The sequence below is a fragment of the Biomphalaria glabrata genome, chromosome 9 (genome assembly GCF_947242115.1).
Source record: "Biomphalaria glabrata chromosome 9, xgBioGlab47.1, whole genome shotgun sequence".
Lineage (NCBI taxonomy): Eukaryota > Metazoa > Mollusca > Gastropoda > Planorbidae > Biomphalaria > Biomphalaria glabrata.
In genome coordinates this window covers 33,526,131-33,748,116 of record NC_074719.1, presented here as the reverse complement: position 1 = coordinate 33,748,116, position 221,986 = coordinate 33,526,131, and the positions used below count along the sequence as shown (strand labels likewise).

Here is a 221,986-nt window from a genome sequence, read left to right as displayed (position 1 = left end):
TTTTAATAAAACGGCATATTATTAGCCTTCAAAAAAAGTCTTTGCAGTTTAACTTTTCGAATGGTTACGTTCAGACATTTGATATTGCAGTATTGCATAACATGTAAGAAAAGTTAAGCAAAACTTTTGTTATACATCTTATGTTTTTTAACTTATTTGCTTTTTCTAATATGAAATGATGCTAAATCTCTAGGTTACATGGTAAAGCATAGATTTTGTAACAAAGTAAATTGCCTCATTTTTAGCTGATCAAAAAGAAATAATTGCCTAAGTGTGATAAACAAAGTTTCAGCAAATTCATTTTCAGACAATCAAGTCGAAGAAATAAAGTTTAAATATGGTGGTTACCTGCGTGTATTGTTTATATGTGATGATTGTTTGATCAAAGATCATCAAAGATAAATAGGAAACAGACACGCAACAAACAGAAAATAGAGAAAGACAAAAAATTAATAATTTACAAGATGTTTATTTACGTAAAAGATAAAAAAAATATGGAAGGGAGAGAGTTGGCGCTCTAGCGTGTAGAGGGTCGCCGGTGACTCAGTGCTTGAGTAGTATAAATCCAAAGTCATTGAAGTCGGTTGGGGGCACAGCAATGTGGGTGGCAGGCTACCTTGGGTACTAAACGTTTTGCAGGCAGAACTAATCTAACATGGGCACTATTATTATCAGGAAGCAGTAAGTTGCAATCTTGGATGTATCTGTTGTTGTATTATCAAGTAGAAGTAATTGCTAGTATAATTGGACGTATACGAAGCAAGTAGAATAAAGCACTAGTAGCAGGTAGTGCTAAGTAGTAGTAGTGCTCTCAAGTAGCGATATGTGTACGTGGGCTTATATGAAGCAAGTAGTATTACGTTACGATGGGCAGGACACGTCTTCAGAATATAAGACCACCGCATCCCTAAACGACTCTTATATGGCCAGCTAAGCGAAGGAAAGCGCTCGCAATGTGGTTAAAGAAAGCGCTACAGGGACACCCTCAAAGCTTGGCACTTGGGAGACAGAGGCACATGACAGAGTATCATGGCGTTGCGTTGTGAAAACTGGCGCACAGGTTGCCGAGGAAAAGAGAACAATGCTGGCAGAAGAAAAACGCCACAAAAGAAAAGCAAGGTCCACGACACTAGCTCCAGCTGGAATAACCTGCCCAGTGTACAGCCGAACATTCGCGGCTAACATAGGTATCACCAGCCTCATGAGGAGGGAGAAAACCCCAGTGCAATGCTCTGAGCCCTCTGGATGACAAAGTGGTCATCATCAAACCACGATGGACGAACTATATGTTTATTGTAACTGATGCATGTGTAAGTCAGATGATTATTTAGACTAAGGTACTAACAGGAACACAGACTCAATGACCAAGTTGACTCAAGGTGAGCTTCATACAAACGTTTATTACAGAATGGGCCACAGTCTAGTCTGTCACTATAGAATGATGTTATCATCTCACGAGTCTAGCGGTAACTGATTTCTAAAAGTCAATCTTAACCTCTAAACCCAAAGTGTATGTCGTCATTCTAAAATATCCGTTCACTGTCAGTAAATTAAAGTGCGCAACCCAATTAAGCTAGGTGCTGAAACATGATACATACATATATTAAACATAAATGAATAACAGCACAAGGGACCAAGTTTTTAAGAGAGAAAGTAGTGAATTAAAATGCTACGAAAATAAGGGCATGTAATGACCGAGGCTCGAACCTGTGACACTGGATTCGACACCATCGCCTAGCGATAACCACCAAGCGAAACTAACCTCTAGACCATCGGAATGTCCAAAAAACATTCTTCTGATCCAGAGTCATTTCGCCCGTATGCAAATTACCAAAGGTCACAAGCCCCAGCCAGCCCCTCCCCCACACTCGCAGCATCCGTTCACTAACAACTTCGATAGACAGACACAGACAGCCGTTAGGCATGTATTAGACAAACGATGGCTCTATCTGATTGTATACCTCTCACAAAGACAAGTGGACAACATAAACACATTACCCACTGAAGCTTCTATATGTAATCGTTTAGGAGCTTAGGACTAAATCTAGATTGTGTTTGGTAATTGACTTACGATATTTGTCACATGATCCTGTCGTAGATAAATACAATGACAATATGGCAACAACTGGCTTAAACATAAGGGTATATTACCAATAAAGTGAAGTATTTAAGATAATGAATACAATTGCGTATTGCTGATATAGTCACTGATTTAGTGTATTAGAAACGATTAAAGAAAATAATGATGTTATAAGTAAAGCGAATGCATAAATTCATGATTTTAAAAAAATATTATGAATGGAGCTAAAAATAGCTAATTGACCTTAATTCATTTTTTTATGAAAACATTGGCGAAAGAATGTAGATCTGTGTAAAAATGCTGTTTCGTAACATTTCGTTCTGCGCATGCGCGACCTTTTCTATTAGATTACGCGAATGAATGAAACTATTAAAATACGGTTTCGCAGCTCGAGCGAATGAATGCATGAAATATGCCTTAGAAAATCCAATTTGAATGTTAATTTGATCAAAATATTAAATGAATGGGCTATAATTAGTATGTTTATGTGTTAAAGTATAAAACTATATTTGCGAAGAGAAGTTCTATCATCTTAGAGTTGAATTATAGTTTTAGACCTAGGAATACAGTTCGGACATTAAAGAATGTACATCAGGACTTCTAACTTAGCAGATATAAGGAACGAATTTATGTAAAAGTGCTTTTGAAAGACAAATTTGAAGCTTAATTTTATAAAATAATGAAATCAATAGACTATATTTGTAATTTTTGTGTGTCAATGTAAAAACTATCTGTGCAAAGTGTAGTTTCAAAAATTAGATCTAGATCTAGATCTTTTCAATCTTCTCCCATGTAACCATGATAAATACTAATAGTTTAATAGAGTTGGTCAACTTTTTTTGAGGGTCTTCAGTTTGTTTGTACAATACTGTTATAAACCTGGTGGTGGCACAAATGGGGGTAGTGATGTGTGTGTAGTCAGCCGACGCAAATCGCCCCAGGCCAGCGCTAGACGAGCGGTCAACCGTGACGAGTTACCACGGTCGGCCGAGACGAGTGTCAACAAGATGGTTCGGGAAGGATCGCCATTGTGAAGACTAAGACTAAGACTAAGACTAAGACTAAGACTAAGACTAAGACTAAGACTGCTTTATTGATCCTTACGGAAATTTGTTGTGATTACAAGGACTCGTTTCTCATATAAAGACAACACAACAGAAAAATACACATAAATACAACAGACAACATAAAGAGTTCATTCAGCGACTACACACAGGTATCTTGGTGCATTTCATGTTCCCTGATCAATGAGTGGCGGTGATAGAGTCTGACCGAGTGAGGTACGAACGAGTTTTTGTACCGCTCCGTTCTTGTTTTGATTGACAGCAGTCGCCCACTTCGCGACGACCTGGCGTAGTTCTGATGGAGCGGGTGGCCGTTGTCTTCCAAGATTTTTTCGATTTTTCTTAGGCACGTTTGTTCAAAAAGTTCCTTTAAATGTGGTAATGTTGTGAGTGTAATTTTTGATGCTTTTTTAATGATGTTTTCTAGACGTTGCAACAGTTTAGATGAGGCGTTGCCTTGCCAACAACTTATTCCGTATGTTAGCAGATTTTGTACAGTCGCGCCGTAAAATGTCTCAAGGATCTTCTTATTTAATTTAAAACTGTTGAGTTTGTATAGAAAAAAGAGTCGCTGGGCTGTTTTCTTTGTCAGAGTTCCAAGGTGGTCTTCCCATGAAAGCTTGTTGTTGATGATAATGCCTAGATATTTATATGCCTTTACTTGTTCTATAGATGTAGTGTTTATTTGCAGTTCACGTATAGTTTGTTTTTTCTTTCTAGAAACAGAGCTCAGGGGCGTCACGAGAGTTGTAGTCATCTGACCACCTAGAAACGTCGAGTGGCCATCTGTCCGGTTCGAGAAGGCCAGTAGGGACCCTATATAAGATCGGAGGTGTCGCAGTCAAGACGGTTTTACGGCAGGGGTTCAGAGCCCGGTTCACTACAGTCCGGTCGACTAAAGCACAGTTCAGCGGTGTGGTTCTGTACGGAGCATTACGGCGGTTCAGTGCGGAGTACTGTCAAGTACAGTTGAGACGAACGGCGTCTTGATCTTGGTCTGTGATCGAGTCCGACACAACGAGCCCAAGTGTGTGAAGTCAGTCCCGAACTGTTGAACCCAGTGCAAGCCCGGAACGAGACGGAGAGGCCAGTGCAAGAGTTGATACGGCGGAACGGTTTTATTGTAGAGATATTTGTACAGTGTACGTGCAGCCAATTGTACAGTATTGGCTGTTATTTATGGACATTAAACCTTTACGTTATTTTTGAGCCCTGACTTGTCAAGTTCTTTAAGTTGGTGGTGTATGGTGCAGTTTGCAGACAGCCTGGATAGTGAGATTCGTAACAATACATACACTACCGTCTAAGTTAGTACCAAAGGAACATTTCTGACAAGTTTTATCAAGATTGGTCAAACGGATTTTATTTCTATTCGGCACATACATACGCCTTACTTTCTACTTTATAATATATATATATATATGTGTGTGTGGTGTAATTAAGCGTTATTAAATTCTGAGCCATCATTCTTTCGGAAGACGTTTATGGTATCCTAGAATAGGTTCATCTTGAAGTAGAAAAAATGTAACACTCCGACCTTGACATCAAGGGGGTCTGGGGGAGCGCTGTGAGCTTCCTTAGCGGGGTTTGGGTCGCAAGGTACTATTTCCGGTATTTAAAACAAAAAATGCATATTCTGAGGTATCTACAGTGCATTATTATGCTTTTATTTCTACCAATCGCAGTGTAGTAAATAGCATGGAGGTCATCTGCAGAAATTGATAAAATATTTTTTAAAAACCTGGAAGGGGATTTTAAACTTAAAAAATCATCTTGGCTGCGCTGGGGCAAGTAATGGTTTAATATTAAAATCTTTCCAAAAATAAACAAAATCAAAGCGAAAAATCAGTCACAAAATTCCGACCCCCCCCCCCCCCTGCGGGGGATTTCATTCCTGAACCCCAAGATCTCAATGGCTACGCCGAAGGTACTATGTAATTATATTTTTCTTGAAAACGTGAGAACGATAGATCTGTTGCAAGCAGGCCAGTGGTTTCCTGCCCTGTACGGAGAGGGAAATCATTAAGAACTATACTAGATTTCTTAACTGTGCTGCGAGAGACTGTAGAACTAATCATACATCGACAAACTTAATTTAATTATTTTTCTTCCATAGATTCGTAATAGATCAATCTAAAATAAGATGGTGCGCAAATGTTTAATTAGGCCAATTGATTCATTAAAACGTGTTCTTGTTTGCGAAGAAATGTCTTAGTGTACTGCTGTGAGCCTAGTGACGTAAGCGGTGTCAAGCTATTTCCCTTTGATGTCATATAGAAAATTATCATACATAAAACTTTCTAGCCAAAATTACTTTTTTCGATAATGAGACAGTTTTAAACCGATATTTTTTTCTTATTATTTACACATATCTTGAAATTTCGAAGAAAATTGTTAGAGCCGTTTTTGAAATAAATTTATAATATACATATACAAGAATAGTTCGCTTAAGCGTATAGGATATAAGCTACTTATTGATACTTGAACCCATTTGATTATTATGTCGCACCACTGTTTTTCTTGTTTATAGATATTTATATTAATAAAGATTTTAAAAAATAAATTAGAATATTTTTTTTTTTTATGTCTAAATATTTTCCTCAGACAACTGCATTTTTATAATTCCCAGATTATACGCAGTAGACTTAGATGATTAGATGTAGTGTTAACTACTTCAAACAAAATGTTCGTAATTTCAGTAATATTTTAATGATTTAATAAATGAAAATTAAATAATATTTATACATCGCAGTTTAAAGTGCTGATAAAAATAGGTTTCACTGTTGCAGGGTTAATATATAGACAATTGAGTAAAAACATACCAATATCACACCTTTTAGTAAATTGTATCATTCTCCTTTTCATAACGCTTATGAAAAATAGCACCTGTTTGTTTATAAAAATTATAACTATTTAACTATTTAGTAACATAGTAGTACTAATATCCATAAGAAAGCAACTATTGTTAAAAATTTAATACTTTAGGTTGTAGAGTTCTCTCTTCACTAATAATAACCAAATTATAAACTAAGCACTGCTGTAACCAAGACCAGATTTTAAAGTTCCACCATGAATGCCCCATTCATATCCCACACAGTGGACACTGGCTCCACTACTTCCTGGACAAGTACAAGTTGAGTAGATAAATTTATCAAAATAATTTTTAACTTGAAATTTTTCCTCCCATTAACCAAAGCTAATCTTTTTAGAACATCCATGAGGATGAGAATCAATAAACATGAATTTGTCGACGTCTTTAGTTTCTTTGTTCTTTTCATTGACTTTATTATAAAGATAATAATATTGCTGTAGCGATTTCTCAACCTTTTTAACAAGATCTGTATCACAAGTTATATAATCAAACCAACACAAGTCTTGAAAAATAACTTTGTTGACATCAAAGTTAACAGCACGTTTGTCGAGATTCTCTGTTTTATCTTCTGTATCATAAAACCACCTCAAGGTCGTATAACTTCCCTCAACGCTATCGAAAATAAGATTGGCAGCTGTTCGTACTGTAATAGTCCACCACTCTTGTTTTGGAGTTTCTGAACGTTGACATGTTTCACATTGGCATGTTCCTTTGGATCCTTTAATCACTTCATTCACCATCCCACTGCCAGTTCTCAAACTCTGACTTTCTTTAATGTTGTACAAAAAATATGGAACCTTTGTGTCAGGCCAAACCTCTGGCCGGAGTGGACTAGTCATAGATACCGTTATTCTCACAGTTAAGTCAGCTACAACTTTAATAAATTCATACATATCAGTGTTTTGGTGAGCTTGAGGTAGATTCTTTAGATTAAATTTATCAATTGGTATAAATTTTTTATGGCCTGGATTCTTGTTACAACCTGCCAAATGTGTTAGAAGATCAGCTTCTCCGCCTTCTGATATTTGTTGTTCATGATGACCTGTCAAAAAATATACATTTTTTAATATAAAATTCAAAATTAACTAATTCTGTTTTTAATCGATTTTTAGTTAACATATATATATATATATATATATATATATATATATATATGCAAAATAAATTTAAAAAAATCTTGGTCACGTTTATGGAATTCAGTGTAATTGTTTTTTATTGAATGCGAGTTTTAATCTAAAAATCTCTCTAGGATACGCTTATTATGAAGCAAGAAGAGTGGTCAGCGTGAAAGAGCGTTGTACCAACAAAAAGCTGAGAGAAAAAGCTCTGCAACCGAACAAACCTAGCCATGCCACGTATGCGGCCGGCTTTTTAAAGCCAGAATTGGACTTAACTTTTTTAAAATTTTAATAATAATAATAATAATAATAATCTTTATTGTCCATATGGAAATTTGTGTTAGAATTTGTACATTACACCAAACAAAAAAACATTATAACTATAAGAAACCAAAGTGTACATTCACAACAGACTCACTCATAATTTACATGTGACAAAGTTTATACCAGATTGTTCTTATTTAATGATTTGATTGCCAGGGGAACAAAAGAGTGTTTCTGTATGTTTATCTTTTGCTATCGGTGTCTTGTATCTCTTTGGTGATGGTAAAATCACAAAATCCTGACGCAAAGGGTGATTCTTTATTTCTAAGATCTTGTTAGCTTTTTTATAGATGTTTGTCTTAAACAACTGCCCTAATACGGTTTGTTTTTTGCCAACTACATTCAGCAAATGGCATTTGGGGAGTTGAATGCATTTTACTTTTGGAAATCACCATCTATTTCTTGACCAATCTTCATTATAACTGGCCTTAATAGAATCATTTCGAATGCCGAAACATATGTTTCATTTCTTATTTCTCACATTTTGGGCACTGCATTGAAATTAAGTTAGCTTATTTTCGTGGACATAATAACATTGTCATAACTGCTCTGCGCACAACTATCCTAAAACATGTAAATACAATACTCAACAGGGTCAAAAAGTTAGAGAGGTGAACAAAAGAGACAGCTTTAATAATAAAAATCTAATTTATAAAGCCTTATTAATAAACTTAATGTAGACTCAAGGCACTATGATAACATTACAAACATAAACACTAGAGCTAAAAGGACATATTAATCTAAAACAGTTGTAAGCATCCAGGTCATAATGTTCTTCTTGAATGTATTAAAGCATGGGGTCTGTCTGAGATTAAAGGGATTTAAGTTAAAAACCTTGACCATGAACTAAAAATCCCTTTAAACAGTAAATTCTGAGGGGGGGGGGAATGTGACACCACTAGAAACGTTGAGACCAGACGCGCATGAATCGCTGAGGGACATATGTGTCACGTAGTTCGGACAAGTGTCTTTTACTTTCTCCCAACTCTTTGTTTTCTCTAGTCATATTACTTGTACGGGTCGAGAGTGCCTGGTATTTTTGTTTTGAATTTTTTTTGCTGCTTCACAAAGTCCGGTGACATTTATTGGTCATTCTTTGTCAGGAGGCAGTTCACTCTCCTAATTAGTTTGAAACGGACTGTGTGTTGGTCCGTAACCGTAAAAGATTGTCTGTACTAGTTCCTTGGACTTATTTTTCAGTTGGATTTTTGGACCCCTGTTTAGGGTGAGTTACTTCGTGTGTGATATCTCTTATTGTACGTTGTATGAGGTTGTCACTATTTCTAGTTTTAGAGTAGAAGTTGAGTTTTGTGTTTATTTCGTTTATAGGGTGCCAGTGTTTGAGTTGTAGGTACTGAGCTCAATCCTATGCCAGTGTGTTGCTTGTGGTGTTAGAAATATATATATATACTACAGTCTTGAACGTTATTGTCAGATTGGCGATCATCGACGCCGTGTCATGCCGTTACGCATCACTGGTATCAGTTGGGATAAGCTGAGGTCTAACTTTATTTTTGCCGATGTTGGCAGTAGTGTGACGTCATTTGGTAGCAGTAGCAAGGTGCTTATGTGAATTATTAATTAATATATATCTACATATATTATATATATATATATATTCATCATTTTATCATTCTCATTGTACATACACATATATCAGTATCATACAATTAAATTCTTTTTTTTTGTTATTTAAACTATCCACATAGTTGGTTACTCTATGTATGACTGTGTATGAATGATGTTCTTGTCAGGTTGAACCCCGGGAACTTAATTGTGTACAGCTAGTTAACAACACAATAAAATCCTAAACCTGACATTATGCAGTGATCGTTTCGCTGAGGTACAATGTCATTTCTTTATTGTAGTTGCACTGAAGACAAATGTAGAGACCTTGTAGTTGACTTGCTTTCACAGGAAGCTAATGGAGAGAGAGAGAGAACAGTAGCAGAACCTCAGCTTTTTTAAGTAGTACAACAAGTGCAGCATTGTTCTGAAATCGCTGAATCTTTGCAATTTTTTCATTGGGTATAATTGCTATTATGGCGATACAGAAGTCAAGGCGAGAGAATGTGAAAGCTACAGCTAGCTAATTTGCTGATTTCGTCGTCAAATATGGTCGGATCTTGCCTAATTTCTGCAGCGGCAGATAAAGACCTTTGCAGAGCTGACTTATTAGTGGGTCGAAAGAAGACTTCAAGATTGTTAATTTCATGGACGAAAGAAATCAGGCAGTTTGTGATAAAAAGGGAATCTGTACTCTCAACTTTTGTGATGTTGTTTCAAGTGCCAATCAAAAATAGAAATTATTTCTGTTTAGTCTTCGTTTATCATGTGCTTATTTTCAGCCATCCATTAGCTTACTCTTGCTACAATACCACAGATTTTTGCTGCCAGATGCGACTCCACTAAAGCTCTAAGAAGTCTTATAACTGTAAGGCATCGGCGAAGAAATGATAGAATTTGCCGTTTGTCTGTATAACAACCATGAGTAGATATTTTACATAGTAAACAATACTGAGCCTAGATCCGATCCTTGAGTAAGCTTGTTGACACTGCCCCGTTAACAACTATACATTGGGTGCTTTCAGTCAGATATGATACAAGCCACTTTAGGAAGTTTCCTGCTAAATGACTTACTTCATAATTACGAAATCGACCACATAATAACGCTTTCCATGCTAAACTTGTCCGCAGCCTTTGATACGCTAGACCATGATATTATGATGGAGTTATTGGAACAGATGACGGCAAACTTTCATAATTTGCTAAATAGCTCCTTTGAAGAATCAGACGTTTTGATTTTTTTGTTGAACATTTGAGCTTCTGCTTCTCTAATCATGTAAAGATCCTAGTCAAATTAAGATGATTCCTACTAAGCCAAAGTGGAAAATAATCTGGCCATCAAAACTAATCTCAACCTCAAACTAAATTATTGATTTCTGGCCTATGTTGGAATTGTGAAGAAAGTCATTTAGAACCCTGACCACCACTGCTGTCTCTGTGTTACGGCATTTTCTAAATGCAGATTGAAATTCTTCCCAAGAGACAATACCGTTCAAGATGAGAAAGAATTTGCGTTTACATGATGCGCTCAAGATGCTTTGACAGGTAGAAAAGATTTGATACCAGACGATAGTTTTTTTATTGTTTTATTTTAGACATTCTGGGTCGAGATGTGATTTTTTTCTTCTTCTTCGTTCTCATCTTTATGTTGGAGCGTTCAGATGAATAGACCAATATATGAGTTGATATGCGCAGTGGTTTCCTAGTCAGTGAACTCTCCATATAGTTTGCTTTCTATTGGGGGTGATTTCTTTAATAAAGGCCTGGCAAGTACGTGCTTATATTACTGTGGTACTATGCCTGATATTATTGAAGATTTCAGTGTTAGTAATTGTTGGTATACGTTTTAAACATTTAAGGAGCAAGGAAGTTGGAATGGGGTCAACGTCACATGACTTTTTGGCATTTCGAAAATAAGACGACCTTATCTTCAGAGAAATACTGAAACTCACAAAAAGGAGATTTTTTAAAGATTGGAGAGCTATCAAGCTGTGATGAAGGGACGGCATGGCATTTTTTATATGCTCAATTTAGGCAATGAAAAATCTATCGAAAGAGTAAGGGGGATCAGATATTGGAATAGATGACTGTAAAAGTTCATTATTCGCTCCGCGAAACATTATGACGATGATCTTCACAAAGAAAATGAAGAATGGATAATGTATCCGAAAAAAATGTTTAATTATCTTTTGATACTTCTCATCTACACCGGGATTCAAACTCGAGACCTTTCGGTTCAAACACCAAATTACATAGCCATCACGTCTCTCTTTAACAGTGTTACTTCTTAAGGTTCGGTGTGTCAATAAAAAGAATAAATTGATATGAACCCCCTGATAACGAGAGAAGTATTAGCTAATTAATATTTTTCTCTACCTATGAAATGAATACAATCTTCAAAACATGGTACATCTGATCTTCCAGTTTCTTCACAGAAGTACTCTGTAATATAATAAACAATTACTAATTATTATCTTTCTAGATACAAGGAAAAGTTATGTTGAACTGTTGGGGGTGAGTGAGAGCACTTTAACATTTCAGGTTTGATAAAATAAACTTAAAAATGAAAAACTATGGAACAATTTTCCTTTTCTCTTTGCGTATATATTTGTGTGTATATTTGTGTGTATATATATATATATATTGTTATAAACCTGGTAATGACACAGATGGGGGTAGTGCTGTGTGTGTTCTTAGCTTTACCCAAATCGCCCCAGTCCAGCGCAGGACGCAGAACTGTGACCAGTGACAGTACACGCCAGTTCGGCAACGACCTGTGTGTAAATATTACGCACGCAAGTCACGGCGATTGTGATCATTCTGAGTGGTCAAGAACGTTCCATCCGATTCTAGAAGGCCAGTAGAGACACTATAAAAGAGCAAGTGTGTTTGAGTCAACACTTCACGACACTCCACGTTACCTCGCAATGTGACCAGTGCCAGGCGAAGTTAGAAACAGCACGGTGTGTGAAGTCAGGCGGAGCAAGACTAGGTTTTTGTAAAGACAGTGTAATATTGTTGCCAACTGTACAGTGTTGTAATGTATTTGAAATTAAATTGCTACTGTTACTTTGGAGCCCTCAGTTGTGAGGTTCTTTAAGTTCGTTGTGTCGTGTGGTGCAGTTTGAAGAGAGCCTGGATAGTAGGAGAGACGTAACAATATATATATATATTTAAAATACAAATTTACGTGATAGCATATTATGTAATTCTTTTCAAATGGTATTTACGTTAAAAATGTTAATTAATGTTTGATTGTTTTGATTTGATTTTGTCTCGGAATGGTGATTCCCCTCACACCTGAGATGAACAGTCCTCCCGTATAGCCTTGGCGAGAAACTCTGCTGTTAGGCGTAATGCCTTTAAGCTCCCATACAGGTCAAGTGACTCTGCTGACAAACTACCCCGCAGCTCTCGGAGCAGCGGACACTCTTGCAAGAGATGCGTCACTGTTTCCACCGACTCTCCACAGTGTCGGCAACGGGCATCAAAATTTGGTCGGAACCGGGCAAAATAAGCACCAACAGGGCAGTGCCTCGTTCTACACTGCGCAATGATAGATTGTTTTTAGCCTCCACCATGGATCGTCGCGGTCCGAGCGACGCAAATGCTGCCAGACTCCACGGGCTTTGTTGGAGCCATGCCAGAATTTCAACCACGTGTCATGTACCCACTCTCAGATTAATGTCGTAGCTTGGTTAAACGTACTTGGGGCTATGAAAGTGGGCATGGCCAGCAGTTCTTCTCGTGCTAGAGCATCAGCCGCCTCGTTACCCCCCACGCCGCAGTGCTAGGGCACCCACTGCATAAAGATGACAGCTCCAATAAATAGGCGGATGTTATTTGCGGCGCCTAATGCCTCTTCTACTAAAGGTGACTCGTCGGGCCACCTTGTCGGCTTCCGTGATACTTCTTTTGGCGCCTCGTACGCTCTGGCGCCCGATAGAGTATCATTTCCGCTCTTCCATGATCACGCTACTGGAAGATTATATCATTCTGCTTACATATAACTTTTTAAAAATATGACGTGATCATCTCTAAAATAAATTGCTGCTTTATTACTACGAAGTCAAAAATAGCTTAGAAATTTCCCGAGAAATAAAATCTAGTTTAAACTTTCACATTTTAACCGATGAGTATGAAGAAAGACAGGGTCGGTAAATTTTTTAAAAGGAATTTTATCTCAGGATCTTATAATATTTAGATATAATAGTATGTCTCCTGTTGTTTTTTTTAAAGTTTATATAATCAGAGTTTAATATATTGGACCAGAATCACACTCCAGAAGGAAAGAGAACATTTATCAAATATAACAGATAAAAGGGTATAGGTTTAGGGTTTGGGCTGCAAATTTTGCATTTTTTTTTGTTCTCTCAGTTAAAAAACATCATGTTTTAAAATATACAATAAAATGTTTGACTAACCTGGCACTTCATTCCATTTCAGCATTTCGATTTCTTTTTCTATCCATTTTAGTTTTTTTAAATGTTTGACTAAACAAAAAATAAAACGGTAATTAGATATTTTATATCATAAACTTATAGAATCCTATACTCTTAAGCGAGCAATTCTTGTATGTATGTATGTATGTATGCATGAATGCATGTATGTATATACTCTTAAAAGAGCAATTCTTGTATATATATATATATATATATATATATACACCATTATGGACATACTGTGGGAAGACCGAACTACAAATGATATGAATTTCTTATAGTCTGACAGTCACGCTTGGCAGGGCACTTTATTTAGTGAGCGTAACAGAGATGCTTCACAATAACGCGATGTTTTTAAGTCTCATAATGAAAAATACGTTATTTTACTTTGTTACAAGGTGCACGTTTTACTCTTAAACGTAGAGATTTTGCAAACTAAAGGCATAATGAATATAATAATTGCAATATTAAATGTCAGAAAGTAACCATTTTAGAAGTAACACTTTAAAGACTTTCTTCTAAGCCAACAGTTTTACGCAAATGATGCATTGTAAAACCACACGACGTGAGCTGTGATAGTCTATGTCTAGACTGTAGGAGGACTTTTCGTAATTACAAAAATATTCCCAAAATGATTTCGGGTACATATTTTTCCTTAACAAAGTATTCATCCGAGCGAGGCTCGGTCACCTGGTACTTTCATTTAACTATTATTATACAAAAATATCTTACTGTGATGTTCTTTAACTTGAATCAATAATCTCACCAGGTTTTCACCCACAGCATCAACTATTTGAAATTAAAACGTAATCTTTCTCTATATTTACAAATATAATTGAAATTTATTGTTTAATATAGGTTAAAAAAAAGAATAAAATGTTATACGTAAAACATTGTCAAAATGTGACATATATTTTTTTTTTCACAATTCTTTCAACATATTTAATCTAGACAGAATATTTTTGTAGAACAGATCAAGTTTGTATATAATAATATGCTTTTACTATGAAGCTACACTATGCAAACTTTGTGTTTCAAAACTGAAAAGCAACATGTAACCTTAAAACAGGACATGAATTTAAAAAAAAAGGGGTCCAATGCCTTTCCAAGAAATCTGACAGTGTATGTATACCTTTAAGGAAAAAAAGAATAACTACCTTATTGGTCCCGCAGTAAAGACTCTGGTTTTTAGAAATATTTTTAAAAAATATAATCAATTTAAAATTAAAATTTGTTTCGTCTTTACAAAAAAAAAAATATGTGAATATGGCTGAGCTGAAATTCCACTTCGATGTAAAAATATTTTTGCACCCTCTTATGTATACATTAACTGCTGGACAGTTAAGAGAACGAGATTATCGAAAACTCACTAGAAAGGCTCAAAATACATTTTAAAAGAATGCTTAAATAAATAGAATGAGAAATTATAGACCACCCTTATGTAAAAAATCGTATTTTTCTGTCTATCTCTCTGTCTCTGTCCTCTCTCTCTCTCTCTTCATGATTATAATTGTTACATGCTGCTTAATACTAATGATGCATTTAGCAATTAGTACCAGAACTTTGCTGATTCTTTTGGAGGTTTTCTATTTTATTAGTTTTAATCTCAATGATTTCTGTTTTCACTCTCAAATCCTTCACCTAAAAAAGAAAAAATTATATATATATATATTGAGAGAGAAAGAAAGAAAGAAAGATAGATAGATAGATAGATAGATAGATAGATAGATAGATAGATAGATAGATAGATATGAGACGTACAAAGATAAGTTTAGCACTGGAGCCTAATAAATACATAAATAAATAGTACCTGCAGAGAACAGTGTCACGAGTCGATACTGTGACCTAATTCAATTTGGTTATAGAATCCGGGTTTGGGTCATAAAAGTCCAGAGCAAAAACGTTAATTATAATAATCCAATTAGGGAAAGAGCTGAAGGAGAAAATAGCATACTTCAGTTTCTTGAAGGTCTGAGTGAATAAGATATTTAGGAGAAAACAATTTCTATGATTCTGGAAAGTGGGAAGCGTGGTCGAGAGGCCAAGTGCTTGGCTACCTAGAAGGGGGCTCGAGGTTCGACACCCGACTCGGGCAGAGTTGTGTTTACTGAGCGCCTAAAGGCAACACGGAAAACCAACTCCTAGATACCCCCTCCCCCCCCCACTGGTCCACAAATGAGATATACTATAAGCATGAAAGTAGCGCTATGTAAAAGCTATAATAATAATAATAATAATAATCTTTATTGTCCGTATGGAAATTTGTCTTATAATCTGTGCATTACACCAAACAAAAAACATTATAACTATAATAATAATAATAATAAAGTACACTGTAATGGTTATTGCTTAGTCACGGTCTTGTGTTATAATGAGTTTAAATATTTTCCGATCCGTTAGTTGAAGTCGTTGTTATATCTTTATGTTGTTTAAATGATAAGTTATATCCGTTTAATTTATTCTAGTAGAAAGTTTAATATTATTAAGAGACTTTAAGTCAAGTCAGCATTGAATTAAAAGTAGAAGTTTGAAGAAGTTTAATAAAAAATGTTAGAAAAGAACACATATGTTTCTCCATAAGTTATCCATAAATCTCCGACAAAATAATTCTGTTTGAACCACAATTAATATAAGAAGAAATATCAAGCAATAAGGGAATAGAAATTGTCACAAACAGTAATGATTTTTCAAGGAAAAAAAATTGACCTGAACTCATTTTGGAAACATTTTTACAAAAATGAGAATGAACTATGGTGACACCATTTCCGTAACTAAGTCTTGTATGTTCTGTTAGCTCTAATTGTCATGTACTTTGAATAAAAAAGTATTTTTAAGTCCCCTTACTGTCTAGAAAAACCGCTGCTCACGTCGAGTCGTTTTCTTTTGCAGCTTTTGTGTAAAACCATTGTCCTATTATTGGCGTGGAAGAAAGTCTTTGCAGTATAACTTCTCAAATGGTTACGTTCTGACTTTTAATATACCTGTTAAGGAATGGAATCTAGGAACATTGAACCACAATTTTATATTTCGCAGTATTCACAATGGCATTTTTGCAAAACTTTTTAGCTTCGTAAAGTATATAATGATGCTAAATCTCTAGGTTACATGTTATATTGTGGAGTTCGTAACAAAGTAAAAGATTGCACTTTTCCCTGAACGCCTTAAAATCCGTGTTCTAAAGAAGGTTTTATAATATCCATTCGGACATAAAAAGGAGCATTATGTAAATGTAAAATTTATTTTAGAGTTTGGATTAATATTTTTAAAACGGTGCCTCTACATGGACTTACATGGGGCGTACCAAGCACTCTGTAAGACACAAGAAATAAACAGTCGAGTGATAAATGTTGATATTACACAAGACAACGAGGTTCGCCAATATATGGAACAGATGAAGAGGCTATCCTAAGACCTTGTTGTTCTATGTATTTGTGATGTCCTGTTCATTAAACACCTGTCTTCACTGATTTGCATTCGTTAAGTTGTTGTTTTTTGTACAATATTTTAATAATTTAGTATAAAAAATATTATAAAATATTACAGAAATTTTTCTATTAAAACCGTAGACAAATTGGTAACCTTCAAAATTGTCCATCATTCCTTAAACCATTAAAAAGGATCTATAGCAGCTGTTCTCATCCATTTCGTTGCCGCGACCCCCTTAAACTATTCCCCACTAGACAGCAACCCCCAACCGTATTTTTTCGTTTTCCATCATAGGCCTAAGTACATGAAAATTTGATAATGTTATAAATTCGTTACCGTTATGTCTATATCTGATTTGTTTGATGTAGTTTTAGTGGTAGAAGTTGTACACGGAAAAAGCTTTATGTCATTGTAATGAGTGTCAAATCAAATAAATGTCTTTTATAATTAAATTGCTAAAAAAAAGTTTATTTTATGAATTGCATTTATTAACTTTACTATTCCGTATTCACCATATTCATGTGCATACTTTTGTGACAATTTGATAAGTATGGCGAAAGATGGGGTCAACTACATCGTTACACATTTGTAAATACGCCAACGTTGGTTGGATTCTTGTGGGAGTCTTTGTAAGAGCACGATGAATGTCACATCTTCAGCATCAAGTCCACTTCTTTTTGTAGACTTGATAACTAACAGGCTGGAAAACCCTGCTTCGCAAAAATATACGCCTACTGTTAGAAATGGATAAAGAAGCAAGCGAAACGCAATCTCAAAATGGGATATGACTGCAAAAACGTGATCCAGAATTGTGTAACTGACATTGAAAAACAATAATTTTTAGCTGCATTGATTTTGATAAGCTCAATAAACTCTTTCTGTCTCCGGAATATCTTCAACTTTGACCTCTAGAAAGTGTAAACAATAAACATGATGTTTTCTACATATGGAAGTTTGGTCTGTCAGATTCAATACACCTTTTTCCTAACAGAAAGCAGATAAAGTTGGCAATATATAATTTTTATTTTCATCCAGTTTTGTTTCCCAAAGTTGAAATTTCATTTGGACGAACGGATCTTTTCAGACAAATCAAGGCATCATGTATTTGATTATTCCATTGAAATCTTTAATTATTTAAGGTGACAAAGATGTCTACCAGATCGGCTATTTTCTGTATTTTTCTTTCTAAAAAAAATTCTTCACGAAGATTAAAAAAAACATTTTTTATAACCTTGCCTCGCGACAATCACTTCTTATCGGTGTGAAATAGCAGAACACGTTGAAGCCATCAGACTCAGTATAAAGCAGTAACTATCGATGAAAAAAGACATGTCTACCCTCAAACAGTGATGTTACACTCACTAACTTTAATTGCTATCTTTATACTCTAGAAAAATAACCTTCTTAAATATGTCACCCTAATTTTTTATTAAATCTTTGTTTGACGACGGTTTCATTTATAATGACATGAGCTATACGAGTAATGCCCCTTTGTTTTGTTATATCAAATGAAAATGTATACCATCTATGGTACCAACTACGCTTGTTACAAAAAAAAATAATAAAAAAATTCAGATGATAAATAGATAAAAAGTTTTTTAAACTCAAATTTCAGATGGTCTTAGGCGACCCCTGACAAATGGTCATTCGACCCCCGAAGGGGTTGCAACCCACAGGTTGAGAACCCCTGATCTATTGTCTTGTAATATTTTTAGTTAGTCTTCACTAAAACTCACACCAATACTTAAAAAGGGGACTAATTCAGCTTATATCACCACTTCAGTCAAGTACAATTTATTTCCCTTTTTAAGATATCAAAACAAAATATTTAATTACCAATAGTTAATAACTAATCGGTTGATTTTATGTTTCTTGTTTCTTTTGTTGTCTGGTAAAAGAAATAATTGTGTATATTTTCAGCTTGATCCGAGATTGGGTGTCGGAGAAATAACGTGTACTAACTTTTTAACAAACATATTTTTTTCTTTTCGCTAGTTTCAGTGTGTCTATGAAAATTATACAACAAGTCTTATTTTAAAGATGCCAAAAAAGTCATTGGGAACCACTAACAATGTTAAATCTGTGCGATTAGAAATATTAGTACCAATTGTTTTTTAAGCACAATTTCATGCTTTTAGCTTTCTTATTACACTATAATCCTAACACTTGTCTGGACCGGTTGGAAAGAAATAAGAGAAATAATTCTTTTATTTAAGAAAAAAAAGGTGAACGACCAGGATTCGATCTCATAAGCTCAAGCTTCTACAGCTTCATTAAGGCAATACACTAATCAGTCAAGTACAATTTCTTTCTCTTGTTCGAGATACCAGACAAAATAATCGATTACTGATAGTAATTTACTAATTGATTAATTTTATTTTTATTGATTAAATTAAATCGAAATTAAATCTGGGAGACGTAACGTGTAAAAACATTTTACCAGAGAGACAGATAAACAGACAGAATGAATTAATATATGAATTAATATATGCTTTGAAAAACATATACTCTTTCACGTGGTTTCTATTCGGTCATCAGTAGTGTTATAATATAAATCACAGCATGACGCTGAGCCTCTTTTATTCTGGCGACCATGTAAAACCAATATATAATGTATTAAATGTATATATCTAACCTTTATATCTTGTGCCTCTTTATTATTTTTAAATTCTGTAGACCAAGATTGAATCTTAGTTTCTAGTTTTGATATACAACTACTGGCAGCATGGAGTTCTATCATTAGTTCTTCTTTAAAATTCAAATGCTTTCCATCTAAGTCTTGCACAGATTCAAGTGTTTTTTCTGTTTTTTCCATCAAGCTTGTATGAATTTTTTCTTGATGTTTGAGTTTTTGTTGCATTTTTTTCAATCGTCTTTTTTGTAATTTAAAATTAGAACTTAACGAGTCGAATTTGTCTAACAAACTTTGGTAATCCAAACCTGAAACAAGGGATAAAATTATTTACGAAATCAATTCTTTTTTAATGTATAAAGTAAACTAAACATTCCATTTTTTTAATGCAAATTATGCTTCCTATCAAATTCCGACTATTTTGAATGAAACAAGTGTAAGCTAATAGATGAATATTGTTGACTGTTAACTTTAATACGTTTGGAAGTTTAGGGTCAGTTAAGAAAAAATCTATGTCTCTAAAAAATGTTTAAAGTTTAAAATGATCAGAAGACTTTTTTTTCAAGTATATTAGAAAATTATGTTGAGGGAGCATTGTAATGCGGGCCATTTTATTGATGGATTTAAGAGTGTTCTGGGGAAAATAATCAATTGTACCAGCTATTTAAACCACAACGTATCACGGGCAAGAGCTAGTGTATCATATTTACCATTAGTCAAAACATCAAAGTCAACCTTTTTCGGTGTGTCGTCAACTTTTTCTAAAGAATGAGCTCGTTGAGCAATCTTTTCAATTTCACTTCCTTAAAAAGCAAATTAAAAAAAAAACAGAAATATTTAATTTTGTTTTATTTGCTACATTCTCTCTCTCTCTCACTGTCTCCCAATCTGCAGCCATGTATTTTCTGTTTGTATTTAATTTAATTACTCCCCTGCCATTTCGATCTCCGTTTCTCTCTTACTTTCTCTAATACTTTTTTTTTTATTTCTGATAAATTCTCTCTCATAACGTTATATTTATTTTTCCATTGAAATGAGTTTTGGAAATCTAGGAATACAATTTTAAAATAAAATTAATTACATTGAAGAATGTTTCTCGTAACCTTTAAATATTATTTCTTTTTTTCTTCTCTCTCTCTCCTTAAATCATCGAATAATATCTTTTCGTGTTTTAATTTTGCTTTCGCTAAACACATATTTAACAAGATAACATATGTAATTAAACAGTTTACTTACCAGCTGATATTAAATATGTTTTTAATATTTCTGAGGTCCTACAACATATAAATTCTTTAATTTCCATATAACTGACATTATCTTTGTCTTCAATCCACAATTCACATTTTTTCTTGATCTAATTTAGATAAATATTATTACAAAAATCAGTTAATTTTGATTTAACTACCAATGTATTTTATTTTTATTCCTCAAAATCGAGAAAGAGAATATTACTGATTTAATCACTTTTGAATTATTTGATTGTATCTCTATACGTGAAGTATGTTTACAATTATTCAATTTGTTCATTTTTTTGTTCAATTAATATCTTGTAGGATTATACTTGCGAAATGTTGTACTTTTTTGAACAAAATTTACAGTATCTATAGAACTCGTGTTATTGATAATGATCCTGAAATCTGAAAAACTATCATGAGCATCTCCGAAGTCGATATTTTTTTCTAATCAAATAGTTTATTTTGATATGACAAAATGAAAAACAAAACTATATATTTGCAAGAAAAAGCATACAAATATAAATTGTTAATTATAATATTACTCATTTCACAGTTGTCAAGATGAAAATGTTAATCTTTAAAAAAAAGGGGACAATAATGGCAGTTAAACACTGTCAGTTAAAATTTATAACAAAAAAATATTAACAAATAGTTGACCTGCGCCGTAGCATACGACGCAATTTGCCGGAAGTATTTATGTAGGCAGCGTATTGTGGAGCAGAGTGTATGACTGTGAGTAAGATCGACAGGGCGTCGCCATAGTTATCCCGATGTTCGCAAACAAAGCTTACAGCCATCTTGCGAAGTTCGAGAGCAACGGTTTCGTCGATGACATTTTTTCATAAATATTCGACTTATAGAAATAAAATGTTGCTTGATGTAGGAATTTCCACTACATTGAAAGACCTGTCGACTCCACAAAATATATTTGAAGCGGTGGCCATGGTTAGGAAACGAAGCGCAAAATCAAAAAAAAGCTACAGAAAAATATGCAACTATTTAAATGACACCAGATATTGACGTATGTAAAAAATGCACACATTTATTTAAAAGATCAACGTGAATTTCGCTCTATTCAGAGCCGTGATGGGTACAGACATATTTAGACCTCATAACATAGAATTTTAAACCAAAAGACCAAAAGTTAAAGTATTGACAGGAATAAAACACCAAGAGGTTTGCTAATGTAAAACATGCACACCAAAAGTATCAAACACAAACATTTTTTTTAAAATAAACATTCAATTATCTTGTTTTTATTTTGTTGTATAACATTAAATATTACATGACAAATACGTTTTAAATAGAATTCATCCTTTATGTAGCTAATGGCTTAATGTTAGAGCGATAAATGATCTTTGTACAAAATGCAACATTTTTACCGTTCCCATTCCCCTATCCCCCCTCTCAAGAAAGTCATGGTTAAGTGCTTATATAAATCTACTCAAAGTAAATAAAATTCTAGTGTGGTGATGCAGCTGACTCGTCAACATATAAAAGACAGCAGTCTTGGCTACAATACTGGATCTAGATGTGTGGAATAGAAGATTTTAGTTTGGTGATAGGCTTATATTGCCAGACTTAGAAGATAGTGCGCAGCAAAATTCCTGAAGATTTTTTAATTGTTAAAACTCTTTAATGAATACAAGCGGACAACATGATAACATGCGTGTACAATATATAGTTTTTCTAGACTTCTACACCAAACTTTAATTTTAAGTATACCACTTTTGAAACATTATGACAGTCAAACCAGAGGTTTCCCTCTATAACCAATGAGCTAGCAATTCGCTTAAGAAAGATATACATTAAATTTTAAGTAAAATCGTAGATCAGTGACCAGAATTTTATTTCACTCCCAATGGAATTTTGCAAGCTGATAAGAGGAATTCTAAAAATAAATTTGAATTTAGATTTATGTTGTTTTTTTCTTGTTAAATCCATTATACTAGCAGAATTAAGCTTACCGGTAGACCTGGCTGCCGACTTTTTATAACAGTTAAAAAACAGTAAGGGTAAAGCATTTAGAGTTAAACCATCTAATATTCATGTACCTACCAAGTCAATATTTTCAAATATTTTCTGAAGGAATACCTTTACTTTGTCTAAATCCTGGACTTTTGAAACTATGTCTGCAACTTCCGTGTAAGACTTCATCTGGGGAGAAATATATATTTAGAATACAAAAATTAATATTGAACATAAATTTGCTTAATTACTCTAAAATAAGGAGATTTGATTGTTACGTCCAAATAGAATATAGTGTAACCACGAGATAGTATGTCGTGGATGACGTTAAAAATAGAAAGTAACAGGTGTATTTTTTATAGTAATTTGTAATTTGTTTATATTGTTTAAGAAATTATAGAAGCCCACGGCGGTGAACGATTTTTTTCTGCATTAGAATTGGCAAAACATGTAGGTTTAAACTAGGTTTTTGAAGTCATGTTGTATATTATGCTCCTCCATGATCTTCGAAATCAAAGACTGTGGCTATTGTTTATGTTTTTTACTCATTCAAGCTCCACTTTCATGGGGCTACAAAATGAAACCCGAAGAGCTGAAATCATTATAAAGTACAGCATTTTAAAAGAAAATAATACTAATGTTTATTTTTTAAAATTAATTCACCTTAAATTAGTGAAATGTAAAGCTGCATAGAAAAGTTATTAAGAAAAAAAAATGTGTATAATAACTTACTTTAGAAGAATATGTAACACAGTTCGCCTGTCAGTGAAGACTTCAACACTTAATCATGACCAATAACTACTTACGAAGATATGTAACACTATTATAGTATTATCTATTTATATATACGTTGAGAATTATGTGTTAACTGTCTTTATCTATATAGCTCCTAAATGATATCACCTTTATCCGCCCTCTAGTAGATACTATCTCACAAAGATTATCTTGTTTGTCTGCATCCTAGTAAATTACACAAAGCATATCACCTTCACCTACCACTTAGACCGCTGTACGTTGGGGCGCCATACATGATATGTCAACCTTCTTTCTCCATTCCTCTCTGCTTTGGATAGAATGTCATTCAAATACATGCCTGTCCATTCTTTGCTGTTGTTTTGCCATCGTTTTTTTATGTCTTCTTCTTTTTCGTGGTTCTGTTCCCTTAAGGAAGGTTTTTTCGAGCCCTAAGAACCTTGTGATGTGGGAATAGAGTTTGAGTTTTTTTGACAGTGGTTAACAAGTCATAGTGAGTTCCAGTGGCGTCACTAGGGTGGGTGTCACCCCCCCCCCCCCCAGCGTTCCACTTATTCTTCCCAATTAAAAACTATCCTTGTTTAGTTCTTTTTCGCGCAATAAAACAGTTCGTTAGATTGCTGCTACACAACTTTTAAATGAGTATCGATTATATTTTTTTCTCTGACATATTATCGTTAATTATTACATATATTAACATCTACGATTTTTAGATTAGAAACAAGTAAACATTAAACAGCTCTTAGTTGAAAATTTGTAACATTATAGTGGTAGTTTCCTGAGGACGACTATTGAAAAAAAAATGAAACTTAATGAAAAAGTTATTGATCGGTACAAAAACTTAAAAGGAAAATATTTTTTCAACATTTAAAAGTGTACAATAACTTTAGAAAATAAAAAATCAAATTTCCTTTTCAGGATTTCAAATTTCAAAACTTATAAAAAACTTTAGTCTCAATATATTTTGCGACTTCGTTTTCAATGAACATAATTGCTTGATTTGAAATTCGATTTTCAAAAGTTGTTAACTAACTTTAGTTTTGAAAAGCTTCTTATCACATGTCGCCACGTAAAAATGCATTTGGCAAGTAAAAGTTAAAGGTTTAATTCAAAGGCTGGTAGAGATTCGTTGACGTCCTTCCAAACTTTGCTGCATTCTAGTGTTCTAGTTTTTGTATTTCTGTTCACATATCTTGTCGTCTAGCCCAGTATAAAAGAGATTGGTGCACTCAGTATTAGCCTCTTGTTCTCTAATTAAATAGTGAATCCGGAATCTTAAGGTTAATTTACTTTTGTTGCAATTACATGCTAGTTTGATTTAACAAAACATAATAACATTTTGAGCTAGTTTGTCACACATTTCATAGAGTAAATGATTGTCAATGATTAACACTTTAATTTGAAGGTACTTTTGTGCTGTGTTGACTTTTTCCCCAATACGTCTGCCAACAAGAAGGCATAGCGATGAAAGGTTTGCATGTATTCACAGACAGCTGGCAATCGTCTTTGCGCTGCGCCTCTAACAGCAACACGATGAGCACACCAGCGAGCTGTTCATAGGAAACTCTAACATCCATTCAAGTTTCTTTTCTGTCCTTCATTTATTACTTCCTGCACTTCTTCATGAATCCTTGACATTGTAGCTGCATTACCATGTCCTTGAGCTCATCATGTCAATACGTTAAGCCTATCTCTTAGCAGGCGTTTTATTTGATCAGAACTGATACCATCAGCTTTTGGTCCACTTAAAGAGGAATACCTTACAATATTTCAATGATTTGAACATGACCATTGCTACTGTTAATATATCTTACAACTTTAGAGATCTATGTTAGGTGTGGTGTAATGCAAGATACCCGAGTACCTTGCAACATTTATGTCTCTGATAAGTATATCCCTTAAGTGGTTTGCTAAAACATTTATAAACTCTCTGAGTTTTGGTACAAGCTTGGAAAGTAACTTTTTTTTTTGCATCGCTGCATTGCAATCTTATAAGTTATTATTTTAGTAATAGCTCATATTTGGATAACATTTCCACAATCCCAAGAAAACAATTCCATTATTCAATGAAAAGTCTTCTTCAATTCGCCACCAAATACCAACTTTTGCTTTGCTAAAAACAATGCGATAGTAAGCAATCTATACGTGCAAGATGTTCCTCTGTTTTTCCATCTATACTTCAATCACAGAATGACTTCCCTGTCAATGTTTTGAAGCTAAAGTCCGGCTGCCAAAATGTTCCAAATTTGAAAACCTGATAAATGTTCTTCAGTCTTCTCGTAAGTTTCTCATTGTGGACATGCCCACTGTTTATCAAAGAAACAAGAAAATCTTGCTATTTATTTTTTCCCCATTAAGAAAAGGTTTATTCAACCATTCTGATGCTTTGTGATCTTCCTTTTGTCACATTTTAAAGTTGGTATTTTTTGTGTGGAAAAGTGCCTTTTATCCACTTGGGTGTCACCCCCTATCGGGTGTCAACCGGTGCGGACCACACCCCCTTAGTGACGCCACTGGTGAGGTCCAACTGCTGTATTAATCCTGTGTCTAATCTCTTCATTCATGATACGGTCATGGCACCTAGGATCTTTCCATAGCATCTTAGAATCCTTTTGTCGAAATATGTAGTCAGCGTCCATGATTCGCAATCAAATAAGAATGTGACAGCGACCAGTATCATATTATCGATAAAGAGAGATGTTCAGATGATATACTATCACAAATATAGGATGTTTATGAAATCACACCATCCCCCCTCCCCGATAAATAACATCGACCCTAATAGTTTCGAGCTCTAACTTACATACAAAAAACAAGATTACAAAGAGAGTTTGTTATCACATAAACTCAGAGGCGGCCTCCGTTGAAGTCGGATCCGCCTATTTGCAAGGAATATTCAAGACGTGATTTGTTTTGATTGTCAAATGTAATGATGTTTCAAAGATTCATTTGGCGTTGTAAAAAAAAGTTGTTTTTTCTGTAAAAATTCCATTATGTCACAATGAGGTAATTAGACAAAAAATGTATATATATATATAATATCATACATTTCCTGGAATAATGTCTATACTTTTTTATGCATGCATCTTTAACCACTCCTTTCCATTCACAAAGTAGAAATTGTTGTGCTTATCAAAGAAATGTTCATCTTTCATTTAGTATTAAATATTATTGTTACTTAGAGACTATCCATCTATTTATCTATCTTTTAACTATATATTACTTATCTACAAATTTCTTAATGGATAATAAAGATTGTTATTATTATTATTATTATTATTATTATCTATTTGTCCATACCTTCTATCTATCTATCTATCTATCTATCTATCTATCTATCTATCTATTTATCTGTCTAAACTTTCTCTCACTCTCTCTGTACATACACACACAAAATATGCCTCTCTTATTCACTAAGTGTCTATCGGCTGTCATTGTTGACTCTTTTGAAATTGTTGGTGAATACGTGTGGGGCGAGGTGAAGGGCGGAGCTAACTGTTGCTTGTGAACATTGACCACGGGGTGGTAATTGCGTACGGGCGACTGTGAGTGTCTTTAAATCACAAAGTGGTTATCTTGCTTAGTAGAGCTTTGCTTCCTTGCGGTGTTACCGTTTCCGAGGTCATTGGTTCAAACCTTGGTCGGCGCAAACCTTAATATTCGTCACATTTATATCACAATTTTCTCTCATAAAAATTTTGTCCCTGGTGCTGCCTTTAATAAATTTTTAACATGTATGTGACATTTATTTGTTTTAGCAATTAGCTTCACATTAATCTTTTTCACTTAGGGGCTGGGTTTGAAATAAAAACAACAACTTAACTTCCCATAACTACTTTACACTAAAAACCCAAGCCCTAACCCTTGTTTCAGCTTTTTGAATATTTTCTCGACATTTATGTGTAGTGTTAAGAGATTGATTCTTCCAGGCTAAGTATAATATGTGTACATATAGATTTGCGCGCAGTAGCTTTTCAAAAATTAAATATTTTATGCCTAAATACCAATAGTTAATGACTCCAAAATAAAATTCCCTATATGTCTTTTTGACAATAAGACTTTAGAAGATCTTACTATATACACAAAACACGATTATTATTACTCTTATAAAATTATAAAGTTTTTCAATAAGATTATGTCCTATTCATATGATAAACTAGCTGTAAGTATTCATTACAGATTGTTAAAGAGTGTATTTAGGTAACACGATTCATGTACCATGATTAATGATACTTGGAAGGATTGAACTATTTTACACATTTCTACTAACATTATGAAATTAGTAATTTGCCTTAGTGTCACTTAATTTATTTTATTAGATTTTGTTTTTGTTTTTGTAATTAATGTTTCAGTGTCCTGCGTATAAAAACTAATTTACATGTTTTGCTTCTTGTGCCATAATGAGAAGCTAAGTATTTTTGAATAATTGTGAAGACTGGAGTAAGTTCCATTAAGAGATTATATAAGGTCATGTAAGGTGTTTAGTTGCCATTTGCTCATGAGTTACCAGCTTGGCCACTGGACCTTGATGTGTGGTGTGTGAACTGTAAATATTTTTTTCTGTTTGTCACTGGTCGTGTGAGCAGGTGCCCTGCTCACGAGATCATTGGGCTAAAAAGTATATTTAATCATTATTGTATTATATATTTTTGATTAATTAGTAGATATAGCCTCCAGTGATTTCCAGGAAGTATTTTTTGACCCTGATGTTTTTCACCAAGGGTTTTTTCAAAACGTAACCTATTTCCAAACCTTATTTTTGTGATAAGATCAAATTTGTTTTGAATCATCCGATTGGCTTTCCCGAACCAATGACTTTAAGTGAGTTTCCATGAAGAATCTAGCTCAATACGACTTATTTCGGCTAACATTAGTTATGTATTGACCTGATGCCTGTGATCTTAGAAGTAGTTGTTTTTTCTGACTCTTTAAGTATCATACAATGTAGAGACTCTCAAAACTTTTAGGTCTGATATGAAAAAGCTGTATGTTTAATCCCGAAACAATAAATATTTCTGCTTATAAAAAAACTAGCAGTACACATCTCTACGCTCATTGATCTGTTTCCTGGCTTTATATTGTTTATTATTGCCAGAACACCCATTCTTTATTCTTTTTTCGTTTGAATTTTAATAAACGCCCTCATTTTAAGATCAACCCAACATACTTTTTAGCCCGTGAATTAGTGTGTCTCTTTCATTGAAATTTTACGGCCCGCTCTTTTCTTCTCTCTCTCTCTCTCTCTGCAACCCCTGCAATGTAATTTCTCCGTCATAGAATTTCGACTTGATTTGGAAAGATCCGCTTCATAATGCGCTAGAGTATTATTTTAGTAGCTCTTTTACTTATCACTCCCCCCCCCCCCAGCCAAGAACTTCATCCAATCCACAATTTGTACAAAGATTTCTCTCTGTACTGTCAATGAACATCAATCTTGGTAGTAGCACTCAAAGACTGTCATTAACTTCTTACCAACAAGACTGACAAAGATGTCGACAACAATGTCCAGGGCAATACCAGCAACCATAGTATCAACTCAACGATGAAATAGGTAAAACCAACACTCAAACCCTATAAAAAAAAAACAAGACCACAAAAAGCACAGCTTGTCTATCAAGTACAAGATGGCGAAGGGCAGCCCAAAGTAAGAGTATTCATTAGACGTCACATCAAATACTGATAACGCGACAAGGAAAAAATATACTACACAAAATGTATTCGCCACAATTTACTTTAGAAGAAAGAAGTACTTTTGAGCCTGTCCTTAGGAGTACATTTTTAATATACTAGTAAACTCTATACAAATTAACTGCTCACCAAGATGTTCTAGAATCTGAGCCAACGGGTAACTTGCTACGCCACTGATAAGAAACACTAATGTCAAGACGACAAAAATATAAACTTAAGTTGAAATACAAAGAGGCTTAAGTTTTAAGTTTTAAACAATGTTGACAGCATTTGTTTTACTGAACGTATTGTTACGTTCTCTCTCCTACTCAGGCCTTCTGCAAACACTGCTAAACACAACACAACACATCAACACATCAAGAACTTGACAACAAGGCTCCAAATAATCTGGTACTTTAATTAGGGTCAAATAAAACAGCCAATATGACACAATTGGCAACACAATCAACTACTACCACGCTAGACTGTATATCACTGTACTGAACTCATAAACTCTACTGTCTCTTCCTGGACTCGTACGTTTCACTGGAGGACTGCACCAGGACCGACTTCATGGCTGACTAACAGTCCCGGTCTCAACGCTCTCCGGTCTTGAACTGCCGCTTTCTTACACACTGTGTCTCTGGTCTGCGCAGGCTTATGATCAGATGACCATAACACGGGCGCTATTTACGGGCAAAGTTCATGCCAGTACTGCCTCTTGCCTTTCAATATAGCACGCTAAACTGTATTACTGGCCTGTGTCACATATGTCAGCTGATCACACACAGTAAGCCCTTTTGCGTCGCGAATAGGATTATATCAGTATGGATATAAAATTGCCTTCAACAAGTGAACATGTTCTGTTGTGTGTGTAGTCAGCTCTGAGTTGCAGCCAAAGTAGGTTTCCAAGCTATTGAAAAAGCAGTATATGACATTTCGATTAAAGTTCCTGCGGTGGAATATGCCCGCCGATCGGTCAGTTTACACTTCCCGATGGGGGTGATGGTCTGTGACTACTAGGGGGAAAGTCTTAGGTCCACAACGCGATAAATAATTTGTTGGTGTTGTATATGCACGCTGAACCAAAGCTTAACGATTTCGAGAAAGAAACTAATATTTAATAAAGAATAACTAAGAAAAAAAAATACAATCGATGAGGAGGGGGGATGTACTAAATTATTTAAAATAAACTTGTGACAGGTTAGCGAAAATGAAATGTGTTTGGCGCGTTTAATGTCTAGGGGATGATTATTTTTAAAGCTAACACACACCAACCCGTCAGCATATAGATCGAGAGCAGGCACGCAACGTGACAAGCAATGAAAGAAAGATACAAAGTTAAAAATGAAGAATATTTATTTAAATAAATATTTACATAGAAGAATAAAAAGGGGGAGGGTTTGCATCTATCTCTAATCAATACTATATTTAATCATCACTGTTGCACTTAATAAGAGAGTATGTCACTTTGTCTTCTGAACTTAGCTGGTTGTCCTGTTGATGTCGCAGCTGGCTGTGTTCTAGCTTGAGGATCTGCAGCTGGAGGGGGCGCTCTAGTGGGTATAGGGACGCCGGGGATACAGTTCTTGTGGAGTCTCAATCCAAAGTTCTAATATCTGTAGTGGGAACAGTAGGGCGGGTGGCCGGCTACCGTGAGCACAATGGTACTGCGGGCAGAGCGGATCTGCCTTGGGCAGTGTAGTTAACAGGATACGTCCAGTGAGTTGCGGAGGGTTTGGCGTAGCTATGACGTCTCGCACAGACTCTGGGTCTATAGGGACGTCGCGCCTAATAAGTTGACAGGTGGGCTGTCGAATAGGCGGGAAAATAGATCCGATAGCGCCAAGTAGTAGAGTTGAGTAGATCCACGTAGGCAGTAGATGATACTCAATAGCAAGTAGGCAATAGTGCAGTGCCGAATAGCACTAAGTACGAAGGCAATAGGCAGTTGACTAGGCAGACAATGCCAAATAAATAGGCAGGTGAGTGATCCGATAAATAGGCAAGTGCAGTGCTGAATAGCACTAAGCACAAAGGCAGACACCTGAGGGAGGCTACGGATAAATAAAGACAAGTTAGGACATGTATCTCATGCATCTTATCGATGCCCTTGACTGAGGTGCATTCGTCAGATTGGTAAATTGCTTTTGAGCACAATGGTTAGTGGCCCTGGTATTAAATGCCAACAAAATACATATTCTGAGGTATCTACAGTGCATTTTTTTAATTAAAAAGCCTTATTTCAATAACCTAGTGTTGTATTTTAACTGACGTAGAATCTCCAGCACCGTTCGGCGCATTTGCAGTCAAGCTGTTTCCAAAAAAATCTGTCACTGGTAATGTCTGAAGCTTCTTCCCACCTGCTTTGAGGACCTCCATGAAAGTGTGGCGCTAAGTTGTACTAGGATGTCATCGCAACTCTTATTATGCCTAATTCATTTTGTCGGAGAACATAGCAAACCTCAGGCGACGCTCTGTCATAATCTTACTAAGGGGTCGATTTTGAGTTCGGCATAGGATTTCCTTGATTTAGACCCTATCTCTATAACTGACTCCTAAAAACCGTCTTTGTGGAGCCACATTTAGTCTTTTTAAATTTCGGCAGATGACTATTAAATGCACGTTATTAATGGAGCCTCTCCACTGTTAGAAATGTGTAACCTCTCTTGAATATGTTCTTGAAATTAGGTGACTGTAGTTTGCTTTAGATTTTATATCGAAAAGGGATGTTTTATAGTCAAAATCATCTGTTGGGGGTGTTAAACTAAAAAATCTCAGGACTTTTGTGTTTTTTTTTTATTATTCGAAACCCAATTTAGCTACGATCATAGAATTTGGTAACTAGAATAATATTGAAGATAGAGGTTTTCCAACTGTTTTAAACTCAAAACCATCTGGAGGAGAGGAGTTTAAACTCAAAACCCTCAATTGGCTTGGCTACGCTCAAATTTTAGTGTGTAATTTGCTTTTTTTATATTGAAGAGGTATTTTTTTAGCATCAAACCATTCTGAAGGGGAATTTAAACTCAAAACCCCTTTAGGCAACGCTCATAGCATTTGGAGTGCGTAATTTACTTTTTTTTTTTTTTACATTAAAGATGTATTTTTAGCTTCAAATTCCGCTGGCGGGGGGTTTAAACCAAGAACCCTTTTTGGCAACATAGATTATATATATCCCCTTCGTACACGGTGTGTACATATGTACACATAACTTTAAAACGATTTTTTTTTCACATGAAAAGTTGTGGACAAGTTTTTTAAACACCGGAAATAAATTTATCGACCTCTTCTTTGTTTATTATACACCGTATTTTACACAGAAAGGAAGCGAATATTTTTTAATTTCAACTTGAATCCAGTTCAAAATGCCATCATGATGGTCACTTGTTTTAATCCTGCACAATTCCATCGCCCTGCTGTGTCCTGCAGGGTTTTGTACTAAGATGTAATATTACTACTTAGAATACCATGTCTCCCCCCAGAGGCAATCTACTGTTGAGGACTTATATTACAATGGATCACTGCCTTCGTTCTGTATGGGCTTCGAAGTGTCGTCTTAAATGTCACCTGTTCAAACCCTGCCAATGACTGTCCCCTGCTGGCCTGCAGGAGGTTTGTGCCAGGATGTATTAATATTTAATTATGTCTTCACCCAGAAGCATTCTACTGTTGAAGACTTGTTCAACGAATCACTGCCTAATCGTTTGGTTTGGGTTTCGGACTGTCGTCTTAGAGGTCACCCATTCAAACCTTGCCTACTTCCGTCCCCTGCATATCCTGAATGAGGTTTGTGCTAGGATATAATTATCATGTCTACACCCACAGACATTTTACTGTTGAGGACTTATTGCAACGAGTCACTTCATGGTCATTTGGTATGAGCTTCGGACTGTCTTCATGGTGGTCATTTGTTTGTACCCTTCACTTTTCCATTCCCTGGTCACTGAAACCTCAAACTTCATTGAAGCTTATTATAAATATTAACAATTCTTAAGCTATCTAGATTATATACAATGTGAGAATATATTTATGTACTGTTGTGCTGTTAGAAAGAGAGAACCTATTCAAACATGGTCTTTTTCTTATTTCGCAGCCTCAGATGCTTGTTTGTCAACCCTGATATAACTGTTTGTGAAAACGTGTGTATGAATGTGGGCTTGCTTTAGGCTTCTTTTGAAGCATGTATCTGAAAAGTTGTTGCAGAATTAATTAGGTCAAAGGTGTACAAATGGTAGGATGGGATACAATGGGCGAAGCTGAATACTCAAAATGCTATTTTTATGTAGTACTAGTAAGAAAAAAGTGATTTTTAGCATGCTATTTGCTTAATAAAATAAATAGATTTGATAAAAGTAAATAAATAATTTGATTTATATTGGTTGTTTAATTATTTTTGTTAAAATTTTTCTCAATATAACTATGTTAAATTATGTCCCCTTTTACTGCATTGATACACGGTGTGTACAAACGTACACATGATGTAATTCGCTTAATTGTTGACCGATGGACAAAAGTTTTGCTTTACTTACTCCTGAGGTCCATTGCATCATAACCCACCCACAAAATAACTTTTTGGAACAAAATTGTGACTTCGTGTACGAAAGGGTATATATATATATATATATATATATATATATATATATATATATATATATATATATATATATATATATATATATATATATATATATATATATATATATATATATATATCTTTTATATAGCGCTACTTTCATGCTTATAGCAAGCTCAGAGCGCTTTCGGTCCAATCTCATTTGTGGACCGGTTGGGGGGGGGGGGTATCTAGGAGTTGGTTTTCCGTGCCGCCTTTAGGCGCTCAACTCTGCCCGAGTCGGGTGTCGAACCTCGAACCTCTTCTAGGTAGCCAAGCCAAGCCAAGTTCAAGCGCACTTGGCCTCTCGACCACGTTTCCCACCGAGTGTGTAAATTGCTTTTTTTTATTGAGGAAGGGAGTTTAAACTTAAAACTGAGTCAAAACCCATTTAGCTACACTCATAACATTTTGAGTGCGTAATTAGCTTTTTTTTTTCATATTGAAGAGTGGGTTTATCGTACATTTTGGAGGGGGTTTTAAAATCAAAACCTTCCTTAACTGTGCTCTTGGAATTTTGGGATTGTCGTTTGCATTTTTTATTTTGTTTTATAGAAGAGGGGGATTAAAGTGCAAAAACCCGTGGTAGGGGGTTTGAAACTGAAAACCCCATGTTAGGGGGTTTTAAACTAAAAACCCCTTGGTAGGGGTTTTAAAATCAAAACCCCCTTGGCTGCGCTGGGGCAAGGGATGGTTTAGTATTAAAATATCACCTAAAATAAACAAAATCAAAGCAAAAAATCAGTCTATCAAGGATTACTATAAAATGCAATCAAAGAATAAACAAGTTAACCTGAGGGATTAATTACAATAAAGTGAAATTTTAAGTAAACATTTTAAATGCAAATTATTTTTAGAAAAATATATTTTAAGATCAATTAGCACAGTTTCACTTAAAAATGCATATTTATACAAATAACTGTAACCAGCCCATAAAACAAAATAAGTGCAATTATAATAGTATACCTAATAATAATAAGGCTTGTCTATTATAAGATAATACAAAAAAATGCATTAAAATATTACTTACAAAATAAAAAAAATAAAAATTCTAATAAAATATATTTAACATTTTTATTACAATATCTCAGTAAAATAGCTCTATAAAAGTTAAATTAAAAAGCTATTTATATAAAAATTACTCTGCGATACCCAAATTAAAATTGACAAAATAAAAAACAAAAAACAACAACGTCACATTTAAAAAAATCATTCAACATTTTGTCGAAATATCATTACTTTTTTTCTCTTGAATTTCTAACTTATGAAAAACAAAATTACAAAGAGAGTTTGTTTTATAACACAAACTCAGAGGCGGCCCTCATCGTATCAGCCTTTTTGCAAGGAATATTCAAGACATGGTTTTGATTGTTCAAAGTAATAATATTTCAAAGATTCAATTGGAGTTTAAAAAATAGTGTACACATTTTTACATGTTTCGGATGTTCCTTCTAAGACAACTAAGTTATTAAAATTTGTCAGAAAAGCGATTTTAGATAATCTTTTGGCATTGTTTTGTAATTGCAAACAAAATTTAACAAGTTTTGAACTCGTACTTTGACAAAACCTGCTTAATGTCCCAGCAGTTACCAACACAGCAATAGTCGTTTTCATTAGATGGAACACGTATGTTGATGTAGATCTATCGAAATTAAACTCCTGATTCGGCACTCTTAAGATCTCTATCTACTAAATGTAGAATCTAAATTTTGAAATTATTTATATGTAGTTTACATTAGATTTAATTCACTAAATTGAAAACCTTGGAAAGGCACCCACTCAAAAAAAAAAAAAAAATCCACAAAAACTGGCACTAAAAAACGCCTCAAAAAGACTAATTTAATATAGGAATTTCTAAATCTGATAAAGAAACACCAACTTTAAAAAAATTACTCTGTAATCCACGACACATCATAATGTATCTCCACCCTGGGACGAAAGCTCTCTTCCTATTATAAGAGACCATTATTGCAACTAAAAAATCTGACTACATTCTAACAGAGCTTAAAAAAATAGTGAACTCTTTCTACAAACTAATTATCCCAGCAATCAGTGGATCAGAGTTTACACGGATGGCTCATCTCATTAAACCACCAGAAATGGAGGAGCTGGAATACTCATCAAATGACCGATGGAGAAAAACTAGAAAAATTCATTGCAACTGGAGAGCTCTCTGACAGCCACAGAGCAGAAAGGGAAGCACTAGAACTAGCTGCTACCATACTAGCAAATCAACCAAGTATCACACACAGTCAGATTGTCTTTCTAACCTTTGCAAAAACAATCCTCCAAAGCTTAAAAAAAACTCGGATTCCTCCAACACAAAAAGACTCAGGACAGCACTTATAAAGCTAAACAACAACAGCACAAGATCTGCTATTCAATGGATACAGGCGCATATAGAAATAGAAGGAAATGAGAAGGCTGACACACTCGCCAAGAGTGGGAGAACAAACACACAATTAAACATTGCACTCTATTCAGAAGAAATGAAGAAACTAATAGTAAATAAAGTGAATAAGAAATGGACAAGCTCTTTTACGAATCACAAGAAAGATGGTGACTATTATAAGCTATACCGACAAGATCAACGTCTAATCTTTCGACTCAGGACTGGACAGAACACAATGAGACAACATATGTACCGGAAGCTAAAAATTTGAACCATTGAAATGTCCTTCAAAACTTATCTCTTTACCAAGAGGCCCGTACAGACACTGGCCCCAAAACACAAACCAAATATAAAGAAAACTATATGGACATTTCCCTGATTTAGAAACCTTTGCTCAGTTTATATCGTATATTGGTCTAGTCATCTGAACGCTCCAACATAAAAATGAGAAAGAAGAAGAAGAAGATTAGATTTACGTAAAAAATCATAGATAATCTATCAATGAACTGAAAGCAATATTAAATTTCAAAAGTAGTAGATTAGCTCTGATATGTTATAAGATTGCTTTATACATACAGATCTAGACATCTAGAAATCGTAATCTTAAGTAGAAATTCTAGTCTATAATTTTCTACAATGACACTAATAAAAGCCTGGATCTAGATATAGTTTAAAAGAGTTATATCAGATCTATTCTTAAAAATCTAGATTTAATTTAGCTAGTAGATCTAGCAAGATCGCTGCCAGGTCGTGTGATATAAGCGCTGGACATACATTCAGAATTCTCGATGGTCCCGGGTTTATACCCTGCTAGCTGCCACCCTCCATCGTTCTACGGAAGGTTCGGACTTAGAAGTAAAATATCTTCATCTCATAAGAACATCCAAAAAACTTTGAATAAAAGAATGTAGATTAATGAATACAGAAATAATAATCAGAGGACATTATAACACCATAGCGTTACAATCATGTCTCTGACACGTCTTAAGTTTAATCTTAGAGTTATAGATGCGTATTAAACAAGCCATTTCCAAAAATCGTTTATTATTCCAAGCTACCTAAAGTGGGAGTAGTTACTCATTTGTTTAGAAAAGAAAACTTGTACTATCAGATTTATTGATGACATCTATTTGTTTACAAAGCCACAATAAATGTTAGCAAACGAAATACTAATTGAAAAGTTAATCGATTGTATTGGAAGTTTCGTATATAAAGATGAAGGGATTAGAATTACCAATTAGCACATTTTAAAACCATCAAAACACCGCAGGTATACACTCTATAGGGATATCTTGTAGGTCTAAAGTCCGGAAAAAAGAGGAGGTGTGATGGTAAGGCTAACAACCTTATAGAACTAAACTGTTGCAACAAAAACTGCTAATACACCAAATAAACTAGAGCTTGGCCAGGTAGTTTCTTCTGTAAGAGACTAAGGTGTGTACTGGTGAAAGCCCTCTGGAAGCTAGCGCACCGACAAACCTTCTGAGAACCAAGACAAGATAGGGACCTGGATTTTCAGACCTCTTTATGATAGTGACTAACGAAGTGGTAAACAAACTAAGAAAGTACAAAAAAAACAAGGTTTGTGGGAATTTCTACGCCTAAGTGAAAGTGTAAGCAATCCGACAACTGAGGAGAGCATTATATATTCTGGACATGAAGATCTAGACCACGATCACACACAGGGAGTAGCACTTCTATTGTCAAGAGAGGCATCAAAGGCTTTGTTGGGATGGGACTAATGGGATTACAACTAATGTCAGCCAGGTTTATTGCAAAGGGAAGGAAAACAACCATCATCCAGTGCTATGCAGCACCAGAAAAAGAAAATAAAGAAAATTTAATGCTAAATAGTTTGTACTAGAACGAACATGTAAAAGGGAACTTGAATGCAAAAGTAGATACAAACAATCCTGGTAAAGAGCTCTACATGGAAAAACATGATACATCCACATATGCAATATATATATATATATATATATGAAAATTGCTCGCTCAAGAGTAGGCATATAGGATTATACATTTTAAAGAACGTCAATTACAAAACAAAGCAATTAATGTTAGCTGCTAGACATCATCTTTAACATCAAAGTCTGGCATTAAAACATACGCACCAACGCTACCTTCACATGTTGGAGTATCATAATGTATACCTCCTTCAGAACCTCCATCTTCTGAAGCTTTACCAAGTGCAATGTGTTTTTTCAAACCATATGGATGTGAAACTATTACTGTTAATCTTTCATCTTTCCATTTCACAGATTTGGCATACCTATCAAAAGCATCTTCCCAACTTTGTTCAAATTTGTCTAGCATCCCTTCAAGTTTTCTTATGAGTTCTACATCACAAGTGACACAAATAAACATACATAAATCTTTTTCCAAATCTCTTAGCACTATTCGCTCACCGCGAGCATATTTCAGTTGATCGACTTGTTCGTCATCGTCATAAAAGAAAGTACATAGAAAATGTTTGGCGTCATCATCGTCGTACATTAGCTGAGCAGACGTGAACACTCGTATCTCTCCCCATTCTGGACATTTCTTGGGGCATGGACAAGGGCCATCTTTATCTGTACGTATAAAAACATCATCAACTTTACCACTTCCAAAGGCAACATCATTTGCAGCGATAACTGACATCGTGTTTGAGCTGTTCGACTCATCGTCAACATTTTTCGACACTCCTTTGACTTGTGTTTGATTCAAAACCATTTCTAGACTTTGTTTATTTGTCTTAAAATTCTTTCTTTCTTCACTCATTCCGCTAACTTCAAGTTTGACTGTAATATCAACTAGGGATTGAATTAGGTTCAACATTTCAACATGTTGATACCTTGAAGGTAAATGAGATAGTAAAAACTCCTTGACAGGAATAAGTTTTTGATGATTTGAAGCATTAACTTTGCTACCTTCAGGTAAAGCCTGCCTTGACTCTCGGCAATCTTGTGCTGGAATATATAAAAAGAAAAATGATTGTAAAACTGAATCTAACATTAAACCAACATGAAACATTATTAAATATATTTAATGAAAAAAAAGTACTCATAATCGTATACAGCGTAAAGATAAAAAGGTTTATTGTTAACTGTCTTCTCTTATCTGACTAAAATCCTTGAAATTAGTAAGAACAATGTTGTGTCTCCTCAAATTAGTTTTATTATTTTCAAATATAAAACCCTCCCTAAATATGTATCATCTATTTTATTTATACGTTTCGTCGTATAGTGTTGCAACAGTTCGCGTAACTAAATCCTTCCATTCTTACAGCACATTAACTGCCTTTAGATTTTGAAGAAGATGGTTTATTCTTTCAAATGGTCGAACCAGCTTTCCTTTGAAGGATCGTTTTTTCGTACTCCCTGCACTCTACTTTCAACATGACTTTAACAGCGAGTCGTGTTTTTGCAAAATGGTCAAACCAGTTCAGCTGTCCTCATTTCTCTTTTTGAAAATTTACAAACGTATCTGTTTATTTTTTCTGGTATCTGACATCCAGCAGTTTTTTAAAGTAATTTCTCTAAAAGACTGGAACTCTTTATTCGGTTTTGGCATTTATGTATGTATGTATGTATGTATATATGTATGTATGTATGTATGTATGTATGTATGTATGTATGTATGTATGTATGTATGTATGTATGTATGTATGCATTTATGTATGTAAGTATGTATGTATGTATGTATGTATGTATGTATCTATGTATGTATGTATGTATGTATGTATGTATGTATGTATGTATGTATGTATGTATGTATGTATGTATGTATGTATGTATGTATGTATGCATTTATGTATGTAAGTATGTATGTATGTATGTATGTATGTATGTATGTATGTATGAATGCATGTATGTATGTATGTATTTATGTATGTATGTGCCGAATAGAAATCAAAACCGTTTGACCAATCTTTATAAAACTTGGCATAAATGTTCCTTGGCTACTACTTTAGACTGTAGTGTATGTATTGTGGCTCTAAAACAAACTTAAGACCCTCAAAAAAAAGTTGACCAGCTCTATGAAAGCATTATAACTTCATCGATCTAGGCCATGTTTACATGAGAAAGGATGGAAAGTATCTAGATCTAGATCTAATTTTAAGAACTGCACTTTGCGCAGATAGTTTTTTACTTTGACACATGAAAATACAAAATATAGTCTATTGTTTTCAATTATTTAATAAAAGTAACCTTCAAATTTGTGTTACATAAATTCGTTCCTTATATCTGCGAATTTAGAATTCCCGACGTACATTCTTTCATTAGACATAATGATTACCCGAAATGTTACACATCTCTCTGTTCCTATGTGTAAAACACTAATTCAACTCTAAGATGATAGAACTTCTCTTCGAAAAGATAGTTTTATAATTAAACACATAAACATACTAATTATAGTCCATTCATTTCAAATTTGTATCAAATTAACATTCAAATTTGTTTTTCTAAATCATTTTTACATACATTCGTACGCCATGAGTGCATATCTATTCTTGATATCGCGTGCTTCCTAAAATTGATCTGTACACAAGCCAATGTTTTCAGAAAAAATTGGATTCTGGTCAATTAGCTATTTTTAGCTCCATTCATAAAATTTTTATTCATGAATTCATGCATTCACTTTACTTATAACATTATTATTTTCTTTCATTGTTTCTAATGCACTATATGTGACTATATCAGCAATACGCAAGTTAAGACCCGCGGGCAGAGGGTAATATCTTTCTAGTTTTTAATATTCATATGCATTCGATGAGCTGATAGTTGTGACGATATGGTTAAATCCTAAATGTCACTAACAAAGACCGCATCACGATTGAAGAGATTACAAACAGGTCTAATACAGCAATTGGACCCCACGACGACCTGCTAACCACTGTGAAAAAAACATAAACAAAATCTATGTTCACACGGTCCTCAGGGCTAGCAAAGACCTATCTTAATTGAACAGTACCAGGAAGAAGAAGAAGAAGAAAACAGAGAAAGCGTTAAGAAGACAACATCAAAAAATTGACGGGCCTGTCAGTGAATGAAATTCTATCCAAGGCAAAGGACAGAGAGGAATTGAGAAAGACATTAGACAGATCTTGTGTGGTGCCCCAATGGTCCAACTGAGTAAGGGATAGGTGAAGGTGAAGTTAAACGTGAGCCTGGCCTGATGTTATTGAATGAATATCTAATTGAATTGTAAAGGGCCGATATCTCATTCAAAGCTTCAACGAATATGGCTTCATTTAAATATTAAGAACTTTTCCCCATTAGTTAATTGTTTCAGATATATGTTTATAAGTTATAGTTCTCGTTTGTAATATGGAACACTGCTTATTAATTGTGGTTTTAAATTAAACTCCACTTGTATGCATACTAAATAGATTTTTTTAATCTTAAAAAAAAGTAAAATTTTTGGTGTAAATGTATGTAGTTTGTAAGATTGACATTACTTAAATTGGTAACGCAATCAATTTTTTGTTATATTTTTTTTACAAAAATTTTTTAAACTACATTGTATTTGCATAAATGTGTTAAAAATATGGTTAATAGTCATCTCCCTTACTAAATAGTATCCCGTGTTTGTTACTGTTCATAGTGAATAGTTGTAAAAATGGTGTAGTTTTATGAAAAAAAATGCTTGCATAATTTATTTTTTTTTATTTAATTTTTCGCTTTCAGAAAAGAAAAAAAAGTAGCCGTTGCATCAGAACTTTGAATGTTCTAAAATATCACGATGTTAGATTTTCAATATCTTTTCTAGATTTACGAGATCAAAACGGGGCAAACGGACGAACGCAGGAACAGACAGACCACACAAAACTAATAGCGTCTATACCCCTTTCGGGGGCCGCTAAAAAAGACTTTTCCCATAAAGTGATGAGTTGCTGAGTCATCTTGGATAAGAGTTTCTCTTTTTTTTAATCGTAATTTCTATTTTGGAAAGTCATGTATCTGTCTACATATTTTTGAACTCCATAGGAAGTGGGCAGAGAAACATGACGCTTTAAACAAATAAGCAAATAAAAAAAGTGTCACTCTACAGTAATGTACACTGACTCTTACCCTCAACATCTAAAGAGCCTAAACTATTGATTCAAACATCAATATTTCTTTATTTTGTATTATTAAAAGATTAACCTGCTAGGCGACACATTTTATATACGTCTTATTTTAAAAAAAACAACAACATACATTATGTTTATCAAATTAACATTTTTTAAACAGTCAAGTACAATTTAATTATTCTAAAGTACTTACTCTGATTTTTCTTTATTTTCACGGTATTCTTTTTCAAAATCTTGAGCTTCTTTGCAACTTTCACTTAAGAGAGTCAAATTAGAAAACAAACAAAAGACATAAAAGTTAAACAAAAAGCAAAGACTATCTAAGTGGAAAACCTTCACATTTATCATATAGCTACAATGCTGTAATACCTTTTAGATATAAAATAAAATTAATTTTAATACCACTATTTTGTTGATTAATTGGTTAACATTTTTTTAGATAAGTTTTGTTATGAATAACGAAGAACGATTGAGCAAAGTATCAGCTTTAATCAAGTAGAAATTGACAAAAGCAGGTCATTATTAAAAATCTAATAATATTTTTTTTTTAATTTATAAAAATCAAACTAACAAAAAAAAAACAACACACATTTGTCTTAGCTTAAAGGTATTGTTTTAAAAAAGACCGCTTGGCACAATGTTCATGTCAATAAATTTATTAAGACTAGTAATTTCATAGCTAAGACATCTTTCTTATTTTTATAAAAGAATCTATGAGAAATGATCCTCTTTAAATTTACCAATGTCTTTATCTAAAACGTCTACCTTTTCATCTACAAGATCTTTTTTTATGAAAAAAAATAATTTTTTGTAAGCAATAGGAAAGGACTCAATATTATGCGCACAAATTTTAGAGGCTATGATGTACACATAAAAAAACGACAATTTTGTCTCTCACCATATTAAATAGAGTTGTTTGGGGTGTAAATGTACCCGTTGTGAATGGGCGATTGGCTGGCTAACGTTATTATTATTCAAATATTAATATCCAAAAGAATCTTAAGAACTGATCGTTATAAAGTGTTAGGCGCTTACACACTGTGCCTTATGCAGATAATTATAACGGAGGTAGTCTTGAAATAACACAGATGAAAAGCCAACACTATTATAAGTTAATTAATTAAAAGCAAATGTCGAATCAGAAGTTTAATAATAACGAAGGGAACCGTCAAAAATTTCGTCAAGCTAATTGTGTACCTTCAAAATAACTTGCCTCTTTATAAAGCCTTCAAAAGTATATTGTTTACATTTCGCTATTTTTCCTAAAAATCCTAGCCTTGACTTTATTAGTCGCGTCATTGTCTCTAAGTCAAAATTTTCCCTTTCAAATAACTAATTCCTAATGGTGCCATAACAAAGACATGGGTCAGTAAGAAGCTATACAATTAAATGTGATTCAATAATAATCTTTTTCTTAGTTAAGTTTCTGAAAAGGAGGCTGTTGAATGACTGATCTCATTGCTCCCTCCTATTTTATTGGTCAAGTATCCGAGAAGTCGACTCATTTAAAAAAAATTCAAAATACGACAATCCATAGGCGAATTTTAGCAAATTTTTATATACTATGCAGATCGTACCAACGTATCATTTTTTTGGACCCAAGACCTCTGTAGAAAGTGAGAATCGCTTTATCGCATCTAAAGGGAAAAATATGGAAAGCACGAAAGCAAATTAAATTTACACCAAAGCAGTCTCCAAAACGCATCTTTTAAGGTACATACCAAGATAGAAAAAGCCCCTCAGAGATACTTGCTCTCAACTTCAAATTCGTAAGACTGTGTATGTAAGACGAATGCATCCTCAAAATTCATCTTAAAGGGCAGTTAATATCTTTGAACGTATTTTTTTTATCAATAACCATTGAAAAATGCACCTTACCGACACGCGGTTTTTTTATACATTTTTTTTCTCATAAATAATTATTGTGATGTTTTTTAGGGAACCACAAAATTGATAATGTGCATGTCCCATTTCCTTACATTTTTTTATCTATATTTTAAATTACAATGTAAGTTTTTTTTTTGAACAAAATTAACTATTTTGATTATCTTGTTTGAATCTTCGCATGATTTGAGACCTGAGTCACTGCCAAAAGCTATTTTTTGTACCATGATTTCCAAAACATTAGCCTAAAAATATTTGGCTTACATTTTGAATGAAATAGATTATGATTAATTGCAGATATTGTATGCTAACCCCCCCCCCCCAAAAAAAAAAAAAAAAAAAAAAACTAAGGGGTGTTCAGAGACCGGCATATTTTTTGCTACAAATTATTAACTCAAAAACACTATATAATATTATGCAGAGTTATAAATGATGATTGATCTACATATATCCTGTTACGTTTATTATATGGTGAGACTCTTTAGATACAACGATATCAAAACAACAGAATCATAGTTAGTCAATAATTTAATCTTGAGTAATACTGTGAACACTACTTTGTTTCTATTCCTCCATTTTGGTTCTCTCCTCCTTTCAACACGCATTCGTCCTATTTCACATTTACACTAACATGCTCACGTAACATACCCCAACAAACAAAACTCATCTCAAGTGAATTCTAAAGTTAGAAATCTCTCATTAGAATCAGACACGTGCCCCTCAGAGAGGTAGCAATACGGTTTATGACTCATATACCACAGCTTTTGGCATGTCTGGATTGTAGAATATCTAGTTTGTTTGTTTTTAAATCTATTTTAAAAGAAGAATACGTTGAGCTTTTAAGAATTTACATACATTTTTTTTCTTAAAAGACACAAAGTATAAAATAATAAAAAAAAAATAAAAATATATAGTTCAACAATTTCTTTTGACAAGATACGATATAGTCTCTGTGGCTTCTTACGAATAATAACATTTTTAGGTCTACTCTGGGAAAGTCCTACGCTAAATACCTTGATCCAAGCTTCCTACAGTCCCCTATGTATTGTGATGTCACTGTAAGTCGCTTTAAAAAGTCAGTTAATAATTATATATATAAATATTATAAGAAATAAATAAAATATAATAAATGAAAATTGTAGAATTTACTATATATACAACTCCCTCATCCATCAAGAGATATTTTAAACTGTCGTACTGCTAAGCATGAATTTTCGAACACAGGTTCCTTTTACCTCCTAGGTGCTGGCTAAGAACAGGATTTAAAATAGTCGTTACCTGACCACCTCTAATTGCGAAACCCAGCTAGCTTTAAGTCAAACCGGTGTATTAGATTTTCGGTATTTCCCTAAAAGTGCAAAGCCCATATTTAAAGCATTAAAAGATAGCACGACATTTTTTGTAAAGTATTTTTTTCCCCTAATTTAATTAGTTTTAATATGTTTTAAGTGATATTAGCTTTATTTTTGACACGATCTTAAAAAAAATACAATCCTAATATCTTACGATAATACGATAGATAATTTTTTTTTCTAAGGAGAGAGAGAGAGTAAAGAATGGTAATTTGTAACAAAAACAATTTGTTAAAACAATAATAATAATCGTAATAGCATTTAAGAAAGATAAATCTAGATCTATCGTGATTTTGCTACATTCAAAAAAGAGACAGACGATTTCAGTTAAAACAACAAAATTTCTGTTTATTTAGAGAATAAAATACCAAAATTAATGTAGAAAGGGAAACGGGATGTGGTATTCAATGGGGGCCTTCGGTAACTGCATTTTCTTCCTCTAAGCCTAAAACTGATGGTATGAAGAAATGTATTTGCTGTTTAATACCGTTCATTGCTTGGATTTGAAAAAATAAAATGTATTGAGTTCAAAAGCCGAAGAAAAGTAAAAAAAGTGTACAAAAGACAAACTTTTTTATCTTGGCTTGTGGGAGCAGATAAGTAAAAGAATTGACGTTCCCAAAATATAAGTGCGTATTGGGCGCATTATGAAGCGGGTCTTTCCAAATCAAAAGTCAAAAGTCAATGTCGAAGAAATTTCAGGATAAAAAAAATTGGGGTTTCAGAGTGCGAACACGAGATAGATAGATAGATAGATAGATAGATAGATAGATAGATAGATAGATAGATAGATAGATAGATAGATAGATAGAAGAGAGAGAGACAGATAGAGAGAGAAGACAAGAGACAGTGGGCCATACAATTTCTTTGTCAAGTTGATTGTTGGAGTGTGGCCGGTATATTACAATTCAAAAAAGAAAAAAAAAAGAAAGAAAAAAAAACGTTCTTGCTAAATTAAACTATATAAAGACATAGAGCAAGTACACGGGCGTAGCCGGTGTGTACAGCTAGTCTATTTATGACTGACTGAGCATGAACATGAGCAACACTTACCGACAACAGTGTGTTTCCGATGCATATTTTCTATGTCTTCATATATATCTCGTATCTAAAATTATAAATTAAAAAAAAGTATATTTTAATGAAATTTATAATTTGTAATATAAACATAACACGTAACTGTAATGAGCAACCCACTAGCGGATCTAGAACTTTGGCGTGCAGAAACGAGCATCGAGCAGATGTTATCGGTATCTCTCAGATAAGGGTTAATGTGAAAGAGCTTGTGGTTGTGTATGAACGTTTTAAGTTTGTTCCTGTTGTTTCTTCTTGTGACAGCAAAAAGAAGTTGCCTGGAAACATGGACGTTGTTGCAATCTTTCCAGCCAAAAGTCAAAGGAAAAGACAATATGATAAATCTGTGAAAAACTTCACACATCGAAAAGCTGAAGATGGCTAGAGGATAAAGTGTTTCAACAGAATTGTGAACACTGCAATTTAATCCTTGCAGCTAAGATTTGAACTGTAACTGTGGCATCTTCTGAAAGAAGTTTCTCGCGTCTTAAACTAATCAAGAATTATTTAAGATCAACAATTCACGAAGAGAGATTGAATAATATGGCAATTCTTGCTATTGAGGAAACAGAATTTTGATGATCTACTGTATGACTTCGCTACACACACGGCTCGTCAAGTAAAGTTAATTTGATCGTGATTTTGTACTTAGTTAAGAATGTATAAAATGCAAAGACGAATTTATTTTTTAATACAAAATTTTAATTTTCACTTATTTTCAACTCAGAATTATTTCAAATAAACACTTTATTCAACCATATAACATATCTACACTAGACAGTATGATCAGATCAATTCAACAAAAGGTACATCGTCCAACACGGTCTTTCTACAATACAAAAACCTCTATTACAACTCTTGACTAAATCCCTCAAACTCCAGTCTTCAACTCTGACCAGCTTGCTCTCTTAGAGCCCAGTCACCAACTAACTTCTAATCATATACACCTCATATACCCATACCAACATTCACCCCTCGTGTTAGACATGGCTATATGGTTATATATCAATAAAGAGTTCAACTCTATATTTAACCTAACCCTAAATATTATAAAGTAAATAAATATAATGGAGGCGCGGTGGATGATCGGTAAAGCGCTTGCCTTCCAAACCTTGGGTCCCGTGTTCGAATCCTGGTGAAGAATAGGATTTTTAATTTCGGGATCCTTGGGCGTCTCTGAGTCCACCCAGCTCTAATGAGTACCTGACAATATTTGGGGAAAAGCAAAAGCGGTGGGTCAATGTGCTGGCCACATGACATCCTCGTTTACCGTAGGCCACAGAATCAGATGACTTATACATCATATGCCATATAGACCACAATGTCTGAGAAAATGACTTTTTTTGTCTTTAAATAAAAAAAAAGTTTGTAATACAATCCAAGAAATCAAAATAAATAAATATATATATATGTGTGTGTGTGTGTATGTGTGATATATATATATATATATATATATATATATATATATATATATATATATACAGATCTGTCAAACTTCTTTCTCTATTCTTATCTCTCATCTCTCTCCAATTTCATTTGGATGTTCTTTCTGAAAATATTGAAGCCTGCCTTTGTGGACCACTCCGGGGGCCGATTTTGAGTTTGTGTTTCCACACAAACTGTCTTTGTAACCTTGTTTAAATTTGACATTAAGCTTTCCATGTCCAGAAATTTAGCATTGTAGAACGGGAAATAAAGTGTCTATGACAGTTCAAAATATGTATACATTTTTTGACGCACCCTGTATATATATATATATATATGCATGTATATAATTAAACCAAGATAAATGGATTTGATTCATTTTTTAAAAAGGAAAAAAAGTATTTTATTGTAAGTACTTATCAGATTATCAATCAAAAAAGCTATACATATAATTACTAACTTACCATTTCATCTTTTTCCTCTTCTTTTTTCATAAGATCAATATGTTCTTTTGAGAAATTATCAACCGTAGTTGCTAGAACTGACATAAAACTACTGGCAGCTTGAAGCTCCTGCATTATTTCATTTTTCACTTTGGCTAACTTTTTATCTGTTACTGTACTTTCTTCTAGATGATTAATTACCATTTGTTGACTTTTAAACTTTTTAAAGAGACGATTTAGTATTGAATTTTGTAACATAACTTTTTCATTCATGTCATTAAATTTTTCAAGTAACTGTTGATGTTCTGTCTCTGAAACAGAAATATTTGAATGCTAAAAGATAAACTTATTTTCAGCACATTTTATATTATTTTTTTAAATAAAGATATGTTTATTGTGAGATAAATACTAAAATGTATTGTTTCTTAAATACATCTTTGCTTATGACATAACACCATGCGCTTATGGAGATATTGCTTTTAATTAGTATTTATTTATTTTTTTACAAAGATGACTTGAGACGAATCCGGTTATTAAAACACGGTAGAATACAATCGTTTTGACCCTAATAACTGATTAGTCTAATGAAATAATTGCGGACGTGCTATACGTTTATTTGTATATGAAATGTTTATTAAACTTTAATTATGTGATATGTAATTTTAGCGAACTTTTGGTTACAAAATTTGTAAATTAAAAATAAAATTGGAAAGATTTTTTTTTTCTAAACTATCTTCTACACAATGTAATGGTAGTTCTTATCATGCGAAACAAATAATGTTCTAACTGTGCACCTTCCAATACGTGAAGAGCCTATTTAGTGTGACTTAACATATGAACTGAGCTTGTAGAGAGAGACAGATCCAAAGGCTAGCGAGACAGAACCATAGATATCAATAAAATAATGTGGGTGGAAATAGCCCCAGATCGGACAGCATGGAGACAGACTGAGCATGTTGGGATGATCCTAAACGAGAGCAAAAGAAATCAAGCGTTCTTAGTCAAAAGAAAGAAAAAGAAAGTAGTGCTTGTAGCTTTTAGCTAGCCCTAGAACGGATGCATACACATGTATGAACTTTGGCAAAATCCCAGCCCAAGTTTCGAATAATTATCCACACACGAGTCTTTTCTTTCTCATGACGAAAACAAAACTTTGACTCATCTGGGTGCATCCATTGTCTTCCAAGACAGAAGGAGTCATGCGTTACAATCAGCTTTTATTTTCTCATTTTAAAATGTTAAAGCTTCGAAATCTTATCAGCTGTGCTGTTCTAGTAATGTTGTCAAACAAAATATACCAAAATTTACGAAATTTAGAGTGATGGAATTAAAATTTTCTGTTAATGCAATGTATGAAGACGCTCGTCCTTTGATAAATATTAACTACATTTGGCCTCTTGATATAACGTAGCTATTTAAAATGTCCTTTTAGTCAAATTAAATGGATTTGACTATATTTATATCAATACCAAGTATTTCAATTTTAATTAAAGAGAAAAACACCAGTGTTTCCTAAAATGTGTTCCGCGTAACCCTAGTGTTTCATAAGACCTAATTAGGAGTTCCAAGAACTATTGAAGCAATTACCGAGTAGGTCAACGAGTGAATTAATTATAAAGTCCATGCAGAAAGTAAACAAAATTTGATTTGATTCATTCTTCTCGGTAACGGACTTTTTTAAAATGATAGTTTCACTATGAACTAATCAAGGTTCTGACTCTTGTATGAAACAAACAAATGAAAATCAACCATTAAATAATTACGGTTGACTTTGAAGAGAACCACAAACAGGCTTCAAGCATCCCGGACTTTAGAATCAATCTTACTAATATTATGCCTGAGAATATAAAAAAATATGATCTTCAAGTGCGCAATGTCTTCCAAGCTAGTCCTTCTTATTAGTTGCATACTTTTTTGTATGTATTTTAATATAAGTCTTATTATAAGTTACATAGGCCTAATTAAAAATAAATAATAAAGCTTAATTAAGAATATGATTAAATTATTAGTAGTGTTTTGTTTAAGCAAATAGGAAATAATCCAACCTAAAAAAAAGGAAACTATTCCGCTATTTCTCCAAATATACAAAGTGTTCCGTTATAGAAAAAGGTTGGGAATCAGAGGCTTACATCAAAACATTTTTCTAATCCATATTTATTCAGATGGTGAATAACTGAAATTACCGTTGAATCTTTCGCTAGTAATAGATCTATAAGGTATGATGACATGTTTTGGACACTGTGATTGAATTTTAATTAAATTTAATTTGTGACTGCAAGAAAATAAAGACTATATATATATATATATATATATATATATATATATATATATATATATATATATATATATATATATATATAGTTCTGTGCATTATGTTTGCAAAAACATGTTTAGTATCAAGGCAATGATATTTTTAAAAAATTGTCAGCTAATGCAACGGTGCCTTTTTTTCCATTTCATGCCACCCCATGTTACGCCACTGAATTTGCTTACCTGTTTTGCATTCGCTTTAAGTGGAAACTTCTGACTTCTTGACCCGTTCTTTGCTCCGGCAATATGGAAGTGAAGTCCCAATAAGCGAATAAAACTATTTCTATGTAAGAGTATTTTTGTTTTGATAATTAAGATTTCAATAAAAAAAAATAAGCGGCTGGTACGATTAAACCTTAGTCAAATTTACTGGCATTGACTTTATTTATAAAAGGTAGAAATTATTTCGTTTACCTAAAGAGACAAAGTTTAAAGATAATGCTCTCCTTAATTCATCATCTGTCTCAATATGCTCTCGGGTGGTAAGTTTATCAGTCAACTTGTTAAGCTTATTGGCTTAAAAAGAGAATTAAAAGAAAATTAAAAGCTGAAAAACAAATATTATTTTTTACTAATATTTATCCCTCCCATTGTCATTCTCTTTGTATATATATATATATATGTGTGTAGCTCTCTATATTTGGATCTCTTCTCTCCCTCTCTCTCTCTTTACCCAATTTATCTTTCAATATAGGCCATCACTCTATGTATCGTGATCACTTCTCTCCATCTCTCTCCGTCTCTCTTTCTCTATTAGGCTAATGCCTTTGGATGTGTGATGAATTTTAATGTATATTTTCTTTTTCACTCTCTCTTTATGTAAAGATGACCAAAGTTGGTAACACTCTTTATCACGTAATCTTTTATCTCATTACACTTATGTTTACGTATGTGAATAGTTCTCTTTTTTGTCATGTTATATGCAAATGTACAAATCTGTTTTCTTTTCTTATTATAAATTAATGTTATATATATCTATCTATCTATATCTATCTATATCTATCTATATCTATCTATCTATCTATCTGTCTATATATATATATATGTGTGTGTGTGTGTGTGATTAAATGCATATAATTATAAATTGATTTGCAGTTCTCTTTATTTCACTATTTCTCTCTGTTATTTTCTCTCTCTCATATTCGATCAGTCATATTAATTTTTTTTCTCTAAATCAATTGTCGTATCTGTAACATTGTCTTAAGTTTTGCATTTCGTCCAAATTAGAGAAAAAAAATGATCTCCTCTTTCATTTAAATTTACAATCATTTTTATTGTAACGGTATTGTTTTGTTAAACTTTATTGAGATATCAATACTCATAGGCGTAGCCAGAGGAGGGGTTTTGGAGGGTTAACCCCCCTCGAAATGAATTCCTCCCCCCCCCCCAAAGTGTGGGGTCAGAATTTAGTGACTGACATTTTGCTTTGATTTTGCTTATTTTAGGTGAGATTTTATTATAAAACTATCACTTGCCCCAGCGCATTTGAAGCTGATTTTTAGTTTAAAACTTCCTACCAGGAGGTTTCGAGGTTTAACCCCACTCTTCTATGAAGCAAAAAAAGAAATAAAACAAAATCTGGAAACGATAATCCCCAGATTCCAAGAGCATAGCTAAGGGGATTTTTTTATTTTAACCCCCCTCCGAAATTTTTTGTTACAATAAAACCCCATCTTTAATATAAGACTAAAGCATCAGTCACCATATTCTATGAGCGTAGCCTAGAATGGTTTTGGGTTTAAAACATCCCTCTTTCAGAGGGCTTTAAATTTAACCCCCCTTCAGATGGTTTTAAGCTTACCCCCACTTTCAGCGGGGTTTAAAGCTAAAAACCACCTCTTCAATATAAAAAAAGCAAATAACATGTATACATGACATGTACTAATGGAGATCCTCAGAGCACTGGACACCAGGTAAGCTGACTCTTCAAACATTGCCAGTGACAGATTTTGTCGAGGCAGCTTGCCATCCAATGCACTTAACAATACGGGAGGATCTAAGTTAGTAAGAATAGCACATTAGGAGTTTGCAGTAAAACTTTTTAATAGCAGGGTAATGCACTGTGGATACCTCAGAATATGCAATTTTGGTGTGTTTTAAATACAGAAAATAGTGGCTGGCGGCGGGACTCTGCCCGGACCCTAATGGGGGAGCTCACAGCGCTCCTTGACCAACATATATATATATATATATATATATATATATATATATATATATATATATATATATATATATATATATATATATATATATATGGCGGGGTTCGCCCCATCCCAACCCACCATTCCGTAAAAAAAACTGGCTACGCCCATGTCAATACCAATTACTACATAGGAATAAAATAGTCTCAACTTACTTGAAAAATCAGAACATTTATACAATACTCCTGAAATCTTTTTCGTCAGAGATATCTTCATTTCCATGAACGTCAAATTCTGTTTATCTTCAACCCATAATTCACCTTGTTTCTTGATCTGATCATTATATTTTTTTAGAATACATGAGAAAATTACTGGATGAAATAAATAAATAAATAGCTATAAACCAAAAATATTTTACTAAATATAATTCATATTAATGAAACTTTTATTGATATTAAGACTAAGACTAAGACTAAGACTAAGACTAAGACTGCTTTATTGGAGCTCTTCATACATTGCTGAAAAACTACAAATAGCTTTTTAAAAATGTATTTATTCTACAAAATATATCTACTTACAGAAACTATTTCCTCAAACATCTTAACTAAGAATACATGTATTTCATCCACAACTTGTAAATGTGTTAGAATGTCTACTATTTCCTTGTATGGCTTCATCTACAAGAAACAAAAGCAAAATTAAAAGTACTTTCTATCATTCGAGCTCAATTGATGTTTTAGAAAACTTAGCTACATAATCAACATCTCTTTGGATCATTTCAATATTGAGTTAAATTACAACAAGATTCCATCCGCAAAAACATCATTATTTCTTAAAGCAGTGTATTGGTCTATTGTTCAGTGCCCTCCTCCCTAAAAGTGGAAAAAGAACTATTAGTAATGAGCAACTATTAGTTGTCTTTCCGTCCGTCTGTCACGATTAGATAAAAATTAGAAAAACTCAACTAAAGATAGGTGGCAGTGCATGGCATACTTGTGTTTTAAAAGCAAACCTTTCATTATGTGTTTAAATTAAATATGCAAAAGTTGTAAAGCTATATTTTAAAACGAGAAAAGCACAAATTTATTAAGTCCAGGGCCAGATTTAAGAGAGGAAAGGCTGCCCAGGGAACTTCACAATAAAGTGCCCCCCACACACACACACACAAATGAGAAGAAATCCATATTACGCTGGGTCAGCAACTTACCTTTTACATTTATTTTTTTTTTGGCATTTTCATCCACAATACTTCAAATCTACAGTTGGTATCACTGTCGTGGTTAAAAGTTGTCTTCCTAGAGTGTACACTAGGAGGTATAAACGTAGGTCCGGATTTACTACATTGTGTAAACATTTTTATTTCCTTTTTTGTTACTAAAATGAGCAAATTTATATTTTTTATACGAAGAATTTCTTACAATTACTAAATTTCTTTTATAATATGGCATGCTTTTAAAAATGTATATTTCTGTAATATACTAAATCAACTCATAACTAAGAAACAAGGCTTTATTTCAATAAAACACGACTGATACACACAATAACACAGTACAAACTGGTCACGATTCACGGAATACGACAGGGGCGTAACTAGGGATTTGGGGCCCGGGGGGATTTACCTCTTTGGGGGCCCCTTGCATTTTGACATTCGACATATGACATGAGATAATGTACGCAAATATATATAAGCCCAAAATCAAATTGGTTCAGTATATCAGTAAACTTAACAAAAAAATATTTATAAAGACTCTTTTAATGAATAATACCGTTGTTTATTAGTTAAATAATGCACAAGTGACAACTCTCAATTGATATCGCTTCACGTAATGCATTCTGTGCAGCAAAGACATCTATAACATCAACTACATCGATACTTTCTAGTATTTGTGACTTCTTTGACATTAAAGCCATAATAAGCCTTTCTTGCGTCATTGTGCTCCTGAGATAGTTTTTGATGAACTTGAGCTTTGAGAATGATCTTTCACATGACGTAATGGAAGTGCCTGAGTTAGCGGTATTCGGAGGAGTTTGCAAAGTTTGAGCACACGTTATTACCATATGAAGCCTTTTTCCTAAACATGTCTATTGGTGATTGTATTACTGGTTTGTTGATGAAAAGTGCTCGTGCATCAATGACATCATTGAAAAAGCGATTTTCCATTTATTTCATCATACAAACAGGAAAAGTAGCACAGTTTGTCATAAGCGTGTCTCAATCTAACTAACAGGTGTCTTGGTTTAAGAAGAAACCCAAAGGTATCCATTTTCTGTCCAGCCTTTGGAATCTGCCCTTCATCTCCATATGAAATCTGTCCAGCACTTCCGTTGCAACACGTTTGAATTGCAGTTCTATTGACAGTCCTATATTAGAACTCAACTTCCCATCAAGTCTTTTCTTTCTTCTGGTTGTTTTGATTACAGGGAATCCATAGTATTCACTACCTTCTTTTGCTTTTTCGATGGATTTGGTTTTTGTGAGTTTCTCATCATTTTGCAGAAAGCATGAAAGGGTACTAATTTCTTTAGCAGCTTCCCGTATATGCAGTCAAGACTTTTGTAGTTTCTTCTGAACTATATTAATTGGGCGCAGGAGCTTTGAACAGAATTCCAGATAGGCAAAAAATTCTTAATTTTCCACTGCATGAAGAAGATTCTGTGCTAATATTATATGATATTACGTCATTGTTGGTTGTTTATGTTTTGTGCAAAAACAAAAGTATTCAAAGCATACAAAAGTGGGAAAGATCCATATCTCGTTATGCTCGAGTATATAAATACTCCGATAAGTGGACTGCCGTATTCACCATCACAACTGCTGACGAGTAGAAGACTCAGGAAATCATTCCAACTGATCCCAAACTATTGAAACCATCGGTAGCTGAAAATGCAGAGACATTACTCAACGAACGACAGATGAAAAGCAAAGTAAAATACGATGCAAAGGCTAGACTACCTAAAGATTATTCTGTCGGAGAGTTCGTCTAGGTCAAACATGTCAGAAAGCAGTTGTCATAAAAAAACATTCAGCACCAAGATCTTACATCATAAAGACAAACGATGGAAAAACATACAGAAGAAATTAACGCTTTTTGAATAAGAGTTTCGATGATGACATCTCTGGGTACTATGATACCGATGAAGACAATGAACTGCAAACTGTTGGAACAAACGAATCAGACAGTTATAGACCAACGTCTAGAGAACTTGTGCCAGTCAAGACAACCAGAAGTGGACGAATTGATAAAGTTCCTACTAGACAGGGCCGGCCTTAGGCCTCTGCAGCCTATGCGGTCGCAGTGGGACCCGCGCTTTCATAGGCCCCGTGCTAATTCTAAGTATTAAATTAAACCATTATAACGTAAATAAATTAACAGGGTTTTCGCGACCTCCTGATTTTCCAGGGCCTCCAGGAAATCTCATGAAAAGGCAAAATATGTGATAAAGTCCTGAACTTTTTTTGAATTTATTAAGATCTCCTGAAGAATAGACGAAATTGACATTTTGGGGTGCCAATAAATAAAAAGTGGCATTGCGAGCTTTCATTTGATAAAAATTTATTGCAAAGACGAAAGTAGGCCTATTTTCTAATTCAAAAAAAATAATTTTGACATTATGCTTATCCCTACCCAGACTAGGCCCCCCGCGATCCATTTCGCATAGGGCTCCGCAAATGCTAAGACCGGCCCTGCTAGTAGATATCACTCTTAAGAACTTTAAAAGGAAGGGTGTGATAATAACTTCAAAAGGAAGGATGTGCTAATATTATATGATATTACGTCATTGTTTGTTGTTTATGTTTTGTGCGAAAGCAAAAGGATTAGATGGAAATAAAAAGGGAGTTTCCATTGAATGAAGGAAAGATAAATAGAGGGGTCATAACTCGAGTGTGAAGTTTTATTCTGAAATTATAGACGCCAAACCCGAATAATGGACTATTTTAGTTTTATTAAGAATAACTTTTAGATCTGTTATACTCGATTCTGTAAATTTTGGTTCAAGGTTAATTAGTGTAGCCACAAAATACTCGCCGTTTAGATTTATTATTAGTAAAGGTAACAAGATAACTGGAATTCGCTGTATATTATGCAGTTTTATTCGTGGCAACAAAGTTTAAAATGTAAAACTAACTTTAAAAAAAAACTTTGATTTCTGTGGGAAAAAATATTTTTAAAATGTCAACAGTCAACGTACTGATAGACCTAGATCTAGGTTTAGTCTTTGTGATAAATTTAATCCATAAATGTTGAAAAAAAAAGACACCTGTTGACACTATTTGTCAATCAAATATATTAATTTATGTATTTACAAATAATTTTCGGACACCCATTTGGGCCCCCCCCCCTTAGTTACGCCACTGGACTACGATAATGCGAACACGATTACAAATACTATCACGATTACATGCACGGGTAACACACAAGTTCATTTAACAATCACTCCATTCACCCCTCCTTTATTTCTTTCTGGGTCTTAGATTGTAACCATGCGTAGGGAATGATCCGGAGGTGTCTCTGGCGTAGACTTTTCTTACGGTCGTAACTGTCCTGTACGGGACTCGAGGCTACACAAACATTCTGCACAGGACCTCCGCACACTTAAATCCAGCCCTGATTAAAACTTATAATAATCTTTCATAAATTAAACAAATACGTTGATTATTTTTTAAATAACATATGTATTGATATTTTGAGGTTTTCAAATGAAGTTATTACTTTTATTTTATATATGTACATATTTTTTGCTTTATAAGTTACAAACTATTTACCAAAATTATTATCTTCCAAGTTTGAAGTGACGACCTACAAGCTAGATACCAACCAAAATAATTAATTACCAATACTTAATAAACTTAGTTTTCTGTATTGATTCTTGTTTTCTCAGGTAAAAAAAATAATTGTGCAAAATTTCAGCTTGATCCGAGATTGGGTGTGGGAGAAATAAATTGTACAAAGGTTTTACCATACAGACAGAGTGAGCTGAAATAAGCTTTGTAATAATAAAATTTAAAATCATCTAGAACAGTAACAAATTATTTTTTTTTTAGTTTGTTATGAATGTATTAAAGATTATGCATTTTTCTTAATTACAGCTTCCACTTTACTCTGTTAACCGAGTTGTTCTATGCGAAGATATAATTGTCTCTGATTGCATTACAAAAATAATTTTAAAAAACTTTGTCCTACAAATTTAAATAAAAGGATGGGTTCAGTTTCTGAAGACTAAAGTAACCTTTGCACCTAATTTAAGTACGACCCTGGCGATGGTTACAATTAATTTTTCTTATTCTTTTAGTTTGTCCATTAAAGCATGACAGACTTACATATAGACTATGAGATGTTAAAATGTAACGGTTAGTAAATATGATCGTCAACATTTCATTCTTCATTCCTGTAGCTAGCGACTAATCTACCCTGCTTTTAACTAGGTCCAAATTATCTTGTAACTATCATGCAGCTGATAATAATTCGTAGTAAAAAACAAATATATTATAAGCAACTACCACATTACTTGTTCTGTTTTTGTTTAGATTTGCACCTGTAACAAATGTACACATTGAAGTCTATAGTCCTACCCTTTGCCAAAGTAAAAATAAAAGTCATAACAAACAAGAGTATTTAGAGATAAAGTATATTAGAAAATCTAATTAATTTATTCTACAATAATATATGAAAATCTATATGGATTAATGGGACAATATAATAGGAAAATGTCAACTCACTCTCTTTTAAAAAGTGCCAAGAATTTTCGATATTCGTACAAATAATATCGGGTTTTCCAACATTTATTTTTAGTACAAATGGATTAAAACAAGTAAAAGTTAGTTATGGTTTTTTTTTTTACACCACCTCTATTCAGGTCACTCCTGAACCTAGACGCTGATCTCAAAAACTTTAACGATTTTGCAAGACATTTAACAGTTGATGTATATTGCTGAGAAAAGAGTTACTAGCTATTTGGCCTTACAGGGAAACTTTAGTTTGACCATTATATGCTTAAGATCTATAACTAAACGTATGTTTTTAAAGATTATATATTACTTAAAAAGGTGTCTTCTATATGTGACAATGTAACGATGAATTGTAGTTTAAACATTATATATAGATTTAGAAATCTTGTACAATTAGTATAAAAAAACGTGTAACTCCAAACCATTTCTGTATCGTTGACATCAGCATAATTGGACTAGTTTACATGGATATGCTCTATAGAGCACATTTCTAAAAAGCAGGAACATCTTTATATTACCTTAACGTAATCTCTGAACTGAGAGATATTGAGTTTCCGAACTTATGATCTCATTCTAGTTCCTCTTCTTATGACTGATAAATAACTAAATAAGACGGTGATGTGAACTTTTCATTTTAGAAAATAATTAATACATTTTATTTTTAATTCAAGCAATATAAAAACAGAAAATTTCAGTTAAAAATAACATTTAAAAACACTACACTCTTAACATTTCAGCATTTAATGACTTAACTTTTTAATGAAGGTAGTGTCCTTAGTTTACAGAACGAAATATTCCATTTAACAAGTCACTTACTGTAAATACTCAATTTTTTTTTTAGATAGCTCAGTTTAAAGGTAACGTAGTGTTATGGAGTGTGTGTGTAATTCTATGGTGATGGTGGGAAGAGGTTTATGACATTGTCGACATTTGGTCTTAGTTAGTACAGAAGACTCAAAACTTAAGACTGAAAGGTTGTGTTATTGTAGTGAGTTACATTTGTAAAAGAATAGCATTACTTAAGTCTAGTACATGTATTTGATTTCTTATCATGTTGATTTAGTCGATATTCTAAAGTTATATTTAGTATATTTAGTTATATTTAGTATTATATATTCTAAAGTTATATTTAGTATTATATATTCTAAAGTTATATTTAGTATTATATATTCTAAAGTTATATTAAGTAGTTACAAGGAAGTGTTTTTGGCCCATGTTTACATCATCTGCCGTATAGATCGCAAGGTCTAAAATGGAAACTTTACTTTTACTCACTTTACTATAAGGAATTTTTTTAGTTATTTGAACTATTATTAGTTAAGATATATTAGTAGTTTACCAGCAGTTTGGTGCTACCAGTCCTCGACCGTCGACTGTCATTTGCCAATACTTCATCGTTTTGGTAAGATTACATTTTTTAATGTAAACACTTCATTAAAGAAACGCTTATTCAAAGATACACAACTGATAACTATACGTAGTGAAAATACTTAAAGCGTATTTACAGTAATGTATACTTTTAATTGAAACGTTTTTGTTTTTTTATAAAGAGATGTTTTACAACGTGTCCAGTTTGTTCTTGAAACTACTCTTGCTGATAACATACATTGCAATACATTGGTCAATCCTCTGGTCAAACATACAAGCTGCTGAGTTGAACTGCTGCTCGGTGTACGGTGTACATGATGTACTAGTAGCCAACTGTTCTGATCTGAACTGGACATTTGTGGACCTTCGATGTGTGCCAGTGACCACAGAAGTGTTGTTGCTTGACAGAAATAATCTGACTACCTTGACCAATGGCTCTTTTCAAACACTGACATCTCTCCAGCAACTTAGTATCAAGTCATCAAACATTCAAAGTATTGAGGTAAAGTTCCTTGTACGTCTCATAGCTTCAAAGTTGAACATGGTTTCATTCAAGTCTTTGTAATAACGAAATAAGAAAGAAAATTGTAGTATTTTGCTCATTAAAATGACCTATGACCTTAGGTTTATACCAAAAGCAACAGGAAATAGGTCTAATTTTTTTTGCGAGTTTCGTACCTTAAGAAATGAAGGTCATTTAGTTCTCGACCTAACCTCCTGTAGGCTAGAGGACGGATGTGGAAAAGTTTCAAACTAAAAAAAAGACAAAAAGTTGAAATTAGTACACTAGAAATGTAGAAAAACATTTAACATCTGCTACAACACAACCTCATACTAAAAATTAAAAAGTTCCACTTTTAAGTTAATCTGTTTATGTGGCCTACGGTTAACGAGGGTATTAAGTGGCCAGCACAACAAACAACCGCCTTTATTTTTCCCCAAATAATGTCAGGTACCCATTGAAAATTGTTGGACTCAAAGGCGCCCGAGATTCCCGAACTTAAAAATCCCAGTCTTCACCAGGATTCGAAACCCGGATCCCGGTTTGTAGGCCAAGCGTTTTACCGCTCTGCCACCACGTCTCATAACTTATATAAGTTGTGGAAAAGTAAATGCGGTTGTTCGTTGTTTTAATGTTTGCATTTCCCCCCTCCCACTTCCAAATGAATTCCTAAAAAACGTTTCTCCATGTTTAAGCTCATATATGTCATGCTTGATGTTACGTTGCGATGATTGGAGTTAATGGAATTTATTTAAAAAACATCATGAAAGAAAAAAAAATTACAGAAACGACTTCCACAGTCACCAGCACTTTACTTAAAGCATCACAGATAACTGCGTTTTCTCGGCATCGAAGCTTTAAATACAAACCAGACATGTTTTAAAAACATGTGATATATGTTTACACAATAAACCCTCTGCCCAACTTATACTTGCAATTGAAAAGTATTCTAACAATGCATTTAAGTGGGCCAGTTTAGTAAAGTACGCTTGGGAGTCAAATCTGATAAACAAATATCTAATTGTATGTGTATGACTATATATTGTAAAGCCAATCACCGTTTTAAAAAAAGAAAATTTGATCCTTCATGAAAAGATTAAAAATATAGTTAATATCTATATGAATAGATTTTCATTTAATTAAAAAATAGTTTAACAATAGTAGACACAAAGCTTGAAACTTAAAAACTGGTCCGGTTTATTGTATTTCCGAGATGTTCCCACTTGAAAAAAAGATCCTCCAATAAACAGGAAAGAATCAACCTTTTGGAATGAAAAAGAATACTCCTTATTTTAACTCCCTTGGATATCTTTAGTTCTTTTAAAAGTGGAAAAAAAACGTGGTTTCTTTTCAGTATTTTACAAGTATTTATTACATGAAAAGTAAACATGATGTTTTTATTGTACTTTAATACTTTTTTATACACATGAAATGTGTTCCGATATAAAGACATAGTCCATAGTCTTATAATTGTAACATAATTACTAGTATAGTTGTTCTTAAAACCTCGTTGCAAAGTATGCAATCCCTGGTCTATCATTATCAGCTTCTTACATATTCTTCATATTTTACTTATGTTTTTTTTTTTTTCAGATCGATACCTTTTTAGGTCTTGGCCAACTTCAAAATTTAAACATAGAAAATAATCAACTCACAGATGACGTTGCATCTCTAAATCCGCAAGCATTTAGACATCTTACACATCTGAAACATCTTTTCGTTGGAAATAATCAGAACCTCTCTCAAAACCTAAAAGACGCTCTCGTTTATTTACGAAACCTGTCTACCCTGTCAATGGATGGTTCAGAAACATTACAACTAGGAACGGAATTCTCATATTTGACCCAACTGAACAACCTTACTTTGTATTGCTCAAAAGTAACACATGTTACAAACGACAGTTTTATAGGCTTGTGGCACTCTAACTTGACAATACTAAATTTAATTAATTTTTATCTATTGCAGTTTGATCCAGATTATATGGATCAGGATACTTTGAAGAAACAGTTCAGCGATGACGCGTTCCAGAATTTAAATTCATTGGAAGTTCTAAGAATTATTAACTGCAGAATAGGAAATGAAAACATGGCCAGAAAATTTAAACATTTGATAAATTCTTCTTTGCATACTCTGTACCTTGAAAAAACTCATTATGCAAAGGAATTTTATACTCCAAATGCCACTTTTGAGTATTGTATTCTATCAACTAACACAACCCAATATTTGAGTCAGCTAACACTTTCGTATTTCTCATGGACAAATAGTGATATTTTTGCCGTAGCCCCTAGAGTTGTATCCAGTCCTCAATGGAGATATAACATCAAGTCAATTGATTTCTCCAATAACGTGATGGGGTGGCTGGGATGGAAGTTTACGTTGCTACAAGCAGCACTTCTGGAGAAACTTGAGGTGGTTATTATTACATCTCCCAGCCCGGAAAACGAAGATTCAAGTCCTGACCTAGGACTTGATAGTGTCAAGGACGCTGTGCAATCACCTTTACTTTCTAATTTCTTTAAGTCAAATACAACCCCAGCCATACGAAATGGGCAGAGACTAGACAGAAAGGAAATATCTACAAATAATGCATTCTTTCATGATGCTGCCAGCTATCATGCATTGCCTGAGAGAAACGATTCTTTGCATACTGAGCCCTTACGGAGAGAAGGGACTTTCTTGTTTGAAACTAATGCTTCACACACAGCATATGTTAAACTTGATTCCATAAGTGAACGAATGTTTATTACATTTTCTAATAATTCTACGAATACCTGTGCTTGGAGGGTTAGATTACCACTTTCGTTGCGGATAGTTAAATTTATGTTCATGCTCCAAGGAGATAAGGACTACGGCAACCAAAGTGTACAATTCTTTCAGACTGAGGGAGAGGCTGCCAACTTAACACATTTGTACTTTGTAGGCAATGGAATTACACGAGGCACAGGTAGAATTATGGGACTTGCCAACCTTCAGCTCTTGGACTTATCAAAAAATGCACTTATTCTGTCCCCATATTTTTTTGATGATTTTCCCACATTGAAGTATCTTATATTGAAATCTATAAAGAACGACGATTTCTTTAGACGTGTGAGTATTGATAGAATCATTCAGAACCTAATTGAACTGAGATATTTAGACTTAACGGATAATAAACTGAATTATCTATCTCCGAATTTATTTTTTAGGAATCCCCACATCAGTCACGTGATACTTTCTAAAAATAGATTTACCTCTTTACCTCTCAAGATGGAATTGTGTACATCTTTAAAATTTCTTGATTTATCTGGCAACGCCATCATTTACTTAACAGTACAGGAGACGTCATCTTTGACAAAACATTCGGAAAATGTTCAAGAATTTTTTTTTTTACTGTCTGAAAATAATATTGCATGTGTGTGTTCTCATTTTCAATTTATCAGTAAGTAATCAACAGAGTGAGCGAGTGACAGAAATAAGATAGATAGATAGATAGATAGATAGATAGATAGATAGATAGATAGATAGATAGATAGATAGATAGATAGTTTGACTGATTGATTGATTGCCTGTTTTTTTGATTTATTGAAAATATTTTCTTTTCTAACACCCAATCTTGATTTTAAAATCAGAATGGATTAAAAGCAGTGACTTTTTAGATAAAAAGGGAAACTACTCATGTACATCAGAGGAAGGACTACTAATATCAACTGGTGTATTGCTCCAAGACGTTTTTGGATTTTACAGACAATGCTATGGCTAGTATGTCGTTGTTTTTTTCTTACTAAGTTTACATCAACAAACTCTGTCTGTCTGTCTGTCTGTCTAACTGTTTTTTCTTACTAAGTTTACATCAACAAACTCATGTCTGTCTGTCTGTTTTTTCTTACTAAGTTTACATCAACAAACTTTTGTCTGTCTGTCTGTTTTTTCTCCCACACCCATTATCGGATAAAGTTAAAATTTCGGACAATTATTTATTGTATTTGACAATTTAAAAAAATTTACCCAATTAGTTAATTGATTATTGGTAATAAAATATTATGTATGGTATCAAACAAGGGAAAGAAAATATACATAAATTATAAATAAAAAATGTGGTGGTATAAGATGAATTAAACCACTTTATATTTTCTTTAGAGCAGTGATGCCCAAAATACATCCCGGTCCGGTCTGCGACATGATTCAGTCTGGCCAAAGTGTAGAAAGTCCCCAAAGAAAAAAAAAGTTGGAAAAAATATTTTACCCTACGATACGATAAATAGATTGGTACCGACAGTAGGCCAATATATGTTTAATAAAAAAAAAAGGGTGTCTCTTGTTACAAAAATAAACAATTAAACAACTTTAGGAAACCAAACACATACATAAATAAGGCAGCATTTTTTTGTTTGGGATGCAACTTATATATTACACATAGAGTGGAGGACCAATGAGAATATTTACCGAAAAGAGACAATGCCATGAGACAGATGTAAGGCTAGCTACAGAGATACTCTCATTGAAAGGACAGACATGAAGCTCGAATACTTTAAAAAAAAGTGCTTGCTAGCAGTGATCGAAGAATTGAGTCCAGAAAAGAAGAAAGCTGTCAATCTTTCTCATGACAATTACAAGGCGAGTGATATTGAAAACGAACTGACTATCGCAGCTTAAGAGTCTACCGACATATGTGATACAGCTTAAAATCTTGATATTTGTTTGCAATATATACATCAGTTTTGAAATCTGAGAAGTCAGTAGCTATGAGGAGCATGCATGGGACCGCCATTGGCCAAGCCTTTTTAAAGAAGTTTCCACCATCACAGAGGATCTTTCTCTCTTGGGATAAATTAGTGGGAGTGACCACAGATGGTGCTAGAAGTCTAGTTGACAGCAAGAGTTATTAGAAATGTTGTCGAGTCTATTGGAACCAAGCCTCTGTGGCTTCATTGAATTAGTCACCGACAAACTATTGTAAGCTGTTCAGTCTGGACCATGTGACGATAATCTTATTCATATTTAACAATATTCGTCGTTTCGAAAATCTATCTGCGGTCAATGTTTCAAATGCCCAGACAGAGCTTCAACTGGAACTGATTGACTTACAATGGTTGAAAGTAAAGATATCACTGATACATTTTAAGTGATGGAGATTGTTGATCTCTACCCCGTGCTGCTTGTAGAAACTAAATTGTTTGCAATATTGTTTATTACCTTTTTTACATTTAGTTGATATGGCCCGCGACAAGAGTGTCAAAAATTAAAATGGCCCGCTGGTCGAATAACGTTGAGCGTCACTGGTGTAAAGCATAAATGCGTTGCATAAAAAAACAACATTATATCACTACAAAACCTTCTATTTTCATAAATTCTTTGGCACTGTTGTTATTGTATTGTCTTGAGGAGGCATACCTCGAGTTCAAGTGGTACAACTTTAAAAGGCTATCACGATATCCTCCAATCAGATCATAGCGTATTAAGAAAGCTAAACATTGCGCTAAACAAAAACAATTGGTAAACATATTTCTAAGCGCACAGATTTTTTTTATTGTTAGTCTGATGACCGGTCATTTCATCACCGGTCACTTCATCCCCGGTCACTTCATCCCCGGTCATTTCATCCCCGGTCACTTCATACCCGTCACTTCATCCCCGGTCATTTCATCCCCTGGTCACTTCATCCCCTGGTCACTTCATCCCCCGGTCACTTCATCCCCGGTAATTTCATCCCCAATTAAATATTTTGTATACAAATATGATTCTGTAGAATGCTTTTTGACATTTTATGACTTGTTACTAATGCGTTTATAGTGTTTCCTCTTCCACTTTGTTTTCTTAAAGAGAAATCTTATATTATATTGTAAATCTGGGTGTGTACCTAACTATAGCGCTTCTATTGGATGTGGGGGTGGTAATATCATAATATTATCCGGATCGAAGGCCAAGGTTTGGTGGAAGTAGTAAAAAATCATTTGAGAGATACAAGTGCGATTAGAATAATTATGACCGTGCCGCTGATAACTTATCATCAAACGCCAAGGTGTGGTGAAAGAACGACCATGTTTCACTTTCTTTTATTTTTCAATCGCTCTTTCTTGAAAATGGCGCGTCATTTTTAGCCTTGAAATAAGGTTTTATTTTTTTCTAAGAAAGGCTGAGTTCACCCATCCTTGTGATATCATGTCGCCTGTATAAGTTTTGCTTTAATTCCTTTTAAACATAAACGTCTTACAATTTTGTCATTTAAATAAAAAATGAATACATTAAATATTGCTCATTTCATGATTTTTAAACTTACAATTTGTTAGATAAAAATGATCAGATGATGAAAATATCAGGGGATGAAATGACCGGGGATGAAGTGACCAGGAGATGAAATGACCGGGGATGAAGTGACCGGGGGATGAAGTGACCAGGGGATGAAGTGACCAGGGGATGAAATGACCGGGGATGAAGTGACCGGGGATGAAGTGACCGGGGATGAAATGACCGGGAACCGTTAGTCTAGATCTATTACAAATTTAATTACATGACGGATCAATGGCGACATGTGCCTCTGTTTCTTTATATAATTGTTTAAAGTATTACTTATATTTATTTTTTTATGAACACTGGTAGGTTTAAGACGTATTGAATAATCTTTAATTCTGAAGTGTCCGAAATGTGTAAAACATACAAACTATGAAATGTCACTGTGATCATGAAATTGGCATGCTTTCTCCACCGCAATACATTATAGGCATGCTGTTTGGAACGCACAGCATGACATTAATCCGATTTGTTAAAATTTATTTGGAGATTCCTTTAAATAAATTCATCATTTTCGTGTGAAAGAAATTCAAATCATTGTTTCATTTTGTTTTGTTTTTTGGACAATCGTACAACCCACACACACATATTGTAATGTTAGGGACATAATAGTATTTACACAAAAAAAACTTAAATGTTAAACTAATGGATAAGTAATTAAAAATACAATTGTGCTCACATACAGACACATACACATCAGATTTGCATGTTTCTTTTTAATAAAATGAACACAATTAAAATGGGGTTAATAGATTTCGTAACAAAAGTCTCGCAACAAAACGACTACTTTTCCTGTGGCTGCTGCGTTAAATCGTCCTGCTTCGTTCCCATTTATATATTGTTGTTACAAAGATTATTTCAACTCAATCGTTCTGTCTGAATGTCTAGTAAAAAGTATGTACACGTTATTGCTCCCAATAGATCCTTTTCAGATCAAGTTGAAAATTCGCACAATTATTCATTGGCATAGACAAGACATGTATAAATAAAATAAAAACTAACCAATTAGTCAACTGGTAATGAATTAATTTATTTGATATCAGCAAAAGAAATTAATCCTTCAGCAGGGTCGAACTGGATGTTAAAATCGGATTAGGCATTTCTATACAATCAGGCCCAAAAATTGCATACCATATGATTTGCATCCAATTAAAGACATGCCTGTTCTCAAAATCATTATGTTAATTTTGAGTGTAGATAAATGTGCACGTGTATACGGAAAGCTCTATATTTTTATTACAAACATTAACGATAATTAGATGTTCGTATTGTTTAAGCTAGCCAATTAAATGTAGTGTAAGAAAGAAGTGCGGTTTTAAACAATTAGTTAAAAAGGTCTTTCATAAAAACCAGGAACAAACTATTTTCGATAATGAGCTTTTGCGAAGTTTTAGTAAGAAAATTAATATTTAGTAGGGTAGGGAACAATTAAATTTTGTCAAGAAAATTGGTACGGTACGAAAATGAAAGTAATATGTCAGTTTATTTTTCAAACCAAAATCAGGAAATTCTTTACCGATAAAAAGTCTTTTGTGATGTCTAAGCAAGAAAAATAAATGTAAATTAAGTCTAAAAAGTTGTTTATAATAATCGTTTCTAGTAAACTAATTTGTTATTTTAAAATTTTAAACAACCTATTGTCGATATTTTTTTTTTTTAAAAAAAGGCATTTGACATACATTTCTTTTTAAGTTGAAAATACGAAACAATTTGATATCAATAATTAAACTGCAGTGACAAATTGTTCAAGAATATAAGGGTAATCTAAGTCAATTATGCGATTTCAAACAATCATTTGCCATGCTTTTTTTTTTTTTATAAAACAATATCCGGAACAACTTTAGAGGTAATGAAATATAAGTCAGTTTAGAGATTTTTATTTAGCCTTTATATTCTATTTATTTAAAAATCCGGAACAACATGTTTTCATGATCATGAGTTTTCGCAACGTTTAAGCAAAAAAAAAAAAGAAATATAAGTGAAAAGAGGAATACCAAACATTCGTTCGCAATGATTTTTTTTTCTTCACAGAAACATCCTTAACATCCAATTATAGATACTTCAAACTGTTGCAATGTTTTGGAAGTAACATTAAAAGTTTAAAAAGTTTTTCAATAGCTTTTAGTCGTTTTTTTTTTCCGATCAAGTCTATAAATCGATATTAATAAACGTTGTTGTAAAGGTGAAACATGGGACTAATCAAAGCTCTATGATCAGCACCGTATTTAGAATTAAACAGGCCCTAAGCTATTTGAGATATGTAGTCCTCTTGGGATCCTTTATAAGTCCGAGATTATATATATCAGTGCTAAATATTTCTTTGGGCCCCTAAGATGTAGCTTGTGTTATTAATTGGTAAATCCTGCACGGTCTGTGTTTTCTATTGTTCTAAAGTTGTTGTAATATTAATCTAATATTTTCAAGTTACTCAGGTATTTAATGTAAATTAATTTATTTTCCCGATCTTAGTTTAAAAAAAAATAATGTTTACACAGTATTAATAGGATTATTTAATTGCAGCAATTACTTGATGATCTCCATCGTTTTACTGCTCGTGATGTCCTTCATCTTTCTGATGGCCTACCTCGTGCACAGATTTAGAACCGCTATAGAAGCTTACTTAGTAAGGATCTTCGTCAAGGCTTTTCGACCAATGAAATCCAGCGACTACAAGACACACGTTTTCATTGGCTACGCTGATGAGGATGTCGGATTTGTAAGACATATTTTACTAAGGTAAGAAGTCTTCAGCTCCGACTTAAGCTATGTAAGGGAGATTATGATTACTATATGTTAACAAATAAATATATTTTGTGTATGTGTGTATTTTCAGTATCAATTTGTTAAATATATTTACAAATTGTACATGGAATGTTCACAACAAATATAAATATTTTTTAACTGTGTTTTCAGCGGCCCTCGAAAAAGGAATAAACGCTATTAGTTTTGTGTCGTCTGTCCGTCCGTCCCTCCGTCCCGTTTAGATCTCTTAAACTAGAAAAGATATTGAAAATCCGACATCATGATATTCTAGACCGTTCAAAGTTCTAATGCAACGGTTACTTTTTTTCTTTACTGAAAGCGAAAAATTTAATTTTCTTTAAATCAACTATGCAAGCATTTTGTTTATAAAAATACACCATTTTTACAACTATTCACTATTGGTAGTAACAATCACAGGAGACGAACATTTATTTAATCCATAATACATATATGTAAACAGTTTTAGATTTTCGTCAAAAAAATAATTCAATTTAAAACAACAATTAATAAGTAGTGATTCATATTATCACGTAAACTGCAGCGCGATACCACTTCGGGGGCCGATTTTGAGATTGTGATTCCACACAAACTGTCTCTGTAACCTTGTTATTTTCTGGTACACTAGCTACTAAAATATCCGAACACTTTTCTACAACTTTATTATGCTAGGTGAAGTGTTAATATAAAATATGTTTCATATTATGTTGTATAACAGATGTTTAGAAAAGAATGGTATGCAGTCTTAGTTACAAGGACATCTAGAAGGATCCATGTGGCTAGATCTAAGCGTCTGAAATCTTTATTCCTGACGATTGCGGTAAAAAAAAAACGAATTAGATCTAGACAAATTATAATGTAATGTATATGGCTGAAGTATTTGACACAATACACTATGCTCCATGAATGAACGACCATTGAGGATTAGAGGCTCTAGATAGTATACGTCTTCAATGACTTCTATTTCAACTGTCTTCAAATTGACGTTTATAATCAACTACAAACACAAATACCGTTTTACAAACTATTTTTGATTACATATGTATGTATACAGATAAATAAATAGCATCAGCAAAAAGTAATTACCACGAATACATACATTTTGAGATAATTAATGATCACATTTTTTTGACAATGAAGGTATTTGGAAGAAGATCTCAAAGTTTCTACATTTGTTCATCACCGCGACTTGGGTCCAGGCTACACTGACCAACAGATGTTTGAAGCAATGAGAGACAGTTGGAGGATACTCTTAGTTATTACGCAGAGTTTCTTAAACAACTACGACCTCTCGGACATTATAATGAAGGTCAGTCTCTATGATCTTGAAGACGTTACTGTCACAAAGAATAATTCCATAGAACATTATATATTGCAAGAAAAAGGTTCTCTTTGACTTATCACTACCTCTGTTAGTGTTACAAATTTAAATATGGAATGTGAAAGGCTAAGAAGCATTGTAATTATTTTGAAAAGGAACTACAAGGGTAAATGATAAGATTAAATTATATTAGATTAAATAATATAAAATAATATTAGCGCATTTTAATTGTTCGACTGTGAAAAAGGATCATATAACTTTTAAATCATATTTACTTATAAGTTAAACTTTCTAACAATAATTAACATATTTTCATTTTGTTGTTTTTGTGTTAAAGATATCTATATGTAATTGACGTATGTTTTATTTTAGTATAGTATTAAATTTTTTTTCAATATGACATTTATTCACCGATACTTGTATTTATTTTTTATTTATGTCAGTACGCAAGTCATTCTGTAACTCCTGTCAATCAAGGACGAGTTGTCCTATTGGTCCAACAAACTCAGATGTACAACATCCCAGGCTCCTTGTATGATGTCCTGGAAGACTCACGTATCATTGTCATCTCTGATCTGTCTGCTCCCCTGGACTACGTACAGAGACAGGAAATTAAACAATGTCTTAGAGATATACACTGACTAGATCATTGATTAGGATAATGAAACAAGTCCAACGTAATGAGAATATTCAATGGAATGTCAGATATATGAGCTACTTAGAAAGACACATTCCTTGTTCCATATGCTAGGACAAATTTGAACAAAGCTCCTTTTTCTTTAGTGCTATAAGAGCATGGAATGGGTTGCATGAGCCAGCCAGGAAAACCAGTGACTTGGCAGAGTTTAAGTCATTGGTTTAACATGCATGGCTAGATCTTTTAGTTAAGTAACGTCTGAATTATATAAGAAAAGATTACTACATACATTACTACAAACTAAGACAAACCTTTAAAATACATTATTACACTAAAAGACCTATACGAATCAATTAAATAAAAACATTAAAATTGACGATAAACATTTATAATTTGGCATCTAGGGATTGAATGTGTATGGTCGCTTTTGCTCAACAGTATAAACGTCCATTTGTTTGAACAAGTAGATTTTGTGTAGCCTGGACACTAGTCGTCCTTTAATTCACTTAATTGTTGTAGAAGACTGTCAACTAAGCGCTCAAATAGCTACAAACATTTACGTTGAATGGATTAGGATTAAATGATGTATGTCTACAGTCTAACTTGCTCCACTAAGTCTTCGTTATGGTTGGCAATTTTGAAATAATTTTTAAGTTAATTTTGTTTTTTATTCATAAATAAAATTTATACTTTATATATTTTAAACATGTTTCCTGCTATAAATCGATATTCTTGTTTGACAAAATTGTTCCTAATTAAAAAAACAACAACAATTGTGTTTTGTTTTAACTATCAACAAATAATTTCATGTCTACTCAGGATTAATGCGTTGCTAAGTGTGGGAAAAACATGTAACATTAACAGTACGACAATGTTGACAAACCTTTTTAAAAAATTGACATTGAAAATAAATATGTTGATAACAAGTGAAGACATAATGAAATATAAATTTATTTTTTTAATAACTAAATTTTGAATCTTATTCAAAAATTTTTTTTTCAGTCCTACATAAATGGGTGTTTCTGAAAGCTATTCATCATAAGTATCATCTGTCCCTTGACTTTCGTCGTAGGGGTGCTGTGACAGTTCGTCGTAGGGGTGCTGTGACAGTTCGTCGTAGGGGTGCTGTGACAGTTCGTCGTAGGGGTGCTGTGACAGTTCGTCGTAGGGGTGCTGTGACAGTTCGTCGTAGGGGTGCTGTGACAGTTCGTCGTAGGGGTGCTGTGACAGTTCGTCGTAGGGGTGCTGTGACAGTTCGTCGTAGGGGTGCTGTGACAGTTCGTCGTAGGGGTGCTGTGACAGTTAGACTAACCAAATCCCTCTACTTTTCCGGATCAGCAGCAGTTCAAAGCATGATATCAAGAGAGAGGCCGGTCCATATTTTTACGTTGTCCAGCCAGCTTTTCCTTGGGTGACCATTTCTTGGTGCTCCCTCCACTGGACCTCGAAGAATAACTTTTGATAGTGAGTCATGTTTTACAATATGACCGAACCAGCTCAGCTTTCATCTCTTGACAGTATTGAGAAGTTCTTCCTTCTTGACAGCCAAAGTGTTGGGTTGTTAAAGTACAAACTCAATTGTCTTTCAGTTTTTTTTATACCTTTCTATTTATTATTTTTTGTTATTATTGGTTTTTTTTTGTTGCCGTTGTTTTAATAAAGGTTTTATTTTGTGTATAGAAACGGAAGTTTTGATCATAAAATTGCAACTTTTTTTTTCTAAATTTCCAAACTCTTTTTGCTTGCAAGCACAATTTTTGTTTTCTAATTTAGTAGGCAGTGATTTTGAAGTTGATCACATGATTGAATCTTTTTTTTTTATTTCAAACTTCTTTTCATTTATTTAGGTTCTAATGTAAAAGGAAAGGGTCTTGGAAATTTTTAGAAGCTATGTATATATATAATTATCTAGAGGACTTTTGCACAGCGTAATCACTTTCTAATTTCTTTCATTTGTAGCAGAAAGTAATATTTTTTGTGGAAAGCATTTTAGTCTTCTTATGGCAGTGTGATTACAAAACAACATATTAAAAGCATAAATAGACGACTAAAGCAGATATTAAAGCAGAGAATCAATCTTCTTTTGAAATATTTAGTTTGTAACAGTACAACTTTGATCTTTTAATTTAGTGTCTATGACGGTGTTTAATTTATCTACTAATTTCAAAAGCTCTCTCAATCTTTTTCTTTTTTTTTCTTTATAATAATAATAATAATAATAATAATCTTTATTATCCGTAAGGAAATTTGTTCCTTATTATCACTCCCACATTTGTCCGAATAACTTTCTCTTCTATATTAATGTTAATGTGTTACCTAAACAGACAGATAAAAACATAAAGACTTTTTTTTTATTTGAAAGGAAAAAGTCTAAAAAAATGATGAAATTGTATATGAAAGCTTTTTATTAGTTAAAGTTTGAGTTTATTAAAAACCAAAATGGCATAGAAAGTAATTGAAAAATAAAATATGTATGTGTTAAAAGATATAGGTCAGCACGTAAAAAGTTTATAAGGTATCCGGATTATGTCACTTTTATTTTATGTAAGATAAGCAGACACACAAAATATAGTGTTTACTTGGTTATTATAAAATCCATTAAAAAATAATTAAACTAAAACAATATTATTTAAAAAATTAGTATGTTCAGTATTCAATTACCGACTGAATCAATTAACAATCATTTTTATATAAGGGAAACAAAGAAACAGAGAAATAATTAAAAGCTTAACACTGTAAAGATGTGGTACATGATTCTATAAAATTCGATATTCACAAGATATATCATCATCATTACAGTGGTTAGTGGTTACTCCTTGAAGCGTTGGAAAATTTTCAAGAACAGCCAATCAATATTAAGGACACTTAATTTAAATTCAAAATTGCCGACTCAATAAAGGCTTTAATGGAAAGAGCTTTAAAAAATGATCTATGATTTTGCAATGCTATAAGAAGTACAAAAGTTATCATATAAATTATTAAAAAAACGTATCTACACTTTATTTATTGTGTACAGCTGATACACCAAAAAAGCTTGTATTGATAGTTTCAAGCCATGTATACAAATGTGCAATAATGCCTCATTGAAAAAGTGTAAACCGGATATGAACGATCAAGGTGAACAATTAAAACTAACAGGGGAGATCATCGTGAAAATACATATACAGATACAATAAATGTTTGTTTTATTCGTTTGGGGCGTTCATTCAAGTAAAGATTTAAACTTATTTTTCCTAGAGTCCTAGAACATCATTTTTTTCCTTACGTGACTAATATCTCATTCACCAAGTAACATTAAAATTGCAAGAAGACGATACCATTCAATGTATACATACTTATTTAATAAACACATCATAGTGTGATACGAAATACTATTACAACAGTATAAAAAGTGATTAAAATCTCATTCAGTAAGTCAAATGAGAATAGCAAGAAGGAGATATATTTTTATCTTTAAATAAATGAATTTGAGTACAAAAGAAAATGTAAAAGAAAAGTGATTTGTATCAAAGCAGAAATCATTGTTTGAAAGCAAAATATACATCCATTTAGGAAGCACTTATTGTTAGAAAATGCTTATTTCATATGATTTTAAGCATGAGCAAATATTCAGGCTGACAAATGAAAGCCCTTTGTTGTAAGGCCAGGGAAAACTGACTATCCAATAGTTTTACATCGTTCGAACAAAATCTATATGTAAAAGATTACTACCGCTATTTTAGACTATGACTTACTACCTCCCAAACCTTCCTCCTGGCTTTTTCTCTCCAGACAATCGAATAGCAAACAAAAAAATGACACTTCATTTACTCTGGTATAGTGTGTTGTAACAATTTTACAAGTTTCGGACTTTTCTTCAGAGTTGAAGATAGTTTACTTCCTAGTCCAAACCTCCCGCAGGACGACGGGGGACGGGAGCGGAAAGGGTTTGAACTCGAGACCATCGATAAATGCGAACGACAGTCCAGCGCGCAAACCGCACGACCAGGTAGCCATCCTGGATATGTAATACAGACATAATCCACATTTCTGACTATTTGGCTTTAAAAAATTAGACTAAATTATTTGAATTGTTTTTAGACGGTATTTTACTTTTAAATTTCTTTGTTGAATTATTAACACTGATATAAGAACTGGAGAGGGGATAAAATGTTTTGAAATAAGAAGAATTAAAAAGCACAAAGAAGTCAAACTTAATCTCAAATTTATAAAAAACAATATTAAGATAGTTTAGTGTTTTACAAGTTATCAACGCTTAAAAAAGCGTTCACAATCTATGTTATATTTAGATCATCCACAATACTACTACTACTACTACTACTACTACTACTAATTGTAATAATAATAATAATAATAATCGGAATCAGTCTACCTAGGTCGCCATAACCAAGTCGCAAAGCTAATACACCAACACTTGGCTTTGACACACAATTTGATCGGTAGGATACTCCTCCATATTACAAATACTCACCACAAGAGGTTCTCGCGTCTACGGAACATCTACTGTACTGGCATAGGCCTATTTTGACTGACAAAACGGTAGATTTTAATCGCCCTGATCTGCTGTTCATCGATAAAAAAGAAAAAAACTGCTACCATTATTGACATCGTCGCACCACTGTCTCATAATTTAAAAAAAAACTGAGCTTGAAAAACAACGAAAATATGAAAACCTTGGCTTGGAGATTAAGCGTTTATGGAAATTATCTAAAATAACAATATAGCCATTGTCATATCAACCGAGGGAATAATAACAACTGACCTCACAGATACCTTCAAGGCCTTTGGCATTCCTAGGAAAATTCTCGTTGCCTGTCAGAGGGCGGTACTTCTGCAGACCAGCCACATCACCAGAAAATTCCTCGGTGGAAACTGATAAAGGGACTAAGATGAATTTTGATTCCCTTTAACAAATCTCGACCCTGGCTGCGCCAGAGAATGTATACTCGTTCTTTTCAAGCATAATACTAATAAAAATACAATAATAATACAATAATAATACACAAAATGTAAAAAAGCAAAGATATAAGTAAAGAAAAAAAAACAGTTATGACAATCTTTCTATTTTTTTTTTACAAATACTGATGAAATAACCATTATTGCAGAATATCAATGAATAGAAGAATGTTAATTTAATTCTCAGTTGTGACTAGATTTTGATATACATTCTTAACAAAACCTTCATTTTAGATTTATAAGTGACTCATCTGTTAAACTTTTTTTTATTCTTAATGGAGATCGATCTTTTTATTTTTGTATAAAATATGATATAAAAACTTAATTCATTGCTTTTGTCTCTCGGCGGATAACTTAATTGATTCGTGAAGTAAGCGCTGCAGACAATACATTTGGATAGCGATGAATGTTGAAGAGTCGGTCAAATGTGTAATATACAATTATTGAGGATACGAGGCAGCAAAGACTCGCGTAGGATGAATTGTTTTTGTTGAAGTACATATATATAACTAAGAGGATGATGAAGGACAGGACAAAAAGCTGACGCGACGTTTTGTTCGACAGTTTGGAAGTGGAATTCTTCCATATCAGGCCCACACTTAGTAGTCCTACTGGAAGACTTTATAGGTACTTGAAAAAAAATATCAGAACAGTATTGACTTGTGAATTACGTAATTGTAGTGATATATTTTTAAAGATCCTACTAATTTTACTTGTCAAAAACATTATAAATCATAAAATAATTGTGATAAATTTACAATTTGTAATTTCTTAACGCATAAGAACAATGAATCATAGGTCACAGCAACGAACTCATGAAACCTTGTAAAAACAAAAAGATTTATCTGTAAAACAGCAAAGACTGAATCCAACGCTTATACATTTCACTTTCCCTACATCGGCGAACAAAAAGACCACAAATCCCAATGTAGTACAGCCTAATCCCAAAAATTTAAAAGGAAACGATACACAAAGGCAACGAAGAACAATGGTTTCAGATTGTGCACACGGACAATTAAATTGAATTGAAAATATTTCAGTAAGTGAATTATTGTTATCATGATACTACTAACAATACCATTAAACGCAAAGTTACTTTTATGAAATCATGTTTGTGTACTAAGATACTATTTTAAAACAGAAATGGATGAGAACGTAACGAATTGTGAAGTACTTTCTGAATTGGTGAATTATGTTGCATCTAATTCATGACATATTTTTGAGTATTGATACATTGATATATGGAATTAACAAAAATATATATATGCGGCCTACTGACACACATAATTCAGTCCAATCACACAGGTTAAGGGCTGTTGAACAAGGGACATTACTGCTAATCCACGCAATATGACCAATGTTATGGTCATGTAACCAAAATGGCTTTACAGACAGTGTGTTAGAAAGGACAGTTGAGTCCAGGACGCAAGGCAGTAAGGACAGTGTGCTACGAAGTGAGTCCTTGAAAATGTAGCTGTACGAGTCAAGAAGTAGACAGAGAAAGACTTGCAGTGTTTAGTAGGCAGTTCTATCGTGTTAAAGTATTTGAATTTTTGTTGTATTGGCTTTTCATGTATTTGTCATTAAACCGCCAAATTGTTTATTGAAGCTCTTGTTGTCAAGTTCTGGTGTTAGATCTGCTGTGCTGTGTTTAGCAGTGTTTACATTAGGCCTGATAGAGAAGATCGTAACAATATATATATATATATATATATATATATATATATATATATATATATATATATATATATATATATATATATATATATATATTTACTATAAAGTAGAACGTAAGGCGTATGTATGTATGTCCCGAATAGAAATCAAACAAAACCGTTTGACCAATCTTGTTAAAAATTGGCATAAATGTTCCTTGGGTACTAACTTAGACCGTAGTTTATGTATTGTAGCCCTACAACAAACTAAAGACCCTCAAAAAAAAGTTGACCAACTCTATGAAAGTAATATAACTTCATCGATCTAGGCCATGTTTACATGAGAAAAGATAGAACGAATCTAGATCTAGATCTAAATTTTAAAACTACACTTTGCGCAGATAGTTTTTTACTTTGACAAATGAAAATAAAAAATATAATCTATTAAGTTCATTATTTAATAAAATTAACCTTCGAATTTGTGTTTAAAAAGTATTTTTACATTAATTCGTTCCTTATATCTGCGAATTTAGTATTCCTGACGTACATTCTTTCATTAGACATTACCCGAAATGCTACACATCTCTCTATTCCTAGGTCTAAAACTCTAATTCAATTCTAAGATGATAGAAAAGATAAACTTCAGGGGAGGTAAGTGTTTTAATAAAGGTCACAGACTTCTGCATTTATAAATCAAGCTTCATTCATAGATTTGCGCATTGGTACAAAATATTGCATCTAAGGTCACAATGGAAAAAGTATCAACGGATCATTATAAAAGAGATTTTCCACTTATTAACTACCTCATGGAATACAAAACTGATTCAAATGTTGTTTTTAAAAAGAATTTTAATACGAACTTCGTTTTAATTGTAAGTTTAAAAAAAAACGAACTACTTTTATAGCGCGCAGTTTCTCATTCCCTCATTAGGCTATAAACTTGACAACAATCTAAATTACAATATGGAGAGACCAGACATAGCACCTTCAATAAGAAAAGTTTAGAACTGATTTATATTACCCCTAGCTTAAACAAACTAGATGTATCTTTAAATTTTTTACAAATATTAACAGTGTTAATGCTGGAAAGGAATCCAGTGAACTTCCACACAAAAGCTTAAGATCAGGAATTCGCAGATGACAGTTTTATTATCAACACAGATTTCAGGATATGAAAGAAAAGTTCACATCTTTAAGTGATCTAGGAAAAAGAGTAGGATTCAACAAAAAGCAAAAGTACTTAAATAAAACAAAAAAAAATGGAGACATAGAATTGGCTTCTTAGACCATAGATAGTTTTATATGCATTGGGAGTGTAGTCAGTGGAACAGATGAAGACACTATAAACTCCTTATAAATCTATCGCGTCAGACATTTAGACACCCAAAACCAAGATGGAAATCTCCCCCACATCTCTAACAAGACTAAAATAGGAATCCTTAATTCTAATTTCAAGGCTGCCCAACTGTATGGTTCTGAAACATGAAGAACAACTGATGCAACAACAACAAAAATAAGTACAGACCTTCATCCACAGATGTCCGAGATGTATATTGAACATACACTGGTACGACAAACTAGAAAACACCAAGCTATATAAGATGGGCGGACAGAGAAATACAGAGGTGCAGATCTTAGAGAGAAAGTGGAGATGGATTGGTCACACCCTTAGAAAAGGTACCAACAACTAAGCTAGACAGGCCTTAGAGTGGAACCCCCGGGGCACACGACGCAGAGGAAAGTCAACAAGAATGTTGCGACTTTGCAAAGTACTAGATGAAGCCAAGAGAACAGGAAAGAGCAAGGAAGAAAATTAAAAAAGCTAGCAAGAGACTGTGAAGAGTGACGTCCTTTTACTGGGGCTATATGTTCCACGAAGAACGCAAAAGAAAGGTGATGATAATGATGGACACTGAAACAAAATTCCAAAACACATTTACAGTTACAACGATCCTAAGAACTAGTGTAACAGCTATAATTTAGTCCTGATTTTAAACTTCCTTGGTGGATATATTTCCCATAGTCCACACAGTGGACAGAGGCACCTTCACTTCCAGGGCATGTACATGTAGAGTACAAAAAGACGTTTGAAAAAGGGCGGCCAAATGTATTGTACCTGTCTTTCCATTGACCGATGCTTATCTGTTTGCAACATCCATGAGGATGTGACACTATAAACATAAAGTTCTCAACTTCTGTACTAATATTTACTTTCGAAAACAAATTATTATATTGATCGATCATTTTTGCAATTTTTTGGACAATATTTCTATCACAGGTCAAAAATGTTATCAAACGACTCCTTTCAGTTTGACTTTTAGACGAAGTGATGTCTTCCTGATTCAGAACGATCTCTTCACAATTCTCTGTATCATAAAACAATCTTATGGTCGTGTGATTGGCCTCGATGTCATCAAAAACTAAACTGCCAGCTGTTTGTACTTCTATTCTCCACCAGTCTATGTTTGGTTTGTCTGAATGTTGACATTTGTGGCATGTACATAGTACGTTATTTCCTTTCATTACGTCAGTTATGATCCCACTTCCGGTTCTTAAATGTTGACTTCCTTTTAAGTTGTATACAAAATATGGAATTTTTGTGTTCGGCCAAAACTCAGGTCTGCGTGGACTGGTCATCTTGACACTCACTCTTACTGTCAGGTCAGCTACAACTTTAATAAGCTCATACATATCAGTGTTTTGGTAACCTGGAGGTAGATGCTCCAAACTGAATCTATCAACAGGTATGAAGTCTTTGTGACCTAGACTCTTGTTGCAATCTGCCAGATGTGTTAGTAGATCAGCTTCTCCACCTTCTGATATTTGTTGTTCATGATGACCTGTTAATAAAGAATCTATTCATGATGTAATATACCATATTTTGTTTTATAATTATGGAATTTAGTATGAAATAAATTAAATAAAACTTTTCCTAGCCAATTTCCAAAATTAATATTTTAATAAGAACTTTACCTATTACATGAAAACAGTTTCCTGTACATTTGACATCAGATTGGCCAGATTTCTTGCAATAAAACTCTGAAAATAAAGGTTATTAAACGTAAAAAACAAACTATGCAAAATAAAAGAAAAATTGAAACTGTTCTCTATACCAGCGATATACTTGCATTATTCTCATGATTTGTATTGTGACTTTTGATAGAAAAAGTTACCATTACGTTTTCTGTCGCATAGTAGTAATTTCAAAATGTAATGGGTTTAAACATTCAAGGGATATTCTATTTAAATGTTGAAAAAGGTAAATGTGTAGCTTTCAATAATATTTTTCACACACAATTATAATGTCATCTACTTGAAGTCCTGCTATGTTAATGCAACATTTTCACGAATGCATCTCGTCAAGCTCTGCATGGACTGAATGTAAATGACCTATTCTACTTACTGTCTCATATTAAAAAATATGATAATGATCATTTATCTTCTATACGCTGATGACTATGCTCTCTCGGCCTAATTCGACCTGCGGGCCATTTTAATTTCCGACACACAGGTCCCGGGTCACATGACCGAAAAGATACAAAAACCTAATGAAACGGAACTAAAACTATTTTATTAGAAACCCGTGGATCTAGCAATTTCATTAATTAGTGAGATGTTTGAAGTTTGTCTTATTTCCTACCCTTCGGAAAAATGGCTTCATTTCTCTACTTAAAATGTGAGCAACATTATATCTAGCTTAACTCTTTCTCTCCGTAATTATTTACCACATTCTGGTGGAATCAACGCTGGTATCGTCAGTTAGGAGAGAAAGAGTTAACCACCAACTTATTTTCTTATCTCTTTTTGGCAACTATTCAATCCTTCAATCTCTTGGCGAAGTTTAACAATATTTTATTCTCGGCTCAAATCAAGAATGCTTCCATATTTGTTTGTTCTTGTTTTTTTTTAAAGAGCCTCACTTTCTTAACCAATCAAATACATTGACTTATCATAAAAACAAAAAAGATCCGTTCACTTTTCCTGATAGATTATGCATCTATTTCCAGTTTATAAACACAATGTTAAAGGTCATGGCACCAATCCATGAGAGAAAAAGTTAGGACCCTAATGTAGGTAAAAATAATTTTATCAACCTTTTTGGAGAGCCGTCATCTCGTCGGGCCGTATGAAACCACTGTAACTGATCTCGTTAAACAGAAACTTCAGCTTGCCGTCAACGACATTGCGTCTTCACTAAGTTTAAAATGTTAGAAAAATGTTTCCATTGAATTTCCTCAGTCTGACAAATACTGTAAATTACCAGAACATTGACTTTAGTCGTAGAGTTGCTGTGATATTTACGTAACCAAATAATTCAATTCTGTTTTAGCATTTCTTGGCAGAATATTAAGAGAGAGGAATGTCCATTCTTTTACGTTGTCCAATCAGCTTTTCTTTAGAGCCATTGTCTATACAAAGATTATATTTCTGGCAGGCTACTAAATACCAGATAAGTAGTGATTATAAACAGCTGTAAGCAATGTTGAATAATTATTTTCAACTGCCAAGGGTAGTAATAATACACAGAGAAAGAAAGTACGTTTCTATTAGTTTTAATGTTAGAAAGTAAGTAGTTGATCAAACGTCATCCCAACAGTAACATATGCATATGAGACATGGAAGTCATCTGCCAAAATTGAAAAAAAGACTAAATTTTTGCTCAACAAAAATGGCTAGGAGTCAGTCATAGAGATGGGGTCTCAAACAAGGAAATCATATGCCGAACTGGGAGTCGAACACTTAGTGAGGTTGTGTGACAAACCATCACATGAGATTTGCGGGACTTGATCTCCAACTAAATGAACTACGCATACCAAAAGTTGTGATGACATTGAGGCTGGCTAAAATGAGGAAAGCGCATCGTATAACTTGGTGCCACACTTTCATGGAGGACATCAGGACTGTGGATACCAAATGTTTGTTAATATTGATATTGACAATACGTGCCAGACTGATAGATACCATCTGAAAAGTCTCTATACAGCGATAGTTGGAGTCAAAAGATGGCAGTGATGTACACCAGTTAGAGACGATGAATGCGCGTCAGTGTTGAGGAGAGAATGACAGCTAACAGAGGGGGTAAACTCAAGCGGGTTAAGAGCTTGCGCCACAATGTAGTACTTGAGGTGGGAATAGCCGTGGCGAACTAATGGACATATATGATGAGGTCTTATTTATATTTGAATAGTGAAAATAAACTATAGATCTGTCAGTAATTATACTCCCCAATCAATTTGAACCTAATGGACGAGCAATTATTAGACGGAGGAGTCAAAAAGATTATGAAACATGTTTACATTAAATATAAAGCTCTTACTAATAAGAAATTATATTTGTATCATCGTTTCAATTATTTACTAACCAGGTACGTTAATCCATCTCAGGGTTTCAATGTCTCTCCCAAGCCGTTGTACTCTTTTAAAAAAGTCCGCTAAAGAAATACATTAAAAACATTTAATACCGCAGCACGCTGGTGAATCGAAAGTGTATTTATTTATTTATTTTTTGGTAATAAATTCAATATAAAGAGTTTTCAAGACATTGTACTTCAAGATTAAGTCACAACTTATATTGATTGCTTGTTATTTCTAGCTATTGATTCTCCAGATTGTTGATATCATCAGCAGCTTTGGCTAGTTGGGTTTACAGAAATAAAATGAAATAGTTTGTATGCTTAAAAACAGTAAAGAAGATACAATATTGATATAATATTGAAGTGCAATCGCTATTAAACTAAAGAGTAATTACTGTGTCGTGGAAGAGTACGTGTTTTCTGTCATTAAGCTTTCATTTGAAATAAATCTTTATTTGTTGTTTTCAAAGAGAAATAATGCATTTATAATGTGAATAGGAGAAACATAATTAATAAAACTAACAATAAGCAGTGTTTTCAATTATAAAATAAGTGTCTACTCTCTCAGAATAGATGTGTTATTATTTAATTACACAGTAACGTTTACTCTTTGAAGTCTTGAATAAGAGATTGGCCAAATACAAAACCATTTAGTAGATGTAACTTACATAAAATCAGTTTGGTCAGCTTACAGTGTGTTATATCTTCATAACTATGAGTTCATTGAAAATTATGAATATTTTTACGAATCTCACTATCCAGGCTCTCTGCAAACTGCACCATACACCACCAACTTAAAGAACTTGACAACTCAGGGCTCCAAAGTAACGTAACACTTTAATAGTTGAATAAATAACAGCCAATACTGTACAATTGGCAATACGTACACTGTACAAATATCTCTCCGATAACACCGTACCGTCGTATCAACTCTTACACTGGCATCTCCGTCTCGTTCCGGGCTTGCACTGGGTTCAACAGTTCAGGACTGACTTCACACAATGAGCTCGTTGTCTCGGACTCGATCACAGACCAAGATCAAGACGCCGTTCGTCTCAACTGTACTTGATAGTACTCCGCACTGAACCGTCGTAATGCTCCGTACAGAACCACACCGCTGAACTGTGCTGTAGTCGACCGGACTGTAGTGAACCGGGCTCTGAACCCCTGCCGTGAACCGTCTTGACTGCGACACCTCCGCTCTTTATATAGGGTCCCTACTGGCCTTCTCGAACCGGACAGAACGCCGCTCGACGTTTCTAGGTGGTCAGATGACAACAACTCTCGTGACGCTCCTGAACTCTGTTCACGACGTCGATCCTTCCCGAACCATCATGTTGACACTCGTCTCGGCCGTTCGTCGTAACTCGTCACGGTTGACCGCTCGTCTAGCGCTGGCCTGGGGCGATTTGCGTCGGCTGACTACACTCACACCACTACCCCCATCTGTGCCACCACCAGGTTTATAACAATATTAACTTTGCATTAATAATAATAATAATAATATCATTAATAACAATAATATATCTCCGCACAATAATTTATCATGTCATCAGTCGGCCTTACAACACAATCATAACCATAGCAAAGTCTTCGATTCCGACGATGAAGAATTAGTGCAGTGTTTCACATATCTACGAAGACCCAGTAGCGACCTACATATTTTTCCACACTTAATGCAGACAAAGCAGGGTGCCTGTTTAAGATTTCGTTAGGTCTTCTACTCAAGTCTTCTACAGAGATACTTGTCTTGGCTTTAAATGTATGTCTCGAGGCCTGCATGAGAGTTTATAAACATTTTCCCCATGTTCAAGTCTCTTCTTTTTTGTAGGGATACGGTTGTAATTTCTCAATAGTTGATTGTTTGTAGTTCCTAGCCTCTACATTCTTGTTGAAACTTGCATTTATTCCTGCCTGAGTAGACCACTTCAAGAGCCGACTCTGAGTTTGTGTTTCCACACAAACTATCTTTCTAACCCTAATATTTCTCGAATTCCAGAAAAACTATTGCATGTATAGTAACTAACAGTACAGACCTAAGTTTTCTTGTATTAGCATTTTGTCTCTTGGTTTAGATTTCAAATTTTCTTGCTCGGCCTCTGGGAAAAAATTACTGATTATAAAAAGGTATATCCAAATTTATTATTAAAATACAATTAGTAGTTTCAATATTAATATTCGTTTCTATACTAGTACATAACAAACTATTGTATTTCGACAAATATTTTACCCAAACCATCCTGTTTCTGGAAGAAAGTTGATATTGTGTTTCTTAGATCAATTATTTCAGCGCTCAAATCTTCCATCTAAAATAAAAGTATATGTATCATCAAACACCAAACGAATCGTCTCATCAAGAAAATAGCAGTTTTAATCGCTCTGTATGTCTGTCTGGTCAAAAGTGTTTACTCATTATTTCTCCCACACCCAATCTCAAGCTAAACATTTTCAGTTATTTCTTGTACCTGGCACACAAGAATCATGAGACGATACGTTTGGTATCACTCTGTCTGTCTGGTAAAAATTTGTTTGGATGGCAACAAACATTGTTTAAATTCGGTACCATCGAGACAGTGTCTACACGATCAAACAGCCATCGATATGTACATTATTATTATAGCTTTTATATAGCGCTACTTTCATGCTTTTAGCATGCTCAGAGCGCTTTTTGGTCCAATCTCATTAGTGGACCAGTGGGGGGGGGGGGGAGGGGGTATCTAGGAGTTGGTTTTCCGTGCTGCCTTTAGGCGCTCAGTAAACACAACTCTGCCCGAGTCTAGTGTCGAACCTCGAACCCAAGTTCAAGCGCACTTGGCCTCTCGACCAGGCTTCCCACATGTCTAAACCTCATCTAAGATTTAAAATAACAACTATAATAAGTATTAAAAATTAAACCAAGCTAATTGACTTCATAACTAAAATATGATATAAAGCGTTCTAGAACTATATTCAATTTTTAATAAAAAGAACTTCATTTAAAAGACCATTGGCCTCATTCAGTCGTAGAACGACTATGGTTCATCTCAGAGCACACTTCCTCATGTGGCTGTGGAGCCCTATTTGGAGAGACACTCCCGTCCACAGATAGCGCAGGTTTAGGTGGCTTTCGATTCGGTGGTAGAGGAGCTGGCCGTTTTTCGGATTGTGTGTTTTTCTTCCTGAGCAGAGACCCATGTACTTTCACTGTCCATAGCTTTCTTGGTCACTGTCTCTCACCACCTTTTGCGGTCTAGAGCTATGTCTTCCCAATTGTCAGTATTGATGTTCACTGATTTGAGGTCACGTTTTATTACATCTATGTAACGGAGGTGGGGGCGACCAGGTTTTCTTGTGCCAGTCGCGTGTTGACCATAGAGGATGACTTTCGGGATGCGCTTGTCCTCCATCCGGCGAACTTGTCCAAGCCACCGCAAACGGCGTTGTCTGAGGGATGTAAAAATGCTGTGAATACCTGATCGCGCAAGGATCTCAGTATTACACACTTTTTCTTTCCAAGTGACATTCAAGATCCTACGGAGACATCTCAAATGGAACGAGTTCAGTTTTCTCTCTTGCTTTGCGTAGGTGGTCCATGATTGACTGCCATACAGCAGTGTACTCAAAACGCATGCCTTGTAGACTTCCATTTTGGTCACCGTAGTTAGCTTATGGTTTTACCAAACTCTTGGTCTGAGTCTAGCGAATGTCGAGGCAGCCTTCCCTATGCGTTTTTTCATTTCCTCTTCTAGAGACAGGTCATTTGTAATTGTGGATCCCAAATAGCAGAATTCGTTTACGGCGTCAAGCTTGTTATCGTCTATGAGGATGGAGGGTGGTGCTGTAGCAGGTGGTCCCATAACGTTTGTTTTCTTCGTGCTAATAGTTAAGCCATATTCTTTACAGGCTTGAGAGAAGCGGGACATTAGTGACTGAAGTTTCTCTTGCGTGTGTGCTACTACCGCTGCGTCATCCGCGAATAGCATATCTCTTACGAGGGTGACTCTGATTTTAGTTTTGGCCCTCAGTCTGGCAATATTTAGGAGTTTGCCATCAAATCTGGAATGAAGATAGATGCCTTCAGTGGATTTGTCAAACGCGTTGTGGATTAGCAGTGAAAATAGTATTCCAAAGAGGGTTGGGGCCAGGACACATCCTTGTTTAACTCCGCTGTTTATACTGAAACTTTCAGAGCTGGCACCGTTGAATTGCACTGTACCCATCATATTTTGGTGGAAAGATATGATTACATTTAGTAGCTTGGGTAAACAACCTATTGTCTGTAAAATTTTAAAGAGGTCATCTCTGCTAACTAGATCGAAGGCCTTTGTCAGGTCAATAAACGCAATGTACAAAGGCATCCTTTGTTCTCTGTACTTTTCCTGGAGTTGGCGGATAGAGAAAATCATGTCAATCGTGGATCTCCCTGAGCGATAGCCGCATTGTGATTCTGGATAGACCCGATCAGCGAGTTTTTGTAGCCTGGGAAGTATCACTCGAGCAAAGACTTTGCCTACAATACTTAAACGGGAGATTTCCATGTAATAGTTGCAGTCGCTTCTGTCACCTTTGTTCTTATACAGTGTAATGATTTTAGCATCCCGCAGGTCTTGTGGCACAGCACCTTCTTGACAACATTTGCAAAGCAGTTCGTGTAGAGGTTGGATTAGAGTAGTTTTGCATTATTTTAGAAGATCTGTGGGGATACCATCGCATCCGGGTGCTTTGCGGGCAGCAATGTTGTCTATGGCTTTGTTGAGCTCTGAAAGGGTGGGTGTTTCATCTAGCGTATTCATTGTGGGTAATTGTATGATGGCCTTAAGGGCTAAGTCAGAGACTGAGCTTGTTGTGGCGTAGAGCTCAGAGTAATGTTCAACCCATCTGTGCATTTGTTGGCACTTGTCTGTGATAATTTCCCCAGAGGGAGGTGCTGTCTTGTTTTGGGAGGGTCCGAGAGCTTTTTTGATTCCTTCGTACATCCCTCTTATGTTGCTTACTTGGGCTGCGAGCTGAATACTCTCACTGAGCTCTACCCAGTATTCATTGGCACAGATTCTTGCTGTCCTCTGTGCATTGGCTCTAGCTTCTTTCAGGTTTAGCAGGTTGCGTTGGGTAGGTTTTGCCTTGTAAGTGGCGAGTGCATCTCTTTTTGCTCTGATGACAGGTGCTAAAATAGCTGCTTTAGAGTCGAACCAATCATTTTGTTTTGTAATTTTTCTTCCAAAGATTTCCAGGGAAGTCTTTTGTATGATGGACTTTAGGTGTTCCCATTTTTCTGTTGCTGTATTTTCAGAGATATTTTTATACTCGCGTTCAAAAGATTCCGCAAACTGTATCTGGAGATCAGGGTGACACCTCTTGCTTACATCCGATTGGGGTCTTCCAATCTGCTTGGTATGGTGGATTTTTTGGGGGAGAAGATTGATCTTACAACATACCAAGGAGTGATCTGTGTCGCAGTCTGCTCTGTGGTAGGACCTGGTAAGCTTGACAAATTTTAAGCACTTTTGTCTTACCATGATTAGGTCTAGTTGGTGCCAGTGTTTGGAGCGAGGTTGCCGCCAAGATACTCTGTGCTGCGGTTTAGTCTTGAAATAAGTTTTAGTGACGCAGAGGGAGTGTAGTGAGCAAACCTCGAGGAGCCTTTGTCCATTTTTATTTACTTTTCCGACACCAAAACGCCCAATACAGCTGTCCCATGCAAAGTTGTCAGATCCAACCCGTGCATTGAGGTCGCCGAGGATGATAACCTGTTCGTAGTTGGGATCTCGCTAAGAGCAGACGAAAGGTTGTCATAAAACATATCTTTGGCCTCTGGTGTGGAACTCAGAGTAGGAGCGTAGGCACATACCAAAGTCACATGTCCAATAGATGTGTTAAGGCGTAGTGATAGGAGTCTTTCTGAACCGTTGCACTTCAGCTCTACTGTGTTCAGCAGTGTGTTCTTAACTGCAAAACCAACGCCATGTTCCCTTAATTCACTTTCGGCTTTGCCTTGCCAGAAGAAGGAGTAGTCTTTTTCTTTGAACCAGAGTCAGCTAAACGAGTTTCCTGAAGGGCGGCAATGTCTACTTTGAGCCTTGACAGTTCATCGTTTATTATTGCAGATTTTCTGACATCTTCTATGTCAGGTACGTTTTCATTAAGTCCAGTTTGTAAAGTACGCACATTCCATGTGCCCAGTTTAAGAGTGGAGCTCCTCTTTTTTTTCTTCATGTCGACTGGTACATTGGCTTTGTGCCTGCTTTTCAGATTTTGTCATATCCTCGTGTACCCAAACGAGGAAGACAGGCATGACGGGACAGCACCTTATTGACTGGCGGCTGCCTAGCTTGAGGCGGGCGGTAGCTGTCCATTGGAATCCTATGATCCCTCCCACCGACGAAAGTGGCCCCTGGCGCCCTGCTTTACGTCAATTGAGCATTTGAGCTTATAACCGGTGACTGCCACTTCCTGTGTTTGGCCGACGCCAAAGGCGAAGCTGGGGTGTCCTCTCCAGTTTTTTGGGGTTAGGGCTTTGAATACGTGAGATAAGAGCCTGGTCATTGTTTATGGTCTGAACGATGTCGCCCACACAGCAGTTCCCCCTTCTCTGCGCCGCTGATGTGACCAAAGGAACGGAGTATCCAATACAGTTTGGTATCAGTAGCGCCGCAGGATCTGCCAGGCTGAAGCACGGTGTGCCACAGTCTGCCTAAGGGTCACCAGCTCCTGATTTTTTCTCAGGGTTGTCTCCCGAAGCCTTTCCCGTGTTTGGGTATAGCCGCAGGGCAGCGGAGGTTTGGATTCCAAGTTTTCCTTCTCCTAGATGGGTAGCCAACCATGGCTAACGAGCCTCTCCTGCCCGAAGCTTACTGGTTTAAAAGACCACTAGTTTGAAATAATCATAATTTGTATATTCAAATTAAGTTACTCAAACAAGGAGTACAGTGAGGCATACCATTGATTCCCATGCATTTCGAAAAGTTAGTTTCAAAGTATTTCAACAATAAAGATGTAGTTTATAATAAAACAATAAAAAAAACAACGAAAACCTCTGAACAAAACTGAGTCAAAAACATAGTTGTTATAAAGTACTGAAGTCGTTGTCATACTGTCAGAGAAAATCTCAATCAGCTTTCTACAGTTAATTATACAATTCAGAAAATAACTTACTATTCAAACGAGTACTACAATCTTACCTTTTTCTCATGTACTTCTTTAATCTCTTTAAATTCCATTGAGAAAGTTTGAAGTCGAGACATAAAAGTACTAGTGGCTTGGAGTTCATTCCTAACTTCTTCCTTGAGCTCATTTAAACGTTTGTCCACATCTTGTGTAGCATCCAACGTTTTGGTTGAAGTCTCCTCCAGTGTTTTATTTTTTGTTTCTTGATCTTTGAACTTTTGTTCACATTTTTTCAACTCTTTACTTTGTAATAAAACCTCCGAACTTAAAGTGTCAATATTGGCTCTCAAACTCTGAAGTTCTAAAACACACAAGAATTAACTCCAGATGTACGATTAATTTATTTAATTTATTTTTAAAACGTTAAACTTAATTTTAAAAAGTACACTTTAATTGAAATTAAAATTACTTAAATGTTAATTACATTTACCTTGAGAAAGTGAAGCTGATAGTTCAGTGTCATCAGTTTGGTTTTCTTTGTCCATTCGTTCTAAAGAGTGCGCAGATTGAGCTAAATTTTCAATGTTACTTCCTGGAAATAAAGTAAAACAAAAATGTTATCGCTCTTTCTTTCTCTGAGTGTCGTTATTTTTTTCTCCTTTTTGTGTATTTCTTATTCTAAGTTTTTCTTTTACAAAGCTTATATTAACTAGTCTGACTAACTAACTGATTCTCGAATCAAGGGGGAACTTTGCTCAGTAATTCATGGTTCCTAACAAAACACAAAGTGTAAGACAAATTTCCTTACGGACAATAAAGATTCTTCTTATTATTATTAACACATGATTCAAGGAAAAGCTAAACAATTTATGTATTAATTAGTAATGTACTATTACATTTAGAACTAACAGAACAGAAAAGCCACTCTTCAGATTGGTAATCTTTACCCGATCGTTCATTTTCATATCTACAAAAATATTTCCAAAATGTCTTCTGGTATATACCCTTCCTTAATTGAAATTATTCAATGGGGCAAGGCTCGGTCACCTGGTACTTAGTGGTTTAGAGATTAACAATCGCTCTATAAGTTGTATAAAGGTGATATTCTCTTTTGAGAAAGGTGTTGCAACTGTTGTTCTTGTTTCTAAAATTAGTGAATGGAATGTTATGGCTACAAGAAAGTAACTCACCAGCTTGACTGAAATACTTATGCAATGCTTCTGAAGTTTTGCAATTTATGAATTGTTTAATTTCCGTATAACTTAAATTTTCTTTATCCTCAATCCACAATTCGCATTTTTCCTTCACCTAAATTTTGACAAACAACGGTGAGTATTAATAAATAGGTCATATAGCCTACATTAGTGTGGCACAATCAGTAGCAGTCAGTGATATATGGGGTTTGTGTTTGCAGCACTTTTCTTTAATTAAACTGTATACATTAATTGATACAATTTTTTATGGGTTAACTTTTTTTTCAGTTTTTTTTTTTTTTATAAGATTGCATAGATTTGAAAAGTCAAGTCTAAATTACTTACCGAATCAATACTTTCTAAGACTTTTTGTAACAATTCTTTGATTTGTGCCAACTTCTGTACTTTTGAAACGATGTCGGCCACTTCTGAGTAGGATTTCATCTGAAGTAAAGATTTATGAAGATATAATTTGAAAACCCACTGTAGTGATCTAGTTTAGTTTTGTAAATAAATATATTGTGAATTGTTTTTAGCAACGGTAAACGTAGTGACGTAGTCAGACAGACGAATGACGTAGTCAGACAGACGAATGACGTTGCAGAATACGGGTACACGAAGGAGACGACTATGGCTAGGGCTGATAGAGACTGCTAGGTAAACGTCGGATAGTGAGACTAGACGAGCATTTCAATGTGTAAATAAATACACCAGTTGAATTCTTAAGAAGTCTGATCAAGTAAAATGTATTTCATTGTCATATCCCTTGGTTATGTTCAGGCTCGCACAGTAGAATAAGTAAAGTAGTGTCAGAGTTAGGACACACACAACATTCAAGCCAGGACACTACTTCCCTTTATAAAATGTACCTTGCCTCCCTTAGTATGTACTGCTAAAAATACTTTAAATCTCGATAGTAATAGAAACACGAAATATGTAATTATTTGCAGGTTGTCTTGACCTATTTAAGTAATCTCCATAACCTCCTAGTGGCTACAGTTACAATTGTAGTAGCTCCTATTGTAAAACGCGTCAAAAAAATGTTTGTGTTATAATTATAAGGGCCCTGCTTGACAGACTCACCAATAACTAAATCTCGCCATGTCGTTGAGGAAAAAAAATATAACCTTTTATCTCTTGCCTTGGATCTAGGACAAATGAAATAGTTTGGGATCGAAAACATAGCTGTTTACTTAACCAAATACAATTCTCTAGTAACAATTTACACCTACTATGTTTTTTAAAGCTACAACATTAAACATGCATTCATTTTTAAGTTTTTTTTGTATCGTAACTTTCTCTGTGGTTCGAAACTTACTTGTAGACGTTGTATAAGATAATCTTTTTTTTTTTGTCTATATAAACCAAGATAATAAAATTTTTGGTTGAGAGACTGTTACGAGACTAGAGTGTTAACGAGGAAAATGACCAGCCGAAAGCACCATAAAGCTTTAATACTTTAATACTGAACCGAAAGCACCATAGAGATTTAATACTTTAATATTGAACCAAAAGCACTATAGAGCTTTTATACTTTAATATTGAACCGAAAGCATTATAGAGCTTTTATACTTTAATATTGAACCGAAAGCATTATAGAGCTTTAATACTTTAATACTGAACCGAAAGCACCATAGAGCTTTAATACTTTAATATTGAACCGAAAAGCAAAAGTCAGTGATTATAGGAAAAACAAAGTATAAATAATCCGCCAAATTTATGTTAGGTGAGAGTATAAATGGAGGGGGGGGGGCGTCCAAACTATTATGTGAGCTTTCGATGCGCAGGATGCAATAATAAAAAGGCTAGTCCTGAAAAGCATCAGAGAGACTTTAACATATTTCGATAAAGAGATGAAAAGTTGATGGATACTCAGAGCTTGTATCTACGACTAGTTCTTCAGACTTAGGGTGGATGGGGAAGTAAGTGATACCGAATTCACGGGTATTGAGTATAGGGTTGGGAGGGGAAGTGTTAGTAAGTCAGCCGTGCCAATAAGATTTAGCCGTTTATAAAATTTTAGTTTCCAAGGAGTGTTTCGGGGCGGAATGAAAAGGTGAGGTAGAGAAAAGTGATATCGAATTGAAAGGTCAGAAGCGAGTGTGTTTGGAAGGGGGTTTTCATCATCATCATCAAACTCCATTTGAGTGAGGACTTGAGAGGCTCAAATCCTCTCTTGCAAAAGCCCTGGACAGAAACCCTGTTGTCTTGCGTAGTGCATAAATGTCGCCATACAGGTCGAGAATTTGGGGTTTCCCAGACCTGTTCAGACGGAGATCAGAAAGTCTGAGGCAGTCATACAGAATATGAGGCACGGTTTCCTCTTCCTCCCCGCAGTGGGGGCACCGTGAATCGAAATTTGGCCATAGCCGTGGGAAATATGAGCCCACAGGACAATAGCCTGTCCTGCACTGTGCTATAAGAGCTTGCTCAGGCCTGGACAGCCTCCACCACGGGGAAGTGCGGTCAGGGCGCCTCATGCGCTCCCAGACTCCACGGGCTTTTTGGGACTTGTCCCAGCACTCAAACCACTTTTCCATTTCTGTTTTTTTTTAATTATAACCAGAGCATGATGAAAACTTACAGCCCATTCAGTGGGTGGAATTCGCCCTACCTGGTGGGCCAAGGAGTCTGCAATAGTGTTGCCAGTCACATCTATGAGACTCGGTACCTACGGCATTATTACAGGGGTGCCATACCATTGTATTTTGCTGTGTGAAGCCATGATGACAGTCTCGACATTGGGGGAGGGCGTTTTCAAGCGGCCCGTTCTAATTAAACATATCACATATTAGAATATACTGCTCAAAATTGATTTGCTAAAATAGAATGTTATATTGAAAGTGTAAAAAAAAAAAAGAAAGATGGAGGCATTCTGCAAATTTATTGTGTGAGCATTACACTAAGCAGGATGTAAAATTCAATAAAGTCCTAGACCAAAATAATATCCTAGAGCCTCTCAAATAATTTGAAATAACTGAAAAGCAAAAGAATAGCCAGATAGTGTTAAGAAGGCTATTTGTTAAGTCGGAGAGTTGAGGGGGGCGAGTAATACTCGAATTTAAGGGCGTGTCTAAGTTATAAGTAAGAACAAAAGAGAGAGGGTCCATAACAAAATAACAATATATAGCATGGGACAAAATCAACAGTCGTAGCCGGTGGGTAATGCTAATTAATGTATGTTCTTAAAAAAGACTGAAATCATAGACAAACAATAATAAATTAAATCGAAGTTGCTTTGAAACACAAAAGATCAACAAACTTTCATCCAGACTAATTGATTTTCAACGTTTCTTGAGTTCTTCGTAAGTCATATCGGGAATTTCCTTAATTTTTTTTTTATACGTATATCAACTTCAGTTGATGTTTTTTTCTTCAGTATGTGTTTTTTGCCTTTTTAATTAGGTGAGAATATTTGGATTCGATGTTTTATAAAGAGTAATTTTGTATTTCATTCACAAGAAATAATTTTTTAATGGAAAGAACAATTTGACAATATTGGTTTTCCAAAGACTTGTTAAAATCTAACAAGGGAGAAAATAGGCCTATGTTTCATATTATCCTAGGTTTTATCCGTAAACAAAAGTCAATAAAGAAGTTGATTAAAAAAAGGATTATGGGATTATAATGATGCTGGTAAAGCCTTACTAGAACTGAACGGTGTACAACAATAATATTGGGGACTGGTTCAAAACCATAGTTAGAGTGAGACAAGGCTGCCTACTTTCACCAACACTTTTCAATATCTTCCTTGAAAGGATAATGGAAGATGCCCTCGAGGGCTATGAAGGTACTGTAAGCATTGTAAGAAGAAGAATTACTAACTTGCGCTTCGCAGATGACATTGATGGCCTAACAGGGATAGAAGAACTAGATGACTTGGTGATGCGCATTGATAATGCTTCTGCAGCATATGGTATGCAAATAAATGCCGAAAAAAACAGCAAATATGACCAATAGCCAATATGGCTTTTGAAGAGCATCAGTATTGGAGGTTAAAAGCTGGCTAGTGTTAGCAGCTTTAAATACTTTAGAGCTATTGTCTCCGAGGAGGGACAAGAAGTGCTGGCCCGATTTGCACAGTCCACAGCAGCCCTTTCAAAACTTAAAAAAAAACATATGGAAAGACAAAAGCTTAGTCCTCGGCACCAAAATCAGACAGATGCGCTCCCTGGTTATGGCCACATTTTTATATGCGTGTGAGTCTTGGACGCTTCAGAGTTAGAGAGGAGGATCCTAGCAATGGAATTGAGATGCTACAGAAGGATCTTAGGTATCAATTTCACAGACCGCATCACAAACCAAGAGATAAGAGACAGGGTTACTGTTTGTAAAAATGTGTTTGTAAAATGTTTTACATGTTTCGGATGTTCCTTCAGAGTTGAAGATAATTACTTCCTAGTCTAAACCTCCCACAGGATGACGGGGGATGGGAGCGGGCAGGGTTTGAACCCGGGACCATCGATAAATCTGAACGACAGTCCAGCGTGCAAACCGCACGACCAGGCAGCCATCCATACTGCAGCGATTGGACCTCACGATGACCTGCTAACTATCGTAAAAAAACGCAAGCTAAAAATAAATGACCATTTTACAAGATCTTCGGGGCGCACAAATACCTTCCTTCAGGAAACAGTACCAGGAAAAAGAAAAAGAGGCAGACAGAGAAAGCGATGGGAAGACAATATAATAGAATGGTTGGGCCTGCCATTCTAACTAAGGCAAATTACAGAGAAGAAGGGAGAAAGACGGTCAACGAATCTTGCATGGTGCCCCAACGGTTCAACAGACTAAGGGATAAGTAAAGGTTAAGGTTACATCAGGGGGATATGTGGACAAGCGATCACGTCATAAACCAGACAATTGATTATAAGTATATCGATACCAATCTTGCCAAAAAAATCCTCAGCACTGACCTTATAGTAAATCACAAATATAATTTTATTTACTATTTAATTTTGAACAAATCTTTAGCACTCCAAAATCTTTATATATATATATATATATATATATATATATATATATATATATATATATATATATATATATATATATAGGGATAGTTTACAACAGAAACAGACATAAGGTGCTAGAGGTTGTTAGAAACTAGATATTCTACTACGAATTGAAACGCCACCATTCTATTTATTGAGACTTTGTTCTATGACCTTTGTTTTGTATCAAGTCCATTTTATTCTTGTGGTTTGAACGTGACGAAATGGAATATTGAATGGATTCCACTAAAGCAATATTCATACCCTTTTCAAGAGCCACTTATTGCCTGTCTTTTTTACAACTAATAATTTCACCTAAACCAGCGTTTTGAACCTTTTTGAGAAAATGGCACTTCAGGAGAAATGAAGTACTCTTCTCAATGAGTCGCTGATTATTACCCTTGAAAATAAAACAGTCATAATATTAAAACAATTTCGTTCACATTTTAAGCTAATTAAACATATGACTCTCTAATAATTGTCTTAATAATAACGATTTTCTTTGTGTCCCAGTTGCGACCTAAATATTTAATGAAGCTATTTACAAAGCTTACATCAACTCACTTTCTTTATCAGTCTGGTAAAAGTTTGTACAATTTGTTTCTCCCACACCTAATCTCGGATCACGCTGAATTTTTTGCAAAATTATTTCTTTTACCTTACACACAAGAATCAATTAAAAAACAATAACCAATTAGTTAATTGGTAATAAATTACTTTGTTTGGTATATCAAACAAGGGAAAGAAATAGTACTTGACTGAAGTAGTGAAATAAGCTGAATTAGTCTTCTTTTTATTAGTCTGTCATTGAGGCTTAGTGAACACAAACATGAAATATAAACAATATATTACTATACAATATTTTCTGTTCATAGACACTTCGCTAACAGAGTGTTTACCGCTTTGGCTTGATAATCCTGACAAGGCTTGAGCCCACAACTTTGAATTCTTGCTGTTCCAATTTTTTTGTTACATTTAAAAATCGATCACTCAGATACCCCTTTCTTTCTTCCCCCCCCCCCTTACTCCTTTCCAACTGATTAAGTCAACTGATGGGATTATTGCGTACTGAGAAAGCTAATAGAATGGAATTGTGTTAAACAAAAACAATTAGTAAAAAACAAAATTTAAGATTATAATTATTAGATTTGATCTATTACAAATGTAATGAATAGACTGATCCAAACTAATTGATACACTTAATACAAGTTTTTTTTTTATATAGATCTATAAAGAAAAGAAAGATTCAAGTCTCATTTACCTTAAGGTCTGGTAGTTTACAAAAAACAGGGGCAGCCTAAGACTTGTCTCAACTTGTCAACGATGAATTGCCATCAGAAGTAAGAGATGGATTAAATTAGTCAAACAATTATGTTATTTTTCATTTAAAAATACTTTAAGTACATGAAATTAGAAGAACTTTTATCCTTTGCCATTACGAATGCTACTACTGTCGTGTTATAGAGAATGTTGTATGTGATTTTAGGCTGCGACATTCTTTTTACTTCACTGTAACATAATCACCTTATTGTAACATAATCACTTCACTGTAACATAATCACTTCACCGAAGAAGCATGTCTTTGCCCTCTCTCCTATTCAAGTGCCTACACCTACAAAAAATATCAACAAACCAGTTCAATGTTCAGATTAAATTTCCATTGTAGAAAAAAAAAAGCGTGTGATGATATTTTAAACCAAAAGTAAGATGTCTCAAGAGTGGAAACATAGAAACAACACGATTACCTACCGCTACAGTAGCTTTCTGGTTGACTTGACACTTTTAGTCAATGACCTTAGTTAAAAAAAAAAAGAGTATTTGTGTTATATAATGTTTACATTTCGGACCAGCATTTCGAAGTAAAGATCACTAATTTCTAGCCAAATCTAGTGTAAGACACGGGAGATGACAACAGGGAAATTTCCAACTTGGAATAATTGACTATTGTGATGAACTTGTGTAGACTTTCCTTTTTTTAAATAAGTTTTAATTGCTTTAGAATTAGACTCAAGCACTTAATTATCAAACATCTTACAAAGAATTAATTTTAAATAGTATTGTGCATTAAATAAATAAAAAATATTCTATTATTAAATACTACTAATAATAAGGCTTGTCTTCGTGTCTGAAGATTAATGAGGAATGCAGTATTAAATACTAGATCTATTTTCAAAGTTGATCTCAGTGATATTAATTTAATTTTAATAATAATGAAATAATTTGTAAAATGTCATATATAAGCTTAATCTAATACTTTCACGTTTGATTGTTTAATTTGCTTCATGACAAAATGTACCGGCAGCCTAAGACTTTTCAGCAACCATTATTTGTCTTTGCAAACAAAGTGAAAGTGACAGCATCCGTATAAGTCTAGCCACCACGAGCTCAGGTTTTATCGGTTTCTAGAATGAAACCAGCCGACTACTGAGATGAACTAAAGAAATATCTCGACCACACTTGTATCGGACACTTCATTGAGATGTCTGAACCAATGTTACGTTTCTGGATGAAGATTTGTTCAGTAATGATGTACATTGCTATAAACTCAGAGAGCTTTGCGTTCAACTGTTGCTCAGTGTCAACAGTGAATAAGACACTAGTAGCCAATTGTTCTAATTTGAACTGGACATTTGTGGACCTTCGATGTGTGCCTGTGACCACAGAAATGTTGTTACTGGACAGAAATAATCTGACTACCTTGACCAATGGCTCTTTTCAATCACTGACGTCTCTCCGGCAACTTAGTATTCAGTCCTCGAATGTTCATCAAATCGAGGTAAAGTTTTGTTGTAATTCATTTCTTTAGTATTCTGATATTTTGATTATACAAAATTTAGCTTAGGGCTAGAAACATTTGAACATCATTTAAAAGGAAGTTAATATTATTTTTGTATTATAGCATGCCCAGAGCACTATGGTCCAATCTCTATTGTAAATTGGGGGAGGGGGGTATCTGGGAGAAGGTTTTCTATGCTGCCTTTAGGTACTCAGTTAACACACATAAAACTACAGTACAATTATTATCAACACTTCCTGTACTTTGTTAACTGAAGACCAAAACGCTATAAATATATTGTTAGTTTGTCGACAAAAATGTTTAAATGCAATAAAATATGTTTATGTTTTTCAGATCGATACATTTATAGGTCTCAGCCAACTACAAAATTTAAACCTCGAGTATAATCAAATGACAGATGACATTTCATCCTTAGATCCTCAAACATTTAGACATTTTACCAATCTGAAGCAGCTTTTCATTGGTAATAATGAGAACCTTTCTCAAAACGTGAAAAGATCTTTCGTTTATTTACGCAACCTTTCCAGCCTCTCTATGGATGGTTCGAAAATATTACAAATTGGAAGGGAATTCTCTGACTCAATTGAATAACCTTACCTTGTATTGCTCAAAGGTAACCAATATAACAAACGAGAGTTTTGTAGGACTATGGAACTCTAATTTGACAATACTAAATTTGATTAGTTGTAGTAGGCTGCAATTCGATCCACAAGATATTGATTTGAACTATTTACATAAACAGTTCAGTGATGACGCTTTCCAGAATTTAAAGTCCTTGGAGGTTCTCAGAATTGTCAATTGTAGAATAGGCAATGAAAATATTGCCAGAAAATTTAAACATTTTATTAACTCCTCGTTGCATACATTATACCTTGAGGCCACACATTATACAAGAGAGTATTATAATCCGAATTCAACCTTTCAAGACGGGGTTATATTTACCCCCTGTACTAACAGCCAAATATTTAAGGCAGTTAACTCTTACGCACTTCTCCTGGGTTGACAGCAATATTTTTGCCATTCAGCCTGGAGTTGCATCCAATCTTCAGTGGAGAAGTAACATTGAGTCATTGGATATCTCGAAGAACAGGCTGGGCTGGGTGGGTTGGAGGTTTCTGTTGCTCGAAGTGGCACGCCTGGAGAAACTGGAGACTCTAATTATTACCTCGCCCAGCCCGGAAAACAAACCTTCAAATCCTGATCTAGGAATCGATATGGCAAATATACCACGAGCATTACCGTCTTTTTCACATTTAAGTTATTACAACAAACAGCTTCTGGCGGAGCTAATGACAACAAATGCAATGAGTTATCCTGAGAGACTAGATACGAAAATGAATTCCATAAATAATAGTTCGTTTACTGAAGCTACAATTTCTAAAGCATTGCACAGGAATGGGAAGAGAGATTTCCTAAATATAGACCCTTTATATAAAGAAGTGCCTTCAGTGCTTGAGCCTATAACAGTATCTTCATACGCAACATTAGCCAATGTTGATTCTATCAGTGTACAAGATCTCCTTAGTGTCTCAATAAATCCACTTTATCCTACTGATTCCGGTACCTGGACTATTAGAATGCCTCTCTCCTTAAATACAGTTCAAATTGTTAGCATGCTTCAGCGAGATAACAACTAGGGCAACCAAAGTGTACGATTCGTCCAGACTGGCAGCCAGGCTGCTAACTTCACACATTTTTACTTTGTTGGCAACAGCATAACTCGAGGTACTGGTAGAATTATAGGACTGGCCTCCCTTCAGCTTTTTGACTTATCCAGAAACTATTTTATGGTTGCTCCATATTTTTTCGACGACTTCCCCTCTCTGAAATATCTTATGCTGCAATCCATGATGAACGAGGACTTTCTTTCAACGTATAAGTATCGACAGAATCATTCAGAACATGCCAGAACTGAGATATTTAGATCTTACAGACAATAAACTCAATTTTCTTCCTCCAAATTTATTTTCCAGAAACTCTCATATTACTCATGTGATATTGGCTAAAAACAGATTTTCTTCTTTTCCAATCATGATGGATTTGGTTCCTAATTTAAAAATTCTTGATTTGACTGGAAACGCAATCATATATTCTAATAGAGGAAGATACGAAATCTCTGACGAAACACTCGGAAAATGTTCCAGATTTTCATTTGGCCCTAGCTGAAAATAACATTGCCTGTGTTTGTTCCCATATACGATTTATGTGAAGTATTAAATTTAACATTAAAAAATCGTCATAAATATGTCACATGATGACATATACATTAACTGAAATTATTTTTTGCAAGCTAATTAACGACAAGATAAAAATGGCAATGACACAGTTTCAATATCCAATGAGGCCCACAGACTGAAGGGCAATGCGCTTTCATTGTACAGTTTCCTTTTCGGCTGCAGTACCTAACGGAAGTGCAAGTCTGTCTGTCGCGAGCTGAGTAGTGCGCTGGTGTCTATCGTTAGCATCACTGTAGGGCAGGGTTATTACAATATATTACATATTAGGTATCCCAAAATATTTAGAAACATTGTCTTAGAGCCATAAAATTAAGGGGGAATGCAACATTTTACCTGCAGCTCTAGCAGGATTGACTCCCGAGACCATTCCCATGATTGGGCATAGCTACCAGGAAGCGGAGATTTGAATTCGGAGGTTTCCTTCTCCAAGGTGGGTAGCCAGCCATGGCTAACGACCCCCACCTATCCGAAGCTTTGTAATTTAGGCACCAGTTACTCACCTTCGACCCTTCTCCTGATCGCCGGACTCAATATCTGAGCCAGGAGTTGAGCTCATTGTCAGAGTTTATTTGAGAAGCATGCCGTTAGGAGGCATTTTATACATAGTAGAGTGCTTATATCCATTACCAATTCCAGCAATGATAACCTTACGGAAACGGGCAATTTCTGTCTTTTAAGATTCCTGAGTGACTGTCAGAGTTGCTCATTCATTTAGGAACATGTATATAATGTTTTCATGATATTGTAGTCCCTCGATAAGCTTCTTAGCAAAAAGTCTCGTATAGGTGTTTCCTATGAATTCTTAAACATTAAAATATGTAGTACACGTATGTATTTATATGGAATCTGCTTGATGGACACCAAATATCTCATCTTTAACATTATCAAGTGTGCATGATAACAAGGGTTAGGATTAGGGTTGCTGAAAAGACACTCCCTTTCAGTATTGCATTTTTTTTTAAATTACAGTTTGGTTTAACATCAGCGACTTTCTTGATAACTAGAGAAAGTATGCATGTACATCTCAAGAAGGACGATTAATCGCAGCTGATACCCTGCTACAGGATATTTATGGATTTTACAGACAATGTTATGGCTAGTAAGTTATTTTAGATTGAATTGGTTGTCAATGTTGTAAAGAGTTCGGGAAAAGTTTGATAGCATGGGGCACTTCATTTAGGGATTAAAGTCAATTATCCTTTTCAGACCTTGCGTTCTATGGGGCAGATCGTGTAAAGCTCATGTTTGTTTCTGTGGTCCACGGTTGACGAGGGTGTCATGTGGCCATCACAACGGCCAACTGCTTTACTTTGTGCTAACTAATGGCTGGAACCCATTTCGTTGGTGGACTCTGTACAAATCCCAAACTATAAAAAACCCAAGTCTTCACTGGGAATCGAACTTAAGTTTGGAAGCTAGGCGCTCTACCACCATTAAGACATCACGCCCTTTTCCAATCAGTCATTTCTGTCAAATCTGGTCTCTGAAAATGAATATGAAGTTTACAATTGCACAACAAATGTCCAACAAAAGCCTGGACATATACATTGAAAGTGTTGCGATTGTCTAAGCCTACTCAAACTATGGAACTTATTTATTAACAAACAAAGCTCATTCCAAATACGACTTTACAGTTGAATTTCTTTAGGAATAGAAGAATATGATACATTCATAAAGGATGTGCAGTGTTGAGTCACAGAATCCAGTGGATATTTTGCTCTAAAAACAAGCGTGACGTTACACAAAGTGCACATAAACCATTCGTAATTTAACTATTGAAAACATTTATTAAAAAAAAAAGAAAGCTGCTTTAACAAAATCACTATAACTCCATTTGTTAAGCCAATATTACTAGCCAACAAACCTTCGGGTCTACGAGTATCTCTCCATAAATAATAATTTAAAATTTTCATGTCTCCCGAGCCCATAAGAAATTGTTTGACGTCATACAAGCCAAAAAACTTTTCAAGGAAAATAAAAGATGTCATAAACCACTTCACTGACGTCAAAAAGCATATCTCAGCTTTCAGTCGCTAAACATGTATATATGATACCTACATTGGTTTTTAAAAGTTAACTGCACACTGTAAATAGACGATTTAGTTTACCGATTTTCATTTGATTTATTCCAATTTAATCATCTCTCTAATATCTTGACTGCAGCAATTATCTACTGATTTCCATTGTTTTACTGCTCGTGAGTTCCTCCACTTTCCTTGTGGCCTACCTCGTGCACAGATTTAGAACCGTTATAGAAGCTTAGGATCTTTAGGATCTTTATCAAGGCATTTCGACCAATGAAATCCAGCGACTACAAGACACACGTTTTCATTGGCTACGCTGATGAGGATGTCGGCTTCGTGAGACATATTTTATTAAAGTAAGAACTTATCTTTATTGTTCATAAATAGCGGGCTCCGCATGGATAAACCGTTGTGGTCATGTTATTGAATAGTGTTGCCTAGAAAGTATTCGCGTCTCAAACGTATTTGTAATGTACTAGCACTCACCTCTTCTTTTTGTATTCAATATGTTGAACGGTGACTCCATCTTTACATTCACCTGTCACTACGTCTGTTGGATAGTTGGGGAACTCTAGTCATCTATCGACCGTCTCTTACAATACCTCTTACAATACCTCTTACAATACCTCTTACAATACCTCTTACAATGCCTCTCTTTCATCGAACATTCTTTCATGTCGTCTTTCCATCCCTTGTTTTGTCTGTCTCTCCTTACTTATTGTTTTCCAAATGTGTTATTTTCTTTGTCTTAAAAGTCAAGCGAGCATATTGTATGTTCTCTATAATGTTAAAGCTTAAGACAAAGAAGTCAGTTCGTGGAATGTGATGTCATATCTCAAATTAAATCCATAAGGTGATTGACACAATGCCTCTTAACACTTCCTGTCTGTTGTATCCTCATACGACTACTTGCATTTTGCTTTTAGATTTAAGTATGCAATAGTTATTACACTATGTTGAAAAAGTCGAAAGTTTGTTATATCAAAAGATTATTTTATTATTCTTTGTAAATGAATTCATATTTTTCCCGCCTATCCAAAGACACATACTAAAATGAACAGTATATGAACAAACGCTTTTTTTAAACATCATCAAACACTATTTGTTTCACACCCATTCTAGGATCATTTAAAACTTTACATCGTTATTTTTTGTACTTAACAAAACATGAATCAATCAAAAGGTTAACCGATTAGTTCATTAAATATTCATATTTACTTATTATGTTTTGTATCAAAAAAGATATAAATGATACTATTAAGAGATGCGGCTGTATATGTGGAGTTTTTCCGCTAATTATGTTTTGTCCACTTTTTTTCCTCCCACTTCGAATTTTCGGATCAAATTGAAATTTTGCAGAATTATTCATAGTCGATGACTAATAGATTATTCAATAAAAAAAACAACTTTCTAACTGGTTAATGAGTTATTGATAATGTGTTTGTTTTACATGTTTCGGATGTCCCTTCAGAGTTGAAGAAAGTTTACTTCCTAGTCTAAACCTCCCACAGGACGACGGAGGAGGGGGCAGGGTTTGAACCTAGGACCATCGATAAATCCGAACGACAGTCCAACGCGACAACCGCACGACCAGGCATGATATTCATCGCAATACTAATAATAATGAATATTGTTGAAAATAGAAGAAAGATAGTCTTACCTGCAGTGTTCATAGAGGTAGATATGGGGCTTATCAATTTACAAGTTACACTCCATTATCTGCTATAGGCAGTTAGATCCTGATTTAAATTAGTTTATCATAATCTATTACATTTTTAATTACTGCGAAAATATTATTTATAATTATTTTAATGATATTCATCGCAATACATTCTTGATGTCAAAATAGAGTTGCATTACTTTTATTCTACTGCGGTGTAGAGGGATAAAATGTCTGTGGATAATATGTCCGGTAAAGTTTCTGCCATTAAATGTTTGGATATGGCATGTCGTCTCAGTTTAAACATTCTGTGAATTTATCCGGAATTATCTGTGCCTGTAGTCCGTTATAGGCCAAAGGCCTTCTGTATTGTCGTCTCGGTTATGGGCGGGTATTTCAAAATGCCCCCCCCCCCCATGTTTTGCCCATCTGATTTCATAGTCATCCAAATCTTAGTGCATAAGTTTTGCAAAACCAGCAGCATTAAAATGTCAAAGAGCAAACCAACAGGTAACGCTAACTTGTGAGGTGGACCTCCAGTTTAGTAGGGTATGAAAACGGTCGTTGAGTCATCTTGATGTCGACACGCCAACGATCATCGTTACCACAAGGACCATCACCATTTTCGGTACTACTTTCGATAGGAGTGGGAAATAATTAACATGGATTCTTAAAGAGAATTACTTACAAAAGTGCTCCGCTGCGTGTAGAACAATAAGTAAAATTATAAGATAATGTAAACAGTTATTTAGTCTTAGAATAATACTTAATATAGTAATTTTATTCCGAACATTTTCTGATATGGTTTATCAAATACATTGTAAGGGCTGTAATTGAAGCTTAATACGTTATCAATTTAGTTTGAGTTATTGTTGCTCTCCTTTGTAAATTCTGTCCAACTATAGATGTCCATTTCTCTAGTAACCATGAGATTGTTTTGTTTTAATGTTAAATTTTTTAAAACATTGAAGGTATTTGGAAGAAAACCTAAAAGTTTCTACATTTGTCCATCATCGTGACCTGACTCCTGGCTACACTGACCAACAGATGTTTGAGGCCATGAGAGACAGTTGGAGAATTCTTTTACTTATTACACAAAGTTTCTTGAACAACTACGACCTCTCGGACATAATCATGAAGGTCAGTCTCTCTTAGTAAATAGTTGTTAGATGCTTTATCTTTATTAGTTTAATGTTGTTTTTGTTGTGACCTGTTGTAAAGGTCAAAGTTGACATTTCATATACAACTTTTACGTTCTCATTTCTTTATAATCTGACTAGCACTAACACAAAATATTTCAATTCCTAGATTGGTTGTTGCGGGTAGTGTACCACTGTATTCATTTCCAATAATTGATTTCATTTATACATGGTGTTGTCCAAATTATTTTGTTTGTTTGCAGTCTAAATATAAGGGGAAAAAAACTGTCAAAACAGACTTTATAAGTCAAAACATCCACAGTAAGACTCTACAAGTCAAAACACCCACAGTCAGACTCTACAAGTCAAAACATCCACAGTGAGACTCTACAAGTCAAAACACCCACAGTAAGACTCTACAAGTCAAAACACCCACAGTAAGACTCTACAAGTCAAAACACCCACAGTAAGACTCTACAAGTCAAAACACCCACAGTAAGACTCTACAATTCGAAACACCCACAGTAAGACTCTACAAGTCAAAACACACACAGTAAGACTCTACAAGTCAAAACACCCACAGTAAGACTCTACAAGTCAAAACACCAACAGTAAGACTCTACAAGTCAAAACACTCACAGTAAGACTCTACAAGTCAAAACACCCACAGTAAGACTCTACAAGTCAAAACACCCACAGTAAGACTCTACAAGTCAAAACATCCACAGTAAGACTCTACAAGTCAAAACATCCACAGTAAGACTCTACAAGTCAAAACACTCACAGTAAGACTCTACAAGTCAAAACACTCACAGTAAGACTCTACAAGTCAAAACACCCACAGTAAGACTCTACAAGTCAAAACACCCACAGTAAGACTCTACAAGTCAAAACACTCACAGTAAGACTCTACAAGTCAAAACACCCACAGTAAGACTCTACAAGTCAAAACACCCACAGTAAGACTCTACAAGTCAAAACATCCACAGTAAGACTCTACAAGTCAAAACATCCACAGTAAGACTCTACAAGTCAAAACACTCACAGTAAGACTCTACAAGTCAAAACACTCACAGTAAGACTCTACAAGTCAAAACATGTAAATCGTGCCTAACATTACTAACATTCAAACTCTAAATCGTTTGAGCTCGGTTTACAGAATTTAATTTTCTCAATTGCAATCACTGTCAAGGCGAAAATGGTGTAAGGTTGTAATGTGTAATGTTGAAGAATACTGTACTACTATTACAAATTGGACCGGTTACTACCAATGTGATGTGAATGCGTGGTCTTCTGGGTTCGTGCTTCCTGGAGTCTTACTTGACACGTGACAGACACAGACATTACAGATTGACTCAAGTTCTCTTTGGCAGACAAATATAATGCTTATTGAATGACAATAATAATAATACTGCGCCTTATTGGAGGTTACATCAAGACCTCCAATGTAAAACATAATTACATCCGCATAACAGCGGTATTGAATGTTCAAGATGATTAGTTACAGAATAAATCACAAGTAACATCCGCATCACAGAGGGTAACAAATACTTCAATAATACATAGCCAACTCTCAGTGTAGAGAAAAGCTAATAGGAATATACATAGTGTTGACTGCCTGACTGAACTGACTGAACTGCAAGTCAATTTTATTCATTCTACTTCCTGTTTTCTACATCAGGAATTCTCGAGTCTTTTCAACGTCTTAACCTGAGGTGAACATTAAATCAGGCAACTGTCAACTGAGACTGTGACAATCACACATAATCTTCATTGGTCCTATTCGCAACATTTAATTTCTTTAAAAGGAAAAAGGATAACAGAAACCCATTCCTTTAACAATTTGGAACCTATACACTCACACACACACATTTTGCCTGTCAGTCAAAGCATATATTAAAGACTAAATACCGTCGAGATACAACATTACCAAAAGAAAAACTATTTACAAAAGTTCTACAATACATTAACACAATATATAAATTATTTCGTCAGGTTTATTTCCAAAATATTTGATTCAGTCGTAATTTATATATATAGTTAGTCCATCGGAGTTTGATGCTAACCACTTTTCTCATCTGGGGGGGGGGCGGGCTGAGAGCTTCGCACTGGGTTTTCTTTCCTCCTCATGTGGCTGGTGATACCTATGTGAGCATAGAATGCACACTGGGCAGGTAATTCCAGCTGGAGCTAGTGTCATTGGGCAGGTAATTCCAGCTGGAGCTAGTGTCATTGGGCAGGTAATTCCAGCTGGGGCTTGTGTCATTGGGCAGGTAATTCCAGCTGGAGCTAGTGTCATTGGGCAGGTAATTGCAGCTGGAGCTTTTGTCATTGGGCAGGTAATTCCCACTGGAGCTAGTGTCATGGGGCAGGTAATTCCAGCTGGAGCTAGTGTCACTGGGCAGGTAATTCCAGCTGGAGCTAGTGTCACTGGGCAGGTAATTCCAGCTGGAGCTAGTGTCACTGGGCAGGTAATTCCAGCTGGAGCTATTGTCACTGTGCAGGTAATTCCAGCTGGAGCTAGTGTCATTGGCCTTCTTCTTTTACGTTTTCTTATGTTAGCGCTGTTCTCTTGTCTCAACAATTTGTTGGCAAGTTTTCACAGCGCGACGCCAGTATGCTTTATCATGTGCTTCTGTCTCCACGGTGGCTGAGTCAATGCTGAACGCTTTCAGAGAAGCTCTAAAGATGTCCCTATATACTGTCCACGTTTCAAAGGCATAGAATAATATAGGGAGGATAACAGCTTGATAGACCCCTAGCTTTGTATTTGTGGTCGTAATTTATAGCCATCGCTTATACACACAAACGTTTCTATCACGTAAATTGTATTCTTGGACTTTTACTTGTTTTGTAAATCAATATTTATATATTCTATACTCTTGTCATTCAGATTGTCATAAAATAACTTAGTATGTCAATCTGTCATCTAGATAATTCTCATTTCAGTATGCAAGTCATTGTGTGAGCCCAGCCAATGAAAAACGTGTTGTCCTATTGGTCCAACAAACTCAGTTGTACAACATCCCAGGCTCCTTGTATGATGTCCTGGAAGACTCACGAATCATTGTCATCTCTGATCTGTCTGCTCACCTGAACTACGTACAGAGACAGGAAATTAAACAATGTCTTAGAGATATACAATGAATATAATGATATCAGCCTTTGATAAATTTCTCACACATAGCCAGTTACTTGAGCAATGACCAGTAGGTTGTAAAATTATATCTATATATAGAACTCCGTATTAACTGGTACTAAGGCATTTCACAACATACGAAAACTATTTAAACACATCTATGTGAAAAAAATTGGTTTTAACTCTTTCTCTCCTGATTGACGATACCATCGTTGATTTGACCCCATTAAATTAACTTAATTTTTGGGTTCATAAACTTTAATTGGTGTTATATAATAAGGCATGCACTTATCTTTACCAATTATAACATTTTCTGATTAAAAGAAAAATTTTACTGAAGATTAGCCTTAACAGGTCAATGAAATATAAATGAGAAAAAGGAATACTTCCTTTTGATGGGGAAATAATCACGGAGAGATAGAGTTAAGAAGCTAAAAATTACTTAATTTACTTGTTTCTTCACTATTTTATCTAGTCAACAAACAATTTTAAAATCTTAGCAAACTTTTTATTTTTTCGTTATTATAGAAAATCTTTGCTCTGACGTGTTATCATGCTGAAATTTATGAGACTATTATCACCTTTGATATTGCTTGATGCTATATGTTTTAAAGTTTGTTGAAAATCTTAGAAACATGATATACTTGTAAACTTTATTAAAAGGGAATCTAATTGTATTCTATTGAAGTCATCGAAAGGGATCAAGGACCCACAATAATGTTGCTAAGCTTGTCATTTTTCTTAAATTCGGCTTACATTTTACTGGAGTACTCAATCCTCTGGATCCGCCCTTTAGTGCATAAACAACATAAAGACATGTCCTAATAGAAAGTTCTAATACGACAAACAAATATTTTGAACTAAAATAAAAATACCAATTTCAAATTTTAGTCCACTATGTCACTGAAGATGGGGGGAGGGGGTCTAATTGTATATTATTGTGGACGCTAATCTTGAAGGTTACCAATTTCGTACATACTGATGCCTTAGTTAAAATTAGTATTTATAATGAAATCAAATAAGGATAATTAAACAAATAAATAGTTATCAACTGAATACAATAACATATATTAGCCTTTTTAGATCCTAAGGTCAATAACAATTCTATAGTGATCCTCCTTTATTTATTATATCTATATCTGGTCAAAGAAAATTGAATCGGTTAACTATAAATATATATATATATATATATATATATATATATATATATATATATATATTTAAATATATATATTTAGAAAACAAAAGGCTATATCTAATGTTATAAACTAAAAACGACATTACACAATCTATATATATCTAGATATAGAAATGTAGATCTCGTGAGGTAATTTGGCGAGAATATAAAAATTGATATATATAACAACAAAATATATCTCTTAATGTAGATTTTTATGTAATGATTACAAAGACACTAAAATTATATTTTTATGTCCTATAGGAGAGGTTTTTTTATGTGTGTCAAAATTTGACTGAAGAAAATGTCTTCAAAACTGTGTTCGAATTTATGTGTCTTTTAACTATTCATCACTTTGTAACTTTGATAGACAGCAACTTGAAGTCTGGAGCAATCATACTTCAATATATGCGTTTTAAATTCAATGCTTTGCGTTTCATGCAAACTCAACTTTTGGTAAATGAAAAAAAAAATGCAGAGAATTATACGAAATTGATTGGAAAAAATCAACAACAATAAACTGAATAGTGTGATCGAATAGGAAAATATGTTTGATTTTTATCCATTTGTATAGTGCATTTTAAATTCTTATGCATGCTCCCTGCTCAGTACTGTAAAGTCTTGTTTGTGAGGGGTACATATGTTTTAAAGGGAAGTTGATTTAAGAATCCTGACTCTAGAACAGTTACACAAGTGTTATTATTGATGACAAGTTGTCCAGTTTGCTTTTAAATGGATAAACATTGCCAAAATAATTTTTTAAATTTTTATTTTATTAAAACAAGACCATGGCTTGAATATTTCTGGTCCATGGGTGAATTCCACGGTGACGCCTCTGAATTTGTGAGATAACGAAAACTCTCTTTGTAATCTTGCTTTTATTTGCGTTGTTGTTAGGTTTCGTAATGCCTTAGCAAAATAAAAAACAATAAAGCTACTATTTTGATTAATTTGCTGAGACATTTAAGAGTGAGGATTTCCTTCAGCAACTACAACTTTTTCTAAAACAAAGCTTTATATTTTTTTAAAAGTTTTTCATGGTTTATATTTAAACTTTTCCTTCAGACCTTGCGATCTATAGGGCGCATGATGTAAAGGTCATCTGTTTCTGTGGCCCATGGATAACGAGGGTGTCATGAAGCCAGCACAAAGACCAACCACCTTTACTTTTGGCCAACTAATTTCAGGTACCCATTAGAGATTGGTTGACTCAGAGGTGCCCAAAAATTCCAAAATTAAAAATCCCAGTCTTCACCAGGATTTGAACTTGGGAAATCCGGTTCGAAGGCCAAGACACTAAACAAAGATCATTACAATGCGAGGACTCCGACTAACTAACTTTCCCCTAATTTATACTTTCTAAACCTTACTTTCCAGAATCACAGTAACTTCTATCCTAATTATTTTATTAACTGTGACCTTCTAGAAACTGACGTATGCTTTTTTTCCTTAACCTCTTTCTCTGATTGGATGACTATAATTAATGTGTGTTTGTTATGGACATAACCTGACCTCGGCTACTAGAAATTGGTTGAATTAGGTCACAGCATTGGTGACAGCCTTGACTCGTGACAGTAGCCGTTATCAATCCAAATATATGAGAATAAATATGAGAATATTGAATATGAATTGCCACTTTTTACTGATCTATTTAGTATAGAGAAACTGAATTTAAGAAAGATTATACCGCCATTTATTCTATTCAGTTTAAGTCGGTTAGAAAGATTTTCCAAACAGGCCGATTGATCAACAAGAAAATATAATGACTTTAATGAAAGGCCGCCAAGGATTGGCCAAGAAACTTGTTTGGTTGATACAATCCCGAGTACGCTATTCTGCCTCAACGTGGCACTTTGGTGGAAACGACCATTAGAGGAAGTGGTTAGGCTAAATGAATAGCAAAACAAAACTCCTGTGGGAGTGTCCGAGGTAATGCGACAGTGGTCCCATTGCACGGTGCGGAGTTGAAAGAGAGCTCCCACGGCCTTGTCGATAATCAATGCGCCGTCCCTCAAGGGACCATTACATAATTGCGAGTCCTGCACGGTTACAACATAGGAAAATGGTGGCGGTTCCTGGTATATTCGGCCTTCGGCCATGCTTTCTAGATCATGCGCACTGAGTGCCAAATATATCGGAAATAGCAATGCTATACATAGGCATTGACTCGGATCTCTTCCAGACAGGACGGTTGTTTAAACAGGTTTTTTTTCCTGTTCAATCGGTTTTTTTTTTTCAAACCTAGAGCTCGAAGAGCCTTTGGCTCAGCTCTTAGACAATCAAACGGTTGATACAATAGACAAAGAGAGGCAGACAACACTATGGCGACTAGCTCTGGATCATCAAGGGGAAAAACCGCTCTGTCTGGTCTCATTGTAGGCCGTCTTATCGCGTCTCAAGGAATGAACTTGTGTAGATAAACTGCAAGCTAAATTATCTGATTATGAAAATAGATTTCATCGCTCTTTCAAAAGCCACTTGTCTTTGTAATGCAAGAAAATGCCAAGATGGTAGGAAGTGTGGACTTATAGATATGGTTTATTTGTAATTGAGGGCAGGTATCACAGCGTCATTTGAGAAGCACTGTGACCTGAAATAATTTTTAATCACTTCATTAATTCGTGTTCTTTTCAAGTTGGAAAGCTTTTGGTCTAAAACTGACCACGAAGTGAAAACGGCAGTTAGTACTTAGTCCTTGGAGAGTAAGGAAGTGGATATTTTCAAGCCAGAATATGTATTTTGTAAACAGCACTGATATTACTATTAGTTTTCTTTAACGTGGAAATGTGACTTTATTTCTGATATTATTATAAAGTATGCATTGTACCTTTTGGCTCGATTACCCGCCAAATTTTTTTATTCAATAATGTTATCGTATCCTACAAGTGTGCTGTTCAGTGTATTTAGTGAATTATATATGTTGTGCTATTGTGCTATGCATGTTGTAAGTGTCAAGGTGGGTTTACAGGTCTATCTAGGTTATGGCATGCTCCACCGGGTTCCCCACCTCAACGCTGAGTATAAACTTCCTGTCGGGGTTGTAATATGGCCGTGCCTCTGACAGTCTACTAGTTAATATATTAGATAATTATACAGAACAAGTAATGGTACTACGTATTCATATATCAGTCACAAAAGAGTTTAACTGACAACAGTTTAATGAATAAATGATATAATATGGCATAAATGATCAATAGGTATATAATAATAATTACAAGATCAGATACAGGTTAAGCAAATCATTCAATCTAAATATAGCACACCTAAAGCACAATGCAACAGTTCAAGTTGGCATAGAGTGCCATAGAGATGGCAACAAGCCAATGCCATGGATGATAGCCAAGTAACGCGTCCCACAGATCAAGCTTGACTCCAGCAGAATCCCAAGCCTGCGTCCAAGAAAAATATGCATTACTTATGACCGCCATTCCGAAGATTATAATTCCAACGATTTTAGAGCTACACCATGAAGAAGACAGTAAAATAACCTAACTTACCCAATTCTGGGGAAGAAAACAACAACAGCGAGCTCCATCCAAAGCACTGCTATCCCTCTGAACAAACAGAGCAGTGACGCTAACAGGGGGCATAAAAGAAAAACATTAATTAAGAAGCAACTCTAGATGCTCATGACAGTAAGCTCTACAAGACATTCGCGACATCATAAATATTAGAATTGTTACAACAGGGGAGATAAAATGAAAGCAATGTAAAGGTTAGATAATTATACGCATGATAAATCTCAGCAGTACATTCCCCACTTGTTTTACCCTTGTGACACTCTATCTTCTTTTTTTTTGTTACATTTTTATTTCTCTTCTCGTATTTTACTTCCGCTCTTCTCCAATTCTCTTCTTCCTTTTTTATCTCTCTCCTTTTTTTTTTTTATTAATTCAAGGTTTATAGTTTGAATGATAACATTTTGTTTACTAACTCATTCCATTCAATACTCTTGCAGATAAACAGTATACCGGATACACGTGCTTTCTCTTCAACCCTAAATTTGATCCTTGTAGTGACTGGGCGTGTTTTTAAAGATAGATCTCTCTTTCCTGCTTTTCTTTTGTCGTGTTACGTTGCAAATTAACATGGAATTCAAAAAAAAAGAATTTATTTGGTAATTGGATTTAGTTGTTGGTATTTTTAGCAATATTTGTACTGAATGAATGTAGTTATTCTATTTTTATGATTAATATTGTTCTACTAAAGTATTGTGATCGTTAAAATATATTGTTACGTCTCCCCTACTATCCAGGCTCTCTTCAAACTGCACCACACGACACAACGAACTTAAAGAACCTCACAACTCAGGGCTCCAAAGTATCAGTCAGTTTAATTTCAAATACATCGCAATTGGCAACAACATTAACACTGTCTTTACAAAAACCTAGTCTCTGCTCCGCCTGACTTCACACACCGTGCTGGTTCTCGCCTTATCTTGGTCACATTGCGATAGTATCTTGACTCTGACACACTCGCTCTTATATAGGGTCCAAAGAGGCCTTCCAGAACCGGATGGAACGTCGCTTGACCACTCAGGTTGATTACAATCGCCGTTACTTGCGTGCGTAATATTTACGACACAGGTCATTGCCGAACCGAGGCAAAGGCTTGATATTGGCTATGTCAGAAGAGTGTAGTAAAAAATAATGATGAATAACATTTATTAGTTTATACACACAAACTCAGAGGCGTCCTCCATCACATTCACCAATGTACCAGAAATAAATTCGAGCCATAGTCTTGTTTTCATCGTTTAAAGTAATTTAAAAAATCATTCGGTGTTATTTTTCACATAAAAGCAAACAGTGAAACAGGTCGTCTTTGATATCATCATCATCATCAAACTCCATTAGAGTGAGGGCTTGAGAGGCTCAAATCCTCTCTTGCAAAAGCCCTGGACAGAAACCCTGCTGTCTTGCGTAATGCATAAATGTCGCTATACAGGTCGAGAATTTTGGGTTTCCCAGACCTGTCGAGACGGAGATCAGCAAGTCTGGGGCAGTCAAACAGAATATGAGGCACGGTTTCCTCTTCGTCCCCGCAGCGGGGGCACCGTGAATCAAAATTTGGCCATAGCCGCGAGAAATGCGAATCATGCGCTCCCAGACTCCACGGGCTTTTTGGGACTTGTCCCAGCACTCAAACCACTTTTCTATTTCCCTTTCTGTTTTTTGTATTATAGCCAGGGCTTGATGAAAGCTTACAGTGTTCAGTGGGTGGAATTTTCCCTCCCTGGTGGGCCAATGAGTATGGAATTGTGTTGCCAGTCACACCTATGTGACTCGGTACCCACTGCATTATTACAGGTGTGCCATAGCGTTGTTTAATGTTATGTGAAGCCATGATGACAGTTTTGACATTGGGGGCCATGGTCCAGGGCTTTGCAAAGCCTGTAGTACAGATTTTGAGTCAGTGACCACAACAATCTGTGTTGCCCTCAAATGTCCCTCGCCGAGTTGAGAGTCAATGACTTTTAAGGCTTCACAGACTGCCATGGTCTCCGCATCAAAACTGTGAACACTACCACATGGTCCAAAGATTTTGACTGTATAAGAGCCAAGAAAGTCGATGTAGGCTCCATAGCCTGCTCTTCCAGAATCTTTTGATGCCGACCCATCACTGTATGCAAAAATAGCACTGGGCTTGAAGGTATTAATGGTCTCCAGAGCTAGCATTTGAAGGTCGTTAGATGAACGGCTTTGCTTAGTGGAATTAGGGTCAACTAATTTCAAGCGTATGTCTGGGGTCGTTGGGCGACACCAAGGGGGAAGGGGATGAAAACGTTGAATGTTTTGTCGGTTGGTGGAGAGGCCAGATTCATCAGATAGTCTAGTGGCATGATGCATAAAAGACTGCACCTGGATACGTCTTCTGCATCTCCAACCATCCACTAGTTTTTTAGCTGAGAGGTATTCATCCAGCCTTTTATACCGCTCATAGCAGGTCAGTACTGACCTTTCCATCCTAAGGTTTAGTGGACCTATATTAGCCATCATTTACTGGACTTGTCCTAAAGGTTCCACAGACAAATCTTAGTGCTTGGGACTGTATTTTATCAGGCTGTTCAAGAGCAGTTCTAGAGCCATAAATTTGCACAGGTAGGCTGTAGTCTATCTGTGATCGTACTGCTCCTAAATACAGGGATCGGAGCATGTCTGCTCGGGCTCCCCACTTCGTGGATGCCAGCTTCCGCACAATGCAAAGTTTCCCTGAGGCCTTTCTTACAACATCCTAAATGTTCTCGCACATTTTTAGTTTGCGATCTAAAGTTACATCAAGGTACTTGGGTAGCTTTTCCATGCTGAGAGCCACTCCGTTGAGGGAGAGCTGGAAAGGTTTCCCGAGATTGCCAGGCCCGAGCGTGAACAGAGAATAGACCGTCTTGGAGGTGTTTATTTCTAGCCTCCATTTTTGTGTGTATGAGCAGAGCGTATGGAGATCTTCTTGTAACACTTTTTGTATAGAGGTTGCGCTCCTTACGGATTTCCAAAGGACAATATCATCAGCACCCCCACGGCTGTTATCTTATGAAGCAAACCAGGCCACCATACTTTATCATATGCCTGTTTTAAGTCAATGAAGACTGCGTATGTGCTTTCGATCCTTTGGAATCCATCTGCTACGCTCTGCACAAAGATGTTGACTTGGTCTATAGCGAACATTCCAGCCCTAAAACCAGCCTGTTCTGGAGCTATAAGACGAGCACTCTCAAGGTATCAAACCATAGCTCATTTATCATTTTTTCATCCATCTTTCCTACACAAGATGTGAGTGAGATAGGCCTGTATCCCTCAGCAGTGGAAGCATCTTTTCCCTTTTTTTGGTATAGGAATAATGCCCAGGTTCTATTTACAAATGCAAAGAGCACGGCCCTTCCTTTCCCCCTACATGCTTAAGCTTTTCGGGGGTGATACCATCCGCCCCGGAAGCCTTTTTAAGCTGGCATTTCCTTATGGCAGCATTAAGCTCGCCTATCGATAAGGGGGAGTTTATCTTTCCCTCAGCACTTTCGGTCTGTGGTTCCTTTCGTTTTTTTTTTCATCAGCTTTGCGAGCTTTATCAATGGCTTTGATCTAGTAGATCACTCTGACCAACACGCCTATTGACCTTTCCAAGGTGCGACTCTTATCGGACTTCACCCACGTGTAAGATAAATCTTAAGCCTAGGACATTTCCTGTTTCCGCCCACATTTTCCAGGCCTATATATAAGGTAAATTAAATTAAGCCAGACCCTCTCATTTTCTCATTCTATCTGAGCAATCGAGTCGGGACTAGTTCACTTATTCTTACTCCTAGAGGAATACCTGGTGGTAAGCCGAACTTAATCATAAGTTCCACTTAATTACTTTATGAATATTTCTCACTGGATATTATCATGTGGATTTTATTATTTCATTTATATTTAATTAGTGCATTGTGTATTTCTCACTGGCGTAAGTAGAAAATATAAACATGTCCTATGTATGTATTTATGAATTGCATTAAACTATTAATGCTACGTTGCTCAATTGATCGTTGATGCAACCATGTATATAGTTGTACATCTTATTTTATTTCCTTTATCTCAGCTGACCGCCTTGATAATTTTACTAGCGCACTAATACTGCGTCTAGAAAAGAGATATGAGTTATCTCCCCTGTAGTCATTTTACTTTAACGAGAGTTGCACCCCTTGAACGGACACCCTCTACATTCAAGCGCGCTCCATTGTTCTCGGCCGACGGTCGTATGTAAACAAACTGTCATGGTCGCTGACCATCGCCCATTCCCCCCCCCTTTTTTTTCTCTCTTCCAACTTGTGTTGTTTATTTGAGAGTATTATTTCCCCTTATATGTACATTTTTTATATTATTATTTCCCCTTTTATGTACATTTTCTATTGCTACTATCAGCCATCTGTTTTCCAAATCCCATCTCCTCATCATCTCCTCATTGTACTCAAAAGCAATGTTACCAATCTGACGAATGCACCTTAGTCGAGGGCATCAATAAGATGCATGAGAGACATGTCCTAACTTGTCTTTATTTATCCGCAGCTCCCTCAGGTGTCTGCCTATTTGCTATTTGTTTGGATCATCTGCCTATTTACCTGCTTATTTATTTGGCATTGTCTGCCTAGGCAACTGCCTATTGCCTTCGTACTTAGTGCTATTCAGCACTGCACTATTGCCTATTTGATATTGGGTATCATCTACTGCCTATTTGGATCTACTTGAATCTACTCAACTCTACTACTTGGTGCTATCGGATCTATTTGCCCGCCTTTTCGACAGCCCACCTGTCAACTTATTAGGTGCGACGTCCCTATAGACCCGGATCTGTGCGAGACGTCATAGCTACGCCAAGCCCTCCGCAGTCACTGGACTTATCCTGTCAACTACGCTGCCCACGGCAGATCAGCTCTGCCCGCAGTACACTTGTGCCCACGGTAGCCGGCCACCCGCCCTACTGTGCCCACTACAGATATTAGAACTTTGGATTGAGACTCCACAAGAACTATATCACCTGCGTCCCTCTACCCGCTAGAGCGCCACCTCCAGCTGCAGAACCCCAGATAGTCCCTCTCCAATACTATCTGTCTATTCCCAGGACATTTCATTAACATAAATAGTCTATATATTGTTGCTATCGTCCATTTATTTCTTTTCTCTGCCTTCTCCCACCAAACTAGCACAGTAAAACTAGAATTAATATTGCAATGCTAACCCCCATGTTAGCCTTGGCTATGTTCTATCACGCTCATATCTGCAATATTTTAAGTTTCAATATCACTGCCGGGTATAGCAATCTGAGCATTAAAATAAAAATAAACTTTATAAATGCTGCTGGTAAAATCATTGGCAAAAAAACGAACCCCATTTGGGCAGTTGTTTGAGACAAACATCTATAAAAAGGCTAACAAGATCCTCGAAATAAAGAATCACCCTTTGGGTAAGGATTTTGTGATTTTACCATCACAAAAGAGATACAAGACACCGATAGCAAAGACAAACAGACACAAACACTCTTTTGTTCCCCTGGTAATCAAATCATTAAATAAGAGCAATCTGGTATAAACTTTGTCACATGTAAATTATGAGTGAGTCTGGTGTGAATGTACACTTTGGTTTCTTATAGTTATAATGTTTTTTGTTTGCTGTAATGCACAAATTGTAAGGCAAATTTTCATACGGACAATAAAAATTATTATTATTATTATTATTATTATGTTAGAAATGAACGAGTAGTCATTCTCTGGCGCTGCCAGGGTCGAGTTTCGCTAAAGAGAAACAAAATTCATCGTAGTCCCTTTAACAGTTTCCACTGAGGAATTTTCTGGTGATGTGGAAGTTCTGCAGCAGTACCGCCCTCTGACAGGCAACGAAGATGTTCCTAGGAATGTTGAGGGCCTTGAAGGTGTCTGTGAGGTCAGTTGTTATTATCCCCTCGGTTGATATAACAATGGGGTATATTGTTATTTTGGACAATTTCCATAGACGCTTAATCTCCAAGTCTAGGTTCCCATATTTTCTTTGTTTTTCTATCTCAGTTTTTCTTAAATTATGAGATAGTGGTACGGCGATATCGATAATGGTAGCGGTTTTTTCTTTTTTATCGATGAACAGCAGATCCGGGCGATTGAAATCTACCGTTTTGTCGGTCAGAATAGGCCTATCCCAGTACAGCAGATGTTCAGTAGACTCGAGAACCTCTTGCGGAGAGTATTTATAATAAGGGGGAGTGTCCTTACCGATCAATTTGTACGTCAAAGCCAGGTGTTGGTGTATTAACTTTGCAACTTATTATTATTATTATTATTATTATTATTATCAACATGGGGGTTAGCATTGCAATATTTATTCTAGTTTTGGTGGGAGAAGGCAGAGAAAAGAAATAAATGGAAGACAGCAACAATATATAGACTGTTTATGTTAATAAAATGTCCTGGGAATAGACAGATAGTATTGGAGAGGGACTATCTGTAGGTCATGCCTTCTGTGCCAAATGGTCCAACAAACTAGGGAACAGAAGGAGGCAAAGAATGATGCCCAAGTCACTGTTTGACTAAATTAAGTACAGGCTTTACCCTTTATCTACGGTAACTTTAAAACGATACCAACAAATTATGCAGATATAATAATAGTAATAAAAAAAAATTTATCTAAAACAACATATAACACTGTTATATCAACCGAGGGGATAATAACAACTGACCTTACTGATACCTTCAAGGCCCTTAGCATTCCTAAGAACATTCTCGTTGACTGTCAGAGGGCGGTGTCACGAGTCGAGTCTGTGACCTATTTTGACCAGTTTCTAGAAGCTCGAGGTCAAACCAGTGCAAGTGTCCAGCGTAAACAAGTTAATTTTAGGTATCCAATCAAAGAAAGAGGTTAAGGGAAAAAATAGCACACGTCAGCTTCTAGAAAGTCAAAGTTACTAAAATAATTAAGGGAGAAGTTTCCATAATTCTGGAAGGTACGATTAAGAAAGGTATAAATTAGGGGAAAGTCAGTTAGACGGGGTCCTCGAATAGTAGTAGTTCTTGTTGAGCGATAGTCCTCGCTTAGTTATCGCTTAAGTCCTCTCTTAGTAAAGGTTTAGTTAAGTTTTGTGATATTAGCGGGTCCATTTAATTGAAGTTTTATTAGTTGAAGTGAAGTTTCATGTATCTTTAAGTTTTATTTATGAAGTATCAAGTCAAGTTGTTATTGAATTGAGAAGTTAATTTTCATGTGAAAGTTGAAGAAGTATTATTAAAGAAGTTTGGAAGAAAATACAGAAAGATGTTTCTTCACTTCATTGAGTTATCAAGTTTGACAATATAATCCCCGGCAATTGTGAGCGTCACAGGCGGTACTACTGCAGACCTGTCACATCACCAGCAAATTTCTCGGTGGAAACTGATAAAGGGACTACGATGAATTTTGTTTCCCTCTAAAGAAAACTCGACCTTGGCTGCTCCAGAGAATGAATACTCGATCTTTTCTAACATAATAATAATAATAGCTTTTATATAGCGCAACTTTTATGCTTATAGCATTCTCAGAGTGCTATGGTCCAATCTCATTTGTGGACCAGAGGGGGAGGGGGTATCTGAGAGAATGTTTTTCCGTGCTGCCTTTAGGCGCTCAGTAAACACAACTCTGCTCGAGTCGGGTGTCGAACCTCGAGCCACCTCATAGGTAGCCAAGTTAAGCCAACAAGTTCAGGCGCACTTAGTCTCTCCACCATGAATTGCAAATAATTTCAATATAATATAATATTAGTTTAAAAAAATCAATAATCAGATTTGCGCTTTTTCTAAGTATCAAACATATTTTGAACTAAGTTAGAAGTTGGAATAGGGGTCTTGTAAGATGACTAGAACATTTTTCCCATAGATAGGCCTAGCTAGGCAGAAACTTCATATTGGCTGTCAGTTGGAGTAACACAAAAAAAGAAGAAAAAAAGATGAATACATTTTGAATAAAAGTTTTTACATTGCATATCCAAGAGAAAGATACTAAACTGGAATATATATTTATCACAAGATAATTTTTATAAAAATTATTAGGATTTAATGTTTTTATCATGCAAGAAAGGGCAAAAACATTCTTCTTTTTTTCATGGAAATTCTCTAATTTAATAAGATAAGATACCACGAGAAGTTTTTTTTTTTTTTTTTTTTGTTCAAACTAGCAAAACGATTTCAATTTTGTATGATTCAAATAAAATACACAGTGTGCATAAACATAATTCCTTTACAATGACATAGCTGATGTTACATCTTCATAATTTCTTGTAGGCGTTTAAACACTTAACTTAACCGTTACGTATCACTAAAACGAACAATCGTGTCTTTGAAGTCCTTCTCTATACATGCTTAACCCTAACGTTGTCACGTTAAATTTCCGTTGGACAAAGAAAAAAATGATGCAAGGAAAGCTCGAACAATAAGAAAAACGTCTTATGCGAGAATACATGGAGTGTATAAAAAAACAGATTATGTGCGTTTTGAATAATCGCTTCATGGTTGATATGACATGTAGGTCAAGTGTTGCCTCTGTTGACAAAACGAAACTGTGCTGTGATGATTTGTGTGGAGATGTCATTTTTGTTTTCTTGCTTGACTAAGAAATCAACAATATCTTATAAATAAAATAGGTTGAGACTTACACTGTCGCACTTTATCACTGATGCGATAAACAGAAATGTTTTAAACATTGAGGACTAGAGCCAAACAACAAGTACAAGAGAACTTTACTTATTTGTCGCGAGTTTAGTTTAGAGTTTAGTCGCGATCCTATATCTGTAAACTTGTACAGAAAGATGGTCAGCCCTTTCTTGTGTTTTGCGTCACACGGGCTAATGACGTCATTTGTTAGGCGCTTTCGCGAAGACGAAGTTTAATAGTAACAAAGGGAACTGGAATGTCGTCTGCGTTCTCTCTCTCTCTCTCTCTCTCTCTTTCTCTCTCTAAAGCCGTCAAGAGTAGTCTGTTTATTTTGGCTTATAGTTCGCTATTCATTTCCAAAACCTCGTCTATTCTATACTAGTTGCGTCATTGACTAAGTCAAAACGTCCTCTAATGACGAAACAAATAACAAATTTCTAATCGTGCCATAACACATTGCTGATCTGTCGTCTTCGAATTTGTCATCTTTTTTACTCCTTGATCTGTTGTTACATCGGGTAAACATGTGCTATGTACTATGAAATCGAGTTGACAAATTAGTTCAAATAATATTTAGAAAGATGAATACCTTTATCTATTGTTGTTTATAATATTTATATTCATGAGTGATACATCATCTGAGTTCAAGCTCTTTATTGGTAAGACGTAGCAAACTATTTTAAACTCATTTTTTGAAATGTATTACCTAGACTTATTTCTTATTCTATTTTTTCAATAATTATATAGCAGGCTATAGTGTTCATAATATTACATTTATTATTCTACTTTAAATCACCATCCACATTGTTATGTGCTTTATGTACGACTGTGTATGATTTGTCTGTCAGACTGAACTCGGGCTAAATATTATTATAACGTATTCAGATTTTAAAATTATTTTTAAAAAATAAACTAATAAAATATTGTCACATGACAGATTCACGTCATAATTTATTTACTGTAATATATTTTTAAAAGTATTCTAAGGTAATCAATGAAAATTAATAATAATTAACATATACACATTTAAATTTATATATTGGCATATAAGGATGAGTCAAGTATTTTACCAAGTTGTGACCTAAAAATTTTTCCACATCTAATGCAGATAAAACCGTTTCTGTGCAATTCTATAATAATGAAGTTTAAATGACGCCTCATTAGCACCCTGTGGCGCTTTCGGAGGAACCTCTACTACGTCTTTAAGTTTAAGTACATTTTACTACACATTTTATACAAGTTAAAGAATAAAATATATTTAATAACATTTCAAATCTTAAGCCCTAACATTTATTTTTTTCAGATTGCATCTTAACATAAAGTAAGAAGATAAAATATAGAGTAATAATAATGTGATGACATTTTGGATAACTTATGTAATTTCAAGACCTTACTGAAACGACTTATTTGTATACATTTCTGTTTGTCTTCTTTAAAAAGAATGTTGTGTAAATAAACACAAAACAAATTAATATTCAGGAAATACTAAACCTATTATTACTTTTTTTAAACTTTTAATTGCTAATTTAAAATAAAACAAAAAGCAACATATTGACATTATTAATGTTAGTGTGAAAATCACTTACAGGAGAGGAAGCTTTACGCAAAATTAAAATGTATTAAAGGTAAATACTCTTTCTTCGTGCCCCTGGTTTAAATGTCTTACAGTGCTACGGACTAATAAGTCGCTGAATTTTGAACAGTAAAAATCTTTAGTTTTTTAAGCCTATTGCAATTTCTCCATTCACTTAACGAGCTTGGTTCTATCAATGAACTTAGTCTCTTTCGATGTCTAGATAAAGTCTTTCATCGTGCAAGTTTCTTTATTTGGACTTACAGAGTCCTGCATCGCCACGAACAATTAAAGTTATGTACACTCTCCAAGGACATGACGAATACAGCAACCACAGTGTACAGTTCATCCAGGCTGTTAACTTTACAAATATCTAGTTTACATTTTACATTGATGATACTATTAAAAATCAAAGAAAGCAGTAGACCAATAATAGGGTAACTGTTTTCTGTTTGAAACCCATCAACTCAAGAAAACATTATCCAAAATATTAAGAAACTAAGATATGGCGCTACCATGAGAAATGACCACTTTTAAACCAAATATTCCGCTAAAAATGCAAAAATGGATCTAATGGACACGTTTTCTATACATATTTGATCAATTAATCCATGGTTCTTTATGTCGGTCTTCATGAGTGCCAACAATTATTTAAGGTAATTCCATTTGTTTTCGGCTTAAATTACATGGTGTTGTGTCACATGACAAGCAGGCATGATCTTTTTGACAAATAACCAGATGTAGTTATATTAGAATATTCAATGACCTAATTGATGGCAAAGCAATATAGTTGGCAGATGGTATCATAACTGTGCTGTCCATGTTGCATCATATGGTGTTGTTGTTTATCCCTTGAATCCTATCAATCGTTACTTGCGAAAATTGAAAAAGAAAATTCAAAGTATAGCAGCCAAGATTAATTAGAGCCTATAAACATTTCAATGGAGCTGTAGACAGAGCTAATGAAAACATTGATACATTTCGGTCATACATCCTTGGAAAAAAAATGACCTTCAAGTTTTTCTGCTTTCAAAACGCTTTATAAATACATGGCAACTATTAAAACATATTACACGAAGTCAATAGAATTTCCGGAATTTCAGCAATGTATCTAATATAATTGTTTCAAAAGTCACTTTCATATTGCTGACTCTGTGCGAAAATAAGACCTTCTCAACAGCGCAACATTGGTTTACATTATTGCCTGAAACATGTGATATTCAAATAAGAAAACACTGTATACTTTATGTTATTAGAGCAGAACATTTCAATATGAACATATTAATGCTAAGCACACTGAGAAGCAGGTAGCTAGTACTATTACTTGTTGTTATTTGCCTAGTGTTTCAATTTTGGAGCACCCCATAACTCAAAAAATGGAAGCCATGATTAACACATGGATAGGTGTAAGACGTAATTAATCTTCTATTTTAGAGGAAATTAAGCATTTTATAAGATAAGAAGATAATATACTGTTACGTCTCTCCTACTATCCAGACTCTCTTCAAACTGCACCACACGACACAACGAACTTAAAGAGCCTCACAACTCGGGGCTCCAAAGTAACAGTCAGTTTAATTTCAAATACATCACAATTGGCAACAAAATCAAATTCACTTTACAAAAACCTAGTCTTGCTCCACCTTCACACACCGTGCTGTTTCTAACTTCGCCTCGTACTGGTCACATAACCTCTTTCCACCGTCACCCTATACACACAGACACACTCCATAACAACTATGAAAGGTGAATACATTTGTTTATTCTTGTCTATAATATTAATATTCATGTGTAATACATATCTAAGTTTTGTGATTAACATTAGTGTGGGAATTCCCTTTAAAAGGCTGAAAACTCTATAAAGAATATTAATGCTATGCACTCTTTCTTCTTACAGTTCAGACTCAGGATAAAAAGTCTGACAGTGTTTCGTAGTGACGATACTTGTAATTAGAACGTGAACTTATATTTGAAAGTGTACAAAAGCAAATTACTGAGACAAAGTGAACTATGAAAATCCTCGTAAAAAGGCAGAAAATTAATACGAACAATAGAACTGTATTAATCTTGAACATTCTTACCTTGTACAGTTAACCACAGGAGAAAATGTCTGACATTGTGCTAAATTTCTTTGTGAAGCTTTTCTTACTGATGACGTGCTTTGCACTACACTTGATAAATAGCTCATCAATCTTTACAACACTATTAGGCAATGACAATGTTTCGTTGAACTGCTGCTCTAATTACCTTATGGATGATGTGCAAGTAGCCAACTGTTCCAACTTGAACTGGACATTTGTGGACCTTCGATGTGTGCCAGTGACCACACAAGTGTTGTTACTGGACAGAAATAATCTGACTACCTTGACCAATGGCTCTTTTCAAACACTCACCTCTCTCCGGCAACTTAGCATTCAGTCTTCGAATATTCATCGAATTGAGGTAAAGTATAAAACTAGTTGTTTTTTAAAGCTCTACTTTATTTCCGAGGTAGCTTATATGTTTATTACCGAGGTAAAGTATGGTTGTAGTTAAATTTGTGAGTTAAAGTATAGTTAATTTCTATAAGTCTAGATCATTTTGTGAGGTAAAGTATAGGTCTAGTTTATTTCTGAAGCAAAGCATACGTCTAGTTTATTTCTGAAGCAAAGCATATGTCTCATGGACGTAGCCAGGAATTTTTTTTTTTCGGAGGGAGGAGATTTTTACTTTTGCACTCACACACACACATATTTATTACACCTAGTGCCTTTTTTTCGGATGTCTTTTTTTGTCCTAGATTAGATTATTTCTGGAGTTAGTGGAATATTAGTAGACAACCCTCCCTTGACAGCTAAAGGGTTTGTTCGAGCGCTTTGAGAGCCCCAGGTGCAAAGCATTAGTTCCTGTATTTTAAACTAAAAGAAAATGCCTATTCTGATGTGTCTACACTAGTCTACAGAGCTATATCCTGCTACTTTTATATTTAAAAATATTAAATCTTCTTTTCAATGCACGTTATTAATAGCGCCCAGCGACTGCTAGAAAAATAAATCAAAGTGTGAAAAGTTTTATTTGAGGTAGGGTTAAGTCTCAAAGGACTGTAGTTTGTTTACATTTTGTTTTACAAGTCTCTGACTTTTATTAAAGGGGTGATAAACCACATAACCTCTTTTGGCTACGCTCATTGATTGTAGTCACTTTAGCTTTGCTTTTTTTTTAAATGGAAAGGGTTTTAAGCGTCAAAATCCCCTTGGCTACATTATGGAGAGAGAATATAGAATTTCTTTAGGCTTTTATTAGGGGGATGTTATGGAGTGTGTGTTTCTATGGTGACGGTGGGAAGAGGTTAGCGATTGGTTTTGAATGAAGCAACATAGGTTGTATTACTGTCATTTGGTCTGAATTACGACTTACGACTCCATAACGTGAAAGGTTGTGTTATTGTAGTGAGTTATTTAAGAAATATTATTACTAGTCTAGTACATTTATTTTATTTTATATCAACTTAATTTTTGTCTATAGTATAAATAAAGTTCTATTTTGTGTTGTTTACAAGGAAGTTATTCAAGTTATTTGAATTTTTATTAGTTAAGATACATAACGCCTACAACAGTTTAGTTGTCTACCAGCAGTTTGGTGCTACAAGTCAACGACCTGTAATAACAGGAAAGGAGGTTAACTAGATCTTTGTCCCATGACTCATGGAATTATTGGCTGTAGATTGCTTTACTATTTATCAAAGAGGGGGTTTAACTTAAAAAAAAACATGGAGTGGTTTAAACCAAATATCTCACGAAAGGGATTTTAAACTCGAAACCTCTTTTGGCTACAATCTTGAATTTTGCAGTCTGATATTTGCTTTTTTTTTCATTGAAACCAGTGGTTCCCAAGGTTCTCGCTCGTAGAATACTTACCATATTTTCCAGTATTCTGAGGATTCCTTGCTTACCTAGTATTGCGCTTTTGCTGATTCATGAACTTCAAATATTTGTTTTCATTTCTAACGGAAATGAGGTGAAGACTGAAAACGTAATAAATACCACATGTAATTTTATCTCATTGACTGTATGAAACAAATCTGTTCTAAAGACAATGTAGTTTTCTCTTACTTAAATTTTGTTTTAAAATTAGATCTTTTGCATGCAAGAAGTCTGACAAAGTATCAAATAGAAAGAAAAATATTGTAAATTGAAAGCTTTTCGACAACCATAGAGTACCTCAATTTGAAGGAGCAACTTATGAAAGCTATTGTAATTTTCTTTCTACATTTGAGAAAGTTATCGCGTCTTTAACGAGTTGCTTCGGTTAACTGCGCTGATAACTAAAAGAAACTATTCATGCAATTTACAACTTATTGGCTGTGAGTGGATAACTCAGTCAATTACTAACACTTCTGGTGCACTATCCACAGTAGGACCCAACCATGAAAGGTTTTCCGTTCCTTACTACTGATATTATAGTTAAAGGAATTGCGTTTTTGTGTTATAGTAGTTCTTTAAAAAATCAGTGTTCGCAAAAGTTTTTTTCCCATGGATTTCTTAATTCATAATAAAAGTAATATATTCAATTAAAAAATTGCTTCACCACCAGACACCATTGACTCGTCCACTTGTAATAAAGAAATATGTCGTTTGCAAATAGTAAAAAAAGCTTTCAATATCACAAATAATTTCATAAATAGGCCTTTCAGTTATTTTGTTACTTATGGTAATGCTTTAATAATATCATATGCAGCTTTGAGTACAAAATACTTATAAAGCTTCTTCAACGGCAGGCATAATCATTGCAAGCCATCATCTGTTTTCGATGTCAAAGCTAATATTTCGTCTAATATTGGTCTTTTCTCAATTTTATTATTGATTGTTCAAAAGTATTTCAAATCTTAATCCATTTTTTTAGTGTGGAGTAGTTCCAAATGGTCCTCCAGCTTAGGCGATTTCATAGTGTCATTATATAAAACTTTGTCACATAATAGGCAAATTGGCAATATAAGTTTGACAAGGAAAGAAGCTAAATGTAAAAAAAAAATTAATGCCACAGTACACATTACATATTTAATTTGGGCCATGCTAATATTAGGTCCCTGTAGACTAAATTAAGCTATTTAAATGTGGTATTAAAATTTTAACTAAATTACCTAGAATACGGTATATTATGTTATATTATATTGTTACGTATTTCTGAATCTTCTGGCTAAATGTACTAGTAGGCACACAATTAAAAACACTGCAAAGAACTTGACGACTAAACTTTCAGTTTCATATAACTTTAATGACTATTAACTCTAACAATTTGTTACTGTAACATGTAGCGTAGAAGACTGTACAATATCTGTCAGTTTACAGTTAGCTATACTTCGTTGCAATTCATCTCTTCACTTCGTTGCAATTCATCTCTTCTCAACTTGCATCGAGCCGTATTCCACAGAACAGACCAACGACACACTTCCCAGTGTCGCTCCAGGTCTCCCAAACTGAACCAAGTCGTACTCAAGTCTACCGAATCAGAGCCGCACACGTCTTACATCGACTGTATCCACTGTAACGGCTTAAGTCCACTGTAGTTCGCTGTATAGACTTTAACGACAGTAGTCCACCCCAGTTAACTCTACCCTAGTTAACTTGCATCGAGTCGTACACATCTCTCTTCTACTGTCTCGCACAGTAGACAACAGTACTGACGACTCACTCACGACTGACTTTCACATTAACTCTCTGGCTTATATAGAGTCCCTAATCGCTTGTCCATTGTTGCAAAAACACTGCTAGTATCCTCTGGAATAACACGTGAGGAAACATCACATCCTGTCGTTGTTTATACATGTCGATTCCAGAGAACACCTGCTGCAGTGTCATCTCGCCGAGGTCATACGTAGTGACCTCTAACTATCACTGTTCATTTGTAACACTGCCCCCCCCCCCCCTTCGTAGATCAGTTCGTCCTCTGGAACAACACGTGAGGGCACGTCACATTCTGTCTTTGTTTATACGCGTAGATTCCAGAGAACACTGGCTGCTGTGTCATCTCGCTGGGGTCACACGTTGACCTCTACTTGTCACTGTTCATTTGTAACAATATTATATTATATTATATTATATTATATTATATTATATTATATTATATTATATTATATTATATTATATTATATTATATTATATTATATTATATTATATTATATTGTATTATATTATATTATATTATATAGATAGATAGATAGATAGATAGATAGATAGATAGATAGATAGATAGATAAATAGATAGATAGATAGATATATAGATAAATAGATAGATAGATAGTTATCATAGTGTAAGAAAATTAGTTTATAGTCCATTATAATAAATAATTAATTTATATCATGTCTTCAATTTAATGAATGAGCATCTACATTTCCTTTTTTAGATAAAGGTTGATAAATTTATTTGTACAGTAATGTCAATATGTCAAACAATATAACTACAAGAAGATGGCAAGACAAAAACATAAGTATACACTGAACTATAAAGAATGTCTTTAGTATGCAATTGTTATCTAATTAAGATAACTGATTTTTTTTTTCATTTCAGATTGATAGCTTTTTAGGTCTCAGCCAGCTACGAAACTTAAACTTAGAAAACAATAAATTCAGAGGTGACAACACATCTTTACATCCGGAAACATTTAGACATGTTACAAATTTGAAATAACTTCTTATTGGAAAGAATCAGAACATATCTAAAAACTTGAAAGATGCTTTCGTTTATTTACAGAACCTGTCAACCCTGTCGATGGATGGTTCTGAAAAATTACAAATAGGAAGGGAATTCTCAAATTTGACCCAACTGAACAACCTTACTTTGTATTGCTCAAAAGTAACGAACGTAACAAACGAAAGTTTTATAGGCTTGTGGAACTCTAGCTTAAAAACATTAAGTTTAATTGATTTTGATAACTTGCAATTTGATCCATATGATATGGATCAAGATACTTCGCTTTTCAGTGATGACGCGTTCCAGAATTTAAACTCGATGGAAGTCCTCAAAATTATTAACTGCAGAATTGGAAATAAAAATATGGCCAGAAAATTTAAACATTTTGTTAATTCTTCATTGCCAAGAAATTATTATACCCCTAACTCAACGTATGAAGATGGGGTTATATTAAATAATACTGTTAAATATTTAAGGCAGTTAACTCTTTCGCATTTCTCTTGGATAGACAGCAATATTTTTGCCATAGCACCAGGAGTTATATCCAGTCCACAATGGAGACAAAACATCAAATCTATTGATTTCTCCAAAAACAAATTGGGCTGGCTGGGATGGAGGTTTCCTTTGTTAGAAGCGGCACGTCTGGAGAAATTGGAAGAAGTTATTATTACATTTCCAAACCCGGCAAATGAAATGTCATATCCTTATCTAGAAGTTGATAGTGGCAAGGAAAATGTACAACCCTCATTATCTGTACCAACATATCTGGATTTCTACAACATACGATCTTTCACTGGGTCAAGGACAACAAATACAATGAGTAAATTTAAGAGTCTAAAAACCAAAGTCAAATCTAACAATCTATCCTCATCGTTAAATTATGATGGAACTTTACAAGTTCTGCATTGGAGGAATGATTTGCTGAATATTGAGCCCTTAAAAAAAAAGGTGGCTTCAGTTTTTGATCCAACTTCAAAATCTCAAATTAGATCATTTGCCGCGCTTGGTTCTATCAGTGAAGGAAGTCTATTTCGATTTTTAGATAAACCTTTTTATCATGCGAGTTCTGCTATTTGGACTTACAGACTGCCACCATCGCTACGCACAATTAAAGTTATGTACACTATCCAGGGAGATAACGAATACAGCAATCAAAGTGTACAATTCATTCAGATAGATGGAAAGGCATCTAACCTTACACATGTCTATTTTGTTGGTAACAGTATAAACCGAGGTACCGGTAGAATTAAGGGACTGACAAACATTCAGTTTTGTGACTTTTCCAAAACTGCTGTTATAGTTGAGCCCTATTTTTTCGACGACTTTCCCACCTTGAGATACCTAATATTGAGATCCATGATGAACGAAGATTTCTTTCAACGTGTCAGCATCGACAGAATCATTCAGGACATGCCAGAACTGAGATATTTAGATCTTACAGACAATAAACTCAATTTTCTTCCTCCAAATTTATTTTCCAGAAACTCTCACATTACTCATGTGATATTGGCTAAAAATAGATTTTCCTCTTTTCCTATCACGATGGATCTTGTTCCTAATTTAAAAACTCTTGATTTGTCTGGAAACGCTCTCAGCTATCTAACGGAAAAAGATTTGACGTCTCTTACAAAACACTCGGAAAATGTTCCATTTTTTTATTTAGCTCTGGCTGAAAATAATATTGTCTGTGTGTGTTCTCAGATTAAATTTATGAGTAAGTATTATATTTTTACATGTAGTGATGTATCAAATGTGATTCCTATTTTGTTCTCCTTTCTGCATAGATCACAATCCTTTTAAGACATTAAATGATTATTTACGTTTCAGATTTTATAAGGTGAGGAATAGTATTTTTAAAAAGTAATATAAATAGGTATTTATTTATTTTTTTAAAGTTTTATTTTCATTGTAGATTTTTAGCTCGTGTCAAGGTAACTAATTAACATTGAACAAAATTACTTGTATACTGTAATAACGCTTATAGCCTTTTCTAGAATTATGTATGTTTTAAAGTTAAATTAGCTTTTGTCTGAAAATGTAGTCCTTTTAGATATTAATGTGACCTTGTCTTCTAACAATTAAATTAGTAGAAAGAAATATGCTATATCAATTTTGTGGATGTTTTATAAACATGAGTTATAAAAGCTATAATCATTACTGTTAGATAGACTTAGATTGACTGCATGATTGATTAGTAAATCCATTTATCGATATAGTGTTGCCATTTCTAAAAAAAAATATAATTTAATAATTAATTCTTAACATTGCTACTTAATATTATTTTATTATAAAATTTTAAAAAATATATTTTTTTTTATGTTCTTCAATTTTTTTCTATCGTCAATACAGTTTGGCTTAACATTAGTGACTTTCTGGATAACAAGGGAAATTACACATGCACATCTCAGGATGGACAACTTATTTCAACTGATTTATTGTTACAAGATGTTTCTGGATTGTACAGACAATGTTTTGGCTAGTATGTTAAATTCTAAATAGGTCGATAACATTTATTTGCAATTAGAAGTAATGTATAACAGGTCCCAATAGTAATTAATATTTTCTTCTTAAATATGGCTTCTAGTCACTGGAAGTGGGTAAAGGTAGGAATCTAACAAAGCTTCAATAACATCCTTTACAGATAAATGTGAATCGTTAAATATAAAATTAACATGTATACAACTTACCTTTTACCTTTTCCTTTCGCTTAGTCTGTTGGAACATTGGGGCACTTTGCAAGATTCGTTGACCGTCTTTATCCAAATTCTCTTTGTTTTTTGCCTTATATAGAATCTCTTTCAATGGTAACTTAACGAACTCAAAGAAACAAAGCCTTTTAATTTGATAAGTTTGAGAATGACAAGAACATGAAACTTTCATTTTACGCTGTGATAGTATGGATTTGATGTTGAACGGATTATTTGTTTCTTAAACAAGCGCGTAAATGTCGGTTTAGTTTAATTTTCAGAAACATAATCTGTCAATGGAAAATAGTCAATTGAAAATGTAGTACTGGTACTTTAAAAACAAAGAACAAGTGCAGCAGTAATACTGCAACAAATGTTTTGACCTCATTTATCAAGCTGGACTAATACACCAATGAACCCGAATCTTCTAGCATCTTCCCTTATATAGTACTAGCTGATACAGTCTCAATAGCTGGTATGATTATTTTGCCCTGAGCACTATTCGACCCCTCAATAAAACAGCCCGCATTACAACGCTTCCCCATCCCCAAACTAATTTTTAACACTCTAACGCTCAAATTCTATGTATTCATTTTTTTTGTGTCTTTCACTCTTGAAACAAAGAGCTCGCAACCTCCTAATATTGAATATGCACAAACACTTGTCAGGTACATTAGTTTGGCCGTGGTATATTCTAATGAAACGCATGTCTTTAAAATTCTCAAAGAGCATAGCTATACCCAATACCCGTGCTATTGCTACGTGTTGTGACACGGTTACTATGTGTGGTCAACCGTGACACACGGTCAAGTAATGGGGAACCTGGGAGTTAAGGGACTTGCGGGAAGTAACGAATGTGTTGTAAACAAGAAGAAGGAAGTCATCTAGTGGAGTTGTTCTTTATATAATGTTAGCCTTGTACATATGTTACTATTAAATACTTTACAATTAAAGGCACCTTACAATTAAAGGAACTTGTTTCTTTACAACTGGCGACCACGACGAGATACGAAGAGGCACAAGTAAGTGGAAATGTCGATGCACAAAATCTATATAGAAGCGAGCAAGAAAAATGGCCTGCAAGGTGAAGAACTGGAAAAGTTCTAACACTAAAAATAACACAGGAGGAAGAATAGGAAGAAAAGAGATTTAGTAGGGAAGAAGCCAAAAAGAAAGAAGAAGATATTGAAAAGAAAGAAGAAGATAGTAGAAAAAAGGAAATATTACAACTAAAACTAAAAATTAAAGAAAAGAAAGACAAAGAACAGCAAAATGAAAAGGAAGAGCTTTTTGACAAATACAAACAATTGGACAGAATGTCTCCATTAGACGAGAGCCAAAATGAGTGCGTTGACTCATATCTACTTAGATTTGAGGACATAGCAACAGCCTGCAACCTCCCACAATGAGATTGGGAAAAAGCCTCAAAGGGGCGATTGAAAGGAAGAGCCATGAACATCTGCATCAAATTGAGAGAGGAAGATTGAAAAGATTAGGAGGCCGTGAAGGAGTCTTTGCTGAGACAATTTGGCTCCACAAGTTACAAATACAGAATGAGATTGAAAGACACGTCTGGCAAACGACCTTCTTCTTTTTTTGAAGTAACGTCTGTATTATATAAGATAAGATAAGAAGATAAGATCAACAAATATTCGTCACCAACATGTCAATTTATTTCAATCGATGGCTAGACATCTCAAAAGTGGATCAGAAATATGAAACCCTCAGAGAACACATTATAATGGACGCTCTGATGGAAGCTTACAAAAATAAGCTGAAAACATACGTCATAGAGCGAAAGACAAAGACCATCAGCAGCCTGATAGCCCAACTAAGGCAGTATAAGGCAGCACACCCAAGGAAGTGTTAGCTAGAGAGAACCCAACTGCGGAATCAGCTTTTATGGTGAACAACGCTGCAAGAATGCGGACTCCAAGCCCACTATATAGAAGAGAGAACGCTAACAAGATCCTAACATATACAAAAAGAAGAGAGAAAGATACAGAAATGAGCCCAACATATAGATCTCGAAGAGAGAACGATGAAGAAATGAGCCCAACATATAGATATTGAAGAGAGAACGCAGATAAAAGCCCAACATATTGGGACAAGGTGGATTAAGATTTCGCCGTTTTGGGTGTCTAGGAGGTTCTATGACTGGCACATTTAATCTACAGGCAAGCGTTATAATGCAGGCAACAAATACCAAGATGTAAAATTATGAAGAGTTTATTATACAAGAGAAATAATTACAAGGTGAATGCTGTACAGTAGCTAGGATGGTATCTAGCGCATTTACATGTATACGTCTATCATCATTAGATTTCAGAACCAAGTGGTCTGAGTGTCATTAGGCTGTTTGCTTAGCTTTAGGTCCGGTGCTGCACTCATGAGATGGGTGTAGCTGGTACTGACGCTGTCTGCTGGTGGGCTTGCGTGGTGGATCCAGGCTCCGGGTGCAGTCTAACGATGTATAGCTGCAGAACTCAGCTGCGGTTACCATTCATTCAAGCCAGTGACGAGTCTGTGGCTAGCGTTGTTGCTTGGACACTTGTGAAGACAAGTAATACTGATATCTGCAGACCTGTTGCCAACAAACTGGTAACAGCGTTATGTTGCTAAGACTTCTGGCGAGAGTTGCCTATAAAGCTGCAACGACATGATGTACAAATCGGTTTAGCCTTAATGATATTACTGGGACGTAGATGCTATTCCGTGAATGACATCTTCAGAATGATGTGGAGAAACTATAAACTAGTTTCATAAATATCAAAGGGAACTAACAAATAATAATTGCATCCCATCAAGGGGAATAACAAACAGTGATAAGTTAATAATGTAATAGGAGTAATGTACACCAGTCACGGTGAGATCATTACGTACATTGCTTAGATAAATGAGATGAAAGGGGAAGGGGAGATCAACGTCTGATGCTCCCTCATGCCCTCACATAAGTAAACATAGAGTATGTGTAAAAGGAGGTGATTTTACCTAAGTAATTTATTCTGACCAACATGGCTGGTAAAATAGAAAGCATAAGTAATTACGGGATTCCGTACAAAGGAATGTGAGAGATATATACTTGGATATAAGACATGCTGCAGAAATGTTAAGATAATTCCCTGCCAAGGAATCAATCAAGGATAATATATTAAAGGCCCGTGGTGAGCTATAATTTATCAAGGATAAATTATGATAGCTAAAGAGCTAAATACATGTGGTAAGAATTATCAATGAATTCTAGTCCAGATAAAGAAGATGACTTTGAACATTTTGCCATAAAAGTCATGATATAAAATATAATACATAAAGCAATCTACTTACATTATCCATGATAAGAAATACACATAGATTACTAAGTAAAATGGTTCTCAAGCACTTTATTAAGTTACATACCACCAATCCAAAGTGAAATAAGAGAATGAAATAGTCCAGATTGATGCGCTCCCTGTCAGCTCTTCAGCAGGAATGAGATCAGATGATGAAGTTTTGTCCATATACACGTGGCGAAAGGGGGGGTGATGGGCTGCTGAGGTGGTGTAGACCATCTGGGATCCCCGCTTGACCGTGACGAAAGTTTCCGGGAGATAGAGATAGATAGAGATTGCGCGAAGGCGCAAATTGAAAGTCCAGGAAATTTGCCCAGGTGGTCAGAGGATGTGAAGGGGAGATTATCAGAGCTCAGTCAGGTCATGGGAGATTATACCTTGATATTGGCTAGCGCTAGACGAACAGCGTTGCCCGAGGCGTTGCGTTGAATGGGGTATTTGAAGTGGCCAGCCGCTCCCGAAAGGGGGAGGCGGTAAATGGATGTTTGCCATAATAGATAGAGGTAGTGTATTCTTATCAAGAGTCTAGAGTGGCACGTGTCAAGATGGGGAAGGTAAAATGAGACATCAGTGCCAAAGAGGGTGGGGTAGGATTGGAGAGGTGGTGGCTGTGTTTTTAGCGCTTGATGGGCAGAGTGGTGCGCGCTTGCGGGTGTAGGCAGTCCCTAGCACGCTGGCATATCTTGTTTTGTCACACATATACAGATAGAAGAAGGAAGGATGGAGAAAACAGCCAAACATATAACTACAAGGAACATGAATACCGACGTAACCAACAATATTTCGCTTCCAATGTCAAATTTGTGGTAGAACAAATAACACTACAGAGACTTGCTTCCACAACCAACGCAATAAAGATTGGAGCAACAGACCGAGAGATCGAGCGTTTGCTGCCAAACACGCTAATAAACTGCAGGAATACCCAGGCTTTGTTGGAGAACAAATGACCAATGTACTGACCGATACAGGTGCAACCGCAATTTTAGTCGCAAAGAATACGTCAACCCACAAGAGTACACCAAAAGAAGTAAAGACTGTGTTGGCTATACTGGCCAAGTAACTTCATATCTGGTAGCACGTATATACACACCGTTCATCAGTGGTTAGCATGAGGCTTTAGTACTAGACAATAAGCCTGACAACATTGGTCTTATCATTGGCTGTATCAAAGGCGCTAAACCTTGCACAGTAGAAGAATTGAACAAGTAGAAAGAAAAATACACACGACAATGCTCCATGTTTACTACAAGAGCTCAGAAGAAAGCGGTAAAAGTGCCAAATACAAACGATAAGATACTAGTTCCTTATAGCAAAGAAAATACAGAAACAGAAAATAGCGATATGAGAAGCCATAATGAAGTTAACGAACCAAATATAAATCTTCACAGAAAGTCAAGACCCACTACAGATTAAAACAGAAAACTTTGTCAGTGAATAAAAAAATGATCCAGATCTAATAAAACTCATAGATAATGAAGCTCCACCTTGACGAGAGTTAATCAAGATAGGCGAAGATGGTGTCTATGTGAGAGAAATTCATTTGAAAGCAGGCAAAACACAAAAATTGCTAATTCCAAAGAAATATAGAGCAACAATGTTAAAGCTTGCACATGACACCCCGTTTGCCGAACATATGGAAATAAAGGGAACATTGAATAGAATCTTGAATTAATTTTTTTGGCCTAAAATTACACGAGAAGTCAAGGCCTACACAAAATCTTGCCATATTCGTCAAATACATGGAGCAAAGGGGACATATATGCAAGCTCCAATTCAAACAACAGACTTAAGTGAAATGACATTTGAGAAGATAGCTGTAGATATTATTGAACCAATGCCAGTAATATCCGATGAGGCCATCGCTACATATTGACTGTTGTAGGCCATCGTTACATATTGACTGTTGTAGATATGTGCACACGGTTTCCAGAAGCAATACCATTGAAAAGAATTTCTTCCGAAGACGTGGGAGATGCACTAACAGCAATATTTGCGAGAACAGACTACCCTCGGATAATACTGAGCAATCAAGGCACTCAGTTCAAATCAAATGAAATCGCACAGTTTTGCAAAACTCTGAATATTAAACAATTTGCTGCCCGTTTTCATCCCCAAACGAATGGGATGTGCGAACTCCTGAATTCAATGCTGAAAACAATGCTGAATAAAGTAGCACAGGACAACCCAACAGACTGGGACAAGTTGATCAACCCCATACTGTTCGACTACAAAGAAGTACCACACACAACAACGGGCTTCTCACCATTCGAGATGCTCTATTGCTCACCTGTTAGAGGGCCCATGCTACTATACAGATACTTTCTAGGAACAAAGAACACAACGTTCTAACAGGATACGATCTTTTCATCAAAACAAGACAAAATATAATCAAAGCATGCAAAACTGTCCAAAAAGCAAGCAAATAAAGAGAAACCAGAACTATTGAGAAAGCTAAATCAGGGACGAAAGTTGTGAACACTACAAGTTGGTGATAATGTCATGGTTCTGCTGTACATTCCCAGACCATTTACTCTTTCAACGAACGCTAAGCAAGAAACGCAAGACTGTCAGAGAGTCATGATGACAGAAACAATAGAGGAAACAGACGAATTACCATGCCCAGTTATTGAAAGCTGTGAAACTGTGAAAGATATAGACACATCACACCTCAAGTATCCATTTAAGCAAGATATTGATAAACTGCTAGCTCAATGGGCGCCAATATTCACAGACCAACTGGGTAGAACTATTGTCATAAAACAAGCTATCCATCTGACTGATGTGGGAAAACATAGCCAAAGACCGGAGTACTTGGAGACAGACTGTGCGTGCTGGGACAACCCTTGCTGAGAACAAAAAAATTGAAACGGCCTTAATTAACAGGGGAAAAAAAGCTGCCCTGTCCGCTAGCCCTGAATCAAAGGCATACACATTGTTAAGGCTTCCGCTCGGTGTTGATTCTTTGAAATATAACTAGTGTAAATCTACGTCTGACTGGAAGTAACACTGAACTCTGGTGTTATAATAAATGAAAAACTGTCATGGAATCCACATATTGATGAAACTACAAAAAAATCAAACAAAGCATTAGGATTTATTAAAAGAAATTTCTATAAATCAAATAAGAACATAAAACTAAAATGTTATTTAACCTTGGTTAGGCCAATAATAGAATATGCATCCTCTGTTTGGGACCCCTCAACTCAAGAAAACATTAAGAAACTGGAACAGACACAAAATAGAGCAGTGCGATTCATAACAAACGAATATTCACATTTGACTAGAGTAACACCTTTAGTAAAATCACTAAATTTAGAAAGCCTTCAGGACAGAAGGCTCAAAAGTAAAGTAGCAATAATACATAAAACACTGAACCATAATCTTCAAATACAAAAACAAAATTTAATAAAATACTCTGAAAGACACAAAGATAAAGGCACATTCCTCGTCCCATAAGCTAGGACAAATTTGTACAAATACTCCTTCTTCCCTAGTGCTATTAGAGCATGGAATGGGTTGCCTGAGCTAGCCAGGAAAACCAGTGACTTGGCAGAATTTAAGTCATTGGTTAATATGCATGACTAAATGCATGACGCGTAGGACGTAATCATCTTCTTTTTTGAAGTAACGTCTGTATTATATAAGATAAGATAAGATAACTCAAACTACTTCAGTAACACCGGCGAAAGGCTGAAACAATCAAATTATGTAGTCGACGCTGATATTGGTTTACAAATATATTTAATAATCACGAAGGGAATCGTTCGATGTCAGCCATGGGCGTAGCCAGGATTTTTTTTCGGGGAGGGTTTGGGGGGGGGGGATTCCCCCCGACCCCCCCCCCCCCTGCGGAAAAAAATTATATATATATATTTTTATATATATATATGTGTGTGTGTGTGTACATAATTAATCTTTATTACATTCTGACCCTTTCGGAAGACGTTTATTGTTTATTGTAGACTCCCCGCCCTTGCTAGCAAGGGGTCTGGGGGAGTTCGCAGCGCTCCCCCAGCGCGGGGCGAAGCCCCGCCGCCGAGCACTATTTCTGGTATTGAAAGCCAACAAAATGCATATTCTGAGGTATCTACAGTGCATTATCTTGCTATTAAAAAGTTTATTTCAAAAACCTAATGTGCTATTCTTACTGACTTAGACCCTCTCGCGCCGTTCGGCGCATTTTCCGGCAAGCTGTTTCCGCAACTCTTATTTTGCGTAATTCATTTTGTGTGAGAACATGTCCCGCAAAACCTAATGCGACGATCTGTCACAACCTTACAAAGGATTCGACTCCCAGTTCGGCATATGATTTCTTTGATTTAGACCCGATCTCTATGACTGACTCCTAAAATCTGTCTTAGTCATCTTTGTTGAGACACATTTAATGATTTTCAAATTCGGCAGAAGACTATTCACACTTTATTAATGGAGCTCAAGCCACTGGTAGAAATTTGTAACCTTTCTTGACTACGCTCTTGGAATTGCATGCCTGTATTTCGCTTTAGATTTTATATCGAAAAGGAAAGTTTTTTCGTCAAATCATCTGTTGAGGGGTTTTAAACTAAGAAATCTCTGGAGTTTTTTTGTTTTGTTTTTAATTCAAAACCCCATTTAGCTACGATCATAGAATTTGGTGACTGTAGTTTGCTTTAAAATAATATTGAAGAAAGAGGTTTTCAACTCTAAACGCTCTGTAGGGGAATTTTAAACTCAAAACCATCTGGAGGGGTTTTAAACTTTAAAGAAAAAGCCATCTGGAGGAGGGGGATTTAAACTCAAAACCCCTTTGGCTACGCTCATAGATTTTATAGTGTGTAATTTGCTTTTTTTTTTATATATTTATATATTATACTTTTTAGCTTCAAACCCCAACTGGAGGGAGGGGGGTTTAAACTCAAAACCCCTTTGGCTATGCTCATAGAATTTTGAGTGTGTAATTCGCTTTTTTTTATATTGAAGATGGGGTTTATCGTAAATTTTGGATGGGGTTTTAAAATCAAAATCTTCCTTAAATGTGGTGTTGGAATTTGGGGATTGTTGTTTCCATTTTTTTTTTGTTTTGTTTTATAGAAGAGGGGGATTTAACTACAAAAACCTCTGGTAGGGGTTTAAAATTCAAAGCCCCCTGGTAGAGGGATTTGTATCTCAAAACCCCCTGATAGGTGTTTTTTAAATCTCAAAACCCCCTGGTAGGGGGATTTAAACTCAAAACCCCCTGGTAGAGGGTTTTTAACTCAAAACTGCCTCGGCTGTGCTGTGGTAAGTGATGATTTAGTATTAAAATCTCACCTAAAATAAACAAAATGGAAGCAAAAATCAGTCACTTAATACGTCCCCCCACCCTGCGGGGGGGGGGGGGATTTCATTTCGGGGGAGGTTTGAACCCCAAGAACCCCCCCCTGGCTACGCCCATGATGTCAGCTATGTCCGTTGTCGGTGCGTAGATTATGGCATTCTAGCACCAATGTGTATTAAGTGCACTATTTTTGAACGCACTTTCTTTTTGTTGCCTTGCTTGTAAGTTGATGGAGTGTTTTTGTTCTGCTGGTGTAACGTTTGTTGAGATTCTTCTGTGTTCCCCTGTTTAGGGTGAGTATCTAAGGCATAACTGCGTTTCGCAGTTGTTTCGATGCCATAGTGATAGTCTACTAGACCTTTTTAATTTGTCTTTACTTTGTCTTTACAGGGAGTTAGTATGGGATTGGAGTTCTACACTAAGTACTAGATTCAGTAGTGTGTTTTGGTGTGATTGCGAGCATTTATGTGTCACGTGGTCGGATAGCAAGGTGTAGAATTATTGTTTAATTAATAAATTCACAGTATTAATATGTTCTAAATTCAATGTCATTACTCCATTAGTTTGTCATCATACTTATATTTATATCATTAAATATTTACATTGTTACCTGTGAGTCATTTATTTATTGTAAGCACGAAGGTGCCTGGTTGAATGTCAGGGGCCAGGGCAAACGAGCTAAGGCCTTAACATAACCCTGACATCCGTAATCCGTATATCTATTCTACTGCTCTACACTAAGCGTCCTCTTTGTAGCGTCACTTAGAGCGTTCTTGTTTTTTAAAGATCTGTCACGTCACTTATCGCTAAGTAAAACTTTCCCCTTATTCCCGAAACAAATAACTAAATCCTAATCATGTCATAACAACATGTACAAATTGTGGCAAAGTCTGCAGTTCTAGAATTGGCTTGATTAGCAACACCAGATTCTGCCCCGTCTCAAGATTAAGCCAAAACCAGTGACTCATTTAGGCGCATCCATTGCTTTTCGAGACAAAAGGAGCCATATATCTGACTGATACAAAGCCCACCAGAGCCAAACCATATCCAGTTTCCTTACACCATGGAGAGAATACTAAAAAAGGAAATTGAAACACTTTTGAAAAAGGGAATAACAGATAAATCTACATCCCCATACTCAGCTCCAGCAGTCCTAGTGAAACAAAAGGAAACAACCGGAAAGATGCGTCTGTGTGTAGACTACCGGAAACTAAACGCCATCACAGTGAATTATACATACCCAAAGCCTAACATAGAGAACATTATACCTAAACTTAGAGGTGCAAAATACTTCACTACTCTTGACTTAGCCAGAGGTTATTGGCTAATTCCACTAGAGGAAGATGCTAAGCCACTCACAGCATTCACTACTCCATTTGGTTGTTACCAATGGAATTACTTGAGCTTCGGGCTTAGTAACGCACCTGCGACCTTCTACAGAATGATGGCTAAACTACTAGGGAAAAGACCAGAGTCATTTTCTATCTTGATGACATATGTGTCTTCCACAACACATTAGAAGAACACATTGCTGGTCTGCAACAAGTATTCCAGTCATACAAGACAACGGGATTACAATAAAACCTAGTAAGGTTAAAATCGCCAGAACAGACAATGAATTTCTAGGGCACAGAATACAGCAAAATACCACTACAAGACAACATAGGCAAGATACTCAACTTAACAATACCTACCACAAAAGGACAAGTCCGAAACATCCTTGGTTTATGTAATTACTATAGATGGTTCCTGGCGAATTTCACAAGTATTACACAACCTCTAATTGAAGTGACAAAAAAAGGCATGCCAAACAAGATCACATGGAGCTCCAGACTAAAGAAATGTCTACAAAGCATTAAGAGTGCCTTCTCAGACGACATAGTACTCCAGCTTCCAGACATCAGAAATCCGTTTCTACTTGGCAACAGATGCATCATCCACAGCAGTTGGAGGCACTTCAATGCAGAAGTGTGGCGCAACGCTACGATCAGTCTAATACATTAGCAGAAAGCTGAACGCAGCAGAACAAGAATACTACATAAAAAAGCATGAAGCTCTAGCTATTGTGTTCTGCTTAACGAAACTATCCCGTTACTTGCATTGGCAATCATTCATCTTACTAACAGATCACGCCCCACTAGCTTATATCAATACAGATAACCTAGCCAAACAGAGGATTACTAGATGGCTTTTAAACTTCAAGACTTCAGCTTTACAGTCCAAACTATTCCGGGACAAATCAACGTGATAGCTGACTTGTTGATAAGATGTGTCTAGGGGTCGCTGGACTTACTTTCATTTATTAATCAGCCAATGACAAAATTAACAAGTAGGCCTACCTTGTATGATAACTTAAAATTTTGTTTTGTTAAGATTGAATTAACATTACGTTTTTTTTTTCAAATTTTTTTTTATAAAGACCTGAAATGTATGTCCTATTTTGTTGTTGCATTGATTGTAGTCGTAGATGTCAACGTATGAACGGTTATGTGTGAAATATAACGTAATCAATCCCCTTAAATTGAAGGATTTCTTTGATGTAATGTAAAGTATTTACTAATTCAAAAGATTATCTTTACATACAAAGAAAAAATAAATAAATGCGTGGATTTTTATATAAGTAGCATAATATAACAAGACATATGCCGTGTTTATCTTTGTGCGATAGTCCATTTGGAAATGTTTTCTTTCAATAATATGTTATTGAAGACTGATTAGTCGTTCGTCATAGGCATTACCATAATTCGAAATGAAATCACCATAAAGGGGGGGGGGGGATCGGAATTTAGTGACCGATTTTATGCTTTGATTTTGTTTTGTTTTTTAGATGAGATTTTAATACTAAACCATCACTTGCTTCAGCACAGCAAAGGAGGTTTTGAGTTTAAAACCCCCTACCAAGTGGAGGTTTGAGTTTAAAATCCCCTACCAGGAGGGTTCGAGTTTAAAACCCCCTACCAGGAGGTTTAAGTTTAAAACCCCCATACCAGTGATTTTTGCAGTTAAATTCCCCTCTTCTATAAAACAAAAATTAAAAAATCCAAAGGACAATCCCCGAATTTCACGAGTACAATTAAGGAAGATTTTTATTTTTAAACCCCTCCAAATTTACGATAAACCCCTTCTTCAATATAAAAAAAAAGAAAATTACACACTCAAAATTCTATGAGTGTAGCCAAAAGGGTATTGAGTTAACCCCCACCCACTCTTTAGTAGGGTATGAAGCTAAATAATACCTCTTTAAAACCCGGTATAAAAATAGCAAATTACGCACTCAAAATGATATGAGCGTAGCTAAATGGGTTTTGGCTCAGTTTTAAATTTAACCCCCCCCCCCTTTCATCGGGGTTTGAAGCTAAAAATATCTCTTCAATATGAAAAAAAAAAGCAAATTATGCACTCAAAATGTTATGAGCGTAGCTAATAGGGTTTTGACTCAGTTTTGAGTTTAAACCCCCTTTCAGCGGGGTTTAAAGTTCAAAAATACCTCTCTAATATTAAAAACAAATCAAATTATATACTCAAGATGTTATGAGTGTATACAAAGGGGTTTTGAGTTTAAACTTTCCTCCAGTGGAGTTTAAAGCTAAAAAGATTCCTCTTCAATGTAAAAAATAAAAATTACACACTCAGAAATCTTTGAGCGTAGCCAAAGGGGTTTTTAGTTTAAACCCCCAGTTAGCGGGGTTTGAAGCTAAAAAATACATCTTTAAGGTTAGAAAAAAAGCAAATTACGCACTTAAAATGCTATGAGCGTTGCCAAAAGGTGTTTTGAGTTTAAACCCCCCTTCAGAGTGGTATGATGCTAAAAAATACCTCTTCAAAATAAAAAAAAGCCAATTACACACTAAAATTATTTGAGCGTAGCCAAGCCAATTGGGGGTTTAGAGTTTGAATCCCTCTCCTACAGATGTTTAAAAGTTTAAAACCCCTCCATATGGTTTTGAGTTTAAAATTCCCTTACAGAGCGTTATGAGGTGGAAAACCTCTATATTCCACATTATTCTAAAGCAAAGTACAGTTGAAAAATTCTATGACCGTAGCTAAATGGGGTTTTGAATTTAAACTAAAAAAAAACTCGAGATTTTTTAGTTTAAAACACCCAACAGATGATTTTGAGGATAAAAATTACCTTTTCGATATAAAATCTAAAGCAGACTACAGTCACCTAACTCCAAGAACGTATTCATAAGAGGTTACATATTTCTACCAGTGGCGGGGCTCAATTAATAAATGCAATAAATAGTCATCTGCCGAAATTTAAAAAAAAACACTAAATGTGGCTCACCAAAGATGGCTAAGACAGATTTTAGGAGTCAGTTATAGAGATCGGGTGTTAATCAAGGAAATGCTATGCCAAACTGGGAGTTGACTCCTTTGTAAGATTGTTACGAACGTCGCATGAATTTTGCGGGACATGTTCTCCGACAAAATGAAATACGCATAAGAAGTATTGCGATGACATCCTAGTACAACTTGGCGCCACACATTCATTGAGGTCCTCAGGGCAAGTAAAAGAGGCTTCAGACATTACAAGTGACTGATTTTTGTAGAAACAGCTTGACGGCAAATGCGCAGAGTCAGTAAGAATAGCACATTAGGTTTTTTAAATAGAACTTTTTAATAGCAGGAAAATGCACTGTAGATACCTCAGAATATGCAATTTGTTGGTTTTCAATATCAGAAATAGTGCTTTGGAGCTCCTAGCGCTCCCCCAGAACCCTTTGCTGGCAATGGCTGGGAGTCCTTAAAATGTACCCACTAACTCCAGGAAGAACCTATTCTAGGCCACAATAAGCGTCTTCCGAAAGAATAATGGGTCAGAATTTAATAAAGATTTTACACACTCACACACATACATACATATAAATATACTTTTTTCTCGGGGGGGGGGGGAATCCGAAAAAAAAGCCTAGCTACGCCCATGGTTACTATTAAATACTTTACAATTAAAGGCACCTTACAATTAAAGGAACTTGTTTCTTCACACTACGCTACTATTGAAATATTTGGTATATGTCTATATCGCATTGTACACTTAAAATCCATCAAAAAAACAGTATTCATTACAACATTACCCCACAACTAAAACAATTTTCTGGTTTTCAAATTCTATAATTCCCCTTTATTTTTTTTCTCTTTTATCATTCAATGCACAAAAATTTCTAAGGCCCATCAGTTGAGTCTTCTTATCTACCTGCATGATAATGCCCTCCAAAACTATTTTTAATAAAACGCCCCTCCCTCAACAATACACTTTATGGCGCTTGTATATTCAATGGAATAGCCAGAATTACAGTAATATCTCTAATCACAACGTTCACTCTTTACACATTTTTAGCGGAGCCGAAAGGGAAATTGACGCAGTTACTTTTGTTTAGTCTGTCTTTCCGTCTGTCCGTCCGTCCGTCTTGTTTAGATCTCGTAATTTAGAAAAGATATTACAAATTCGACATGGTGATTTTTTAGGCCATTAAAAGTTCAGATACAACGGCTACTTTTTTCTTTTCTGAATGTGTGAGAATGTAATTTAAAATCAACAATGCAAGCAATTTTTTTCATAAAAATACACCATTTTTACAACTATTCACTATTAATAGTAACAAACACAAGAGACTATTTAGTAAGGGAGATGACAATTTACCATATTTTTAACACATTTATGCAAACGGTTTTAGTTTTTTTTTTTTTTTGTCGAGAAAGGTTTTTTGTTTGATGTTTTTTATTTTTACAAACCTATTGCTAAGTTAAGTAAGCTATTTCATACTAAAAGGTGTACGTTTTTTTTTAAAGCGATAACACCAATATAATATACATAAAAGTGGAACATAATTTAAAACAACAATTATGTAGATTACTATCTCATCTAAGGATCTGCAGCAGTACCGTAAGGATACAGTAATGCATTTTTCTGGTTGAGGCTTTGAATTGACCCTTGGGGGACCAAAAAAGATCGGTCAACCTTCTTTCTCCATTCTTCTCTGTCATTTGCCTTTGATAGAATTTCCTTCTTATGTTCTTTCTGAAAATATTGAAACCTGCCTTTTTACCTGCCTGGTTGGACCACTTTGGTGGCCAATTTTGCGTTTCAACACAAACTGTCTTGTTATTTATTTTGTCAATCATAGATCTTGATCTAGAACGTCAACTTACTTAGAAACAAACCCTCTCTACAAAATATCACCCCCCCCCCTCCCCACACAAAAAAGATACGTACACAAACTTATACCTTTAATAGGCCTTTATATTCAATGAGACAATTTTTAGGATTTTTTTAAATTTTCGCTTTAGAATAGAGGACTACATATATATCTAGATCTAGTCGTTTTAAAAAAATGTTTTACACACACACACGTTAACATACAAACCTAAACACGCATTTAATAATCACAATATGAATATCACACTGATGTAAGGATAATCCCTCACGTTTACTCTGTCAATTACCTACACCTAGAGGGGAATTACATTAAAGATCTAGATCTGTGAAGACATAGGCTTAAATTACAAATTGAAATAAAATTTACGCACCAAAAAAAATTTCATAAGTGCTTAAGCGAAAAAAATATATTGCTTTGTAATTTAGACATTGAAATGTCGTCTGTCAAATACATAGTTAATAGTAATTGCGATATGAGTCGGACACTATTCCACATACGAGACCTGTCTACCTGTCCTAGGCTTTAGTGTAAAAGAAGTTAAATTTTTGTACTTTATCATCCAAGGTTAGTGGGAGAATTAGTGATGAGTAGTTAGGACTAAAAGTTTTATGTTGTAGATTTTTCATATCTGCGCTTTTAACAAAGTCTCAACATCACAGAAAATTTCCTGGGATATTTTTAGCTGCATTAAATAAATTCACAAAATAGAATAAATCTTTGGTCAGGATCTTCATCAAAGCATTTCGACCAATGAAATCAAGCGACTACAAGACACACGTTTTCATTGGCTATGCTGATGAGGATGTCGGCTTTGTGCGACACATCTTGTTAAGGTATTAGCTTTTCTTTACTTGTCCATGTTTATTGCTCCTGTATAGAGAGGTCGTTGTTCTTTGTGGTCGTTTGTTGTTCTGTGCTGCCTCGCCATCGATTCGTGTGTCCCAAAAACTGCATACGCTCTTAAAAATATTCTGCAATGCAATGTCTAGGTGTAATGGTTACTTCACTTTGCCTTTGTCTGTTGTTTAGTTGGGGAAAACACATGATTTGTGGAACGTCTCTCATCCTAAAGTTAATCAACTTGTCCTCTTAAAAAGTTTTCATGGTGTTTATAGTTTGCTCATACAGCTACGTGCCTTTTTAAAATATTAATTGTACATTATTTTATACTTGTTGATAAGTTCCTATATTTTTTTATTTATTTTACCCAACTGTTCTTTTCCTTTTTGTTTTGTTTTGATTTTGATGTTCGTTTTTTCCCGAAGCCCCACATTAAATGAGCCGTTCTCCAATCAGAATGTGCGTTGGAAAAGTGTTCCGTTAAGGAAAAATGTGGGAACTAATACACTAATACAGCTGCCCTCATTAAAAGGACAAGCTACTTTAAACATTTGGATTCTCGATTTTACTGAATATATATATATATCATGGGCGTAGCCAGGATTTTTTTTCGGGGGGGGGTTTAGGGGGGGGAATTTTTTCTCCCCCCCCCTCGCGAAAAAAAATATTTGTATATATGTATGTGTGTGTGTGTGTTCATAATCTTTATTACATTCTGACCCTTCATTTTTTTGGAACACGTTTATTGTGCCCTAGAATAGGTTCTTCCTGGAGTTAGTGGAAAAATTGTTGACTCCCCTCCATTGCCAGCAAGGGGCTCTGGGGGAGCTCTAGGAGCTCACACTAGAGCGGGGCAGAGCCCCGCCGCCAAGCACTATTTCTGGCATAGAATGTCAACAAAATGCATATTCTGAGGTATCTGCAGTGCATTTTCCTGCTATTAAAAAGTCTTATTTCAAAAATGTATGTGCTATTTTTACTGACTAAGACCCTCCCGCGCCGTTCGGCGCATTTGCCGTCAAGCTGTTTCCACAAAAATCTGTCACTGGTAATTTCTGAAGCCTCTTCCCACCTGCTCCGAGGACCTTCATGAATGTGTGGCGCCAAGTTGTACTAGGATGTCATCGCAACTCTTATTATGCGTAATTTATTTTGTCGGAGAACATGTCCCGCAAACCTCATGCGACGCTCTGTCACAATTTTACTAAGGGGTCGACTCCCAGTTCGGCATAGGATTTCCTTGATTTAGACCCAATCTTAATAACTAACTCCTAAAATCTGTCTTAGCCATCTTTGTTGAGCCACATTTAGTGTTTTTCAATTTTGGCAGATGACTATTCACTGCACTTTATTAACGGAGCCCCGCAACTGGTAGAAATGTAACCTCTCTTGGATACGCTCTTGGAATTGGGTGACTGTAGTTTGCATTAGATTTTATATCGAAAATGGAAGTTTTATCGTCAAAATCATCTGTTAGAGGTTTTAAACTAAAAATCTCAGGACTTTGTTGTTGTTTTTTAAATTCAAAACCCCATTTAGCTACGATCATAGAATTTGGTAACTGTAGTTTGCTTTAGAGTAATATTGAAGATAGAGGTTTTCCACCTCAAAACGCTCTGTAGGGGGATTTTAAACTCAAAACCATCTGGAGGAAAGGAGTTTAAACTCAAAACCACCAATTCGCTTGACTACGCTCAAATAATTTTAGTGTGTAATTTGCTTTTTTTTATATTGAAGAGGTATTTTTTAGCATCAAACCGTTGTGAAGGGGGATATGAACTCAAAACCCCTTTTGGCAACGCTCATAGCATTCTGAGTGCGTAATTTGCTTTTTTTTTTTTTTACATTGATGATGTTTTTTTTAACTTCAAACCCCGCTGGCGGGGGGTTTAAACTCAAAACCCATATGGCTACGCTCTTAGATTTTAGAGTGTGTAATTTGCTTTTTTTTTTTATTGAAGATGTATTTTTTAGCTTTAAACTCCACTGGAGGGGAGTTTAAACTTAAAACTGAGTCAAAACCCATTTAGCTACGTTCATAACATTTTGAGTGCATAATTTGCTTTTTTTTCATATTGAAGAGGCGCTCTATCGTAAATTTTGGAGGGGTTTTTAAATCAAAATCTTCCTTAACTGTGCACTTGGAATTTGGGGATTATCGTTTGCATTTTGTGTGTGTTTTGTTTTATAGAAGAGGGGGATTTAACTACAAAAACCCCTGGTAGGGGGGTTTCAAACTCAAACCCCCCTGTTAGGGGTTTTAAACTGAAAACCCCCTGGTAGGGGTTTTAAACTCTAAACCCCATGGTAGTGGTTTTAAACTCAAAACCCCTTTAGCTGTGCTGGGGCAAGTGATGGTTTAGTATTAAAATCTCACCTAAAATTAACAAAATCAAAGCAAAAAAACATGTCACTAAAGTCCGTCTTCCCCCCCCCCCCCCCCGTGGTAGGGGGTTTCAAACTCAAAACCCCATGGTAGTGGTTTTAAACTCAAAACCCCTTTAGCTGTGCTGGGGCAAGTGATGGTTTAGTATTAAAATCTCACCTAAAATTAACAAAATCAAAGCAAAAAAACATGTCACTAAAGTCCGTCTTCCCCCCCCCCCCCCCCCCCGTGGTAGGGGGTTTCAAACTCAAAACCCCATGGTAGGGGTTTTAAACTCAAAACCCCTTTGGCTGCGCTGGGGCAAGTGATGGTTTAGTATTAAAATCTTAACTAAAATAAAGAAAATTAAAGCAAAAAATCAGTCACTAAAGTCCGTCTCCCCCCCCCCTAGGGGGGGGATTTCATTTCGGGGGGGGGGTTGAACCTCAAACCCCCCCCCCCTGGCTTCGCCCATGATATATATATGCACTGAGAGAGAGAGAGAGAGAGAGAGAGAGAGAGAGAGAGACGGAGAGAGAGAGAATTAGATATAAACTACTCAAGCAATTAATTCTATTTTCTTACATTATAATACAATTAGTTATTTAGTATGCATTGCTTTTATAATTATTGAAATAATCCATTGTAAGAATTATCTTTGTATAAGAGTAAAGCTTTCTGGTAACCCTATGCCGGAGGATTTCCAGCTACCCGTCGCCTCAGCGTGGCCCTCCGGTGGAAACATCCAGAGGTGGATCTGGACAGGCTAAGAACGAGTAGCGAACCAGGCCTTCCAGCAGGTCTCCCTGGGTGAGCTTTTGTTTTTTTTATCTCACTCGGGGTGGGGATGGAACAAGTAACCTGCAACCCAGTCCAAAAAGTCCGCCACGCCGTTCCACAAAGGGGGCCGTCATCAGTGACCCGTTGGCTGGAGTGGCGGTCCTTGCACGGAATAGTGGCGGTTACAGTATAGGAATATGAGACAAGCTCCCCGCAATTAGCGCTGTTCCCGGCCACTTATAGCGAGTGGGCCAGGACCGGTTACGGTGCGCTGTGTACACGGCACGGCCCGGTTTTACCAGTCAGTCAACCGATATGGCCGCCTCCCGTTGGGTGCCCTCAGACAGGACAGGGGTGAAGAGCCCCATGTCCAGGCCTGGTGGTTGGATAAAAGCCTTTCTAACCATCAACGGGATAATGGCGCCTACGGCGCCGATTCCCTTCTGGACTTCACCGAAGGTAACCCTATGTTTGTTTTAATAGTTACCTTTATTAATACTGAAGGTATTTGGAAGACGATCTAAGAGTCTCTACATTCATCCATCATCGTGACCTGACTCCTGGCTACACTGACCAACAGATGTTTGAGGCCATGAGAGACAGTTGGAGGATTCTTTTACTAATCACAGAACATTTTTTGAACCACTACGACCTCTCGGACATTATCATGAAGGTCAGTCTCTGTTTTTATGTATTTTTACGATTAATAATCTCTTTTAGGTTCCGCAAGATTGTCATTAACGAAAGTGGTAACGGCTACAAGCACTTCACTAACTATAAAATGCTTTCTAAGGGCATACGTCTAAAACAGCCTCTTACAACCAGTTCAATTTCTGGCCTTCTCGTGTGGATCAGTCCGGTAGAGGGTACCTTAACCAGTAAGCTTCCGGCAGGAATGGATCGTTAGCCATTGCTGGCTACCCACCTAGGAGTAGTGATGGGCAAAAGTTAACTAAAAAGTTACAAACTTTTATTTTAACTAAAAAAAATTGTCCATTGTTTAACTATAAAAAAATTTAGTTAAAATCGTAGTTTAATTAATTTTTTTAGTTACTAACTAAAAAGTTTAATTAAAATTTGTAAAACTTTTCAACATGTGGTCAGGGTTGAAACGCACTCCCTGTTTTCTGGTCATGTGATATCAATAACTTTGATTATCAAAAAAAAAAAATGATGCAGTTAACAACTATTTAGTCAGTCTACATTTGAAGAGGGTAAAGTAAGATGCTGGTAGAAGTTATGGGAGTAAATATTTGCACTTGAAAGTAGCAGTATAATAAAATGTTAAACATTTTTTGCCAAAAGCTTCTATGCAGTATTATGAATGAAGTTGTTCTGAATTTTTTTGTGAGCCACGTGGAGGTGTTTAATTTCTGTTTCTAGTGGGAGTCTGATTAGTGCATTCGGTCAATATTTAGTGTTTTTAATTATTTGCGGCAAACAATATTTTTTAAACTGCAGGAACATCAAGTACACCCTTTTATAGTCTTAAGACTTATTATTGAGATCTATCAAGTCTAAATCAACAGCCAGGCCTATATAGATCTAAAAGCATTAGGGTAACCAACTCTAGAAAAAAAATCTTAATCCACACCCTCTCTGACCATAAAGTAAATAGACTGTGTCCAACTGATTTCAACAACCTGGTCAGCTAGACATACAATACACATGACCACATGTAGGCCTAGTGTACTGTACGTGTGTAGTCGATAATACTGTAAGACTACCCTGCATTAAGCGTTATACAAATAGTGTTTGCTTAATGTGGAGAGGTCAGGCAAGAAAATAACACTCTGGCGTGGCTAGTCAAGCATGTTCGTAGATATATCTTTACACTAAAATAGTTATACACCCTCCCTGCCCAGAAAGTAAATAGAGAGAATGTCCGACTGATTTTAACAACCTGGCCAGATAGACGTACACGTGTCTATATAGTGTACTGAGTGTGCAGTGCATAATGACAAGATCACCCAATTTTTTTTCCCTTGCGCGTTTAACGGTTATGCAATAGTGTTAGTTGTATTTTTAGTGGTCAGACAAGAAAATAGCACATCGGCATGGCTAGTAAAGCATGTATTTTACAATATAAAATAGTTATACAGGTCAAATGTTTTAAAAACTCCAAAGATTTCGTTTCTATTTCTTTGGATACTAGATCTAAATTTGAAATTCTAAATATATGTTATTTAATGAGATTTTAAACTTTACCAGTATAAGTAAGATTTTCGTTATATAATAAGTTAATATATATATATATATTTTTTAAAGAGTACCATTATTTTCTAAATAAGTAAGATTTTCGTTATATAATAAGTTAATATATATATATATATATTTTTTTAAAGAGTACCATTATTTTCTAAATGTTTTAATTCAAGGCAAAAATACAAGCACACATATTTATTTAGACATTTTATTTTATTGTGCATTAACGTTTATGTAAGAAACATACTCCTTAATACTGATTTTATTATAGATAAATATTACTAGAATGTTAAAAGAATAAGATCGAACCGTAGGCATACAGTCGGATGATTAGGCCTATATCTATATAGGTCTAGTTCAACCCCGCCCCCCCCCCAAAAAAAAAAAAAAAGAAAAAAGTTTATTATAGTTTAATTAACTTTCTTTAGTTTAGTTTAACTATTTTTTGAAATTCATGATAAACTAATAGTTTAACTACTTTATTTTAGTTGAAAACTAGTTTTAGTTTAACTTTTAAAAGTTAGTTTAGTTCCCATCACTACCTAGGAGATAGAAATCTCTGAATTCAAACATCTGCTGCCAATTATTGGAAAGGCTAACCCCTTAGGTAGTTTGCAGCACCCTGGCAGAGCCAGAGACGCTGCTGACTCCAAATGGTATCGATACTAGCCGTTCCTTTGGATAGATCAGCTGCGAGGATAGGAGGGGAAAATGATGTGTGGGCGACATCGTTCCAACCACAGCCAAGTCCCATGCATTAATCACATTTCCATGAGCTGACCCATAGTCGCTTCAGAACTGAAAGATGCCATAATGATACATTCTGTTTTGAAGGTAAGATTCAATCGGTTGTACTTGTTGTACACTACAAAAACATTTTGGGATATTATAATTTTTTAGCGGCCCACAAAACGGGAAAAGATGCTGTTAACAGCAATGCCTGGTCGAGCAGTTAGCGCGCTGGACTAATTATCTCAACGGTCCTGGTTTCATACCCTGCTCGCAGCCATCCCCCGTCGTCCAGCGGGAGATTTGGATAAGGAAGTAAATTATCTTTAACTTTGAAGGAACATCCAAAACACGTAAAACATTTTACAGAAAAAAAAAATTTTTTTTACAGCGCCAAATTAATCTTTGAATAATAGTTACTTTATACAATCAAATCAAAATCACGTCTTGAATATTCCTTGCATGTATGCGGATCAGACAGGGATGCGAATCCGACGAGGGCCGCTTTTGAGTTCGTGTGACAACACAATTTCTCTTTGTAATATTGTTTTAATTGGTATATGAATAGACTATATTTTGTATGTTGATGTAAAAAAGCATAAAATTGCGCCAAATCAAAACAATTGTTAAAAATATTACAAAGCAGGTTTATGGTTGTTAGTCTACATCAGTGGTTCCCAAACTTTTTTGTCTCGTAGACCCCTTGCCATGTTTTCTGCTTTTCGGTAGACCCCCTGCTTAACTTATATTGCATTTTTTTTGCAATTTTTTTAAAAACTAATTTCTAATTTTAGTGAGTTGAAGAGTGAAAATACAATTTAAAGCTACAAATTAAGTATTAAATAATAACTAATTTTTATTGATTAAATTCAAATGAAATGTAAACCAATTAAATTAGCAATTAATATGTATTGCTGGAGTCATCAAACACACTGGAAATGTTTCTTTACCCAGGTTTATCATCTGTTCCTACGGATGTCATGTTTCATACATTCTATGAAGAAGACATTCCAACATTAAATATTAATTCATTTATTTGTATTAAGAATCAGTGTAAAAGTTTTCGCAAAGAGTTTCTTACGTATTTCTTGATCTTTCACGTGTCCGCGTAACCTTTTTCACTAAAGGAGAAGGGTGAAGGTGAGTAACTGGCGCCTTAGCCAGTAGGCTTCAAGCAGGAAGGGCTCATTAGCCACATAGCAGAAGGAAAAATGAATTCAAAACGCTGCTGCCTTGCAACTATACCCAAACATGGGAAAGCTGTCGTGGGTTCATCATCATCATCATTCCTTTGGGTTCCTCATGGAACATAGGGCCTTGACAAAAACACGCCACCCTCCACGGTCTCTTGCTAGTTTTTTTTTATGGTTCCCCAGCTCTTCCCGGTCCTCTCGGCTTCTTCTAGTACACAGCGTCACCATGTTCTTTTTGGTCTTCCTCTGCGTCTTGTTCCCTGGGGGTTCCACTCAAAGGCCTGCCTAGCTCTGTTGCTGGTATCTTTTCTAAGGGTGTGACCAATCCATCTCCACTTCCTCTCTAAGATCTGCACTTCTATATTTTTCTGTCCACACATTTCCCACAGTTTGGTGTTTTCTACTTTGTCGTACCAGTGTATTTTTAGGATATTTCTCAGGCATCTGTTGATGAATGTCTGTACTTTTTTATTGTCCCCTCCGTAATTCTCCATGTTTCAGAAGCATACAGTAGGACAGCCTTGACATTAGAGTTAAAGATTCATAGTTTAGTCTTGTTTGAGATGTGAGGAGATTTCCAGGTTGGTTTTAGCTGTGTAAATGTCTGACGCGCTAGATTTATACGGCGTTTAATGTCTTCATCTGTTCCACCTCATATACTGACTACACTCCCAAGGTATATAAAATTTTCTACTTGGTCTATTGTCTGAGAATCCAGTACGTGGGTTAACCTGAGGAAAAATAAGGAGCTGGCGACCCTTAGGCAGTTTGCAGCACACAGCGCTACACCCTGTCACAGCCTGTGACGCCACTGACCCCAACCTATATATATTTCCTTTGCAAAGAATCACATAAGAAGCTTTTAATTTGATAACTCATGCCACCGATGTGCCCTTGAACTGTTGCTTAAAGAAATTCTTTTAATAATATCAGATGTAGGTGTGTGTAAAACAGTTTTCACAACTACAACGGCTGGTAAAATCCATGTTTTACCAATTGTGTTTTCCGTATTTTGCTATAAGTTAAGAGATATTGTAAGACACTCACAAACCAACATCTTCTCTATATGATGTTGAAGAGAGATTGTGTGGGTCTATTCAGAACTTTATCTTTGAGGGTTAGAAAATTTTTCAAATCTTTATCTATTTTGTCAGGGTGACATTGTCTCAGATGATCCTACAGCGTAATAGTTTCGTATCATTATAAAAAAGTCACTTAGGCAACCGCTTGTTTGACAAGGAAGGAATGAATCCCAGTTTTAAATAACCAACACTGGACAGTGTACATTTCTTTTTGTTAAACATTTGTTACATGTAGACAAAATGAAGCTTTTTAAATACGTATTGAGACTAAATACTACAATTCTTTGGTTTGATTAGCAGGATAAATATTTAAAGAATTTACCAAGGTACACATCATATATTAGTCTACAAAATAATTACATTAAATGAATGTAAAAATTAAAGTCACGATCTGCTTAAATGAAATCTATTACCGTAGACCCCCGTGGACATCTCATAGACCCCCAATTTATTTTTTCACTTTCGTAGACCCCCTGGAAGTCTTCGTAGACCCCTGGGGGTCTATATAGACCACTTTGGGAATCACTGGTCTACATCAATTACAGATTTAATGACATGACTAACTCAAACTATTTGATACAATTACATTAATTATTAGCTGTGTTTTTTTTTTTTATTTTTATTTTTATTCTAGTTTGAATGTCATTTTTCAGTTTGCGAGTCATTGTGTGAGCCCAGCCAATGAAAAACGTGTTGTCCTATTGGTCCAACAAACTCAGTTGTACAACATCCCAGGCTCCTTGTATGATGTCCTGGAAGACTCACGAATCATTGTCATCTCTGATCTGTCTGCTCACCTGAACTACGTACAGAGACAAGAAATTAAACAATGTCTTAGATATATCCGATGAACATGATAATAGAAACGGACTCTTAAATGCTGACTCTTAGAAGAAATAATAAAAATTAAAAATGTTGAAGTCATACTGTCGATGTTTGCTTTCTCTTTAAGGCTTTTTTAAATTAAAGAGTAAAACAAGTGAAATATAACAAAAATATATTTTAAAAATATTTTAAAAATCTTTTCTTAGGAGAATAACCGCAAAACCACTACAATATCTTTCGACATCACACGGTATAACTCCCTTTTTTTCCTTAAAGAAAATAATAATTACTTAGGTCTACCACTATTTGATTAAAAACATTATCCATTTTTCAATGATTCATGTATTGTAATCAATTATAAATATTTGTGTTTTAAAAATTTATGCGTGTGTGTGGGTTGCCATTCTATTTGGAAATACAAACTATGTGGATATATCGATGGTTCCTGGTTTAAACCATGTCTGCTCCAATCCCGCGTCATCCTGCGGGAGGTTCGGACTAAAGGAACATCCGAAACAAAACAACATATCGAGACCGTCGAGATAATCAGTTCAGCACACTAACCGAACGACCAGGGATTGCTCTTAACTTAATAACAATTTGGTTACAAACTAATAGCCTATTATTGATAATGAGATATATTACACATTACGGCATGTCATCTCTACCGGATATGTACAATATGTCAGACGAGCGATTTTAGATAATCTTTCAGCATTGATATATCGTGCTTGTACTTCGATGTCTCAGCACGGCTATCAACAGAGCTATTGGCATTTTCATTTAAACGGAACTAAATGGAAAGGATGTATATAAGCTAAACTTCTGATTTAGCACTCTTAAGATCTACATCTACTAGATCTAGATCTATAATATAAATTTGAAAAAAATTAGATTAGATTTATGAAAAAAAAAAATCCTAGATAATCTATAAATATACTAAAAACAACATTAAATTTAAAAATAGTAGATTGGCTTTAGTATATTATAACATTGCAATATTTATCTAGACGTTTGGAACTCAAAATCTACACTTAAAGTCTATAAATTAAAATTCTATATCTTGATATAGAATATATATCTTTTTTGTGCGTTTTGTCTGTCAGTTTGTCTGTCTGTCATGTTAATATCGAAAAAAAAACCTAAAAGCTGTTGAAAATTTGATAAACCTTTAATTTTCCTTCCGAAACATTGCAATATTTTTAATATCTATAATAGATTATTCCGGATGTTTGTATATATGGTAAGAGAAAAAGAGAATTCTAGATAAATCTAATACCATTAATTAAATATATGAAAAACGGATATACCATAGCCTTGTGGAGAGATTTTTCTACCATATTTTAGTGTTAGAAAGTAGTTTTCCTTAAAAATCGCAACACAATATTATCTTTAATTAGATTTTAAAATGATTAGCTAGAAAATTAAATGAATGTACGACAGAAGTGAGATTTTATATAAATAGAGTTAGAATGTTTTTCATAAGAATTCGGAACAACCGATTTTCGTAAATGAGAATAAAATTATTTTGTTTTACTTATTAGAACAGGGACTTCAAATAGTTATTTGTATTAGAATATTTTTCCTGTAAATTCGGAGCAATTTTGGCGACCATTTGTAAGAAAATTTAAGTAATTAAGGTTGATTTCTTTTTCAAAATCAAATCCGGAAAATTTTTAACATATTGTTACGAATGAACAGTGACAGGTAGAGGTCACTATGTATGACCACGGCGAAATGACACAGCACCGAGTGTTCTCTGGAATCTATGAGTGTAAACAAAGACAGGATGTGACGTGCCCTCACGTGTTGTTCCAGAGGACGAACAGATTTACGAAGGGGGGCAGTGTGACAAATGAACAGTGACAGTTAGAGGTCACTACGTGTGACCTCGGCGAGATGACACTGCAGCAGGTGTCCTCTGGAATCGACATGTATAAACAACGACAGGATGTGACGTTTCCTCCCGTGTTGTTCCAGAGGATACTACAAGTGTTTTTGCAATATTGGACAAACGATTAGGGACTCTATATAAACCAGAGAGTTCATGTGAAAAGAGTCAGTACAGTCGTCGTTACTGTTGTCTACTGTGCGAGACAGTAGAAGAGAGTGGACTTGAGCCGTTACAGTCGATACAGTCGATGTAAGACGTATACGCTACATGTTACAGTGACGAATTATTTTAGTTATTAATCAATAAAGTTATATAAAGCTGAAAGTTTAGTCGTCAAGTTCTTTGCAGTGTTTTTATTTGTGTGCCTACTAGTACATTTAGCCAGAAGATGAGAAATACGTAACAATATAAAAATCCTCTGTTATGTTTCAGCAAGAAAATTCAATGTAAAATAAGTCTAAAAAGTGTTTTTTAATCATCGTTTCTGTTAAATTACTTTTTTCATTTAAAATCTTGAACAACCTATTGTCGATATTTTTGAAAAAAAAGTAATTTGACATAAATTTGTTTTCAGTTGAAAATACGGAACTATAAAAATGAATATCGATAATTTAACTATACTGACTTATTGTCCAAGAGTATAATGGTAATGTAAGTCAATGATGCTTTTTCATATTTTTTTTTTAAATAATATCCAGAACAACTTTATAGTTCTTCATAGTACATAGCAAAGAAATTACATGTAATATAAGTTAGAAGAGCAAACAAATATTCGTTGGCATTGATTTGTTTTTCACAAAAACATCCGGAACAATCTATTATAGATACTTAAAACTATTAAGATGTTTCGGAAGGAATATTAAAGGTTAAATCAGATTTTCAATAGCTTTTAGAGTTGTTTTTTTTTTAAATCTAAACGTGACAGACCGACAGACAAAACGCACAAAAATAAGCGTCTTTTAAATAAAATCTGATTATTTAAAAAAAAAATTAGGGAATTAGTTTAGCGTCATATCATGACGTGGCGTTACGCTACTGCACGAAAGTCGCTGAATAAAAAGTCCATTTAAAAAAAAATGTGCGTTATATTTACATACAAAGTGCATTCTTAGCCATTATAAACAAACATAAATGTTTCTTATAATTTTAGCAGCTAGTTGACCAGACAAACACACCTTTAACTAATATTTATATTTGTTGTGAAAATTTCTAGTACATTTTATAAATATATTTGACTTAGTGATACTGAAAATACACAAAAAGAGTGTTCATCTTTGTTAACATATTGTAACATTGCCTCCCTTTACATTTACATATTGTTTTAGAATTGGTGTATTTTTATGAAAATATCGCTTGCATAATTAACCTTATAAACTAAACGGTTTGCTTTTTGAAAACTTAAACTTTTCAAGCCGCTTCGCATAATGAAATAATACTTTTCATTTATCTTTTAGTTTTCGAGATCTGAGTGTGACAGATGGCAGACGGACATTTTGCACAGACCAGAATAGCGGCTATTCCCCTTACTGGGCCACTACTTTACTATTAATAGTATTGCTGGGTATTAAAGCTGTATTTTTCTATTATTTATTCAAACAGTTTGTTACTTTGTCGAAATAAGGTTAGAAATTTTTTAAATTACTATTATAAGTATATCAATCAGTGATATTTTTATTTTTTTTTAACAACAATTATATCAACTAATTCTGTCTGGTAAAAAAAAATTTGTACACGTTATTGCTCCCATACCTAATCTCGGATCAAGTTAAAATTTTGCACCATATTTTCTTTACCTTACAGAAGAAAAATCAATTAAAAACAATTAACCAATCAGTTCATTAACTATTGTTTAGTGATTATTTTTTTCTGGTATTAAATAAAGGAAAAAAATTGCAATTACCAGATGTGGTGGTTAAAAAGCAAAAACAATGGCTATGTTTGACTAGTCCGTTTCGTTTCTTTGATTAAAAAGTTGAATCACAAATTGGGCCGGAAGTGGCTTTTTTCCTTATATATCTTTGCATTTTTCAGTTCTCTTTTTAAATTAAACTGACATTATTATGCTATGATTTTAAATGTGCCTGATAGAGAGAAAAAATTCTGCACAAAAATACGGGTAGTTGGAATCAAACCCGATAGAGGCTATAAAAATAAAAGACCTGAAAATAGCGCGTGAAACTACACATTTACAGTACTTTATTTGATGAGTATTTTATCCAAGATCTGTGTTGTTTTTTTAGGACTAGCTTATTTCAAGTACCCGGCATTTTCCGATACGCAATTTCATACACAAAATAATTGTTGAAAAAATTGTAGTGATTTTAAACTTTAAATGATTAGTTAAAAAGCTGTTACTCTAATAAATTTTGAATATTATTTTGTTATGAATGTCACTGTCTATTTTGTGTCTGTTCTAGTTTCTTAAATTTTTCTTGAGTAAAGGGGTCGTGTTTTTTCCTAATGGGTATACCTGATTTCTTCAAGTAGCCTTTGTAAAATATTGGTCCTAAATAATGCTATGTTCATAAACGAAAAATCGCAAGGCTGCATTATGATGAATGTACGTGTTAGTTCAATATATTTTATATTACTATGTAACTAAAAATAACTGTATAAATAGACGTAAGTTTTTTTTTTTTTCTGTTAGACAAAGTCATATGGCAAATTTATTGTTAATATCCTTATTCTAAAAAGGAATAATAAATAGAATCATACAGTAAAAATATTCACTTTTTTTTTTAAATTTTAATAGTTTTGAAAGTCTAACTGATAAGATTACAAAGGGAGTTTGTGTTTTTGCAGATGTACACAATGTACACTGTGTGTCAGTCCATCTCTTCTAATTGTTTAGAAATGAGTGTAAAATTGTAGGCTTCGATATTTTTAGCCTGAATTTAAGAAGTTACAAACTTCAAACAAATAATATATTGCCTCTTCCATACAACTTTGTATTAAAAAAATAAATTTATCCAATGCTCGAGATCCTGCTTGTATACTTAGGCCCTATATAAATCGATCCGGTATCAATGTATTAAGTAGCAATAACCCTGCAAAAAAAAATGAAAGAAGATTGAGGTATACATATATTTTTGTGAGGGTACGCACTGGTACGGGGTACCGGCACCTTTTTTCAATGTCAAGAAAAATGATTACTTTTCTTGTATTTCAACGTTAATTGTTAATTTATTAGTAGTTGAAAGTTAGGCAATCTATCACTGAGTACCGGCACCTATATTTTTTTTTTTAAAAGCACTTTACATACTTTCAGCCGACATGCCGTATAACAACACCTCTTTGTGAAAGTCTCTTATCTTTTCTTATATAAGACTAGATTTAAGTAGAGTCTAGACCTAGATTTAGTAGGCCTATAACTATAAAAAAAAAAAATCAGTCATTAGACATCATTCGCAATTTTATTATTAGGTCTAGGAATTGAAAAAAATCTATTAATAAACTATAATAGATCTAAGTCTAAGTACTAACTTATTAAATAAGATAATTCATTATAAGTAGAAGTACTATAATGAATATTATATAGATCTAGATTGACTAGATTATAGATAGATCTATAGATAGATCTCTAGTCTAGTAAATTAAGTATAGAGTATAGTAAATGTATTACAGTATTATTAGATCTATGTCATATGTCTAAAGTCTATATCTAATAATTAATAAACTTTAGTCTTTATTAATATCTAGACTTTTTCTAATAAAAACTAACTATAGGCATAGCATACTATTACTAGATCACTAGATGTATTCGATTTTTATATATACATCTAGACCACGAATTAGATTATAGATCTAAATATACTAATGGAGAGATGTTATGAGGTGTTAGCTAATAGCGTTGCACAAGAAACAAACCTGGGTTTTTCTAAACTCTAATACTTAGTATGTAATAGTAAAACAGCACCTACAAATAAATGGTAACTAGAAATAAAAAACCTATATTTATTATAGTATATATAGGCCTGTCTTTGTATACTATATAGCCTTCCTAACTTCTTCTTTAGAGAAATGACTTTTGTAATTTCTTTTAGGGAAAAACTGGGCTATTCGCGTCTGATGCAAACATAATTTTTATGTTCAGCAACAAAGCGCATTGGTAAAAAATATTACTAAAACATATTTATGGTTGTTAGTCTCGATCAATACAAAATGTAATTACATTGAAATACATGTCTGATTCAAACTACTTAATATAAACTATGTTGTTTTTTCTCTCGTTTGAATGTCTATTTCAGTTTGCCAGTCATTCTGTGAGCCCAGCCAATGAAAAAAAGTGTAGTCCTTTCGGTCCAACAAACATTACAACATTCCAGGCGGCTTGTATGACGTCATGAAAGACTCACGAGTCATTGTCATCTCTGATCTGTCTGCTCACCTAAACTACCTACAAAGACAAGAAATTAAGCAATATCGATAAACTTGATAATAGAATTTTACGGCTGTTTTACAAAATAGTTAAAAAATTAAGTTAAGCTTAGGTCAAAGTATCCAGAAATGCGTTTTAAGGCCTTTTTATTTCAGGAATTTAAAAAAAAAATGCGGTTTGTACTATTATACTCAAATCCAATCTTAAAACACATATGCAAGTATGCACAGGTGCTCGGTTTTTCAGACCGTTGTTAAATAACTAGATAACTCAAAGTAAACCTTTAAAACTTTTATTTACAAGAACAAATGGTCGTCGAGTCTTTTATTTTAAGCGTCTCTATTGTCACTCTTTCGAGAGTCTCTAAACATGTCGTATATCTGACTGATTTTAATTTTTCTTTTCTAGTCACGAGATTACTACACAAATTGCTTCTTCTTTTTTTTTTTGGAAAGGCTTAGATAATTGCGAGCAAAAAGATGCTAATTAATTAGATTTCTCCAAGACTATTGGCAAAAGGTCACCATTATAGTTTGCTTGAAAAATAAAAATTATTTGACATTGATGATCCGTTGCATCAGTGGATTAAAGATTTTCTGATAGGGAGAGAACAAACTGTAATAATAAATGGCTCTAAATCAACAAAATAAACTCAGGTGTACCTTAAATAACTGTCTTAGGTCCACTATTATACTATTTTATTCTACCTAAATGATTTGATAAATAGCATTAGTTCAGGAACAAAAGTCAGATTATCTGCAGACGATTGCATAATATATAGAACAATAAAAACAACACACGATACAGAAATTTTACAAAGAGAATTAGACCCAGACAGCAAGCTTTTGACTTGTCACATTTATGAATTATTAAAAATCAAACAAAGAACTTTTTATAAATCAAATAAGAACATAAAACTTAAAAATTATTTAATCTTGGTTAGGCCAATAATAGAATATGCATCCTCTGTTTTGGACCCCTCAACTTAAAAAAACATTAAGAAACTGAAACAGACACAAAATAGAGCAGTGAGATTCATAACAAACGAATATTCACATTTGACTAGAGTAACACCTTTAGTAAAATCACTAAATTTAGAAAGCCTTCAGGACAGAAGGCTCAAAAGTAAAGTAGCAATAATACAATAAACAAATACAAAAACAAAATTTAATAAAATACTCTGAAAGACACAAAGATAAAGGTACATTCCTCGTTCCATATGCTAGGACAAATTTGTACAAATGCTTCTTCTTCCCTAGTGCTATTAGGGCATAGAATACGTTGCCTGAGCCATCCAGGAAAACCAATGATTTTGGCAGAATTTAAGTCATTGGTTAATAGGGATGGCTGCCTGGTCGTGCGGTTTGCACGCTGGACTGTCGTTCAGATTTATCGATGGTCCCGGGTTCAAACCCTGCCCGCTTCCATCCCCCGTCGTCCTGCGGGAGGTTTGGACTAGGAAGTAATTATCTTCAACTCTGAAGGAACATCCGAAACGTGTAAAACATTTTACAAACAAAACATTTTACAAACATAGGTATGACTAGATGCATGACAGGTAGGACGTAATCATCTTCTTTTTTGAAGTAACGTCGGTATTTATAAGAGAAGATGATAAGATAAGAAGACGTAAGAAAGACGAAAGAAGGAAGATGGAGAAAGAGACAAAGTCAACAATATGAAGGACGCCAAATTAAAAGAATGTTGTAACCATCTAAGAAATACAAATAAAATACATTAATTCATCCATTCTATGGTACTTCAGCACACGGAGGGCCCTGGCGTGCTCTAGCACATCTTTCCATTCTGATCTTTACGTCTCCATGCACGGGCACTAGCTGTTGTAGATGTTGCTTTACATCATCAAGCTACAGTGCTCATCGTCTGCTCTTGGGACGCCTGCCTTTTGGTTTTGGCAAAATAGATCGTCATTGACGATTAAAAATTGCGCACAGTTTTAACTTGATTCAAGAATGTTAAATGGTTAACATGACGTGTATAAGGTTCCATCCAGACAGAGTAAGTTGATATAAGCTTTGTAATTAGTGCTACAGGGGGAAATTGTTAGAAATTCGATTCAACAAGGTCATAACATTACACTTAAAATATTTAGAAAAAAACTAAACTTTATAAAAATACCAATTAATCAACACTTTCTATATTTTGTACATCGGATAAACTATAGAGTTATCTAGTCATGATTTTTCGCCATACAAGGAAGTCTACAATAACACAATGTATGTCATTTTATTAGGAATTAGCTAAACACGAGCTTTTTTTGTTAGTTAGTGTAACGGATGCATGAGTAAATCAGATGTACTTGAAGTATTTCTAACGATGTTAAATCATACTAAGTGCGTGAGTACCTTGTTGAGTTTATTTCAACTCCGAGCTCGAGACATGAACATCACGTGACAACAATGAACAGATACCAACAGGAACACAGACTCAATGACTAAGTTGACTCAAGGTGAACTTCAAACAATGTTTAATACAGAATGGGCCACAGTCTAGTCTGTCACTAACAGCGATGTTTACCCCTCAAGAGTCTAGCAGTAAATGATTTCTAAAAGTCTATCGTAATCTCTAGCCCAAAGTCTATGTCGTCACTATAAAATGTACGTTCACTGCCGCTCTAATAAAGTGCTCAATTCAACTAACTAAACTAGCTATCTAACAGTAGACCAAAAATATGAAATAATCCTAATACACCTATATGCAAAGATTGTTTTTAATTTCGAGATATATTTAAATTGACAGTCTGCACATTTCTACTAGAAATATTTTTTAAACATTTTATTCATGTTCGCGTCTGCTGGTGTCATTGTCTTTTGACTTCTTTGTGTGAATGAATCGCCTGGAAATATTTGCCATCCCTTCCTTTCTATTCCCTCCTCCAAAAGACATTTTTTGTCTAAAATGTTTGACTTGTTTCGCATGTTTTATAAGGGTTGAAGACAATTTACTTCCTAGTCCAAACCTCTAGCAGGAAGTCGGGTGATGGCGGCGAGCAGGGTATGAACTCGGGACCATCTACACAACTGAACGACAGTCCAGCAGGCATACCGCAAGCCTCTCTCGGTGTTAATATTAAGTTTTCATAGAATAAAAAGAAATACCATACAATGTTATCTCAAACCTTAATGGTTTGAGCTTAATTCTTAATATTCTTTAAGTACATCTATATGATAGGAAAAAAACATACACCACATGTAAAAAGAAAAATAGTGTTTTTTGGTTGACTTCACATTTATGTCAATGTTCTCAGTTGACAGAACGAAACTATTGTTTAAGTTGGAGTTTCGCTTTTTTTCTTTGAAAAATGGAAAACAGCCTTCGTTACTATAGATTTTGAGTTGGACTGTAGCACTTCATCAACAAACATTTAGACTTTGAGATAGACTCTAGCACTCCATCAACAAACATCTAGACTTTGAGATTGACTGTAGCACTTCATCTACAAACAATTAGACTTTGAGATAGACTCTAGCACTTCATCAACAAACATCTAGACTTTGAGATTGACTGTAGCACTTCATCTACAAACATTTAGACTTTGAGATTGAATCTAGCACTTCATCAACAAACATCTAGACTTTGAGATTGACTGTAGCACTTCATCTACAAACATTTAGACTTTGAGATTGAATCTAGCACTTCATCAACAAACATTTAGACTGAGTTAGACTCTAGAACTTCATCAACAAACATTTAGACTGAGTTAGACTCTAGAACTTCATTAACAAACATTTAGACTTTGAGATAGACTCTAGCACTTAATCAACAAACATTTAGACTTTGAGATAGACTCTAGAACTTCATCAACAAACATTTAGACTTTGAGATAGATTCTAGCACTTCATCAACAAACATTTAGACTTTGAGATTGAATCAAGCACTTCATCAACAAACATTTAGACTTTGAGATTGAATCAAGCACTTCATCAACAAACATTTAGACAGAGTTAGACTCTAGAACTTCATTAACAAACATTTAGACTTTGAAATAGACTCTAGCACTTAATCAACAAACATTTAGACTTTGAGATAGACTCTAGAACTTCATCAACAAATATCTAGACTTTGAGATTGACTGTAGCACTTCATCAACAAACATTTAGACTGAGTTAGACTCTAGCACTTCATCAACAAACATTTAGACTTTGAGTTGGACTGTAGTACTTCTTCAACAAACATCTAGACTTTGAGATAGACTCTAGCACTTCATCAACAAACATCTAGACTTCAAGATAGACTTTAAAACTTTATCAACAAACATCTAGACTTCAAGATAGACTCTAAAACTTTATCAACAAACATCTAGACTCAGTTAGTCTGTAGCATTAAATCAAGTTCATCTTTCAAATAGACATTGAATTAAACTTAAGCACTTAAATGTTGAATATATTTTATGCATTGAATAATTAACTAAAACATTATAAAAATAGTCATATATTTTTAATGTTAATTTAAAAAAAACAATTTCAAAAAAAAAATATTTCTTACAACTTCTCGGTACAGTTTATGTCCACAAAAAAGACCTGTAATTATTCTATAATTAAAACATTAATAAAGGCAACCTTATTGGTGTAAAAAAGAAAACAATATTCAAACTATCTAGACAATTCTTGTTTCTTTTTAATAAATATTTCTGTTTGTGAAGTACGTAATAATTACGTTCCACATTTTGTATTCAGACACAAATTAAACACAAGTTTGGCCATGAGAACCTAATGTGTGCATTCAAGTTCCTAAGAATAAAACAGTGAAGTCCTTATTAGGGCCTGCTAGTGCTGTCCGATCACTCGAAAATACTAAATCTATTGTGTATCGAAGCCGCAGAAGACTCCAGTGAAGTTGAAAAATTATTCTGTGCCGATGAGGCTCGTGAGATGTGTTGGTAATATCTAAGACTCCAAAGTTGACAAAAATTGGAAACCACTGCTATTAAAAATATTTGACTTGATGTGTTTTTTGTGTAATGTAGCATGACGATTAAATCTGCACAGAAACAAAAAAAAATCTAGTATTTAAGTAATGCTTCCCAAGTTGTAAAGTGCAAAGTATTCAACATGAAAGTTTGTTATTTAGTCGCGTGTCTACTCTGAACACTAAAGTGTATTTACGTAAGCAGTTTGTTTATTGCCCGTACACTCACAGCTCCTGGAAAAGATGTTTGACAAGGGTTTACGTTTCTTTCTAAAGACTCTGTTGGTAATAATGTATAATGCGATACACTCCGAAAGTCTCTTGTTCAACTTTAAGAAACTATCAGGCAATGAAAGTGTTGTGATCAACTGCTGCTTAGTGGACCAATTGGAGGATGTACTGGTAGCCAACTGTTCCAACTTGAACTGGACTTTTGTGAACCTTCAATGTGTGCCAGTGTCTACACAAGTGTTGTTACTGGACAGAAATAATCTGACTACCTTGACCAATGGCTCTTTTCAAACACTGACCTCTCTAAGGCAACTTAGTATTCAATCTTCGAACATTCATCGGATTGAGGTAAAGTTTAGTTCTAGTTTCTTTCTAAGGTAAAGTAGCGGTCGAGTTTATTTCTGAGGTAAAGAAAATAGGCTTTATTTATTTCATGGCTATGGTATTGGTCTAGTTTACTTCTGAGGTAAAGAGTGGTCTAGTTTATTCCTGATGTAACTTATAAATATATATATATATATATATATATATATATATATATATATATATAATTCTCGTCTTCCCTCAAGAGTTTCAACAAGAAGTAAAGGAAAGATCACTCTCTTATTTCTGCGGATAGTCCACGACTGTCGTTTAAATTTATCAAGCCCTGACCGATTCTATCCCACTTTGTCCAACTGGAGGTTTGGATTAGGAACTAATCTAAGTAATCTACTATGTGTATATATATATATATATATATATATATATATATATATATATATATATATATATATATATATATATATATATATATATATATATATATATATAAATATATATATATATATATATATATATATATATGGCTCCTTTTGTCTCGAAAGGCAATGGATGCGCCCAAATGAGTCACTGGTTTTGGCTTAATCTTGAGACGGGGCAGAATCTGGTGTGGCTAATCAAGCCAATTTTAGAACGGCAGACTTTGCCACAATTCGTACATGTGTATGCCTCTGATTTAGGGCTAGCAGACAGGGCAGCTTTCTTTTTATCCCTCTTGATTAAAGCCGCTTCAATTCTTTTGTTCTCAGCAAGGGTTGTCCCAGCACGCACAGTCTGTCTCCATGCACTCCGGTCTTTGGCTATGTTTTCCCACATACTTTCGCTGATGCCTGAGGCTCTCATGTCTCGCTTGCAGACATCTCTATATGTTAGTCTTGGGCGGCCCTTGGGTCTGACTCCTTCCACAAGCTCAGCATATAAGATATCTTTCGGGATTCTGCCATCTGGCATGCGGGTGACATGTCCGAGCCAGCGTAATCTTCTTTGTGTCAGGAGAGCATACATGCTGTTCATATTGGCCAATCCTAAAACTTCCTGATTGGAGACATGGTCCCTCCAAGAGATGCCCATTATGCGTCTCAGGCAGCGCAAGTGGAAACTATTCAATCTGTGCTCTTGGTACATGTATGTTGACCAGCTCTCACTGCCATAAAGGAGAGTGCTCACAACACAGGCGTTGTAGACTAGGATTTTGGTCGCTGTGGTCAATTTACCATTTTCCCAGACGCGCTTGGAGAGTTTTGCCAATGCTGTGGTAGCTTTTCCTATCCTTTTTGTCAGCTCGATGTCTAAGTCTAGGTTACTGACAATTGTTGAACCCAAGTAGGTAAATTCCTGCACCACTGAAAGGGTATGGTTCCCAATTTGTATTATAGGTATTTCTGCGACGTCTTGTGCCAGGATTTCGGTCTTGGAGAGACTTATAGTAAGGCTAAACTCTTGACAAGAATTTGCTAAGGCGTTCACTAGCTTCTGTAGACCTCCTTGTGAGTGAGATACGAGTGCCGCGTCATCGGAAACAGCAGCTCCCTTATCAAGATACGACGCCTTTTTGTTTTGGCTTTAAGACGTGCCAGGTTAAAGAGCCTTCCATCGGATCTGCTATGGATGTATATTCCGTCTTCCAGGGATTTAAAAGCACTGGATAGTACGACTGAGAAGAAGATGCCAAATAGTGTAGGGGCCAGTACACATCCTTGTTTGACACCGCTCTTAATGGAGAATGGCCTGGAGGAAGAACTTTCAAACTGAACGGTGCCCTGCATATTTTCGTGAAAAGCTGACACTAGTTTTCTTAACTTATTTGGGCAGCCGATTCTCTCTAGTACAGCAAACAGACCGCTTCTGCTAACAAGGTCAAAGGCCTTGGTCAAATCAATAAAAGCTACGAAGAGGGGCTGCTTTTGTTCTCTGCTCTTCTCCTGTAGCTGCCGAAGAGAGAAAATCATATCTGTTGTAGATCTACCTGCCCTAAAGCCACACTGCGACTCTGGATAAACACGATCTGCCAGGATCTGTAATCGCTTTAGTAATACTCTAGCAAAAGCCTTTCCGACTATGCTAAGCAGTGAGATGCCTCTGTAATTGTTACAATCAGAGCGGTCGCCTTTATTTTTATAAATTGTAACAATGTTGGAGTCTTTCAATTCCTGGGGGACCATTCCTTGTTCCCAGCACAAGCTTAGCAGTTCATGGAGTGGTTTGATTAGGGCATGTTTTCCAGCCTGAATTACTTCAGCAGGAATGCCATCTCCTACGGGTGTTTTCCCATGTTCAAGCATGTCAATGGCAATGCTCAGCTCCTTTACTGAGGGCGTTTCGTCTAATTCCGTCAAAACTGGAAGTGATGGGAAGTTGGAAACAGCATTTGGTGAGATGGCGTTTTCAATCTGGTAGAGTTCTGCATAGTGTTCAACCCATCGTTCCATTTGCAGCGCACGATCGCTGATGATTGAGCCATCTTTTGACTTGAGCGGAGCACACTTGCTGGTGTGAGGTCCAAAGGCTTTTCTCATGCCCTCATATAGTCCTCTTATGTTACCACAGTCGGCACAAGATTGAATATCTTCGCATAGCTCCTGCCAGTATTTGTTAGCACATTGTCTCGCTACTCTTTGGGCATTGTTACGTGCAGCTCTGAGCCTTTTTAAGTTGCTTGGGGTGGGATCCTTCTTGTAGATTAGCATGGCTGCTCTCTTGTTCGTAGTGGCAGTTTCCATTTCTGGTAGACTAGCTTCAAACCAGTCTTCGCTTTTCTTGGTTTTGTTTCCAAAGACCAGTGATGATGTTTGGTAGATTGTATCACGCATAAACTTCCAGCTTTTTTCTACCTCAGTCACAGAGAAGTTTTTAAAAGCTTCCTCTAATTTGTTCTCAAATTCGGTGCAAAGATCAGGATTTTTTGTGCTAGTAGTATTCAGGCGTGATTTTCTTTTTCCCTGTGATGTGTGGATCTTAGTTGGCAGCAGTCTTGTCCGGCAGGACACTAAAGTATGATCAGTATCACAATCCGCGCTTTGGTAGCTACGTGTCAGCAGTATATTTCCAATGTCCTTTTTTCTTGTCAGTATCATATCCAGCTGGTGCCAGTGCCCAGACCTAGGGTGCCTCCATGAGACACAGTGCTGTGGTTTTGTTCTGAAGTATGTGTTGGTAATGCAGAGCTTATGGTATGTGCAGAATTCAAGCAGTCTTTGTCCGTTCTCATTCATCTTTCCGATTCCAAAAAGCCCAAGACAGTCTGGCCATGTAGTGTGATCTGATCCTACTCTGGCATTGAAGTCACCTAGAAGGATCATATGTTCTTTTTGAGGAATGTTTGCAATGGCTTCTTTGAGGTCTTCATAGAACTTGTCTTTGTCCTCCTGAAGCGAGCTTAGTGTGGGGGCATAGGCACTAATTAGAGTGACTTTTCCAAATGCTGTCATCATACTTATGCTTAGTAGCCGTTCCGAGCCACCAACTGGAGGGACTATCATGGGAAGAAGACTGTTCTTGACAGCAAAGCCCACACCATGTATTCGAGTCTCATCCTGTGCTTTCCCTTTCCAAAAGAAAGTGTAGTCAGTCTCGCGGAGCATGCCGTTTTCGGCCAGTCGGGTTTCTTGCAGGGCTGCAATGTCGATATGTAGCCTTTTTAGCTCGTTGTTTATAACTGCCGTCTTCCTTGCATCGTCGATCTGCCTTAGATCATCAGTGAGACCAGGACACATTGTCCTGACATTTCAAGTGGCCAGTCGCATGACAGGGATTTTCTTTTTCAGTTTAATTTTTCTTCTTTTGTTGCTTGGTGCAAGTTTCCAGCCTACTTGTCGTTTTAAACTAAGCTCTAAGCACCCATTAGAGCAGGCAGGCTGTGGCGGATCAGCACCTAACTGACTGGGGGCTGCCCAGGTTGAGGCGGGCGGTAGCTGATCAGTGAGGCGCGAAGACCTCTCCCACCGTCAGAGACAACCCGTGGCGTCCATACATTACGCCAATCAAGTTGGACTTATAACCCGTAACTGTTGTCTCCCGTGTTGTTTTAGCCGCTTTGCAGCAGCACCAGAGTTTCCTCTCCGGGGCGCATTCCTGGGCCTTGGATAAAGGGGTCATGGGTGGCCCATGCGTCATGATCCCTCTCTCGACCTTGCTGATGTGATCCAAAGGAACGCATCGCATTACATTTGGCACCAACTCAGTTGCAGAAGCTGCCGGAGGGAATTTCGCAGCTGATACTCCCAACGCCTAAGGGGCTTCACTCCTGATTTCTCCTCGAGGTTGTCTCCTGAAGCCTCAGTACCGCAAGGCAGCGGGGGTTTGAAGTCAGAGTACCCCTCTCCTAGATGAACTGCCTTACTAGGCTGACGAGCTCCATCTGCCCGAAGCTCCCGGTTTTGTGGCGCCAGGTATCCGCCTTCACCCCTTCACCTGTTAGTAAGAGCAGTTTCGCCGGGCTTAATATCTAAGCCACACGAGCAGGCCAGGTGCTGGACTTAGTTGTCAGAGGCTATTTGAGACGCATGCCATTAGGAGTATTTTATAGACAATGGGAGCTTAACCCCATTGACACCCCTGGCCATGACAACCTTTGAAACCATATATATGTAAATAGCAGGGCCGGAATTAACATTTTACTAACAAACTTTTTACAAATCTAAATAGCAAAGCCGGACTTTAGCATTGTGAGGCCCTATTCGATACGGATTTCGCGGGGCCAAGTTTGGGTAGGGAAGCGGATAATAAGTGAAATTAAAGAGTTTGTATTAGAAAATAAATTCGTCTATGCATTTCATTTATTCTTTACTATGTACAGAATTACTTTACGAGCCTTGCGTATAGCAAAGTCATACAGTATATCATGATAATTATGTTTCCTACATAGAATTACTAAATGTTTCAATCTATCTTTGAGAATTTTTGACTTCCTGGTAAATCGACATGAGGGCTCGGGAAATCTGTTTTAAGTTAAAAATGGTTTAATTTAATAATTTATACACCTTTAACCAGCGCGGGTCCTATGATGTGCGGATCCTTTGAAAGTGGGGGCCCACTGTAGTCGCATAAATTGCAGTGGCCTAAGACCAGCTATGCAAAATAGCGGCGTATGTTACGCCGCCGGTCAACTAGTATTTGTATAAGTTTATGAACATCTCACAATAAATTAATTCATTTAACAAAGGAATGTTAACGCTTCCTTTCTTTTTGTAGCTAGAGACTCTTACAATAAGTAAAAAAAAAAAGAAAAAATTGTGTTTTCAAACAGCTTATAATGACTGCGTGGTTAGGGCTAATCTGAAGTCTGTGGGCTTAAGTCGTTGTGAAGACAAACAGAATTTATTCTTGATCTGAGGTTATGATTTCTCTCTAGTTCGTTCTGCCCTTTGTTAGTGTCCTCTGAAAGTTTGAAGTCTTTAGCGTTTCTAGCATTATTTTAGTACTACTACTTTTAGTCTACAATAAGTAACATTAAATATTTGATATACAATTAAGAAGGCAAAGAATCGTTGACATTGTAATTAGGACTAATTGTGTGTGTGTGTATGTGCTGGCGGAAGGGGTTTTGATAGTATTAAGAATATTTTTTTTATATTTTAATTTTAAATGAGTTGATTTTTACCTTATATAGTTTTTAGCATCCCATTTGGTTTTGCTGGGTTGAGAAATTGTTAGTCCTTGACAGATTAATTTGCGCGGCATCGCCTAACATTGTTTTATATTTTTCGGTTATTTCCTCAGGATTGAACATTATAATATCCCAGTCCTAAACTCCCGAGCGCTGGGGACATGATAGTAGTCAGGCTTCGAACCCGGGATCATCAAGACGACAGTCTACAGAGCATACATCACTACGTGACCAATTATTATACAATAAGAGGGAGAGATATGTGATACAAGAATTAACGTGGTGGCTAGGCGGCTTCATAAACAGGGCCATTGTGACTCATCGTAACAGATACTGGAAAAAATCAATAAGCGTAGCGGTGTTAAATACTAGTACAATATAATAAAGTAATTGCATTCTATATCAATAATTCTCTTCTTCCCTCAACAGTTTGGACGAGCAAAAAGTAAAGGAAAAGTCATTCACTTATTTCTGCGGATAGTAATCCCACGAAAAAACAAGGTGGGGTGGGGGGGGGGGAGAACAAGTGGGTATTCACACGTCGCTTCTTTCACCAGATTACACAATTACGGCTAATGCATAATGCCGTTTTTATTTAGCGCGCGTAAGATTGGCGTTTTCCATATTGAATGACACTCCAAAATGACAATTTTTGTCTATGTATTTCCGTATATTTTAAGGACTTTTTCGTATATTTTATAATTTCGGGAGATTTCCAGGAGCTCCTGGTAAATCGACAGGAGGGCGCGGGAAATCTGTTTTAAGTTATAATATGGTTTAATTCAATAATTTATACACCTAGAAATAGCGTGGGTCCTATGAAAGTGCGGGGCCCAATGCGGTCACATAGGTTGCAGTGGCCTAAGGCCGGCCCTGAATAATAATGGCGTATGCTACACCGCCGGCCGACTAGTAAACATTAACATTACTGGCCTTCAACTACGCTTGATAAAGATTATAAGTTTTAAATGTGCGCTATTGTCCGCACCATTTCTAAAACTAAAATATTTTTTTATATTATATTATATATATTGTTCTAAATCGCGTCGATGCACTAGGAACATATTCAAAGTGGGTAAACAATAATTACTTCCTTTTAACGCTTATTATTAATTTATTAGTAGTTAAAAGTTTGGCAATCCATAACTGAGTACCGGCACCTATTTTTGTTTTCACAAAAAAAGTACTGGATATAAGATAACATCATTATGCGTTGAATCGTTCTAACAGAAGGACCCCAATCCTTTCTACCATGGGCGTAGTCAGGATTTTTTTTCGGGGTGGGGGAGCTCTTGGGGGGGGATTTTTTTCTCCCGCCTCCAGCAAAAATAAGTGTGTGTACGTCTGTGTGTGTGTGTGTGTGTGTACACACTCATAATTAATCTTTATTACATTCTGACCCTTCATTCTTTCGGAAGACGCTTATTGTATCCTACAATGGGCTCTTCCTGAAGTAAATGAAAGACCTGTAGACTCCCCGCCTTTGAGGCAAGGGGGTTGGCGCTCCCCCATAGCGGGACGAAGCCAAGCACTATTTTTGGTATTGAAAGCCAACAAAATGCATATTCTGGGGTATCTACAGTGCATTATCCTGCTATTAACTAGTTTTATTTCAAAAACAGTATGTGCTATTCTTACTGACTTAGATCATCCCACGTCGTTCGGCCCACTGGGCGGCAAGCTGCTCCCAGAAAAATATGTCATTTGCAATGTCTGAAGCCTCTTCCTATCTTTTCTAATGACTTCCATGAAAGTGTGGCGCCAAGTGGTCACTGTTTGCGCTTTCCATGTCATCGCAACTCTTATTATGCGTAATTTCATTTTGTCAGAGAACATGTCCCGCAAACCTCATGCGTCGCTCTGTCACAATCTTACTAAGGGGTCGACTCCCAGTTCGGCATAGTATTTCCTTGTTTGAGACCCGATCTCTATAACTGACTCCTAAAATCCGTCTCAGCCATCTTTGTTGAGCTACATTTAGTGTTTTTCAATTTCGGAAGATAACTTTTCACTGCACTTTATTAATTAATGGAGCCAAGCCACTGGTAGAAATGTGTAGCCTCTCTTGGCTATGCTCTAGGAATTAGGTGACTGTACTTTGCTTTAGATTTTATATCGAAAAGGGAAGTTTTATCGTCAAAATCATCTGTTGGGGGTTTTAAACTAAAAAATCTCTTTTTTTTAACAAATTAAAAACCCCATTGGCTTGGCTACGCTCACAGAATTCAGTTTTTTATATTGAAGTGGTGGTTTTTAGCTGCAAACCCCGCTAGAGGGGGATTTTAAAGACTAAACCCCTCTTGGCTAAGCTCATAGAATATAGTGACTGATGTATAGATAGCCATATATTGAAGAGGGGGTTTTATCGTAAATTTTGAAGGGGGTTTTAAAATCAAAATCTTCCTTACCTTTGCTATTGGAATTTGGGTATTGTCGTTAGCATTATTTTTGTTTTTGTTTTGTTTTATAGAAGTGGGGGTTTAACTGCAAACACCCCTGGTAGGGGGTTTTAAACTCAAAACCCTCTTGGCTGCGCTGGGGCAAGTGATGGTTTAGTATTAAAATCTCACCTAAAGTAAACAAAATCGGAGCAAAAAAGCAGTCAGTAAATTCGGGGGGAGGGATTTCATTTCGGGGGGGGGGGGTTAGAACCCCAAACATCCCCTGGCTACGCCCATACTTTCTACCTCTCATGTTGTAACTACTTTTTAGCTCAAGTATCATTATATTGTGGGATTCATACCTTCCTTAAACATTCTTATTTAGGACAGAAGGAATACTTCATGAACTAATTTCTCATTTAACATGGCACTAGAAATAGTTTATTTACCTTGTATACCTTTATACTTTTGCAACCATTTTTTTTTAAAGCCAGCATTTAGAAAGATGTTTTTAATGAATACATCAAATATCATTATATTTTCCAGATCGATACCTTTCTAGGTCTCAGTCAACTACAAAACTTGAGCCTTGAAAATAATCAACTCAGAGATGGAGTCACTTCTTTTAACCCGCAAGCATTTAGACATCTTACAAATCTGAAACAACTACTCATTGGAAAGAATCAGAACCTCTCTAAAAACTTAAAAGATGCTTTCGTTTATTTACAGAACCTGTCTACCCTTTCAATGGATGGTTTTGAAAAATTACAAATAGGAAGAGAATTCTCATATTTGACCCAACTGAACAACCTTACTTTGTATTGCTCAAAAGTAACGAACGTAACAAACGAAAGTTTTATAGGCTTGTGGAACTCTAGCTTAAAAACATTAAGTTTAATTGATTTTGATAACTTGCAATTTGATCCAGACGATATGGATCAAGATACGTCGCTTTTCAGTGATGACGCATTCCAGAATTTAAACTCATTAGAAGTCCTCAGAATTATTAACTGCAGAATTGGAAATGAAAACATGGCCAGAAAATTTAAACATTTTATTAACTCTTCATTGCACACATTATACCTTGACACTACACATTATATGAAAGATTATTATAATCCTAACTCAACGTATGAAGATGGGGTTATATTAAATAATACTGTTAAATATTTAAGGCAGTTAACTCTTTCTCATTTCTCCTGGATAGACAGCAATATTTTCGCCATAGCACCTGGAGTTATATCCAGTCCACAATGGAGACAAAACATCAAATCTATTGATTTCTCCAAAAACAAATTGGGCTGGCTGGGATGGAGGTTTCCTTTGTTAGAAGCGGCACGTCTGGAGAAATTGGAAGAAGTTATTATTACATTTCCAAACCCGGCAAATGAAATGTCATATCCTTATCTAGAAGTTGATAGTGGCAAGGAAAATGAACAGCCCTCATTATCTGTACCAACATATCTGGATTTCTACAACATACGATCTTTCACTGGGTCAAGGACAACAAAAACAATGAGTAAATTAAAGAGTCTAGAAACCAATGTCAAATCTAACAATCTAACCTCATCGTCAAAAGATGATGGAATTTTACAAGCTCTGCCTTGGAGAAATGATTCGCTGAATATTGTACCCTTAAAAAACGAGGTGGCTTCTGGTTTTGAACCTATTGCAATATTTCCAGTTACATCCTATGCCGCGCTTGGTTCTATTAGTGAACGAAGTCTCTTTCGAATTTTAGATAAACCTTTTTATCTGACGAAATCTGCCATTTGGACTTACAGAGTGCCTGCATCGCTACGCACAATTAAAGTTATGTACACTCTCCAGGGAGATAACCAATACAGCAACCAAAGTATACAATTCATCCAGGCAGCTAACCTTACACATGTCTATTTTGTTGGTAACAGTATACTTCGAGGTACGGGTAGAATTAAAGGACTGACAAACATTCAGCTTTTTGATGCTTCCAAAAACGCACTGATAGTTTCCCCATATTTTTTCGACGAGTTTCCCACCTTGAGATACCTAATATTGAGATCCATGATGAACGAAGACTTCTTTCAACGTACAAGTATCGACAGAATCATTCAGAACATGCCAGAACTGAGATATTTAGATCTTACAGACAATAAACTCAATTTTCTTCCTCCAAATTTATTTTCCAGAAACTCTCACATTACTCATGTGATATTGGCTAAAAATAGATTTTCCTCTTTTCCAATCACGATGGATCTGGTTCCTAATTTAAAAACTCTTGATTTGTCTGGAAACGCTCTCAGCGATCTAACAGAAGAGGAGATGACAGCTCTGACGAAACACTCGGAAAATGTTCCAGATTTTTATTTGGCTCTGGCTGAGAATAATATTGTCTGTGTGTGTTCTCAGATTAAATTTATGAGTAAGTACTTTTACTTTAAATCTATGGTATCTAATGAGCTTTTATTGACTAATGCGTTTCGTTTCTTTGGTTTAAAACTATTCCTTTAATATCTTTTGCATTTTTCAGTTCTCTTTTTAAATTGACCTGACATTATTATGAGTTAAGAGGTCATTTTTTCTCCTGATTTCTCTTATCAGTCGTAGTGAGACATTGGTCCAAAATAATGCTAAGCTTATAAAGATTTATCTCACACATTGCATGGGCCTTGTCATAAAATATAGTTATAATCTGTAATCTATATAAGCACAAATATTCAAGTTGAATTAGAATTCTAACTATAGAATCAGTATAGATCTACTTTTAGAATATACATCTAGGTTATAAATATAGTAGAAATAGAATCTAAGATAATCAGAATTTACTCTAGACTGTAACTCTAGGCAGTCTAGATCTAGCGTCTTGATTTTAGACTAGATATAAACCTATATATATATATAAACCTATATATACGCTGCCTTCGTGGACCTCACCAAGACTTTCAACACGATCAATGATTTGTGGAGGATGTTGGCCAGGCTCGGATGTCCAACTACGCTCCTATCCATTCTTAAGCAGTTTCATGTGGGATAAAAAATCCATATTAGGCACAATGGTGCTCCTACTCTATTCGCTATTTTCTTTGGAGTAATGCTGGGTCAAATGAGGCAGCGATTGCACGAAGGCATCGACATCAGGTTTCGTGTTCAATCTTCGACGTCTAGGAGTTGATAACGTCTGGCCATGGCCAGTAGTGCTTTTGGACGCCTCCAGGAGTGAGTTAACGGAATAGATCGCTCGGCCTGCCTACAAAAAAGTGCCTAACACGCAGTGGTTCTCTCTACCCTTCTACATGGATCGGAGACATGGGTATTATACAGAAAACAACTAAGACTACTTGAACGCTTTCACCAAAGATGCTTGCGCTCCATCATGGACATACGGTGGCAAGACAGCACAACAAACAGCAATATCCTTGCAAACGCCGGTATGAACAGTATAGACTAGTATAGAGGGATTTCTTATGGTTCGACAGTTACGCTGGGCAGGTATCCCGTAGGGGGGGGGGGGCAACGTCTTTTTTTTTTTTTGTGAGCTAAAAAGTAGTCGACGTAACAGAGTGACCCACGGAAACTTTTTACTTGCCATAGCAGACATAGAAAATAGCACCTGGTGGCATGCGGTCTCAGAACGAGACAGATAGTTGGAGGTCATTCACAAAGGCTGCGGGATGCACATTTAAGAGCTAAAGGAAATTCGCTGCCGAGGACAGATGCAGACGGCGAAAAGAAAATCTTAAGTCGATCAACGTGGACAATGGTCATGCTTGCCCTGGATGTGGATGAATATATGGGTCACAGCTTGGGCTGCGTATCCACGGTAAATATTGCATTCCTCATTAATCTTCGGACTCGATGAAAAGCCTTATTATTATTATAGTGGTATATTAGATCTTGGCGATAAAAATGATATCTATAAGTAGAAGTATATTCAATATTGTATAGATAGTAGATCTACTGAGTCTGATCTAGACTAGCTATATATTTTTTCTAGATCTAGATTTGGACTCTATATAGAATAATCTAGATAGTAGATGTAGGCCTATCCTAATTAATAAGCTTTAGTCAGGTAGAGCTAGATCTAGACTAGTGACAATCTAGTCGCAAGATAGAATATAGATTTCTAAACTAGATTCGATCTGAAATGTAGATCTAGATATAGAGTCTACTTAACGACAATGTCAGTAATTCCGAAGATTAATGATGAGTGCAGTGTTTACTATTTTTTTGAATGTTTGACGAATCACCTCGAATCTGATACTTGGTGTGTAAACGTAAAACAGTACCTACCTAATTAAATCGTATATAGAGAGCAAATACCTACATTTATTGTAGTATATATAGGTCTGTGGTTTTATATTAGGCCTATATCCAACTTCCGTAACTTCTTCTATAGAGAAATGACTTTTGTAATTTCTTTTACTGAAAATTTGGGCTATTCGCGACTGACACATATATAATTTTTATGTGCGGCAACAAAGCAAATTGATATCTTCACCTTAAAACATAGAATAATTTCATTAAATAAGCCTGTCGTATTGAAATACATGCATAATACGTGAGCATATTCTAATAATTAATTTTCATATGAATTGAGGTGTTAAAATTTTGATTTCATTTTATTTTGCATAAGGTCAGGAGGGGAACTTATAAAAATAATATAAGTTGTAAGTCCTTTTTAGCGGCCCCCGAAAGGGGAAAAGACGCTATTAGTTTTGTGCGAAATGTCTGTCCGTCTGTCCTTCCGTCCCGTTTAGATCTCGTAAACTAAAAAAGATATTGAAAATCCGACATCACAATATTTTAGACCATTCAAAGTTCTGATACAAAGGCTACTTTTTTTTTCTGAAAGCGAAAAAATCTAATTTTTAAAATCTGTTATGCAAGCAGTGTTTTAAAGAGAAAAAGCTAATTAGTATGTATTATAAGTTAGACCTAAATTAAAATGAATTGTAATCTTGTAAACACCATTTTCGTGAACATTTTTTTTATTGTGGAATGTTTATTTTTTTTTAAGTATTCGAATAAGAGATTGATCCTTTTCAAAACAATTACATCTATTATAAGATTTCAGTTAGGCCAGGAGAGGCGCGGTAGCTGAGCGGTAAAGCACTTGGCTTCCGAACCAGGGGCCCCGGGTTCGAATCCTGGTGAAGACTGCGATCCATTCAACTTCGGAATCCTTAGGTGCCTCTGAGTCCACCCAGCTCCAATGGGTCCCTGATATAAGTTGGGGAAAAGTAAAGGCGGTTGGTTGTTGTGCTGGCAACATGACACCCTCGTTAACCGTAGGCCACAAAAACAGATGAACTTTACATCATCGGCCCTATAGACCACAAGGTCTGTAAGGGGAACTAGTTAGGCCAGGTTCACATCTAACTTTGCATTCATTTGCACCTATTCTTTGATCTGCTTTACCGTTGGGGCACTACACAAGATCTGTCAACCTTCTTTCTCCATTTTTATCTCTCATTTGTCTTTGATATAATTTCATTTGGATGTTCTTTCTGAAAATATTGAAGCCTGCCTGGGTGGACCACTTCGTGGGCCGATTTTGAGTTTGTGTTTCCACACAAACTGTCTTTGTAATCTTGTTTATTTATATTTTTTTTTCGTTTTAATCGTTGAAGTTTCTTCTCGGATCATGAATAAATTAAAATCCAGTAATAGTGCACTATATTAACACTTAAACTCTTAAAGCCTATTTGAAGTGTGGCATAATGGAGAGTAAACAATTTATGAGTGATTGTAAAGACAAGAGTGATTCCCCTTTAAAAGTTGCAGAGTTTGTTTAATTGCCACTTGCTAATGGGTCACAAACATGAACAATAGACCTGTGTGGTGAACTGTATATATTTTTTTTCTGTTAGTTATTGGTCGTGTGTCTTGGGGTACTCGGGAAAATCAAAATTACAAAATACAATAATGATACAAAATATACTTAGCCCAGAGCAGGGCACACCCATAATGTCACAAGAAGTATGCAACTTTTAAAGTTAATTTTGTTTCTGTTTGGAAACCGCACTCTCGGACATAATGATAGCCTCACCTACTAACAAGAAATTGCAAAAAATAAATAGCTGACTTATTATTGCATCTGTTTAGTAAATGTAAGTTATAACATTACAGACACTATGACAGATAAATTCACTGATCGATTTATTGAAATTGGGTCTTGCTCTTTCTAAAAATCATTTGTTTAATTAAAAAAACAATATTCTTAACCCAGTTACTGAATATAATTTGAACAAAGAATAGCTTAAATGTAATTGTTGTTAGTATCATTATAAATAACTAGATTTTTCTCTTTTATCTATACAGTTTGGCTTAACATTAGCGATTTTCTGGATAACAAGGGAAATTATTCGTGTACATCTCAGGAAGGACAACTTATTTCAACTGAAGTATTGTTACAAGATGTTTCAGGATTTTACATACAATGTTTTGGCTAGTATGTAATACTCTTAACACCACTATTATGTTGTTGTGATGTGCTAAAATATATTATAACAGTTGCTACTTCTAAATGGTATTTTTACAAACATTCTGCTACTCTCTTGTCTCAAGAAACGTATATAGGTCACAGATTCAAACAAATGTATAACTCTATTGATGATAGATTCATGTACACAGTTTCATTAGTTCTAGATATAACACAGACATATTCAAAACTTACAGCTAGCAGTCTTTCATATTTGATTAGTTAAAGAAATACAAGAATAAGATACAATCATTTATTTTAAAATTAAGTGACTTTTACATTAGAAAGAAGACTAAATTCTTTGTTTCCAAAACACGATTAATACTTTCTGTTAAGGATATTGCACAGAAACACAATTAGTATCTATCTATATATTTTTTAAAGTAAAGTTTCCCTTTGAGAGGATTGAACCCCAGCCCCAAGGTTACGCCCTTGACTTAAATCAAATAGAGATAATAAAATATATTTTTTATTTAACTGCTGTGTTTATAGCTCATTATTTAAGTTTCAGGCTCTTATTTATAAAAAAAAATCATTTCTCTTATATATTTACTGCAGCAATTATCTGTTGATTTCCATCGTTTTACTGCTCGTGATGTCCTCCACCTTCCTTGTGGCCTACCTCGTGCACAGATTTAGAACCGCCATAGAAGCTTCTTTGGTTAGAATCTTTATCAAGGCTTTTCGACCAATGAAATCTAGCGACTACAAGACACACGTTTTCATTGGCTACGCCGATGAGGATGTCGGCTTCGTGAGACATATTTTGTTAAGGTAGGAGATCTTGCTCATGTTTAGTTGATGCTGCAGAGATAAGCTGTTGTTGTTCATTGTTCTTTTTTGTTGTTGTCGTTTTTCCTCCCCCCCCCACCCTAAAAAATAGCATACGCCTTAAAATATTAATTGCAAAGTTTTCAAGTTTCTTTTCTTCTCTAATATTCCATCCTGAATCAGATGACCTTTATGGTTCGAGATGACGCATCCCTTTTATGAACCATGTGACACGAGAAAGGCATAATCCCGTGGCCAGGATGAGAAAATGGCTCTTTACCAACCTCTCTGTCTGGAGTCCCCCAGCAACTAGGTGATCATGTAATCACACCCGGCTTGTCATGTTCCACGGTCCTGAATCAGATGTCCTTAAGGTCCGAGAAGGTCCCGTTCCTTATTATGGATCTCTTGACCAAGGAAAGGCATCCATGGCCAGGATGAGAAATCGGCTCTTCACCAATCCCTATGTCCGAAGTCCCGCCTTATCCGGAGTGATCATGTATTCACACCCGTGTCACGGCCTGGTCTTGGTACAGGCCTGGACTGTCTTGAATAGGTCTGCCTCTGTGTGTTGTAGATACCTCTTCTGGTACTACTATAATGTTCTTCGTGTTCTTAATTAAATACTTTCTCACACGCACTAGATTTGCAGGTGCGTAAGAACACTAACATACTGAACTCTCCGACCTCAACATTTAGAATCATTAATAGACTCTAGGTTAGCAGACATGGATTTTATTCACATAATAAATATGAAATATAATTCACAAAGGATGTTGGCGACTTCAGCCATCACAAATCATAATCCAATGAAATATGTTCTGAATACAAATCAATTATAATAACTTCAATACTCATACACTACTCTACTGTCAAAGATATCCATAACACTCCTCTCTCTACAAGAGTCCAAGATCAACTGAGGTGTTCACCTCGTGGTCAGTCCCCGACCAGGAAAAATCTCGTGCTAACTGCACGGAATAGTTAAGTGACCATTAGTCACCAAATGTTGCAGGGGTTCTAAAACTGATATATGACAACCCGGTATGTCGCTGGTCACGACCCTCTTGAGCCAAGCACGAGTTCCCTCTCCCGTGCGAAAGTTTAGTTTGTATGTTTTGTGTGTGTGTGTGTGTTTAGTTTCGCGTGTGTGTTTAATTCAAGCCTTTCCAATGTCCCAAATTCTAAAGAATCATTTCAACGCACGCTCACTTTCATTGTTCATCCACCAACTAAAATAGATCACAGTTTAGGCACTCAGTACTACATCTAGATACTATCTGAATATAAATGGTAAAACGTGATGTATATATCGTATATACATAATTATAGAGAAAAAGAGAGTAGATAGATATGAGTTATTTCTGGGATAAAGTGTCTTCGTTGACGACCTTATTTCGCTGTACAACTTTCGGCCTCTTGTGTTATGGCTGACTTTGGTCAAAGTGTTTTGATTTGTTTGAAGACATGTCCAACGAATTTAACACGACGTTCAGTCATAATTTATCACAGAGGGCGTGTGCCCGCACAGGAAGGGACTTCTCTAGTAATATTACTTAATATATTGTTTTTTTAAGTCTGAGATATTATGATATGTTTTATCAAAGGCATTGAATAGCTTAGTTTTAAGGTTAACTTTGTCATCGCTTTTATTATGTTTGTGGTCCCCCGTTATAAGGCTTGTCCTTGTTTAGGTCTGAAGTTATCTATTTTTGTTTTGATAATAAATATTTTTAACATTAAAGGTACTTGGAGGAAGATCTCAAAGTCTCTACCTTTGTCCATCACCGTGACCTGGCTCCAGGCTACTCTGACCAACAGATGTTTGAAGCCATGAGAGACAGTTGGAGGATACTTTTAGTTATAACACAGACATTTTTAAATAACTACGATCTGTCGGATATTATTATGAAGGTTTGTCTATGTTCGTTTGAATTGGTTTGTTGGATAACCTCTAGTAGTTGCATTCTGTCGTAAAAGTGAGTCTAAAAAAAGATTCGACTTTTTTTTTAGATCTTTTTTTTTATTATTATTATTTTATTATTATTTTTTGCTTAAATCGTTTAGAGGTATAAAGTGTGTTTTAAATGTTTTAGAAGTTTCTTTAAAATTAAATATTACATAATTCAAACCTCTGGCACTTTGGCCGAAGGGTTTGAACTAAGAAGTCTCATCAGGACAACAGTCTATAGCGCCACACATCCAAGCAGCTATAAGACTATATATTTTTTTACCCAATTATTTTTGTACTAATAATTTCATCCATAAATATTCTAGTGTTTAAAATTTAGGTCTAGAAATTTTTAAAAAGTCGTAAAAAGATTCATTAAATCCATAGATTATATAATCTAGGATTAAATCATGAGACATCAGAAATGACCGAAAGCTCTACAGAACTTGACCTTGACCTTGACCTTGACCTATCCCTTAGTCTGTTGGACCGTTGGGGCACCAGGCAAGATTTGTCGACCGTCTTTCTCCATTCCTCCCTACAGAACTAATATTCATAAAAGTTTAATGATTAGAAATATAATTGCTAGTTAAAAAGTCAAAACCGTAGAGGCAATGATTCAAACTCGACGAATATTTTGGAAAATAGTCACTTTAATAGTTTTTCAATATTCATAGTAACATTTACAAAACAATAGATGTGATACTTGATTTGTCAGCTTACAAATAATGTCGGTTTAATATAGTAATTGTTCTCAATGAGCCACTTGTTGACCTAATTATAAGATTCCCACACACTTCGTTTTTCTACAGATATTTAGTCATATGACTTAAAGTAACTCTTAGCCAGTCAGAAATACACTTATTAAAAGTAAAACCTCGTTCCTTTTAGTTCAGCGTACAATGGTTCCAATTATTTCATTCTGAAAATAAGTATGTAGCCCCCATTTTTTTTTAATAATACGACACAACTTTTATATAAATTAAAAGACCTATAAAGTATGGGCGTAACAAGGGGGGGGGGTTCGTTCGAGGTTCAAATCCCCCACCCCAAAATGAAATTCCTCCTCCCCCCCAAAGAAATTTTTGTGACTGTTTTTTTGCATTATTTTTCTTTATTGTAGGTATTATTTTAATGTTAATCCATCACTTGCCACAGCCAACCGAGGGGTAGATGGCTGAGTTGTGAAATTCCTCCTCCATTTGGTTTTAAGGTTGAAATCTCCCTCTTAAATAAAACAAAAAATAAAGAAAACAAGTCACCAAATTCCATGAGTGACTGTCAAACTAGATTAAGGCAGGAGTTGCCTCACGTTGATCAAGTTGAACGAAACTTCTGATTAGGCATGCCCTTCCTCCCATTCACTGGACCAACGTGGACATACGATGGATGGGACCTTCCTCTCCTTTCACGTCATGACAGACAGGTAACACTTCCCCACTGACCCCTCCCCTCCTCTCGGGAGAGGTTCATTTAGGGGCCAACTTCAGAAATCGATTGCGCAATTTTCCTGGCTGTGGTTCGAACTGTCCATATCAACCTTCCTTGCTATGATAATGAACCCTTTGTTACTTCCCCTTCTCTCTATAAACACTTGCGCTGTTATCACATGGGAGGGATTTTTTGCTCTGAAAACGAACGGACAGTGAGCGTGTGTTTTGTAGAGCGGACGGTCGCATTTCCCGCTTCTGCTAGTTCCAAAAATTGTACGAGAAAACTATAGCAGAATCTAACGTTCATAGTCATTAGAGATCTGAGTTTAGTCACCAGTTGTTGATGTACCTGTATTGTTACCTCCCCTTCTCTCTATAAACACTTGCGCGAGGAAACAAAGAGACGCCAGCGAAGGAAATTCCCTGGTCTCTCGATTTACATGTCGGCACAATGTCCATCCCTGGGCAACATTCATCTCAGATCAAATGAAGTTGTCCTATTGATGGCGACACAATTTCTGATTATCGCCCAACCATTCCCCCCCCTCTCTCCGCGCACCAATGTCCTGTGTCTCTGATTTCTAGACTGTTTTCCTTCCTTCTTGGATTGGTGCCTATATCTTTAGCACCCTTTTTTGGTTAGAAGCCTACAACAACACAGCAGACCTCTGCCAAGACCCGTCACTGGATTTGCAACCTGTAGCCTCAGTTGATCTCTGCGTTCACGGTTGAACTGCTCATGGCTTGTATCCACTTCCCCAGCCTATCAGCAGACAGTCACAGCAACTAGCCACACCAGTCTATCCACGACACCGCCAGGCTCAAAAGATAAGCTTCGTGACTAATGATACTCCGACGACTTGGCCATAACATCTAATGATGATCTAAACCCAAACTCATGTACATACACCCTTCGTATATTTTTATTTATAAAATTCACAATCCCTCTTTTATGTAAATAAACTCCCATTTATTATAATTTAAACCTTTTTTTGTTGTTGTTGTTAGCATTTAGCTGGATCTGTGCCTGCATGTAAACCTTGTGCGAGTGGACACTCATTAAGGACAGCTTAAACCCCCAAATAGAAATTACTTGACGTAATAATACAAAATGCTTTTTTTATTATGTGTAGGCATGCAAATAAGAAGAAAATAAAGTTTTTCTTTATATCTTATCAACTTTTTATTTTAAAAAAAATTGGGGGGGGGGGGGGCTATTTTTAGCTTAAATGATGAAAAAATAGTTAAATTTCATGTAAAGATTTCTTGAAAACTACTGAATCTAGTTTAATAAAACTTCAGCTGTTGATTATTCAATACTAGTAGAAGGTTGTGAAGCAGAATTAACCATATTTATTGAATAGATAAAAAGTTACAGCTCTGAACATCATTGTGGCCCATTAGTTCATGTTTTTATAGGGCGGTAGGCATAGAACAAAATCTAATTACTCTTTTTCAACATTTTGTATTTATTCTGCTTCATTTTCATACTTGTATATATTGTACATTATTTGTACCAATTTTCAAGGCGAAATATTCATATATAAATTTTTATCACGCCATCTCTGAACAAAAAAAAATATGAAAATGGCTAATAGCAAAAAAAAAAAAAAAAATTCGATATATATATATATATATATATATATATATATATATATATATATATATATATATATATATATATATATATATATATATATATCATGGGCGTAGCCAGGATTTTTTTTCGGGGGGGGGGGGTTGGGGGGGGATTTTTTCTCCCCCCCCTCCCCCGCGGAAAAAAATTATATGTATTTATGTGTGTACATAATCATATTACATTCTGACCCTTCATTCTTTCGGAAGACGTTTATTGTGCCTTAGAATATGTTCTTCCATGAGTTAGTGGAAAAATTGTAGATTCCCCTCTATTACTATCAAAATGCATATTCTGAGGTATCTACAGTGCATTTTCCTGCTATTAAAAAGTTCTATTTCAAAAACCTAATGTGCTATTCTTACTGACTTACACCCTCCCGCGCCGTTCGGCGCATTTGCTGTTAAGCTATTTCCATAAAATTGTAGATTCCCCGCCATTACTAGCAAGGGGGTCTGGGGGAGCGCCAGCGCGGGGCGAAGCCCCGCCGCCAAGCACTATTTCTGGTATTGAAGCCAACAAAATGCATATTCTGAGGTATCTACACTGCATTTTCCTGCTATTAAAAAGTTTTATTTCAAAAACCTAATGTGCTATTCTTACTGACTTAGATCCTCCCGCGCCGTTCGGAGCATTTCACGTCAAGCTGTTTCCATAAAAATCTGTCACTGGTAATGTCTGAAGCCTCATCCCACCCGCCATGAGGACCTCCATGAATGAGTTGCGTCTGACCCTTCATTCTTTCTACTCTAAAATATGTACTTTCTGGAGTTAGTGAAAAAATTGTAAACTCCCCGTGCTTGCTAGCAAGGGGGTCTGGGGAGCGCTGGGAGCTCCCCGAGCGCGGGGCATAGCCCTGCCGCCAAGCACTATTTCCTGTATTGAAAGCTAACAAAATGCATATTCTGAGGTATCTACAGTGTATTATCCAGCTATTTAAAAAACTTAATCTGCTATTCTTATTGACTTAGACCCTCCTGCGCCGTTCGGCGTATTTGGCGGCAAGATGTTTCCACAAAAATCAGTCACTGGCAATGTCTAAAGCCTCTTCCCACCTGCTCTGAAGACCTCCATGAAAGTGTGGCGCTAAATTGTACTAGGATATCATTGCAACTCTTCTTATGCGCAATTCATTTTGTCGGAGAACATGTCCAGCAAACCTCATGCGTCGCTCTTGCACAATCTTACTAAGGGGTCCACTCCCAGTTCGGCATAGGATTTCCTTGATTTAGACCCGATCTCTATAACTGACTCCTAAAATCTGTCTTAGCCATTTTTGTTGAGCCACATTTAGTGTTTTTCAATTTCGGCAGATGACTATTCACTGCAGTTTATTAATGGAGCCCAGCCACTGGTAAAAATGTGTAACCTCTCTTGAATACGCTCTTGGAATTAAGTGACTGTAGTTTGCTTTAGATTTTATATCGAAAAGAGAAGTTTTATCGTCAAAATCATCTGTTGGGGGTTTCCCACCTCAAAATGCTCCTTAGGGGGATCTTAATCTCAAAACCATCTGGGGGGGTTTAAACTTTTAAAAAAAGCCATCTGTAGAAGTGGGGTTTAAACTCAAAACCCCGATTGGATTGGCTACGCTCAAATAATTTTAGTGTGTAATTTGCTTTTTTTTTATATTGAAGAGGGGATCTATCGTAAATTTTGGAGAGGGTTTTAAAATCAAAATCTTCCTTAACTGTGCACTTGGAATTTGGGGATTATCGTTTGCATTTTTTGTGTTATTTGTTTTATAGAAGAGGGGGATTTAACTGCAAAAAACCCTGGTAGGGGGGTTTCAAACTCAAAACCCCTGGTAGGGGGTTTTAAACTCAAAACCCCCTGTTAGGGGTTTTAAAACTCAAAACCCCCTGGTAGGGGTTTTAAACTCAAAACCCCTTTAGCTGTGCTGGGGCAGTAATGGTTTAGTATTAAAATCTCACCTAAAATTAACAAAATCAAAGCAAAAAATCAGTCACTAAAGTCCGTCTTTCCCTCCCCCCCCCCTTGGTAGGGGGTTTCAAACTCAAAACCCCATAGTAGGGATTTTAAACTCTAAACCCCATGGTTGGGGTTTTAAACTCAAAACCCCTTGGCTGCGCTGGGGCAAGTGATGGTTTAGTATTAAAATCTCACCTAAAATAAAGAAAATCAAAGCAAAAAATCAGTCACTTAAGTCCGTCTTTCCCTCCCCCCCCCCCTTGGTAGGGGGTTTCAAACTCAAAACTCCATAGTAGGGGTTTTAAACTCTAAACCCCATGGTTGGGGTTTTAAACTCAAAACCCCTTGGCTGCGCTGGGGCAAGTGATGGTTTAGTATTAAAATCTCACCTAAAATAAAGAAAATCAAAGCAAAAAATCAGTCACTTAAGTCCGTCTTTCCCTCCCCCCCCTTGGTAGGGGGTTTCAAACTCAAAACTCCATAGTAGGGGTTTTAAACTCTAAACCCCATGGTTGGGGTTTTAAACTCAAAACCCCCTTGGCTGCGCTGGGGCAAGTGATGGTTTAGTATTAAAATCTCACCTAAAATAAAGAAAATCAAAGCAAAAAATTAGTCACTTAAGTCCGTCTTTCCTTTCCCCCCCCCCCCAGGTAGGGGGTTTCAAACTCAAAACCCCATGGTAGGGGTTTTAAACTCTAAGCCCCATGGTTGGGATTTTACATTCAAAACCTCCCTTGGCTGCGCTGGGGCAAGTGATGGTTTAGTATTAAAATCTCACCTAAAATAAAGAAAATCAAAGCAAAAAATCAGTCACCAAAGTCCGTCTCCCCCCCCCCCCCTCCTGGGGGGGGGATTTCATTTCGGGGGGGGGGGTTGAACCCCAAACCCCCTCCCTGGTTACGCCCATGATATATATATATATGTATATATATATGTATGTCACAAACCGCTGTGTGTGTGTAGCAGAACACCTGGTCAGAGCCAAGGCTTTGTATCTCCAATGATGCATGTAGACGTAACCACTGAAGTTATGCGTCACTGATGATGCAAGGGGATGTAACCACTATGTTGCGGTGTAGTCCATGTGGGAGGGATTTTTTGCTCTGAAAACGAACGGACAGTGAGCGTGTGTTTTGTAGAGCGGACGGTCGCATTTCCCGCTTCTGCTATTTCCAAAAATTGTACGAGAAAACTATAGCAGAATCTAACGTTCATAGTCATTAGAGATCTGAGTTTAGTCATCAGTTGTTGATGTACCTGTATGTAAACGTTTGATTTGGAAGGTTCTATACTGGATGTAAATAAAGTTATACGCCTACGTTTTTCTAACTATATTCCGGTGTTTAGTTTTATATCTTAATTATATAGACAAACACCAAATCGCGACAGGGCTAAAGCCACCAAAGTTCCAGCGTCAACAGTCGGGCCTCTAGAATCACCCTAGACCACGACCAATTAAAGCAGGCGCCAGCACACTGCTAGCGTCTTGTGACAATGTATAATATATATAAAATTACAAAATATAAAAAAATATTTAAAATACTTCCACTTTGAATTTGGACATGTTCTATACACCAAATTGTTCAGAAATGAATGCTGTATAATATTCAGTTATAAAAAAAAATCCATTATTTTGACCCATAAGGTGGGGGTTAAGCTGTCCTTAAGCAAATCCATAGACGTAAAGACATCCAACTCACACAAACGCGCTTCACTTGTCACAATATCATTTCTTTATACTTCTATCTAATTGTCATTTCAGTATGCCAGTCATTCTGTGAGCACAGCCAATGAGAAACGTGTTGTCCTATTGGTCCAACAAACTCAGTTGTACAACATCCCAGGCTCCTTGTATGATGTCCTGGAAGACTCACGAATCATTGTCATCTCTGATCTGTCTGCTCACCTGGACTACGCACAGAGACAAGCAATTAAACAATGTCTTAGAGATATCCGATAAACATGATAATAGAATCAGACTTAAATATGCTGGATTTTTTAATAAATAATACAATTAAAAAATAATAAAAACTTTCAGGACATACTGTCCAGATTTGCTTTCTCTTTAAGGTTTTTTCAATTAGGGAGTAATGTGTGGTTTGTGTGTGTTGGGGGGGGGTGCCGCCATACCACTCGTAACTGCAAACTAATCGGATGTATTGGAATGCATTACAATGCGCGCAGACCAATTGAACAACTTCAGCACCAAGAGGCGCCGGAAATAGAAACCTAAATTACATGTAATAAGAAGGGAAAGAAGACATTATAATACAGGTAGATTGTACAGGTATTAAGAGATTTACTTGGAGTGAGAAGATTAAGTGTGTTACTTTGAGAGAGGAGACTAAGAGATTTACTTGGAGTGAGGAGATTAAGTGGGTTACTTTGAGAGAGGAGATTAAGAGATTTACTTGGAGTAAGGAGATTTAGAGATTTACTTGGAGTGAGGAGTTTCATAGATTTACTTGGAGTGAGGAGATTAAGTGGGTTACTTTGAGAGACGAGATTAAGTGAGTTACTTTGAGAGACGAGATTAAGAGAGTTACTTGGGGTGAAGAGATTAAGAGATTTACTTCGAGTGGGGAGATTAAGAGAGTTGGGAGGAGATTAAGAGAATTAGTTGGGAGGAGATTAAGAGAATTAGTTGGGAGGAGATTAAGAGAATTAGTTGAGAGGAGATTAAGAGAATTAGTTGGGAGGAGATTAAAAGATTTACTTGGAGTGAGGAGATTCAGAGATTTACTTGGAGTGAGGAGATTCAGAGATTTACTTAAAGTGAGGAAATTCATAGATTTACTTGGAGTGAGGAGATTCAGGGATTTACTTGGAGTGAGGAGATTAAGAGATTTACTTGGAGTGAGTAGATTCATAGATTTACTTGGAGTGAGTAGATTCATAGATTTACTTGGAGTGAGGAGATTCAGGGATTTACTTGGAGTGAGGAGATTCAGAGATTTACTTGGAGTGAGGAGATTCATAGATTTACTTGGAGTGAGGAGATTCATAGATTTACTTGGAGTGAGGAGATTCAGAAATTTACTTGGAGTGGAGAGATTAAGAGAGTTACTTGGAGTGAGGAGATTCAGAGATTTACTTGGAGTGAGCAGATTTAGAGAGTTGGGAGAAGATTAAGAGAATTAGTTGGGAGGAGATTAAGAGAATTAGTTGGGAGGAGATTAAGAGATTCAGTTGGGATGAGATTCAGAGATTTACTTGGAGTAAGGAGATTTAGCGGGTATTTGAGAGAAGAGATTAAGAGATTTACTTGGAGTGAGGAGATTAAGAGATTTATTTCGAGTAAGGAGGTAAAGTGGGTTACTTTGAGAGAGGAGAATAAAAGATTTACTTGGAGTGAGAAGATTCAGAGATTTACTTGGAGTGAGGAGTTAAGAAAGTTACTTGGAGTGAGAAGATTAAGAAATTTACTTCGAGTGAGGAGATTAAGTGGGTTACTTTGAGAGAGGAGATTAAGAGATTTAATTGGAGTGAGGAGTTTAAGTGGGTTACTTTGAGAGAGGAGATTAAGTGATTTACTTGGAGTGAGGTGATTAAGTGAATTACTTTGAGAGAGGAAATTAAGAGACTTACTTAGGGTGAGGAGATTAAGTGGGTTACTTTGATTGAGGAGATTAAGAGATTCACTTGGAGTGAGGATATTAAGTGGGTTACTTTGAGAGAGGAGATTAAGAGAGTTACTTGGAGTGAGGAGATTAAGTGGGTTACTTTGAGAGAGGAAATTAAGAGACTTACTTAGGGTGAGGAGATTAAGTGGGTTACTTTGATTGAGGAGATTAAGAGATTCACTTGGAGTGAGGATATTAAGTGGGTTACTTTGAGAGATGAGATTAAGAGATTTACTTGGAGTGAGGAGATTAAGTGGGTTAATTTGAGAGAGGAGATTAAGAGAGTTACTTGGAGTGAGGAGATTAAGTGGGTTACTTTGATTGAGGAGATTAACAGATTTACTTGGAGTGAGGTGATTAAGAGATTTACTTCGGGTGAGGAGATTAAGTGGGTTACTTTGAGAGGGAAGATTAAGAGATTTACTTGGAGTGATTAGATTAAGAGATTTACTTGGAGTGATTAGATTACGAGATTTACTTGGAGTGAGGAGATTCAGATATTTACTTGCAGTGAGGAGATTTAGAGAGTTGGGAGGAGATTTAGAGAGTTACTTGGAAGGAGATTTAGAGAGTTACTTGGGAGGAGATTTAGAGAGTTACTTGGGATTAGATTTAGAGAGTTACTTTGGAGGAGATTTAGAGAGTTACTTGGGAGGAGATTTAGAGAGTTACTTGGGAGGTGATTTAGAGAGTTACTTGGGAGGAGATTTAGAGAGTTTATTGGGAGGAGATTATAAGAGTTTGTTGGGAGGAGATTTAGAGAGTTACTTGGGAGGAGATTTAGAGAGTTACTTGGGAGGGGATTTAGAGAGTTAGTTTTGAGGAGATTAAGAGAGTTAGTTGGGAGGAGATTTAGAGAGTTACTTGGGAGGAGATTTATAGAGTTACTTGGGAGGAGATTTATAGAGTTACTTGGGAGGAGATTTAGAGATTTACTTGGGAGGAGATTTAGAGAGTTACTTGGGAGGAGATTTAGAGAGTTACTTTGGAGGAGATTTAGAGAGTTACTTGGGAGGAGATTTAGAGAGTTTATTGGGAGGAGATTATAAGAGTTTGTTGGGAGGAGATTTAGAGAGTTACTTGGGAGGAGATTTAGAGAGTTACTTGGGAGGAGATTTAGAGAGTTAGTTTTTAGGAGATTAAGAGAGTTAGTTGGGAGGAGATTTAGAGAGTTACTTGGGAGGAGATTTAGAGAGTTACTTGGGAGGAGATTTAGAGAGTTTATTGGGAGGAGATTATAAGAGTTTGTTGGGAGGAGATTTAGAGAGTTACTTGGGAGGAGATTTAGAGAGTTACTTGGGAGGAGATTTAGAGAGTTAGTTTTGAGGAGATTAAGAGAGTTAGTTGGGAGGAGATTTAGAGAGTTACTTGGGAGGAGATTTATAGAGTTACTTGGGAGGAGATTTATAGAGTTACTTGGGAGGAGATTTAGAGATTTACTTGGGAGGAGATTTAGAGAGTTACTTGGGAGGAGATTTAGAGAGTTACTTTGGAGGAGATTTAGAGAGTTACTTGGGAGGAGATTTAGAGAGTTTATTGGGAGGAGATTATAAGAGTTTGTTGGGAGGAGATTTAGAGAGTTACTTGGGAGGAGATTTAGAGAGTTACTTGGGAGGAGATTTAGAGAGTTAGTTTTTAGGAGATTAAGAGAGTTAGTTGGGAGGAGATTTAGAGAGTTACTTGGGAGGAGATTTAGAGAGTTACTTGGGAGGAGATTTATAGAGTTACTTGGGAGGAGATTTAGAGATTTACTTGGGAGGAGATTTAGAGAGTTACTTGGGAGGAGATTTAGAGAGTTACTTGGGAGGAGATTTAGAGAGTTACTTGGGAGGAGATTTAGAGAGTTAGTTTTGAGGAGATTAAGAGAGTTAGTTGGGAGGAGATGAAGGGAATTAGTTTTGAGGAGATTAAGAGAGTTAGTTGGGTGGAGATTAAGAGAATTAGTTTTTAGGAGATTAAGAGAGTTGAAGTTGAAGTTAGAGAGCTAAAGTGAAGTTTGTAGGTATAGGTTGCTAGGTTTCGTTCCTTTACTTTTTATGTATATAGGTTAGTGTATTAAAGTTATACAACTTTTTATCCTTAAGTGAAATTGAAAGCAAGAGCTGTCATAGATCTTTCTGTCGCACTAGACAACGGCTTCCACAATCAGAAAGGAAATCCTCTGTAAAGGTTTATAGCATTTAGTTTGATTTTGAAGATCTAGCAATAACATGGTAACTAGTAACTAGCAATAACATGGGATACTCAATACAAAGATATAAAGATAAAATATTTGTATAAATATATCACAATTATTTTATTTTAGTTGACGAAAGTACAAATCAAAATTCTTTAGCCTATTTTCAAATTCTTTAACTACACAAAAACACAAAAAAACACACACAAAAAACACATAACATTGTTTATTCCATAAAAAAAAGGAAAACAAGAACAGGATGTTAACATTGTCACTTAACGGATGTTTTTCATGGGAATGTTTCATTAAGTCATTGTCTTTTTACTTTACCGTGTAAATTTATTGCTAAACTGAAAATAGCGCATTCGCCGTTAACTGGGCCTACTCCCTATTCTCTTTTTGGAAGAAATGTTATAACTAGCTTTTACGATGATAATAATAGTTTACAAAATTTAGCTTGCAAGGATATCTGAAACCTTAATGACTTAAGCTTAATTCATCTAAATATTATTTAGGTACACCTCTACGATAGGCGGAAACATGGGCCACACTTAAAAGGAAAAATATTCATTTTTTGGTTGACTTCACATTTATGTCAAGCCAATGTTCTCAGTTGACAAAACGAAACTATTGTTTAGATTTTAGTTTCGCTTTTTAATTTTCCACTTTGATAAATCAACAAAACAATAGACTTTGTTTGAATTAGTCTTAAGCACCTCATTAAAACATATTTTAACATATACTTTTAATTAAACTCAGCGCCTAATCAACTACCATCTGACCACCGGCATATTATATCCTGTGGGCGGTGCTCTCTGATCCTTGACGGTACTACCTACATTGCATTCCGAAGCCAAGGAAGATTAATTCCAAAGGTCTTGTACATTTGTTTGTTTTGGTGAGGCTCTTGACAAGTGGCTTCAAGTATAATGACGCCAAAGCAGAAAAGATTTGAGAACCACTGCTATAAAAAAAATTAACTTGATATTTTTTTTTGTTTGGCGTAGCATGAAGTTTGGCCCAAGCACAAGCAATAACTCCAGCCTTTACGTGAGACTCAAGTTTGTATGTACAAACGTATCCATATGAAAAGATGTTTTTACTCTGAACTAATAAAAAGACTAGAACGTATATTCAATGAGTGTCTGTATGTGAGCACTTGTTCAATCTCCTCAACACAAGCTTCTGGGAATGTTAAACAACGAGTTAGGTTTCTTGTGGAAGATTTGTTTGGTGATGACGTCTATTGCAATCAACTCTAGAGGCATCGCGTTTAACTTAACCACATTGTCAGGCAAAGAAAGTGCTGAGTTGAACTGCTGCTCGGTATACAGTGTGGATGATGTACTAGTAGCCAATTGCTCTAATCTGAACTGGATATTTGTGGACCTTCGATGTGTGCCAGTGACTACAGAAGTGTTGTTGCTGGACAGAAATAATCTGACTACCTTGACCAATGGCTCTTTTCAAACACTCACATCTCTCCTGCAACTTAGTATTCAGTCCTCGAATGTTCATCGGATTGAGGTAAAGTATGGATCTAGTTTATTTCTGAGGTAAAGTATGGGTTTAGTTTATTTCTGAGGTAAAGTATAGGTCTAGTTCATCTCTAAGGTAAAGTATAGGTCTAGTTCATCTCTGAGGTAAAGTATAGGTCTAGTTTATCTCTAAGGTAAAGTATAGATCTAGTTTATTTCTGAAGTAAAGTATGGGTCTACTTTATCTGTGAGGTAAAGTATAGGTCTAGTTTATTTCTGAGGTAAAGTATAGTTCTAGTTTATCTCTTAGGTAAAGTATGGGTCTAGCTTTTTTCTGAGGTAAAGTATGGGTTTAGTTTATTTCTGAGGTAAAGTATAAGTATGGGTTTAGTTTATTTCTGAGGTAAGTATAAGTCTAGCTAGTTCATCTCTGAAGTTAAGTATAGGTCTAGTTTATTTCTGAGGTAAAATATAGGTGTTGTTTATTTATGAGGTAAATTATGGGTCTAGTTTATCTCTGATGTAAAGTATAGGTCTAGTTTATTTCTGAGATAACGTATGGGTCTAGTTTATCTCTGATGTTAAGTATAGGTCTAGTTTATTTCTGAGGTAAATTATAGATCTAGTTCATCTCTAAGGTAAAGTATAGATCTAGTTTATTTCTGAAGTAAAGTATGGGTCTAGTTTATCTGTGAATTAAAGTATAGGTCTAGTTTATTTCTGAGGTAAATTATAGGTCTAGTTTATCTCTTAGGTAAAGTAAGGGTCTACCTTTTTTCTGAGGTAAAGTATGGGTTTAGTTTATTTCTGAGGTTAAGTATAGGTCTAGCTAGTTCATCTCTGAAGTTAAGTATAGGTTTAGTTTATTTCTGAGGTAAAGTATGGGTCTAGTTTATCTCTGAGGTAAAGTATAGGTCTAGTTTATTTTTGAGGTAAAGTATAGGTCTAGTTCATCTCTGAGGTAAAGTATAGGTCTAGTTTATTTCTGAGGTAAAGCATAGGTCTAGTTTATCTTTAAGTAAAGTATAGGTCTAGTTTATTTCTGAGGTAAAGTATGGGTCTAGTTTATCTCTGAGGTAAAGTATAGGTCTAGTTTATTTTTGAGTTAAAGCATAGATCTAGTTTATTTCTTAGATAAAGTATGGGTATAGTTTATTTCCCAGGTAAAGTATAGGTCAAGTTTTTTTCTAAGTTAAAATACAGGTCTAGTTTATTATTCAGGTAGTTTATTTCTCAGGTAAAGATAGGTCCAGTTTATTTTCTTATCTTATCTTATATTTTTCTTGGTGGAAAGACATGCTCCAATTTGATTCCCATTTCTGTAATTCATCTAATTCTCTTTGTCAACTGTTACGAATGATGAGTGGCAATGAGGCGACGGCTGGGGAAAAATATGTGTTGCAAACTCTACTCAGGCTTATCACGGTTGGTATGGTCATGTGATCATCCAGAAAAAATAAGGAGCGAGGTTTTATTGGTTTTAGGCCTTAGGTTACCCTATATAAAGAGCAACTGTGTCAGATTCTATTTAATTAACAGCTCCAAGATTTCAAAAATTCACAATTAAGGAAGTCACGATTCAAGTTCCATTCAGGTTCATTGAGTCCATTGTATTGTAGGTTTGAAACAGTTGGTAAACGTATCAATGGCTCATTGTTAAAAACATTTACCCTTTTTTCACTAAATCATGAAAAAAAATACTGATTCAAAGTTGTTGTTTTAATGTTTGATACGAACTTCACTTTAGTTGTAACTTTTAAAAAGGGACTTTTTTTTATAACACTCACCTGATCAATCCACACTTTAGACCTGAAATCTAAATCAGATTAAATAGAGCCTAGATCTAGATCTAGGTTTAGATATACATTTATTAATACTTTGAACAAAATTTACATTCATAAATTATTATAGCAATAGCTAAACCTCTGACAGCTTATGGGAGCAGATTGATTTATGTCTACGGTAGTAACACAATAAGAAGAGGATCGGACGCAACCAGCATCTTGTACACTATTACCATCACTGATCCTGATCATATTGGTCTAGTCATTGTAAGATTAAACGCGTACATTAAAAGATTCGACAGTGGCGATAGGGTGTTATTAGGTTATTAATCATCAGTAGTCATCAATACATATTCTCCTGCTAGACAGGGCCGGCCTTAGGGCAATGCAACCTATGCGGCCGCAGTGGACCCAGCACTTTCATAGGCCCCGCGCTAACTCTAGTTGTAAATTATGGAATTAAACCATTTTAACTCATATCAGGGTTTCCGCGGTCTCCTGATTTTACGGGAGCATCTTGAAATCTCCTGAAATTGAAAAGTATATGAAATAATGAAAATCTCCTAAAATTATTAAAATAACCTGAAAAAATTAAAACATGTTCTGAAAATAAGTGTGTCATGCAATATGGAAAACGTCACTCCTAGTCGCGATTAAAAAAAAACAGGCATATTAAGGGGTCAATGTTGTGACATGGTTATTATGTGTGGTCAACCGTGACACAGTCAGCTTTCATTTAATAAACATAATAGGATTAATTTTAACCAAAACAGTAAGTTCCAATAATTAATTTACTGTAATAGTCAAAGGCATTTAAATATAGATCTAAATCTATCTCGATCTATTAAAAAAAAATTAAAAGCGATATTTTGCTAGTCGATAGTAAATCTAAAAGACAGATCTACCTTCTATTGTAGATAGCTCGTCAGGTTGATTTGATCGTGATTTTGCCCTTTGTAAAGTTCGAATAAATACAAAGACAAATATAGTTCTAAAAACAAAATTCATTTTGATTTATTATCCATTCCCTACTCAGACTAAGACCCGCGCAATCTGTTTCCCATAGGGCCCCACAAACTGTAGGACCGGCCCTGCTACTAGATCTAAATATTTTAGACTAGATGTAGATTCTAGTGTATATTTTCTATATACACCTAGTCATCCTAGACCTAATCCTAGATTCTAGACCTAAAATTTCTAGAATTAGATTAGATCTATTTCTTCTGATATTTAACTCTTGTAATCTAGATCTACATCTACATCTAAGTCTAGATGCATCTTAGATTATATTTACGTCAAAAGGACAACAAATATCAGCTAAGATGAGATGATCTAGGCCTATCAATAAAAAGTCTAGATCTAGAATCTCGACTCGAACTAGAAATAAATGATAGATCTATCTGAATCTAGAGTCTAGTCCTAATATTTATAGTACATAGTAGTTTGTGCAGTGGCCATGCATCCAAGTACACAGGAAACTTAGCTGAATCCTCCCCCCCCCCCCCACCCGCCCCTAGCAAAAAAAAAGTTTAAATATTCTTTTTTTTTCTTTTTTTTTAACGGTCCTCGTATGATGTAAGGCTTCTATTGGCTATATCTTTCTCTTTATCACAATCTTTGTCACAATCAGATAAAGAAAAATATGAAAAGATGTTGTAAAGATGATTTCTCCTTTTAATAAACATAAAAAATGTAACATAAGCAGAAATCTCATCATCGATAATAGGCTGTTTATTTTTAAGTTAAGACAACAATATTTAATGGTTATCTAAAATTTCTAATCTGATTTATTACACTTAGTTTTCTTACAAAAAGGTCCACAAGTGTCTTTATGATTATAGGTTTTCAACCCAAATGATTCTTTGAAATTCTAATAGTGTAGATTTTTTTTTTAATTGTGGCTTTAATATTCCTTACACTTTGGTGGATTCTATGGGGGCCACCTTTAAGTTTGTGTGATTACACAAGCTCTTGTGGTAATTTTGTTTACATTGTTTACTATTATAAAATGAATAGCAACCAAGTTTTGTAGAAGACAACATGTAGAAAGATGTCTTTAATGCATATATCATAAATCATTATATTTTCCAGATCGATACTTTTCTAGGTCTCAGCCAACTACAAAACTTGAGCTTAGAAAATAATCAACTCAGAGATGAAGTCATTTCATTTAATCCGCAAGCATTTAGACATCTTACAAATCTGAAACAACTATTCATTGGAAAGAATCAGAACCTCTCTGAAAAATTGAAAGATGCTTTCATTTATTTGCAGAACGTGTCTACCCTGTCAATGGATGGTTCAGAAACATTACAATTAGGAACGGAATTCTCAAATTTGACCCAACTGAACAACCTTACTTTGTATTGCTCAAAAGTAACACATGTTACGAACGACAGTTTCATAGGATTGTGGCACTCTAGCTTGACAATACTCAATTTAATTGATTTTGAGAGATTTCAATATGATCCAGAATATTTTGATCCAGATACTTTGCAGACGTTGTTCAGTGATGACGCTTTTCAAAATTTAAACTCTCTAGAAGTCCTCAGAATTATTAACTGCAGAATTGGAAATGAAAATATGGCTAGAAAATTTAAAAAATTTATCAACTCTTCAATGCATACGGTATACCTTGAGGCTACGCATTATATAAAAGATTATTATAATCCTAACTCAACTTTTGGAGATGGGATTATATTTCCCAGTACGATCAAATACCTAAGTCAGTTGAACCTTTCGCATTTCTATTGGATTGACAGCACTATATTTGCCATATCGCCTGGAGTTATAGCCAGCCCGCAGTGGAGACGCCACATAAAATTAATAGATTTTTCGAAAAACATGCTGGGATGGGTTGGTTGGAGGTTCCCGCTGCTAGAAGCGTCGCGTTTGGAGAAATTGGAAGAGTTCAGAATTACATCTCCCAGCCCAGAAAACGAAGTGTCCTACGTTGATGTAGGGCTTGACAGTGTCAAGGCAGATGTACATCCATCCTCTTCCCTTTCTCATCTGGACTATTACAACAAACAATCTTTGACTGAGTCAAGAGCTACAAATACAAAGAGCTATTTCAAGAGACTAGAAACAAAAAACAGCTCCATAAGAAACCCTTTGTTTATAAATGATCCAATTTCTCGAGCTTTGCCTCTAAAAAATGATTTTCTTAATATGAAATTTTCAAATAAAGAAGTAGCTTCAGCTTTTGAACCTAATGAATTATTATCACAGACATCACAGACATCATATCCTCAGCTTGATTTTTTTCCTCAACAAAGTCTCTTACAGTTCATACAGAATCCCTTTGATTTTACGAGCTCCGCTATTTGGACGTTTAGATTACCTCCCTCGCTGCGCAGACTTAAAGTCATGTACACGGTCCAGAGAGACAATGACTACCTCAACCAAAGTATACGATTATTCCAGTCCGGTGGAGAGGCTGCTAACGTTACACAAATCTACTTTGTTGGTAACAGCATAAGTCGAGGAACAGGTACAATAAAGGGACTGACAAACCTTCAACTTGTTGACTTATCCGAAAATGCCATTATGGTTGAACCGTACTTTTTCGACGATTTCCCATCTCTGAAGTATGTTATATTGAGATCCATGATGAACGAAGACTTCTTTCAACGTACAAGTATCGACAGAATCATTCAGAACATGCCAGAACTGAGATATTTAGATCTTACAGACAATAAACTCAACTTTCTTCCTCTAAATTTATTTTCCAGAAACTCTCATATTACTCATGTGATATTGGCTAAAAATAGATTTTCCTCTTTTCCAATCACGATGGATCTGGTTCCTAATTTAAAACTTCTTGATTTGTCTGGAAACGCTCTCAGTTATCTAACAGATGAAGAAATGACAGCTCTGACGAAACACTCGGAAAATGTTCCAGATTTTTATTTAGCTCTGACTGGAAATAATATTGTCTGTGTGTGTTCTCAGATTAAATTTGTTTGTAAGTATTTCATTCGTGAAGTTTTGAACTGTATTTTTGAATAATAATAATAAGGCTTGTCTTCGAGTCCGAATGCAGTATTTCCCGTGGTAACTGGTACAACTTTCTAATAGCTCTTTATAACTCTATAGTAGCTGCTTACAATAACTGTCCTCTCTTAACTCTCTCAAGTGACTACCTTCTACTAACTGCTTATAATGACTGCCCTCAATGACTGCAATCTAGTAACTGTATAGCTTAAGGCTGAAGTGTTCACTTCAGAAACATAAGTTGTGAATGTTGTGAATCCCACTCAAAATCTGGTACTCTACTGTTTAGCACCAACTTTGAGGTGGTGAAAGTATTTATTCTTTAAATTGCCCTACTTTCCTTTACTTTGATTCTCTTAACATCAAACTAAATAATTCCTTATATAAGCATATCGCTTTGACGTATTGGCATGTGATACTAATCTGTTAATCTAGTTTTTCATATAAGCTAAGGCAGTGATGCTCAACCTAATTTGACCTGCGGGCCATTTTAACTTTCGACACGCGTGTTGCGGGCCACATCAACATAATGGTAAAATATGAAATAAAAATTCACTTGAAACCATTTGAAACTATTGGATCTAGTTCTTACATTAATTAATGGGATAGTTAAAGTCTATCATTTTTTACGCGTCTAAAAAATGTTGCTTCATTTCTACTTTAAATGAGAGCAGCATTGTAGCTACTTTTGCCACCAACTATTTTCTTGTCTCTTTTTGGTCAAATCTCTAGGCGTAGTTTAACCAATCTTTTATACGCAGCTCAAACCAAGAAGGCTCAAACCAAGAAGGCCTTCATATTTGTTTTATAATGCCACTGTATATGTTTTTTTTTTTAAACATCCAGACTTTCTTTACAAAACAAACTATGTTGGCTTATTATCATGTTCCACAAAAAAGATCCATTCACTTATCCGGGTAGATTCTACATTCAGAGTTCCATTGCACAAACTCATGGTACCAATCCATCAGAGAAACAAGTGAGGGCCCTAACAAAGGTAAAGATATATTTTAAACTTTTTTTTGAAGGGGAGAGAATTTATTACTTTATGTGCCGACTTTTCGGCGGGCCGGATGCAACGACGCGGGCCGGTTCTGGCCCGCGGGCCGTACTTTGGGCATCACTGAGCTAAGGTATTAAAATCTTGATGGCGTATACGCATCAATAATATCGGCTATGAATCTTTCAAACAGAAATAGACGTGTTTTAAATTTAAATGAGTTTGAATAGTTTTTTCTTCATGATATGTTGAATACAACTTCTGACATCTAGAAGACTATGGGGCGTGCACTCCAGTTGTATGCCTCCTCTTCTTGCTGATAAGACTTATAGAAGCTCAGTTGCACACTGGGCAAACTATTCCATAAGGAGTTAATGTCCATTGCCTTGATTGTTTCCTTTTACACTTTGCTTCTGTTAAGGTTTTTTTTACTTGTCATCAGCTAGTTTTGCGCCGATTCTCACAGCGCTGTGCAATTATTTGTTTCTGTCCCCAAGGCGGCATGGTCGATTTCAATTTGTATAGTTTTTCATGGAGGCTCTGAGAGTTTTCCTGAAACTTGTTTCTTTGTTTCATTGTTCACATTGAATTCGTGTTTCTTCTGGTTGTAGAAGAGCCTCTTATGGAGGCGTGAGTTGCCCATTATTCAGACTTGGCTTTCCATTTGAATGGAGACTATATCAGGATTGTGCGGATGCTTTGCAGACCCGCTCTTTAGAGAACTTTTGTGCCAGGTATCTTGTGTTACTCTTTACATTCAGGATTTTTTTTTTCTGATGCAAAACGTTCGTTTTAAAGTTGAGGTAAATGTCTGATGCAGGCGTGAAAACTAACTTAACACTAACTTTAGCGACAGCACATAAAACGCCAACAAAATAATTAATTTATTGTACTAGCTACTGCATACAATTTTAACATACAATTGCAAGGATAGACTTTTCTTGTGATGTCATTTTTATGTTGTTAGTTTGTTCACACTGTCTGTCTGGTGAACATTTTGAATACGTTATTTCTTCTTATTTTTGTATTATCGGATCAAATGTAAAGTTTATATAATTATTCATTGTTCCTGTCAAAATATATGAATCAGTAAAACAAATTAACTTATTCATTAATTAATTAGTAGTAACTTATTGCGTTTGTATGATAACGAAAGGGGAAGTAATTCGTGCAGCATATGGCTGTAAAAATGTAGTATTTCGCCTTAGAGATGTTGTTGTTGTTGTTTTTTGTTGTTTTTTTTTTTTGTGTAAGTATTTTAAATATTTATTTGCTGTTTATTCACGACAGTGTGGCTGAACATCAGCGACTACCTAGACAACAAGGGAAATTATACCTGCACATCCCAAGAAGGACAACTTATTGATACTAATGTATTATCACGTGATGCTTCGGGATTTTACAGACTATGTTATGGCTAGTATGTTTATTTAGTTTTATCTGGTCGACATTTTTGTGAAGAGTTGGACAAAATATTACAAACAAATATTACAAATGCCTGTTCTAATCAATTATTTCTTCCGAACCATTCTACACTGCAGTGTGAATAGCATTTTACATAGGTAATGTGCACAGCCTTTAGTTGAAATTAGGGTTAGTTCAAGGTTAGGCTTAGGATTATGGTTAAGGTAAGGGATTAGGGTTAATGTTTGGGTTTGGACTTAGGAATTACGAGTAGGTTTAGGGTTAACTGTATGGGTACAGGTAGTTGTAGGGTTTAGGTGTAGATGCACTGACGGATCGCCCCCCCCCCCCACCACTCATCCGACTCGGACAGATTTTAGTAGAGAAATCACACATTTTATACGAATTCAATACTTATGTTAATAATATATACATGCAGGCTACCCTGCTTCATCGTGGCGCCGTGGTGGAAACGGTCATGTGAGAGAAATGCTAGGGCAAAGGGTAGCACAAGGCTCCCGCGGGAGTGCCTACGAGGGTGCGAGAGTATCCTCATTGCACTGTGCGGGGATGTCAAAGAACTCCCGCAGCGATTTGTCAACGTCCAGTCGCCGTTCCTCAAAGGGCTGTTACATAAATGGTTAAATGGTGTTTCCCGCACGGGAAAATAGACGGGATCCCGGTGGTTCGGCCTTCGGCTGCGTCGCTAGTGTCCGAAGTGTCCGTGACACGGGAAGTGAACGCAAAACTAAACTTTGAGTTTTACCCCGTTTCTCCCCCCCCCCCCCCCCCCGCCAGACAGAAGTGTGTATGCGAGGAGTGCGCCGTTCATTCAGGCCTGTGGAAGGGAGTTCTTGTTCACTTTTTCTGGCTTTAGAATTCCAAATGCTTTGCGCAACTCAACATGACAATTTCTAATAATATATACTAATTGTTTATATTTTAACCTATATACATACTAATTATTTATATTTTAACATTTTTTGGATAATATCTAACCCTGCCTGTAGTATGTTGGCCGATTGGGTGGGATGGGATTGGACGATTGCATCCCTTAATTTCGATTGGGGGGGGGGTCGAATTAGGCTGGGCATCACTGATCTAGATCAATGCTGTCTTGTATTTTTTACTTCACGTGAATTTCAAGATTACAAGGAAGTGGCGAACTATTTTACATTTTATGTAAAAAAAAAAGAATAAATTAGAACATTCATTTGGAGGACCAATTCAATTGGACACCCCCCCCCCCTCCCTCCACTTCAGCTAGCCACTGTTCAATGTAACACAATTTTCATAAATATGCACTCCGCAGCAATTACTTTATGATCTCCATCGTTTTACTGCTCGTCATGTCCTTCATCTTCCTGATGGCCTACCTCGTGCACAGATTTAGAACCGCTATAGAAGCTTCTTTGGTTAGGATCTTCATCAAGGCTTTTCGACCAATGAAATCCAGCGACTACAAGACACACGTTTTTATTGGCTACGCTGACGATGATGTCGGATTTGTGAGACATACTTTACTGAGGTAAGAGGCTCTTCATTAAGAAATAAAGTCTTCATTGTTTGCTGTTGTTGTTTGCTGCTGTCTCAGAATAAATAAATTTACGTCAAGAAAATAACATCAACAAATTATACAAGTTTCAATACAACTTGGAACTTGCATGACTTGAAAATTAGTTATATAGTATTAAAGAGTATCTCCAATGAATTTAAGTGAACAATGAGTCTTGATCTCTCGCTTCTGGACGTGGCATTCTGGCGCAGCCGTTTGGGCGCGAGATATTTTTGCGCGAGTCGTTTTGGTGCAGGGGTCGTTTTGGCATATAACTTTGACGATAATTTTAATCACCGCGTAGCTTTTATAACAATGTTTATTTCCTTCTAGTATGGTATTCTATGTGTAGTATTGTTACGATTCTAATCAGGCGTTTTGTAAACAACTGCTCAACACACAACAAATCAACACATCAAGGACTTGATAACAAAGAGTTCCAAATATTCTGGTGCTTTAAATAATGAATAGAAAACAGCCAATATTAGACAATTGGCAACACATCAACAACTAAAAATGCTACACTGTAAACCACCGTAATAAACTCTACTGTCTCTATCTCTTCCTGGACTCGTACATTCGCTTGAGGACTCCGCCAGGACCGACTTCAAGCCGACTTACAGGGCCGGTCTCCTCGCTGTCCTGTCTTGAACTGTCCCTTTCTTACACACTGTTTCTCGTCCGTGAAGGATTTCTATCACATGACCATAACACGGGTTATATTTGCGTGTTCTAGCAGTACTGTCCCTTGTCCATCGTCAGCCGTTGACCTGAGTTCACGTGTGTGTCAGCTGAACCTACAGTTAACCCTATCGCGCCGCCAATAGAGTTAGAACCCTATGAATTCTAACGCTACCCATCGAATTGTTTTGTTGTTTTGTTTAAAAAAGGTTTTGCTTATTTCATGAATATATAATAAGTCAGATTCCTGAATAGTAATGACATGCTCCTTCTCCCACTCCCTTATAATGATATTTAAGTTCTGGTAAGCGCACTGGATGACATTCTTCGATTTCTTTCCAAATGACATTTAAAAAAAAAGAATTGACATCAGTTTAATATCCAAGCAAGTTAAGATACTTTTAAAACATATATTTTGACAAATGGGGCAGAGGTGATTTGGGTTACCCATGACGCAGGTAAAGTCAAACAAATGAAGACAAGACCAGCGCCGAGCACTGGTCGTTTGTTTAGTGAGGACAACAAAAGAATTTTACTATTCGGTAGAGTATCAAATGACAGTTTGAGCAGTCAAATGAAAAAAAGTTTACGTGGATGGGACATTCAGAATCTTTCCTTCTATATTCTCACAGATCTACGTTATTATGGCAGAAAGAGGTGGTTTTGTCCTGCTGTCCTGCTGTCCTATATGCACTACTGCATTATACCACCCCACCCCTACCAAAACGAAAAACGTTTTAATATTTTTGACTATTTCATGCACGCTTACTGTGAAGTATGAATGGCTGCCTGGTCTTGTGTTATATTAGTGATGTAACAATTAATTAAATAACAAACTTAAATACCAAAAATAAAGGACAAAAATATCTCTTGTTCTGTACTTGAAAAATACGTCTAACCACATACACTCTTACAAAACATAGACATGTGTCATTCTTTGTAAACAAATATTTCAATGAGCGTAAATAACGTGACCAAAAGCATTTCGCGCAAAATTGTCCCATGCGCCAAAGCGGCTGCGCTAAAACGACCTTCGAGCCAAAGCGTCCTGCTTCGATCTCGCTTTGTTCTATAATTTTTCCTTGAACAATTTACAGATACTGCTGATGTAATAATGTGTGAGAGTTAGTTCCCTTAGCGGATTAGGAAGTGTGTGTTCGTTATCACTATGGTGGAATAAAGCCTGTGTGTGTGTTTTGTAAATCGGCCTTGTCGTTTATCTATTTCTACTTGTATGTAAGAGTACATTAACAGATACTATTATTTTCGACCATTCTTTCCAACATTATTTATAATACTTATTCTTGCTTATCAGCGTATTTGCTAACACCAAGCGTTCTAAGGTTTTGATCTTATGTTTAGCTAGCACCCACGCCCCTGTTTGACAAACTTTAGACATTTACTGGACTTTGTTTATAGAATCTGTTCTTTTTTGATTTTGTGAATCTCGCATTACAGGTCGTACTGTCTTTAAATGATGAGTTCATGTAACAAAATCGCTTAGCTTGAGTATTTAGTCATGATTTAGTTCTTTTACAGTTTATGAATTTCTGACTTGTTTTAAGTTTACGTTGCCGTCCTCCTGTGTAAGGGTTATCTCCCTGAGGTCTACATGTCTTATAGAACACACTGAGTGTTTTAATGATTCATCTTTTTTTTAAACATTGAAGGTATTTAGAAGAAGATCTCAAAATCTCTACATTTGTCCATCATCGTGACCTGGCTCCAGGCTACACTGACCAACAGATGTTTGAGGCCATGAGAGACAGTTGGAGGATACTCTTAGTAATAACACATACATTTTTGAACAATTACGAACTTTCCGATATTATAATGAAGGTTTGTCTCTGTTTGTTGATATTTGTTTGAAGGTTTGTTTTTATTAGTTGATATTTGTATACAGGTTTGTCTCTTTTAGTTGATATTTGTATGAAGATTTGTCTCTGTTAGTTTATGTTATCATGAAGGTTTTTCTCTGTTAGTTGACATTTATTTGTATGATGGTTTGTGTCCTCTAGCTATATGTTGTCGTGTTGGCTACTATCAATAGGTTTGACTTCTTAGCTATTACAAAACAATAATTCAGACTGATATTGTATTTTTTAATTAACTATGTCAGTATATTTTATATGTTCAGCATAATATCCATTCATTCATAAATATGTGTACATATAGGCCTGCATGTCCCTCACGTATATTTATTAGCTAGTTCTTTCTATCGCACATTCATTAATGTGTTATAATTTGTTTGTCAATATCCACGCGAGGCGGCTGAGTGGTAAATCGCTTTGCTTCCGAACTGAGGGGCTCCTTGTTCAAATCTCAGCAATGACTGTGATTTTTAATTTCACCCAACTGTAACGGATACCTGACATTAGTTGGGGAAAGTAACGCAGTTGGTCGTTGTACTGGCCACGTAACACCCTAGTTAATCGTTTATCAAAGAAACATCATCAGTACTATAGAAAGCAAGGCCTACAAGGGACGCTTAACTTTTTCTTAAGTGTCACACATTTTGCAATTTTTAAAATATGTTATATGTCAGTCTTTCAGATATTCATTGATTCTGTGCGCAAGTCAGTTATATATACTTCTATACTTCATCTAATTCTCATTTCAGTATGCCAGTCATTCTATGAGCCCAGCCAATGAAAAACGTCTTGTTCTATTGGTTCAAGAAACTCAGTTGTACAACATCCCAGGCTCCTTGTATGATGTCCTGGAAGACTCACGAATCATTGTCATCTCTGATCTGTCTGCTCACCTGGACTACGTACACAGACAGGAAATTAAACAATGTCTTAGAGATATACAATGAATATAATGAGCATATTAGCCTTCAAAGAATTGCCCAAGCACAGCCAGTTCCTTAAGTAATGACCAGTTCGTTAAAAAATGATATCTTATATAGAACTCCTTATTAACTGGTACTATGGCAATTCAAAGCGTACGAAAACAATATAAAAAATCTGTGTGAAAAAAAACTTCCGTTTTAAGAAGCTAAAAATTACTTAACTTACTTGTTTCTTCAGTATTTCACCTAGTCAAACAAACAAATTTAAAATCTTTACAAACTTTCTATTGTTTTGTTATTACAGAAAGATATATCGTGCTTGTACCTCGCTGTCTCAGCAAAGTTATCAACAGAGCTATTGTAAATGTAAATCTACATCTTATCTTATCTTATGCAATACATAAACTAAACTTCTGATTTAGCACTCTTAAGATCTGTATCTACTAGATCTAGATCTATAATATAAATTTCGAATAATTTAGATGTAATTTAGAATAGATTTAATTCTAGATAATCTATCAATACAAAGATTTTAATTAGAATATAAATCCAGATCTAGTTAAAAAAATCTAGATATACTGTAAAAAAAAAATATCTAGATCTAGTTTAAAAAATCTAGATTAGATCTAAATCTAGCTATTATGTCTTTTTAAAATACGAGTCATGATAACGAGGTTTAATAAACATTACTATACCGAGTTGTTTTAGCATTTCATTTAAAGAATTCATTCCATATGACGTCAAAGGAAAAAAAAATCATTACGTCACACGGCCTAGTTAGACAATAAATGTCTCATCAATACGAGCAGCATATCGAGGGATTATAGACATTCATGCACCAAGTGAGTTCTTTTAGCATTATATTTAAAGAATTTATTTATATGACGTCAAAGGGAAAAAATTCCATTACGTCCCACGGCCTACTTAGACTAAAATATGTCTCATCAATACGAGCAGGATATTGAGGGATCACAGACATTCATGCACCGAGTGGACTCCGATAGCATTTCATTTAAAGAATTAACTCTATATGACGTCAAAGGAAAAAAATCCCCTACGTCACACGGCCTAGTTAGACTAAAATATGGTTTCATCAATACTAGCCAGTTATCGAGGGATCATAGACATTGGTGCACCGAGTGAGTTCTTTTATCCTGATAGGGCACTAAACAAACAAAAAATAATAAAATGTGCTTGTTTAAAAATTTTTAATTAGTGCTATTTTTTTAAATCTAACAGTGACGGACAGACCGACCATCAGACAAAACGCACAGAGAAGAGCTTTGTTTTTTCTGATGGGGGCACTAAACAAAAAAAATAAAATAAAATCTGATTTTTAAAACAAGTTTAGGCAATATGATTAGCACCATTTCATGGCCCATCTTTACGCTACTACACGAAAGTCGCAGCATAAAAAGTCCATTTAAAAAATTATGCGTGATATTTACATACAAAGTGCATTGTTAGCCTTTATAAACAAACATAAATGTATTCTTTTAACTTTAGCAGCTAGTTGACAGGAAAAAACACCATTAAGTATTATTTATGTTTGTTGTAAACATTTCTAGTACATTTTATAAATATATTTAACTTAGTAATACTGGAAATGCACGACGGCTCCTGTGTCCTTGTTAGCATATTGTAACATTGCCTCCCTTACATTTACGTTATTGTTTTAGATTTGGTGTATTTCTTATGAAAAAATCACTTGCATAATTAATTTTATAAATTAAACGTTTTGCTTTTAGAAAACCAAAAGTAGCCGTTGCACCTAAACTTTTAAAGTCGCATAAAATGGAGAAAAAATATTTTTATATCTCTTCTAGTTTTCGAGATCTGAGTGTGACAGAATGACAGACGGACATTTTGCTCAAACCTAATAGCGGCTTATTCCCCTTACAGGTCCACTAAAAACTTGAATGGAGGATTTTGAGGTTATACGACGAAAATGGGTGGACATTGGCATCGTATTGGTTTCAAAATCAACAACGGCAAAAAAAGAAACAAAAAAAAAACTTCGAATGGATGGTTCTAAGGTCATACGATGAAAATGAGTGGGCTTTAACATCGTATTGGTTTCAAAATCAACAACCGGAAGAAAGAAAGAAAAAAAAACTTGGAATGGATGGTTTTGATGTCATATGATGAGAATACGTGGAATTGACATCGAATTGGTTTCAAAATCAACCACCACAAGAAAAGAAAGAAAGAGAAAACTTGGAATGGATGGTTTTGATGTCATATGATGAGAATGAGTGGAATTGGCATCGTATTGGTTTCAAAATCAACCACCACAAGAAAAGAAAGAAAGAAAAAAAAACTTGGAATGGATGGTTTTGAAGTCATACGATGAGAATACGTGAAATTGGTATCATATTGGTTTCAAAATCAACCACAGCTGGAATCCGCTGTTGGAATAATTTAAATCGGCACTCGCTGAACCTCCAAGAAAACATATATAACATCTATATTTCATTTGTCCTTGACAAAATTGTTTAGTATAAGGATCGAACCTAGGACTTAAGTGTCATTATCGAGACGCTTAACAACCAGTCATTCAAATATGTGCAGCATTTTATTTTAAATTTAAAAAATCAGTCTTAAGTCTTTCACAATACCTAGATTTGCATTTGTCCAAAATGTTTGTTCTAGAATCTATTGTATTTCTTATCTCTTGTGATACAGATAGTGTTTGTGATTTTGCACATTTTCAAATTATGGCCTCATGACCAATCTACCCTCTGTCTCGCTCCCCCATACATATTTCACCCTCGATATGCTGTCGGTGAAAACGTTTAGGAGCTTAACGTGTTGGACAAAAGGTTGGTTGCCACCTAAAGCTAACGAGTTCTTACTGCCCGAGGGAGAAAGAAAACTTGGAATTTTAACCTCTGCTGCCTCCAGATAAATATGATTTTTAAATAAAGACATATTTGATATGAGATACGGTCGCTTTTTTTTTATTGTCGGCGCTATTTTAAAGACACCATTTTGTTAGCGCTACATTGTCGTACGAACGTTTGGCGTACAACCCAATATTCCAGTTATCTGTGCTTCTTAAAATAAGATTAAATCTAGGCAGTGCTATTTATTATTCAAGTCTATCTTTGTTCATCCATCCTCGGATGGAGCATGAAAAGAAACACATAATGTTGATGTCTCTTTGTTTAAAGTCTAAAACTATAAAATCCAGAGGTGGCCTTAGCTGAGTGCGGGCTCTGGGCGAGTGTTTTTTTTTTGCGGGAACCTGAGTCTATATATACCGTACCACATACGCTAACGGGCTCGTCCGCCTCCAACGCTGCAGGCCTTATTTTTACTTTAATACATAGTACCTTACGTAGGTAGTGTACGATTGGCCTTTCCCTATATACATATTGTATAGGGATTGTTCTGCATGACAGATTTTGCCTTTTAAGGTTAATAAACGTAACTAATAATTCAGAAATAATTGCATGAAGACTCGTCCAACTAGAAATTAATATTTTCTGCTACGCACGTTGGAAAGTAACTAATAATTACAGAGGAAGACCAGGATACTAGTAATAACCAAATAGTTGATTAGACGGTCATAGAAGGATTTAGTCACGGAACTTTCAGGGCTTGTCGCTTTGGACTAATGATAATATTTTGTATCATCTCTCCCAATGCGCGGTCCGTAAAATATGAACAATGTGTGCTATAGAAGCTACAGTTGTCCTTTCACTTTTCGCAGAAGGGCTATACCACGGGTTTTTAAAAATAAAGAATGAAAAAAAAAAAAAACTTCCGCGCCCAAGGCGACCCGATGTAAAAGTATAAGTAGTGAGAATCTCTCTAGCCATAAAGAGCAGGTATCAAGTTCTTGACAGAAAACATAAACTCTCTTTTCTAATCTTTTAGGTTAGGCTTTCTAACCAATAACAAAAAAAAACATCGAATAGATGGCTTTGAGGTCATACGATGAGAATGAGTGGGCATTGGTATTGTATTGGTTTCAAAATTAACCACCACAAGAAAAGAAAGAAAGAAAAAAAACTTGGAATGGATGGTTTTGAGGTCATACAATAAGAATACGTGGAATTGGCATCGTATTTATTTTAAAATCAACCACCACAAGAAAAGAAAGAAAGAAAGAAAAAACTTGGAATGGATGGTTTTGATGTCATATGATGAGAATGATTGGAATTGGCATCGTATTGGTTTCAAAATTAACCAACGCAAGAAAAGAAAGAAAGAAAAAAAAACTTGGAATGGATGGTTTTGAGGTCATACGATGAGAATACGTGAAATCGGCATCGAATTGGTTTCAAAATCAACCACAGCTGGAATCCGCTGTTGGAATAATTTAAATCGGCACTCGCTGAACCTCCAAGAAGACATATATAACATCTATATTTCATTTGTCCTTGACAAAAATTGTTTAGTATAAGGATCGAACCTAGGACTTAAGTGTCATTATCGAGACGCTTAACAACCAGTCATTCAAATATGTGCAGCATTTTATTTTAAATTTAAAAAATCAGTCTTAAGTCTTTCACAATACCTAGATTTGCATTTGTCCAAAATGTTTGTTCTAGAATCTATTGTATTTCTTATCTCTTGTGATACAGATAGTGTTTGTGATTTTGCACATTTTCACTTTATGGCCTCATGACCAATCTACCCTCTGTCTCGCTCCCCCATACATATTTCACCCTCGATATGCTGTCGGTGAAAACGTTTAGGAGCTTAACGTGTTGGACAAAAGGTTGGTTGCCACCTAAAGCTAACGAGTTCTTACTGCCCGAGGGAGAAAGAAAACTTGGAATTTTAACCTCTGCTGCCTCCAGATAAATATGATTTTTAAATAAAGACATATTTGATATGAGATACGGTCGCTTTTTTTTTATTGTCGGCGCTATTTTAAAGACACCATTTTGTTAGCGCTACATTGTCGTACGAACGTTTGGCGTACAACCCAATATTCCAGTTTTCTGTGCTTCTTAAAATAAGATTAAATCTAGGCAGTGCTATTTATTATTCAAGTCTATCTTTGTTCATCCATCCTCGGAATGAGCATGAAAAGAAACACATAATGTTGATGTCTCTTTGTTTAAAGTCTAAAACTATAAAATCCAGAGGCGGCCTTAGCTGAGTGCGGGCTCTGGGCGAGTGTTTTTTTTTTGCAGGAACCTGAGTCTATATATACCGTACCACATACGCTAACGGGCTCGTCCGCCTCTAACGCTGCAGGCCTTATTTTTACTTTAATACATAGTACCTTACGTAGGTAGTGTACGATTGGCCTTTGACATTTCGCAGAAGGGCTATACCACGGGTATTTAAAAATAAAGAATGAAAAAAAAAACAACTTCCGCGCCCACGGCGACCGATGTAAAAGTATAAGTAGTAAGAATCTCTCTAGCCATAAAGAGCAGGTATCAAGTTCTTGACAGAAAACATAAACTCTCTTTTCTAATCTTTTAGGTTAGGCTTTCTAACCAATAACAAAAAAAAAAAAACATCGTATAGATGGCTTTGAGGTCATACGATGAGAATGAGAGGGCATTGGTATTGTATTGGTTTCAAAATTAACCACCACAAGAAAAGAAAGAAAGAAGAAAAAACTTGAAATGGATGGTTTTGAGGTCATACGATGAGAATACGTGAAATTGGCATCGAATTGGTTTCAAAATCAACCACCACAAGAAAAGAAAGAAGGTAAACAACTTGGAATGGATGGTTTTGAGGTCATACGATGAGAATACGTGAAATTGGCATCGTATTGGTTTCAAAATCAACCACAGCTGGAATCCGCCTCATGACCAATCTACCCTCTGTCTCGTCCCCCATACATATTTCACCCTCGATTTGCTGTCGGTGAAAACGTTTAGGAGCTTAACGTCTTGGACAAAAGGTTGGTTGCCAACGAGTTCTTACTGCCCGAGGGAGAAAGAAAAGTCGGAATTTTAACCTCTGCTGCCTCCAGATAAATATGATTTTTAAATAAAGACATATTTGATATAAGATACGGTCGCTTTTTTTTTTATTGTCGGCGCTATTTTAAAGACACCATTTTGTTAGCGCTACATTGTCGTACGAACGTTTTGCGTAAAACCCAATATTAAACGAAATTAAATGAGGATGTAGATCTACATCTTATCTTATCTTATGCAATACATAAACTTAACTTCTGATTTAGCACTCTTAAGATCTCTATCAACTAGATCTAGATCTATAATATAAATTTGGTATAATTAAGTTGTGATTTAGAATAGATTGATGAAAATAAAATCCTAGATCAATATACTAATTAAATTTAAACATAGTTAGATTAGTTCTAGTATATTATAACATTGCAATATTAATCTAGACGTTTTGAAATCAAAGTCTAGAGATTGAAATTCTATATCTTGATTTAGTCTTCGTCAGTCTAAACTAGACCTAGAAATTCTAGATCTTGAATTTACAAAGATTTTAATTAGAATATAAACTCAGATCTATTTTTAAATATCTAGATATACTGTAAAAATAAATCTAGATCTAGTTTTAAAAATCTAGATTAGATCTAAATCTAGCTATTATGTTATGATAACGAGGTTTAATAAACTTACTATTCCGAGTTGTTTTAGCATTTCATTTGAAGAATTCATTCCATATGACGTCAAAGGAAAAAAAATCATTACGTCACACGGCCTAGTTAAACTAAAAATGTCTCATCAATACGAGCAGAATATCGAGGGATTATAGACATTCATGCATTGAGTGAACTCCTTTAGCATGTCATTGAAAGAATTAACTCTATGAGACGTCAAAGGAAAAAATCCCCTACGTCACATGGCCTAGTTAGACTAAATAATGGCTTCATCAATACGAGGCAGTTATCGAGAGATCATAGACATTGGTGCACCGAGTGAGTTCTTTTAGCATTTTATTTAAAGAAGAATTAATCTCTTTATGACGTCAAAGTGAAAAATCCACTACGTTACACGGCCTAGTTCGAGTGAGTTCTTTTCGAATTACATTTGAAGATATCATTCATAAGACGTTAAAAGAAAAAAATCCATTACGTCACAATGGGCTAGTAACAAAAAATATTTTTATTAACAAGAGAGATTTCTTAAGAACTTAGAACTCATTTATATATATTAAAATTATTATTTAGATTAAAGCAGCATTTTTTGTGCATTTTGTCTGTCAGTCTGTCCGTCCGTCATGTTAATATAAAAAAATCAAACAATAAATAAATATTGAAAATTTGATTAACCTATAAATATCTGTTGATTTTTTTCGTAGGTTTTATATTGTTTATTTTTGCAGAATCATCTCTTTTATTTTTAAACTTCATATAATCGGGCCACAAATTTGAGGATCCCCCTAACATACTTCTTAGCCCGTGAATCGTTATATCTGTTACAATGAAATGAAACGGCTTGCTATTTTTCTTTTTCCATATTCTCTTTCTCTCTCTCTCTCTCTCTCTCTCTCTCTCTCTCTCTCTCCTTTTCTCTCTGTCTCTTCCTTTTCTCCCTCAACCCCAATTTTTGTTTTTTTTCTTCACTCTGGAAATAGTAATTTCTCTGACATAGACTTTTGACTTGATTTTGAACGACCTGCTTTATACTCCCCAAAACCATCACTTATACGCTTTTCCAGAACAACAAAGTTAATCCTAGGTACCAATATTGTACTATTTGTTAGCTTCTCAATTTAAAATACAAATATTTAATATGCTGCCCCCCCCCCACACACACACACACAAGCACACCCACTTTCAAATTTTCCGGCTCTTTTTTTTACAATAAAAATTTTCACTCTTTTTTTAATAATACCTCTATTCAAGTCAGAACTTTATGGAACCTCCAGGAAACAGCCAAATAACCTGGAACATGATGCTGATCTCAAAAACGGATCTAATGATTTTCCTAGAAATTTAACAGTTGATTTATATCACTGAGAAAAGAATTACTAGCTTAGTGACCATAGTAGTGGTAGTGTACCGATATTATACGATAACAGTATATTGTAAGTTGCTTCCAGTCTATAAGCTTTGCTTATATTTTTACGTAAATCTAATATAGAAGTAGATCAAACAATTAAATGTTGCGCAACACAAATCTCTAGAACCTGTTAGATGTGACCATTCATTTCTAAAAGTAGTTCCACTGTGTATTTTGCACTAGATCTTACTCTCTTAATAGGCGAATCAAAAAGTTTCCTTTGGTTTGTTATGGGGCAAGGTAGCACTAGGAAGTTGAAAGGCACTACACACATACACTTAACTTAGAGGTTCTAATATTACTGTTTTAAAAGAGCCCTTCCTCACACAGACAGAGGCATTACACATTTTTAGAGTCTTCAATATCCTATGTGGAAATAAATTGATACAAAGATAATGAAACTGTTTCTAATATCTAGTCCTCTAAAGCTTGAAACTTGATAACTAAAAAACCTTCTATTTTCATAAGCACTTATCTGGCACATTGGTTAGTACTATGGCCTGTGGAGGCTTGAGCCCTCGTATTTGGATTATTAATGCATTTAAAAATCGATCACAGGAACATTAACTTAGATACCCCTTCTATCTACCCCACACCTTTCCCAACTGGTCCAGACAACAGATAGGGTCATAGCGTATTAAGAATGCTAAAAGCATGAAATTGCGTTAACAATTAATAAAAATATTTATAATTGCACATATTTATTATTGATAGCCTAGATCAGTTATGGACAAACTACTTTTGGCTTAAGGCTTAATCCGGCCAGCCCAATGTTTTGATATAGCATTTAAAAAAAAAAAGACAACAGTTTCACTCACTATGTAAAAATTATCTTTTTTTAAAATACAAATTGACAAATGTAAGTATTATTGCGAATATTTAATTCATATGATTTACTATTTGTTGCG

At 35.3% G+C, this 221,986-nt stretch overlaps 7 protein-coding genes and 1 long non-coding RNA gene across 21 annotated transcripts; 5 read left to right on the top strand and 3 right to left on the bottom strand.

The window, feature by feature from the left end:
* Positions 1 to 5,830: 5,830 nt before the first annotated feature.
* LOC129928295 (uncharacterized) lies at positions 5,831 to 23,603 on the bottom strand. 2 transcript variants are annotated; one of them, XM_056042059.1, is made up of 10 exons: positions 23,460 to 23,603; positions 22,818 to 22,916; positions 20,761 to 20,878; positions 20,235 to 20,327; positions 19,528 to 19,832; positions 15,023 to 15,107; positions 14,199 to 14,255; positions 13,449 to 13,517; positions 11,401 to 11,466; positions 5,831 to 7,058 (listed from the first exon to the last, which is right to left on the bottom strand). In XM_056042059.1, exons 2-10 carry the CDS (start codon positions 22,914 to 22,916, stop codon positions 6,331 to 6,333), a joined length of 1,620 nt encoding a protein of 539 aa, XP_055898034.1. In that variant the 5' UTR covers positions 23,460 to 23,603; the 3' UTR covers positions 5,831 to 6,330. The 2 variants fall into 2 exon arrangements, with proteins under 2 accessions (XP_055898034.1, XP_055898035.1); XM_056042060.1 differs by having other exon boundaries at positions 22,854 to 22,916.
* An 11,940-nt stretch (positions 23,604 to 35,543) lies between these two features.
* LOC106052912 (uncharacterized) lies at positions 35,544 to 58,625 on the bottom strand. 3 transcript variants are annotated; one of them, XM_056040066.1, is made up of 9 exons: positions 58,561 to 58,607; positions 54,049 to 54,148; positions 53,420 to 53,518; positions 53,057 to 53,174; positions 51,115 to 51,216; positions 48,412 to 48,701; positions 46,502 to 46,556; positions 42,406 to 42,468; positions 35,544 to 39,105 (listed from the first exon to the last, which is right to left on the bottom strand). In XM_056040066.1, exons 3-9 carry the CDS (start codon positions 53,516 to 53,518, stop codon positions 38,222 to 38,224), a joined length of 1,611 nt encoding a protein of 536 aa, XP_055896041.1. In that variant the 5' UTR covers positions 54,049 to 54,148; positions 58,561 to 58,607; the 3' UTR covers positions 35,544 to 38,221. The 3 variants fall into 3 exon arrangements, with proteins under 3 accessions (XP_055896041.1, XP_055896043.1, XP_055896042.1); XM_056040068.1 differs by lacking the exon at positions 54,049 to 54,148 and having other exon boundaries at positions 58,561 to 58,625; XM_056040067.1 differs by lacking the exon at positions 58,561 to 58,607 and having other exon boundaries at positions 54,049 to 54,280.
* Positions 58,626 to 58,658: 33 nt separating this feature from the next.
* Positions 58,659 to 71,516, top strand: LOC106076150 (toll-like receptor 7). 3 transcript variants are annotated; one of them, XM_056040060.1, is made up of 7 exons: positions 58,659 to 58,853; positions 60,120 to 60,439; positions 62,033 to 63,383; positions 64,048 to 64,177; positions 69,227 to 69,442; positions 70,607 to 70,775; positions 71,231 to 71,516. In XM_056040060.1, exons 1-7 carry the CDS (start codon positions 58,763 to 58,765, stop codon positions 71,426 to 71,428), a joined length of 2,475 nt encoding a protein of 824 aa, XP_055896035.1. In that variant the 5' UTR covers positions 58,659 to 58,762; the 3' UTR covers positions 71,429 to 71,516. The 3 variants fall into 3 exon arrangements, with proteins under 3 accessions (XP_055896035.1, XP_055896033.1, XP_055896034.1); XM_056040058.1 differs by having other exon boundaries at positions 62,033 to 63,857; XM_056040059.1 differs by lacking the exon at positions 58,659 to 58,853 and adding an exon at positions 59,728 to 59,971 and having other exon boundaries at positions 62,033 to 63,857.
* A 2,290-nt stretch (positions 71,517 to 73,806) lies between these two features.
* LOC106076071 (uncharacterized) lies at positions 73,807 to 98,060 on the bottom strand. 4 transcript variants are annotated; one of them, XM_056040064.1, is made up of 10 exons: positions 97,920 to 98,060; positions 92,010 to 92,108; positions 91,662 to 91,779; positions 90,962 to 91,063; positions 90,546 to 90,832; positions 85,619 to 85,694; positions 85,425 to 85,487; positions 83,398 to 83,466; positions 81,009 to 81,074; positions 73,807 to 80,875 (listed from the first exon to the last, which is right to left on the bottom strand). In XM_056040064.1, exons 2-10 carry the CDS (start codon positions 92,106 to 92,108, stop codon positions 79,989 to 79,991), a joined length of 1,767 nt encoding a protein of 588 aa, XP_055896039.1. In that variant the 5' UTR covers positions 97,920 to 98,060; the 3' UTR covers positions 73,807 to 79,988. The 4 variants fall into 4 exon arrangements, with proteins under 4 accessions (XP_055896039.1, XP_055896036.1, XP_055896038.1 ...); XM_056040061.1 differs by lacking the exon at positions 97,920 to 98,060 and adding an exon at positions 94,927 to 95,014; XM_056040063.1 differs by lacking the exon at positions 97,920 to 98,060 and adding an exon at positions 94,878 to 94,963.
* On the top strand, positions 95,007 to 111,377 carry LOC129928047 (uncharacterized). Its single transcript, XR_008779636.1, has 6 exons — positions 95,007 to 95,069; positions 97,884 to 97,998; positions 102,662 to 102,791; positions 103,856 to 104,072; positions 106,348 to 106,516; positions 109,465 to 111,377. It is a non-coding gene; the product is annotated as an uncharacterized LOC129928047 (long non-coding RNA).
* An 11,205-nt stretch (positions 111,378 to 122,582) lies between these two features.
* Positions 122,583 to 163,323, top strand: LOC106075588 (toll-like receptor 4). Of its 5 annotated transcripts, none has more exons than XR_008779870.1 (6): positions 122,583 to 123,629; positions 126,441 to 126,985; positions 131,090 to 132,926; positions 133,562 to 133,691; positions 153,175 to 153,343; positions 162,053 to 163,323. XR_008779870.1 is itself a non-coding variant. In XM_056042002.1 (3 exons), exons 1-3 carry the CDS (start codon positions 149,436 to 149,438, stop codon positions 162,107 to 162,109), a joined length of 309 nt encoding a protein of 102 aa, XP_055897977.1. In that variant the 5' UTR covers positions 149,210 to 149,435; the 3' UTR covers positions 162,110 to 163,323. The 5 variants fall into 5 exon arrangements, 2 of the variants coding, with proteins under 2 accessions (XP_055897977.1, XP_055897976.1); XR_008779868.1 differs by lacking the exon at positions 162,053 to 163,323 and adding an exon at positions 158,533 to 158,796; XR_008779869.1 differs by lacking the exons at positions 122,583 to 123,629; positions 162,053 to 163,323 and adding exons at positions 125,895 to 126,289; positions 158,533 to 158,796.
* A 6,556-nt stretch (positions 163,324 to 169,879) lies between these two features.
* LOC106053247 (toll-like receptor 5) lies at positions 169,880 to 194,679 on the top strand. The gene is made up of 6 exons (XM_056042324.1): positions 169,880 to 170,484; positions 178,990 to 180,844; positions 184,744 to 184,873; positions 185,462 to 185,677; positions 187,420 to 187,588; positions 194,389 to 194,679. Exons 1-6 carry the CDS (start codon positions 170,149 to 170,151, stop codon positions 194,584 to 194,586), a joined length of 2,904 nt encoding a protein of 967 aa, XP_055898299.1. The 5' UTR covers positions 169,880 to 170,148; the 3' UTR covers positions 194,587 to 194,679.
* A 4,182-nt stretch (positions 194,680 to 198,861) lies between these two features.
* On the top strand, positions 198,862 to 213,816 carry LOC106076830 (toll-like receptor 4). Of its 2 annotated transcripts, none has more exons than XM_056041512.1 (6): positions 198,862 to 199,952; positions 203,962 to 205,654; positions 207,974 to 208,103; positions 209,400 to 209,615; positions 211,994 to 212,162; positions 212,944 to 213,816. In XM_056041512.1, exons 1-6 carry the CDS (start codon positions 199,617 to 199,619, stop codon positions 213,139 to 213,141), a joined length of 2,742 nt encoding a protein of 913 aa, XP_055897487.1. In that variant the 5' UTR covers positions 198,862 to 199,616; the 3' UTR covers positions 213,142 to 213,816. The 2 variants fall into 2 exon arrangements, with proteins under 2 accessions (XP_055897487.1, XP_055897486.1); XM_056041511.1 differs by having other exon boundaries at positions 198,863 to 199,952; positions 203,779 to 205,654.
* The last annotated feature ends 8,170 nt before the right edge of the window (positions 213,817 to 221,986 follow it).

What these genes read in the sequence shown, in the direction of transcription:
- LOC106053247 (XM_056042324.1), top strand. Translation starts at nt 170,149, where the DNA reads ATGTTTGACAAGGGTTTACGTTTCTTTCTAAAGACTCTGTTGGTAATA. An exon ending in CGAACATTCATCGGATTGAG is followed by an intron (nt 170,485 to 178,989) that starts GTAAAGTTTAGT and finishes TATATTTTCCAG; the next exon opens with ATCGATACCTTTCTAGGTCT. An exon ending in TTCTCAGATTAAATTTATGA is followed by an intron (nt 180,845 to 184,743) that starts GTAAGTACTTTT and finishes TTATCTATACAG; the next exon opens with TTTGGCTTAACATTAGCGAT.
- LOC129928295 (XM_056042059.1), bottom strand. Translation starts at nt 22,916, where the DNA reads ATGAAGTCTTACACGGAAGTTGCAGACATAGTTTCAAAAGTCCAGGAT. An exon ending in GAAATGGAATGAAGTGCCAG is followed by an intron (nt 11,467 to 13,448) that starts GTTAGTCAAACA and finishes ATTATATTACAG; the next exon opens with AGTACTTCTGTGAAGAAACT. An exon ending in AGATTGTATTCATTTCATAG is followed by an intron (nt 7,059 to 11,400) that starts GTAGAGAAAAAT and finishes ATTTTTTGACAG; the next exon opens with GTCATCATGAACAACAAATA.
- LOC106076150 (XM_056040058.1), top strand. Translation starts at nt 58,763, where the DNA reads ATGTATATTGCTGAGAAAAGAGTTACTAGCTATTTGGCCTTACAGGGA. An exon ending in CAAACATTCAAAGTATTGAG is followed by an intron (nt 60,440 to 62,032) that starts GTAAAGTTCCTT and finishes TTTTTTTTTCAG; the next exon opens with ATCGATACCTTTTTAGGTCT. An exon ending in GTAAGACATATTTTACTAAG is followed by an intron (nt 69,443 to 70,606) that starts GTAAGAAGTCTT and finishes TTGACAATGAAG; the next exon opens with GTATTTGGAAGAAGATCTCA.
- LOC106076830 (XM_056041511.1), top strand. Translation starts at nt 199,617, where the DNA reads ATGTTAAACAACGAGTTAGGTTTCTTGTGGAAGATTTGTTTGGTGATG. An exon ending in TACAGACTATGTTATGGCTA is followed by an intron (nt 208,104 to 209,399) that starts GTATGTTTATTT and finishes TGCACTCCGCAG; the next exon opens with CAATTACTTTATGATCTCCA. An exon ending in TTTCCGATATTATAATGAAG is followed by an intron (nt 212,163 to 212,943) that starts GTTTGTCTCTGT and finishes TTCTCATTTCAG; the next exon opens with TATGCCAGTCATTCTATGAG.
- LOC106052912 (XM_056040068.1), bottom strand. Translation starts at nt 53,518, where the DNA reads ATGAAGCCATACAAGGAAATAGTAGACATTCTAACACATTTACAAGTT. An exon ending in TAAATGTTCTGATTTTTCAA is followed by an intron (nt 51,217 to 53,056) that starts GTAAGTTGAGAC and finishes TCTCTTTTTAAG; the next exon opens with CCAATAAGCTTAACAAGTTG. An exon ending in AAGAGGAAAAAGATGAAATG is followed by an intron (nt 46,557 to 48,411) that starts GTAAGTTAGTAA and finishes TTATAATTTTAG; the next exon opens with ATACGAGATATATATGAAGA.
- LOC106075588 (XM_056042001.1), top strand. Translation starts at nt 149,436, where the DNA reads ATGAAATCAAGCGACTACAAGACACACGTTTTCATTGGCTATGCTGAT. An exon ending in GTGCGACACATCTTGTTAAG is followed by an intron (nt 149,519 to 153,174) that starts GTATTAGCTTTT and finishes TTAATACTGAAG; the next exon opens with GTATTTGGAAGACGATCTAA. An exon ending in TCTCGGACATTATCATGAAG is followed by an intron (nt 153,344 to 158,532) that starts GTCAGTCTCTGT and finishes GTCATTTTTCAG; the next exon opens with TTTGCGAGTCATTGTGTGAG.
- LOC106076071 (XM_056040061.1), bottom strand. An exon ending in TCTTAGAAAGTATTGATTCG is followed by an intron (nt 91,780 to 92,009) that starts GTAAGTAATTTA and finishes GTCAAAATTTAG; the next exon opens with GTGAAGGAAAAATGCGAATT. An exon ending in CCAGAAACAGGATGGTTTGG is followed by an intron (nt 85,488 to 85,618) that starts GTAAAATATTTG and finishes ATTTTTTCCCAG; the next exon opens with AGGCCGAGCAAGAAAATTTG.